The following is a 288,358-nucleotide window of genomic DNA, read 5'->3' as shown; positions in this document are numbered from 1 at the left end:
TGATCACAGCCATGCTTTCTGATGCTGGACGCATTGGAATTGTCAGAATACTGGAAGGGTATGGTGGTTTTCCCATAGGAGAGATTGAATGAATCGCATAAAATCAACAAAGTCTATGAGAAAGACCAGAGATAAGCTGTTTTTGCCCCATCGATGACACCAAAAAAATAGCAAAATACGGTTTTGGGTTTTTGCCACATATAGTGATATTTTTTGATATTAGATAGGCTACATTAAGCATTTCAGCTTTACATGCTATGCTTTCTTCGAAAATGTTCACATAATATTCAGCAGGTGTACACAATGGACAATAACTTCAGCAAATGTTTATAAGGCGTTATGTTTATTAAATCACAAACAAGTACATTCAAACATAAAAACTTATAAAACTACCTTCTGTGACACAAAATCTGTCATATTTATAAAATTATATAGTGGATTTGGGCATCTACCACCATGACACTGGATGTGAGAAATGCTGCAAACGAAGTGATACAAACGATGAAACAGTTGAAGTTCTGATATCACTTGAACATCATACTCCATTGCACATCGCACAGTCACTCAGTTTTGAGGACCAGAAAGAATTTTTATAGTATATATAATATATATTATTCTTTTGTAATGGCATATTTTTGATAGTTTCTAAAAAAGTCATGTTTTATAAAGTTACGTTAATTATTTTTTTTTATTGTAAAACTTTAGTTATTTATTTAGTTGTTATTTAATTAGAAATTTTTGTATGATTTATTTTTACTGGCCAACAAGATAAAATCCAGTTAATTAAATGAAATACTGTTATATTGTTACTATTATATAAAAATGAAAATATTAAAAAATGTCTTTATATATGTGTGTTCCTATTGCGTTCACATACTGTATATGCTTTGTTCAAGATTTCTCAGCAAACTTTCTTCACATTTACCAAGTGTAACCACATAAAATGAAAGAAGTCCTCCAGACTTTATCCCTGCAGAGAAAAGAGAGTGCAGTCAAGTCTACTGCAGACTTAAGGGTTCCCCATTTAAAACGTGTCCAGGGGCAGGTTATTTTCAGATCAGTTGGGGTGCTGAGAGAAAGGACCATCTTCAGCAACGTTTCAGAGAGCTGTACATTCAGGATGTTGGAACTTCATTGGAAACTTTTCTTTGCATTATTCATGAAGCCTAAAGCACCAAGTCAAGGTAAAAGGCTACAGACTGTACCGGTTTAAAAGCATTAAGCTGAAATAATAACATGAATTACTTTGATAAATACATGCTGTAATCTATAAACAAATATTTAATATGACGCTGGAACAACAAGTTGTCTCGGAGAGTGATTCGTTCAATATGTATTGACCGAACACGTGCAACATCCTATGGTTTCTGGATAGGAAACAGAAATGATTATTTCACCTCCTGAGTCTTTTGTTTCGGGTTTGAGTCGTTCGTTCATCATGTGACAGCCCCACAGGCTAAGACTATGCAGTATGTACCGGAAAGAGAAATGATTAGTTCATCTTCAGAAGACTCAAGAGGTTAACTAATCAATTCTGTTTCCAGTACAGACTGCATGGCTTCAGTTAATGGGGATGTGATGTGACAAAAGAACAAACACCTCAGATCAGGAGGTGAGGGAAACGAACAGACTACATAATCTGAAACAAGTCATTCATTGTTTCAGTTTCTCATAATTTGGCCATGGTTGCATTATAGATTTTTTTCTTATTCGAAACATTGTGGAATTGGATGTGTTGTGGATTTTATTCTATTAACATGTAAGATTTTAATTATACTCTGCTTAAGTGTACAAAAATGGCTTGAAAAGAGTCAAACATCTGAGTCAGTAAAATGATCTGACCTTCCCATCACTATAATATTGTACACAATCTCACAATGTGAAGCGTCTGTGTCACATGCTGTTGTGAATGATTAAGCGAAGCATCTTCTCATTGAATAAGAACAAACAGTCTCATCAATAATTATGTATTATGTGAATAAATTCTATTCCTTTGCAACGTCACAAACTCTGATGTCAACACAATGTTAATTTTAAACCCAGAAGTTGAAAATAAAGCAAAAAAAAAAAAAAAAATCTCAAACAATTCAAATTAATGGACAATAACATTGTCTTTTGTAGTATGTGCAACACAAACAGCTCTGCTAAAATCTCAGAAAAAATTGCGTTTCGTGACCTAGCCTAAAAGATGAAAGCTCAGTATTCTAAAAGCAGCACTCATGAATTAGCAGTTTCATTTAGAAGCATTTACTGTAACATTTTTCTGTTATGTTGAGAACTGTTAAGCTAAAAATGCAGGTTAGATTGTTGGAATACCAAATTAAAATAATTGGAAGATTTCTACATTCGATTCAGAATAGTCAATAATGGTATCAGTAGGTAAGTATGTTTCTTGATTCTGGCTTGGTAGGAGAGTCTAATTGTAAATAATGTCCTGCCAAACTTGTTGCTGTAATACATTTCAGAGTGTGAACTGCTTCTATAGCTTTAGCCCATATGTGGTACTGTAAAAATAAATCTTTTTTGAAATTGTTGAAAATGTAAAATAATCATTTATTAATTATAATTTGTATTATTTTTAATTTTTAAAACATATTTTGATAGTAAAAAGAAAAAAATATATATTTCAATGCCTTTGCATCCACTCAAAACTTGTTTCTTGGGTGAACGGAACAGTATTTAATTTTGGGGCAAAGAAAGACAAATTTTGAAGAGATTTTGTGAGCAGATGTTAAATATCTCAGAGAAACACAATACTTGGTAACAATTTATTTATTTATTTATTTATTTTGTGAAAGAATGCAGAAGTTTTGTGAGTGAATGCAAAAACATTTAAATAAATATATCCTCCCTCCCTGTCTCTTTTCTTTTTCTTTTTTCTTTTTCTTTTTTTTTTTCTTTTCTTTTTATGAGCATGGCCCCTTGGGTGATCATTAATGTACTGCATTTTAAAACCCATCATTCAAATGTATTATAACAAACAGTAGTATTTACCTTGCGTGTAGCTTTTAATAAACAACAGCTGGACTCAAAACAAATTGGAGAGATTCACTGGATTGTCTAATGTTGATTTAACGGTGATTGATTAAAGCTGTAGATACTATCATAAGATTCAAACATTAATTTCATCCACACATTGAAGGGTGGGTACACATACAATTTGTGAAGCCAAAGAATGGAATTAACAAAATTGTTTATCTACGATGATCTAAGATGAAATCAGACTTGAATCTTATGAAATGAGAGTTTCCAGGGCTGTTTCAACAGAGGTGATTTCAGGGCAGAATTAAAGTAGGCAAAAATGTCTTTAGAAGTTAAATAAAAAGCGTGAATTGGTTTGAGAGAACCGATAAGGTGTGCTTGAAATGAGAGAAACTTCTGAAGCAGATAAAGAGAGAGAGTGAGAGAAGGTCATGTGGTTATAGATTTTAGATTTAGGTTATTCGATTTTCAACAGTTCAAGGAGTTTAGGTGAACGACCCACGGCCGTGTTGATTCCCAGAGTGATTCCTGTGATACAGAGACCCGATTCCTTCCCCGAGATTCGCTCAATCCTTCTGTGCAAAGCAGAGGAGCCCAGTGGAAATGCTCGCCCTCTGTTCAGAGCTAGTGGGGTGTAGCTCTAAAAGAAACCAGCCACCTTCCAAACAACCCGGGCGAAAAGAAGAAAAGGCAAGAAAATTAGATTGAGCAGGAAAGGATTTGGAAAAAAGACCGAAATTTAAAGAGTAGAGAGATTGTTTTCCCACCAGCCTCCCCTTAAGATGCAGAAATTCTGGGAAAATCAAGCAGTGGGTTGGCTTGGGAGGGTGCAGCTCTGCTCACCCGCACGCCATTGTTGTCTGTTTACAAGATTCAACCAAAATCCCTCTCAAATCCCCAATTTTACACAGAGCCATGGCATGTTTATTGCTGATTTTAAAACTATCACGGCAAGTCAGCAGATATAAACTCACTCCAAAATGATGTGCTTGCCCATTCCTGATCTGGAAGTGTGTTTCCTGTCCTCTATGAGGTTTTGTTTGTTTGTTGAAGGAGGACAGGAGTACACCTCTTGGAAGGGAGGAAGACAGGTCTGAAGTAGATCCATAATTTTTGGAAGTAGAGATTTTATGGTTTAATAAGAATAAGGTTGCCACCTGCCCCATCTTATCCAGCTCACAATTTAAAAACATGTTTGACTTTCTCTAATCCCAACAGCAGCTGGCAGCTTTTACAAGCATCGTCATATTAAACTCACCAGTCAAAAACCGCTAACTTAAACGTGGCTATCGTATTGTAAATCTGTGAAGGCACAGATTATATTGATCCAGTCATTGGTGATTGGATTATGTTTGCTAATTGTAAACATTTAGTGACTGCCAGGGGCCTTTTTTATTTTTTTGACATTGACCTTAAGGGCACCTTATGACTGAAAAAGTATACTGTATGCTAATTGTAAGCCTGACAAAAATATGTTTAATGCATTACCCTTGCAGGCATGAAAAATATATGCAGAAATATTGTTAAATTATGCAGGAAAAATCTATATTTTCTTTGTTTTATTGTGTTAGATAAAGCATAAAATATATAATATTAATATAAGATAAGCCAATTCATTGTTCCTCTTTGGCCTTCAGGACTTTTCTGTTCAGATGCATGCATGCATCATCACGCGTTTAACTGAAATTTGTTCGCACCAAAAAAAGTTTGGATTTACTAATCTGAAGTGTTACTTCATTTGAATGATGCAGTGTTTTAACTGCACTTTGTGTGACTGTTTCATTTAGGACGTTTGGTAATAAGAATCCATGAACCTGTAGTATTTTAATTAGTTTAGTAGTATTATTTTAGAGTAAGTGAGGTCTCCTCAGCTTCTCTCCTCTCCGTGTGGAGCCTGTTCACTGGTCTGGCTGTGAAAACACACATGCACACTAACACAGCTCTAATAAGGGGTAAATTATGTTGTAGCTAATGATTACGTTCCCTAGTGGGGGACCTAGAGGATTGCCTGAGGGCCTCCACAGGAAGGCAAGGGTGCGATATGTTCCTTAGACAAAAACTCTAGACTAACGACTCAGATGTATTTTTTTTATTATAATTATAAATGTCCCTGTGACACATAACAGATACATATATAATAATAATAAATTATTATTATTATTATAAATGTTGAAAACAGTTGTGCTTCATGTTTTTGTGAATACAGTGATATATTTCAGGATCCTTTGATGAACGAAAAAGTTCAAAAGAACAGTATTTATTTGAAATCTTTAATCAATTTAATTCATCCTTGCTGAGTAAAAGTATTAATTTCTCAAAATCATTTTTTTTTTCAGCAGTTGATGACTGATAGCATTGAGGCCACAAATACCTTTTTCTTTTTATAGGTTTTTATTAGAAACGCGTATTATTTTTTGGTTTACCTCTCAAACAAGTCTCATTGATTAGAGGACTCTCATGATTCAAATGTGCATGTGTCTCACCTCAGAGATGTAGATAGAGATCAATGTCTTGCGTGTCATTTGTCTGGTGGCTTCCCTCTTGTCTTGAGCTGTTACCCACCAGCACAGCCATCCTTCACATCTCATGCGTTTATCATGATCCGACCAACCATCTGTCCCTGAGCTACTCTTGACGAGACAGATGGAGAGAATAAGAGACATGTAAATGTCACAAGACCAAAGAGCATTTCACTAGAGTCTGACAGATGTAGAAATTTAAATGATAAAAATTATATATCCACACATTTGAGAATTTGAAAAGGTCAGCAAGACTGATTACTTCCTTAAATCACTCTGAATATGAAAAGATTTGTTAGCTACACATTTGTCTCATTGACTAACCTTGTTATCCGAGACAGCGTGTGAAAGATTTGGGTTTGACAGTATCTATCTTTTCCTCATATGCTGTTTGGCCTTTGATGCGTTCTGGTCACTGAGGGAATACATCCCCATGGACAAAGAGTCATCGCATGTGGTTGCCACAACCCCCGCATGCTCCTTCGTCCAATCCGCCAGCCGTTCCTCGCTATAGCCGCTGGCTGCCGCTCACTCAAGCCATTGGCTGGTCCTTACTTAAGCCCCCAGCTGTTCATCACTCAAGCCGCTGGCCATTCCTCACTCTTTGCAAGGACAGTCTGGTGCTTCTGGCTCACAGTATGTAAGTAGGTTTACATGTGTAAAGGATTTGCCACTGATGATTCAAACACGAGTTTTGAGCAGTGTAGAGTAGCACTTGTTGTTTGTCATTTCTCCAATCACAAATGTAGAGATGGTTTTATGTTTACACTGCGTAATATCCAACACAATGCGTAAAAACACAGTATAAGTCATTATAATTAGTAATTATGTTGCACTGGATGCAACAACTGCCACGTTTGTGGTCACCCTGTGCTCTGTGTGGGTCCTAATGCCCCAGTGTAGTGATGGGGACACTGACAAAAAGCATCTATTATATGTTAAACCGAGGTCCTGACTCTCTGTGGTCATTCAATTTCCCAGGATGTCCTTCGAAAAAGAGTAAGGGTGTGACCCCAGAATCCTGGCCAAATTTGCCTATTGGCCTTTGATCATCATGACCTCCTAACAATCCCCATACACTGATTGGCTTCATCACTCTGTCTCCTCTTCACCAATAAGCTGGTGTGTGGTGAGCATTCTGGCGCAATATGGCTGCCGTCGCATCATCCAGGTGGGTGATGCAATGCTGCACACTGGTGATTGATGAGGAGAAACCCCCTTCTATGTAAAGCACTTTAAGTGCCCAGAAAAGTGCTTTATAAATGTAAGAAATTAAAAATAATTAATTATTTTCAGACTGATGAGCATTGTAAAAATCGACACCTTTCAGAAGGCAGGGCACAGAGGAGAAACAATAATGTACATTATTTGGAAAAATGTGTTTTTTAACCTTAAACCACATAAACACATTTCATTACACCAAATACACAAAATAATGTTCTTTTTAACAACATCATATGACCCCTTTAAAGAAGTGAGCAGAGTAGTATTCCATTATGCGATAGTAAGCTACAGAGAGTAAGGCATTTATTGAAAAATATGGCTTTAAAGCAGAGCAAGAGATTGAATAAATCATGATCTCATTTCGGCCTCATTACAGCTTGTTGAATTTTATGACAATCCACTTTATATAGTCTATGAAGTCTGAACTCTGAAGGTGAGCACAACTGCCCTTACCATAAATCAGCTGAACGTTTTTTGCGGAGCAGCCCAAACTGCTTGTCTGAGTTATATGGGCTTTTGATGCAGTGTGAAGGTTCTTTGGTTATGCAAACATTCTTATTGCTGCGTTGGTTTGTTTGGAATTAGGTTTGGAGAGTTTGAGTTTTAAGTTGTTTATCCAGTATAATTGTATATCATGCTGGGAAATGTCTGGTCTTAATGCCATATAAATGTTACTCGTTCTGTATAAAGTTGCTTTATGCAGTGTAAAGTTTGCAGAATTCTACAAGTATGTTGTGTTAACTTTAGTAACTTTATTTCTTTGTCTAGTGTAAAGATTATTTTAATACAATACAATATTTTCCATGCAAAGTACATGCAGTAACATTTCTTTGTGTAATGTGAAGATTCTTTATTTATTATTTATTATATATTTAATTGTATGCCAGGCTGTTTGAATATGTGTCTTCATGCCCTGTAAAGCATCCTCATTCTGTGTAAAGTTCCTTTATGCGCTGAAAAGTTTGTTTGCAGAGTTCTACAAGTTTGCTGTGCATTGTAAAGGTTGTTTGTGTAAAGATTATTTGCATGTTATTTAAAAATTCCTCTTAAAGTACCTTAGTGCCCATTTGAAGTTTTTTTTTATTTATTTTTTTATTTAATGCAGTTAGAATGTTCATCATGCATGAAAAGGCCCTTTGTGCTTTTTTCTTAGTGCAGTGTAAAGGATATTTTAATTAATTAATTTTAACTTTTAATTAGGAAACATGCTAAGTTTACATATTAGTCTGTGTGATTTCACCCACTTCCAATTTACCCAGTAGGATTTTGACACCTTGGGTCGACAGTTGGTGGAAGACACAAAGTATTGCAGCCACGGAAGCCAGCAAACAAACTGGTTCAGAGATCGTTCAAGCCAGATGACCTGATGCATGATAAACACGGACAAATCAACTTATCAACTTACAGTGTAAGGCTTGTTGCCTTTCATTGTAAATTGCGCTTGTTCCTGTTGCGTGTCCGCAATCTGGCAACCCACATGAGCGACGAGTGTCTAATATTTTGAATTTGGACTGCCGAAACCATTTCAGCCGCTAACTATCAATATTACATACTCCATCTTTAAGGATGTGCTTGTCACTCAGATGAGTTTATGGAGTCCTTTGAGTGTGCAGCGCTGGTCTGGACTCCAAACACAACTCTGGAGATGGAGGTGAACTCTTGAAGAGGTTTTAAGCTGAACTTCAAACCGTTCCTCATACCTGATTTATTTTCTGATTTAGTTCTCAGTCTGTCTCTATCTTTCCCTCTTTCACTCCCTTTTCTCTACTGCTAGTAACTGGCCATTCAGTCATTACCCCCGGCTGTTTTCTGATAGAGGGCTGGGGCCAGGGAATAAAGTAGGCCTGTAACGAACAGTTGAAAGTCTCCAATCAGTTATAGCCTGTGAAAGCCTCGGTAACTTCCTGTTCATAATATAAGCTTTCTGATTAACTCTCCCTCTCTTTTGTGGCAGGTCCATAAACACACCCCCTTGGTTTCATATTGCTATTGATCTTTGGCTGCCCCTTATTTATAGACTGATGAATGTATCATTTGTTTTCTCTTCTATAGAAAGGAAACTCAACCTATTAGTTTCTCAACGTCTTCCTCATATTTATCCTTTACGGTCTGCCTCCTCTTTCCTTTTCATGGTCGGCTGGCTAGGCAGCTTATTAAGGTTATACAGATGAATAAAAAAGATGGATGAATAGGTGTAAAGCGAAACAAACATTTTAAATCTAATCACACATTCTTTGACATATTAGATACTGAAAATTCTATAGCTGGATGAATAGATAAAATATGGTTCATCCAATGCAGCAGCGAGTTCAACCTGCAATAATCCCACATAATTACCAGAATGCTATAAATCTAACTACTATCATTTTGCGCAAAACTGTAGTATCACCATTAATAAATATAACGTGGAAAAGACTCCTTTATAACATTGAATTTAATTCTGTCCTTTATTCATATTCAGTTTTATTTTGATTTTATTTTTTTTTTACCATTTTTTTCACAGTGTAACAACTATATAGAACTGTATTTTGTAATAACTATATTTTCCTCATTCAGAGAGAGGACTCTATGCAGCGTGTGCAGAATAGACATCATTGCTTTTCAAGTAATTTGAGTGTTACAATTGCAGAATTCAGACTCGTCATTGTTTCTTTCAGTTCACCGTAAGTACAAGCTGTCTATCCTGTGCAAACCTAGCAAGCAATAGTCTTTCTCTCTGCAATCTAATGTTTACATTTTAAAGACCTGATAAAAGAAGATAAACACCCTCCTTCTCTCACACACACAAACATGTTTGCACACCATACACACACCCTTTAGAGGAATGTCTGATTGTGACAGGAAATGAATTATTAAAACGAGACACAGGTGCCGGATGCAGCCTCCATTTTGGGCGACTCACAACATGATTTATTTAAAGGTCTGTTGCTTCAAAGTCAGTTTAACGTTTGTCTTTCCTCGCCATTTCTCTTTAATGGGAGATCCCTCATCTCAATCACTGATTTCCCATACTCTGTCTTTCTCTCTGCCTTATCTATCTTGTTCTATTGCTATCTCATTCATTCTATACTCTTTCTCAGAAACAAGCCAACATTTGCAATCTGAATTTGCACTTCTCTGCTATCACAGTTTGAGAGGATGACTCCTGCTGGATGGCTAGAGTGTTTGTTCAATATTGCAGATTTCACATGATACCCCTCAATACATGGATATAAATAAACATCACGCTGGTTTCGATCAGGCCCGCTTGTAGGACGCACCACCCGTTACCCTGAAACAGACCTTTCCTCAGGCTTTCTGCATGAATTGCTCACTTTATCCCTCATAGTTTTCATTTTGGGACAAGAAGAAGTACTTTTCACACAGCAGCGCTCGCTCAAAAAGCTCCAATTTGTCGGATCAGGAACAAGGTTTTTGCTCCCCTCCAATTTGGGCTCGATAGCAGGTGAGCTTGTTTCATTTCAAAGCAGTTTCTCACAATTGTTGGACACATTCAGTGCTGAATCAGCCATTTTGTTAACCTCCCACTCACAGTGTATGTCCTCTGTTTTTCCTGTTTTCAGATTTAACCCTCTATTGTGAGTGTTAAAGTTTGATACACTTATACCATAATTTGGGTTTTAATTGGCAAAGTGAATGGAAGAGCTGCTGTATATTATTATAAGTGTCATTTGACTTTTCTGAATGACAATAAAAAGAATAAGCTAAAAAAAAATGCAATAATTACACAAATACTAAATAACTAGTATTCTTGCTACCAAGTAACTCATGGATGGATGTGTCATTTGAGGCTCAGACTAATTGCAAATCTTCTGTCCAGTATTAACCATTCTATTTCCATTTTATGTGCATTGTGTGTTTGCAAAGTGAATAAAATTGTGGGTTAACTGTTCCACCTTTGGTTGACTTCGGAAGAGCACAGGTCACACTTAACAGCTGTTCCTCGTTCCTTCTCTCTCTTTCCATCTTTGTCTCTCTGAAGAATGGCCAATAGAAGATTTCTTAACGAGTAGCGGGATTGAATAATTGCAGCCCTTAGATGTTTTCTTGATGAGATCCTTGCAGCTCATGATGGGCCACGCAGCTCTTCTGACGATTCCCGAAGAAAGGAACAGAAGAAAGATACAGAAGTGTGAAGCTCTGTGATCAAAGGAATGAAAAAGCTCCCTTTCATTTCACTCTCTGTCTAAAGCTATTTGAATCCTTCATGTTCAGCCGCACTGTACAGATAATAAGGAAGCAGACTGGAATGGAGGGCGGGAAGAACAGTGGGAGTTTTCATACTAATTTATAACCTTCCCTCTGACCCACATTCATTGGGTCCCAGTGACCATGTTGAGTGAGCGACAGTTCTTGGAAGGACACCTTGCTATTGGACACTCTACAGGTCATCACAGTTTTATGGATCCGGTGACTTAGGAACCTCTCATTCCACGTGAGAATATTGCCTTCATTAGCAGGAGGAGCAACTCTGGGATAAGATATATCAAACAATACGCAGAACGAGGTGAACAGAGAAAAACTCCTAATGATCCTTGGAGGATAGACTGGACACTCAGGGGGAGAGACAACCCCCCTATTCTGTCTGCTTTATATGCTTATAAAATGTTGATCAGAGTGTTTAAATATATTATCTACCCAAAGGCATTGCTCAGCTTTTCAAAGAGAGGCACTGCAAGCCACAAACCTTCACTGTGGGTGATGCGAGCGTTGAACGTGAAGTGAATGTCTGATGGTTTGTAGTCATCTGACACCTTTGTTCCTCTACTTTGCAAGAGCACAAATTGAAAACATTTCTCACAAGAGTCTCTGAAGTTCTGGTTTTACATTAAGAGCAAGTTCATATTTGCAGACTGACAGACCCTGGAGCATTTTAGGGTGAGGTCCTCTCGTAATCAAAAGAAATCTAGGGACATTTGAACTAGCTGCCTTCCAGCACTGTGTCCACATCTCTCGGAGTGTAACCTAGAATACAAACCATCCAAACTTGAGCTCAATGCATCTTATAAACAAGTTTGAGTTTTTAGGTTGTCTGTAAAAAAAAATGTGCATTGCTGTGTAGATGCTAGGGTTTCTTGGGCAGGGGTGTCCAGTCCTGCTCCTCAAGGCTACTGTCCTGCAGAGTTAAGCTCCAACCCCAATTATACACAGCTGAACAAGCAAATCAAGGTCTTGCTAGGCATGTTAGAAACTTCCAGGCAGGTGAGTTGAAGCAAGTTGGAGCTAAATTCTGTCACAGGACCATGTTCGGACACCCCTGTTCTAGGGTGTTGCTAACCCTTAGCATAGCACACGGCTAAAATCCAGATGCCTCAGTGCTAGGTTGTTGTAAATGTTTGCCTGGTCTTTGCAATTAAATCTATGGTCAATTTTCAATAAATTTACTGTCCACTAGACAAAAAACCAAACACTTAAAAATGTCTTTGTACAACTCATTCATGTCAGTAGCATAAAGAATACAGGGAAAGTTAATCCTGTTTAAGATAACTGTTAGCATGAGGAAAATTTAATCTAGCCTTTAGCATGACAAATAATAGGATGGAAAACAGTATGCTACTGTGAGTTACTGTGAGAACCAGTTGGCTTACAATTGTCATAAGAAAACAATACTATGCTAACACTTACTGTGAGAAACAGTAGGCTTACCATTGTCATAAAGAAACAGTGATACTTGGCTTAGCAAACAAAACTGATATGAGTTGCTGTCTACTGAAAATAAGCTAAAATTATTTAAATAAAATGTAGATGTAAATGAGGTATGACTGGTGTCCATCAACGGCTAAATGATAGCATAATCTTTTAAACATATAGCTACAATGAAGCTTAAAGAAACATATTAAAACAACCACAATTCTTGTCTGCCTGCAATTACTATTAAGCACAAACTATTGTAGATTTGTGAGAACTGAGACGGTGCATGTGACATGGTTAACCAGCAGGGGCACTTGCAGCAAGTGTCACGGAGTTCATCCTGTCCCTACTGAGCCCAAAGCTCCTGCTGCTACATCTGCACAGTCTCGCTCTCACTGAGATGGCTTCGATCAAAAACAAATCCCTGAAACACTTTACACCTCTTGTCGATTGTTATTATTTTTCTCGCTCTCATTCTCCTCGCTCTCTTGCTAAGAAAGGTTAGCTTAGCTAGTCGGCAGCACTTTGTGTTTTGGTTCCTGGTGTGCTGTAGTTTTTTTTTCTCAGCAGGCTGTTAAACTAGCTTAGCAAGTGAGACTGTCTTGATCATTCATCTTAAAAGACTTTTTTTTTTTTTTAACAAACCTCATGTTGATTTCAACTAACGCTTTTAAGTGTGATGTTTCAGGTCTTACATTTAGCATGCTAGCATTGAGGCTCAGGATTGTCCCAAATTGACTAGTAGGTGAGTTGAATGACTGGTCGACTAATTGGTCTTCCCCTTACCAAAATTAACTTTGGTTTTAATATAGTAAAAGTGTGGTAACCTTGTTTTTTGTTGTTAGTTAAGTTTAATGTAGTAGAACCATGGTTAACTTGTGTTGAACCATGGTTTAACCATAGTAACCATTATTTTTATAGTTTTATTTTAAATAAAATTATATGTTATTTGTCTCACTTTGCACGTTTTTTTACATTTGAACTTTTAACATGACTTAGATAAGCAGGACACAATGGTTTTGTTTTTTACAATTTTATGTGCAGTTGCATTATTTAAAGGGGAAAAATCCACCTCATAATAAATGAGTCAATAGTTAGATTACTAGTCAAATTTACAAGCAGCTTCCAGACTGAGGCCTAAGTCATTGCAGCTGTGGTTTTCCTAAAGGAGTTCCGTCTCCTGTGTGTGCAGATGCAGGGCACTCTGGAGCTCGGCTTCATCATGTTTGTGCTCTGTCTTCCTATATTAGAGTCTTGAATCAGCAGCCTTTAATGAGTCACATCACCGGCTTTACATTTCCGATGTTATTGCTGACTCGCTTTGCATTCTAGCCTCAGGCACAAACCAAGATCTGAATAAAACATACATTGATCTACTTAAAAAAAAAAAATATATATATATATATATATATATATATATATATATATATATATATATATATATATATATATATATATATATATATATATATGTGTGTGTGTGTGTGTGTGTGTGTGTGTGTGTGTGTATATATATATATATAATAGATGTAGGAAATGGATAAAAAACATGATTCAATTTGAAAAAGAGGTCATTATTTATCAGATTAACCATGAAATAAAAGAAGAGAAGAAGGAACATAAAATGTGCTTTTAAAGGGATATACACAATGAAAATGAAATAAGAAGTCTGTTATCATTTACAGGTTCATCTCAATAATAGCTTTTTGAAGATGCTGAGTTGATTTTCCAGCAGGATTTGGCACCTGCCCGCACTGCCAAAAGCAGTGGTTAAATGACCATGGTGTTGGTGTGCTTGACTGGCTAGAAAACTCACCAGATCTGAACCCCAGAGAGAATCCATGCATGGGGTATTGTCAAGAAGAAAACCTGCCACAAACTGATCACCTCATGCCACGCCGAATTGAGCATGTACATGTACAGTAAATGAAAACATTTTTAAGAAGACTAACAATACACTTAAAAAAAGTATTCTAATTTGTTGAGATATTGAATTGGTGGGTTTTTGTTAAATGTGAGCCAAAATCATCACAATGAAAAGAACCAAAGACTTAAACTACTTCAGTCTGTGTGCATTTAACTTTATTCAACACACAAGATTCACAATTTGAGTTGAATTACTGAAATAAATGAACTTTTCCACAACATTCTAATTTATTGAGAAGCACCTGGACTTAACCTCATGTCTTTCCCAAACCATACGACTTTCTTCTGCAGAAGACAGAAAACACTTTGAAAAAGGATGCAAAAGCATGATAACAGTAGTCCATGTGCACTATTTTTAGCTCATTCTAATAAGCAGAACTCGGTTAGAACCAAATCAGTCCGATTCACAAACAAGTCTTTTACTCTAGCGCTGTGAACAGAATTGGCCAATTTATTTAAAAGGTCTGACTCAAAATTACAACTGGTTTATGAATCATTCACACAGTTTTGTGAACTCGATCAACGGATTCACTGAAAAGATCTGAAAACAGCTGGTTCAAGTATTGCCACAGTACATCTCTTATGAACGCCCAGGGAAATCTAGGCTGTATATGTCGAGTTTAACTTCAATTTAAATGTTGACCTTTTCCTTACTCAAACATTCTTCCAGAGTGCTTTTGTGTTGTTTTTATAGCAAAACAATTCTTTGAAGTTTCATTTTAGTTTTCCCATATTAGAAAGAAAGTCATATTGGTTTGGACCAACTTGGGGTCGTGTTGATGACACAAATGAAATTTTAGGTGAATTTTTACACCAATACATGCCAAATCTTTTACAGTGAGATTGAACATGGTGCCTGTTATCAGCTTAGGTATTCTCTTCATCTTCATGTTCCTGGAGTCTAGCCAGCCACATGAGGTCCCCTTTCCTGCCCTGCTTCCTCCAGAACCATTGTACCTGAAGATAGCATTTTTGTTTTAAATGTCAGTGATGGATTAGCCATCTGGTCAGGGGTCACTGGCAGCCATGTAGTTTGTAATGGCCTGAGTTGCGTGATTACCGGTGCTGATGAGCCGACTGAAAGATGGTTATGCCAGGAATCAATGAGCCTGTTAATACCATTTTGGCTCAAAGTGCCTTTTAAGAGATCCAGCTAATCGCAGCAGGCATTTTAATTGAGCAAGATATTAACGGTGGTGTAGCTCAGACAGAGATCTTAAAAAAGCATTAGTTCAAAGGTCTGTCTGTCCATGACTCTGTCCAGAAAGTGAGATTTTAGCTCTTTTTCTTCTCTTCTCTCATATCTCAAGCTTTCTAAAGGGTGAGCTTCAGTTCAGTTCTTCTCCTGAAATAGATCGGCATAAGTCTTTTTAGATGTAGGCGTTCTGCTAACATCAAACCTGGATGTAAACAAAGCAATATTAACTGCTTTTTTATTATTTACTCATTCTCCTCCTCACAATCACATAGACTGGGGCTTCCTTAGTCAGATCACCATACATCTTACATTAGTGAGCGATGTTTTCTTTTTCTCATCTAGGTATATTTTAAACCGTATACTGTATATTTGCTTTAGCAAATGCCCAAAAACAAACTTTGAAGTGAGTACCTATTTGTAGAAAGATTATGAGTACACTTTAGTCACAGTTCAGTATAAAAGTATGGGGTTTAGCAGAACAGCTCATGCTGCCTGCAGCCTCTTTGCTTTGAGGTTCCTATTTCCTTTTTCCAAACTGCAGCAGTGACATCTAGTGGACAGGTGCAGAACTGTGAATGTACAGGGCTGTGCTCTGAGACTAACTTCGCTGAATCATAAATCGATAGCTACTGCCGTGTCTGTTTCATAATGAAATTGGATGTAAATCTCAGAAGACAGAGAGGCATGATTCTAGATGACTCTTAATATAATCCGCTTCAGCAGGCTTATAATATAGATCCAGGCTTTTCAACCACTGGGGCTCCATAAGAGTGCAGCAGGGGTTTAGTAGAGAGATTAGTGGATTTGGGGAATTTGTATGACGTTTTTAATAACTATTTAAATAAGCAGTTATTGATAATGAAGTGTTAGTTACTGATCTTAAAGAAAGCTATTCAAAATCAGGGGTCTTTTAAGAACCCATGTTGCATATATATATATACTGAATGCATGAGCTAGATGCTGTCAGTAATGCTCAAAAAGCTCAATCGAGTTATTCCTTAAAATGATAAAACCCACTGAATACACTCACAAAATATACAGTACTCACATGAAGCCACACAGACTTTGACATCTTATTTCCAAAAGCTTCAATAGGAACATAGCGATGCTTCAGGCTTGATTTGTTTTATTTGTAATTGCAGCAGAATCTTCCTGGCGCTCACACTGGGTGCTCAGGTCTAGTTCCAGCAGGTGAGTGCAGGCCCAGTTAATAAAGCACACGCTGCTCCCTGTGGAAATCATCCACAACCTGACCTACAAGAATGAGTCTGTTTCCTCTCCCTACCCACAATGTTTTATTCATGAGAACTTTTGCTAGATATAGTCTCTGATTTCCTTTTTCCCTCTGAGAGAAACAAGTCTTTCTTGTCAGAACATAGATGCCCCGGACCCAATCATTTCTCAGGTCCTGCTGGACTGATCCCAGACCTGTCTCATGTCCTGCTGAGTGACGTGAGGTCAAAGAACAGTGATTTCATTAATAAAAGCTGTATTGCTTGTTGCTCCCAGGTTACATAAAGAATCGTTTCACTCAACAGATTACAGCTCATTTTAACGGTGCAATAACTTGCTTTCAAGGTTTCCTCTCAAGAGAAATATTGTTTTGCCTTTTTTGAGCTTGGCCGGTGTATTGCTATGTGAATTGTTACTTTTATATGGCAGGTTTATCAGAGCAGCCAATATCTCCAACATTTTAAGACATGGTTTAGTTTATTCTTGGACATACCTCAAGCCTGAAAACCCCATTTATACCTGGTTGTTACATCTTGGGTGATCTCACCAGTCAATTTAAGATAACAAGGGGAAATTATTATTTTGTTCAATCCGAAAGTTAATGTAATTTTAGAAGTTAATGCATTGCAAAAACACAAAGAGCTTTTAATGTATCTGTTGTGATAATCCAAATGCATTCTTATTGGATATTGCTTGTGTTATGACATCAGGAAGGTCATTTTGCTCTCTTTCTCTCCATGTCTCTTTATTCATTCTGTTTTCCCTCTTTCACCCCATAACCTTACCCTGTCTTCACTTAGCCTTAAATGCCTCCAATCTATGATTCTGATTTAGTGGTCCATTAAAAAGTTTTACAGCACCTGGTGACATCATGGGCCAGTCGGATGTGTTAGGGAATATGAATCTCCTGGGCCTCGCAGAGAATCTAGTCTCCTCTCCAGGGAAGAAGAAGAATTCCCTTGTAAACATTCCCTTGGCTGTGAGGTGTCAGCAGCTGTTCTGACACAACAGGAGACAAAAATCTCACTTAATTACTCTAATTAACACTTTTTCCCCTTAATGCATTTAATTAAATTGCTTCAGTTTAATTTATCACAGCACTTTAATTTCGCTAGTGCTCCCAGCCCAAGCTTTTAAAAACTAATAAGACGGTTTGGCAATGTTGAAGACTTTATAGTGGAGTTTGTTGCTACCCCAAGCAGCAGCCAGGGTGGTCAAATAAACATGCGGAGAGGGGGGGGGGGGTGTTACGAAAGCATTTATGTAATAATCACATTTTGTTGCTTTCCATCCTGAAATGAAGACGGACACAGTTTGTGTTTCATCCAGTTTTATTTTCTCACTGCAACTTATAACGTCCAACTGAAAGATATAACACCAACAAGTCAGAAAAAAAAAACATACATAAACAGAATCACTGAGTTGAGGAGTTTCCACTCGCGGTCCAGGGGCACCTAGATCAGGCTGAAAGGTCAGCACCCATTCATACCACTGATGGCTCTTAAATTAGCTGAAACCAGATTACATAGCTCCGATCATGTAAACTGAAGTGTTGTGGTAAACTGTACAATCCACACAGCACCACTATTTACCATGCAATTACTTACACTGTAGAAATATGGAATTATGGTATTTATTGTTAATGTCACTCTTAGTATAGGCTACTTATATTAAATATTAGGTAATATAAAGGCAATAAGTCATTTTTATAGAGGTTGTTTTTGTTTTAATTCAGTTCACTTTTCATGATACACATGGCTGTGTAACACATTACAAATACCACTGTTTTCTTCTCCTTCTTCCTCTTCTTCATTTTGTAATAATGAGCATGGCTTTTGCCTGATTCATGATCTAACTAATACTAACTCTGAAATCAAGAATTACAGTAGCATCCATTGGGGCAATTGCAGGTTTAATAGTTGTAATAATCTTTAACAGAAGTAAAATATTAATTCAATACTTAATGTAATATAAATTAATATTAAATAAGGCAGTTGTGTGTTCAAAAATTGTTGGGGATTCTGGAATCCTGTTTGTTTTGAACTTATATCTGGTGTTAATGCATATTTGATTTTTCTATCCAGGAATGGTATGCATTCATTGTATATTCATTGTGATATATATATATATATATATATATATATATATATATATATATATATATATATATATATATATATATATATATATATATATATATAGTAGGGGCTATCAGACTCCGATTATGAATGATAAAATAACCTTATAATTCATTTGCTACATCAGGGATCCCTTCAAATCTGGACCATGATATCCACTTTCCTGCACAGTTTAGCTCTAACCCTAATCAAATCTAACCCTGAACCTGTTAATCAATGTCTTCAGGATCATTACAAAATCACAGTTAGGTGAGTATGATCAGGGTTGGAGCTAAACTCTGCTGCGCACTGGCCTTCCAGGGCAAGATTTGAGGAAACGCTCAACTGCATGGTTGAGCATAGTGCATAAGTACATAATGCATAATGTATAGTGCGTCATTTGGGATGTAGCCATTGAACTGAACACTGATTTAATCAGAAAAGGTAATTGTTCTGTCTCCCCATTAACATTTCTCCAGATGAGAAATAGACAGGAAACTTTCCAGAAACGCCGACCTAATAAACAATATAAGCGGTTGCATAGGGCCCTGTGGCCTCCAGGGGGTTCGGAAATTTCAGTTTCAGTCACAAGTGTTTATGTTTGAAAATGAAGTTTTAGTTTTACAACACTGTAAGGGAAACAGGTCAATTTAGCTCAAAGGGAATCATTTAAGATTTTAAAGGGAATTTGAACAGAATCACTGTTTCACGGCTGTTCACGGAGACGCGCCTGCGGTTCAGTGAACGAGCCGTTTAACATCAAATCTGCGCTGGATACTAATATCCAAACTATAGTGAAAACACTATCAATTAGCACAGTAACAAGATCGGCAGTTTAAGACATTAACTTGTAAGCACAAAACACAAGATACTTCTCTTTTCAATATGAATAAGGCTTTATTAGATAAATCTAAGACATATAAACTAATCGAACACATAAACACACGCACACACACATTCATACAAGTTGCAGGAAGGTCGAAAGTTAGGGAAAGATATGAGTTTAAGAGAATGGAAATATGGAATCCCAAGTTTACAGCAATACGTTAAATTGCATAGACATGAACAACCATCAATCACGTAATTAGCGCTCGCATTGAGTTCCTCAATGGGGTTAAAATTATATTAGATACACCAGCACAACAAATATCTGGGAATACGTTGCCTTCGTTTGCTGTGAAAGGGACTCCAGTTGAAAGGGGTATCCCGGTGTCGCTGATTGGCTGGAAGTTCAGTAGTGGCTGAAGTGACGTCTTGGGAAGCCCGTGGTTGGGCGTTGGCTGAAAGTGCAGAGTCGTGTTCGCTGGTTGAAGTTGAATGGACGTTACAAAACTTAACTCAGAACACGAAACTCTCAAACGGAAAAGAAAAGAAATAAAGTTTGACGAGACTAGGTTGTTTTCTTTCTCATCGTGGCATAGTAGCAGCAGGCAGGCACGCTGGAACCGCGCTCAAAGAACATTGATGACTAACCGCATGGCTAGATGCTAAAAGCTAAAGCTAGGTAGCAAAGCTACAAGCTAAAAGCTAAGAGCAGGCATGACTGATAGCACGAGCAAGGCTGGAACTAAAAGCAGACTAAAAGCCCGCATGACTGATAGCACAAGCAATGCTAGACTAAAAGCCGACATGGCTAATAGCAGCAGCTAGACTAGAACTAAAAGCAAGATTTAATCGTGTCCAAAGTTTTTAAACTTCCTTGTTGGCCACCCCTCAAATGTTGCCTTGACCAATCAGATATGTTCTTGGGGTGGGTATCATAAATCATTTGTTTATCTTACCAAGCATGTGGTTCTTGCCTCACAGGGTCTAATTTTGGACATGATTCCTATAACATGATTATGATATATTTTACAAATAAATGATTGTCAGGACAATATCAAGCAAGAAAATGCGATTATTTGAATACTAGACATGACTAGGTATCCTATAGTTATCAAAAGACATACACAATAAGTGATTATACATGATAGTCAAATGTGTGGGTTACACGTAAATGAATATGGAGTTAAGCAATGGAATGATTCATTCATAAGTCTTTTTTTGAGTTCATTCTGGTCCATATATAATGTATAAAAAGGGTTTCTTTGCCATTCTCTGGCAAAGGACTTTTCTGTGAAGACAAAGGTTTAAAGCCCTTCCCCCTTAGGAATTTCAGTCTGGTTTCACTGGCTGGGGGGGGGGGGGAGTCAATGCAAGTATTTAACTTGATTTCCTGGGTTTACATGTGATGTCCAGCGTTGCATTCCAATCACAAACAATAAATTTGACAATCTCTTCTTCGAATTAAAATTGTCAATAATTGTTCTATTGGTGTTAATGTTGAAAGCTGTTGTGTGAACAAGTTGGTTGGTTGGTTATCTTGCTTGGTTCTTGTGGCACTAGAACTGATTTATGACTTCCTGAGGAATTCAGCTCATGTTTCAATGCACACAGCTCTGATAGACTCTTTGATTTGTCTGATTTGACTCATTTCTGCTACAACACTATATTGCTGTTTAAAATTTCTCATTGGAGAATTCTCATGGAGAATAAAAATGCAAGTTCACTCTGACAGCAGGTGGCGCTTTAGGAACAGCAGAAATACAGTTACCATTGTTACCCCTATAAATATAGCAGTACTGTGCAAATGCATCTTCTGATACCTTGTTTGTCATGGAGGTCAAAGAAAGTCAAGCAGTATTTACATGTTTTCAAACAGCCAATCAGATTTTTTTAATCACTTTGTTGTTTATAAAATAACACAAATATTTATTAATCTCACAACATTTTCTTACATTTTTCTGAAAGCAATGGTTAAGCTTTTACATTTTTAAAATTATTAAATAATAGCTAAAAGTGCTTAATAATATAGGTTCATATACTGAAAGATCAACACTGAGTAGAGAATTAAGACAGTTTGGTACTTTTTTACAACAGGGTTATTATAGTCATCTTAAATAATATATATATATTTTAAATGTTACTTGAAATAAAATAACGTTAACTGAAATAAAATACTTGTAATGTTTTATTTTAGCTAGCTGACAAGTCAACATTTACTATTTTCATTTAGTTTATCTTAATGTTATAAAATAACTTAACACTAAAAATGAAACTGAAATAAAATCATACTGTAGTTAAAGTTATAATTGTAATTATAAATCATTGCTTTACAATAAAGTGTCAGTGATGTATACGATGGGGGGTCGGTTATGGGGGGGAGGGGGGGCTCTTTTGAAAATCTGCTTTGTGCCCCCAAATTGCTTGGGCCTGCCCTGTAACTGGTGTATAAAATGGAAGCTGAATTTTAAAATTTGTATTTACCATTCCAAAATATAGATTTACTGTCATCAAAAGAAAGACTTGTTCTAGTGCCACTGTCTAGCTCATGATCACCGACTGACTCACAGTGTGTTTTTAGTGAGTTCTGACCACCACCTCCTCGAAGAGCTCTGCAGGTGCCTCAGACAGATTTATAGCTGAAATTATCCACGAAAATGTTCCTGGAGGTAATACCACACAATATCACCAGTGCTGAATATTGTGCCTAACTGAGTGATGATGTAATATTCTGTGAGTGAGTGAGTTTGCATATATGCGTCAATTTCACAAGTACAGTGCGAATGAAGACAATAAAGCATACAGCGCACCCTAGAGTGAGCTACAAAAACATGTAAACCTTCAGCTCCAAAGGGAAATAATACTGCTGATGAGATAGATTGAGGATGAAGTTTGTTTGATTATCACTCTAGAGATTGGATTTTAAAATCATGCTTCATGTCACACTAATTAATGTCAGCAATGTAATTAAACTTCAAATGTGTGTGGTAGACCTTAAAAGAATATTCCAGGTTAATTACAAGTTACCTCAAAATATCATTTCAACTCATCTCAGTTATAAATAAAAGTATACAGCTAGATATGCATTTACAACAACAGATATTCAGATGTTAACATTTTAATGAAATAGCTTTCAATCCCAATAACACTGTTGCGTTTAACTGCTTGATTACATCAATATTTTAAAACATGTTACAAATCAAAAGGGTTGAATCAAATCAGTGACAGTGTAAACAAAAGGGCATTTTAACAATCAGAAGGTGACCTGTTGTTCTAGATACCGAAAAGCCAAACATTGTGATATGGAAAGGCACTGACACATAAAACATACAGTGAAATACTGTATAAAGCACAGCACCAATTTTTTTATAAAACTGTAAGATACTGTAATCAGTCCCAGATATAACAGGCAAAATAAATGTAACATCATGCATTGAATGTATGTTATAATATTGTACATGAATGTATGTAATATATAATGTATATAATATTGCATAATTGTGTATTTTAAAACTTAGTTACTGGAAAATCATTCTGAGGACTTTTTCGACATTCATGTGTCAATTTTGGCATGAAATATAGGCCTAATTCTGAGTTCTAGAGTCTTATTAGTTTTACAGTGATATTACTATCAAATTTGCAACAAAAGGTATGAAGCTGAAGCTCACAAAAGACTCATATCATTTAACAAGAACTGCAGATAAAGAGAGAATGACAACGAGTACTGCAGTGTTTTCAGTGATTAGACCGAGTGTTTGGGATTTTTTAAAGCCTTAGATTTTAATGAGATTTTAATGAGACCACACTCATTAAACCAGATTTTATCAGAATCAGCTGTTCCTTTTAAAACCAAACTAAGCAAAGGTCTGTTTACACAGGCAAATCTGATCTCAAATCAGATCTCTTGCCGACATTTTTACATATGTGAACATATGCCCCAGAGTTTAGAAGTGATCCAGTTACTTCTCATGTCCATTGATGTTCTCAGGTAGCAGACCCTCCATTACAGCATGTTGAGACTCGAGAATCTGGATCCAGACAAAGCAGATGAACAAAGAGATATAGCCTCAAGCTAACACAGGGGTACATGTACTGTAAGTGTTTGTGGAAACTCACCTGGAAAGTCGGACTAAAGGCAATGAGGGTTTGCATGTTGGTGCTGTAATATCCAAGAACATAATCCCCTGCCGGCAGGGGGAGCTCACTTTTACTCATCTGGACCTTAAACAGGAAGTGCACCCCTCATGTTAGTCCTAGTGTAGTAATTTGTTAGCATCATGCTAAGGTTTTTTTAAATTTCGTTTTAAGATGTGGGTGTAAAAGTAAAGTGATATAAAATTATATTATTGTCATTATTTTCTCAATGCAGACCTGTTCTCAACACTAAAACTTTTAGTCTGCCATACCGTCACGACTTCGCCGTTGGCAGCTACTTCATCGTCTTTGACCCAAGCGAAGGTGGAGTAATCAGAGGCACTTTTAAAGCCAATCTGCACACAGAGATATAAATCACCACTAGTTACTGACCCGCTTTGTGATACAGATCTCCTTTTGGTCTCTTTCTGTGCTTGTGTTCATCCATCAACCTCTGTTTTTCTCTGTTTCCCTCTCACCTTGTACAATCCGATCCAGTCCCAGGTAGAGGACTCAAAGTTTTCCAGAATGGTGTAGGTGAATGTGGGACCTTCATCAGCACTCCAGTGTCCCTCCACGGTTAGTGCGACGAGAGGTGTCTCAACCTTTTTTCTCATCTGCATGAAGAGATCGAGACAAATTTGGACTAAATGTACTCATGCAGGCTGAAAAGTAGATGTATCTAAAATCATAATTATTAAGGATTTTGATTCTTATTATTTAAGCACATTTACTTGAATTTGATCAGCTCTGTAACTGTACAATTGATCAGCATTGTAACTGATAGATTAAATATTCAAGGCATACATTATTCATACCTCCAGATTGAAGGTCCCAATGACGGGTTTGTGGTCACTGACCCCATATGAGACATCACAGGTGTACATGTTCTGTGTCACCTTAAAAGGATACTCCTCATCATCAGCTGACGATGTTGTCGAACTATTCTCATCCTCAGTGTCTATAGCTTTGGGCTTTATCCTCCACAAGATACGATCCGTCCAGGCAGGTTTCCGCTTTTTACCACTAATCATTGACCCATGCAAAAAAAAAAAAAGAATAAATAAATAAATGAATATATATTCATATAGAATGTAAATTATACTGAACTAATAATTGCAGAGTGATATTGTAGTCTTTACTAAATTATATAGATAGTATATATACACACTATGCACTATGCACCACTAAAAAAGGTTGGGGTCAGTAAGTATTTTTTATTATTATTTATACTTTTTATTAAGAACTTAATACTAGTCAGCTATTTCAATAAAATTTTGATTAAATGTATCTGTAAATCTGTTATTTCTATTCATCAAAAAATCCAGATCCAAAATTGTTAAGGAGCACAGCTGTTTTCAACATTGATAACAATAAGCTTTGTTTCTTGATCATTTAATCAGTATATTAGAATTATTCTAAAGGATCACGTGACACTGAAGACTGGAATAATGATGCTGATATTCAGCTTTGCCATCACAGACATAATTTTACATTTTAAAATATATTCAAATAGAATATACTTATTTTAATTTATAATAATATTTTACAATTTTAATGTTTGTCTTTTATTTTTGATTATGTTTATGCAACCCTTGTGAGCTTAAGTCTCCCTTGTAAGCTTTTTTTTTTTTTTTTAAAACATGAAAAACTTTACTGCCCCCAGACTTGATAGCTAGCTAGCTGACTAGATAGATAGATGAGCTGTGGTTGTATACTGAGAATTCCATGTCAAATTCCCATTTCCATGCAGACATGAAACCGACATGCAGTTTTTTTTCCATAAAACAGCATGCAAATGCATCAAACGCCAGCATATCAAAGTGAAACAAGCTTTCTACACAGTGATGAGATGCTTAGTGACATGTTATATGACAGGTGCAAAGCAATTCTCCATGACAGCTGTTAAAAGCCCAGTGACACACCGACAGCATTTCATGAATGTGTGTTCATGTATTATACATACGATGGAAGGGCTGGATGAATAAATGGAGTAGATGGTGTATACATGATTTCCTTTTTTCAGAAAACCTATTTCACTTTTTTCACCTTGATTGGTAATCTTGAAAATAAATTCAAAGCTTGAGCTGATCTTCCCATTGGAGACATAAACTTCATCTGCTTCCATTACAGACAAATTCAGCAAACAGGTGACAGCTAAATGTGGAAAAGATGTGTTCTGAAGACACTTTTGTACACAGTCACAGATTCAAATACTCCCTGGTGCAGAACACCTCCTATATTCGGGCCATTTATGTTTGATGGGAAATACAATTCCTTTGCATGATAGGAGCAACTTAATTTACATTAAGGGTAGTAAACTGTAACTTTATAAAATGTGCGACCTTAGGATGTTCGGAGGTAATTCCCATTTAGAACCCGAGGTACAACATGTACTTTATCACTGCTATGCTGCATAAGCATCTTCATCAAGATCTTCAACCTCCTCATCAATTTTCTTAAAGTTTGTATACTGTAGATATGACTGAAATGCTTTCTGGAGCATCTGATTATGCAAAGATTGAACAATGAGTGAGAGGACTGCAGTGTTTTAAAGGGATGTGATGGTGAGTGCTCTATGAGAGGAATTCTGGGTAATAAATGGGTTAAGGTAAAGGTAAGGCCAAAAAACAAACACAAACATTTCTTCTCAAATCTTACATAAAGCCAAACCATGTCTTTGGCGCTCTGTGTGGAGAAAGAATGACCATGAATTTCTTCTAAGAAACACAATAAAGATAAATTTATATCTAAGACTGTTTCCACTTTCAGGCACTGAAAATAATATATTTGTATTGTGTTAATAATGTATAAGTGTGTATGTACCTTGTATCGTAAGTCTCAGAGAAACGGTCAAACTTATAAGTGGGTTTGAAGCACAGCAGTCCTTCTTCAAATTCCTGAAGAATAGCTTCTTTCTTCTTCATCATGGTCAGCTAAGAGCCAGAAATCAGTAGAATAGCATAGAATAACATGTCTCATGTGACATTCGCATGTTGTTAAGCTAATGATGATATACTGAGCACGTACAACTACTGAGTGAAACTACAACGACTAACTTCTTTTGATGCACTTTTTACTTTAAAAGAAAATTTTATAATCACCATGTTAAAGAGCCATTGTTTTCAGAAGAGTGTGTATTTGAGCTATCTTTGTGTGCTTGCCTGACCTGATCTCTGTTCCACAGCAGGTTAAAGCGGCCATTACTGATCGAGGAGCGGAGAAAGTGCATCCCATGGTCAGCGATACGAAAGTTCAGATCCCCAAACCAGAAGACTACCCTGAGATACGGAACAACAGCAATATGAGAACCATGACGCATGTGAGAATGCATGACCGCGAGCAAATTTACCCCAACTTAGCACTGACTTGTGGTCAAGCACTTGTGGAGTGTTGTACATATCAAAGTCTTGCGTGTCCAGTATGTATTCAAACTCATCCATGCGTTGCAGGGCGTAGTTCATATGAGCCGCCAGATGACAGTTCAAAAAACACAGCATGTGACCGTAGAATGAAAAACGCACAGACACACCGCCTTTATTTCCCTGTAAGAATAAATAAAAATGCATTAGTCCAGCTGCATATTATTAAAAGGAAAATGCTATTGAAATTAGTGTATAACAGTAAGTGTCTGTGAAATGTAAAGATGTAAAGGCTATACCATACCCAGTATCCGAACAGGCCCGTGCGGGTGTATGTACTTTGGATGTCTCTGATGAAAGGCAGGTGGACCTGCTTTGCAAACAGTATCAGCAGCAAACCCTGCATCCTCACTGAAGTCACCTGAGGACAGCAAAACCAAAAAACCTTTTCACATGTCAAAGCTTCAGTGCATTTCGCAACACACACGTCACAAGCCGCTTTGACCTCCACATCAAAACCGACAGCATCATAGAAAGAGGATTTGACATGGTTTCTACGCAAGAAAGCTATAGTAGGCCTTATACAGTGAAAGAAAACAAAAGAGGAAACATGTATTTGAGCTTAGAATGGATAAGTGTCCTTGATACGTTGGCGTAAGAAAATAAGGAGATTGGTATTGCAAATTCCTGGGATGTTTTGGTGAAGTGGAATTCAGTTCTGAAAATCAGAGCTAATTAGTTATGAAAGGCAGAATGGGACGGGCTCACATCAAATCAGAGGTTATGGTACACAAATGTGCTGATGTGAAACAAAGCCTCTAGTGTTTTCAATGGCCTGCAGCGAACAATGGAGTTTAACAAGCTTAATGAGGAGACGGCTCATCCTGATTGTGTCTCTCTGTTCCATTGTAAACATATTGTATGTATAAGGACACTCAACACCTCTCTGTCTTTCACACTCTCTAAACTGAGTTTGCAATGCTGAGACAGACAATGTTTTTTTTTAATGTTTTTTTGTACCTTTATATATCCCATTGGCGCAAGGGTATCCATGAGAAGGTGACTCCATGAGTCCTCAGAAATGAGATCAGAGATATACCGCACTGGATTGGCATTCACTTCCTGTAGACTAGAGCACAAACACATCTGCTCATCTTGTATGACAAAACAATGTAAACTTACCAATTGACAGAGAAATTCATTCGGTCTCATAGATATATTATGAACACACACACGCACACACAAATTGGTGTAGGATTTACATGGAAACAGTTTTCACTGTGAAACTGGTACTAAATTTCATAATAAAGTTGAAAGAACATACTTCAGTAATTTTAGTTTCATTTACACTTTGGAATTTGATATTTGATTCTATATTATATCTGAAAATTATATATTTGAAATATATATACAGTTCAAGAACGGTTAAAGAAAGTAATACTTTTATTGAATGGGGATGCATTAAATTGATCGAAAAATGATTTCTGTTTCAAACAACAATAGCACAGCCGTTTTCAACATTTATAACACAAGGTTTCTAAAGCAAACCAACTCATCAAAATGATTTCTGAAGGATCACGGGACACTGGAGACTAGTCATTTTCAGTATCATGGAGTAACAATGCAGAAAATTCAGCTTTGCCATCTCATAAATAAATTACTAATATATATATATATATATATATATATATATATATATATATATATATATATATTAAAATAGAAAAAAGCTGTAATAATGTTTAACAATATTACTTACAATTTACTGTATTTTTGATCAAAGACTTCTTCATATCCATTTAAAAAAATCTTGCCAAACCCAAACTTGGTATTGTACATATTAGTAAATTAACATATTTATTGAGTATAAATCTGCTGATCATGTGATTCAGGTGATGTTAACTCACCCAATCACATAGAGGTCAGTGGCCGGCTGTGAGTCAAGCTGCAGTAATGTCCTCACATCAGCAGGGGGCTCCGCTGTGCCAACATTCCATGTGACCATGTGCAGCCTGAATAAGAGAAGAAGACACAAACAGAGCAGGAATGAATCAATAAATGAGTTGGGTTCATATAAACTCTGAATTCAATATCTGAGAAATGTGGGAAAGTTGCTGAAAAGACAATGTAAAGATAAAAATACAACAAACTTGCTAGCAAATCACCAACAAAATCCAAAGCCCACACAAACAAAAACACAAGTCTATCTAAAACTAATTTTCAGTGACTTAATACACCTGAAGGACTCTCTGTTGGTGTATTTTCCACAGAGGTAAAAGGCTTCATCTAGCGTGCGGGACACTTCCTCATTTGCCTCATCATCTGAGCTGAGATCTTCTAAGCAGACGAGCAACTGAGCGAGACGCTCACGAAGAATCATCCGTGATGAAGTAGACTGAGTCGCCGTTGTGGACGTACTATCGGATCGCACACGTGGGACATCAAATGTGTCAGACATCTTGTTGCTGTTCTCCCAAAACAACTGATAATCTGAAGCCTGATTCATCCAAACCAAGAGATCAGCAGAAGTGAGTAGATCTGTTATCTGATTATCTATCGTATTGGTTGTGTATGATAACCAATATGATAGAAAAAAGTTCAAATGTCCAAAAAAGGTCCAAGAGTGTCCAAGAGCTGGTTTAGGTTCAGCAGATGCAGATATCCCAAGTTTTGTTCGTGCTGTAGTTCCAAGATTCTTATTTCTCCAGTCTCCTCAGAGACAATTCATCATTATCCTTTGAACCTAGACAGCCTCAGAAATCTAACATTTGCGATTAAATTTAACCCTTTTTGTTGATCTACATGTTTTCATTGCTTCTTGTTGCTTGAATGGACGAGTGTGTGTAAAAGCATGCGTTTTGGAGAGTTTTTGGGATTATGAAGTGTAATCTGGAGCAGTGGAGAGGAGGAGGGCCAGGAATGCAAAAAATGCAAAAATCACTAACAGGCCTGATCTCCAAATCACTGCATGTATTGTTGCAGGTCTTTAGCGACGCAAGTAAATGTCCACAGAAGCTAATCCGCTTTATGCAAGAACTGGCCTCAACACTGGGAATATTTCTTGGACTCTAAATAAGAGATGCATTTTGAAAACAATGTGGGGGGGGGGGGGTCGGTCTAAATTTAAATATCTTTAATTAAAATGTGAGAGCATAATACCAAACTTTAACAAACTAGCATTTTTCATTTAAATATGAGAGAGCTAAATATGATTTTTACTTCCATTGAGTTAAATGTTACTCTATCAGAGTTGAAATATCCTTCTTGCCAAACAAATTAAATTATAATGTGGGAGACTACGTTCCAGATTACTTGATGAACACAGTTATCCACTGCTTTTAATCTGTGACTTATAGTATTGACATTTGTATTATTAAAAATGTGTAATAATTTGTCAAATTAAATGTTTATTATTATAAATTGAATATTTATTAACAGTTGATATAAAATTATGAAATTAAATTATGAAATTAAAAATAATAATGAAGTCTTTTCATGTACCGCCATAAATCTTTGCCAATAATTTGTGGTCATCTCTACACCTTACTTTTTTCCCCATGTTTAAACCAGGAAATTTGTATAGGCACTAAGAAATTAGTCTAAAATAACAATGTAGTTCTCAAATCCAGGCTAACTTTCTTTCCGTCCCATTGCTCTAGAATACAGTCACATGCAAATTCTTAGGGGCAAAGAAGCATTCAGCAATAGAGAGAAAGAAAAAGATCAGGCACATAAGGACAAAGCAACCGGTCTTGTGCCAAATTATAAAACTTTTGAGAGAAACGCCAACATTCACAGTGCTTCCATGCAAAAAGAAGCAGTAATGCTGGGCAATAAAACAGACTTTACACCCTGAACTCCTTTTAACGTTACTTCCCGTCCATTTCAGTTCTCAGTTGCATTTTCTATCACCCCCCTCCTCTTGACTATTTAGAAGTGAAGTAGGGTTCAGTTCACTGATCAAGGATGCGGTTACCTGAAAGCCTGATGTCCATACCTGGATCCAACATTGTGTGCACTCATACTCAGACCTGTGTAGACAAAAACCGCATAAACAAGCATCCATGGTAATGTAAACTAATCTAATCTAAAAGAGTTAAACCTGTCGCATTCGAGCTTTTAAACTGATAAAAAAAAATCTGGATGTTACCTGATTATTTCTATGCTAACTAAAAACGCTCGAGCGAAGTACTTTTGTTATGATAACGAGCAAAAGTGTTCGCAATTTTTGTGCTGTAGGTAACTTTAGCTGTAATATAACTTCTATGATTAGCCTACCGAAATGTTATTTATAAACGTTTTCAAAAAGCATAACAGTCTAATCTTTCTCCCCTTGTATCAGTTTTATGTGTTGTTGTCACACAACGTTCAAATTTGAAAAAAAGTGGGCTATATTTAAACAGCCATCGAATAAATTGAAAATATTTAGGGACTTAGCCTACAGGTTAAAATGTTCCGAAATCTAAAGCCTACTGGAACGAAAGCAAAATTCAACTTTGAATGAAATATCGTCGGTACCTTTCAGTCTCGGTCTTGTGGAGATTGTTGATTTCGGTTGTCTTGAATATTTATTCCGTACTCAACAGGTGCTATAGGACTGTGAGAGTTTGGGGTACGTGTTTACACCCCTCTACTTCCTCGCTGTCAGGCCAATCCACAGAAAGCTCTTAAAGCCGCAGAACTTTACTGTTTCATCATATAACGCCTGAAAGCTTTGGCTAGGTCATGAAAGGACCTGTGTCTACATCGATGTGGTAGGCATATATCGCAATCCTTTTGATTAGGGCATGAAACAGAGGGTTCTCTGTTCACTGAAAACAACTGTTTTTATATGCAACATGAATTTAAAATATTTGCCCTTTCTGCACTGACAGTTAGTCTAAATAATTTCATACCGATTAATAATGTAGCTGTATGTTAGAAATCTGAGTTGTTGTCAGGAGCTCTTATACTAAAAAGATATACAACATTATTAACTTAATACTTAATTTAAAGTTCATGAATTTGTTTTTAGACACTGTGATGATAGTTTCATGCATACACGGTGATTTAAGTAGCCTAAAGGACACATGAGATTTTTATTATTATTATTCTGTGGTCAGTTTAAAGAAAGAATAATTTATTTGTTATAAACATGTCATCCTATCTAAATGAGGACTTCTAGGACCAGATGGCCCTTTGCTTTATTTAGTTATCTCAGAGCTGAACGAATCGAGTTTTATTGCTACTGAATATAATTAATAAATACATTTAATAAGTATTTAAACATGTCACATATAGTATGTACATTTTCAACTGTGAAAATGAAATCCGAATGTCTGAATCAAACACAATCCCCTTTCTGAAGGCCTCATAAGAAGGGGTTAGTTTAATCTGGCTTCATCTCTTCAAATCCTGATTAGGCTGAACGTTTCACTTGATGAAGGGAGGAGGGTTTGTCATTTGTGCTTGTTTATGTGTTTGTCCGGAGTGGTGTCGCTGAATGGGTTAGGTTTGAGTAACCAGCATGTTTACTGTGGAAATGTTGCAAGCCAGATTCAAACACCTGTCACCTATATGAGCACCACAGCTCAATGTGTCAGTGCGCTAAACACTAGGGGAACAACTGGTGTTAAGCATATAACTGACAAATGTGTTCGATCCGAGAAGAAAATGTACCAATATACAGAAAAAAATACAAATAAAAAACAATATTGAATATTTTTTACAACTTGAGGATACGTAAAGCAGTAAAACAGTTCTTTTTAAAAGTATATTTATTTTTTTCACATCTCCAATGTAGTTTTATTGGAAGATAAAATGACAAAAGGCACAAATTCACAGTAAAAGAAAAAAAAATGACATGACAAGGTGGGGGTTAAACATAAATTAATAAAAAAAAATAATGTATTTCTATAATCACTGGGTTTTTAATTTCGACAAACATATTGTGAAATCTAACAACAACATATCTATGAGAAAGTCCTGTTTACCATGATCTGCCATGGTACCATGATAACACACACTGTGGATGATCAGTTCATGTGGATAGTTCCCTTTTATAAGCCACTTGTCTGTCATTCAAACACCAGCTTGGACTGATCAAGGACAAGTTTCACTCGAGTCTCCTGAGAGAAGAATGGCAACCTTGTCCAAAACCCCTTGAAAGGCTCATTTCTCAAGTTCGTGGCTACGTTCACAGTGTAAGCTTTGAAATGAACTTAAAAGTGAGAGATTTCTACGGCTCACAGCAAAAATACCACAACAATTGATGAATGAAAACATATCTAGACACCATCCTGCCAAAGAGGAGTGGCCAGGGAGGAGGGGCGGGGCCAGTGACAGTGATGGGCGGAGTTATCTGAAAGTTCCATTATAGACTATTCAAATCAACAGTTCAGATTTAGTTTTTAATTCCCTAGGTCACCATAATCCCCACATTCCAGAAAATAGTAACTTCACCCACAGATAACACCCAACCATTATTAAACCACTAGATATAATTACTCTGGTTAGGTTGATGGAAGGCTGTATGTGCTGATATCCTGGCAGGATAGTCGGGATTATATTTATATAGTTTTTATGTGTTAATCTACATATATTTATATATTATATACAATTCAATACATACATCCATACATCACTTTGATTAGACTCAGGACCAACACAGTTCTGGTGTATCGGTGGTTGTATTATGACAGTAAAGATGTTTTAACACAGTCTACACCATAAAACCTGCATTCACTTATTAAGAACTCAATGGCATTGTTATGAATTTCAAAGAATTCGATGCAATGCTACAAGAATAATTGAACTCTTGTCAGAGTGAATTTAGGTGTGCATCAATGGGTCCTGAGCATTGGCTGAAAGAAACACATGGGTGTAAACCTCCATTCCAGTTACATGACGGATATCCCTCGAGCAAAAAACAAGAAACACTGAGAACTTCAAATGCACATACATCCATACATCACGTTACTAAGAAAAGACTGATTTAAAACCCCATCCTCAACCCATTTCATCTTCCTTACCTGATTCCAGGTAAGAAGCGATTGGAAGTGAGTATATTTGTATTGAAGTCCTATTGACGCAACATTCTGAGAGGGGATGGATTATACACTACTAAAGTCACTATCTCACATGTGTGTTGATTGGAAGGGTTTGTGGAAGGAGGTATTATTGCTAACATCTGGATAAATGTGTCTTTATCCTCAAGACAAGTAATAAAAGGGGAAGTACGATAATGAATCCTTCAACAAATCAGAAAGGAGGTGAGACATGACGTAAAATATCCTCCTTAAGCACCTTATCTGGTAGCGAACAAAATAGTCAGGAAAAAACTTTTTCTATAGTAGGAATGAAGCTTTTATGAAAGATGTCAAGACTAAAGGTTTAGCGTTGCCTCTTCAAGTTTTTTTAAAGACAGTCAGCCACTGAATAAAGAAAAGGGCAGAGCCTGATCTTGTAAACCAATCAAAAACAGCCAAGGGAGGGAGAGCTACACCTACTATACACCTGTCTTTTTTATAAAAAAATAAATAAACCAATACAATAACTTGACTAAAATAGCACACACAATGAAATTGTGGAAGAGATGACAATGCAACATTAATATTGACTGATTAACAAACAACACTTTTAAACTTCAACTTATTTCAAGAATGTGATACTGTTCAATGAGTCATAATAAACTATGTCTCGCATTAAATTATGAACAGTACTTGCAGTCTGACATTTTAAGGTGATTAAGCAGCTGCCAGCCAAAATGAATCCAAAATTCATCTCACAAATAAATGAATGTTCCGGATGACACGACTGTGATTGTCCAGTACTCCACTATAAAGAGACACACTTAGATCCTGGATCAGCTGGTAAACAGATTTAAAAGTGGGTAAAAAAAAATAAAAATAATAGTAAAATAAAATAAAATAAAGCAACAAAAACAAATCACTATAGATTAAAACAAAGCAAGGAAAACCGGCTTGGTCTGAAAACTATTCAGAGAACAATAACTTCAAAACCCTGTTTATACATCTGTCACAAGGATTCCACTGCCAATAGACATTCTGAAAATATATACACACAAATATCATCTGCTTTACATTAAACTCATCTAATAAATCCATTCTGCCGAGCTCCAAATGTTAAGGTAATGATCTGACATCATAAACGACGAACTGCTGATCGTCCCTGTATTTGTTTAAGTAGGCAGACTTCAGAAACTGGGCATGAGGATAGAACCGGAATAAAAGCCTACTGAACTAGTCAATGTGCTCCACTGTCAGACTGAAAGGAGGATGTGAAAGCTGCTCAGGACAAAAGGACTGGATGAAGGACTTCGATCACGATTAAAAAGACATGTTGGTTTGATGAGATTGAGGAGAGAGATGCTACTGGTCTCCAGAAGTTCAGGTCTGATCTGAGAAAAACTCACAGGAAATGACATGGCAGAGAGAGAGAGAGAGAGAGAGAGAGAGAGAGAGAGAAGAACATTAATTTACTCTAAAGGTTAAACACCACAGTTATGTTCAGAAGAGATTACTAATATAATGATTGAATATGGTTCAGTACATACTCCCATTCAAAGGTTTGGAGTCCTGTCATCAAGGATGCATTAAATTGATCATTTTATTTATTTTGATTTTATCTTATTATTATTTTTTGTTTAATGCTACAACAAAATTAGTTTTCTATTAATAAAAGAATCCTGAAAAAAAAAAATGTGTTTTTCACATTGATAATTCTAAGAATTTTCTCGAGGAGCAGATCAGCATAGTAGAAAGATTTCAGAAAGATCATGTGACTATGAAGACTGGAAAAATGATGCTGAAAATTCAGCTTTGCCAACACAGGAATAAATTGCATTTTAAAATGTTTATTTAAATAAAAAAAACTGTTCTTTAAAATTATTAATAGCATTTCATATTTCTGTTTTGATTGTATTTTTTTTATTATTAAATAAATGCAAACTTGGGGAGCATAACAAATATCTTTAAAAAATACAGAAAAAAAAAACATCACGTGACATAATTGGCTGTGGCGTACAGTTACCAACCTAAAAATACATGTTTATTTTACATTTTTATTAATTTTTTTCTAGAGATTGTGGTTAAAAAATATTTTGCAATGTCAATGAAAGGCCAAGTTCAGTGCAATGCACTGTGGGATTATTCTTTGCATACAGAAAATCTGCATACTGTACATACCACATAAACTATATACTCCCAAAAAAAGTTAATGTGCGTATGCTATCCCAAACATAGCCTATACACTGAGTTCATAGACTAGGAAATATGAAATAATTTTGAAGTTCTCACTTGCTGCTTCAGATAATGACATTAGGGGGCGCCAAAGATCATGAATTACCTTTTTGAACAGCAGCATCCAGGAACACAGAGCAGCCTCAGTCTTCAAGAGCCACCATGCCTTTCACTGGATCCTTCACTCTCATCTGGAAGACAGCGATGGGAAAGCATGCATGTGTACATAAAGTAAACAGCTCCTTGCAGAAAAAGAAGGGGTTAAAAATATGATTCAGGAAGGACTTTATCTTTAAGGATTTTTCTTATCTTCTGGTAGACAACAGATCACTTGTGGAAGTCAAGTAGGAGACACTTGATTTCTGGGATAGTCCTGCAAAGTATGTGAAGCTGGGGATATCGCCAATACATGATGTCACTCATTCCCCAAACGGCACCTGAGAGCGCTGAACTGTGACCTGCTCCGCTCTGCTGCCCCTTTTGTTCGCAGTGACCAGACCTCATTATGGGCTACATTCAATTATTCATCTGCGCTGTTACACATAATTGTCTTTGTACGGTGGGAAAATGTGTGGCAGGTCGAAGGCGACACACAATGCACCAGAACATAAACAAAAACTCAGTCTCGCAACAAATGAATTGAGCTGTCAGTGCTCTGTTAAATTCGACAACAAAATATCTCAGGGCAAATGGTTTGTTTGGCTAACTGGCTAAAATTCACCATTACCATATAAAGGCTAGTTCAAACTGAATAACTGAAAGTGGACAAAGACAGGGTAAATGTAAATCTACTGGAGGACGACATCTCATCTGACCTCATCCAGTTCCCTCCTGGTCTCTTCCTCCATTCTGCGGATGTCGTCCATGTTCAGCTCGATCCATTTATCAATCCAACAGAACAGCTGCCGGTGGAAATTAGTGAACAAGCGCTTCTCTTGCTGTTAAAGGGAAGATGACTTTTATATAGTTTGAACTAATATCCACAAGATGCCATGACATGACATTATAAGTCAACATGAAATGGTAATCAGAACTCATGAAATAGTTAGCAAATGACACATTTTATGTTTTTGATAATAAAAAATTGAAATAATTTAAATTGGATAAAGTAAAAATTGCGGCCTTCCCCAACAAAGCCTTTATGAGGGCCAAAAATGTAAGTCCTCTCAGTAAACTTTATTTTTAAGGAATAATCAGACCAGGAATGTGCACTAAATACGGTCAAATCTGATTTCTGATTTTAACTTTAATATACTCTTTAATCAATCCCACTGACCTTTTGAATAAAGTTTTCCACTTTGTTTTGCAGGCCCCACCACTTGAACTTGACAGTAACCAGTTTGTAGGCACACATGTGTGGGCAGTCTGTCTTTTTAGGTAGCTCTTTCTACACAGACCCAAAATCCATTAAGCATTTGCATATCATTTCCCATTAATAAGCTTCCCACTCATACATCAAGCATGCACTTACTACATTTACACAAATTGTATTCAAGCACACAGCCATTAGAAGAAGTGCTTTAAAATATATCACCCTCCAATCCGGACCGAGCGGCCCTCTTCCAGTCTTTGCAGACTTAAACTTAGTGGGGTCTTCCTCTGGTTTATAGTCCTATAGACAGACAGCGCTGATCAGATTAGAAAGTAACAGGTGGCAATTTTATCTAAGTGAAGCCCACCTTTGGCTCCACCTGACTCCGGTCTGCGATGTCAATGTACATCACCTCCACCTTCTTCCAGGTGTCTGGGTCTAGTCCGTGAACCTGTACACATGAACACAACAATCACGCTTGAGAACTCGACTGTCAGGTTAGACACAAATTTGTGGAGCTCATACACACAAACTATACTCGCATTTTCCTGCTGTCCCATGTCAGGTTTGTGCCACGTCTCAATCTTGACGAGGAAGTTTTCTTTCATATACTCATTCTAAAAACACAGATACTCAATGAACAAACTGATAAACCATAAACTCTTCAGTGACATACTGACTGTCCTCTCTCCTTTCACTGCAGCTAAAGTTACTGTCTCCTCTTTCACACAAACAGTGAGTGTTTGTATGTGCTTGTTCTGTACATGTTCAACATGTTTGTTCATTCAAATTACAAGTATAACTGGAAAAATACACATTCGTGTACTTGTAAAGAGTGTATACTTACAGTAATTACTGACAGGTGATGCAGGACAGACAATAGTGGCGGGGGAAGGATAATAAAATATGAATTAGATCATTTCTATGTATGAAAACATCACAACTCATTTAAGACTTAACCTCATTTTAGCCCATGTGAACTTAGTCTGGAAGTAAAGATACTGAAATAATAGTTAAAATTAAGATTAGTTCTATTCAGACTGTGAGTCATTACTCATAAATTCTAATCAAACAACGATAAGCTTTGTGGCACATGACATGCAAGAAAAAAAAAAATTGTGCGCACGATTTACTAATTCGTTCCCTTAATGTACTAAAATGTGCACACGATTACTATTGCGTTCTTTCGATTTACTATTGCATTTTTTCGATTTGCTAAATTGTGCACACGATTAAGCAAATTGAGCGTATGAATTGGGAAATCGTGGGCACAATTTACGAAATAGAGGGAACGCAATAGTAATCGTGTGCACGTTTTAGTGCAATGAGGGAACGGATTAGTAAATGGTGCGCACGATTTAGCCTAATATTTTTTCCTGCATGTCATGTGCGGGGCTCCGTATCATAGTAAAAAATGGAGTGAAACAATAAATCAGCTCAGTAACGAATTCTGTTCACTTGAGGCAAATCTTAAGATTATGTTTTACTCCAATGCTGTTTTATGAGGAAAATGTCAGTTTGGTAATTTTTATGATTTGTGATTCTATATTTAAAAGCAGTCTTGAATAGGCAATCCTGACTTCTTAAAATCATGAAATTAAATGAAATCTATTATCTATAATCTATTTCACAGATGCATGTTATTTATCTTATTGTGAACGATTCATCTAGGCATGCTGTAGTATTATCATTATTATTAAATTTGACAGTCATTTTTTTTTTATCAAATCTCAATTTTTTTTTTTTTTTCTATTTGTTGCAATTATGTCATTGTCCAGCACTTTGGCTAACCTGGGTTGTTTTAAATGTGTTTAACAAATAAAATTGTATTGTATTGTATTCAATCTTGATTCCAGTAATGTATTCTGTTTAAACCCTGGTCCCTCCACAACTGACCCCACAACAAACAAACTCCCACAACCTGAAATCCAATTACCAACCGATGGATTATTTTATTTTTCAATAATCTGTTACACTCAGATGAACGTCACAATAAAGATCTATTGCTACTTCCATTTTATTGCACCTTTAAATGGGACATCGAACTCCCATCGGAACTGTAGAAGCTAGAGCTCTTGGCTCTCAACTGAATATCTGTAGACATCCCTGTCTTGGACAAATAGTGGAAAACACTTTCTTTCTTCAAGCAGCTTGCTGACAGATGGCCAATAATCTCAGACAAATTATTTTTTTTATTCAATACTTATATGATTAAATAATCAGAAAATTCAGTACAGCTCAATACTTGCCATATCAGCTTTTTCCATTTATTCAAAAACCAAACTGTAGACTTCAGTTTGTTTTAAGCACTGCAGTGAGATTTAGAAATATCTTGATAACATTCTTCAGCGAATGGGGAGACTGTCGTCTATGCGGCTGTGAAAATGATGTGAAGGGAATGTGTCAGTATAATCTCAGTTTCCTGTGCTGTAACTCCACTCCTGCTCAGCTCAAACAGTGAATTATTCAGTGCCCGCAAACACAGGGACAAGAGAAAGAGACAGGGAGAAATAGATAGGAAGACATAATAATAAGAAAGCGAGAGAAACAAAGAGCACATGAAAAGAAATCTAGCTTCTAAGCATGTGTGTGTGTGTGTGTTACCTGTGCGGCAGTATGGGTAGGCGTTCCAAGCTTTCTCGTGAATGTTCAGTGCTGATGCTGGCGCAAGCATTCGTACAAATGACGGGACTTTACTGAAAAAGCAAAAATGCAATTAGAAGTAGACTATATACAAAATAAACAGAAATGTCTCTTTATTATAATTCTTTCTTCAAAACTTTGCTCTGTTTGTTTGAGCAATTTAACCAGGGGCCCGTTCTTCATACGTCGCTTATTACATCCGAGATCAAATGACACATCCAAGATGATATCATCGTGCTAATCATGATCCGGCTAATTGGGTTCTTCGAACACACCTGTTGTGTATGATTAGTATCGCTGGATTGAGTTATCGGAGATAATTGCGCGTTCATGTGTTGGCTTAAAAGGGGATATGTATCGATACTCGAAACCATGATCAGCAGGGCAGTGATTGGCTGGTGACAAGACGGCAATGTAATGACGTCATAAAATTTAAAACGACACCTGACGAAAAACTTGACAAATTTCTAGACTTTTTTAAGGAAACAGCCAAGCAAACAAAACTATACAGAACTGTTATAATAGATACATGAAAGAGATAATAAATACATGTTTTTTTGTTTTTTTTTTCATGATTCCCAATTATTTAGATTCGCAATTTATAATAGTTGTGCAGTCTTTACATTTTTATTTCAATGTAGAAATTATCTTTTCATTTCATTTTATATTTGGACAGATTTGTTACGTGACAGCATTAATGAAAGTTTCTAAAGGGTCAATATCATGTTATCTGCATCTCCTGCGCTCCATCAAGCCACTCTTATAAAAGCAGTCATCACTCAAAATAATGCACGACTCTATTATCTGTATAGCATGTGTGTAAGACTCTAATACAATTATGAAGTAATAATTTTATGACATAATTATTTCAGTGAGTAAACTCCCGAGCAGGTTTAAGCTTACGGACCTGTTGCTATGACCGCAGCTCCGGGATGAGCTTCGAAGAACCAAATGATCCAAGATCACGCCAAATCATCAACATTCAAATCCAGCTAACTGAGTAAGCGATGTACGAAGAACGGGCCCCTGGTCAACATAGCAATAGTGGCTCAACCAATGGTGTAAATTTGGGGCGGGGCTATCTGTTTGTCTGACCAATAACAGACAAGGGAGGTATTTTGTAAATCTGTCTGAAAACATTCATTATTTTTGCATTTCTTTTTACTTAAATTATACACATAAAATTTACCTTAAAGGGTTAGTTAACAGAAAATGAAGCAAAAAATAAAGTCAAGCACCCAAATGTCAAAACAGCATCATAAAAGTACATAAAATAGTCCACATCATTCATATTCTGAGTGTTCTAAAGAAATTTGATAATGTTATGTGAGGAACTAACAAAAGACCATTTTTATGGTGCTTTTTGTAATTTTTTTTCCAACTCAATGGTTCATAACAACCAGGACATTCTGCAAAACTTTTTTTTTTTTTTTGTGGAAGCTCAAATGCCATACTGGTTTGGAACATCTTGAGGATGTGTAAATTATGCACCTATTTTTTAGTGCACTATAACATAAATCTAGAATATTTTATTTTATTTTACACACTTGTGTCTGTGGGTTTGTGTAAGTGTGAGCACCTCTGCAGGTGGTAGATTTTGTGTGTGTACTGTCCCTTCTCTCCATCCTTCTCATAGGGTTCGTTCTTCAACACCTCCACACCCTCTCCTCCACCCGTCTCGTTCTTACTGGCCTCCGCTACTGAGTATAGCTGTCCAACCTGATACTGCGGGACACACATAAAGCATCGGACTCACTTACTAAATGGCAAGTTATAAATTTTACTGATGTCTGTATGGAAATGAAGCATGTTTTCTGTTAGTATCGTACCATTAGCAGTATGACTGATTTTCAGATATCGCAACATGTTGTCAAAATTCAGATTATGTTCTACTAATGATGATCATTTTCAAGTGCAACTGAACTGGACATTTAGACTAGATTTTTTTTTTTTTTTTATAGCCATACAATAATCTTGCTGCTTAATTACAAAAATAAATCAATCAATAAAAAGGAATTACAAAATACACTTGGCACATGATGAGAAAAGTTGAAGATATTGTTTAGTAAAATTAGTCCATTTTGTTATAGGCTATTAAAAATAAAGGCTCTAAAAGTGTGTTTTGTCAGCAATTGCAACAGAAGGACGATTTTCCCAAAGAACAATTCAGCGAACAGTTCTTAAAACATTTTTTTTTTCTCTAAAACATTTGAATAATATAAAGATGCTTTTCCACTATAAAGAACGTTTTTGTCCAATTGAACAATTCCATGGATGTTGAAAGTTCTTCATGGAACCATAGATGCCAGTTAAGAACCTTAATTTTAAAGATTGTAGATTGCGTGTGTAGAATTAGAGATTTAGTGTACACTGTCAGCAGCCTTCGCTCAGAGTCAAGCTGAGCCGGCAGCAAAGACTTGAGCTAAAACACCTCCTGAATCTTACCTAGAAACAGCCCAGCTGTTCAAATCTGGGCTTTCATCCCTATACACACTGTCCATCACACATAAGCGTGTGTGTGTGTGTGTGAGAGAGAGAGAGAGAGAAAGAGAGTGAGAAAGAGAGAACAGAAGAAAGAAAATGATGACACAAAGCCTATTTATACCAGTTGGCACCAGAAAATGACAGATAGAGGAGAAAAGGGGAGAAAAGGAAAGAGGGAGTAGAGCAAGGTGACACACTCCAATCCATAAATAGATTTGGATTCCATGATTTCTGTGTAGAATGTGGAACTATGTGTGTGGTTCTATATGGTCATGCAGTGTCATCATTCCTCTGCCAATCAGAGATTTCCTCTGTCCTCTTAGCCAATCAGACGCCAGTAGCAGATTGCGTCACTTTGCAGCACCGAAAATCCAACCTACATCACACATTATCATCCCTCTCGCTCTGCAAACCACACACACACAGACACAGATCATTGGACAGGGTTTCGTCTGCAGCGGATGTGCTATTTCTTTGTATTGGTGTGCCATACATCTTTTTTTAAAGGGACAGTGCACTAAACTGTAATATTTTTGAATGAGCAGCATTTGATAATGTGTAGACTACATGAGAGTGTGGTTATAGTTCACTGATGGTGATGGACAGGTTAAAAGATGTGAGCTCAGACTAATCGACAGGCTAACAGAGGGAAAGGATATCTCATACGCCAGCCAGTCTACAATGGCAGACAGCTTATGGTGTTTGTGTGCGGTATGATTATAAACAGGAGGAGGAGGAAGGGTAGAAATGAGGGAATGTCATAAGGGGGCATAAACTGCCCAGCTGTCTTTAAAGCAAGTAAGCTTTCTTAATCCATCATTCCCTGCTGAATGAAAGGACTCCAGAAATAGAATTTTGCCCTCTTGCTTTAAACAACATCCACCAAATAAAATATATCTGCATGGGCTTTAATTCATGTGAGCTTTTCTGACAAGAGCTGTTCTCTGCTCTCAGCGCTCAAACGAAATTAGATTGTCATTATTTATTCACATCTGGAAACTTGCAGACTAATGACCAGAGGTGATTCTGGGAATTTTATGAAAATGGGAGGCACAAAGGGCCAAAACTTGCAGCTTGAGGAATTAATATCATGCCATGATTCTATGTTTTTGAAATGTGGATCAAAGATTGACTAAAGGTTGACTAAAGGTTAAATGGTGAATACAAATTATATAGATGATAAAAAAGCCTAAAGATGTATTTATTTAAATGTCTTCATTTTCCATTACCACTATCCATTATATACAAATAAAATAAGATAAACATATTTTTACAGTAATAATGAAAAAAAAAGGTTATTGGATTTATACTTGCTTAGTAGGTGGCGACAAGTAACTGTTTTTTATGTGTGAGTTTGAATCATTCATTCAAAACTCAAATTCATTCAGCAACAAATCAAGTGAGTGTGTCACTGAATCACTCACTCTACCGATTTGTTTTAAATGAAAAAAACACATTTCGTGAGATGCGTGATGCTTCTGCTTTGACATGGTTTGGGACTGGTTCATTGTCATATTAAGTAGATATTGTATAATATTGTGTCTAGAATATAAGTTGCTCAATCCACTTTATTTTTAACGTAAGAGAAGTTGTGGACCTTTTCTTACTTTACTGAACTGTTATTCTAGATGTTCATATAACAGCTAAGTCTTGAATGAAATCTTGTGCATTGATAGGAAATCGCTTCCACATTGAGAATATAGCTTGATATTAACACCTTTTATTGAACTGCTGCATAAGATCAATATTATAGTCACAAGGTTGCAGTATTGCTGTACACTGCAGTATTTTCAAATACTGCAATAAAACTATACTTTTCAAGATTTTCATATTCATCTGGGCAAGTACAAAATAAACCTCTATGAATTATAGATAAACCTTTTTAAATGAATTGGCATCCCATAAATGTCAATTTTTCACTGAAGACAATAGTTTATCTGCAATCGCTTTATGAAAATTACAGCATGTCAGTAATAAGGATCATTACTCTGACTGAAAATACACTAATCAATGAAGATGATGATGATGAAAGACTGAAACTACAGTAGCAATGTTCACCCACCCTTGGTTCATTAAACTCAGTCTAAATCTAATCTGCTCAAAGTTCATTTAATTGTGCAGTCTTAATGAATGCAATGCAATGCAAAAGCTGCTTATTTAACCTTTTAAACTCCCACTGTGTGCAAGGAGGAGACGCTGACCTGACACAAAGTGCTTACATTAAAATGTCTCGTCCTAGACATATTTTATGTGACTGAACTGATTGGACTATTATCCAAATGGATCTTGGCAGACAGTACTTTTTCAGAATATGCTTATGTATCTAAAAATGTGTCCAGATGAAGAGGGGCCTCACAAGGTGGAAGCAGCTCTTCAATTTGTATAATCTGGCCCAAATCCATCAAGGCATTTTAAATTCTGTCCGTAAAATTACAGTAACACTTCCTCCAGTGAAAAAGCCCATCCCCTGTTGTCCTCTCACATCAAAATTTACAGACACATTTGCTTAGACCTGTTTTGGACTGTTTTAGCTTGTATATAGTGCTTGCCTTAAATTGCCCCTGTTATATGGAGCCAGATCTGCCTCAAAAATTATACATATACATAACAAAATTCATAAATGCTCAGCACAATGAATTCATGAATACACAAGTAAAATAATAAATATTTCCACAAAAATGCTCACACAAATGCATCTAACCTAAATACATTTTAAATGTTTACGTTAATATATGTAAATATTAAATTATTTAAAATTTACATTCACATTTATGAATGATGTTACATGTATTTATCTATTGTTGAATCTGCTTTGCAAATCGTCACACATGCATGGTCTACTGTGAATTTATGTGCGGTATTTTTGAGACCTTCCTGACAGATAAATAGCGAACCTGCCATGGTGCGAATGCAACTGGTTTTTAAAGGGAATGGGAGATGACACCCATTACTCATTAAGAGAATGGGCACTACCCTTTAAGACCAAGCACTCGGCACGCCAACCATTTTTCCCTTCCTTAAACTAGCAAAAGTGGATTTTAATGCGCACTAAGTGCAACTGCGATGTGCGCTTTAAACTATGTGCTTAGATAATTAAAATAGGGTCCTACATCTTAGAATTGCTTCCAACAAATCATTTGAGAATTGTTGGAAAATTAGGTGATATTAAATGCATATTTTGAGAAAACTAAAGCGTTTTTTGACCTTGCATGCATGTAGATCTACTGTAGGATTACACCAAAAACAATATAAGGGACCTTAAAAAGGGCATAATAGGGTCACTTTAAAGGTGTAGTTCACTTACAGAATAAATATTTTTTGAGATAATTTACTCATGTCATCCAGAAAGAATTTATTAAAAGTCGAAAAGGAAATTAAGGTTTTTGAGAAAAACATTACAGGATTTTCCCATTATAGTAAACTTCAATGGGATCAACGGGATTCAAGGTCTAAACTGAAGTTTCAATGCAGCTTCAAAGAGCTCTATGATCCCAGCCCAGAAACAAGTGCCTTATCTAGTGAAACTGTAATTTTCATAAGAAATTTTTTTTACCACAAATGATTTTCTTGCACTAGCTCTGCGATGTGTGTCCATGACTTTACGCAATTGCGTAATCACTTCGGAAAGGTCACGCGCAGTTGGTTTATCTTTGTACTCCAGTTCAAAAAGGTAGGGTAGGGTGGAAAAAATTTCTAAATCATCAGACAAAAGTTTTACCTTTTTTTTGTGAAGGGCATTTGACTTTCTTTGCACATTTGCTTTTGTAAACGCTGGGTCAGTGCTTCCACCTACATCATGCGTGACCTTTCCAACATAAGACGTGAAGTTGAACTAGTGCAATTTTTGTTTTTAGAAAATGACAGATAGATTCACTAGACAAGACACTTATTCCTTGGCTGGGATCGTGTAGAGCTCTTTGAAGCTGCTTGAAACTGCAATTTAGGACCCCTTTGCACCCATTGAATTCCATTATATAGAGAGAAATCCTGGGACGTTTTCCTCAAAACCCTGAATTTCTTTTCGACTGAAGAAAGAAAGACATGAGCATCCTAAATGACATGGGGGGGAGTAAATTATTATTATTTTTTAAATGTAATTAATTTTTTTAATTATTTAGTTTTTATTCTGGAATTGAATTAATCCTTTAATAATTAATTTGTTTCTTACAAACACGCAGCTTTTCACTTCAGAAGACATTATTCGGTGGACTGGACTGTGGATTACTTGAGGATTATTATGTTGTTTTTATCAGCTGGTTGGACTTGGGAACACCCATTCACGGCAGAGGATCCATTAGTGAGCAAGTGATGCTAAAAAGTACATTTCTCCAAATCTCTGATAAATCTGTTTCATTTTTGGGTGAACTATTCCTTTAAAGTTGCAGTGTGTAATATTTGCAAAACTTGCCCAAACAGCAATTTCCAACCTTCAGTCATTGCTCAGGCAAAAAGAACGCTTGGCCAATGGAGCATATTCTGATTCTGATTTGTGTTCAAAAATTACACACTGCACCTTTAATGCTCAAAATTAACTGATAATCTTGGCAGTTGGCAGTCTAAATTTTATTTCTTTGCAGATCACAACTGTGTGAGGCTAGATGACGAGAAAAGCTGAGAGAAAGAGAAGCAGAAGGAGGAGGTATCAGGTAACTCTTTAGATATTCACAACCAGATCACTGAACAGAATGACACGCTAGAGGATTAGAGGATCATGGGAAATGAGGAGACTGGGAGACACAGGGAATGCTGTCTGAATGGGGCAGAGAAAAGAATGAGAGACAGAGAGGAAGCAAAAATGTGGCACAAAAAAAAATGCTGAGAGGGCCAAAAGCACAACTATTAATTGACACAAACTGAGAGAAATTATGCATTAGTGTTTCTCCATGGGCTGTACGGGATCAAACAGCATGAGAGGAGAAAGATTCATCCTCTTGCTGAGATAACTGACTCATAAGAGACTGAATGACAGGGTGGTGTGCTGATCTGTGGCTTAGTGCACATGGAGAGCATCACAAACTACATTGTGACTCCTCTGCTATCAAAACCAGCTAAGACTGAGTCATCCGAACTCAACACATGCAAATCAGTGTTTGATGCTGCACACACACATACCAAAACAAAGTTTGTGTTCAGTGTCATTACCAGCGTTCACTGTGTACACAGACATACACTCACAAACAAACACACTCAATTTGCACTTACCTCCTCCACAGAAATCGGTAGGATCACTCGACTGCAAGAGAGCAAGAAAAACAAATTATTTAAAATCTACCAGTAATAAGCATGTTTGATCTATCATTATAGCTATTACCATCATGTCTCGTTTCTTTAAACTGCAGAAATGAATAGGATTTTTATTTGGGCACTATTCTGATAATTTCTTAAATTATTAACACAACATACATAGTGGAAAGCTTGAAATAAATACGTTTTTTATTATTATTATTTAATGGCTACATTTATCATCAAAAACAGTAAAAGTAAAAAACTGAGATAATGAGAAATATTATAAAGATTTAAAATGTTTTCAGTTTTAATATATTTTAGAAATATTAAATGTCATTCATTCATTTATTTACTTTTATTATTAGTAGTATTATCAATATAAGAAACTGTGCTTTTTATTACTTTTTTTGTGAAAAGTTATACTTTTTTCAGGATTCTTTGATGAATAGTAACATCAAAAGGACGGCATTTACTTGAAGTTGAAATTTTGTAACATTATAAATGTTTGATCAATTTAATGTGTCCTTGCTGATTAAATGTATTAATTTATATAAATAAATAAAAAATCTTACTGATCCCAAACTTTTTAACAGTATAGTGCATAAAAAGTTTTTTTTTTTTTTTTTAGTTAAAAACAAATAAAATATATAAATACTGTATTTTTACACCAAAGTAAGTACCCTAAAATATATATAAATATATATATATATATATATATATATATATATATATATATATATATATATATATATATATATATATATATATATATATATATATATATATATATATATATATAGCTTAAATATAAAAATATGAAAAAAAGTTCTCAGTGCACAGTGGAAAATATTGTTTGGGAATCTGTCTTTTTCAGCTCATCTTTATATTCCTAATAAACTTAACAGCACAAAAAAAATAGAGAAACTATAACACAATTGCTGCATCAGGACCTCCTTGACTAAGAATACAAAATGAACCTGTTCATATTAGCAAACCTATAAAAGCTATTCCCTGTCAAGCACATATCTGCTATGCTGTATGTGTACTGTTTCTGGATGGTAGTTGGCAGTATACCTAACTCTGTGTAGCACCCATATATAATCAATACTTCTCAGGAGTAATACAACACCAATACCACGCTCCAATCCAGCACAGCTCTCTCATTATCAGCCTTATCACACACACACACACACACACACACACACCCCTCAGCACTGTCTACATCTGACTTATGAGGGCTTCTGTGACAGGACACATGAGCTTGTCAGCAGGTCAAGGACCAGGTTCACCTTTAATAAATGACAAGATCATTGGGAAAGAAGTCCACGCTTTGATGAGAATAACAGGTTAGGATAATTCTGATATTTTTACTGGAAAACAAATCAAAAATACAAATTATGAACATGATTTTGCAGTATAGTCATGTTGCGCTTGAGGGAATTTCTATCCTCACCATATATTAGGTGCTTCATAAACGGGGAAGTCTCTCTATTTATCAAATGCCATGGTCGCACAGGTGTGTTTTACTGTTTGCTGTTATCATCATCTGTTAATAGCAGGAGTCACCTTGCCCTCCTGAGTGCCGCCTGTGTCCTGGACAGGGACTAGCGTTCACCGTGCTGGATTTGGTGTCTCATGTACTCTGCCTCCATGACACCCAGGCAACTTTCTGCATTATAAATGCCTTTGCCTGCATGACTGCATTTCGCTGTATAAGAAAGGCTTTACTTATTGTTTCGGTTACAAGACAATCAAGTATACAAATAGATCCTGAAATTCAAGATTCACCTGAAAGTTCAGCTCTCCTTTTCACTAAATTTGTGAAACATAATGCATTCAGACAAAGATTAAGACATAATAATATGACATTTCATTATTTATTTCTGAAGTTTTCCAATCCATCTTATTTATAGATTTTATGATGTTACCCCAGTCCTAAAGCTTTCAGTCTTAACTATGAAAATACATGATGAAAATATAAATCATTACATAATTAAAACGTGATCATCTAAATTTAAAAAATCATAAAACATTTTTATTTTCCATTTTTTTTATCTATTCTGTGAACATTTTCTGTGATTTTGTAACAAAAAGAAGACAAATGGCTTCAGTTTTATACACTGTTGGATGCTGTTTGTGAGACAAATGAAATAAACTAGTTATGAGATTATTTTCTAAAATTTCACAGGCCAGAAGTGTTGAGAAACTCTCATATAGATTATAAAATTGGCATGACACGTGTGACTAAAACTGTTTTATGGCATATAAGTTAAGTAGGAGACCCAGCAAACATTGTGTCTGAATCCTGGAGGTGAACTAGAGCAGTGAGAAAGAGACACACAGAACAAGAGCTCACTGCTTTAGCTCACATAGCCTACTACAAAGATTAACACCATGTTTTTATTTAAACTCATAAGCTACATTTGATGCATAACGGACACCGCGTTCTCTGCTGAACCCTCTCTGTTCCTTGAAATCTCCATGACGTGGCTGAAAGTGGCGTCAGAGAGATGCCGGCAATGAGGAGTGTATGATACATGATAATTAGTTTGCATCGCGTCCTTGTTACATGCATCTAGTGAAGAGATTTGGCTCGTGGCTGAGTCATACAGAAGATGTGCGTGTGCACAAAATAACCCCTCCACAGTGGAATTAAAGAGAAAAGAGGTATTTCTGAAAGGGTTAGTTCACCCCGAAATTACAATTCTGTCATTAAATACTCAACCTCATGTCATTCTAGACCCGTAATACCTTTGTTTATCTTCAGAACACAAATTAAGATATTTCTAATGAAATCCGAGAGCTTTCTGACCCTGCATAGACAGCAGAGGTCTCATAGCTATTCAAAGTGCTAAAGGAAATAAAAAAATAGGCAAATAATATTTTTTTTTATATTTGATACAATCACATCAGTGTGATTAGATCATTCAGTGCGGCACAACATTAGCTGATACATTCAATTATAAATTATTACGTTTGGAAATATTTCGAATAAAATTTTTTTTTAAAAAATAAGACATCCTATAAACAACTTATATCAGTTATACAATGTTATCATGGCTGCTGTGTGTCACATGACAAGCATAAAATTAGTGCATGATTTATTAGATTGACAGCAATGCAACTACCATGTTCAAGACCCAGAAAGGTAGTTAAGGACATTGTTAAAATAGGGTCTATGCAGGGTCAGAAAGCTCTCGTATTTCATCAAAAAAAAATATCTTAATTTGTGTTCTGGTGAAAAAACAGTAACATCCTCGTCCTTTTTATGAGCCATCTTTTGAAGCTTTCTCGCTTCTCAAGATGGCCACCGTCAATCACATAAGCACAGCTCTGTACTTGTGCTCTACTCTCTGGTCAAACGCACTTAAACCACTAGCCTAATGTTTCTATTAACTATGCACATCATAACGTTTTATTATTATATGTTATGATAAAATATTTAATTAAGACTGTTTTTAACCAGACCAAGTTTAATTAAAAGACATTTTAAGTTTAATTATAAATCTGCATGTCCATGATTAACCAAACAGCGGACAAATTAATTATGCAGTGAACAAAGAACATTTACATTATCAAAGAATATCACTGGACTCAGTCTAGTGTGAGTGTAAGCACTCTAAAAAAAGCTAAGCTTTAATCAGTGTATGATGAATTAATCTCTTACATCGCATGTACATCTGCACTTTGTACTAACCAAAACGTTTGCGTATCACTGATGTTCAAATTGAGTAAAATCCCCTTAATAGAAATATTAAAGAAAAACATATCCTTGCACTAAAATCAAAAAAGCACAAATATATATTGGTTTGCATATGATGCTGTCTTCTTTGTATGTTAATCCATAAGAGTTTAGGCTGATTAATATTCGGATTTTGCTCCATGGCCCCGCCCTGCAACATCAAGCCCCGCCCCCAGCACCCCCCATATAAAATATGTTCCCGCTCTATGAACGAAGGTCTTCTAGGTTTGGAAGAACATGAGGGTGAGTAATTAATGACAGAATTTTCATTTTTGGGTGAACTAACCCTTTAAGGACAAATGTAGCCTGTGTTCCGACTGTGAGAAAAACCAGATGGATTTCTCGTTAACTGGTATGATGCTGGTGTACCAGCCTAAACAGATGAAAGTGCCCTAAGTTTACACAGTAACCAAAGAAGTTTACTTCAGAGTGCGCAAACGCAAGCGAACAAACTTTGCGTATGAAGTAACCATGGCAACAGCTGCTGTCTGTATCTTGTGCTAAATCAACAAAACTAAATATTGGTAATATTTATCATTTTATTAGACTGGGTTTACGACTTTAAATGTATCGCTAGTGTTTGTTGAAAAAGCCTCTGCTATGATTTGACGATAGACGCATCAATATTTGAACTCCCTGAAAATTACTAACAGAAATAATTTTTAAGTAACTTAATTAAAGAAAAGGTGTACACTACCTAAAACCCAGGTAAAGAAAGGTTATTAATATTTCAAAGGTGACTGGCGGGGGGAGGTTTGGAGTTTATTATTAAGTTAGCCATAGTTCGTCGCGCGGTTCAATGAAACATGCGCAAGGTGAACGCATCCACGTTGTTCTGAAAAGCGCGGACGGTTTAACGAAAATGTGAATATAGCCAAACTCGTGGCCACATGGAGATGAATGAACGGGATGTTTCTGAGAGTATTAGTACAAAATACACAGTCGCCATTTCATATCGGAACGCGGTGTCTCAGTTTCACCTTCTCGAGCGTATCAATAACACAATAAAAAGACAATTAAACTCGGTTGATTGGATATGTGACAATATAAATTTAAAAGCATCTAATTTATTACAAATTATAATTGCACCAGTTAAAATGTCACACGCATGTTTTTAACACATAACGTGTACTGTAGGCCACGGTAAATTGATGACTATGCATCAAAGCCATTTATATATTAAATGTATCAAAAAATATTCATAAAATCAAGGGCTTTAGATGTGTACTGTCGGAAAGTCAAGTTTCCAATGTCGCCATGGCCTCTGGTGCCTGCGCTGCATGGACGGACAGAGGATGCTCCCACATCACAGTCAGATCCGAAAATAACGCTGCACTTACAATTCTTTAATCAGCATTTTCTCCGGTGCTCTCTGCCTTCCAAAGATAACGAGGTTTAGCACCTGGATGAACCCAAATAGGAGTCGAGTCTTGCGTTAGTCCCGGTGTCTCGGTCTACCCCACCTCACCCGCTTCTATGTCATTCTAGGGACCGTTTTTCTATTTCCCACAGATTCACTTTCTGATCGGGGCCGAGGGGGGCGTTAACGACAAACCCTGATGCTGTGACAGAGGAGTGATGACGTCATGGGGTGATGATATGGAGGGGGGTTGATCGTTATCAGCCTTAATGCATCATAAAAAATAAATAAAACCCCAGACCGACCGTCGATGGAAGCTCTTAGGTGGTCGTTTGTGTGATGTAACAGCTGGTGGTCGCATAGCTCTCTATCAGTCAAATTACAATCTGTCACAAATTATGTAACGATAAACTGGTGCAGTCTATTTATATCACATCTGGAGACAGATCCCACCATCCGATTATTTCCATGTAGTTACAGTATGATCTGCCCTTCAAAGCGTTTCTCAAAACATTGAATACAGTCAATAAATACAGTGTCTCCCATTCACAATATATTGTTCATATATTTCAAACCCAGATGTATTTGTGCAGTAGACTTGTAAGATCTGATTTCTAACTTTAATGAAGAGTCAGCTTCTTTTTTTTCTCGATGCCACTCAAGGATCCAGGATTATGATGACCCCTGAGAGGAGTAACACTTATAAGACTATATTTTAATTGATGAAAAAAACTCATTTATACAACGTGAGAAAAAATAATTGTGACATTACAAAGAATATATACATATAAAAAACTATATTTTAAATAATTAAATAACTTGTTCATGTTTGTACTAAACACAAAATAAAATATTATGTAATTATGTCATATATATTTTCCCCACAAGACTATGAAGATCTTGTGGATACATATAGTTATTTCATTCATAAATTATGATATGTCCTCAGTAGAGGACATCGTGACTAAATTTCTTAAAAATTAAAATAAAAAAGACATGCATGAACAATGAATGTAATAGACACTATTATGATGTTTTCACTATAAATTAATAATAAATGACAAAAATCAGCAAAACCTACACATTTTTATTGAATAAAATCCTCAACAGTAATTCCACATAGAACAATACATGAAAGTTTTTGAAAAAACAAACAGTCTGTGCGACACTGAGAAAAACCTTTGCAAATAAGGCTGCATTGTCCATATGGTCCATTAGATTTTAAAGAAATAAATACATTACACAACACCATTTCTAACATTACCAACATTTCCACAGTATCTGTGCCTCCAGTCCTCCCATCAGCTATCATCAGCATCACTAACTTCACTGTAAACCACACAAAAGGCACATTTGTGAGTTAAGTTGTGCTTTCCATATGATATTTTACTTCAGAGGACCATTATATTTTGATCTTATGATCAGTGACACACAAATGACTCTTAACACGCTCTGAAATATCACAGAATGCAAGTGAAAGAAAGACAGAAAAAGGGAACTATGGGTCATGAGGGGGTTTACGGTACATGTGTCAAAAGTGCTGTTGTTGCCCTGACATCTGCGCCTCAGTTTTCAGCAATCACCTTGCAGATCAGTCACTCACTGCAGATCATAAGCATTTCAGCCTCTTAAATGTATGCATCTCATGCACATGTAGTGTAAAAACATATATACAAACTGAAATGCATAAATTGTGGCTTTCATAAAGTGCCTATGATCAAAAGTGATCAGATCTTTTTCACAAATACAACATTATTTCATAGAAAAATGTAAAAGGCCCTTTGAGGATCATTATGAAGGGAAAATGTGCCCTTTAGTGAATACAATTGCATTGCACCACAATTATTAGCTACAGTGAAAACTGGGGCTATAATGGTTTAAGTTGAAATCCCTTGTAAAGTTTAGCTGAATGAGTAGGGTGTTTGGGTGTCCTTGGGCAAGACAGACAAACTGTCATCTTTACATCATCTGTGCAGGCAAGGCTGACTTCAGTCCTCCTCAAAAACCTCCAGTTGGCATAAACAATGTATATAAAAAATCATATACTTATATGCTGTATACTGAAATGCGCCTGGTTTAGATTATGGAGCAACAGTCAGAGTTGAAACTTTATCACATATGTACATGCGTAATATAAAATATCTGTTTAAATTCAAATCAAATGTCAAAGAAGAGGGATGCCAAATTTCCCACGTTGCTTCCTGTCTCCCTCATTCCTCTTTTGGTCCACTGAGTTACTCTGTAAACCTCTGAGAAAGTGGTTTAATCGTCTCTGCGTTTCTGTTTTTATGAAGCTGTGATGATATTCTCATGCCTCTGTTTTTCCCTTTATCTGCTTTCTTTATACAAATGCCTCTTGTTCGTCAGTGCCATTGATTCTGAGATAGATTTTAGCGTTATTTTCCTTCTCCTTCCTCTTCTTGTGCAGGGTTTTCCTGAAGTACAGTAGATAGAGTGGTAACAGGAAGCCCATCATGCTGAGAACCAGCAGACCAACGTTCACCTACACCAGAAAACCAAAACATACAGAGGAGGTCAAAACCTGCCTAATGGGCATTTCATCCATGTAGTATTCCTAAAGCTCTCTGTTGTGTGTCATACCCAGAGTGGGTCTCCCTTCAGTGGTCCCATCATGGCCATGAACAAAGGCTGCTGCAGCAGAGCGAACAGAGCGCTAACCAATGACTGCATTCCTGTCAGACTGCCGAACTGAGATGATGGGTACCTGCAGACACACAAACAGATTATTTCTTATCATAATTTAAATGCAGCTATTACAGACGAAAGTGATGATCATAAGCAGAATTGAATCATGTTTTACAGATAATGTCGACAAACTCACACAGCAGCATAAAGTCCACCGATGGCGGAGTGGATGAAGCCTCTGACGATGGTGTGAAGGACAAACGAGAGCATCTGGAGAGAGATGACATGAGGTGGCAAAATCAAAACATTATAATCACTTTCCTGTGGTAAAATTGGCAGGTGACATGCTATTTCCATAATTAGGCCACTAGGGGGAGATGCTGTATTGTACAGCTATGCAGACACTTCATGTGCCAATAGCAAGAAATAAGTGGTACATACTACTCTTACTATTTCTGCTATATGGTAGACTTGCACACTACTCCATATGGAAGAAATAATAAGAGTAGTATGCTATTCCAAATTTAGCAATAGCCTTCCTCTGCACAATAAGTAGAATAGCATACTAACATACAACTCTTAATATTGCTGCAATGTGTACGGTTTACTGTGCACACTATACAAATAAGTGCACAGAATATCCATAAATATTACATTAGCAAAAAAAAATCAAAATAGCAGCATATTGTAGTATACAAGTATGTTATTATTCATGTATTATATTATTTATTCATGTTTTAAATTAACTCGTATATATGAATGTTAAATTGATATATAATTATTAATAATTAATTTTATTTTAGTTTTAGTAATTGTGTTATGTTCTTCATTTGTATGTTTTTTTATTAATTTATTGTTATTATATTTAATTTTAGTACTTAACTTATTTTATTTAGTTGCTAGGCAACTATTCTAATTTTTGTTTACATTTTTTTTGTTTGTTTTTTTTTCTTCCAAAATTTGTTTTACTTGATTTCCGTGACTGAAAACTAATTTTTATAGATAACATTTTAGTCATATTTAACAATAACAACACTGGTACACATATTTTTACAGTGTTATGTTTACAGCATACTGAAAAATTGATTAACAAAAAACTTTTTTTTAAAAACATGTACACTATTTTTTTTTTTTCAAAACACACCATGCCTTGTGCAACATTAAATGTGTCAACCAGTAATATTGTCAAATGCTCATCATATTGTGAGATTTTGTACGCAGCACACACCTGAAGAGGGAGGTTGGGAACTAGGCAGGTGATGCCAAAGCAGACGAGGAGGATGTTGGTGAAGATGAAGGCCCGTGTGGCGTTGGTGACTTTCTGAATCTGTCTGTCTCTGCGTTTGGGCTGGGGCTCATCCCTGGAGACAAGGAGCACATAGACACACATTTTAAACAGCTGTCATTCATTTTTTTTTTCAGAATTTTGAGCTTCAAACTTGATTATTTTAAGTCAAATCTACATCCATAGATCACTCAAAAGTGTGTCATAACTTACTTGTTGGGCTCTTTTTCATTGATTTCTCCATCATCGCATTCCTTCAGCTTCCAGTCCATGATCTGACCGATGACCGGTGTCGTCATCAAGCACAAGAGTTGCATCATGCCAAAAATGGAGGTGTAGAGACTCACTGGGGGAGCAAAAGAGAGGCAGAATATAACACTGTGTAATAGATAATAGAGGTTAGTTAATAACTACTCTGGTTAATTGTTTTTGGCGCTCGTGTATGCTTGTATATGCATTACTGCCCAGAGCACAGGTGGGCAGGGAGTGGCTTACGCTTGACGTCAGAGCAGGAGAAGGTTAAAGATTAGAGTAACAAGCTTAAGGGGAAGACACACTCTACTGGTTTCTACTGTGCTACTGAGATTCTTACCCAATTCCATTCTCTCAACTGCAAAAATAGTATTACAAAAAAATTAAGAGCTTATAATTTTATTAGTGGCGGATTTTTTTTTTCCTGCATTTACATATCTGAATTATCATAATTAAAGTAATCAAAATTTTTTGTTACTCTGGAAATATGTGTTGGTGTGTTCACACATTTTTGTTTTCACATTTCCATAAACTTTTATGCTGCATTCTCAAATCAGGATTATCATGAAAGCACATTTAAACATGCATATTCACCCGTATTGAAATCTCCTCCGCTGAGGGACTCCAAGATATTGTTCATGGCTCCCATGTAGAAGATGAGACGCAGTTGAGTTACACACATGGTCACCAGACTCAACATGAAGAGAGGGCTGAAAATACTCCGCATGAATGACTGAGCTGCATGGAAGAAAAGGAAAATGGGGTTAGTTTGAATTGTTGACCTGTCATATTAGCACATTTTCTGTCTTTTTTCCTGTATCAGACCCGTTTAAAAATTGTGACTTACTCTCCTCCTTGGCCTCACACTGCGGTTCCAGATCCATGGTGGACAGGCAGAGATTCTGACCCTCTTTGGCTAGCTCTTTCAGTTTTTGAGTGTGATCCACGCTAAGACGCTTGCCCACTGTCGTCACCTGCTTATAAAACTGCTTTCCTGTAATCTTATGGTCAAATCGCAGCCAACTGAACTTGATCTTGACACTGGATACAGAAATTTACAAATACAGAACGAGTGTCAAATATTGTAGATGTTCGATGTGTGTGAGAAGGGTATGTGTGTGTTTCTTACGTGTAGTCCATGTCTTCGGGTCCAGGGAAAGGCTCCAATGGCCAGTTGAAGAAGCAGTTGATGAAGACGAGGCCTGCACAGCCCGCCCAGACCACCAGAATCATGATAAAGGTCACACCAAGGTCATAGATCACCTGAAAATTTTAACATTTATTATCTAAGAACATAATGTACCATTATAATCACTTGTTTTTTCAACCAGTTGCTTAATCTAACAAACCTTGACCCCAGGAAAGGTGACAGCCGAGGAAGCGTACGAGCCGATCATGAGCGCGATGAAGGTGGCACGCAGGTCGCCAAACATGCTGGGCAGCTGGAAGGAAACATGGGAACAGATTAATATCTCGGTTGGTTAAATTCATTTTTAATTACTCTCATTTGTTTGTTCATTTAAAATGTATATAACTCTTAACAATCTTAGCAAAAAACATAAGTATTTAAATAAACTAAAACAAATTATAAAGCTTTTTTATTATTTTAATATCATCTATAGAATCCACAACAATCCTGGCAAGAGAGAAAACGTTTCAGATTTATTAGTAACATATATATATATATATATATATATATATATATATATATATATATATATATATATATATATATATATTAATTTATCTCATTTATGACTTTATAATTATATAATTTATATTAAGACAAGTCATGTTTATTTGTTCTTTTTCCACAACATGTATTTTTTAATTATTTTTATTAATTATAATTTAAAATGTAATATTCTTATCCTATTCAGACTGTGGCTATTCAGAGCATTGATATGAAGACAACTGATCCACAGTCTTTCTCTAAAAATCGCAACAGCCAAGAAGAGATGGCACACAATTATGGACTGACGAAAGCAGAGCAAATCAACAGTGAAAGCAGTTTCAGTTTAGAGGCACTAACTACAGCCCCAGAGTGAGGTCGGGAGATTGAAAGAAAGAAGAGAAAGAAAATTTGACAGATCACTAGAAAACTAGAACACTACCAGTGGCCTGAAATATTTTTGAGTTAATCCACATTTCCTTCTTACTTTACTTTCGGTTCGATGTAATAAATGGGGCAGTATGAACTGAGGATTCATCCATTCAGTCAGAACCGGGTGAATTGGAGCACAGACTGGGCAAGACTGCTTACAGTGAAAGTGTGTTTTCAGCAGGTTGGTAATGGGCGAGTTGTGTTTTGTGAGAATTCCTGTCAGAACTGATGTGAAAGTATTCTCCAAAATCAATTGGAATGCAACTATTTCCAACTCATTTACACTTCAAGAGGGACATGCAACATGGCAAACAAGAACTTGTTTTCCATGATGAATTGCATTATTAGCGATTTAGCCATCGATGTAATAATTTTGAGGTAGGTATCGTTTTTTATTTTCTCAGTTCATGGCCATTAACGTGTGGCAGAAAGTTTATTTTGGGCTTTGGGTGCGAGTGTTCTTGTGAGTTCATGGTCAAATAGTTCCTGAGATCATGCTGAGTGCATGATAACATCATCAGGAGTTAATGCATGGTACCAGCGCAGCAACAAGAGTGAGTCAGCTGAAAAAAACTCTGTAGTAAGACGCACAGATGGGTCTAATGATGAATCTGCTGCACCACGCTTGAGAGATGCTCAAATAAGAGAGATTGAGGAAAAAGAGACCTAGAGATGTCTAACTAGCATGGATATAGCAGGATCAAGGGCACCCAATGTAACAATAAGAATCGACCACTGAGAAAACCTCATTAGCTAATCTGAATATCAGATGGGACATATCCTCTACAATTTATATGGTGGATACAGTCTGTTAATTAGCAATTTAAACATTACAAGTAACTTGGGGCAAGCAAGTTTAAACAAAATAAACGCACAAACACACACACAAAAAAAGTGTACATTCATAAATAAGTTAAGACACACTCACTGTAAGTGAAGTGAAGGTCATACACATTCCTCCAAAGCCGTTAAAGGTCAGAGCGATGAAGATCAAAACAGACAGATCTAGAAGAAACAAGCAGATGTTAAATGATGGGACATTATCAGTATCTATTACAACATTGGTGTCTGTTTCACTAAATATGGACACATAAATTGCATTTATGATGTTCTTACCATTTGGGTTGCTGGCTCCATAAGCAATCATAAGGCACGAGAGGGCAAAGCAGGCACTGGAAATAAAGATACAGCACTCAGAGGTCAGCTAATAATGGACAATTCAACACTTTTCTGGTCATTGGTCTGTATTGTGACTTTTTTCATTTCATTAATAATTTATCAATCATGTGACTGGTATAGTAATGATATTGAAAAATTAAGCACTATGCTATCTACCTTCCAAGCAGACGGAGTTTGCGTGGGCCGTATTTGTCCATGACGATTCCGAGAGGAAGTGTGATGGCGCTGAGGAGGAAGGAGCCCACGGTGAAGGCTAAATTGAGCATCTCATCCTGTTCTTTACAGATGAGCCAGCCATTCATCCTCAGATTGTCCTCTGGATGGTTTAGGGGGACCATCTCCACCCCACCATCATGCTGGGTAGACTGGAACTCGTCATATTCAAATGCTTCATCATTCGACAGTGATGAAGGAACAGCTGGTAAGGAGAAGTTTGTCATCGAGTTGTTACCTTTGGGAAAGAAGAAAGAGGAGAGGTAAAGTTAACGGAACCCAGATTACCAGAACAGCAGATACCATGTTCCAAAAACCAGCTTGAACACAAACTGATGTGGCCTAAAACCGTATGAGTTGCACTACTCAACAGGTTAGCATTTCTGCAAAATCATGTTTTCTAAACCAAGCTTATGTGTGAATGGTGTTCCCACTGTAAGCACTACAAAAGATGCATCAAAGATTGTGTATAAGCCACATTGATGTGCAAATGTGCAAAACTCTTTGTGATAAAAACTCTTTTATCATGACAACTTCAGAGATTGCATAATGGGAAATCCCAGCTAATGTACTAAACTCTCGAAAGCAGTCCTCACATACTTCACATATCATTCAAATTGGTCAAAGACTAATGCTTCAAGACATTGTCCTTTGAGACTTATCTGTGGACTTTAAGCCTGCTCAATACTGTCTTGAACACATGATTTTTTGCTGAGACAGTCTCATTGCGTCACAATAATGTCACTGACCGAAAGGACAGTCAAATCAGATGAGTAATATGAAAAAACATGAACTATGACAGCGCCAAAAAGGAATGATAAGCACTTTTCCATGCAAAAATGCCATGCCAAGCAGACAGTTGGACATGCAAGATGCCCACCACTCCACCAAGAAGTTGCATTCCTAGATCTACCTAAACGATAAACCTCCAACAGTTTCCTTCACACACAACTCTTTCTCATCTTCTGCCCCTCCTCTACCCCCTTCTTTTTTCTTGTCTGCCTTGGAATTATAAACCAGCTTTTGTGGTTAAATAGGTCTCAGTGTCATCATCTTTTATTAAATCAAGCCCATAGTGCCTGAGAGAGAACAGGACAATGCTAAAAGGGCATTACCAGCCACAACAAGACCGAAACGTTCTTATGTGATGCTAATCAATACCAAAGACAGTTAAATCAATCAATCAATCAATTACAAGCTAATCAGCAGGTCAGAAGGTCTAACTGAGACGATAAACATCTTCATTTACATCTTGCAGGCGGTAGGCCTCTCAATTTAAAGATACACTTGATTAGGTCAGGATCCCTGTTGAAAACCTTTCAGCATTCCTATGTTTTACTGTGACCAGCTGATTAAATGGACGTCTGTGCTGTCTATGGTTGTGAGGCTCCTGTGGCAATTACTCCAAAGAAAATTGTCAGTAATGGATTAAAAGTAGGATCTTTCAAGTACTATCAGATACAGTCTTTGTTTCGAGATCAGATTGGAATGAAGGAATGGATGGGATCTGCCAATATATTTAGTGACAAATAAAACCCACTCATGCATTAAATTAAATTCTTTCATAGGTAAGATCACAAACTTGACTTGCGGACCACGTAACCTAACTGTTCCTCAATGGCTCTTCTAAATTGCTGCAGAGTTTTCTTGAGTTCTTGTTCTTGATGTTACATTATATTTAAGTAGGATTCTTACCTTGCTCTGTGCAGAGGTATGAATAGAAACCCTCAGACTTCAGCATGATGAGTAAGGAGCCCCAACCCAGCAGAACGGCAGAGAAGAGCAGGTTTTCAATGATGGCTGTTATTGCCATCCACCAGCGGCGGGCAAATGCCGTGGCTAGAGTGGGTGCCATGGCTGAAGGAGTAGTATAGCCAACAGATAAGAGGAAAAGGGTGGTCGATAGTGTCTGGTGGAATCAACCCTCACAATCTGTGGGGGAAAAAAAGAAGAGATAGAGAGTGTGGTGTTGTAATTATTTTAGTGTAATGACCAAGTTATACATTTCTGCATGGGATGAAATAGAAACATACTGTAGACTAAAATGAAGACATTCCTAAAAATGGAGTTCTTGAACTCTATATAAAGATGTGTGAATGAGGCACTTCAAAGTCTCACTTTCAGAGTCAGTTCGTTCAAATTCATTCAGACTGTTTAGCAAAACAGTGTAAGAACAGTGACAGGGAGGTCCCAAAATACACATTACAACAGATCTCACACATTGATTGATGCAAAATATCAAAAAGAGAGCTGTTAAAGCTACATAACACATTATGACATTATCGTAGACTTATCTTTAGTGTGCCTTGTACTTCAAACACACATGCATTTTTATTCTTATTAAAGTTTAGCACTTTTTGTAATGGAATTTTAATGTAAAATGAACATTTAGTGTTTGAAAGAATAATATTAATTGTCTTAAAGTGTAACAAACTAACTGTATTACTACTATTATGTTTACTTTTACCTAAAATACATAAGCATTTGTTTAAAGCAGGCTATACATAAATTATATAATTATAAAATAATATATAGCTATAAAGAATGAAATAAAACACATACCTTTCTGCCTTTGCTCTCTCTCTCTTCTCCTCTCTCAGACAGTGCCTCCTGCAGTTACCGGCACTTGGGCTACTGACCGCTCGTTTCAATTGCATCTGACGAATTTATAGCGGTTTCGTGTGGTAAAGCATTGAATCGTTTCTATTGGCTGCATCAGGAGGCTAAGTACACCTATCAGCCAATCAGGTGCGAGTCTGCCGCTGCATTGAAACATCACGGGCCGTCAACAGGTGAGGAGCCAGATGTTTATCTTGAAGAAGCGGATGAATTGGGCTCGATTTTGTTCAGGAAATTGTTTTTAGATTGGTCGTCTCAATAAACGGAAGGTCCTTTATATCATCAATGATAAAATCAATATTTTCGACTTTTATTGATTATAGAGTTATTTACTAAACTGTATATTAGAACTAGCAAGGAGTAATGAGGAGAATAACATGTAACAATCTCTAAGACATTGTAATAAGTTTACATAAAATCATTGTTTTATGAACTTGTTTTTCTTTAACTTTGAGGACACGGACGAGAGGTTGTGATATGCTGAATTGCTAAATGCAGATAAGACAGCAAAAACAAACTAGCAAACTGTGTCATCGCCAGAAGTCAACAAAAACAGCTCGAAGAGTCTGAAACAGTGACGCTAAAGGATGTGTTACTGAACACACGATACTGCTCAACTCACAAACCACATCTACTGAAGAATTATTCTGACCAACCATAACAAGCACGTTATCCTTGCTGAAAAAAACAGGTTGGGTAAAAATGTATTCAGTTGCATTTTAATATGTTTTTATTAAAATGCTAAATGTGTTTGGTTCAGCCTTTTGCAGGTTTAACTTAGTTTGTAGTAAAAGTTTTGTTTATCAGTAACTTCTTTATGTGTGGTTCTGTACTTTTTAAATCTACTCAAGGAATGTGTTGTTGTAATGCACACAAGATAAGTTTTCTAGATGTGAAAGTATGTGTGTTTGTGTGTGTGTGTGTGTGTGTGTGTGTGAGTGTGTATGTGTGTCATGCAAGTTTAATGTTTTTTTTTTTTGTAATTTTTAATATACCATGTTAGAAGACTGAAAATAGCTTTATAACATAGTTATTGTGTACTAATACACTGAGCCGATATGCTATATTCTTCAGGAAGCATAAAAGTGTATTTTAAATGTAAAATTAATAATCAGTTATAAGTTCATATTAAGCATATCTTAAAGAACACTTAACATATGTGAAGTTGCTCCAAAATAATACATTTATTATGCTCTTAGTATGGTAGTCCTATAATAAAAATAAAAGCACTGATGTTACAACTGAAGTGTATTTTTTACCTGGCAATTATCAAGATGATTTTTGTCACTTAGCGATAATAACAGAGATTTTAACATTTTAGATGCCAGAAATGGCTTTTATTGTTGGAGTCATAATCTTTTTCAGCAGTAAACACCCGGTCACTCAGGCTACAGCAGACCGGGTGTAAATTGTTATTCTTGAAACACGTCGCCCTCGTGTTATTTACCAGAATAGAGACTTCTCTGAAACCCGCTCTTGAAACAAACATGAAACATCACATTTTCATCACAGCTGCACTCACAGTAGTCTGGTGTTTTCGATTAAATCATTGCACAACAAAGCCGTATTGATCAACCTTATCAGAAAGAACTAGTATTTGCCTTTATCACCCCATATCAATATGACTGTCAGACTGACACACACACAAAGGTTTATCTAGTAAACGTTTATCAAATTGTATTTTAATGCAGTTTGAATTCTTTCCCAGTGAGCTGGTGGTCTGTTTCAAGAATGTGATCAATACTTCAGCTTTATCACTGCAAAGAGTAAATGCCTGATCATGGGGTTCAGGCTTATTACCTTTGAAAAACCAAAGCATATGTTTGGAGGAACCACATTCACAGGTGTTGACTTGTATTCTAAGCAGTTTCAAGCTGACTTTAAAGTCAAATGTTTACTGGCAAGGTCCACTTCTTTACATCTTAACTGGTCAATGGTTACTTAACTCTTTAACTGCCCCACCAAGAAAAAGGCATTTGAATTTTTTTTTTGTTTGCATTTCTTGTCTGCTTATGTTGCTATAGTTATCATACTCAATTTTTTTTTTTTTCAACACATCCCAAAATTGTTTTAATATCTGCCTCTACCAAATGGTTGATATGTCACTTAATGGTACAAATAATGGAATTCATACACATACTATAAAAATCTGAAAATATGAACTATAATACTAATTTATAAAAAATAAAAATAAAATAGTTTTGTATTTTGAATCTTCTTTATTTATTGAAGTATGCTATAAAATATTTCAGGTTTTCATGTTAACACAGGAAATTATACGTTTTCTTTTTTTTTTTTTTAAATAAACAAAAATAAATAACAGAAATAACTAAAAGTAACAAAACCAAAGGCATTACATTCTTTCAGCATTCTTCAAAAAAAAAAAAAAAAATAGTAATATAATGGCATTTGAAGTTTTTATGATTCAAGAAGCACGTTGTCAAGTGTGGTAGTGAAACAGGATTTTATTTTTTATTTTTGTAAATAAATGAACATTTCTTTGTAAAAACAGGAATGCTGTTCAGTGTAATTCTTGAGCCTCCTTCAAGGAAACTGTTTTTAGAGTGTGTTTGCCTTTTCTTCTCTTCTAACATGGAAGCTTAGTAGAGGATGTGCCTGTTGAGGGAGCACCATCTTGATCCAGGGACTCAAAAGAACTGTCACCAGCTACCTCTTTTCGGAGGGGGTGATAATCCAGATCCTTCTATGGTTCTCAGACCTCTACATGAAGTACCCCCAGCACTAAACATTTTGTTTGTCTCCCTATATCTGACACACAGGTCATGCAGTCTCCACTAATGAGATGATGAGTTTAATTAGGTGTGATAGATGAGGGAGACATAAAAAATGTGCCAGCCCTGGGTGTACACGACAGATTTGAGAATTTATTGGGTCATCATCATCACTGAGATCAGCATCCGAGTCCTTGGCGGTTTTCTGGTACACGGGCCTGAAGTTCTTGTACCATAGAAACGGTTGAAATCCATCTAGTAATTGTAAAAGAAAACAACAACAAACAAATAAATAATCTCTTGCATTTTAATAATGTTAGTACATCAGCATTTGTCATTTAATTAGTAATTGCCTCTGATAATTATGATTTGCACACATTAATTCAATGAATTCATTATATTTACTTCAAAAAAATATCCAAAAAGTGGCAGAAAACACACATTTAAGAAATTATATCAGTACTTTAATGGAGAAGTAACAAGAGCTGTGTCATATTCATGAATAATCAGAAGTTTATATTTTTCAGCCAATTGTACATTCTGACTCCAGAAACTGATGATCTGAAAACATTAGCACAGCTTTTCTACATTTACCATAAAGTGACAAATCAACCGTTTGGTTGAGCACGTTTTTTAAAAATTATTAAAATCATACTAAAGTTTTTTCATGGCACCAAGTAACATAATTTTGTAAAGTCAGGGCTGTTACAGTGTAATATGTTATGCTTACGTTGACAAATTTCACCAAGAAGGACTGACATGGAAGGGGTTTCTTTGTGTCTGACATCCATGTTAGAAGGATTGTGACAAGTGCTGTTGATTGACACTCTGACATCTAGTGAATTTTTTTGGCATAACATAAATCAACCAGATGGTAGAGATGGCTCAATCAGCTTGAGTCAAGTTACAGTATGTGATGAGCATAACAGACTTCTTTCCAAACCATTTAAAAGTCCTGCCGGCCCTAAATTTTGAATGGTACAAACAGGTACCAAACCACCCTTTCTCCCTCCATCATCTCTAGTCCATGAAGGTTTGCATAGAGCTTCCCGATAATCCCGGTCAAGGGCAGAAAAAGGAAGCAAAGTTTGGTATTGTGTAACCCTCTGCCTGAAACAAAATGACATGTATAGTGATTTTTTTTATTTTTTATTATCAGTTTTTTTGGGGCAAGGGGGTTATGAAGTGTGTCATTCGTGTACTTTTTTCATACATGTACCTCTGAAGTGTAAAACAAATAGTGAATTCCACTTGATCCATCAAATATCAAAAAATGCTTCTTAGTGGTCATAACTTGACAATTTTTGTGTGAGTGTTACTGCAAAATGCATGTTGTATATACTTGTGACCTGTGATCTCTCACTGTAACAAAGAGTCAGAGGCATTCGGATTCATGTGCAGAACTTTATTAAGAGAATGGTAAGACAGGCACAAATCAGGAATGACATCAGGTATGTCAGGGATAACCAGAATCATATTCGGTAACGAGCAGAGGTAAGGGCAGGCAGCAGAGAATCGGAGTCGGTTTGAACAATCCAAGATCAGACACAGGAAGAACAAACACAGGGAAAATGCTCGGAAATGCTAGACAAGACTTCGCAAAGCATCTGTGTGTGAGTGCTGCTTATATGTGTGCAAATGAGGTGCAGGTGTGGCAAGGAGATTAGCTGATGAATGAGGTGCAGGTGTGGCAAAGTGATAGTGATGCAGTGACTCATGGGAGATGTAGTTCGGGTGTAGTACAACAGAATGAGAGGTGCTAGTGTCCAAGTGATGATATGGTGACATCTGGTGGTTGATGGGTTTTGAGTGAGTGCTGAGTGGAGTGGAGTGCCCTCTACTGAAGTTCATGGGCACTCCAGCTAAAGATCGTGACACTCACCATACAGTACAACTTGTTGCTTTTCTGAAACTCAGCATCTCTCAGAAAAGGTTGTCAGCTATTGTAGTAAGATTTAATGTTTTCCTCCAGGCACCAGGATTTATTCTCATCAAACACCATGAAAAGGAGGGCAAATTCTCTTTACCTCCGTTCTCTGTATGTTTTTGTTCAGTACACCCCTCATGCAAAATATTAATGGCCCAATCACACCACTGGCTGTATCCTAGAAAGTAGATTATTATTATTATTATTATGTTACATTCAGAAAGGAATTTTAAGTCTATTTGCATTACTAAGTGCTATACCTTAACAAAGTCCTCAGCGGAGCAGTAGGCAAATGCAATGCAGTTTGGGTCAGATATGCCTGGGACGAATTTCTCTGTAATGATCCACTTTAACTTAATCATATTTCCTGCAGTAATGAGTTTCATCTACATTCACAATGTTCATATCATGTGTCACTTGTGTAATTGGTAAATTGATAAACTAATGTCCCTTTTAGGTAAGTCAGGTAATGCTCAAGACACACAGCTTAATGAATCCCTGAAGGTGTTTTTGTGTACATTTCATAGCTGACATAAGGAGGCATATGGTACTCTAGGTGTTTCAGATTTCTCTACCTGGCTTGATAGCCTCAGGTTTAGAAGAAGACCTGACTCCATATGCCTGTATTGAGTAAAGATGACTGGCTTTTTTCATGAATGTGATCAGAAAGACCTGACCTACTTCAGCTCAGATGATAAGTCTTATAAAACACATACAGATTATCATTCATTAATTCAAATGAGAAAAACCTGATGTTCAGAATATTATATGAAACAAAGTTTTGTGTAGTTATGTTAATAATAAGTCTCTCCAGGTGTTCCTCTTGAGGCTGTCTCAGTTTCTTTGTCCTGAAGGAGGATTCAGTGTATTTTCAATAACTATACCTGGATGCCAGTCTGTTCTTTCCCCTCCCCACAAACAAACTGCCAGGACTGAGACAAGAATCTGGTTACAAATCTCATTCAAACTGTTGTTTATAAACTGACCCGTTGCCCTGTGGTCATGCAGTTTCCAGGTGCGATCAGGTGAGTAGTTCCACTCTACCTCTTCAGCACAGATCATGAAATACTCTACTATCTGAGACTCTAACACTGAGAGGTCCTCATCTTCTGACCCCCACCACTAGACAGACACACAGACAGATACATAGACAGACAGAGATAGATAGATAGACAGACAGACAGACAGATACATGTGAATACATTTGGTCTTTGCATAAAAATATTGAATTTTTCCACTGGTCTCCATAACCATAGACAGTAAAAGAAATGGACACAGCGACCCCATTGGAACTCAATTGAGACAAGTGAAGCCCATTTTTAGCGTTTTTTTAGCACTTCCGTTTCTGACGCGCAGACTCAAACTAAGCTTGATGACGTCAGCAACCTGTCTGACAGATGTAAATCTTCTAAGTGGCTGTGCGTACAAACTGCCATCGTTAATCTTGCAGAGACGGCGAGCTTGAGCGGGGAGTTCTTTGGCGTGAGTGAGCAGGAGTAAGTATTACGATTAATTATTTTGTATAGTATTTTAAAATGTAACGCCAGGACGCCATATTAAGTTAATTGCCTGCAAGCTTCTCCTCCTGTCTGTACGGTAATGCGACAGAGAGTCGAGTGGTTATGACGCAATCGTTAGCCTATTTTTACAAAAACTGTTTCTACAGGGCCACAATGTAACATAGAAGGTAATGGAGCCCTTTATACATTTTCGTGTATCTTTAGAAATAAATAATGGACAAACGGAGTCTTTAAACGCCTCAGATGTAAAGTTATTCGCTGTCAAAGTGACGCCAAAATGAATGGGAGTCAATGGGAATGCTAACGCAAGTGAAGTTCTTCTACAAGATGGCGGCACGCGGCCGACTTCAACTTCCGGTCGACTTCCTTGCCATTTGTCCATAACTTTAGCGATTATTTAACATACCTCTTATTCGTGTTGCTTCTGTTCTGATGGCTCATACTGTACAGCCTCCTCTACTGGACACATCAGGAACAACAGGGTGATTGTTTAAAACAGAGGTGATTGTTTTCAGTCCTACTGATCATTTCATTCTCAGGCTACCAGCCTAGGTCTAGGCAGCTTCCCTTATGAAAAAGTAGTATACTTCAAGTTTATTTTTCCCAGTATACTTAAGTAAAGTGTAAGTGTTAGTGTACTGTAAGTGTACTGTTTCAATACTCCTTGGGACTAAATTGGCCCACTTTCTAATTTACAAAAGTATACTTTTAAGTATACTTTCAGTATAACAGTAGTAAACTTTGAGTACACAACTAGTTTCCCTCTATGTTTCTAGTTTGTACTGCAATTATACTAAAAGTGAACTTATACTTTTACTGATAGTTTACTAATTAAATACTTTGTACACTTTGAAGTATAGTCTCAGTAAACTACTAGTTTAGTAGTTTTATACTCCAAGGAAACTCATAAGTTTTCTTTAGGTAAACTTTACATCATCTACGACCTCTACCGTATAATAATGAAAACACGGATTCTAGGAATAGCTCAAACATATTTAGAATTTTTGTAAGTATAAGTTGAATGAACTTCTTTCTCAGAAGGGTTATCGTCCTTCAGACCTTCTTGTGCTAAATCTGCTCGTCCTTCTTGATGAGTCATTAAAATCTCTTCTGTAATTGGTTCCAGCTTTTATCAACTCCGCATGCTGTCTAAATCAAACACTTTTTAAATGCTTCAACGTTAGAGATAGCTGTCCATGCTTTTATTACCTCACGCTTAGATTACTGCAACTCACTATATTGCCAAATTTCAAAGTTACAAATTCCTCACCTATAATTATTCAATTTAGAATCGATTTTAAAGTTCTCTTACTGGTGTAATAATCTTTACATAACCAAGCCACTATTATCTCTCTGTTTTATGTGTTTATAGTTTGATTTCAATGTTCAGCACTTTAGTCAGTCTTATGGTTGTTTTTAAACGTGCTTTATAAATAAATGAACATGAACTTGATGTTGCTTCCCCTAAACTGGGTGAAAAGTAATGCATATTTTCAATTAAAACATGGGCAGTATTTGTATTATCTGCAGAAATCCTGCTGTTGTGGTCAGAGCTGTTTAAACATACAAAAGTCATCAGAAACTCCTCCCTCTTACAACACTTACCCGGATGAGACTGACTTGTTATTTCTTCTTTCTGTCACCGATTTTCTTCTCTTTGACAAAAGCAAACAAGAATCAGTCATCAGTGGACGACAAAGAGAAAGCCTTTGAAGAAGTTTGTTTCTGAACAGACAGCAGATCTTTGTGATTCTCGAAGATGATTTATTTTTGAAAGTTGAAAGTGAAAGTAAAGTTTAGCTTGCTGGAGCTCAAACACTGAAAATGGCTTCACTATCTGTAGAAGAGCTTTCTTGTCCCGTGTGCTGTGATACCTACAAGGCTCCTGTTTTTCTGTCATGTAGTCACAGTGTCTGTAAAGAGTGTCTTCAACAGTTCTGGAGAACCAAGAAAACTCAGGAGTGTCCTGTCTGCAGGAGAAGATCCTCCATTGCTCAACCTCCCATTAATCTAGTGTTAAAAAACTTGTGTGAGTCGTTTATGAAGGAGAGAAATGAGAGGCGTTCATCAGGCTCTGAGGAGATCTGCAGTTTACACAGTGAGGAACTCAAACTCTTCTGTCTGGAGGACAAACAGCCGGTGTGTTTAGTGTGCTTTACTTCAGAGAAACACGTCAGTCACACATTGAGACCCATCAGTGAAGTTGTTCCTTCATATAAGGTAGGACAAATGTCTCTTGTTTCATATGTAAAGACCAATTAATCATAAACACAGATATCATCACATATCATGCACTCAGTATTTCTCTCTGCTGTTTTACTCAACTTCATATGACATAAACTCTGCTCTGATTTGTTCTGTGTATTAAAGTGTAGTCACTGGGTAAGAGATCAAAATCCTGCTGTTGAAAAAGTGTATTTTATTTTTAATCAGGTTGTTTTTGATTTATGTTTGCTTTTAATTTCTGAATAAATTCAGTGTGAGATATACACAAAACACAGCACTGTATGATCACTGTATTCTCTTCTCTTCACTGCAATCTGGTGTTTTATATATTTGTATTTTGTTCAATTCTAGGAGGAGCTCAATACAGCACTGAAATCCTTACAGGAGAAACTTCAACACAATGAAAACATTAAAGAAGAGTTTGAGAAAACAGTTCAACACATCAAGGTGAGGAAACAGAATCAAGAGTCATTTTCATTACAGCTGTAGCATCACTAAACACAATTATGATGTGTTATATTTAATATAATGATTCCAGTTGATTCTTTTTGTAAATGACGAGCAACGATCTGCTTCTGGATCTGTTATATGTCGGTGTCTGAGTTTCTCTGAGATCTGAATGATGTGATGTGTTGATGTGTGCTGATGGAGATGTTTGAAGTGAATGTGATTTGATTTCAGTCTCAAGCCGAGCACACAGAGCATCAGATTAAACAGCAGTTCGAGAAGCTTCATCAGTTTCTCAGAGATGAAGAAGAAGCTACAATCACTGCACTGAGAGAGGAAGAGGAGCAGAAGAAGCAGATGATGAAGGAGAAGCTGGAGGAGATGAACAGACACATCTCAGCTCTTTCACACACAATCAAAGACACGGAGGAGATGATGAAAGCCAGTGACGTCTGCTTTCTGAAGGTCTGATTTCAGATCATCCATTGATTGATTGATTGATTGATTGATTGATTGATTGATTGATTGATTGATTGATTGATTGATTGATTGATTGATTGATTGATGATCAATGGTGTGTTTGTTCTGCAGGAGTTTCCAGTCACGATGGAAAGGTGAGTGATCTGGTGTCTCTGCTTCTGATCCAAAGCCACTGCAGTTCTGATCCTGAATGTTCTTCCAGAGTCCAGAACTCATCACAGCCGGATCCACAGATGCCTTCTGGGGCTTTGATTCATGTGCCGCGTTACTTGGGCAACCTGCCCTTCAGAGTCTGGAAGAAGATGCAGGACATCGTCCAAAACAGTGAGTCTGGAGAAGATCTGTGCTGTTACACACACTGGAACTGACGCATGAGGGAATATTTACAGATTTCAGCATTATGTGTGAATAACCAGATTCATGCTGATATTTACATGATATTTACAGTTACAGTGATACAGCAGATCTCAGTTCAGTTTGATTGATTGACAAATCTTAAATATTTACTGTAACAAACACTGACAGTGATCAGAGGAGAGAGTCTGATGTGTTTGATTAATAGCCTGATTGTCATAATCAGTGTTCATTTCATCAACGAAGACAAAATTTTGACAAGCTAAAACTAATATATGATCAGGTGCGGCTCGTCTGAAAAAAATTATAAATTGTAAAAGTGTTCAGCATTCTGCAAAACATTTTTTTTTCTTCAGATTTTTGTTACGTTACCTTAAGCTTCAGCTCTGTGTCCGCATCAGAACAGTAACTAGTTGGCATTAGTTTAAATCTGCTGACATGAATAATAGCCTTTATATGGTTATATTTTTGTTTGTTTTATTATTATTATTATGAGAATAGACATATGATCGTCTTTCCTCACCCGAATTGCTCCACACTTGTAACATTCTAAATCAACATTTGGAGGTGATATATGTAAATTTTAAGTTAATTTTCATATACAGTATTTTGTAACAAAAAAAAATAAAAAATAGTGCATTGAACTTCTAACATTTTGATGTAGTATAATTACAGTGGCTTAACAGTTTGGTTTGCAGATCAGCAATCTTTTTTTTCTGCAAGAAAAATAAAACAATATCTATTCGACTTAAAAGTAAATAGTTTTACAATATAAAATAAATAATCAATATTATACAAGTTTACAATATAAAAGAAAGCATGCAATGCAGACATCAATTTAGTAGTCACTGTACAAAAATACACACAACTGGTCTTAGTGGGAAGGATGAGACTGTCTTTTTTTGCACAGCTTATCAATTCAACATCTCAGTTCGAACACTCGCTCTAAAACCTTTACACGTGAGAGCCACCGCACTTCTGAATGGAAGAGTAGCTGAACATGAGCATTCGTGTGCACAGTTATGCGAAGAGATGTGATTTTAGGCTAGCGGCCTTGACTTTTCGGAGGTGATAGCCACTTCTACTACTTCCAACACATCATGCAGGTCGGGTGCCATTGACTTGATGCAAGTGCTTGACGATGAAGCATACAGTGAGTGGCTGCAATCTTTGGATTTTTGGCTTTAATTTGGGTGACAACTCCACTTCTGTGCCCAGTTATTGCTGCCGCACCATCAGTGCAAACAGACACACATTTGCGAAGCTTTTTACATTTGGCTATTCACAGAGCTGCAAGATACGATGCTTGCTGTGCTTTCTCAGGTATTGTCATGATGTTAGTCATAGTCATTGTTGACAGTTGTCTGTTGAGTTTATACAGTTTCAGCACTTCAACAGATAAAACCTTCAAGCAAAGCGTGCCCTGTGGTCTGCTGTCACTATATTTCATAAAGCCATATTTTCTGTATGAGTCATCAGATTTCATCAGTTTAGTTTTTTCACGCTAGGCTCTTCTGTATTAACCTTCTCAGCTGAGAAACTACATCCTCTGTCTAAAAACGTATCCATTTTAAGGATACTTCTTATCATTTATCAGCATGTTCATGGCTAACTGTTCAGTACAGTAGTACATCAACTGAAGTTTTGGTGACGTTTCAGAGTAGTGTGCTGCGTATAATTGCTATTATTTTATTATTACATTTCTATTTTAAATACATCATAGTTTACAAAGGTTCACAATCCTGACTTACATACAGGTAAATATATATATATATATATATATATATATATATATAAAATTTCCTAACCTAGAGTGTCTTTTGTGGCCCCCCTAGCTCCATCTGGTGGACCCCAGTTTGAGACACCAAAACACAAACTATCTGAAACAATGGCCTCAGCACCCGAAGGAGTAACGTGACCAGACGTCCCGTTTTTACCGGGATTCACAATTAAATTTGTCAAATAACTTGGGGGGGGGGGTGAAATGCTCGTTTTCACTCAATATCCTGTTAATCTTGAGTACATATATAGTAGTACTGCATCCTTCATAACTCCAAAAAGTCTTTAGTTTTATTATATTCATAAGAGAAAGAATATAATAATTCCCAGAAAAACACGAGCGGCTGGAGGTGTGACGTGTGGGCGGAGCTAAAGAATCACGAGTGCCAGTAGGCTTTTGCGTTGAGAGCGTTTGGAAGCTGTGACACCGTGAGGACAAAACCAACTAAAACAATCCATGCCAAACAAATCCATGCCATGATTCAGCGTATATTTATGATCCAGAATCAGATCCCGAGGCTGAAACTGAATGAGAGCAGCAGCAGCAATGACTCGCTCTGAGCGGGGCTCGAACCCGGGTCTCCAGCATGGGAGGCGGACGCACTAACAAGGAGGCAGAGATATTTTAAGCGGTTTTACTCAACGCCTGCGGTTCCAACACACGATCGTGACCCTTTTTCGTTGGGATTGCATCATCCTTAAGAAATAAACGATACGCGAATCCGTCGTCAAACATCTTCGAAATGCAGGGAACAAACATAAACACTTGCACAACTCCATTGATGCTCTGTAAAAATAAACTCCATCCACTGGTCCCTTAATGCTGTTTTTTCTTTGGTAATCTGTGCAGGGTTGTCTTGCCCTGGCAACCAAAAACACACTCCTTTTGTGACATTTCGCGACACTCTCGCTCTGATCAGTGAAGTCTGTTGTGCTCTCAGTGCTCTGCTATACGGGAGCGCGCGCTCTTCCGGCAGAAGTGCCCTTAGGACCCATATAAGGAAATTCTGCTCCATCTAACGTCACACAGAGCCATACTCGGAAAAACTTTCTGAAACTTGTGACAAACCGGAAGGAGTATTTTTGGAACAGAAATACTCCTTCAAACGTACAACTTAATTTTTGAAACTTTGTCCATGTTTAGCATGGGAATCCAACTCTTTATCAGTGTAAAAAACTCAGTATGCATGAAATAGCATTTCACCCCCCCTTAAGAGGTATTTCTTACAAAAATGAAAATTGTCAACATTTATTCAAGTTTTTTTCCAAAATACATCCTTGATGCAAATTCCTCATAAACTTAATTGATTTGGTCTTAAGAGAGAAGAATTAATGACTATATTTGAATGAAAACTACATATAAAATAAATATTGGTAACTGCAGTTTGACTAAAATAATGACTAAAAGTTGGAAAAAAAGGTATGACTTTCTGTCGACTAAAACTATGAGAGACTCAAATGACTAAAATGTGACTAAGACTGTTAGCATTTTCGTCTCAAGATAAAGACTAAGACTAAATCAGAAATGCCTGTCAAAATGAACACTGGTCATAATTCATAATAATCTGTGTGTGGTTCACTCTTGATCACTATATGAACATCAGAATAAAAGCAGCTGTTGATTGTGTCTCATCAGCTCCTGTGATTCTGGATCCAAACACTGCACATCCACATCTCATCCTGTCTGATGATCTGACCAGTGTGATACACAGCAGGAACAAACCTCTTCCTGATAATCCAGAGAGATTCGACTGTTATCGCTGTGTTCTGGGTTCAGAGGGTTTTAACTCAGGAACACACTGCTGGGATGTGGAGGTTAAAAAGAATTCAGTCTGGAGTATTGGAGTAACTACAGAATCAAACCAGAGGAAGGGATGGGTTTTCTTCAACACTGATTTTTGGAGTGTGGAGCGTGGATATTCTGAACGCCTTGGTTTTCCTGTTAACCAGGATCTTGAGCGTGTGAGAGTTGATCTGGACTATGACAGAGGAACAGTGTCATTCTCTGATCCTGTAACTAACACACATCTACACACATTCACAACCACCTTCACTCACAGACTCTTCCCTTTCTTCTGGTGTTGTGACTCTCTGAGGATCTTATCGTTCAATAGTCAGTAAATGTTACTCCTGTAGTTCTGGACCGATGTTCTGGATCAATCATGTTTTCAGTATTTTATCCGTATCACAATTTGTTCAACATGAGACTAAATGAGTAATTGTTTATTTCAGTTATAGAGGTTAAATGATAAATTTGATAAATATGTTCATTAATGTAAATCAGGGATGAGTAACTGTCAGCCTGCAGTGTTTTTAAAACTCTCTCTCTCACACACACACATGCACGCATATAATATTTCTATTATAATATTTAATATTTGAAGTTATATATATACAATATAGTAATATATATATATATATATATATATATATATATATATATATATATATATATATATATATATATATATATATATATATATAAACACCAAAAATATTGCAGTACGAGTTTTATTGGAAAATAATAAAATAAAAAAATCCAACATCAAATTAAAGAAATATTGTAGTTTGCATTTTCTATTTTTTTTTCTCTTAACAATAATATATATATTTTTTTTTTTTTGTTAAAATGTTTCTATTTGTAGGACTTTTTCAAGATTTTTTAATCAATTTCTATATTATTTTTTTTTGTTACAAATGTGTTACAAGATTAAAATCAATATTTTACAATTTGTGTGACATTTCTGATATTGTTTATGCATTATTTATATGTGTAATTTATGTATTTATTAATTGAATTAATTAATTATTTTTTTATTTTGGTGTTAATCATTCAGATCAAGATTGTATTATTAGTGTGATATTTCCAAGATAAAAAAATAAAATAAAATACAATTGGTATTTTTTTTTTTTTACCTTTTAAATCAATAGCTTTTGTCGAGGAGTTTTCAGAGAAATTATACTTAGATTGAAATAGGAGAAGAATACGGCTGATCTGATCAATACTCTGATTTTCTCTTTGAGAGGCAGAAACTGTCTGTAGTTTACAAATGAGACACATTTGGTTTTCTAGGTTTGTACACATCTAAACAAATGATGAACAAGAAAAATGCACATTTCATTTGACTAAGATACATGATTTCTGTTTGATTGCATCCCAAATCATCATTTTCTGTATTTAATGTTCATGCGCTTCATTTCCGCCACTCGAGAGCTGAAAACAATCAGAAGCACAGCTGACAATCATCGCCGCTGCCTCTGTTACCATGGAAACCAGCATCAGCACCGTCCGTCTGGAGCTTCATCAGTCTGTCTGAGATCAGCTGTAACATGAGTGTGATGTCTTGTTTTTATTGGTGTTTTCTTCAGATGTAGCACTGCATCAGTGTCTCAGCAATGGATGCTCTGCTGTGAATGGGTGCCGTCAGAATGAGAGTCCAAACAGCTGATAAAAACATCACAATAATCCACAGCACTCCAGTCCATCAGTTAACATCTAGAAAAGACAAAAGATTAAACAAATCCAGCAAGATGATTTAAGATGATTTTTACTCAAATACATAGTCTATAATCCATAATAACACTTCCTCCAGTGAAAAGGTGTTCTGGTTTGAATCAGGAGAGAAATCTGCACAGATCAAGCAGCGTTTAAACAGCTCTAAACAAACATATGATTAGTTGCGTTTAGTTTGCATTCAAATTTGTTGTTCTCTGCTATCTCTGAGCCTTCATTCATCAACAGCCAAAAACAAAACTTCTGTCCAATTTATTTACCTCAATGTTGTTTCCAAACATGCTGTTATTTTTTTCTTTGGAACACAAAGGTAGATGTTTTGAAGAATGTTCATGCAGCTCTTGAAGTTTTTTTTTTTTTTTTTTTTTTGTTCCTTGGCAAAAATAACATTATATGGAAGTCAGCCAAGTCAGAATTACAAGATGTAAATTGTAAACTAAAAATATCAAACTGTAAAATTCAAGTTTAGATCTTTATATTACAATGCATGCATGTAATCTATAGTTAGACAAACTCACATGCCTTACTGTTAATCTAAACCTTTGGATACTTAACAGATTTGTCAATGGCTGCTTATGTGTTATAAAGACTATGACACATGGATTCAAATGATAAATTAGTTTTTTGTTCCATGGAGAAATAACAATATACTATTTCAGCTATGGAATAGATAAACCAAAAATAATTTTTTACAATTGTGTCACAATTCAGCCTTTCTCACTGTTCTGAGAAAAAAAGTCAGAATTGCGAGATTTAAACTTAAAAAGCAAAGTCTAAGTCACACATCTTGCAATTATGACTTTTTCTCTGAATTGTGACATAAACTAACAATTGCAAGATGAGACAGAATTCAGAGTTATGAGTTTACAGTATATCTCGCTGTTCTAACTTTATTTCTCATAATTGCACATTTCTATCACACAATTCTAACTTTATAACTTGCAGTAGTGAGTTTATATCACACAAGTCTGAGAAAAGCATCAGAATTGTGAGATAAAAAAAAGTCACAAAGTCACAATTAACATTTTTTTTATTTATTTTGTATTAATTGCTGGAAAGGGACTTCCATACTTGTTCTTAATTGACTCATTAAAAGAAAGAGTTCATGAGAGTCATTTGTTAGTGAATCAGACCAGACAGACCTTGCTGGATGTTAGTGGTTGTGTGCATCCTGCAAAGAGTAATCACATTACAATAGTTGGCTATTTATGTCTTATGTATTCCGTTTTAAATGTTTAGGTTTTACCTGCAGTTTATCTGAAACAGTTGATACCACATTTAATCAATACATATATTTAAATAGCTATATGTGTTTGTGAGCTGTTTCATCTTTTTCCTTCTTTGCTGTTTGTAGGACTAGTTTTGTCAAAAGACTCGGTACTTCGGTACTAAAAACATGAAAATGTGACGGTGGCAGGTTTCTTTAAGTACCGGTGGTACCGAGGAGCCTGTCAGCCCGGTTCTTGACGCATAGAGCGCTATGATTTCCACGAAGCAGAAAACGCGGATGGAATCTCAAAATCCATGATAATTAAACTTACATTTTAATATTGACAGTCACGGAATTTGTCAAAGTTAGCATAAATTAATCAAATCAATTCTCCATATGGACCAGTATCTGTATAAGTCGGTTGAAATCTGAATCCTTCATGTTCTGCGTCTCTGTGTGAATGAATTAATGGTTGTTTACTACATGGACTGAAGTGCGTGACTCTTGCAGTGATTTCTGCCATCTCAATGAGGACATAAATACATCAACAACATCACCAGAACTGTTCTGAGTCACTTCACAAGCATTTTACCGTTTCGTTTGAATAAAACCAGTGTCAATTTAAAGGTATTCACGGCAACCCATCAAAATAAAAGTTAATTTTTACATAAAGGCATTGTGCTAGAGATATAACTAATATTTAGTAGAATGTATGTGATACTACTTCTGTTGAAAAAAAATTATACAACTATTTTTTAAAGAAATAAATCACACAATATTTCTTCCATGTTTTAATTTTAAAAGCAAATCCCCTTTATTTACCAAAAAATAAAATGTTTAAATTTATTTAATTAAAAGACAAATTAAATTTGGGTGAAACTTGTTTACTGTTTTTCATAATTATATTACTTGTGTAATGTCTGTTTCATGTTCTTGTTTTCATGTCTTTTGTTTTGTAGTCTTTGTTTATGCTGTTTGGTCATTCTTCCCTTGCCCTCTTGTCTTGCTATTGGTTCCTCTTGTTCCTTGCGTCATGTTCCGATTTATTGTCTGAATCCGGTTTATTGTCTGAGTCATGTGTCTTGTTTCCCATTGGTTTGCTCTTGTCATGTGACCCTCATTGTTTGTATAAATAGTCATGTTTTTGTCATCCCATTCAGTGTTGCCAACTTAGCGACTTTGTCGCTAGATTTAGCGACTTTTCAGACCCCCATAGCGACTTTTTTTTAAAAAAGTGACTAGCGACAAATCTATCGACTTTTTTTGACAGACCTTATTTAGTCTCTGAGACTCTCCGGTACTGCCGCACGACCTTTCTCTCTCTCTCTCTCTCTCTCTCTCTCTCCCAGCGTGCGCACACGCCTCTCTCTCTTTGCATCTGCTATGTTCAGCAAGCAGAGATGAGCAGCACTTTCAGTTAAAAAAATATATTCTGTTGCTTCTAACTCTATTTTACATACAAGTATAGCCGAAATCACAGTACAATCATTATCTTAATCTTATGTGTATGTGATTTCATTAGACAATGTCGTGAATAGGATTTTAGTGCGGAGATTAACATCTTTGAGAGCTGGTTATGTAGTCTTAATAGACGCGTGTCAGTCATTATAATATTAATTCCGTTGTCGGACAACAGAAACATTCAAATATAATAATAAAAAACTTTTATTGCGAATTTTGACTGCCTTAAAATGCAGGACATGAGCACAGAAAGGGCAAGATAATATGACGCACTTGCGTCATGAATATGCTAATTAGCATATGACGTCATCCAGCGACATTTAGCGACTTTTCAGGCAGGGTTTAGCTACTTTCCATTGAAAGAAGTTGGCAACACTGATCCCATTGTGGTTTTGTCGTTTATTAAGGTACCTGCTGTTGGTGATTTTGAGCCGCGTTTCCACCGCAGGAACTTTACCCAGGAACTAGGGACTTGGTCCGGTACTTGGTGTGTTTCCACCGCAGGAACCAGGAACTAAATAAAAGTTCCGGGTAAAAAAATGCGCCCCAGAAAGTCCCTGCTGGCGAGGTGGTACTTTTTTAAAGTTCAGGAACTTTCGGGGGCGGGACTTTGGCGCTAAACATCCTGATTGGTTGAGTTGACGCAGCATTGGTTTAGTTCAACCACCATTTATTCGGATCAACATTTTCAAAATATTACTGTTATTGTGTAATGAAATGTAATTTTAAAAGTATTTCAGGCGAGAATGTAGTTGTTTAAAACTCAAATCTGTTGTTTATTTATAAAGACAGCGCCTATTTAAAAATGTGTTTCGCCGATCTCGTTGACGGTGAGCTCCACACGATCAGCGAGAGCTCAGTGATCATCTATCCGCCCAGAGGCAGCCTCACCTTGGATAGACCTTCTGATATGTGCCGCTGGCTCTGATGTGTCTTTAGTGGTTAAACATAACATATAATTCAGCTGCGGGGTAAATCTAACAGGTTTTCTTTGGTCTGTATTCAATTTATCTATATGTTAAAATGAAAATAAAAAAGGCAAGTCTATATAATATTTCGTTTCATTGTAATGGCTGTATATAACGTTACACTTATCCCTGAACTAAGTACATTTCTGCAGCTGTTATTATGTTTAAATGAAAACGAAAGGAGGCAGTGGTATTTTATATCCTATTTCGTTTTATTGTAAATGTACTGAGGGGAAAATTGCAGTAGCCAAAGCGATCTGAGTTCAGCATTGGTTGAGTTCAACCACCATTTATTTGGATCATTTTCAAATATTACTGTTATTGTGTCATGAAATGTAATTTTAAAAGTATTTCAGGCGAGAATGTAGTTGTTTAAAACTCAAATCTATGGTTTATTTATAAAGACCGTGCCTATTTAAAAAATGTGTTTCGCCGATCTCTGCGACGGTGAGCTCCACTCGATCAGCGAGAGCTCAGTCCTCATGTATCCGCCGAGATGCAGCCTCAAATCGGCTAGACCTTCTGATATGTGCCGCTGGCTCTGATGTGTCTTTAGTGGTTAAACATAACATATAATTCAGCTGCGGGGTAAATCTAACAGGTTTTCTTTGGTCTGTATTCAATTTATCTATATGTTAAAATGAAAATAAAAAAGGCAAATTTATATAATATTTCGTTTCATTGTAATGGCTGCATATACACATATCCCTGAACTAAGTACATTTCTGCAGCTGTTATTATGCTTAAATGAAAACCAAAGGAGGCAGTGGTATTTTATATCCTATTTCGTTTTATTGTAAATAGGAAAATTGCAGTAGCCAAGACGAGCTGACTGAAGTTATCAAGTACGCTGCTGTTTATAGATTTACCGGACTTGCGTCGTCGCGGACATCACACTCCCGAGTCGAATGCACAAAGTCTGAACTAACTACCGAGGATGCACGTCCAAAATCAGCGTACTTTAAAAAAACAAACAAATCAGCAGTACTTTGTATTGAGAAACGCGCGCAGACCTACGTCACCAGTCTATTTGCCTAATCTTCCCGGTACTTTACACCGCGGTGGAAACGCAGAAAGCAACAGGTCTGGGGGGAAAAAAGTTCCTGGGAAAAAAAGTTCCTGGTAAAAATGTTCCGGGTAATTTCGGTGGAAACGCGGCATAAGTCTGTTTCTGTCAAGTCTGGTCAAGTTAAGTCTGTTCATGCCCCCTCAAGTCAAGTTTTTATTCATTATTTGGATTTTGGATTGCACTGTTGTAAATAAACTGCACTTGTGTTCATTTATGCATGCCTCCAGTGGACTATTTGTTATAACTTTTATCAAAAAATACAACTTTATTATATTAAAAACAAACAAGCAAGCCCTGCCCAGACTGAAAAAGTAACGCAAGTAACTAAGTAATGTAATTAGTTACATTTTAGGGAGTGACGCAATATTGTAATGCATTACTTTTAAAAGCAACTTTCCCCAACACTGAAATACACACATATAAAAGTCTAAGCTCTTTAAATAAAGAAAACAATTAGCATAACATTACTTGCAGATCTTACTATTACATCTACCTGATACATTTATAAACTTATCTGTTAACATTACAGTTTATTGACATCGAACGTCAATTAATTAAATAAAAAAACTTAAAAATTAACACGTAAACCGAAAATAAAAAACTAAAAGCTAGTTCAAAAATGTATAAATACTATAATAGTAAATCCTAAACAAACATATTTCATAAAAAAATAAACAATGATCCACTGTTAATCTATTGTATTTTCTTTTTTTCCTTTGTATTTTTTATTTTATTTTATTTATTTGTGTGTGTGTGTGTGTGTGTGTATTTATTATAAAAAATGTATGTCCCAATGAGTTGACACCTCAGTCCTGTAGATGGCGGTAATAAAATTTGTTTGCGAACCGCCAAATAAAAACCACAGAAGAAGAAGAGGAACACGTTTCCGCCAAAGGCAAAATGGTGGAATTGTTATCATCGCTGGCGCCCTGCATAAATCTAAATATCAGTCTGTACTAACTCTTCCAGAGGCGTTGCACTACATCACCATGTTTAAGAAAGCCAAGAGGTGCAATTTCAGACGGAGGAATGACTCAGAAAATGAGGAGAGAGAGGAGGAGCATCAGTCCGGCGGGCCCGGGGCTGAAGATTCGGTGAGCCCGAGTGAGTCCACCAGCACCGGTGCCGCTCCTGGAGCAAACGCGCTGAACAGTCACGGAAACGGGGTTCAGGCCGGTGCTGTCAAGTCCAACAGAGAGAAAAAGAGAAAGAAGGAGAACCGAGAGGAGCCGAAAGCGAGTCTGCTGAGCTTCCACGATGATGAAGGTGCCTAATGAGCTGCCATTGAAGACATAAATAAGAATATAAGTTAGATATGGAAACGTACACTTACACCAACTATACTTTAAGAGTTTCTCAATGTATTTCCCTAATTCTTTATTGCAGTCTACTGAAATTGAAAACCGTTCGTGTCATTAAAGTCACTTCTCTGGGAAAACACGAGCTACTTGGCATATTGTATTAGGCAGTAATAGTGACCAATTAGCACGCTGCATATATTTTAATATAGCAAATGATTGGCTAAACACCAGTATCATAAAATTACTGTGATAAGGGAGAATAGGAATGTCAACGGTCATGGCAAATATGGAAATACTAGAGTGTTTTAAAACTGCTTTAAAAAAAAAAAGGTAAAAACACCCAGTAATCTTAATAAAGAAAAGTTCATGTAAATTCTTTGGCCAGAATGTGTGTAAAAAAAAAAAAAAAAAAACAACAACAGCAACTCCCACAGATAATTTCTTTTTTATTAGATGAGGCTGAAATGTTCCGTGTGAAGAAATCCAACCACAGCAAGAAGATTGTCAAGCTGCTGAAGAAAGAATATAAGGAGGATTTGGAAAAGACCGGCAGTACCACGCAGGAACCAAACACACGCATAGGTACAACACTTTTGTTCTTGTTTTTTATTCTTTCTTCATGATATCATTCATGTTCATAGATCAGAGTCAGGGGACTGCTTTCTTTCTTCAGGAAAACATATTTAGTACATTTTTATAAAATAAAAAAATTAGGGGTGCACAATAAATTTCGGCCGATAATATGCTGTTATTACACAGAGGTGTTGTTAACTGACAAGCTGCACAATTCCACGTTCATTATCAGTGTGGATTTGCACAGTATCTCAGTAAACAACGGCTCTGTGTTGTAACAGCTGCTCTATGTGAAATCACGCACCTGATGGAATTTACCGCTGATTAGAGAACCGGCTTTAAGGACGAGATGCGCATTAATTATCAGCCGATATTTATCGTGCACCCCTAAAATGCAGTTTACTTGAGTTTTACAAGAAAATACTATCTCTTTTTACCTTTTACAGCGTATGACCCCATTTGTTCGTTTTTTTTAGGTCCTCAAAGTATTAAATACCTCCAGAAACATATAGCAAGGTAAAGATTACGTAATAAGTTTGTATTATCGCTCACCGTTTTTTTTTTTTGGTCCAGGCGGACCTGCTCAGAATCTATCAATTAAAGAGGAGCCCTTGGAGGCCAGCAGTGAACATGGAGAAGAAGAAATGGAGGTGGACAGCACTGAGGAACAGGAGGATGAGGGCGAGCAAAGGCCTTCGGGTGGAGCGTTTAGCCAAACTCTGTCGGCTCTCAGCTCACTCAGACCAGGTGAGAGCTCCCATCATCCCAGACAAAAGTGTGTCACAGTCACCGGAGCAGCAGCAGTAGCATTAGGCTGTTTTTGCTTTTCAAATGCTTCGAGAACAGTCGTACAGGGCTCGGACCTGCTTCTGGGTATTGTGGTTAAACATTGAATGCTGTTAAACACTCCATTTGATCAAATTCTTGTGAAAGTGATATGCCATTGTGTTTACACAACAATAATTGTTGTACGTTACAACAGGCGAGATCCCCGACGCGGCCTTCATTCATGCTGCTCGTAAACGGAGGCAGATGGCTCGAGAGCTCGGGGGTGAGCCTCCGCTGGTCGAAAATGACGTTACAAACAAGCGCCTCGCTCGTGAAGATGAGAACGGCGGCAGTGACGACGAAGACGAGAAGAGAATCGTCTTCAGTGGAGTCAAGATAAAGACTCAGAGGCAGAAAATAGCTGAGGAGATAGGTCAGTTTATGAGCTCAGAGCTAGTCATCTGAAGCTGAGTTCAAGGAATCCCCGATCACACGCTCTCTGGACGGGTTGTCCTTGTAATAAATGGCATGTCACATTGAATAAATCACACAAAAAGGACTGAATTCCTATGAATAGGACTTTTGTGAGAAATCAAATACTGGAAAAGTTGTGCTGTGAACTTAGATCTGACCATAGTGTTTATTTTGAATTTGTGTGTTGTGGTTCAGGTATTGAATGCAGTGACGATGAAGCTCTAGATAATGGGCAGGATGAGGAAGTGAGTCGCTGGGAGCAGGAGCAGATCAGGAAGGGCATTAGCATCCCACAGGTGGGTCACTTTTGTCTGTATTGTGCTTGAGTGTTGTGCAGTATTGTGTGCGTATACAAGTTGTCACAATAACCACATTTCAGTTATGTATGTTAGGCTTTTTTCCCTTTTAAAACTCCTGTATATTTTATATCGTCAATGAGTATTTCAATACAACAGTTCAAATGTGATATGACATTCTTTAAATACTTATTGTGTATATTAACAAATTGAAACTATGGCATGTAAAATTCAAGTTAAGAAGTTAAGATCTGTGAATATTTTTGTCCATATCGTTTAATAACAGTAACACAATAGACAGTAATCTCTCTGTGTCTCTCTTTTTGTCTATACAGTATACACACACATTTGGGGTCAGTAATACATATTTATTTTACATAAATATACATTTATTCAGCAATGATGCATTGTTGATCAAAACGGACATTTATAATGTTACAAAAGATCTCTATTTGAAATAAAAATGATGTTCTTTTGAACTTTAAAAAAAATTAGTTTCCACAAAAATATTAAACAGGAAAATTGTTTCCAACATAGTCATAAGAAACAAATTAACATTAGAGTGATTTCTGGAGGATCGTGTGACAAATGCAGCTTTGAAATAACATGAATAAATTACTTTTAAAAAATATTGAAATAGAAAACAGTAAATAGTGTTTTTGATTAAAATCTGACACTCTGATCCTTTTAATGTCATATCCTTTTTTATGTTTTAGGTCCAAACCACCCAATCCGAGGACCCAACTATGTATTACCAAGGCAGTTATGATGCACAGCCGTATGGAGCGTCCTATGCCATGCCCTTTAGCTACGCCGCTGCCACAGTTGGAGCAGACAACAGCAAGCCTCTGAAAGCAGAGCCCTCGGTTCCCTATCCCATTCCCTCTTGTGACCTGACCCCTATAACCACAGATCTGGTAAAGAAACGTCTCAAAGACAGGTACGGTCTGAACCGCCATTTTAAACCCTCAAAATGCAAGTTGGAGTTTCCTAAGATTTTGAATGTACCACACTGATGCTGGTTATTCCTGGCTATCGTGGTGTTTCAACTCTGTTAAGCTGATTTGCAGATAGTAAAATCTGCAATTGTTTTAGAGGCTCCATTGCTCTTATTAGACCAGACCGTCTTCATCAGGACATGTGTGACCCTAGTGACTTCCCCATACATAACTGATAATAAATCTTTCTTTGATTCCCCTGTGTGCCAGGCTGAGCTTCATGCGTCAGGGGCACGATTCCAATGCCCGGCGCTTTGAGCAGATCCAGGAGGAGCTGGAGGCCTCCAAAAAGAGCATCCAGCTCCTGGAGGGCTCCTCACAGGAGGCTGCAGACAAATATAGATTCTTGCAAGAAATGCGAGGGTATGTTGGAGACTTGCTTGAGTGTTTCAGTGAAAAGGTAAGAATGAATGCATTTGCTTTTAATGTTGCTGCTGCTTTTTTTTTTTACTGACTTGTATTTTTGTTAGTTTTTTTGTTTGTTTGTTGTTGTTTTTATCTTGGCACTGTATATCTTTGTGATTTATTTTGAAATGTATTGAATGTTGCTTGGTTCAGCATTGTGTGCTTAGTTCGACTTTAGTTTAAAAAAAAAACTTATAGTTTATGATCATCCTTTATAAAAAAACTTCAGCAGTGCACCAGGTCACATTTTTAGTAGTTTATGGATTATATTGTAAACTTCCATCTTTTTTTCCCACAGTAAGATGCATTAACTTAAAATATGTTTCCATAATTGTTTTCAGCTGTAAAGAGACACTATATACATAAATCATGGTGTCTTTGATGGGGCATGGAGAACAGATCCTCAAAAGTGTTATTAGTTGGGCAAAAAATCTTTTATATACTAATTTATCTAAGAACTAGTCACTTTATTTAGAAAGTCATAGGTCACCCCTCCCTTTTTGTGTGAGGCTTCCAGTTTGTTTAACTGCTAGGTAGCTAACAAGTTGAACCATTTTTAAAAATATTAAAGTAATAAGTGGTCAAAAAGGTAAACCTTTATCACGCCAGTAGACTAAACTGCCATTTAAAGCCTTTACATTTTTTTATCTTTAGGTTATCATTTGACTTAGCTTAATTATTACATTAGCTTTAAGATAGTTTGTCCTAAGTATATGTTAATATCAAAAGTAATTTGTGGTACATGTCTTGGAAAACTGCAACAAAATTCCATTCATTTTCTCCATGTGGGAACTGTTTTGTCTGTATCTGTTTATTACATCAGCAGTTCTCAATTCCAGTCCTCGTGCCCCACTGCTCTGCACATATTGTATGTCTCTTTGTTAACACACCTGATTCAGATAATCAACTCCGTGCATGTACTGTGTCCCTATTGACATGGTCTCTACACAGTGTTTACTGCTCCCTACTCCCTGAGCAGGGGAAATCTGTTGAAGTTTACTTCATTTCGGCACATTCATTCACGGATTTGCATTGCACAACGTCCGTCTGCAAATGGACAAGTGACATCATATACCTCTGTAAATCAATACAATTTTAATTCATGCTTTGCACACTTCAATGCACTTTGAATGGAACATATACCTTTGCTTCAAACTGGAATCATGGCGGAATATCCTGTGATGTCCACTTCGCAGGGCACTTATGTTCGAATAGAACAACATCTGAAGCAATAAGAGAAACATAAAATGTGCAGAGCAGTGGGGCACGAGGACTGGATTTGAGAAGCGCTGCATTAAATGAATGTCAAAAATATCCAACAATGGCTTTCCGGAAGTCCTTCACAGTAGTTTCAAACTACTCAAGCCATTTATTTTTTTATTTTTGGCTTATAATATGGTAAATAACACAAAAGTATTAACACAGGGGAAGACGATTTTGATTCAGCTCTAATGGGCTTTCTGTCCTCATTGAATATGGGTAAATTTGGTCTGGTTCTGCTGCTTTCTCTCTCCCATGCCACAGCAGAACACACTGAACCCCTCGTCGTGGTCGCTGGCCACTTGTCTTTAGTTCAGCTGTCACAAAAATCATCATATCTTTCAGGTGCCTGTTATTCTGGAGCTAGAGGTCGCCATGCACCAGTTACTTCGGCAGCGGGCGTCCCGTCTCGTCCAGAGAAGACAGGATGATATTAAAGATGAATCGTCGGAGTTTTCCAGCCTTTCAAGTCAGTCCATCTTGAAGGTTTTTATTTGAATGGCCTCATTGTTTTTTTTCTTTCTGTTCTGTTATATAGTTGTAATTAATTGCACATCAGTAATACACAAAGAGACTGTCCTGTGGGTGCATGCATGTATGTATGTATGTATGTATGTGTGTGTGATTGAGACAAGTAAAAGTGTATGTGGCTTTCTGATGGTGAAAGCTCACTGGCTTCTAATTGGTCAGTGTGTACACTGAAACATTGCTAAGATGCTGAGCAGGTGAGTGTTTTGGAGGAGAGTTTCAATCTCACCCCAGTAGAATTGAGCAGGTAGATCAAAACCAGCTTCTATTTGTAAATTAATCCTGATGATGTCAGAAAAAAAGGAGAAACAACTTAAAGGGATAGTTCACTCAAAAAAAAAAAAGAAAAAAAAAAATCTGTAATGTACTCACCCTCACATAATTCCATCATTCTATGAAATGGGTGTTCTTTAAGAACTGTGCATGGAATACTTTTTTTTTTTTTATATGTTGTATTGAAATTTGTGGACTAATGCATTAACATCTATGCTATATTAATGAGTAGGTTATGACTATCTTATCTGTCAGTATAGGCTGTAACAGAGTTGATGAGCTGAGCTTTACTGTGAGGTAATATCATTTTTTTCTGTTTCAGATAAGGCTGTTATGGCACCTAATTTGGACTCATTCGGTAGAGATCGCACAGCCTATCAGGAGCTGGCCAAGCAAAGGAGGATAGCTGAAAGAGAAGCCAGACGGTATACTGTCACTTATATATATGTGTGTGTGTGTGTGTGTGGAGATCAATATAACAGGACAGCCTACAGTTTTCTAAATTTCGAGGTCACTGCTTAGTCCTATTTGAAGTTAACCTAACAGGATTAGAAGGGCCATCTTTAGGCATATTTCATGAATTAATTGTATTCTGAAGCACAGTATAAAAAACCTAAATGAGACTGAAAACAAATGGCAGCATTCCTCTAAGGTGACTGAAACCCTTCAACAGCAGGTTTTCCAAATGAAGGCCAAAGAGATGACCCTTTCAGCCACTGCAAGAGAAGCTGGTCATTCCAAATCTGTGATTTCTAAAATATTGCAGCTTTATAATGACACTAATTCATTCAAGTCCCCCCAAAAGTCTGGGCGTCCACATAAGAGAAATGCTCAAGAAGACTTCAACACTTCTGCTGGAATTGCTCGCCAATTGAACGCTGAACATGGTAAGGATCTGTTTAAGAGAAGTCGGACTGAAAACACACGTCCGCTCTCATCAGCAGAAAGAATCAAAGGCTAGACTCACCTTTGCTGAGGAGCATGTTGTGTGGAGAGATAACTGGTCCAAAGTTCACTTTAGTGATGAGAGCAAGTTTAATTTCTTTGGGTCAGATGGGAAACATTATGTTCAGGGTCGAACAAGGGAAAGACTGAACCCTGAGTGTGTAAAGAAGTCAGTGAAAGGTGGAGGAGGAATCATCATGGTTTTTTAGCAGCAGGAGTTGGGGCTCTTATACAGTTACATGGCAGGGAGAATAAAAATTTATCAGAACCTTCTTCAGCAACATGCGGTGCCTTCCCTGCGGCCATCTCCCAATCAGTCTGTAGTTTTCCCACTGCAAAATGGATAAAGCAGTCCCTTAAAGTGGAAAACGTTGAAATAATGAAATGATGGGCCAAGAGTCCTGATCTATACCCAACTGAAAATGCTAAGAAACCCACTACAGTCACAGATCTATGGAAGAGAGTGGAAGAAAGTGGAAGAAGAGACATCCAAAGTGAGGCCTCTACACTTCTTGCTAGTTTCTGACAGCTGTAACTCTTCAAAAATTTAGTTGTAGTCGTCTTTCGTGCTACAGTGGTTACTGTTCTCTAATTTTAATCACTGTGTTTTCCACAAAAAATATAGTTGTGTTTTTTTTTGTTGTTGAAATGCTTTGGTTATTTGGTCAACCATGTTAGTAGAACAGTGTTAGTTTCCCACAGCTAATATTCCTTCACATTTTGAGTGATGGAGATTAGCAATATTTCAGTGAAAGTCAAGTATTTATGGATTGTTCTCTAATTTTGATCTCCACTGTGTGTGTCATATAATTGCATATGCCAAAGCATGTAATCCTCAATATAAATATTTAAAAAAATATATAGAAATTCACTTTGTACTGTAACTTGTAATGGCAAAACATTTTTGGAAAAGAGCAGCAAGATGGTACATTTTCAGCTTTCTCTTGTTTATCGATAAAGTACATTTAATACTTTTAATAATGGCTACTTTTGCTTATAGAGTAATGTGAAACATATGCCTTTTTACTATTTGCTTGTTAAATAGCGAGTGCTTCTAAATTAGCTTGAATAAGAAATTCAAAAGCCAGATCTACTACTCTAAGCAGAGTTTCTGAGGTATAATTCAGTTTTGACACCCCTGAACAGAACTCGTCGCAGACAAGCTCGAGAGCAGAATGGCAAGAGAGCCGAGCATAAGGAGGGGCTGTCCAGTGATGATGAAGAGACATCCACCGACATCACCAGCTTCAGCTCAGAAAGAGGTGACCAACTCGACTCACAGCACATCCAGATCAGCTTCTGCTGGTTAGTTTTCATTCTTCTCTCAATTAACAATTCATCATTTTTTTGATTTCCAGATCGCATTTTAAATGAGTCTAAGATGGTTTTTGAGGATGTGGCGGAGGAATTCCACTCACTGGACAGCATAAAGTCTCACTTTGAGACCTGGAGGAAGCTGTATTTTACATGCTATAGAGATGCCTACATCGGACTCTGTCTGCCCAAACTCTTCAACCCTCTTATTCGACTACAGCTCATCTCATGGTCTCCACTGGAGGTACAGAGAACCCCCCCCCCCCCCCCACTCACACATTTCTATGAACTGCTTTGCGTCGCCTAAACATTTTGATCTGAAAGTGCCTACTGCCTAAATGATCACATTTGTATCTATCTGTATAGGTGGAGTGTCCCAACTTTGAGTACATGCTGTGGTTTGAGTCTTTGCTTTTCTATGGCTGTGGGGATCAGAGCGGCCTGAAGAAAGAGGAAGACGTAGATAACAGCCTGCTTCCTTCAATCGTGGAAAGAGTGCTGCTTCCCAAGCTGGCAGGTCAGTCTATCCCATCATTATGGTCCAGTTCTTTCTTTCAGAACAGCATCTTAAACCCAAATTGCACCTTGTTCACCCCCTCAGTGCTGATGGATCAGGTGTGGGACCCGCTCTCCAGGAGTCAGACGTCCAGACTGGTCACGTTCATGCAGAAGCTAATTAAAGGCTATCCGACTGTGCTGCATGGCGACAACCGCAACACACAAGTCAGTGAATGGATGGGACTGCAATGCATTAATGCCACAAGACTAAGATATAATATTGGAGGATAAAGAGTGACAACTGTTATAAAGATCTCTACATTACGAGCTTTCAGAATTCTATATTACTGCACCAAATTGCATATTTTTGTACTTTTGAATACAATTGAGGTGTTAGTTTTCCTCAAGTATGAGCTCTATTTTCTCCAGTGTTAATTTATATGTGCCATAAAAGCCTGAGTTATCAAATATGACACTCAGCAAGAATGTGTATTATACTTCTTATATTTTGTCTAAAGGCTCAAATAAATTTCCTTTTAAAATTGTATTATTTCATTTACAGGGTTAAATTGTTTCATTAAGAGAAATCTGATTTCTCAAGGCAAGAATGTGTCTGTTTTTCAGGAGCTTCTGAGGACCATAGTCATGCGAATTCGACGGACTCTTGACGATGACATTTTCTTGCCTCTTTTTCCAAAAAAGTGAGTGTAAAAGCCGAAACACTCCTGTTGTGTCACCGTTTGTACATGTTGTTGTTAGTTCACATCGTCTAGTTTCGAATGTGACTAAATGTTTTGTAAACCAGTGTGTAATGATGGGTAATTCTTGTTTTTTTTACCCTGACAGTGTAATGGAGAACAAGAACTCTGGTCCTTACCTCTTTTCCCAGAGACAGTTTTGGTCTTGTTTAAAGGTATGGCTAGTCATGCTTAAACATTCTAACGACTTTCTGCTGTCGTTTGAATCAGTTAATCTTAGTTGAACCTTTTTATTTTTTAAAATATTTAATGTTTCAACTATTGTTCATGCATATTCCAAACTGAATCTCTTTCTTCTGTTCAGTTATTTGGGAATATCTTAATATGGGACGGGATCCTGTCTCCGTCAGTGCTGAAGGAGCTTGCCATGGACAGCACACTAAACCGCTACATTCTCTCAGCCCTGCAGACCACAGACGTCAGCGAGGAACACATGGAGAAGTGTCGCAGGGTATGACTTGTCTCCACATTTTCTGGTGGAGTTAGGAATTAATATTCATCAAAACACAGTGTTTCCAAATGATGTCCTTCAACTCAAGACACTGCATTGCTCTCACTGCTGCCCTCAGGTGGTGGAGTGTTTTCCGGTGCAGTGGTTCAGCAGCCTGAAAGGACAGCAGACTCTTCCTCAGCTGGAGAACTTCTGCAGATATTTAAAACATCTGGCCAGCAGTCTTTATCGCAGCTGTGTGGCTGGATCAGATGTGGAGAAGAGGAACGTGAGGTAAAGAAGTTTCTAATGTCCTTGAGTTAACATCTCAACCTTACTGTAGATGACACACAAAGATATGACAGATATAAACATATCTCTCTCTCTCTCTCTCTCTCTCTCTCTCTCTCTCTCTATATATATATATATATATATATATATATATATATATATATATATATATGCTCAAAAATACAGTAAAACAGTACATATTTTGAAATATTTTTATTTAAAATAATTATTTTTTTATTCTAATATATTTTGAAAATGTTATTTATTCCTATGATGGTAAAGCTTAATTTACGGCATTAAAAAAGTTTTAACATTAATTTTGAAAATCTAAATGATTAAAGTCTTACTGACATTTAACATGTTAGTCTTAGCATATGTATGTTCACATGCTTCATTGTTTCAATGTAGAATTAAAATGTAACATGCAGGTATTTTAATGGCTTTGCGATGTAAGCATCATCCCATTTTTTTTATTTTTATTAATGCAATTATTGTTTCTCTCCATAGGGAACACATAAAGGAAGTGGTTAGGCTTCTTGGACGGCTCAATGCTTTAGACCATGTTATTGCGGTTGCGTCAGAACACGGAATTAAAGATATAAAGACTCTCCTCGAGAACAAATGAAAGGAAAAGCAATGGGACGCATGCCTCCCTGACCGTTTTTGGATGAATCACACCATGTAAATACTGTGAATATTGTAAATTTTTTGTGTGGCTGAAGATTTTCCTTTGGGGACACACAAGTGGAATCTAGTGAAGTTTCTCCTTCAAGACAGTTGAAATTCAGTGTGTTTGAAGTGCACTCTGCTGTGTTTAGACTTTTGTAACCTCTTTCCTGAGGAGAGGTCACCCCTTTTTTTACGGGTTTTTTTTTTTTTTTTTTAAATGGATGGAGTCTCTTAATGGATCTTTTAAACTGTCTATCACTGCAGTATGATTACCTGCAAGAAAATACTACTCTACTCATGCATGGGTTTGGTGCTCTTTCCCTTCCACAAAGGCCGCACTAAAGCTGATCTCTGAGAGCAGGATACATAATGCATCTTGTAAACATGCAAAAAATATTTATGCACAGCCATGGGTTGAAATGATCCTGTATCTGTGCCCATCTTAAAACAGAGTTTTGCTCATGTGCCAACCTCAGCCCTAATTAAATGAACATGACATGCTGGCAAACAAAACAATGTGCTACAGTAACACATGTACTTATTTTTTGTTGTTGTTTTCCTGGATCTTGTAATGTTTTATTTGCTTAAATAAAGAGTTAATAATATTTAGGACAAATTCCTTCTTTTATACACAATGGGGTTAAAAAGTATATTGGAAATTTGGGATTTAAAGTGCAGGCTAGTTCAGGAGCGTGTGTGTGTGTGTGTGTGTGTGTGTGTGTGTGTATGTATGATTTCTTCAAAACTAGTTCACAGATTTTTTTTTTCTTTTTTTTTACTTATTCCTCATAATTGCAACTTTATTGTAATTATGACTTAATATCTCACAATCTGACTTTTTCAAAATTCCTTTGTAATTACACTATTAGTAGTGCTCATAGATGTAAAGATTTGAGGATACGATTGTTTTTACATGCAGTTAAGAGTTTGAATATAAAACGCTTCATGTCAACTAACTATGCTTTAACTTGAGGTAGAAATAGATATATATATATATATATATATATATATATATATATATATATATATATATATATATATATATATATATATATATATATATATATATATATATATATATATATATATATACTCAGATTCTATAGAAGGGTTTGTTTAAATCCAAGCCAGAGAGCACAGTAGAATGTTAGTTTAGATTTTATGAACATGTAACTGTTTGCCGTTATCTGCTATTGTCTTTCCCCTAGTGGTTCCCTTTCTAGGGAACTCGCACTGTGTCCTCTAGTGGACACTATGAGGACTGCCACCAGCGGGACCGGTGTCTGATGCACGTGTGAAACAACTCCAATCCTACTGACCTACATGGCCCGTGACGTCACAGGCACATGCCCGGAAATAAAAAGTGGCACCTTTAGAACATGTTACACACTTTTGTTGTCTTGAGGAACTGTCTGTTTGTTCAGCGTGTGTGATCATCATCCTGGTGAATCGATCAGCATTTTAGGGAATGTGTGCCTATGTGTTTGATTTTTAAAATTTGAGGGCACATTCTGATGTTCAGTGCAACGTGCTTCTTGTGATGAGTTACAATGTAAAGTATCTGCTCATGCTCGTTTCTGTTCCAGAGAGGGTGTAGGACAAGTGTTTGTCTCTCGTGGCTCGGCCCCGCTGTTGCCACGGCACAATTTATCTCAGTTTATTGTGATCAATTTGACTGCAGGATCTGCTTATCCTCTGTTAACAGGTTGCCTTATGCTGCGGATAGAGTTTGTGTTATGATGATGAAGTGTGAGAACCGAGTCGTTTTAGCCCCAATCTTCCAAGTTCGCCGGGTGGAGCTATATTCAGCTTGGCTGTGCCTCTTTAATATGCATATTATTGTGTGTGTTAGATTAGCCTTCCGGACTTCTTTTGACAGTGTGGTGGGCGGCTTTCAGGAGGTTCATTCTTAGCCGGTTGTTCTTTTCGTGAGTTAAGGTCAGAAGATAATTACCTTGCTCCTTCTCCAAAGCATTTCCTTAGCCTGGGTAGTAAGGTTGGGTGTCCTCCCCTCATTTCCCCACATGCTAATTTTATGGCCTTTTCCCCCATGATAGGATTTTCAAGTGAATGGCACATTGCTTTTGGAACATAGTTGTTTGAGGACAGCTGTATTCCTTGCTTGATTTTGGGGAATGTCCCTTTCTATGTTAAGCCGGATGGGTTTAGGAGTGAAGTGACATACAGCTAAGTATGGTGACCCATACTCAAGTCCTTGCCTTGGAACATAGCTATTCAGTTTAAGTTTATTTGTATAGTGCTTTTTACGATACAAATCATTGCAAAGCAACTTTACAGAAAATTAAGTTTCTACAATAGTTAGTGGTGACTGTCAATTTATGTGCATATGATAAGAATTTTCAGGAAAATGTATACGAGAGACACTATTAACAGCAATTATTATATGATGCAATCACACTTGTAGCAATATTTGTTATTATCTATGTTGTTTCAGGGTTAGCATCATCTGAGCTATCTGAGGATAGTTGTGTTTCAGCTCAGTACTGTCCCCTTGTCAGGGAAACCCGTTGCTACTCAAACCTATACAATAAAAGGTAGATGTGCATTTGTTTGTTCACATGTTTGTTGTGGAGCCGACCATCAGCGGATGCTTTCGGAAGTATAAATACTATATTAGTCGAAGCTGTCCATGTACGCATCTGGATTGCTCATGTGGAAAGTATAACACAGGCTTGCAGTGTCTGCTAGAGGACGCAACGTTTTGTTCCCTCTCACAGAAGCATGGTTCTCACAGAGTAACCAGTTTTTCATTCTTTTTTGGGACTGTCACTGAAGGTGTGGAGGCACCTGTTGTTTATGGCAGCCTATAAATCCATTTGGAGGAAAATTTGGCACATTAAGAGGTGAGAGTCTGAACTTGCCTTGCCTGAACTTGATTTCAAACCTCGAGTGCCACTCTCTTGAACCATGTTTTTTTCTTTCGATTTCTTGGTTTATTCTAAAAGACATCTATGATGCAAATTTCTGCCACATTAGATATAAAAAAAGGTGTGCTTTGGTAAATCATAATTATAACAACTTGACATTGAGATATTGAAGGTGCAGTTACATAAACATGAATTTTTATCTCATAATTATGGCTTAGTATCTCAAGTTTTATTTTTCATAACTGATTTACAAAAGCAGGTTATTTTCTTATGCAGAAATACATGTATAGTAATTATTATTCTGATGAAATTCTACTTTTTCCAAACCATCTTTGAGTGTTTACAGAATCTTTATTTAGGCTAGATCATATTTATCATATTGTGTGTCTGCTATTTTCCCCCCAAAATTATAGCCTTTCAATTTCTTCACTAAGCTAGATTTCATTTGTATGTGGCAAGTGCTTTTAATATATTTATCTGGATTGGAAGAATTTTTGGATCAAGTTTTTAGTGTAGGCTGCAGCTTCCTCATCACTTCATAAATTATTACATTAATTGCATTTGATATGCAAACTTTCTTTTTTATTGCCTTGAAGATTTAAACTTAAGTTTGAGATTTTGCATGCCGGTTTCTTTACAGCGAATAGTAAAATTCGGGAGGAGCATGTACAAAACCGCAATGAAACTTGATCCATCTACCTTACACATCGCAGACCCACACAGCAGTCACACCACCTGCCAGGAGACCCACATAACCACTCTTGACTGAGCTGGAGCAAACATTATGATAGAAGTTTTCCAGCAACACAAGAAGAATCACTAGATCCGGTCTGTTATGCTCCGAGACCAGCTGCAAGGTAAGACCAACATCTGGTACACCAGTTGCTTTCTTGTCTAAGGCGTTTTCTAAAACGTCCACCAGCACTGAACATTTATTTAATTAACGCTGTTTTACTATAATTAGCCTAAAGTTACAAATCAATCGATCTGAAACTCGCTCGGACGGACAGCACATGGTTTAATTCAGCGCAGCGCTCCGTTATCAGGCAGGGCAGGAAAACGTGGGACGGGGCGCACGGGGTCTCCCGCCTCGTAATGTAGTCTGTCCTGCAGGGGAAAGGAGGACATTAAAATGTTTTTAGGTTTATAAAAACTGCCGCTGCTTAAACCTGTGATTTGGTTTTAGACACTGCATCTTCGTTAGCACTAGATAGTGAGCATTCTGGTTTTCATTTTTAAAGATCGTAGCAGCATATCATACAGTCGATCGTTTGAACAGAAAAATGTAATATTATTGTTGTATTAACTTAAATATTATTGTTGTATTACCTTAAAAATTATTAAAGAATACATAAAAAAAAAAAATATTTGTACTTCACATGATGCCAAAATTTGAATAAATAAATGGTCTTTCAATTTGTCTTCACTGCAGATAAATCTTTTTCTATTTATAAGTGAGCTGGAGTCTCTTCTGCTCTTAAGAGTAAACTGATCTAAAAGAGAGAGGTGTGTCACCTCATGCCATAAGAGCTGATGTAACATCAAAGATTATTGCTATCAGAATGTCATTATATTTTTCAGATAGTCATTTATGATTTATATAACAAAAAATGTAATCAGTCTGAGTGTTTGTATAAATTTTTTTCTTGTGCTGAATTTATTTTTTAAATGATTACATGCTTTACTATGTGTTAGTAAGCAATGTCTTCTCATTGCAAACATGGAAAACCTTGTTTCATCAACACTCACTAATGCATGCCATACCAAGAGCTGTATTTATATGTAAACAAGTCAAACGTGCTGCCACTAGGAGAGCTTTCTGTTGGGGGTCTTTAATTTACATCTGAGTCACTGTATGTGAAATGCTTCTTCCTCAGTCCAGATGCTTTCTGCAACATAGAGGCCTTTTAATGCTCCAGATTTCAGAAAATCCTCTTAAAGCTGCTTGTAGGTCAGAGGAATACATTTTAGGATGTTTCCATATTATATAAATCACAGTCAAGGGCATCATACACGACAGCGCTGATGATCTTTGACTGTTTACACCGTTATGCTATAGATAGAGATACTACAAACATGTGCACACAAAAATGATAATAATAGCATATGTGGGTGTGTGTTTAATGAATCCCAAACTTTTTTTTTTTGTTTTTTTGTCATGGTGCAATATGAAGTTTATAACACCTACAATTCTACATTTATTTGTCATTTCAAACCAATAGGAATTTCATTTTATTAAATGAGATTTACTGGCTCATAATAAAAAAAAAAAAACATGAGCTATCTTTAGTAGGAGGTAGAAATGTTTTGATTATGTACGTCTTGTGACTTGTGACCTCATCGACTCACCCTGCAGGTCTTCTGTGTTTTGTAAACTGTTTTTTTTTTTTTTTTTTTTTGCAAGTTTCTCATAATTAGGTCACATGCATCTATCTGTGTCCCCAACACACAACACGTTACCTGACACCCCGCATATGACATGCTAAAAACAAGCCTTGAGGAATCTCTGAGTGGCAGCCTATGGTTTAGATCCTGGACTGCTGTCTGAAAGGTTGCAGGTTCAATCCCAGATGTGTAATTAAAATGCATGTGAGTGATTAACTCACCATTAGCTAATTAGTATTAGAATGTCTATCAGTAGGCTTTTATAGCTTTAGATCCATTAGAAGCATTAAAATACATTGGAAATGGTTATAAACTAACCATTAGACTGATAAATATGGTTAAAAGGCGTTAATTTGATCTCAAATGGATGGTTTATTATACTGTAAAGCATCATTTTACCACAGTTGCAATGTCTATAGCGGGAAATTGTGTCATGACTGTGAGAACTTAAGTTGCAATTGTTCTTGATGCTGCAAATCAACTTTTGCAGACAACTGGACAAATTCAAGCACTGTTAAACTTCTAGGCCCATTGTATATACAGTTTTATGCATGATTATTAGGGCAATTATCTTATTGCATTGCATTTTATATAATCATGCTATGTCCTTTTCAACCTGTGATTTAGGGTCTGTTGCATATCTCTTCAGTGTTTGTGGGAAGGCCAATGACAGTGTCACGGGTGGAGAACTTGCTTGGCTACCATTAACAAAAAGAAAGTCTTTTTAGAAGGGGTTTTGTCCAACCGGCGGCTGGCTGCAAGCAATTCCTAAATGATTTTAGAATTTCTAAAAAACTAAACTGAAGAATATTTGTCGCATACATTCCAAAATCAAATCACAGTCACGAGTTATAGGCTATGGGTAGTCAGATGGTGCCAGGTACATTGTGACCACTCTAAACATTCTCTTATGACTGGATAGACGTTGGCAAAAACACATCAACAAAACACAAGTTCTGGTTAGACTCTGTGCCCTTGACCCTATCCTATCTTGCTGTTTCTAGAAGGACTTGTGTTGTGGTTATGATACACTAAACGTTTGTGACGTCAGTACTCAAGCCCATATTGATGCTAAAATAGGATCACTTATCTATTTTAAGATAATGCAGTAATGTATTTAAAGATTATACAGTTCACATACTGATGGGACTTTAACTAATGTTGTGATTAAATGCAAAATAAAAGCCACAAGCATCCCAAGGCCAGAGTTTCACTGCTCTGCACTGCACGTTGAATACCATAACAGAAAGTCGCCCACTGATTGGTGCTCAGGCAACACACCCCTGCTCTACCCACCTGCTTAATTTAGTCAGATAAATTGCATGTGCGTGTCACCTCGCTGGTCACCTCGCTAGTCCTGACTGAGCTGGAATGGCAATCGATGGCACTGTTAACCTTACCCAACCCTGCTGTCAGTTGAAGCTATCAGGATTTATTTACAGATGTATGGAAAAATCCATAGCCTAGAGGTTTCAAACACACTGTCATGTGGGTGATGCCAGCTTAATGTGCTCTCTAAAAACATTTGCAGTATTAGAGATCTTCTGAAATGTTTGTGAGTAAAACACCTCAGTTTCATTTCATTATGTATATAAATTGTTTACAGTGGTGTTGTTGGTCTTTATGTGAGGCATCTTGAAATTGTTGCCATGTGTTGCAATTCCATTTAACCATTACTTATAAATCTATTCTAAAATACCTTCACAGCATTGTTGGTCTGTCAGCATTCCTACAGCATGGCAAAGGCAGACATTTCTACATGTCTGATGTCACACCAAAGAGCAGTTTAGACCAGCTCACTCAGGGAATGCTGGGATATCTGAATGAGGTCCAACTGGACAGCAGACCCCAAGAAACAGCTTGTGCTTGGATTACACTGATTCAACTCAGTGGCTCTGATTCTGGCTCCCACAGATTGGTTATGTGCCCATGTGGAACACAGTTTAGTCCTGTCACTTTAAGAAGTTACTCCTAATGTCAGCTCGTTAGGTGTAGAAGATACTGTTCCACACAATCTGTATCTTCCACTCTAAACTCACCTACCACCATGGGCAAGACCAAAGAGCTGTTAAAGGATGTCAGAGACAAGATTGTAGATCTGCACAAGGCTTGAATGGGCTATAAGGAAATGGAAGAAATACAAAAGAACCATCAGTCGGCCTCGGTCTGGAGCTCCATGCAAGATCTTGCCTCGTGGGGTAAGGATGATCCTGAGAAAGGTGAGGTATCAGCCCAGAACTACATGGGTGGAGCTTGTAAATGATCTTAAGGCAGTTGGGACGACAGTCACCAAGCAAAACATTGATAACACACTACGCCACAATTAACTGAAATCCTGCAGGGCCCGCGAGGTCCCCCTGCTCAAGAATTGCCAAATTAAAAGTTTGCCAAAGAACATAAAATGATTCAGAGAAGGTTTGGGAGAAAGTGCTATGGTCAGAATGGACCAAAATTGAGCTCTTTGGCATTAACTCGACTCGCCGTCTTTGGAGGGAGTGAAATGGTGACTATGACCCCAACAACACCATCCCTACAGTCAAGCATGGAGGTGGAAATATTATGTTTTGGGACTGTTTTTCTGCTAAGGGTACAGGACAACTTCATTGCAGTGAGGGGCAAATGGACAAAGCCATGTATTGTAAACTCTTGGACGAGAACCATCTTCCCTCAGCCAGAACACTGAAGATGAGTCATGGATAAGTCTTCAAGGATTACAGTGACCCAAAACATACCACCAAGGAAACAAAGGAGTGGCTCAAGAAGAAGCACATTAAGGTCATGGAGTGACCTAGCCAGTCTCCAGACCTGTATCCTAAAGACAATCTTAGGAGGGAGCTGAAACTTTGAGTTGCCAAACAACGGCCAAGGAACCTTAAGGATTGAGAGAGAATCTGCAAAGAGGAGTGGATCAAAAGTCCCTCCTGAGATGTGTGCAAAACTGGTTTGTTTTGCTAGGGGATTGAATACTTATTTCACTCAATGAAATGCAAATCAATTTCTAAACTTTTTATAATTTGGATTTTTTTGGTTGATATTCTCTCCATATGGTAAAATAAACCTACCATAAAAATTAGACCCTTAATGTCTTTGTGTGTGTGTGTGTGTGTGTGTGTGTATATGTTTTTTTCATTCATGTTCACACAAATCTTAAGTTTTTGCTTACAACACTGATTTATTCTGAAAACTCCTGTAGCGGATTATCATACTAGTTGCTAAAGCTTGATCAAAAAAATAGTTGTGCATTTAAGAAAACAACAACAAAAATAGACAGACATTTTATTGATTCTGTCTTGTGCACAGCTTTAAACCTATACTCTGGTTTTTTTATTTAGTCACACTGCTATTCTCAATTTAATGAACTTCCGGTTTAGATGTGGGAAATTTGACTAAAGTTTATGTTTGCTGTTTCAACAACCGGTTTGTTCCAGTCAGGCCCTCATATCCACGCTTGCGTGGTTAAAATGGCAACAGTTAAATGTGCAGTACTGCTCGAGTGACTCTATTTACGTGCTTCCACATTTCTAAGGTCCGAGGCATCCGAAAGAACTTTCCATTTAAGTGTGGCATGAGAGGAACAGTGTTGGGTATAGTTACTTTGGAAAGTAGTTAGTTAGGTTACAACGTTACCATCAATTAAAAGTAATCAGTTATGATACAGCGTTACCTATTCATAAAAGTAACGCGTTAGAGTACTCATGCGTTACCAAAAATTAAAAGCCCTTTGCAGCGGCTCACACATGACAGACACAGCCTCCGGCCCCTTTAAATGCACCTAGAAGTCGTGACTCCCGACAATGAATAACGTCATTCATCCGACTTAATTAACACTGCAGGATAACAATAACAGGAAAGACAGTCAGCAATCGGCTATTCCACATGGCGTTTTATTTATTTATCACAGAACATATTATTAATCAAAATTCGCACCTAACGTTACCCAGAGCCATATAGAGAGAACTAATTATTATTAAAGTGTCACTCACAGTCACAAGCCTAAATTCGCTTTAACACAGTCATCTTACATTTACTCTTCAAAGTAGTGATTAAAACGTAGCGTTAAATTTGAGGTAGAATTTTTGGCGGTCGACAGAAGCTTTTCACCAAAGCAGAGTGTGCATTTTACCATTATGTTCCTTTCTTTTTCGTTGACAAATTGAAAATAATGTGCGTACTTCCATAAACCAAACGCTGTCCTCTCTGCTATCTTGCCGGGAGTTCGAAAAAAAAAAAAAAAAACACACACACACACACACACACACAGGGTCAGGCGCAGGGCACAGACGCATCACAGCCATTGACTTTACGATCACAGAGCTTCGGCTCCGCTGATACATCCGCAGGTGGCACAGTAGACCTAGGACTACTGTCTGACAAAAAGCAGGCTGCAGTCGGGATTTTCCTTTCCTTAAAATAACGGATTACTTTTTTAAAAAAAATAACGAAGTTACTGATTACTTACGCACGAAACTAACGCGTTAAGTTACAAATTTCAGGAAAAAAGTAATTAGAGTACTCGCGTTACCCACAACACTGGAGAGGAAGTGATTCCTTATGTCACCTTTTTACGCTGTTTAGATGTTAGATTTCTCAGAGGAAAGATAACTGGGTCATGATTCATAGTAGATTCATTTATAGACTCAAACTCTGTGTTAAGGAACATATTTTGAAACCAGAGCCTCTCAAGAGACAAGTTACACATAATTACAAGTAGATAAATTACATTCAAGCTACTATTTAAAGAAAAAGTGAAGAAAAAGTGAACTATATTTGGTAACTACAAGCTATGAGTACACACATCAGTGTGTTTATATGTGTGTTAGTGTGTGTGTTTTTCAATGAATTTTATATTTTATTTATTTCTCAGACTAATAAATATTTAGCCAAAAACAATGAAGAATCTCAGTTACCTTTCATACTGCTGAAAAAAATGTAGTGGTGTAACAACTTTTAGTTATTTACTGATAAAAAGTTATAATAATCGTAATAATAATTATCATTATTACTATGTGAGAAAAGATCAAATTTACTGCTTCACAGTTTAGTGTTATGCTAGCTTTATGCATAGAGAGATTCATTTACATTCATTAACAAATTACCTTCTCAGAACAGGCTGTTTTCATAGAGCTTGCAAACAGATCTTAATTGTTCTTGTGCAGTTGCGTGTATTTTTGCCATTAAGTTCTGCTCTTGGTTATGTAATACATGTCAGTTTGTGTGAGTATGATGGATTATCCCCAGTGGGCCTCTCCAGCTCTGCCACCGGTCACATTTTATGGATTTCTCTCCATGTTACTCAACACTTGGGAAAAGAGTGCAGCTGTATGAACTTATTGACTGGAGAACGGCTGCCCATTTGCACGTACAGTACAGTACATTTTGACATTTGGCCTTCGGGGGTCACAATATGCTTTTCATTCAAGAGGCTTGGTTGCGGTTCAGAATATTGCGTCGTTTTCTCTTGCAGTGTCATCAGATTTGTACTGGGTTTAGTTTTGGTACTTGGCTTGAAGTTAAAGTGAATATGGGTCAGTGTTCTACGTGTTTTTTGGCCCTTAAATCACTGGACAGCTACTATTCTCACCACAGATGTGCTGGTTTGTGTCCTGGAGCTTTAAAAAGCAATGAAAAAAAGAAAAGGTTTGCATATCCCACTCATATCTGGTGGGAAATATCTGGAAAATATCGAGTTACTTTGGTCACACTGGGGAGTGCTAACCGCATTTACCGCCATATGATTACTGTTGCATTTTTGTTCATCTCTGGAAATAAAGTTTAAGTGAAGTACGATTCCCTGAGAAAAATAAAAAAACAATTTAATGGAACAAAAATATGGAAAATGATATAGTCACTGATAAATATTATTGTTGTGCATCACTAATCATTTGACATCATACATTTGAGGGTGTATAAACTGCCACTGCCACTTTCTCAAGTCCATTACTCTCTTTTTCCTACAGATAAGTGTCACTCCTGAACAGTATTCTGAACACTGTGAATCCTCTGCGTTTGTGGGCGAACCAGAAATATTGTGAAAGGAGGAACTCTGATAAAACGAGGCACAAAAAGAAGCTGTCGCCAAATCAAATCAATGATGTTTTTGAAAAAGCTTCTGCGTTTCGGGAAACAGCTGCTAAGGTTGAAGGTTGTCGACTGCAACTCGGAGGATTCGCGACTCTCCCGATGCTTGAACACATTTGACCTGGTGGCTCTTGGTGTGGGCAGCACCTTGGGAGCTGGGGTGTATGTCCTCGCTGGAGCCGTGGCCCGAGAAAACGCAGGACCAGCCATCGTCCTGTCGTTCCTCATCGCAGCCATGGCCTCAGTGCTCGCGGGCCTCTGCTATGCAGAGTTTGGGGCGAGAGTGCCGAAAACGGGCTCAGCATACCTGTACAGCTATGTGACTGTTGGGGAGCTGTGGGCCTTTATAACTGGCTGGAATCTTATACTTTCATATGTAATAGGTGAGACAACACACAATATCACTTAAAGGGATAGTTCACCCTAAAAATGAAAATTCTGTTAATTACTCACCCTCAAGTTATTCCAAACCTGTATGACTAACTTACTTCTGTTGAATATGAAAGAAGATATTTTGGGGAATGGGTAACCAATCAGTAGATGGACCCCATTGACTTCCACAGCTGGACACACATACTATGAAAGTCAATGGGGACCATCAATTGTTTGCCTTACACACATTCTTCAAAATATCATCTTTTGTGTTCAACAGATATATATATATATATATATATATATTGTTACTTAATATCATCTTTAAAATTGTGTAATGCTATGAAAATAAAGTCTGTAAACTGATGTATGGTGTAGTTTTTTTTTTATTTCCTTATGTTTTCCCTCATTGCTATATGATGTTACTCAATCTGTAAAACCTTCTCAGGTACATCAAGTGTCGCCCGAGCTTGGAGTGCCACATTTGATGAGCTGATTGGAAAACAAATTGAGCATTTTTGTCGACAGTACATGTCCATGAATGCCCCGGGGATTCTGGCGGAGTACCCAGATATGTTTTCAGTATTCATCATCCTTACTCTCACAGGTAAAACATGACAATAGCACTAATTACATAGGGAGTCATGACTGACCAGTATTAGAGTATCGTAATTTGTTATGTATATAAATAATAATTTCAAAACACACTGATTCATTCTGATAATGAAAGCTTTTGAATGTAAATATTTAGCGAATGTTCGTGTTGACTTTGTTCCGTAGTGTTTTGAACTACGTTTGTTTGCTATAGGCCTGCTGGCCTTCGGCGTGAAGGAGTCAGCCATGGTCAACAAAGTGTTCACCTGCATCAACGTCCTGGTGCTGTTGTTCATGGTTGTATCTGGACTGGTTAAAGGTACACTGAAGAACTGGCACCTGGACCCTGATGAGATTCTCTATGGAACCAATTCCACCATTAAGTGAGTTATGTTTCACGACTCAGAGATTATTTTTATATATATATATATATATATATATATATATATATATATATATATATATATATATATATATATATTTATATATATATATATATATATATATATATATATATATATATATATATATATATATATATATATTTATATTGAGATATGTAATTACAATTATTCCACAAAATTATATACCATAAAATTTCAGGTCAGTAGGATTTTGTTTTCCAGTGTTACCTCACAAAATTGAGACTGAAAAATTATACTAATGATTGACCTCAGTGGACTTACGCATGTTAGCATATTTTATTTTTTAGCTGTTTTCTTTTTTTTTTTTTTTTGCGCCATAGTTTTGCAGAAATGACACACTTCTTCTTTCAAATTTAAATGGCATGTTATAATTTGTGTAAATTACTCTCTCTGAGCAGCGCTACACAGCCCCTGCCATCAAAAGAGATTCTGGGTGAAGGTGGGTTCATGCCTTTCGGCTTCACAGGGGTCTTATCAGGGGCAGCTACCTGCTTTTACGCCTTCGTTGGGTTCGACTGTATTGCAACTACAGGTAACTAAAGACTCTCTACACTGTTTAATATTAAGAAGGCACCATTTTCTTCTAAAATTCTGTTGAAAAGCTCAAATATACGATGCATTGTCTGCAAACATGAGGTTAGTGAGAGTAAATTGTGCAAGAAGCCTATTTTGTATGCATAAATGCCTTTAATAAGTGTAAAATTGAACAACAGTGAGGCTATTATGCTACCTAAATATTTGGCTTGCGTTCATGACGCTTTGGTCTAAGTTATTTAGAGTTTCCTTTTGTTTATAATAGTATGGCATGGATATTCTCAGTAGATCTCTGCTTATGGTTTGCCTCTGGGCCCCCTCTTTTATGGCGGCTCACTCCCCCACATACCCTTGAATTCGATTGGCTAGAGTGTTTCAGGGTTGGCCTGGACTCATCTCCCTCTCTGTAGCTGTGGTTCAGATTCAGTAAACCCTTCTCCTCCAACATGCTGGTCAGGAGTGGTGATATAGCCATGTTCCTTTGCTCTCTCTGGCACTGATGGCATGAAGACACTTCTGCACAAGGTCAAACCATAGAAACTTTTGCCAAAAGCGAACATGCTCGTACCACTAACTGCTCATTTTCTTGCTCCAAGGCTTCTTAAAATGACAGATTTTACATGCAGTGTGCTTTTAATTGACTTAATGGCAAGAATAAATGTACTGTAATTGAATGAATGTAAATGTAATGTACAGTACCGTTCAAAAGTTCGGGTATCAATGTTAAAAACAGTTTAATATTTTTGTAGAAACTGATTTTTTAAATATATATCTTTTTTTTGTAACAATATAAATGTATTTTATATCACTTTTGATCAGATTAATGTATTCTTGCTGAATCAGCGGTTTAATTTCTTTAATATTTTTTTTTTATCACTTTTTTTTTTTTTTTTTACACTTTGAAATAGCCATAGTATTTGTGGAGACACTAATTAAAAGACAACCAACTATCGGTTTTCAGTTTTACACAATAATAATCAGTCATGTCATGGGATAGGATGGCACAAAATGAAAAACCCTCATATCAATAATGTAAAGGGCTGAAAATAAACGGGTATTTTGTAACATTAATTTTCTCTATGGAAAAATACAATTTCTAAGAACTCGTGCAATTTGATAGTCCGGGCATAGGTCTGTTTTTGGCCTCCTTTGGTTCACCCCTGTAATTTATGCTGTTACACAGCAGTTAGCTACTGACGTGTTTTTGCTTAGTTGCTTAAATGGATGATGCAAGTTTGAGTCCAGCCTGCAACCTTTTACTGTTTCTTTTTAACAAATCATAATATCTTGTTTCTTATCACAGGTGAGGAGGTGAAGAACCCCCAGAGAGCCATTCCCATTGGCATCGTCTCCTCCCTCCTTATCTGTTTTGTAGCATACTTTGGTGTATCGGCAGCCCTCACCATGATGATGCCGTATTACATGCTGGATAAGAACAGCCCTCTTCCCGCGGCCTTTAAGTACGTTGGCTGGGAAGGAGCCACGTACGCTGTGGCGGTAGGCTCCCTTTGCGCCCTGTCTACCAGGTAAGCACTCATCCTACCAGTCAGGCATTGTTTGAACACACACTACAGCCCAGTCTAGAGTAAAATAGTTCACCCCTGCATGGTAGAGCACTAAAATGTTCATAAAATTAAGAATTAATCATGTTCCTCGAAAAGAATGGATGTAATTAACCGCAAGCCTGATTGCAGTTTAAAAGACTTTAGTCATTTTGATAGCGCAACTTTTCAGAAGTTGACCATCCCAATCATTAAAGTTTACTAAGTGTACTCGGACAACCTCAGGGAGGTTCAGAGAGTGCAGTCTGGGACTGGATTGCAGGATAGTGTGTGTGTATATATTTATCTGAGGCAGCTCATATGAACCCCTAGCTAAAAATATATAGGGAAACTTGGTGTGCTGAGTTATGAATCCTGTTTCTCAGTTATGCAACACTCAATCCAGGCTATGAATGGGAGTAAGGCTGGATGCTACACATTTTTTTTTTTTTGTCCATAAAAGTCAGGCAGTAATTAGTCTTATAGAAATTACCTACATGAATTCACACTAGATATCGTTGCTCAGAAATGTTTGTACTGTGAAGTATGAATTGTGTGTACACTATTAAAGGGGTCATCTGATGCAATTTAAATTGTTCCTTTCTCTTTGGAGTGTTACAAGCTCTTGGTGCAGGAGATCTGTAAAGTTGCAAAGACTAAAGTTTCAAATCCAAAGAGATATCCTTTATAAAAGTTAAGACTTGTACACACTCCCCTAAAACAGCTCATTCTAACACGTCCCCACATCTCTACGTCACTATGTGGGAAGATTTGCATAAAGCCGCTCAAATGTTCATGCAAAGAAAGCATGCGTACAAATCTTTCTATTTAACGGGATCTTCTTAGTGAACCTGTCCAACCAGTTCATCAAACCAAACTTCATAGTTTGAAACGGTGCATGTCCCCGGGTCGCGGTCCGGCAGTCGGTAACTTTTGCCGCTTGCGTCTGGCAGAAGAACATTGTAGCTGGAGTTAATTCGCTCTGTTTACATCTATGGCGAGTCACGCAGGCACTGTGATGCTCTGCAGCGTTGCCAACCCCACCCAGACTAAAATAGTCCGAATATAGTCCGATTCAGGGTAAGACAAAAACACGGTTTGGAAAATGGATTCATGATGTACTCGCTCATTATATATATATTTTACATTTTCAACACAAAACACTGTGGCACAGCCCTGCGCTGATTAGACCAGAAGTCCAAGGACCAGGATTTTTGCAGTATCTTATGCCGTGTTCCAGGCAATCAGTAACCTGTGTTTTTCCAACCTTAAACCCGTGAAAGTACACTGGAACAGCAGTCAAACCCGTGACTTCTCACCCGTGAACTCGTACTAGATCGATGTACTCCAAGTTCCAAACGACACACAGCACGTGAAACAACGATGGCAGCCCCTACGAATAATATTGCCTACGGATGCAGTGTTTATGCAGGCGGTACACGTTGAAAAATTGATTTTAGGACAGTGTAACGTTGCAATTAAATTAATAATCTAGCTACAATTCTTTGCGCTCAGGAAGTTTGGCGTGACTTGCCTGGAATGGTACAAAGTCATTAGTCGTGGTTTGAAATCGTGACTTATGGGCTCAAAAACCTGCCTGGAATGCAGCATTATTTTTAAGCCATGTTTAAACGTCACCATAGCGACCAGAGTCAGTGAGCGTTAGGTTAGGGGCAGAGAAAATGTTATTAATGTTATGTTGTTGGTGCGATGTTACAAGGACGCTGCTAATAAAGTTGCATACGTTTACACAGTTGATTCATGTTTATTATTATATTACAATATAACACAGCTTTTATGCCAGTCATATCATTTTTTTTTTTTTTTTTTTTTTTGTTGTATTTATCCGTCAAACCTTAAAGCCCGGTCCGTGAAAATATTGTCTGACATTAAACCGGTCCTTGGCGCTAAAAAGGTCAGGGACCGCTGCACTAATCCACAGATTACTTAAGATATTAGTTTTATAAACGTGCCTTACACTCCCTCTGACGTGAAATAAACCAAAATCCAGGAAGACGACATAGGGCGTAACATTTCCGTCACATGCTTGAGGCATTCGACCAATCACAATGCACTAGATAGCTGGACAATAAGAGCACACCTCGCTTATTCAGAATGATGAGCCTTGTAAAATTGATGCGTTTCAGAAGGCAGGGCATAGAGGAGAAACAATAATGTACATTATATGGAAAATAATGTGGGTTTTTTTTTTTTTACCTTAAGACGCATAAACATATTGTATTACACAAAATAATGTTCTATTTAGCAGCATCATATGACCCCTTAAGTGAAGAAGTCTTCTGCATGGTCTGTCCAAGGCCTAAACTTATTATTCTTCTAACAAACCGTCTAACTTCTGAGTCACTAACGATAACCTCGGTAGCTGCAGAGCTGAAGTAGATTTATTGGCATTTATCTTTTTGGTTCCCAGTTAGTGCAGTATTTTCAGTATTAAATACTGTTAATTTTATATATTTCAATATCTTCCTATACTTTTCACTATCGGCATGAAATCTTGTCCACTTTCGCCGATTTAAACAATGTGTAACCAACCACATACACTTTTTTTTCTTACTGTTAAGGAGAGGATTTATCTGATAGAATTTGATACCAAAATTAACCAAACAACCAACCAACCAAAAAAAAAAAAAGAATGCAATATGAAATTCTATTCATGGGTATCTGATTTACTTGCTACTAAATGCTGCAAATAATGCTTGCAGTAAAAGTCAAGTTGTGTCATGTCACAGTTAATTTCAGTTGACAAAAATAAATTTATTTGTTGATGAGTGTACAAACTTAAAACAAATACATTCAAATTTGAACTAATTCTGTAAATGTGTATACATACATAACATGTATATACGCATAACTTAAATATAATGTTTATAACTGTAATTATAACATTTTAAATTAATATTTCTACCTCTGTGAGAATAGGGAAAGCCATACCACAACTATGATAATAACGACACAGAGGAACAATTGTTGAAATCACTTTCAGAATGATCTTTTCCAGCCGACGAACAATAAAAACATTAACAGCCTATCAAAATCCACTAGACGTTGTGTAAAACCAGCCAGTTACATTAGAAGTGTTTCGAAGTATTTGTAGGCTGATTTCCAAGAAGAGCAAATGCTGTGGCTATTTGGTGCTTTCAAAATATGTTTAAGTTTCTTTAAGCGGTCATCTGAGGTGGAAAGGGTGGGAAGTAAATATGGAAACTATCATTATTTTTGCAATGCCACTTGTACTTCAGAAATTACATGCTTCACTTTTAAAGTAATCCTTTTAATGATTAAAAATTCATGCCAAGAGATCGATCCTTATGCTCCTGCAAATATGTTCCTCTTTTTCTTTCTGGCTGGTCTAGTATCACTTTTGATTGGTGGGGGTGGCCTGTTTGTGGCATGATGCTCTCTCATAATAACACCACAGCAGTGTATGAATGCACTATGTCTGTGTCTCTTTTTTGCATGGCATGGTTTGTTTTCTCCATCTCTCGCGGCAGCCTGCTTGGCGCCATGTTCCCCATGCCCCGTGTCATCTGGGCCATGGCTGACGATGGCCTGCTCTTCAAATTCATGACTGGGATCAACGAGAGAACAAAAACACCCATACGCGCCACTATAACAGCAGGCATTGTCGCAGGTGAGCGAATTTTAATGCTACTAATCCACTGACGTCGCGTTACGTTCGCATAATCACGCATCCATCCACCTAGAGCATGTCGCATGGAAAAACAGCATTTTCGCCACACTGAACCTTTATCTGGAATGGGCCGGGTGGCAAAGCCTGCCCCCCACAGCTACGAGGGGATTCATTTAACTGTACATTTAACAGATGTATCCCCTTTCTGCCTTTGACACCACCTCTGGCAGCTGCCCAGTTGGCTTATGTGTTTCTTTTCTGCTCTCTTCCTTTTTTTTTTGATCATCCCATGATCAGTCTCTTGGGGTCCTTGTTCCCCCTCCCACGTATAATCTTTGCCATGGCCCGAGATGGTCTGCTCTTCTCGTTTCTGGCACGAGTGAGCGAGAAGAAGACGCCCGTCGTGTCCACTCTGGCCTCCGGGGTCATTGCTGGTAAGAGCAGAGGGCAGTGTGGGATTGGAGGGTGGAGCTCCAGTGGGCTGCTTTTGTTGCTGTTGCCTGTACACATCGATAGGAAGGAGGCTGGAAATTCAATGTTTATAAAACACACAGCAGTTACATGTAATTGCTAGAACTAAAGGGTATTTCTTTTTCTAAATGATTCTAGTAGTTACTTGGAACAGAAACTTGTAAGACAGACTTTGCTGTGAATTATTTGGTTTATTGTGCAAACATGACGTGATATCATGATGTCAGTTTTACCATACTAAAGAGTCTGTTGACATTGTGAATAGTTTTGTGTATTTCTGTTTGAAAGAGTTTAATTGCTTATGCTTTTAGCACTTTCCTTGAATAGGGTCCAAATACAGAACACCTTTTCTTTCTTTCTCTTCACTAAGAATCACTAAGCCTTCAGCAATTAAATTAAATATTATTTTACATTCTATAAATTCTTTATAATGTATTTAAATTTTATATTGCATTTTTTTTATATAATATCTTGCAGTTGTCTCTAAGGGGTTTAATGACCCCTTTTCACTTCCCAGATTTCTCACAGATATTGTGAAAATGAATTTCGGCGACAGAGACAGAATACTTCAGATATCATTATTATCATCAAAAACATTTGCAAAAACGACCATGTTTAATAAATCCATAGGAAATAAATACAAGTTATTTTATATTAAGGTTAATACAGGTTATCCCCTTTGAAAAGGAAAAATGAAAATGAGTTTTTTTTTTGGAATTCATAAAACATATATTTGTTATTATTGATAAAATATTTCTAAACCCACCTTGATCCATTTGAAGGTTAAAAAGTAATGTGGTATTATTTAATACCCTATTTGTGGAAAGTGTCTTTTTTATCTATTTAATTTATACTATTTAATATTGTTGATAAATGTTTTGTAACAGCTGAAAATTCATGAATAATGTATTGCAAAAATATTATTTATTTATTTATTTAATTGTTCACTGACGAACAAAGTTTATGTACTGGTTATATTTTCTTTACCTAGAGATGTAAAAGTAATGTTGGCCTAAATAGTACTACACAGTATGCATGTCCTTTACATAGAACATAAAGCTTTGAATTCAACTGCTTATTGTGAATATCATCCTACAACAAAACTGATGACCATAAATCGATCCTTTCCATTCCTGTGCAGCTATTATGGCTTTCCTGTTTGACCTGAAGGACCTGGTTGATCTGATGTCTATAGGAACTCTTTTGGCCTACACGCTGGTCGCTGCCTGTGTTCTAGTACTCAGGTTGGCAGATGCATGTGAAATTAAGGCATTACTAAATTTATGTTATTACAGTTTGGCTGTTGATTGTAAAATAATATTGTGAACTACAGGTACCAGCCCGATACGTTTCCTCCAACATATCACATAGCCAACACACCGGACGAGATGGAAATGAGCGAGACCATAAGTACACCTAGCATGGGGATTCTTCCCATAGAAGAGCGTTTCAGCTTCAAAACACTGCTCTTCCCCAACATCACTGAACCCTCCAACCTTTCAGGCTACACTGTTAACATCTGTGCGAGTCTGCTTGGTATGAAATCCACTTTAAGACAGATTTAATACTTTATTCAGCTGTTTTCTGGAGGTTTCTAAACGGCATCTTTTCCAGGTCTGCTGATCTTCAGCTTTAGTCTGTTGGCCGTCCTGGGTGGAAGTGCAGTGTGGAATATTGTCATCCTCAGTGTCCTGTTCAGCATTTGTGTCATAGTCACATTTATCATCTGGAGACAACCTCAGAGTAAAACCAAGCTCTCTTTTAAGGTTAGACCTCATAATGCACATGAACATCTAATGCATATGTAGATTTTCTATTTATAGATTTAGTTTTCATTGAATCTAATGTTATATACCTAATGTTAAAAAAGGAAGCCAAATACTGTTTTCTGTTATTATGTGGTTCACTGATAAGATGCTGTTTTGTTTGTTTGTTTCCAGATCTATTCATTTATTTAAAAAATGTGATTTATACACAGTTAGTTGAATGGACCTTTTTAAAATATTACTGTTTTTTGTTTTTTTTTTGTTTTTTTTATGGCGGGGGAATACATCTGTCCTGATATTACAAATAAGAATATTTTGTTTTTCCAATATATATTTTAACTTGGTGATTTACTTTTAAATAGTTTAACTCCACAGCTTATGGATATTTAAATACTATTATTTTTTTACTTTAATAAATAAAATATAAAAAAATGGAAATGTTTGATTAAAAACCTGTATGAAAATTAGCAATGTCTTGGCAACTAGTTAAATATGTTTAAGTTGAAGTACAACAATTACTATATGTATATGTGTGTGTGTGTGTGTGTGTGTGTTTGTGTGTGTGTGTGTGTGTGTGTGTGTGTGCGTGCATTCGTGCGTGTAGAAAAACCATTACACATTACTGACCACTGCATATAATTACACATTCCAGTCATTTTTAATAACAAGTAACTTCTTCATGTCTTCCCACAGGTTCCTTTACTTCCATTCATCCCAGTGGTCAGCATGTTTGTCAATGTGTACCTGATGATGCAGCTGGACAGGGGTACCTGGGTACGATTTGCCATCTGGATGTCTATAGGTACAGCACATACTCCTGCATGAACCAGTATATGCTTGTAAAAAAAAAATGCATGTAAATACAAGTTTTGCTACTTAAATAAATGTCCTCTGGTGGGCCTCCTGGCACGTGTGCGGTCAATAATGTGTTCTTATATCCCTCTGTTCTCTCCAGGACTCATAATCTACTTTGGCTATGGAATCTGGCACAGCACTGAAGCCACACTGGCCCATTCCAGTATGGAAGAGGAACTGAGTGTGTACAAACCCACCTGCAGTCTCAACAGGGACAGTGTGACCCCAGAAAAGGAGGCTTTCCTCTGTAACGGTTCACGAGTTGACGAAGATCTCTAATATGGAACAGTGTTACATTATTTGCTCAAACTTTGCATGAAAGCACACCGCCGGGAGGTTGTGAGGAGCACAGGCCGTTGGAATTGAATCAGATGGAGCTCAATGATCCTTTTAACAATCTCATTTCCTTGTCAAGAAGTCTAAGAGCTTTGTAAAGTGCACACTACACATGGGTGGAAGTATTTGATTATTCTCACAACTCGATGGTTTTGTTTCCTACTTCAGAAATCTTGAAGAAGCCAAAACAGGCACAGGACCTTTTATTGAATGGTTGTGGAGTCAAAAAAAAAACTAAAAAAATAAAAGAAAAAAAAATTGTAGGCATCTGTAAGCTGCAGTATTTTTTGTTGATGGCTGCTTTTGATAAATGATCTAATTGTACTTGTGCCTTTTGTCTTACTATTGCAATTAAACTAAATCTTGGATGTCAGGTTTAGGGTTTTACGTTTCTGAACGCACCTTTACTAGAAAAAGAAATCAAATCATGCTTGACTTTTGTGCTGAATTTGTAGTACTTTCTCCTGTCAGAGGTCCCATTTAAGAACCTTTTCCGACTGGTTTGAACTGCCCAGATCCAGAATTTGTAGGTTATTTCTGGTCCACCTGATTAGATCTTCAGGTAGTACTGCCACCTGCTGTTGTGGTCGGGCAGTCACCAGGGTTAGTTGCTTTTATCCGTCACAGTGCTGGCTACTGTGTATTTTATGTTGATATCTAGATGTATGTTTTGGTCGTTTATGGTGTTAGTACATATATCGCACTGTATTTATGTCGGTCAAAATATTTAAAAAAATAAAAATTAGTCTAAAGAGTTTTGGAATCATTTATTTTATCCCAGAGGTAGTCTTCCAAAGATTAGAATAATTAAGATTATAGATTATATGTTATATATTTATATGTTCTAGTTAAACTTCTTCCCTTATTCTTACCTGCTGAAGCAGCACATTGATGAATCATACAGACCTGATGCTTCTCAATCAATCCATCCATCAATCAATCAATCAATATTCTATCTTTCTTTGTTGAAATTCCATTGATTAAGTGATTTGTAAATGGCAAATCATGCTCTTTTTAATGCTGAAAAGTAATGTATGTGTAGAGGTGTTTGTTCACTTTTTTGATTACACAGATTTTAGTAGATTACAATGTTTTCTTATCATAATTGATTATGTTGCTGTTTGTGAAAACATTTCACATGGTTGTTTTGAGCTCTTGAAACTTTCCAGTTACAATTTAGAATGAAATTGCTTACATGTATATTCATATAAATGCTCAACTGCTTGAATAGTTGCATGAACACATATGAATAAATAATACAATATGAATAATACATTTGTAATGAGGCAAATAGTAAAAAATAATAACAAATAAGATGAGTTTTTTTTTTTTTTTTTTACCCAATATTGCTTAAATTAAATTATACATTTTTTTTGGGGGGGGGCTTTTCAAATGTGGCGCATTCAGTAAGCCTAAGACATCAGGCTACTGTATACAGTTTCAACCTGATGCTGTAAATAAAATACATTTGTGGAATTTATGTTTGTTATTTTCAATATGTTTTATGACATTTGTTACTTTAAATAAAATGTAGTTTAATAAACGTTAAGCTTATAAAACAGCAATATGTGCAATGTGTGTTGCAGTCACAGATCGAAAAATAATAAGCATAAATCAAAAATGTAAATGCAATGAAAAACAAATGCAATTTTTTTTTAATAAAAAACAACGTGGTCATGGATCGAAAAATAAGCGTGAATCAAAAATGTACAAATTATATTGCACAAAACTGAAACATGAATTTAAAAATTTTCCAAATCGCAAACAAAAATTATATACGATATCTAGCCCTTAACACTTGTCTTGTTAGTTTGGTTAAGTAAGCAATACTTTATATTTTAGGCAGTAAATTGCCAGCGATAGTTTATGCACATCTTGTCAGTAAAGCCAACACCTGCGCGCTTTCACATGAAGCAGCGTTTACTACACAGAGCTGTACGTTATGCTGCTCCATGTGAAAGCGCGCAGGTTATGGAGATTTACCGCTGATTACAGAACCAGCTTTACTGACAGTTAGAGTTAACAAGTTATCTACAATTGGTTACCTTTTGTTTTTCTCCACATGAGCAACTGTTCTCCATTCAACATTTTGAGTTACACCAATGGTTGGAGACTTGCGTAAAGACCTCCATACTTAAGGAGCATCCAAGTCTTTGAAAGAGTCTTTGTTCCTGGGGAGGACTGTACAGTAAGTTAAATGTTTGTAACAATTTTTTTTTTAAACCAAACACCAATTTGTTGTTCTACTGACAATTTGTTCTTTTTCCAGCCAGATGCAGACTATATTCTCAACAATGTTGCTCCTGAAATGAGTGAGAGAGGAACTTCAAGGGCTTCGGTAGAGAGCAAAATCATAAACTCAGAGCTTCCTTCAAGAAATTGAATGTGGAGGTGGGCTTTGCTTTGAATTGTACTTTATTATTAATGGGATGGTTTACCCAAAATTTAAATTGAATAACACTACTCACTTTCAGGCTGTCCAAAATATAACTTTCTTCATCAAAAATGGTATAATGAACTGAGATAGAAGAAAACGAGACTTTTTGAAAATGAGATTTGTACAGTCTTTTCAATGTTTCCTATTGAAACATTCCTATTGAGTCTTTCAGTCCTTTGTTCCAGTAGCACACATGACAACATTTAAAGACTTTAAATACCATTAAAAGCCATAAAATCAGGGGGAGTATTTAGCAGGGTTTAAATATCACCCACGATATAGTGCCGGATTTGAGTTAATCTCTTAAATCATAGCTTTTAGTGTTACAGTTTAACATTTTATATCTCAACCTGTTGGAGGCCTGCAGTACTTTTAGATCTACATTAAGACACTTAAGTTCCATTTTCTTTTCTGAAATGTTGTTTTTTTTTTTTTTTTTTTTTTTTAAGTGAGCCTCTGTTAGAGTGCTGTTTCTGTAGTTTATATATGATTTAAGATATATAACTTGCATCTGCAGTTCAACTTGTTCAAATCAAGCTGCTCTGTTGTAGAGCTCTCGTTAACTGATTTTATATCTGTTTTTAAGGTACTGATGTTGCATTTCATTTATAAGTTTTTCATTTATAATGAATTATAATGAAGAACCTTGGTGTAGAGGTTTGCCACTCCAGTAGGTATTTGACAATTTTGATTACAATAATAAAAAACACTTCATTGGTTTTGTTTTATTTTTATGCCAAAGGTGTTTAAACACATTTACCACATCTGTTATATATATATACACACACACACACACACACACACACACGTGTATGTACATATATATATATATATATATATATATATATATATATATATATATATATATATATATATATATATATAAGCCAACAAAAATAATTAAATTCTTTGTTTTATCTTTGTGTGGGAAGTACTGATCAATTTCACAATAGTTAAATGACGCCCATTAACTTTTTTTTTTTTTTTTTTCATTTTTTTTTTTTTGAGGGACCTCTGAGGGACCACTCCTCCAGTGGGTAAATGCTATTTTGCACCAATTTGTTGAGGTCCTGAATTAAAAAAAAAAAACAAAAATAATAATAATTGAACAGTATAGACAAAACATATTGTATTGCACTTTTTTTTTAACAATCATACCTCTATGTCACATGAAACATTGGTCCTATTTCCCACAGTTAAGTGGGGGACAGATTTTGCTCTGTATGGATAGAATGGTCATTCCATGCATCAGTGAATGTATCTAGGTATCTGTAGTGGTGACAAGAGTCTCTCTAAAAGCAGTCTTGACACTGCCTGTGAATATAAATGAAATACTGAGTAAAACTATCAACATAAATTAAAGCAATCAATAAATTATCTGCACCTAAACCGATATCCTCAAAACTGGCATAATTCACAAAACAAACATCTCAACTTTCACCCACTAACAAAACATTTATGGCTTATTACCTGTGATTTTTGATTGACGCTTATTATTTTTCGATCCATGACCACATTGTTTGTTATTTAAAAAAAAAATAATTATTTGTTTTTCGGTTTTGTGCGTTAATATTTTACACGTGTTTTGACATTTTTGATTTATGCTTATTATTTTTGTATCTGTGACTACAATACATTTGGCTGGATTCTGATCCCATATTTGTCACTTGGTGACAGCGTTTGGCGCAACTGTGGTCTGATTGCAGTTCGCTGCACTGGCCGGCAGGGGGCAGAGTTAGCGGGTATCACACAGCACCTGCAGCATCCCTGATCAGAGAGAGAGAGAGAGGTGAGCATAAGAGAGATGCTTCACTCAAAGCATCGCGCCGAAGCGAGATCGTTCAGTCAGCGGGTCTGCTGTGGGAGAGAGAGGGCGGTGAGCGGGCTGAATGAGGGCGGACTAAACCTGAGGCTCTCTAAGGTGAGTGTTCATACACGGAATTATGGGCTTTTGTGACTTGTGGTGGAACATGTACGGCTGAGCTGATGCTATTTTGCTGTTCCAAGGCATTAAATAGACAAACATTAATAAAAAATGTGATGGCAGATTTCAGACTGACTTTTATTTTTTGCACTAACTTTTAAATATGTATTTTCATTATTGTATTTCCTATTATTTATAGACACATTTATAAATATTTGAAATATTGTAATAATCTACTAGATTTAGATATGCTGTGATTTTCCACATTAGTTGTGATGTAGCACATCTCCTATAGATAGATAGAGAACATGCATGCACAGACACGTTACTACTGTCAAGTGGCGTGATAAGAAAGTATAAACATCCCCTCAAAGCTCTAAACTCTATGTACATACATGCTTTAATATGATGAGATCAAGATGTAAACATCCCTCTAAATTGTCTAGATCTGGTCTTTGAAAGCCGCTGCTGTCTATGGGATGTATCAAAATAAGGCAGAGCCTCCGGCGCAGCTAAGAACTGACTTGCTTAGCCTGGAAATGAACTTGACTAGTGCATCCCAGCATCTGCTCCTATAGGAATAAATGTTTTTGCATAATGAAGTTTTACTTACAGAAACCCCTTAAAATAATTTGTATGTGCTTTTTTTTTTTTTTGTTTTTTTTTTGTTTTTTTTTTTTTTTTTTTGGCGGATAGAACAAAAATAGGAAGTAGAGGGAGGGAATGTGTGGAGAACCCTGTCAAGGTTACAGCATCACAAACACACATCTGATAAAAGCTGAAGTTTGTCTCGAGGGGTTAATAGACGTGTTGAACTGTGCAGGAGGTTTGATGTAAGGGACATGGGTGGAGAAGGATAATGAGGTGTTTTTATGAGTTATTCCAATTGCCGATTAGGCTTTGCCCCCCAAACAGAATTGTGATCCACTTGTCAGTCAATAGAGATGGACAGGAATCCATGTGAGAGTTCTAGTTGTCTGTTGAAATGGGAAGCTGGTGATTATTGACATTAAGCTTTGAGTCTAATCGTAAAAAGCTTGTGAGTGTGACCTGTCTGTTACCTCTGGAAAACGGCTCTGCTGGGATGTTTTTCCTGCCATCAATGTGAATCCTTCGCTCTACCTCTACAAATCCTCCGGTAGCACAGCAGAACATCTTTCCTGCCCTCTGGGTGTGGATCACAGATTTACAGTAGATCTAGCCCGCTGAGAACATCGCACTTTCCACACTTTATTACCTGTCCTAAATCCCCCTCTCCTGCAGAGAGGTCTAATAAAGTGCCCTGCTCTCTATCTCCTCGGGCCTGTCTTCATCTGGCAGCTCTCAGACGCACGGGAAGGCTCAGATCTTTCAACTGGATCAGTCTATCCTCCCCCTGCGCTACTATTTGGGTTTCTACCATGCATGGTTTTAATTTATTTAGTATAGTCAAACATGCATGATCTCAGCTGTGCTTTTGTCATGCAAAGTGAGTCAGGAAGCTGTAGTGTTGCTTTTTTGCCTGGGATTGATTTCTAAATGTGACCTACATGAGATGATGAATGTTCTTGAGTCTGAGAGGAAGTGGTGTGTGAAGCATTAGTACTTTATAAGTGTTTGTTCTGCTATCACCAGTTGTCTAGTTCCTCTTTAACAGTCCTCTAGCAACTCATTGTTCTTCATCCTCGCATGGTAGTTATTAAATTAGATGTTTTGACATGTATCTGTTTGTTCAGGCATAGATAAAATACATTTGCCAATATTTAGCTATTTAGGAATTTGCTGATTAGCAGAAATGTTAGCTTTTCTTTCTGTGAGTTCTACAGAAAAAAAAAAACTACCCACTGCTTTGTCAATTCATAGTGCACAGTTTTTGTAAATATGTCAAAGATGTAGTTTTACTGGTGGTGTATGTGTGAATATCATAGCTGGTTTAATTTAATTGCATTAGCCTAATTCGCATTAGCCTATGTCTTCATTAACCCTAAAAAATGTTTTGACCAAAAAACATAAAAAAATCTAGTCTAATAGAATTATTTTTTTTGTCAGTTTGTGTTAAAACATTAGCTGACCATAGGCTCTAACACAGTGTAATTAAATAAATAAATATGCTGAATAAATAAAACATTCAGAATGAAAATGAATGGGAGTCTATGACTTTATGCACTGCTGCAAAAATAAAGCTTAATAATCTTTAAATATATATACCAAACTTTGATAATAATTGTGGGATTTTATGTAATGTCCACTGTAATGAAGTTCCAAAGTTTATGTATTTGCTGTAATAGAAAAAGGTACGCATAAATAAGTCAATCTCTTAAGAAGTGCATGATTTTATTACTTCTATAGTTAAGTTTTTAAGTATCATTATCAGCCGTGGTTGGTTACTAATAAAGATAATTCTATTTAATGTGTAAGTGTAGCTTCAAAAGGAGTAGTAAGCCATACGGGTAGAAATCCTAAAATATTGTAAGACTTTTTCTAGTCAGATTACAAGGCCTGTAATGAAACATCAGCCAGTCACAGTCTTTTTCTGATGCTTAGCCTGTGCCTAAAGGTTTTTTGTGAATCAGGCCTGGCGATTAATGGTTAATAAGTCATTCTAACGTTAGTTATCTCATCAAACAACTACATACAGTGCTTACCAGTCATATGGAGGAAAGCATCATTGCCCATTCCTTGCCTCAAACAGGAGGCTTTATTATTTTAATTTCATGAAAAATGTAATGGTGTTGTTTTGTATTTTATGTAACTTAAAACTCTCAGTGTGGTTTGTAAACCAATTTGATGCATTGCGTTGCCTACAGCGAAACTGGCTCGCTTGACTCTATGAAAAATGACTCCTATGGAGTGTGCTCCCAGACACAACGCTCTCATTTGCATGTGATGTGTCATTAAGGATTGGAGATGAAATGCAAAAAAAAAAAAAAAAAATATTGAAAAGGGAGCGATTTGAAGAGCTTGGGACCTTCTCTGTTTCTCTCTGCAGAATCTCACCATGGCCTTTCATCTTTAAAAGCCTGGCAAGAACCGATGCGGGAAGCCGCTCTGTAATCTCCAAAACTGTCCTGATGAGTGGGCAGGACTGGAGCACTTACTCTTGAGTCTTTAAATCTGAGGTTTAGAATCACTTAAACATTCGAGTACACATTACACACAAAGGGGGACTCCTAAATTCAACTGTTTTCAACATTGATAATTAAATATAGCATAGCGCATAGACAAAATGTTTATTCTCAGTTGACTTGATTATGTGCTTATGTAGCACTCAGTTCTGTTCATTTAGGAGTATTATGACTGTGTATGTTGTTTTTGTGTTTAGACAGGTGCTTTGTGTATAATCTATAAGTCAAGAGTGCTTTGTTTGTCTGAGCCTTTTCATAGACGGATTCATGTATATTTGTCGTCTATGCAGAGTAAAGCCTGTCATTTCTCACTGAGGTTATTATTCATTGTCTGTTTGAAAGAAAATTGAGACTAGCCCATAAGTGCGGACTGAAAGCTTCCGGTATTTTCCCAGGGGCGCTTCGGTAATGGAAACCCTCGGCTCACCTCACTTCCTCTCTCCACAGTGACCTTGATAGCTCAGCTGCACGTCAAACCGTCAACCCAGCCGCTCACTATTTGCTTGTGCTACATCCATTCGACACGTTCTTCGAGCGCGGTGGGGAGAATGAACTTAGTCAGAGCTGGAAAATCTGTTTTATTATATAAAACAGCAGGTCAGTTCAGGGATGTGGAACATTTTTTTACCCCATGAGGAGCGAGATCCTCCTCGTTCACCTCGCAGTAGCATCACCCTATGGTTTCTTATGCCCTGAAGTATTTATAAGAATCCCACTCTTCCTCCCTCTCTCTCTTTCACACGATCACACCATCACGGAAGGCCTTAAATTAATAGTTATTGAAAAAAGTATTCATTTAAAATAAAAAAAGTAATTCATTATATTCTCACTGTCATGTCATTTTGAACCCATATTATACTATTTTTAGTGGGACAATTTTTTTTTTTTTTTTTTTTTATAATTCTTTGTAATAATATGTATATATATATATATATATATATATATATATATATATATATATATATATATATATATATATATATATATATATATATATACACAAACAAGTTTAAGGTAAGATTAAAAATAAAATATATATTTTTTTGACAATTAAGACATTTACAATGTTACAAATAGTTTTTATTTCAAATAAATGCTTCAAACATTTTATTAATCAAAGAATTAAAAAATAAATGTCACAGTTTCCAAAAAAATTGAGCAGTAAAAATAGTTTCCAACATAATAGGAAGAACCATTATTAAAAACTGAACACAACTAATAACTGATGATAACCGAACAACAAATCCGTATATTAAAATGATGAAGGCTAATGTGACACTGAAGAAAATACATTTAAATAGAACATTTTAATTTTAGTAATGTTACATTTTAAAGGGGGTGTGAAATTCTATTTCATGCATACTGAGTTTTTTACACTGCTAAAGAGTTGGATTCCCATGCTAAACATGGACAAAGTTTCAAAAATTAATTTGTACGTTTGAAGGAGTATTTTTGTTCCAAAAACATTCCTTCCGGTTTGTCACAAGTTTCGGAAAGTTTTTTCGAGTATGGCTCTGTGTGACGCTAGATGGAGCGGAATTTCCTTATATGGGTCCTGAGGCACTTCTGCTGGAAGAGCGCGCGCTCCCGTATAGCAGAGCACTGAGAGCACAACAGACATTCACTGATCAGAGCGAGAGCGTGGCGAAATGTCACAGAAGTGTGTTTTTGGTTGCCAGGGCAAGACAACCCTGCACAGATTACCAAAAAAAAAACAGCATTAAGGGACCAGTGGATGGAGTTTATTTTTACAGAGCATCAACGGAGTTGTGCAAGTGTGTGTGTTTGTTCCCTGCATTTCGAAGATACTTGTTTTACAAACAAGGCCCAGATTGACGCCGGATTTGCATATCGTTTATTTCTTAAGGATAATGCAGTCCCAACGAAAAAGGGTCACGATTGTGTGTTGGAACCGCATGCGGTGAATAAAACTACTTCAAATTTCTCTGTGTTGTTAACTTAGCTATCGGCGCATAAGCACATCAAGTAAACAACATGCGATGTTGTCATCAAACTGCACTTTCCACATGTACAGCTTAAAAAAAAAAAAAAAAAAAAAAGACGACATAAAGTGGAACTTAGTCATTTTCCAAAACCGCTAAGCAAATATATACAGTTTCAGTACATACCACATAGAGACGTCATTTGCTGATGCTGCTCTTGTTAAATTTCAGCCTCTGGATCTGTGTCACAGCTTCCAAACGCTCTCAACGCAAAAGCTTACTCGCGTTCGTGATTCTTTAGCTCCGCCCACACGTCACGCCTCCAGCCGGTCGTGTTTTTCCGGGAAAAATCGGTACAGACTATCTTTCTCTTATGAATATAATAAAACTAAAGACTTTTTGGAGTTATGAAGGATGCAGTACTACTCTATAGGTACTCAAGATTAACATTATATTGAGTGAAAACGAGCATTTCACCCCCCCTTTAATATTTTTAACAATATGTAAATTGTGTGTGTGCAACAATATGTAACTGTTATGTAAAAGTATGTTTTTTTACTGTATTTTTATCCAATAAATGTAGATTTGATGAGCATTCAAGACTTCTTTCAAAACATTAAAAATGTATATTATGCATGCAAACTGTCAATCAGCCAATCCATTAATTTTAAACCTTTTTAGCTGCTAGTGTTTCTTTCTCTCTCTTGCTCATTAACAAATGAGCTTTAATCTTTATATCTCTCTTTGTTGTCACAATCTCTTTTCCTTTCTCTCACCACCTTGTTCTCCATCCTTTTTGTATTCCTCTCTCATGATTTCATAGGTTCCTCATCTCTTTCTTCCTCATTAATCACAGCCTCTCTGCCTTTGCGTCTGAATGGGAAGCTGCATCTCTCAGTCTCATTAATCACGTCACTGTAATTCTTCGGCCTGTTGTCATGGTCCAGGTGTCAGTGATAAAGAGGTCAGTGCGGTAATGAAAAACTGACCACAGACACACTCATCTAAAACCTGTTCTGCTCATATTAAAGCCTGCCTTTGTCAAAGTAATGAATGTGGAAAACCTGATGCACAAATGCTGATCTATGGGAGATTGTGATTGATTGGTCTCTGATGATGGTGAATCAGAGGTTAAAGGTGCAAACTGAGAGGTTAAAGAGAGGTGGATTTCTCTTGTTATAAGTGCATCTGATGGCCAGAACATCACATTCCTTCATAGTTTCTTTTGGACACGGAAGAAAAGATGAGAAAGGACGCAGTGTTTTTGTGTGTGTGTGTGTGTGTGTGTATGAGGCGGGGTCTCTGCAGTATCCTGTCACTCCTCCCCTTCACACTGTTTCGCGCGAGGCTTTGTATGTGTACTCAACCATGCCTTTCTGTTTACAAGGCTGACGCGTGATGGAGAGAACGAGAAAGAGTCAAAGAAAGACACTAAAGCTTGCCTGCACCTTTGAAAGCGGAGAAAGAAACCAAGAGAGGAGCATAAATAACAGTGTGACAGAGAAAATGAATCAAAATTCCCTCACTAGATGTAGTGGTTGTCCTAAAATGAAATGAACTTTGTGGCTGACTATACCAAAATACTGAATGAAAGCAAGACACTAATGACAGTGGAAGAATCCCGATAAATCTGTGCAGATATTGGCTCAGACCGGCTGCCATCCCCCTTTTCCTCCCTCCGTGACTCTAGACGCTCTGCAGAATATTTTAACCCTTTCAGGCAATCTGTTTTACATTCCACCTGTGCCGAGGGAGGGATAAGACTCTTCCCATCCTCCTAGGACAGAGTCAGGGACCTTTGTCTAGTGATTACTGTTTCTAATAGCTATCAAAGAAGAGGTATAATCTTACACCTCATTACTGCAACTATTGTTCTTAATAGATCATGTGTAAATGCTGTTTTTGTGATGATATAGAATGTTTTCGGACCTTATATAAGGTGTGAAATAAGGATTTAGCATCATGAAGATACAAGATTAGTTTTACAAGCAGTCTTTAATTTTTAGCGTTATTGTAGCTTCAATACTATACTATATTTAAGGTCCACACAATCATAAATAACCTGGAAATATCAGGGAATATAACATTGTTAAATGATCACAAATCTGATAATCCAATAATAATAGCAACATGATTTAATGTATATATTTCTTTTATTTTCATTCGTTTCAAGAATGTACGAATGGATTTTTATCATTTATTTTAATTGGAATATTTGATAGAGAAATGTACACATGAATATTTGATATTTTATTGCTTTATATGATTATTAGCATTTACAGCATTTATTAATCTTTGAAAATGTTAATGTATTTGCTATTGTTCCTTGTTAGTTCAACTTTTTTCAAAATGCAAAATTCAAAATAAACATATTTACATGAAAATAAAATAAAATACCAGTAATAATGATCTGCTTGAAAAATGCACCCTTTAACCATGACAAAATATAGACAATATGTAACAATTGTCTTTGAGATCGGATTACTCTTTATAGAGTCTGTATTTTTTTATAGGAGTCTGTATTGCATTGCTGTATGTGATCAGAGGACCTTGACTGACAGATCTATGTGTGTGTGTGTGTGTGTCTGCTGGGATAGAGGACTTAACATTAGGACAAAGATACAGCACTTGTGGCAGCGATGCACAGATGCAGTCGCCTTGTGTAGGGATTAAAAAAAAAAGCATGCTTGTGTTGTGTATTTGTGTGTAGAACTCATGCAGTCTAGACAAAGAGCCGACCATGTTCACCCTGTGACATAGAGAGAGAGAGTGAGTGAGTGCATTGCTCGGTCGGGGAGTTAAAAAAAATGCCGAGGTGGCGAGGAGAAGAGAGAGAGAGAAAAAAGGAGGTAGAGAAAGAGATGATGTTGGGGGAAGGGTTCTACTCTTTCTTTGTTCCATTTTTCATGAAAACCCCATTGTGTGCAGGGAGCCCTGTCCCATCCTGGCCTGTCCTGTACTGTAGGGAGATTGCACTGGTAATTACTGTTTCAGCTTTTTTTAGAAAGAGAGGAGAGGGTTGAGGAGGGGAGATAGTGGGGTTCATTTCAAGTCCCAAAAGGATCAGCACAGTTCAAATATTTTTCTGCCACCACCGTGCAGTGAACATGTGCAACCACAGATTCATAACTGCAACATTTTACTTAGATATTACAAACCCATTCACAAAGTCCATTCTTCTGAAACACCACTGATTTTTGAAATAAACACCCAAACAAACGATTTTGTGAATATTTGCTAGGTGTGTGTTCTAAAAAATGTGGTGTTTGTAGGGGCAGTCGTGGCATAATGGTTAGAGAGTCAGGCTGGTAACCCAAAGGTTGCGGGTTTGAGTCTTGTTACCGGCAGGAATTGTAGGTCTGCGGAGTGAATGACCAGCACTCTCTTACCACAACTGAGGTGAGACCCTTGAGCAATCCACCTAACCCCCAACTGCTCCCTGGGCGAGCACTACAGCAAAAATGCTATGTGTGTGATTGTTCACTACTGTGTGTGTGTGCACTTGGATGGGTTAGATGCAGAGCACAAATTCTGAATATGGGACACCATACTTTGTCACTTTCACATAGTGTTTTTTTTTTTTATCCCTATTCCCTACACAAGGCGACTGCATCTGAGCATCGCTGCCACAAGTGCTGTATCTTTGTCCTAATGTTAAGTCCTCTATCCCAGCAGACACACACACACACACACACATCTGTTGGTCAAGGTCCTCTGATCACATTCTGCAATGCAATACAGACTCCTATAAAGGATAATATGATTGTTCACTGAGAGGCAAAGACTTCGTTTGCGTGAATTTGTTGGCCATATTTGTTCGTGATTTGTTTGTTAATGCGCTAGTGTGTGTGTGTGTGTGTGAGAGTGTGTGCGTGCAAAGTCTCAGGTTACATGTCGTTTTATCACTGTGAGGTGTGTATGGGCTGGTAATTGTTTGGCCAATGTGTTGGTTTGCGCTGTAAGTGTTTATATGTGTGTGTGCTTGACTTCCTGCTCTGTCAAATGTCAATCACACCAAGTGTTTGTGTGTGAACCAGCTGCAATGCAATTAAGCACGGAGTGCTGGCGTGATAAGCTGCCGCAAGCTTGTGTGTGATGTGTGAGTGACATCTGAGCATGTGTGTGTGTGTGTGTTTTATCAAGCATGCAGGCATAATTGCTTCAGGATGGAAACATAAACATGCTGTATATTGGTTGACTCTTGAAGAATTTCCATTTAATTAAATGTAGTGATATGTCTGTACGTCAGTTTCTCATCAGTGTCTCTGCATTATGCGTGTAGCCACAGGAAATATGCTATTGTGACTTTTATTCTGCTATCTTTGTGTGTTTTTGTTGTCAGATGTTTGGCAGGATGTAGGGGGATGAAGACAGGGAGGATTTAGAGATATACAGAATAAAGTCAGTAGGTATAAGCTCAATAGTAGCCTTTCAGTCATTTGGTCGGTTTTTAAGTGGGGTTTGTTCACTGTGTCTCAGCATGTGTCATTCAGTTTATTCTGTTCATTGCGTCTGTTTGGTGATATTGTATGTCAATTGTGGCCTCAAAAATTTCAAGGGCTTTTCAAGAGCTTTGCCAGAGCTGTGCACTGTTTGTGGTTTCTGTTGAGAAAGCTGCTTAAATCAGCCTACGTTGGTTTTAGCTGGTCTCCAAATCTGGCCAAGCTGAGTATTCCATAAACCTAAACCAGCAATTCAAACCAAATAATAATACTTTGATGGTCATAATAATCGTAATGTAAAATGTACAATATATATATATATATATATATATATATATATATATATATATATATATATATATATATATATATATATATATATATAATTTTTTTATATGTGTGTGTGTGTGTGTGTGTGTGTGTGCGTGTGTGTGTGCGCATGCATGTGTGCGTGTGTGTGTGTATCATCAATATTATTGTAATTTTATTATAATTTAAAATAAAGGTTTTCTATTTTAATACATTTTAAAATGTAATGTATTCCTGTGATGTAAAGCTGACATTTTTGCATCATTACTCCAGTCTTTAGTGTAACATGATCCTTCAGAAATCATTCAATATGCTGATTTTTGTGAGATTTCTTATTATAAATGCTGAAAACTGTATTATTGTTTTTTTAATGAAGACAATTTTTATAGATGAATAGAAATTAGCAGATAGATGAACAGCAATTAGTTGTTTTCTTGTTTGCATCCAGTTGACTATCATTTGAAAGTCCATTTGTTTAATATACTTAATATGGGAAGTATGGAAAGATGTAATATTTTGCTAAGAAAAAGAGAGTAAGAAACTCTATATGCCCTTAAGAATTGTGATTGACAAGCTTATAAGAACATTCTTCTCTTGAACTTTATTACAATCTCTTTTATATCTCATTCACATTATTACTGTCAAAACACAGCCTCCTAAGATACCATTTAAGACATTTACACTGCATGTCACACATCTCATCAGCCTTTGGTTAGGCTGAAATGACAAAGGTGGTAGCTAAGTGGATTTCCTCAGACCTACGTATGTTGTTATGGAAGGTGCGGGGGTGTTCAGAGAGGTGTAATGATTCTCCCATCTTCTCCATATCTGCTCATTATTCACATCTCTTCCTCAGTCCGCAGGATCTGTTTATTCTGCTGAAATCTTATTTGAGAGTCACAGAGTAATAACTCCGTCTATTTTCCTCAGAATCTCCTGACCTTCTGATAAATGGATCGGAGATTATGCATCTGACAAATGGATTTACATGTGCCATAATTAGGATGGATTTGGTGGCAGGGGTGCAGTAGGCAGTTGGCTTGTTGCCCTCAGCAGGAGGGATTCATTTAGAAGCTGAAGACAGAAATCTTGTTAGAGACAATGGGAGGGATTGTTTTTTTTTTTTGTATTCTACCACTGCAATATTTCTGTTTCCCAAATCTGAGCGGCACAAGAAGCTAATGAGGAGTGTGGGATGTGTTTAGCTCTCTGTTGTGCAGATACCTGTGGAGATTTGAATGAACAACATGCCTCCAAGCTCTCAAGTTCCACCTGTGTGTTTTGTAGTAGGAGAAAAGGGTAGAAGAAAGTATTAAAGATAGAAATAAAGAAGCAGAATAGGATCGAGCTGTATTCAAATCAGTATTTCCCATATGTGCACCACAGCTCGACATATAAATCGCCACTGCAATGGCATACCAACATGCAACTTAACAGCGCAAGAGAGGTTTAAGGAAACAGTAGCGACACCTGTTAGCCCTGGAGAACTGGGGCAATACTGCTTGCATTTGTGCTGAATGTAGCCCAGATCGATGAGTCCACCTAGCCGCACTGCAGGTGCTGAAGGTGCTTTTAGTTCTGTTCCCAAGACTCCGTCTCTATCTGACCCCTCTCTGCATCTCCATATTGCACTGGTGTAACGCAACAAACACTGATATTATACAACTCACAAATTCACATTTAAGGTGGGAATCTGGTTCAATTAGTTACAAATCTTCAGCCTCAGACATACACCCACCCAGATCGCCCACAATCAGATCAGTGTTTTTCCCCAAAACCATTCTTAGTCTGCTATGTTCCATAGTTACCAACATAGTTCATTGTTCATATGGCATGACTACAAAAAATCCTTCTGAAACATTTATATTTAAGAGTGAAAAGAATGTTTTTTTTTCACTATAAAGATCATTTTGTGCAATGGGAAGTTTCCATAGATATCAAACATTCTTCATAGAACCATCAATGCCAATAAAAAAAATATTTAAGAGTTTATTATTTGGAGAAATATTTTTTTAAAATCATAATATAATATAATATAATAAAATATAATATAATATAAACAATTTTTAATAAACATTTTCAAAAAACTTGAACATGTGAATTCTTATTCTGTGTATAAGTTTTGTTACCATTCTGTGCCCATCATCTGCTATTTACCCCACTTAATCAAGTCATCTTTAAAACATTTTATCTCACGTGTCATTGAATTTGCACAAGCTCTTTTTTGAGCTCTTTCGTCCACAACCATTAAAATATTCCATTTCTACAGCGACCGATTTGGCGAACATCATTCTCTTTCTATGAAACCTGTAAAACACGTTCACCGTTTCTTGCTCTATAGCAACAGCAGCTCTATAGCAGTTTGCCTGAGCATTAGAATTAATCAGATGGCTTTCCCAACTAATTTGTGTGTGTGTCCCATGAGAGGCATATTCTTCTTCTACACGGTCAAGATATAAGAAGTGTGCAGCCGTGCACACGTGTAGCTTAGAGGAAACATATGCTTCATATTACTCATTCTAATTGGGCTAGAAAAAGGAAATGTTGATTCAGGCACTACAGAGTGTGTAAAGATGTCCAGAACTCTTAGATTTTGCACCAATTTATCCCTCAGTATCAGTGTCACCTGGTTATACTCTGCAAAAAAGTTTTCTATGTAGAATCATTAACAGATATTTTTGCTTTTCATACGATCAGTTGTCCCAAAATTGCATTTCCCTACAGCAACATGCCACTTCTCACCTCAGCACAGCTTGCCAAATTGTCACATGTGATATACTGTAACACAGTCAAACAATCAGATATAACCTTAATTAAACCTAAGCATTTAACAATGATTGTATAGTTTTTTAAAGGTGATATAGAAGGATATTTAATACCATCTGTCAGAAAAGAAAAAAAAAAGAATAATAATAATAATCTCACAGTTACATTTGAATGGGCATCAAAGGAGAAAGATGGGATAAACTTGAGCATGTTAACCATGCTAGCTACTAGCCAAATCTCAAACCCTTTTGGTGGTGCACTAATGGTAAAGTGCGCAGTATGTCTAAAAATTAGAAGGCTAATTTGTTTACAAAAGAAACTAGTTTTTGGCAGCCCTTGTGTGTGTGTGGCGTGTAGTGTGTCAATTACAAAGACTGGCATTGTGGGTAGACTCAGCAGGGCTTGATGCTGCAGGTCAGGAGGATTTGGAAGTGATCTGTGATTGTTGGCCCAGCAGCTCTCCACCCAAGCGATAATAAGCCTCTCTGTCCCACTCATAGTTCCTGTGGACAAACTCGTTTTTTGGGGGGGCAGAGTAATTTGATTTCGAAGTCTGAATTCTTTTTTCTCTCACCCTTAATTCAATCTCCCACCCCAAAATGTGTTTATCCACTCTCTATGAGGGCTGTGTGATGAACAGACCTGACTTTCTTTTAAGTGGCTTTCTAATTCTTTCATCCGTTCTCTTTTCTCTTTCTCTCTCTTTGATCTCGTTCACCCTCTTTTTCAATCTCTGCCTCTGCCCTCGTCATTTTAAAGTAGCGTATGTTCATATTTTCTGTTGATTCTGAACAAGAATAATGAAAAAAACTTAGTAGACCACACATTTTTGCTCAGTTGTGCTGTTTATGAGTATTTGTTGTGGGTGAGTTGTCACTGTCATCTGCCATGTTTGTCTGAGACAGACTGAGCGCTCCATGTCTCGGTGTCAGTCTCCTTAGTCCTGCACACTTCATCTTTGTCTCAGAATATTGCTTTCTGTTCCTCAGGTCTGCTGCCGTACTCAACCTTTTGTTCTGGAGACGGTCATTTACCAAAAGTAGATAAGAGCCCAACGATCAGATTTGGTTTCAAACTGCACGACAGTTTGGTCCGATAAGCGAATGTCTTTTGCCTTTGCTTGTCAGGGACAGTATAATATGAAAAATATTTAAAGATATCCTTTAAATATTGTCAAGATATTGTCAGAAATCTAAATTGATCTATCTATCCTATAAAATTGGTATCATGTATCATGTACCAAATGTACATATTATTGTTATGGTATGTCTACTGTATATACATGCCATACTATATAAGTGACATAAATTAGACTTACAAATTGTTTTTTTTTTTTATTTATATGAATTAATTTATGCATAGTGTGTATAAGTTAAAAGCTAAGTATGTATACATTTTATATAATTATTATATATTTGTATTTTATTTTTGCTTTTATTTGTTTATTATAACAATATATATATATATATATATATATATATATATATATATATGTGTGTGTGTGTGTGTGTGTGTGTGTTTGTGTGCTGGTGTGTGTATGTGGAGATAGATTCTTCAAACCTCTCATGTCATATCTGATTTAAAATGGAATCTGACAAAAAGTTTCATAGAATTTCAGAAATAAGAAGGGATTTCAGCACACTCAATAGAGCGACTACGATGCTTATCTTTTACCTTGATAGGATCATATTGCTCCTTGACCAAGTTCCATCAGAAATGAAGATTAAGGTTTAGCCGTGCAGTACCTCTCCAGGTGATTCCTCCAGGGCTGAATAATCAGATAAATAAACCCAGAATGGGACATGATGGAGTGGCAATGGATTCAAATCACATAGCTGCTGCACGCTATTTTGAGTTATAAGCAAAGTACAGCCAAGGACATTTTAGTGAGCATGCTTCACCTCAAGTGTGTGTGTGGGCATGTTTTTGTGACATATCAGGACACAACTCTGTAAAATGACATGGTAATGACACAGGTATTACAAGGAGAGGGTGACTTATGAGGACATAACCCATGTCCCCATTTTTCAAAACGCTTAGAAATCATACAGAATGAGTTTTTTTGAGAAAGTAAAAATGCACGAAGTTTCCTGTGAGGGTTAGGGTTAGGTGTAGGGTTGGTGAAGGGCCATAGAATATACACTTTGTACAGTATAAAAACCATTATGCCTATGGGATGTCCCCACTTTTCACAAAAACAAATGTGTGTGTGTGTGTGTGAGTGCACTCTTGTTTTTGTGACATATCAGGACACAACTCTGTATGATGACATGGGTATGACACAGGTATTACAAGGAGAGGGTGACTTATGAGGACATAACCCATGTCCCAAATTTTCAAAACGCGTATAAATCATACAGAATTAGTTTTTTTTTAGAAAGTAAAAATGCACAAAGTTTCCTGTGAGGGTTAGGTTTAGGGGTAGGGTTGGTGAAGGGCGATAGAATATACAGTTTCTACATTATAAAAAACATGTGTGTGTGTGTGTGTGTGTGTGAGACACTAATTACCTGTTTCAATCCCAGCCACCGTATCCAAGGACTAGACATTACCTGTTCAATGACTGACCAGAACTCAGCAATAACTGTCACCTATTTACCTAATCGACCTATTTATATGTTCTGTCTTCTTCATCTGTAAAGTGTCTTAAAATAGAAAAAAAAAAAATATGTTAAGCAGTGATCGGGACAGTCGGGCTTTTGCCTCACCTTTACACTCACTCACACACACACACACACACACACACACACACACACACACTGAAGAAAGAGTTCTCCAGCAGTCTGTGAGATAGGGTTGTTATGACAACGGGACTAAACCTGTAGTTTCCCAAGAATTATTTTCATAATGACCGTGTTACTGCATAATCTCATTGTCTGATATCATCCTCCCTGATAATATTCAGCTCAAGGAATTCATTGTTTCCTCCTCCCTCAAGCTTTCTGACAATAACCTTTAATGAATGTTACCATGGTAACCACCATCAGTTTCCACCAAAATACAATACAGTTATTGTTTTGTACAGTAAAACCATAATTAATACAGGATTTCGTTTAAATGCTTTAAGATGTCTGTCATTGTCATTGATTACTCACACTTATTTTATTCCAAACCTCTATGAAACCTGAACACAAAAGAATATATTTTGAAAGATGTGGGTAACCAAACAGTTTCAGTTCCCATTGACTTCCATTGTATTTATATTGTATTGAATTTATATTCCATTATATTCCAGACTGTTTGATTACCAGCATTCTTCAAAATATATTCCTTTGTGTTCAAAGAAATTAAGTCATACAGGTTTCAAATGATAAGATGGTTGAATTTTGGGTCAGTTATCCATTTAAGAGACTACAATGTTTCAGTTGAAACCATGGTTAGCATAGAATTAATGAATTTATTTATTTGTTTGTAAATTAGGTTGTTGTATTCTTGTCAATATTTCTTTTTCTAGTTCTTTGATCGTCTTCTAGAATATTCCTTTTTCTAGTAATTTTCCATTGCATCTCATAACCTTCCTGCAAATAAACAACCGTGTCTCATTGATGAGGTCAGAGCCCATGGGATTCACACGTGCAAATTAAGAATACACAAAGCATGCACATACAAAACACGCTCTTATTATATACATTTTTGTTGTGTGATATGACATCCAGTCCTATCTTGTGTGTGTGACAGATAGCCTGTTATAATCACTTTATATTGAGGCTGAATAGCGTCATCCATCACTTGTTAATGTGTTAATGTGCTGATTTTATTCGCCATGTTGCTTTTCGCCTGCAGCTGTCTACACCCTGCTCCTGATCTGTAACACCAAGACAACTCTCAAGGAAAAAATAAAATATATGTAATAAGAGTAAGAAAAGCTTTAGCAGAATAGATTAAACTTAGCTTAAATTTTGGTTTGTTTGTCACACATAGCTTTAGATTATCCAGGTTACTGTACACATGAGTCATTTGGATTGCATTAATGGTGTTTTTTGGAGCTTGATAGCTTCCGCTCAATATATGTAAAAGAGCAGCATGGACTTTTTCAAAACATCTTTTTTTGTGTTCCTTGGCAGAAAGGAAGGATTTAAACCAACATTCAGTTTTAGGTGGACCTTCCCTTCTGGTTCTTTTCAAAATTAATGTGTATAAATGTGAGTGTGTATTAGCTTAGCTTTGAGATGAGGGCAGCTTGTTTCCTTGTCTGCACCAGCAGCTCCCACATCATCTCACCCAACTGCAGTTCAATTGAAGCTTTTTTGGGTTTTTCTGAATGGAGCTGGACTGAAGGTGCTCCATGTGCAGGAGATGTGACAGCTGTGAGACTCTCACTCCTTTTTATTAACCCCCCAATTTAACACTTCTCTCTTCTTTCTCTGCATATATTTACCTTTTTCTCACCACTTTTCACACTACATCCCACCCTCCATCACACCTTTTCAGCTCAAGTTAGCTATCATCTTCTCATTCTATTCATCTCTACCTATTATCTTTCATTATCTCTCTAAAGTTTTCAGCCTTGGCCTCTGTCTGCCTGCATGTCCCCCACTCTACCTAAACATTCAGGGCATCCTGGAGAAGATACTGTCGCTGTTTGATAGATAGCTTACTTGGCAGCATGGTTCAAATGTTCAAATGCATTTTAGTCATTTTTTACTCTGCTATGTAACAGCACTACAATTATCTCTTGTGTCCCTGTAGTTCTTTACCACCATCTGTAAAGCAGAATACAGATGTGTGTGTCACAGCCGCCACTCTTGTGCCTAATTTACACCTGGTGTTGAGATCCGATTTAGGAGATCTAATCAAAAGATCAGATTTAAGAGATATAACTTTATAACTATAACTTTATTGTTATCTGTACAGTTATTTTCCTTGGAGTGAATAGGCCTTAAGACCAGTGAATCGGTGTCTGTGGTAATGAAGTAGAGTCTGAAGATTTCCAGCCGTTCCGTAAAATGATTTCAAAATGTTTGTGACTACAATCTCACTCAGTTGTCACAATGTTTTGAGGCGCTGTCAAACCCTGCCCCAGAGGAGGAGCGAGAGGAGCTTGACAGACAAACTGTAAAGAAACATCTTGCATCCCGTTCAGTGGGAGTCTATCAACATTTTCTAGTTGCTGAGACGTCAAGGCCATGAATTTTCCATAAGCGAAGTCTCTCGGGTCGCTTGTGCGAAGTGTTTTTTAATATCAGTGTAAATGTGTGAGTTGCTCATCAGGTCTGAACTCATAGGGGTCATTACAGTTGGTCTGAAATTTTTTTAGTTGTACACACTCCAATAATATGTGTTTTATTTACAACTTCAAAAATATAATCTTTTACAGTGAAGTGTAATCAGTTATAATCACAAGTGAAATATTATCCTGCCAAGCTCACAAAACAGTGGTAAACCCATAACATTTGTGTATGGGTATAATGTAAGAGCTTTAACAAATATAAGAGCTGTATTTTTCTTTTAAACTCCTTCAGATTTACTCTGAATTAGCCTCAAGTCTTCTGACTGATCATGTCTAATATTTACAGTGAAATGACATATCTGTACATCATATCAGGGTATCTTCAGGTTATGTGAAATGAACAAACAAGGTCAAATAATCAGACCGGTTGTAATACACTCTTTTGAGAACTGAAGGGAGACACGTGTAATAAGTCTGTCGAGCTCTGGTCCTGTCAGGGCTAGCAGATCCATAAGCAGATCCATAAGCGGCAAGACTGTTAAAAACAATGTTCAAAACTATGTTCATAGTAATATGTAGTGCTATTGTTTTCTTAAAGTAGCATCTTTAATTTCTTTCCATCAATCACATTTTTGTTGGTGATAAAAAAGGTTTGTTTTGTTTTTCATGCCATTTTCCAAATTTTATTTATGTGTTTTTTTATTTATATGTTTGTTTGTTCGTGGAGCACAAAAGTAGAATTTTTCAAGAATCTGTTAACATTAATGATAGCTTATAGTGATCAGTAATCTACTTATGTATTCTTTTTTTATTGTGTTTGTGTGCGTACTTCAGTATATATTTATTTTTACCTTTACATATTTAAATTTAAGCTTACATTTCTGTGCTTTTTGTAGTTTTAGTTTTTTTACATATATATTAGCTTTTTTCAATTTATTTTTTCTACTTGTGTTAGTAATTTTCATTTGCTTGTTTTATATTCAATATTTATATTTAATTTTAGCTTATTAAAATTATTTGAATAGTTTTAGTTTGAGTTAACATTCAAATTTATATCTGCAGTTAATATTTTATACATTTTAATCTATATGTTTATGTACAATTTATTTACATATTTATAATGAATGTGTTTTAATTTATATTGTGGAACACCAAAGTATATATATGGTAAATATTTGCACATTTTAGATAGACATACTTTTCGTCTTCCTTGTTAACTCCCCTTCTTTCACATGCTTCTAATTTTTCTCTGTGGTTTTATATTTTTGCTCTGCACCTTGATTGACACCCACATCCTCAATCCATGACAGGAAGAGAAGGGTTTTCAAGTACCATTAGTCTCACTGAATTAAGCCTGTGTTCTGAGCCGCCTCTCGCTTCCTCTCTTCAGGTCTGTCCCTGATCGCCCCCGCCGTGGCCAAGCGACAGCACAAATATGCCGATGATTACCACAAACCATCAGTTATTCCCAAAGCAGTTGTGTTTTTGATTTAATTAAGCCCATCTGCTTCAGCTTCAGCTCCTTGTCTTGTTCGAGTAATTTGAGGGTGCTTGCTGTTCATTTTCTGTTATTTTTAGGAGTTAAGTGCTGGACGGGAGAGCTGGTGTCACGTCCTGTCACAATCCACCATGCCCCAGTTTCACACTTGATAAACCCTCTTTTCCAGATTGGCTGGCAGGCTCTCCCTGATTCAGGCATCTGTTCCTGCCTCGTCTGGCTGCTCTGAGGAGCCTCGTGGTGTTGTTTTTTCTGCTTACAGAGCACATCGAGTCCAACACAACACTGAGGATGCTTTTCCTCATGTTGCATTCAATCCTTTTTCCTCAGAAAATAAATAAATACATTTGTGCCCACTTGCTGTGAGGGACAGATTTTGCTAGTATTAACAGCACAAAACAATTGAATATGAATTAAATAAATAATAAATGCATAGAAATACATAGAATAAATGTGTTTCCCCCCACATTTATATGAATTTATTTATGCCTGGTATAATGTTTTACGTTTCAACTTTATGCATTTATTTAACTTTTAGTATTTTTGGTGTTTCAACTTATTTCTTTACTTATTTCAGTTAGTTGCCAAGGCAGCTTTTCACATTTTCATATGTTATAATTGGGGGGTATTTTCTACTTCAGCCAATACACAAACTATATTTAAGGAAATGATAGACTGCTAAATGAATATGTTGACAGGCCTGAAGTGGAAAACAGACTTTCTTAATAACTCGAACCGGAAAGTGTTAATTACTGTTCTTTATTTATCATGTTTACACTTCCTGTTAGCATTGCCATTTACACATGTTATTTAAATGTCTCATTATTATTTTTTTTATTACTATTATTATAATGTAATATATAAAATTATATACTTCAAATTTTGATTATTATATTTATTATTATATAAATGTTTATTATTATATAGTATTTGAAGTCTTTCTGCAATGCCAGTACACAAGACAGAAGAGTCTATATCTTGCTGGTGTCTCTTTTTTGTGACATTGAAAATGAATAATATACAAGTAAAATAATAAAATGTACACTTAAATTGGATTCAAAAGTTGTGCCGACAGAGATCAAAGTTGAGAGATATCAGATATCAACAAACATTCTTCTTCTCACCTTGTGTATCTCTTTACAAGGTACAAACACATGTTCAAGATGAAAGGAAGAGCTGTAGAAAGTTGCAGGATTTGAAAACCTGAGGGTAAATATGTCATTAGGGTTGTGCTGGTGTGTTTTTACCCTCTACAGAGAAGGCTGATACACACTGCTCTTCAAAGGTTAATCATAGACCTGGGTTGTCGAACACAGTTACTGTGTTCTTTCATCATGAGTGAATGGGGGTGAGCATCTTGCACTGGTGTGGATTCAGCTCCCAAACTTAGATGATTCCCTTTTTTGAGACTTGAGAATCCCTGTTACTTTGTTCCTTTTTTTGGTTTGGGCCATACTATATCTACTAAACGAAACAGCATTTATTTTCTGTTTTCATGTCTTAATCACAATTATAGGAAAACAGCTGATTTGTCAATGTTTTATAGAGATGCAAAAAAAATAAAAAAAATAACCCGTCATTAATGGCGTATTTTGATAATTTCTACCCCCCAACTGACTGTGCCTGTTTTTTGGTTAAGTTTTTTTTATCCCATGTGAGCAGTGTTTTTTTATTACAAGTCATTTCACACTCTCCTTAATCTGGCCATACATAATTCTCAGCAGTGGAGATTTGAAAATGTAATTATTAGACAAAAGGAGATACTGCCATCTGTTATTAGAGGACTGAGCCAAACATTTTACTACTTTGTATCAATATACTTATTCATTACACTGGCTTGCCAATTTGTGGAACACATTAGGTGTAGGAAACAATACAATTCTTTAATTTTGGTTTCCACCCCCAGAATATTTTTCACAGTGGTATGATGGTGGAGGCATTTTACCTGTTCAGGGAAATATTCATAATTAATATAAAAAACCTAGTAGCTTTCTGAAACCAACTGGGGGAACAATATGTTTTCAGTAGTCAGTCTCAACTGGGCACTAAGACTACGATTTAACAGAGGATGCCATGAAATATGTGAAGAACCTTGAGGAAATATTACACTGAGACCGTTCGTTTTGTTGAGAAGCCTATAATTCTGACTTATTGAAAATGTTGCTAAATATGCAATAATGTTTTTTGTTGTCTCCAGTATTTCTAGCTATTATTTGAGTCAAACAAGTTGTATGCATTGCTCAGTGAAGACAAATGTAAATGCACACCTTTTTACTTTGCTCTGTTTACAGAAGTATTGCATGCCTTTAAACTGTTTTATATTCATTGAAAAAATGAAATGAAGCTGCAAACAGTCATACAATAATTATAAATCTTATTTCTTACCTTAAATATAATAAGAATAGTGTTTTGTTTTTAGGGAATCTAACCTTCAGTCAAATAAGAATGAAGTTCTTCTGTGCGTTTTTACCCCAAAGGCTGAGAATTTAAAAAATCATCTAAATACATGCAAATATTGTGATAGAAAATAAACTACCCATTTAGGATAGGTTCTGCTGAAGCACACTCTGCCCTGCTTACAAAATGTGATGTCTTTTCTGTGCAGGTTTGGCACCAGATGAATGAACAAGGCATTTCAAGGTGCTCAAAGCTGATGTGATGTCATCAAGTGCATAGTCCTGTTAAGAACAAACAAATACAGCTCAGTCCTTTGGCGGCATCTTGGAGTAGAAATGTAAAGAATGTGTGATTAGGTTGTGATTCTGCACTCCATCCATACGGTAAACTTTGAAAGTCTCGGTAAAGGCCAGTGAGAGAACAAGACCTTTGATGGATCCAGGATTATCATTGAGCTTTTGAGAGAGAAGCTCAGACTTATACAACATGAATGTGCAAGGCAATTTTCAGGCCAGTGAAGTCAACCAACAAGAAGGAATACAAAACGACGACAAGCAGCCTTTGCCAGAAACAGTGGAAGACGCCAATGCCAATCAAATCACCAAAGAGAAAATTTATTCAGATGACAGAGAGCATAGCAGCCAACTACCCCCTCTGGTGTCGCATTCTGAAGCCCAGGAGAGGAACATTATCTGGGGAACACATGCTCGGAGTGAAGACCCTGTGCTTGAAGAGTTTAGTCAAGAGCTAGAAACATTTGTTGTAGAAGAAGAACAGTTAGACATGCAGAGTGAAAGAAGCAGGAAGGGAGCAAAGAAATTCAGTGACAAAGAGTTTTCTTCTAAAGCCATCAGCACCACTGTTGGCTCACGTTGGAAAGACCACAATGAGAACCATAGTGTGGATGGGGATGCAAATGAGAACTCTCAGCCCCTTGACCTCAGGACCTCCAGCTCTCGCTCTGGTGCAAACCGGACCCTGAGAGATGCACGCAGTGGCTCTGAGAGCAATGTCTTTTCATCTTCTTTATCTGCAGTGACCAGCCTCAGTGGAAGTTTAGCCAGTGCCCTGGACAGTGCAGGCCGCACACAGCCTCTCTCTTCCCAGTCCACCAAGTCTACCTCAGGCAAAGGCAGGAACCAGCATCAAGCTACTACCGAGTCCTTCATCCACTCAGAGAGAAACAGGGAGCTTGCCAGGGAGTTGGACCAGAACCATAACTCTACCAAACTGCCTCAGGAACCACAATATGACAGAAGTAAGCTAGTATATCCTTCAAATGGAGCAGTAAAACTGCAAAAATTCCAAATGGAAGCAGAGCAGAATGCTTGGAAAAGGATGTCAACCGAGGTGCCAAAAGGTATAGTGAGGGTGCTACCTTCTTGTAGGCAGCTAGTCCGCCCTCTTTCTACTGAAAAACAACTAACCTCAGGATACCCTAGCATAGACACTCATGCAGACCAGCACCAATCCCACTTCTCAAAGACAGGTCAGAGCCATTCACAAGTGCTGCCAACTACAGAAGTCAAAAGCAATCCCAACACAGTCTCACAGACACCTCCCAAGCAGACCTTTAACCGAGAAGCCCAACACTTGAAGAGGCAAAGCTCAGCAGATCGTGCTGAAAGTCCCACCAGCCTAGAAAGGAAGACTCACTTCGGCCGGCGGGCCTACAGCAGTCCGACTAGACCTTCGACACCTCCATCCCCAAAGACAACAAGGTCCCCTCAAAGACAGCCTTCTTCATCACCCATCAAGACTTTACCTTCTCGAGTTCCTCAGCTGGGTTATGCTGGGTACAGCTCAGCCTTAAGAGCCCCAGTTAAAACCACTATCAACACAAGCATCCATAAAACTCCACCACAGCAGGCTTCAATGGAGACCTCCCCTCCAAGCAAGTGCCTGCCAAAACCGAAAAGTGTCCGGCCCAAAATCATTACATACATTCGGAAGACCCCGCAGGTCAAACCCCAGTCTCTTGAGGGAACTTACGAGGTGTCGTCCTCACCTACAAGACTGTCAACAAATAGCACCACACAGGCCAAACCAGAGGTCAGAGATCAAGGAGAAGCCACTGTGCTGAGTGCCTCAAATTTACTCTATGATAAGTATCGACAAGAGATGCAGAAGTTCCGGTTCTTCTCGCCTGGACTCATGGTGTCTGGTATTAAGCCATCCAGCAACACCATGCCCCATAAAATGGCAGGCAGAGCGGACAGCTTCTATGGGTCTCTCAGCAAGCCTCTGTCTGCCGCGGTAAGGAATCCAATCCTCCAAACATTTAGCAATATGCTGTTCTTTGGTTAAATGCTTTTATGTCTATTTCTTGCTAAATATAATTAAATGTAAGCTCCATTACATGATTAAATCAGTAAAACTGTGTGCTTTGATAATGCTATAGTGTGTGCATGTTGTGGAGTATTTAAAGGGATAGTCCACCCAAAAATGAAAATTCTGTCATTAATTACTCACCCTCATGTTTTTCCACACCCATAAGTCCTTCATTCCTCTTTGGAACAAATTAAAGGGGGCATTTTTGGAACAGAAATACTCCTTCAAACGTACAACTTAATTTTTGAAACTTTGTCCATGTTTAGCATGGGAATCCAACTCTTTAACAGTGTAAAAAACTCTAGCAATAGCATTTCACCCCCCCCCCTCCCCCTTTAACCAGTAGCCTACAATTCTTCTGTGCATAAAGGCTGTTTCTATAAAGTGGGGTAATTCCAACTTTGCAAGGACAATCTGGTGCTTCTGACTCACAGCCTGTAAGTATGTTTACATATTTAAAGAATTTACCACTGATGATTCAAATGCAAGTTTTGAGCAGTGTAGAGTAGGCTTGTTGTATGTCATTTCTTTGATCACATATGCAGACATGGTTTTATGATTACGGAGTGCAATACACAAAGCAAAGCGTAAAAAGACAGTATAAGTCATTATAATTAGTAATTATATCCCCACTGAATGCAACAAATGCCTAGTTTGTAATGGCTTTTGTTGGTTTTGTCTCGTCGTGCTGATAGACGGCATCACAGAATGGTAAGGGGTGTAACATTTCCGTCACAAGCTGGAGGCATTCAGTCAATCACAACTCACTGGATAGCTGGCAAATCAGCGTACACCTCGCTTTTCAGAATGATGAGCTTTGTAAAATCAACACGTTTCAGAAAGGCCGAACATAGAGGAGCAACAATAATGCACAATATGTGTTCAAAAAATAATGTTAAACCACATAAACCCATTGCATGACACTAAATACACAAAATAATGTTCTTTTTAGCAACGTTATATGACCCCTTTAAGATATTTTTAAATGAAATCCAACAGCTATCTGATCCTGCATTAACAGCAAGGGAACTAGTATGTTCAAGACACAGAAAGGTAGTAAGGAAATCGTTAAAATAAATAGTCCATGTTACAAGCTACAATTTTTGTGTGCAGAGAAATAAAAATTTATTCAGCAATAACAACTTTATTCAACAATTCATCACTGCCCTGTCACTGTCGGTTGAATGACGGATGTCACATGGACTATTTTAATGATTTCCTTACTATGTTTATTTGCCTTGAATGTGATAGTTCCCTTGCTGTCTATGAAGGGTCAGAAAGCTCTTGGTTTTCATCAAAAATTTCTTAATTTGTGTTATATGAACGAAGGTCTACGTGTTTGGAACAACATGAGAGTGAGTAATTAATGATAGACTTTTTATATTTGGTTGAACTTTCCCTTTAACAGACTACTCCTTGAATGCTTTCTGAATGGTATGTCAATATTTTAGTAAGCTTTTAAATTTTGACACTCTTTTCTTCAGTAGACACGTTTATGTAGTACTGTAACAGTTTATTGACTGCAGCTGTAATGTGTGTTAATGTTTTTTTGTCAATTTAGGCAGGCAGATCTCCATTAGCCCTTGGGTCTCCAGTTTCTGGAGCCGAGGACCCGTCTGGACCCCTTATTGGAGCACAGGATATGGGGAGTCTTTTTCATTTACCACGGGGCCTAAGACCCCAACTTGGCGTTGGTGCTGTAAACAGGTATCCCTCTCCATCTGCCAAGAACAGGATGGTCCCAACAGGCCAGCCGAAATCACCATTGACCCTCAGTCAGCCAATGCAGACAGTAAATCCAACCACTCAAACACCTCAGGAACCTCAAGGTAAGATCAATAGTTCATTTTGCATGGTAAAATTAGTCAAATGGTATTGTTTTTACAATTTTCACACAGATTTTCAGCAAGTAAAATTGAATGCTTCATGTTCCACACTGGAGTAAGTTCAGTGGAAACCCAAGCCAAAGCAGAAACTGTTTTTGACTGATAGAAACACCAAGGCTTCATCCTAAGGGCGAAAGTGACTGGAGTATTTTGAGATGAATAGATTTAAATAGAAGGAAGAAAGCGAATGCCATATGAAGTCTTTTCATCCCTGTCAGCTATGCATTTGGGATATTTAGAGATAAACTCAACTCAGCCGCTAGTCAGTGTAAAATACGCTTTACCTCCTGGCATTCAGTAAATAAAATTCACATTCATCTTGTGCCATGAGGGAGTTCTGTTTGAGCTTAAAAATTTCCTCTCCATTTCTAATAAGCACTTCATTTCCTACAACTTTGCCTGCCAAGGTGAAGATATGAATTAATTCATCTGAAATCCACTACCAGCATTGCCGTCACCCTCCTCATTTTTTCTAGAGGGTATCTGTCTATCTGCATACTGCTATCTCACTGAAAACCCATGACAGTCTCCATTAATGCATGCAATTTATTGCTGTTTGGCCCTGTTTGTGATGCTTTGAAGTGCAAAGCAATTAACAGTTCATTCATGCCAATAACTATGCATGGTCACAAGTATTAACTGTGGTTGAAACATAATATAAATGTTATGGGGTAAAGATGCTGATGCTTCAATAGATAAAGAGACAGTTAATGTGTAGGCTTGAGTTTTACTCCTGAAGCAAAATAAAAAATATATTAAGTCAAGTAGGAAAACCTCTTCTGGTGTGATTAGACTTGTTAAAATTTATAAATTTGTACCCACTGTAGTTATTGGTCGTTTCATGCTACATTATGTATTCCTACTCTCAAACGATGGAAACATTTAATTCTGCTCACTGGGCTTCTTTTGAAACACTGTGATCAAAATCTTCTTGGAAGTTGCCTAATGCTGTGAAGTACAATAAACTGGAGAACAATGTTGAAGAATCCCTGATGTCTTTAAATAGCAGTCACTAAAATCAGAGGTTAACTTCTATGGAGACAGACAGAGTACCATCTTTTTAACTGTACAATGTATTTTTGGGTCTTCATCAACATGACATACATGACATTGTCAAGTATTGGTAAGGGAGGAACTCAGGTGCAGACAGGGATTCTCAAACAAAGGGTTTATTACAAAAAGGGGAAACAAAAACCCACGAGGGGGAAAACACGGAGCAAGGTAAAGACTAGATAACTAAAACAGGACTGGACTGACAAGATAAACAAGGACTCTAAATACTAACTATAAACAAACACTCACGGTAATACAAACACTTCTTAAGGAACAATCACAGGTACAATGAACCGACGCAAGACAGAGCACACTAGGAGATCTAAATAGGGGTACTAATCAAGACACGACAGGTGTTACAGATAGGACAATCAAGACACGACTAGGTTAACAAGGGGGGCGGGGCAAGGGAACGAGACAACACAAGCACATGGCCCAAAGACAAGGCCATGCGCTTGTACACAAAACATGGGTCTGTCATGATCCTGCCTCAAGACTAGGAAAAATCAAGGACACGAGGGCAGAATCATGACAGAACCCCTCCCTTAAGGAGCGGCTTCCAGACGCTCCTCAAGGGAACATCAAACACGGGACACGACTGACATGACAGACTGGGACACAGACACAAACCAACAAGACATGACAAATAATAACAACGGCAAACAAGAGTACACAACAGCAGGGTTGGGGTGACAAATCAAAAAAACAAACAGGGAAGGGGAGGGGGCGGGACCACAAAGTTCATGGGGGACAGACCAGGGCGGGTGGGAGGGGTAGGAATCTTAGGAGGGTAGGACGAAGGCTGACGACGGGGGGTACGGGCAGGTCTGGGTGGTGAGGGGCGAGGAGGGGTCTCGGGACAACTGACAGGGGACATGATAGGAGCAGACAAGGGACGCGGGGCAAGACTTACGGGACGCGGGGAGACGACAGCTGGACACGGGGGAACAACAGCTGGACACGGGGGGACAACATCTACTGGACACGGGACGACAACATCTACTGGACACGGGACATCTACGGGACACGGGGCCACATCAACAGGACACATGATTACATCAGCAGGACACGGGGCTACACTCACGGGACACGGGGAGACGACATCTACGGGACACGGGGCCACATCAACGGGACACGGGGCCACATCAACGGGACACGGGGAGACAACATCAGGACACTCGGGATTTCTGGGGACAGGGTCTGAGGACAAGACAGGACTGACGGGGACTTCTAGGATACGGACAAGACTAGACAAATAATCAGAAAAGGCTTTAGCCGCTAAGACAATTGGCATCTCCTTACGAGATGACACACTGAACTAAAGTCTTTGCTGCAGAGTCGGCCGCGGCACTCTCCTGCGCTCTCACGACAGCCGACTTGCATACTGCCCTCTTCTTTGCCGGCTCGGGCACGCCAGCGCTCACCGCTGCTGGCTCGGACACGCTCACCGCTGCTGGCTCGGGCACGCCAGCGCTCACCGCTGCTGGCACGGGCACGCCAGCTCTCTCCGCTGCTGGCACGGGCACGCCAGCGCTCACCGCTGCTGGCACGGGCACGCCAGCGCTCACCGCTGCTGGCTCGGGCACGCTCACCGCTGCTGGGTCGGGCACGCCAGCGCTCTCCGCTGCTGGCACGGGCACGCCCACCGCTGCTGGCACGGGCACGCCAGCGCTCTCCGCTGCTGGCACGGGCACGCCAGCGCTCTCCGCTGCTGGCACGGGCACGCCAGCGCTCTCCGCTGCTGGCACGGGCACGCCAGCGCTCTCCGCTGCTGGCACGGGCACGCCAGCGCTCTCCGCTGCTGGCACGGGAGGAGACAGGGTCACAGGACCGGCAGGCCCCCTCCTCCTCCTCTTCCTCCTTGGGCGCGGTGCAGAGGCCACAGCTGGGTCAGAGGCGGGTTGGGGGAGTTTGGTCTCGGGCAGGGCAGTCTTGGACGCCGAAGACTCAGAAGTTGACTCCCATGAAAACCGTCTCCCTCGTTTCATGGGGAGACTGCTGGCTGTGGAGGGCACCTCAGGACTCTGGGAGGGGCTTGCCTGATCCCCCAGGGTTGCCACGGCCAGGACACGACCCTCAGGGATCGTTGGCAGCTGGGTAGGTGGGGACCTCTGGGGCTCCTCCTCTCGCCCGCTCGCTCCGGAACGACCTCCCCTGGTCCCCCGGAACACCACAAGGCGAGAGCCCTCAAAACAATCTCGCTGGCTGGCTGATGCCATCCAGCATTGCCTCCTGTCTGCTGAGTTCCTTCGTGGTCGGTTCATTCTGTCAAGTATTGGTAAGGGAGGAACTCAGGTGCAGACAGGGATTCTCAAACAAAGGGTTTATTACAAAAAGGGGAAACAAAAACCCACGAGGGGGAAAACACGGAGCAAGGTAAAGACTAGATAACTAAAACAGGACTGGACTGACAAGATAAACAAGGACTCTAAATACTAACTATAAACAAACACTCACGGTAATACAAACACTTCTTAAGGAACAATCACAGGTACAATGAACCGACGCAAGACAGAGCACACTAGGAGATCTAAATAGGGGTACTAATCAAGACACGACAGGTGTTACAGATAGGACAATCAAGACACGACTAGGTTAACAAGGGGGGCGGGGCAAGGGAACGAGACAACACAAGCACATGGCCCAAAGACAAGGCCATGCGCTTGTACACAAAACATGGGTCTGTCATGATCCTGCCTCAAGACTAGGAAAAATCAAGGACACGAGGGCAGAATCATGACAGACATAGTATTTTGTTTTTCATTAATGCGGTTTCTATCATTGTTTAAGTGAGGGCTTGATGGAAGTGCTCTAGTATTGTATCCATGCATTTTAACACTCAGTAAGAAATCAATGAGTTCTTGAGCTGCAAGCCATAATAATACATTTGCATACACACACACACACACACACACATTTCTTATTTATTACAAAAACAGATTGGGAAAATGACACCCCTTTGGTGTTAAAGGGACAGTTCACCCAAAAATGAAAATTGTGTCAATTTCTGTTTAGCAGAATGTTGCAAGCTTCTTTTTTTCCTTACAGTAAAAATGAGTGGGAACAGCTGTGGTCACCATTCACTTTTATTGTATGGCATGATTAAAATTAAACAAATAAGCTAAATCCCAGCTATGATGGATGACTAATTAGTGTGATCTGGGCTAGTCTGGAAATATGGGGAAGTAGGAACTGGAAGGAATGCAAAAGAGAGATTTTTGGGAGAAAAAAAATCTGAGGGGGAGAACAGCAACACATTTATCTTTAATGATCACCCTCACATGGAGGAGAAGCTGCCAGCAATTTCATTAAAGACCTTGATGGCCAGGGTTTGGGGTGGGGGGTTGCTGCGGGGGGTGGTGGAGCCGGGGGCAACTTTGATTAGAGATGAATGGATGAGAGGGTGCTTTGTTGTGTGCATTTGCTTGATTGTTTATGCGTGTTTTCATTTGTGAAGAATGCATCTCTGAAAGATATCACTGATACTGCAGTCTAATAAACCTCTGAGAATGTGACAGACAAAATGAGAAACTATAGATTGTAATTTAGTATGCGCTACGCCTTGCTGCAGTCAAAGCTTTTTGGGGACAGGAAAGTTGGGGACAGGAAAGGTGCTTTATCTCTAAGAGCAGGAGGGGATGATTCTCTCCACCTGCCCCAAATTATGACATTGGGATGGGGGAGTCTAGGAGTTCAAAGCAAGCCTTGAAGTGGGTCCTTAAATTCACACCACGGTAGTTCTTTGCATGTGCATATTTATGTATATTTTTTGCGACTTCACTCTACTTCTTGTGCTTTCCAAAATTATACTTTTTTCCAGAAAAACAATAAATAATAATTATTTCAACAACAGGACAGTCCTTGTGGTGCCAGCAGTACAGGTATCTGATTTAAAGATGTACAACGCAAAGAGCTGATTTTTTTTTTTTTTTTTTTTTTTTTGCTTTTTGGGAAAGCAAAAGACAACATATATTCATATTAATCCTCATTAATTGTAACAGCTTTTGTCACTTTTTCTGGTGTAATAAGCACATGATAATGTGATAATAAGACCATGATAATAATAAGCACATGGGGTTAGCAGAAATCCTATACTCTATTCAGTTGAGGCCTTTATCACACAGATATCATACCTGGTGCTTAAATAGCTCTTTTTATGGGACCAGGGGGTACGGGGTGGAATGAAAGAAAGAAAGAAAGAAAGAAAGAAAGACGACATCTTTTTTATGCACAAAGATTGCGAGTATGCCCAGAGACAGAAACCATCCACACACTTACATTGCACATAATTGTTCAATTTTATATTAAACATTTCAAGCTCATATTGGGATTTTATGAGCCATCTAAAATGATATGTTTTGGCAAACGTCTGGTATTAAATTAGACTCCCTGAGTGGATGAGAAATGTGACTCATCGCTCATCTCCATGTGAATACTACAGTGGTATAGATGTTGATTAATGGCCATGACATGCTGTGGTCAAAGGAGGCAGACAGCCGCCGACCTCGTCATGATTCTTTCAGGAGCTCTTTTAAAGCGATCTTTACCTCACACCAGAGAGAGGTCGTTAAACACTACAGTTCTTTCTCTTTCGGTCCTACTGTGAGTATCTTTTAGGCCCGACAGCTTAGACATAGTTCATTTCAGGACACAGCACTCACTTTTTTTGTTCCTTGTATTCCATCTGTTTCTCAATTGAATCAGTCATGTGATCATGTATGCCTCATTTTGCCACAGCAGTATTACAAGAATATGTTATGCATAGTTGACCTCCATATTGACATATACTAGAAAAACAGTATGTGACTTTTATTTCCCACAACATTTTTTTTCTTTTTTTTTTTTTTTACAAATTGAATTGAATAATAATCATAGTCTTCTTTGCCCTCAGATCAAACAAAGCCAGTGGCGACTGGGTTAGCTGCTAAATCCCTCCTGCCGAAGCCAGCTCTGTCTGGCCTGCGTCCTCCCGGTTACTCGCGCCTCCCGCCGGCTCGTCTGGCCACCTTTGGGTTTGTTCGAAGCTCTAGCGTCTCCTCTGTGTCCAGTAACCACTCGACCGACAGCACACGGAGTGACCCCTGCCGCCCCACCTACCGTAAGTTACTGAAACACAAACACGCATGCATTCAGATTAATAAATGTAGAATAAAATGTACAGTGGGGTCTGAAAGTCTGTGACCAAATTGAAAACATGTAATATTTTAAAAAAGTAACATTATGAAATATTTTAATATATTCTAAAATGTAATGTTGTGCAAGGCTGAATTTTCAGCATCATTACTCTAGTCTTCAGTGTCACATGATCCTTCAGAAATCATTCTAATATACTGATTTGCTTCTCAAGAAGCATTGCTTATCATTATCAATGTTGAATATATGTGTGAAAACTGATACATCTGTTTTTAAGGATTGTCAGTTGTCATTGAAGCAAAAGGCATTATGATATTCATGTAATATTTTCATTTGAATGTATTAAAATATAACAAATTTAAAATAGAAGCATTTTCACTTGTTGTGAAACATCTGTACACTCCACAGTTTTATATACCATCTAAAGTGCTTGTAGCTGAGTGTATTGTTAAGCGAGATCCCTGAAGTAGTTTACATAAAAGGGTAATGCTCCACTTTTTAGAGTTAATTATAATGCTATTTGCATCATTTTATTAACTCCACCTACAAGCAGCATGCATGTCCCCTTTCATTAATATATTGTGCTCATAACTACTTTGCTCTTATGTGGTATATCATGGGATATTAAGCACAATAGACCAAAAACACAGTATTTTTTTATTTATTTTTTTCAAAACCAGACTTTTCTTTCAGTTGGTCTTTGCTTTAGGTCATGAAAGAATCTTTGTGTTTGATCCAAGTGGGCTTCTTTCATAACTAGCTCCGTGAGTCAACACGAATAATCCTCAGTTTGATCAGAGCTGCTCAGTTCTGCTGAAGTAGATTCTAGTCTGCTCTTAGAAGGGGTTGTCTTTGAAAATCGGCATCTGCGTGCACCGCATGTGTTTTGAATACGACCTACATAAGTGATGTTGGCTGGTCTTCTCCTGGTAACAGCTGACGTGGCTGCTTCAGATTCTGGCATCCAGAGTTACATGCGTCCCTAGATGAGTCATGTCATCAAGTCTTTTTTATTCTGAAATCACTCGGGAAGAGGAATCCCTGACAGTTCACAGTCCTGTGTGTATGGAGCAAACAGATGCATGAGAGAAAGAAAGAGGGAAGGAGTCGGTGTGCCATGTTCTGTGCATTGCAGTGGCCCCAAGACAGTTTTATATACATTCATTTTGTAAACATGTATTTTAAAAACGGACAACATACTTGTAAAGTTTGTTTAAAATGCTAAAACGTTATATAAAATGTTGGTAACACTTTATTTAACAGTGTCCTTGTTACACATGTTGGATGTACTTACCGTATTAATAATGTTATATTATGCATAATTACAAATAAACTTACTGTAAACCAAACCTAATCCTTACCTATAGTTAAGCACATGTTGTTAATTAATATTACTCTGTAATTAATTATATATTTAACACTGTTTTAAGTACACCCTAAAATAAAATGTATTGAAAATGGTTTATATAACTAATTAGCTAAAAGTATGTATATATATATATATATATATATATATTTGGAGATACCACCGTTTGATATATTGTTATCTTGTCACGATAGGTATTGGGGAAAAACACAAAGAGAGGGTAGATCCAAATGCAGGTAAGGGTTTTATTTAAACAGAGGGGTAAATACAAAATAAACAGTCATGAGAGACAAATCAAACAAAAAGGGAACCGGATGAAACGGGGAACTCGGAAGAACGGAAAGGTAGAGGAAGTCTGGTGGAACGAGAGAATGAGACACATAGGGTAAGACAAAGCAAGACTGATGGACCTGAAACACAATGACATCAGACAAGGACTCCGTAACATAGACTAAGACAGACTGGGTATTTATACACAGAAGGATAATTGGGAAACAGGAGACAGGTGGAGTGAACAATCAATCACGTAACAAGGAGGAAGGTGACCATATAAGGGAACAGGAAGTGATCTGGGACAGACACCGTGAGAAGGAGGACATCTAGTGGAACCCCGGGGAACAACAACCCAGACACTGTGACAGTACCCCCCCTCTACGGAGCGGCTACCAGACGCTTAAAGACAAAACATGACACAGAGACCAGGAGGGAGGCGGACAGGTGGAGGCTCAGGGGGAGGGACGGAGGGCCAGAAAAGGAACACACGGGGAACAAACACCAGAAATGATACATAAAACCGGGAGACCAGGAGGGAGGAGGACCGGAGGAGGTACAGGGGGAGGGACGGAGGGCCAGACTAAACTAAAAGGAACAGACAGAAACAGAACTCAAAAAAAAACACAAAACATAAGTCCATGAAGGACATGTTGAGGCGTCCACTAGGACGGAGCAGATGACCACCACAGCCGTGTGGTCAAGGCCAGAGCCCTCCAGGGCGGAGCGGAAGGCCACCATGGCCTTGTGGTCAAAGTCAAAGCCCTCCAGGGCGGAGCGGAAGACCACCACGTCTCTGTGGTCGAGGCCGGAGTCCACCAGGTCGGAGCAGAAGACCACCACGTCCTCATGGTCATCACCAGAGTCCCCCAGGGTGGAGCGGACGACCACCACGTCCTCGTGGTCACCGCCAGAGTCCCCCAGGGCGGAGCGGATGACCACCACGTCCTCGTGGTCACCGCCAGAGTCTCCCAGGGCGGAGCCGAAGACCACCACGGCCTTGTGGTCACCGCCTCGGGAACTGTAACGGACACCGCCTCGGGAACAACATCGGGCACCGCCTCGGGAACAGCATCGGGCACCGCCTCGGGAACTGCATCGGGCTCCGCCTCGGGAACAGCATCGGGCTCCGCCTCGGGAACAGCATCGGGCTCCGCCTCGGGAACTGCATCGGGCTCCGCCTCGGGAACTGCATCGGGCACCGCCTCGGGAACTGCATCGAGCACCGCCTCGGGAACTGCATCGGGCTCCGCCTCGGAAACAGCATCGGGCACCGCCTCGGGAACTGCATCGGGAACTGCATCGGGCTTCGCCTCGGGAACTGCATCGGGCACCGCCTCGGGAACTGCATCGGGCACCGCCTCGGGAACTGCATCGGGCACCGCCTCGGGAACTGCATCGGGAACTGCATCGGGCTTCGCCTCGGGAACTGCATCGGGCACCGCCTCGGGAACTGCATCGGGCACCGCCTCGGGAACTGCATCGGGCACCGCCTCGGGAACTGCATCGGGCACCGCCTCGGGAACTGCATCGGGCTCCGCCTCGGGAACTGCATCGGAAACAGCATCGGGCACCGCCTCGGGAACTGCATTGGGAACTGCATCGGGCTTCGCCTCGGGAACTGCCTCGGCCTCGGGAACAGCATCGGGCACCGCCTCGGGAACTGCATCGGGCTCCGCCTCGGGAACAGCTTTGGGCTCCGCCTCGGGAACAGCATCGGGCACCGCCTCGGGAACAGCATCGGGCACCGCCTCGGGAACTGCATCGGGCACCGCCTCGGAAACTGCATCGGGCACCGCCTCGGGAACTGCATCGAGCACCGCCTCGGGAACTGCATCGAGCACCGCCTCGGGAACTGCATCGGGCTCCGCCTCGGGAACTGCATAGGGCACCGCCTCGGAAACAGCATCGGGCACCGCCTCGGGAACTGCATCGGGAACTGCATCGGGCTTCGCCTCGGGAACTGCATCGGGCACCGCCTCGGGAACTGCATCGGGCACCGCCTCGGGAACTGCATCGGGCACCGCCTCGGGAACTGCATCGGGCTCCGCCTCGGGAACTGCATCGGGCACCGCCTCGGGAACTGCATCGGGCTCCGCCTCGGGAACTGCATCGGGCTCCGCCTCGGGAACTGCATCGGGCACCGCCTCGGGAACAGCATCGGGCACCGCCTCGGGAACTGCCTCGGGCTCCGCCTCGGGAACAGCAGCTGCCTGTCTCCTCCTCCGCCCTCTACGATGGGGAGTCGGTGGCGTTGAGTCGGCCATCTTGTGCTGTGGTGCTGGGCTGGCGGCCATCTTGGGCTGTGACGCTAGGTTGGCGGCCATCTTGGGCTGTGGGGCTGGGCTGGTGGCCATCTTGGGTTGTGGGGCTGGGTTGGCGGCCATCCTGTGCTGTGGGGTTGGGCTGGCGCCCATCTTGTGCTGTGGGGCTGAGCTGGCAGCCTTGTCTGGACACTCTGGTGTGGTTGTTGCATCCCACTGGGCACGATGGTGCAGGTAATTGGTAAACCCCCAAAAGTCCAGTATCTCTAACCCCTTCATCTCCCATGGAGGTAAAGGATCATCCAGGCAATTATTAAATAAATCCTTTAGTGCTGCATCATTGTAACCTAGCCCGACTGCCATAGTCCAAAACAATTGCGCCAGGCCACCCACCTCACTTCCCTCTTGATGAAGGGTGATTAAGTTCTGGAATCTCCCCCTCCGTTCCTCCATGGTGGCTGGGGAACCGATTCGAAATCCCACACCGCTGGATCTAGGCATGACGGAGTCCTTCTGTCACGATAGGTATTGGGGAAAAACACAAAGAGAGGGTAGATCCAAATGCAGGTAAGGGTTTTATTTAAACAGAGGGGTAAATACAAAATAAACAGTCATGAGAGACAAATCAAACAAAAAGGGAACCGGATGAAACGGGGAACTCGGAAGAACGGAAAGGTAGAGGAAGTCTGGTGGAACGAGAGAATGAGACACATAGGGTAAGACAAAGCAAGACTGATGGACCTGAAACACAATGACATCAGACAAGGACTCCGTAACATAGACTAAGACAGACTGGGTATTTATACACAGAAGGATAATTGGGAAACAGGAGACAGGTGGAGTGAACAATCAATCACGTAACAAGGAGGAAGGTGACCATATAAGGGAACAGGAAGTGATCTGGGACAGACACCGTGAGAAGGAGGACATCTAGTGGAACCCCGGGGAACAACAACCCAGACACTGTGACAAATCTAAACCACGACATGCAGGCATTATTAAGTGTCAAAATAATTTGGGGGGCACTGCAGATGTAATTGGGGTCATTGCAAACAGTGTTTTGTATCTACAAAATTTCTCAGATCATTTATCTCACCATAGTCATGTCTTGACACACTGTGAGTCTGTTGTAGAACTCATTACTGAAATTTCCATAGCGAAGCTCGTTATTCTTCATTGAAATTAGGGCTTAGGGTTCCACTCTGTGTTCATATTATTCAGTACAGCTGTGTGATCCATACTTGCAATGCATTAACATATCAAATCTGTTTATAGCCATCATATTTTCACAATCCTTCCACACTATGTAATATGTAAGTCAGAAGTGCAAATGAGTGTTTCTCTCTCTCACTCTGAAGTGTTGAATGTGCTACTGGGCTGATTGCTGGTATTATAGTATAAGTGTATGAATTTTATGAAGAGCCTTTTCCCCTTGTGTCATTATCACCTGTCCACTTAGGTAAACAAGGGCATTTGCAGAATGTACTGTATGTATATGTTACTGGTATAATGACTGACTGTTGCTTTAGGCTCGGTGTTGAATCAGTTTGACATATTGACCTAGGATTTCTGTGACTGGATGCCACAGACAGTTATCGATTTCTCAGGTCTGACTGATTTAGGCCAGTCGCTTGTAATTGGCTGAATTGGAGAGCGTGAATGATGGTGGCAAATGCTACTGGACTTATTAAGCTGTCATTAGTGTTTAAGCTTCTGGATATAGGTACAGCTGCACGTCAATATTTGGCTCTCATTTTCATCCTCATGTAGAGGCAGCACAGTAATTGTTTTTTTTTAAGAGATTAGATCTGTCACATGGCCTTTGTTAGTCTCATGTCATGGCTTGATGTTGTCTGAAATATCGGAGGAAACTCTTAAAGGCATAGTCGACCCAAAGAAACTTAAATTTAAATTTAAATTTGATCATTTTTATGTCATTCCAAACCTGTATGAATTACTTTCTCACATGGAGAACATTAATAGATATTAAGTGAAATGTGAACGCAGCTCTTTTCCATAAAATGAAAGTAAATGGAGAAGGGGAGCTCTAAAATGTAAGGATTGGATTGAGAATTTTGTTATATGCCTTTGTCATTATATATATATATATATATATATATATATATATATATATATATATATATATATATATATATATATATATATATATATACACACACACACAACACTAAACCTAAGACAGAAGAAAAACTTTATCAAAGCTCTCTCTCTCTCTCTCTCTCTCTCGCCTTAATAAAGTTTTTTTCTGTATTAGTTTTAATGTTGTTATTACTGTAACTTATTTTAGTTAGTAGCAATCCATAATTTCTAATTTTTGCTGCATTTTTGAATCTAATGTTTATAAGAATTATATAAAATTATTATAATTATTGTTAATATTTTATTTAAGCTTCATTTCTTATTTTCAAAAACAAAAATGTTTTTAACAGTTTTAGTTTACAATAACGACATAGTATAGCAGAGATAATATTTTAATGAAAATACATTAAATTCTTAATTTACTCTGTTTCTCATGTAAAACTATATCGTAAAGCTTCAGAAAACTTGATTTTAATGTTTGTCCACATCATTCAATTTATTGTCTGGAAAAGAGCTGCATGTCAACAGAAAAAAAAGAAAGTCTTAGAATTTTGGAAGTCTTAGGATTTTAGATGTGTGATAAAAAAAAAAACAACAACAACACAACTGTAATTTTTTGGAGAAGTATTCCTTCAAGAAGAAGTTAACAATTATATCTTACAGCTATAACTATTACAGTATGTTGTATACAGTAAAGGCATAAAACAAAATTTTGACTTTGTCCTCTTTGTATCAGTAGTGAATGACTACTAGCAGGCTTTTATAGCCACTGTGCTGAAAAGCAACACTCCGTTTGAAGCTGTTGGCTTCTGACTGTGAGCTTCTGAGAAACCCAGCATCATCTGACCTTAACAAAGACCCAGACAGAGTTTCTTTATATAGAGAGATTGCAGTCCCACCTTAACTCTCAGAGCGAGCGCAATAAACGATGCTGTTTTCAACTATTTCAAATATCACATTTCTTATCCTTCTCTCTGGCTAGTGCAACATATCCTCTTTTTTATTATTTTTTTATCTGTCTTGGTGTAATTCATCTTTAGAGATTGCTAACTGTCAGTTTGTTGGTGTGAGCTCCCAGCTTGCATGCAGGATTGATGGATGCGATCTCATGCTGCAGCCTGGCGGGATTAGGCCAAAAACTCTTAATTCTTGCTTTTTCTTCTTCGTCGGAGTCTCAGTTCACTGTCTAAAGGGGGTTTGTTCAGTGACAGCCTCTCCTCGAATATGACTCATCCTCTGGTCTCTGGGATATTTCAGATCTCCTCAAATAAAATCGCCAAGAGTCTGAACTTTCAAGTCACAAGCTTGAAGTTGTTCTAGTTAAGATGCTTATAAAAAATACATTTCATACAGTGTGCAGTAACACTATCAACTTGAGGCACACTAACAAGATCCAATCTCAGATGTGACCTTTCCAGCAACAGCAAAGTAAATAACAAGCCGAGGAGATAATAGACACAGTCACATACAGTACATACTCTACATGCCTACATTGTAATGCAAAGACAATGACCTTTAGTCAAGGTGATGCTGCTTTTATTGATTTTTCATTTGTATGATCTCGCAATTCTGATTTTAGTGTTACCAACATTAGTGTGCTTGGATTGGTTTGTAATACACACTACCTAGTCACCCACAGATTTACTTCTCTAACTAGTGAACTGCTAATTAGTACACTTGTAATACACCCTACAATATATAGTGTATATTAATTGTACAGTACATTATATATTAATTGATAGGATACTACCTAGTATTCCAGTTTTGGTAGAGTATGAATTGTAATAATTCTGTAGAACACTACGTACATACCTATTTTGCTCAATTGTAGTACATGTTACCATTTGCACATGACATAATATTGGCCCCATCTCATTTTGCATACTCATACTATCCAGTTATTATTATTAATTATTACATAAAACTAGAACTGTAAACACATTTTGTTACTTCAAATAAATGTTAAATAAAATAAAATAAAAATGCATATAAAAAGCTTAAACTTATTATTATTATTATTTTCTTCATTTGGTTTGAATAGATGGCTAAAATAACTGAAACTGAAGGGGAAAAAAATATGTAGGCATTTGAACACAGCAAAATGACTGAAACTTAAACTACAGTTTAAATAAGAATTAACAAATAAAAATTAATTAAAAATGTTAATAAGAATTAAAATATTATATCAAAGATAAATTAATATTACAGTTAAATATTATTTACAGTTTGTATTAACATTTTGAATTAGATTTTATTTGTATATTTTCAAGTTTTAGTATTTTTTTATTATTATTTACTTTTTTTTCCATTATGTTTTCATTATATTTCATTATGTTTAAATAATTTGTTTTTGATTTTATTTATTTTAAGTAAATGTAATACTTAAAACTTATACTCATGTATTTAGTATCAAAGGAAACATTTCCAAGTTTGTAATCTAATATTTATATTTTATTTTATTTCATTTGGAGAAAGCAATTTTGAAATAATTTTAGTTTTAGTTAAAAACAACAACAACAAAAACACTGGTAGTGAGTCAATATTAGAGATTAGAACAATCTTTAGAAAAAAAAAAAAATACTAAAAGTGAATTATCCAAACACCATTTGCATGCAATTTTAATGTACTATACATTGTGTTATTTAATCTCACATATTATTTTGGACAAGGATAATGCATGTCTCATAATTTAATACTTCCCAGTTTGTAATTTAAACACAATTCTAGTTCACTACCTCACTACTGCCGTTTTGTATTACACACTTACATGTGTGCACTACACAATCTAGTCTGAAAGGAAAACACTTAGAAGAACAGAAAAAGTGTTGGAAGTGAGGTAAGGGAGTGAAGGGAGGGAGGTGTGAGAGCACAGATGCCATCGCTCCAGCCCATCTCTGACTCATGCACACTGCTGAGAACAGATGGTCCTCACACAAACATGCACACTTACACACACAGGAACATTCTCACACACTGAAGTATACACTGTTTCACTACAGGTTTGTTGCGTCTTTGTCTCATCTGTATGTATATTGAGTGTGCTTCTAAATCCCGCATCTCCCTGACTGTCAGATTTCACATTGGGCAGTCTGTGCTCTGGGCACTGCTGACTCACACACAGATTGACCCTGCAGCGCGGAGAGATGCTAATGAACTTTTTTTCTCTGTTTTTACCCATACGGGCTGTCGATATACTCCTGCCGTCACATTATGCAGCTGTGCCACCTAAAGCTCAGATAGGTCAGATTCAGATGTATGTGGCCTAGATCTAGCTGCATAGTATTACTCTTAAATATTAATATGACACAGTGATGATTTTGAATGGCAGTATACCTGCCCACATTAGCACTGAGCTGCTCACTCCTCTTTGCTAACTTCATAGGAGCCTGATAATGATGTTCTGATTACCTCACGCCTAAATCCCTTTCTGTCTATTTCCCTGAAAGCTTTTATAGGATTTTTTCTTTAGATGAAGAGTCCGACCAGGCTTTCCTTTCTCAAAATCCCAAGCAATCTTCAGTTCTCTGTTTCAGCAAGCTTCGGTTTCCGTTATCCCTCTGAAGCCTCCCAGAGAGAGAGCAAGATAGAGTGTGTTTCTCAGAGCTCTGCCAGGCATGTTTAGTGCTGCTTCTGCTATTCCAGTCTTTATTTCTTAATTAGAAAACATTAAACTTCAAGAATCTCTATCGTGGTCAGCTTGATATATAAAAAGTAGATTCTCAAAGTATGTCAGTGCTTAAAAAAAATTAAGAAAAACCCCAAACAATAGTGCACACTACTAGTATCGCACCCTGCCTAATCAGTCTTTGCAACATTTGTTGGATCCATGATTGAAATACAGAGGGTCGACCAGTTATTTTTTGGCCTGAAAAAGGTTAAATGCTCGTCCCTGTATTTTTGTGGCAACTACCCAGTGTTTTAGTTTTGTACTACTCAACATCCAGAGCACACTTCCCTTGATATTGTTTTATCAATACTTTGTGGTTTTGTACTCCACTATGCTACATCATACACACTGCCTAATGTTCAATTACACACTACTTTTTCTTACTAGTACTGTACTATATAGAACACACTGCCTATTGCACATTACATTGTGCCCTAATGCTTAAGTGCACACTACCATGTGTGATAGTTTTGTACTCCACTTTCTAGTCCACACTACTTAATGTTGCATATTAGCGTATTAGTGCACAACACTTTGTGATTTAGTACTGCACTACCTAGTACACACTACCTTATGTCTTACTGCATGCTACTTTTGAACTAGCACTACGTAGAGCACACTACCCAATATGCCTGTATTTTAGTGCACAGTGCTTTGTGTACTCACACCGTACTACACTACTTAGTGCACATAACATTATTTTGCATTGCCTTGTGAACACTATGCTACCTAGTGTATACTACATTTTATGTATTAATGTTATTTGAATTATCACACTACAGAATATGCATGTTTTTGTAGTGCACAATACTTTTGTGCATTTACACCATACTACAATACAGCACAATCTGTAATTGTGCGCACTACTAGTACTTGCAGTACACTATCTAGTGCACACTACATTTAGTATATTAGTAGTGTACTATGTAGAGCATACTGTAGGTACACAATATGCTAATTTCCGTGCACAGTACTTATTTTAGCACTTCACTACAAAATTAGTATTTTAATGTACTTGTTTTGTACAACACTATCTAGTGCACAGTTAGCATGATATCGTTTACTGCACGCCATTTTGTGATTTCACACTCTGTTAAACTATGTAGTGCACACTATCTAATGTCCTGCTGCACACTACTTTTGTTCTAGTGCTGTGCAATATGCAAATATACTTGATATACAAGTTTTTGTGCACAATACTTTGTACAATCACACATGCCGCAATACAGTGCACACTACCTAATGTCCTATTGCATACTACTGTTAGTGCTAGTACTCTACTGCTGTAGGTGTAGGACACTACCTATTGCACATCGCATAAAGTCTGAATGTTTTAGTGCACACTACCTAAAATGTTACTTTTGTTGTTCATTTTGACCCATCTGTCCACTTCCTGCCAGCAGTGCTGAGCAGTGGGTCAGTATGTCTCAGGTCCTTATGGTATTGCTACTGAAGTGGCACCCATCCTGACATATGGCTGTGAGTGGAGGGGCTGGATTTGCATAATGTTTACCTCCTGACATCCTCGGGAGCACCTCTGATGCTCTGTGCTTAATAATGCATTGCAAGTGTGGTCTTTTAATGGGTCACTGCTGTGTTCACCAGGCATGATTTTTCATTCTGATTCTCTCTCTGTGCTGTCTAAATGTTACTAGAATAGGAATAGCATCTGCTCCCGTCACATTTCAAACATAATGTTTTTGCTCCATCTCTTCTAGAATACTTTCTTTGCTTTCTTTCCTTGTTCTTTCACATTACGTATGTCTCAGCTGGCCAGGAGACCAGAAGAGAAGTGCTGATTGTTTGGTTCTGCCTGCTTCACAAGCTGAATTTTATCCACACCAGCACTGCATTAAATTAGTCTTCTCTTATTTTTGCATTCCTTTCTGGTGCATTGTATGATAAATGCTTCAGCTCACACTGAATTGTATATTTTTATTATTCATGTTGGTTGAACATTTGTCTTCATTATGATCAGTATTTTAAATTCAGCATGTGGGAATTGCTTCATTGTATTTCCAGGACCTTAAATCTATGTGTGTGTATGTGTGGCATTTTATTTTATGAAGATTATTATTTATTTTTTTAAGAAAAACTAATGTGATTTTTGACCATATGTTCCATGTTTGCCAGTGTTTACTGGCCAATTATTTTTGCTAAACTAAACAAACATTCAAATCAAATTCATTCGAGATTTCCCTTAATTAAAAACATATTAGTAAACACTAGAAAATGATAATGATATAAACACACCTGCAGATAATAGTTGGGTTCAGTGTACAAAAAGTATTTCGCATATCTGAATGGAAATGTTCATTGAACTAGAGAGAGAGAGAGAGAGAGACAGAAGCTAAATCCCTTAGCATCATAAATCAGAATGTAAATCCTGTAATTGTCTCTACAATGTACTGCCAGTTATTTTTTGTCACAGATAGACTCTTAAACGTTCAGAAAATACATTTCTTTATAAACTGTTGTTACTGTTGATTCCATTCATCAAACTCAGACATTGTGTTACCAAAGTTATTAAGATATTTATTTTAATTTAATTTAATTTATTGTAGTTGTAATTTAAAGGACCTTTAAACTATTAATTTAGGCGAAATCTAAATCTAAATCTAATGTTCAATTCTGGAAAATAACAAAATAATTTCTTCCAAATTTTGTAATAGAGTTGCAAACTTTTCTGTCCGTTTGCGGAAAAGGGTAAATATATATATATATATATATATATATATATATTAACGTTTTTATTTTTTTGTTTATTTTAATGTATTCATTTATTTTTATTACTAAATTTAATAATTGTATACCATGTTCACGAAAAGTGATGCATGCAAAATGTGAGGCTTTCCACAGTCTTTTAATTGCAGTTATTTGAGGCGCTCAATATGATCCATCCCACACAAGTATAATGCTCCCATCATTTGAGTGATTATGTAAATCCAGAGCGCTGATGAAACTGGAACAAAATCTTAAGGATTGAGTCTCTGTGCTACTAACCCAGTTCCACACAATGCACACAGTTCACTGGTTCTCACAGAGATTTGACAGAGAATCCACCAATGAGCAGCGAGGTTTATTTCCCAGCAGCCAATCAAACGCATCTCTCGGCTGCTCTGCACCTCAACATCTCCTGCTGCAAGAGTTGGAGGGCTGTGTGGCACTTCCTACTGTTTCCAAAGCTCCGTCTCTGCAGCCAAAACTTTGTCCCAGATCTTTACCACCCTTATCAGATCACCCTCAACCTGCATTTACCACAGTATAGCCTTACCATAACTGAAAATAAGTGATTCTGTTGTGTGGCTGTGTTTAATTCCTTTTGAATCTATTTGAATTAATGGCAGTTGTTGGTTGCTGTCTCTAAATATCTCCACAGGTTACATAGAAGCACTAAAATATGGTATTTTAAACCTCTTATGACAGTGTACTGTCAACATTTCTGCATCTGTCTGCTCTTTTCTGTTGGTGGAGTCCTCTCTCAGCACTTTATAAATCAGAGCGATATCTGTGGCAGAGCAGCGTTATAAACACTCCCGAGAATGGTCTCGCCTTACAGTCTGAAAGTAAGCTAAAGTAGAGAGGAAAGTGTCTTTCAAAGGACAAGTTATATAAAAGTACCTGTGTGGTTTGTGAAATCAGTTATGGCTTGTTGAATAGATGCTATGTCTTGAGTTTTTTCTTTTACGTGGCAAGTACTCTTGTTTTATTGCAGTGTTTGGTCTTATTGAGCCGTGCTGAGGTTATTGATCAAGCATAGAGTGGGATGAACAGTTGGTCTGGGTTCAATTGTGGGGTTAATGAGCAGTAAGATGAATTCTCATCCACCACAGATGATGAATAATGTGCAGGAGATGAGCACAGTCTGATTAAGCATTCACAGTAAACCAGGGAACTAGACAATGGCCTGCAGTATTCAGTTTCTAAACTACTGTATGATGCACAATTAATTATATGCAGTTCAACTGGCAAACAAAAAAAGATACATTCAGAGATTTTCGAAGCAAACTAATATTGATTTGTATGGATGTGCTGGGTGTGAAGTTTGGCTCTTTTTGGGGTAATTTTCAGGTCCCAACAGTGTAAATGATGAGCGCAACCACTTCACCATGTCACCACGTCGCCTCCTGAAGATGGATCCAGAGCACTGTGTCCCAGCACCCCTCAACCCCCCAGCACTCCTGCACCCAAACGCCGCTCCCTGCTGCCCCCTCCTCAAAGCTCTCCTGTGGGTAAGTGGACCGAACCTTCATATTTTTAGCCAGTATGCACTTCAACGTGTATACACTAAATGAAGTATGCTATAAACAAAACTAATTGCATTAGAATACAATGTTATCTTCAAACAGTACTACAAGAAGTTTGTGTTTCAAGAGGTTTGCTATAATAGAAGTACTTGTTTCAGCTAGTATGCATTATGCACATATGTACTCCAGCTAGTGTACACAATAAGAATGGACTTCAAATAGTTTATATTACAGTTTGCCCTTCGATAAATATGCACTTCAGCTAGAATGTACTGCATAAAGTTTGTTTCAGTAAGTTTACACTGTTAAACATATATACGTAGTATGCTAGTAGTTATTTAACCAGTATGCATTTCGGTGAATATGCACTATAAGATGTATGCATTACATCTAAAGTGATCTTTAGTACTACAAACATGTTTAAAGAAGTATGAGCTACAAGAGGTATGCACGACTAGAAGTATATTTCAACAAGCATGCATTACACACATATAGTGTAGACTGTGTTAATGAATTTCAGATAGGTTCAAATGATACTTAACTTTCTGATAAGTTTGCATTTGTTTCTGATAAGTTTTCATTTGTTCTCCTATGCACTACAAAAAGTATGTGCTTAATTATGAATGCACTAATGGGTGTGAAATTCTGCTAGTTTGTTTTTCAATGAGTATGCACGACAAGAAGTAGTGTACGCACATGATAACATGATTCATTCAAACAAAATGCACTACATTTAGAGTGATCTTCGACCAGTAATACAAGAAGCATGCGGTTAAACAACTATCCACTACTAGAGGTATTCATTTCAACTAGTGTGCATTACACAGCTATGTACTTTATCTAGTAAACACTATAAGAAAGTTTAAACCAGGTTGAGTGTATTTCAGATGGATCACCAGAATACAGAGACTGCATGCTTTCTGTAGAACCAGGTGTGACCTGTCAAATGTCTTGAGGAATTCTCTGATATCAGCTCCAGTTTGAAGGCTGACCTCAACTATTGCACCGGCACACAGCTGAGCGCGTACTTGTCAGGCTTAAGTAAACAGCACTACCACCCTGTCCATGACCTCTACAGAGTCATTAATCTCCTCTGCGTGTGTGAAAAATGGCACAATCCTGTTGGGGGACATTGCAGCGGTTGTAATATGCTAAGTACATATTTGTGTAATGCATAATGGTTGAAAAAAATACTTCTAGTAGTGCAAAGCTCTTGTAGTGCATACATGTTTAAACACATGATTGTTGTACTACTGGTTAAAGATCACTCTAGCTGTAGTGCATCCTGGTGGCATGAATCTTGTTTAGAGCATACTTCTTGTAGTAAATAATTTCATACACTTGCTTACAATCACTTATTTATCTCAGCTCAGTTAGGATGATCATTTAGAAGCGATCATCCAAGTAAAGTCTGTCCAATCAGAACTCGCCTGTTCTCATTTAACCAATCATTTTGCTCCTGCCTAAAGCATAATGAGGCTATCTTTTTTCTTTTTAACCTGTCCCCCTCTTTATTGTTGTTATCAGTTCTGTCCCATTTTCAATGCCACATTTGCTGATCCTTAACCACAGCTCTGAGAGTGTATATCTCTGCCTGCTGCTTCCCTCTTTGTCATCCTGACAAAATCTCCAGCACCCTGGAGGCACAAAACGGCTACGAGGGGCACCTGGCCCAACATGGACTACCGATCTACTGTTAGCATGCTGTCTAGGTAGTGAGTGATGACAAAATTCATGAGACCCTGCTGCTTGAAAACAGTTCAGAAATGCTGTCCAGTTCTCGCATTACTCACATGGATCTAAGGAAGCAGAATTTATAAAACATCGGCTGTACACCATCATACTAGAGTCTTAACATCTTCACATGCATCCACTGATGATGCAGCGGTGTCTCTGATGCTGTAGGTGCTGTCTCAGCATGGGGGTGGAGTTGGCAGTGGGATCCAAGGGAGGAGGGTGTCCATTGGGATTATAGGAGGGTGTCTATGGCTGTCTGCTACATGTTGAAATAAGCTGGCAGTAATTAGGTGCCCTGGGACCCCTGTTGCAGTGTGATGTTTGTGTGTGCACTCTGTTTGGTGAAAGTAAGCCAAAAGTAGCAACCCCAAAAACATATGCACCCAAGTGTTGTGAGATGGAAGATTTGAAACAAGCTCCGATCCCAGCAGCATCTTCAATCGTTTCCTGTAATCTCATATAGGCAATGCTTGTGTCTTCATATGTGTTCAGGCTTTATTATGAAGACTGTAAAATTATATATATGTATATATATAGTGTTATGATATGTTAATGTTACTTGATATCTTGCAAACTTCAGAAAAAATCAAGTTAAGTTTGCTCAATATCTTACATTTATGAAAATTGTAATATACTAAGTTACCTTAACTGCCATTTTTGGTTTCCAAGTTAAGTTAATAAACTGAAATGTGCAGTGCATTATTATCGTAATATTCATTATAGATTATTATGTACATCAGGGTTATTACTAGAAATATTGTGAGATGAGTAATATTTTATTATTTTATATATTTAATATATTTACACTCTGTTGGTCCACGGATGCTTGCAGCCTCTCAGAAAGTCATATCGTCCAGCCCGTGTGGCAAGTGGACCCTAGCAGCTGCGTTATTTTGTGGTTGACTGCCTCTTATTGGAATCGATTCAGGCACCGCCGAGACCCTATTATGACTCAATGGAAGAGGAGAGTGATACGAAAAGAGACGGAAAAGGGGGTGGTGGTTACTGTTGCGAATTTCATTCTTGGATTTGTACTCCTTTGCCCTTTATATGCTTCCTGAGTGTATATCTTTAATTCAGATAATCTCCTGAGCACTGCCATTAACTCCTGTAACTGATGTCCTTCTTTATCCATAGCATCCCGTAAGGAATTCCAGAAGAGTTCTGACAGCACCCGTTCATCTCTGTCCTCCCCTAAGAGACTCGCTGTAGTGTCTCCTAAACCACAGTCTCCAGGTAACCAACCAGAACAAAGATCAACCCAAGATATTGCTTTCCTTTCAAAGTTGTCCCCTGCTGCTTTACAGAGCACAGTGTTTCCATTAGACGGCATCACACTGTTGGATAAATCTCATCTGAATCTCTTATCTCCACTGTAACTCTCTTTTTTCTCTCTCTCCATACACACACACACACACACACATACACACCAACATACAATGAAAGAGAACTTCATATAGGAAGTAATCAGTGTGGCCACTAGGGTCAAGTTCTGCTGTCATGTTGAACTAAATGAAGCAATTTTCAGTATATAGTCACCCAATCTACCACAACAGTGAAATTATGGGTTTTAGGGAGTCAGACACCCTAAATAGAGCTTGAATTCCCCTAAAGGACATTTAAAAAAAATGCTGGGTTTCTTGAAAAATGTAAACATGCAATGTTAGGAGGCTACAGTGCATCTTGTCCGCTTGCTGTCATTGTCTTCCTGATGAGCAGGGAATCGACTCCCTAACATCATTTTCGCCCACCTTGCTTCCTGAAAAAGCAGATTTTCTCTTTGTTGTCATAGAGACTGATTCTCAGGCTAAAGATTAAGTCACTCTGAGAGACTGGCGGTTGGTTTGTGTATGTGTGTGGTGGACTGGATTGTCTTGAGTCAGTATAATGGAAAAAAATATATTTATTTAAATGAATATCAGTTTAGTACAGGAGCGTGTTTATGGTTACTGATTTGATTAAGATTAAAGCTCTTCGATTTTGACTTTGTCAGATATCACGAAGATTTTCACTATATACTGTACATTACTGCAGTTATGTTTTTGAAAAAGGTTTCTTATGCTCAAAAAGGCTGCATTTATTTAATAAAAATTGTGAAATATTTGTATTAAAAAATAAAATCATTTCTGATATATATACAAAAAAGTAATTTATTCCTGTGATCACTACTGCAGTTTCAGTTTCACACGTTCCTTCAGAAATGATTTGAATGTGAATTAAATATAAGCATGATGCTGCACCTTTTTTCAGTATTCTTTGATGAATAGCATTTAGTAATCTATTTAAAACATTATAAAGGTTTTTATTGACAATTGTGTCCATGCTGAGTGAACTAATTAAAAAAGAAAAGCTCCAAATCTTTGAAGGGTAGTGCATCTCCACATTCCTATGCAGTCTCCACTGTACATAGCACAGCTATAGCTTGCTAAGAGGTTAATTCAATACCTAATACGTCAGTAAAGGCCACTGAAAAAAATGTGTTGCTAGCCATTAACAAGCAATTTGCTTGCACACTCAACACTGAGGACAGCAGTGACTCTGTCATAGCAATTAGCAGCTCTGAAACATTCAGTCTTTCTTCCGAAGATTAGTTTGTACACTAATGATAGCTGTAAATCATCCTGTCATTACATTTGGCTCAATGTGTTTATGAAATTTATCATTGAATGAATGCTAACACGGCTGCTGTTAGCAAAACATTAGCTGCTGTTAGCATTAGCATGAGTGTTTTAGGTTGCTTGATTAAGATAAATCACACCTTGATTTTACTTTTCATTAATGCAGAATGCTTGATTTTGTCAAGTATACATTTATTTAAATAGCATTAATTGATAATGTCTATAGATAACTTCGATGAGGGCTTTAACAGTCTTTGTGTGACTAATCAGTATATCCTTTGTAATACAGTACATTTATAGTGAATAGGAAGTATATAGAGTAACATTTTTCCATTATTTTATTTAAACTATAAGATTTGTTATGATTTGTTTAGCCACTGTTTCAGTAGCTTTGGGTCAGAAAGCTCATTTTACATAACAATGAATAGCCTACAGTCTTTGAATAGTCCCTTTGCCTATAAATGATTCAAGTAATCCAGTTAGGTATAGAAATTATGGTAACGCTTTATGTAAATTATTTCATGGTTGTTAAGCTTACAGGACTCTCTGGGGTGTCTAAGCATTATGGAGGCCATTTTATTAACACTGTGCCGTTCTGAGATGAATTTAATGAAATTGATGTTTTAGTGCTTCTTCTTTCATGTCTCCCTCTTTAGTCCTACAGAGGCAACAGAGGGCAACAGGGGCAGTCCAAGGCTCAAGCATGCAAATTTTGCCTCGTACTGGCTCTCTGGACCCAGAGAAGAAAAAAGATGAAGAGCAGAAAAAAGAAAAAGAGCTAGAGAAAGTAGAGAGGCCTGAAGAGTTGCAGCGCTTGCAGGGTCGGTGTGAAGAACAGGCCAGGCAACTACAGGCTCTTCAGACAGAACTAAAGAAAACCAGCATGAGACTGGAGGTCTTTGTGATCTGCACTCAGCACTTCTCCCTCAAGGTATTTTATTAAAGATCACAGGCAGTTAAAAATTTATTTGGCCACACGTGCATTCTTCATTATTATTATTACTTTACAGATTTTAGAATTATTTAAATAAACAACTATTATATTTTATTATTCAAAGTCATAAAAACATGACATCATACTATATCGACACATCCTTTTTTTCAGTATTATTAATTTGTACATTTTAGAATTATAAAAATCATCACAACAAATATTTTATTATTAAAGTCTTGAAAGCTATTATAACGTATTATATTATTATATTGTCAAACATACTATTTCTTTATTATTTTTACAATACATATAGAATCATAATAGAGTCATAAAACTATTAAATATATAATTTATTTCAATTTAATATTTTCATTATTCATAGTCATAAAAGACATCATTATCATTTTTGAGAATTAATGCAATAAGATTGCTGGTTTTTTTTTCTAAATGTATTGTTTTTCAGCTGATACAGTATGTTCTATCTAACATGATTTGCAGCACACTAACTACAGCAACATCCCTTCTGGTACAAACCCTGCGATCAACTAATTTGCTCAAGGGCACAGTGATTTCTACAGCCTTCACATTTCACCAAAACATGATATGTTTGTGTTACCTTGCCAAAGCCTAAACCACTAGGTTATCATTACTGAAATACTGCTGCCTTGAACTGACACATCCATCTCAACCACTGGACACTCAACAACAACAAAAACACAAACTACAGCCTTTATCTAATATGTCATGAATGTAAGGATGAGGTAGCTGTGTGCAAGAGCAGACCGTTGAATCACATACACAGAATCACAAGCATATCGCTGTCTGCTAAAAAGGAATTACATGTGTTGCCATCCATATTTGTAATTCGCTATGGATTAAAGCATCTGCTAAATGAATAGATGATGTAAATAAAGACATTTTTTGGAAGTGCAGTGCCCCCTGCTGTCCATTAGTGAATGACTGGCTTTAAGATTCATCTTGCAGATGCACAGTTGTTTCTGAAATGCCTCTGCAAACTAACTAACTCTTAAAATATACATCCAAATCTAAAACCTTCTGCCAACTTCTCCCACACCTGCCAACATGAAGCATTTTTAGTTTCTATAGTGCATGTGTTATTTCTAAATGCTTTTCATACTCAGGGTTGAATACTATACATTTTTTCTGTACTGTCAAATGCACACAAGAGTGATAATGTTTCTGCAGAATTGCATCAGTTCTTTTTTTGTTATATTACATTTACAGGCATGTCTATGTGTTTAATAATGTTTGTCAGTTTCAAACATAACACTGTTTGGGTTTTTACATGTTAATTTTATTTAGGCCGTAAAAATAATACTAAATGTATTGTGCAGTACAACAGTATGTAGTCCACATTAGTCACTACAAAAGCAAGTATGCAATGAAAAAGTATAGTTTTTGTTTTGTGTGTGAGGGTACATTGGAACACTGTTTATAGTTGTGATTATTTAATTATTAATTAGTAAAATCACAAAAACCATGAAGTAGTTGGTCGTAATATATACATTTCTAAATGTTTTATCTGTTGTTTACCCTAATATTGTTGGGACCAAATGTCTCTACAAAAATGGTAAATCCTGAAATCACTTTCATTTCAGAAGCTAGATCAATACACAGCAGATAAATAAACGTAATAGTGATTATAATGAATATTATACATATATACATACTGATAATAAATATGTATAAATAATGAAATCATTCAGAAATAAATAATTCACAAATAATGACATTTTTAAAATGCAATGCAAAAAAATAAAAACAAAATTGGGGTGGAATTAGGAAATAGATATAGAATTCAATGGAAAATCCCAACCATGATAGAAAAGTTTATTTAAGTTATATCATATTTAATTGTTATAAGTGGATCTGAGTAAATGCATATTTCTATTTGTGTGTGTGTTTCAGAATGAAAGTGCTGAGGAGAAGGAGAGAGAGTTGACCCAAGAACTCAGTCGAATTCAGCATGAAGTGGGTGAGTTCAAAGAGGTTTAATTATATGTGTGCCCATAAACTACTAAGACAAAAGCAGGTTTTATTTAAATCCGTCTGCTCTGTTCCTCATATTGCCCAGCCTTTAATGCAGCTCGCTGGGAGGGTCTTCAGAAGGAGAAGAGAGAGCTGGATGAGTGTTTTGAGAGGGAGCTGAGAGAGTTACAGGTGCAGCAGGAGTCTGAACTCACGACCTTAGAGGAGAACCTGAGATTACGGCACGCTTCAGACAGAGACCATCTCAGAGCGGAGCACCAGTCAGAGGTGGAGGAGCTGCACACACAGCACCAGGAACAGGTCAGGACGTCTGGCTGAGGATGCTGGGAAATACATTTAAGATGGCATGAATATGAATATTTAACTGTGTGTTTTGTGTTTAGATCGAAGAGTTGACTGCCAACCATGAGGCTGCCCTTGAACACCTGAAGACCATGCACAACATCACAATGTCAACACTGCAGGAGGAGCATGCCAGGACCATGAGGGGTGAGGGTCCACTTAGTAATACCACTACAAACCAGCTGGCAGAAATGTGGAGAAGAACTCAAATTCTGTATTCCATCTCATGTCATTTCTCTTAGACTTAAGGAAAGCCCATGAGCAGCAAAAGGCGAGTCTAGAAGAGGACTTTGAGAAACTGCGCCTCTCACTTCAGGTGATTTGTTTACTAAATCAAGCTACTCGTCCAACGCGAATTCATTAGTAACAGGAACATTTCCTTTAGGACCAGGTGGACACTCTGACTTTCCAGAACCGGACTCTGAGAGACAAAGCCAAGCGTTTTGAAGAGGCCCTGAGGAAGAGCACCGACGAACAGATTGTGGTGTGTTTCTTTAAGACATTAATAAAGGGATGCTTGGATATAGGCACAATAACACTGAGAGTGAGTAAATGTATTTGCAGGATGCACTGGCCCCGTATCAGCATATTGAGGAGGACCTGAAGAGTCTGAAGGAGGTTCTGGAGATGAAGAACCAGCAAATTCATGACCAGGAGAAGAAGATCTGTCATCTGGAGAAAGTGGTAAATGGGTGTGCAGACTAAACACACTGTGCAGGAGAATTCTGCAGTTTAAAGTGACGAAGAGGACAGAGTTACCCCCCACTTCACACCTTGAAGAGTGTTGTATATCGTGTATTGTATTGTAAATATTCTGTACTGTGTTTAGAAAGTCCATTTTGTTGTTATGTTACAGTATATTATTTATGATTTGGATATTGAATCAGTTTCCACTTTAAAACCTTCTTTTCCTTCCAGCTGTTTTGGACGTTATATTATTTATAATTTTGGAAGTCCATTTTAGAGCTGCTTTTTACTACTTTTTCCTTTCAGCTTTTATGAATTCTCATTGTTTTTTTCATCACATAAAACACATTACAGTCCCCTGTTGTTCAAGGAAGTGTTGAAGTTTGTGTGAAAATTTAATGTCGAGCTCTGTGTTCACTTGATCCTTCGAGCAGGCCCAAAAGAACCTGTATCTGGAGGAGCGGGTCCAGGTGCTTCAGCAGCAGAACGAAGACCTGATGGCCCGCATTGACCGCCATCTTGTTGTGTCAAGGTATGAATTTGAATTAAAGTGGTAGTTCACTTAAAAAATGTAAATTAGCTGTAAATTGACTGAAACCTCAGCAGTGGATCCTCTACAGTGAATGGGTGCCGTCAGACTGAGAGTCTAAACAGCTGACAAACACATCACAATAATCCACAATCAGTTAACATCTTGTGAAGTGCAAAAACTAGGCATTTGTTAGAAACAAATCCGTCATTAAAACAATCGAAATCCTAAAATATGACTCCATAATATGACTTCCTCCAGTGAAAAAGTATTCTGGCCTGAATCAGGAGAGAAATATGCACAGATCAAGCACTGTTTACAAGCAAAAACAGTTCTAAACAAATAAATCGGAGGATTTTGTGAGTGTGAGTGGACAACACAGTATGAGCTTTGGAGGAAGTGTTATTATGTGTTCCTGTGGCTCAGTGGTAGAGCATTGTGTTAGCATTGCAAAAGGTTGTGGGTTCAATTCCCACAACTAGTACACATACTGGTGAAAAGAAAAACGATTTGATTTCCACTTCACAAGATGTTAATTGATGGGCTGGATTATTGTGATGTTTTTATTAGCTTTTTGAACTCTCATTTTGACGGCACCCATTCACTGCAGATGATCCATTGGTGAGAAAGTGGTGTAATATCAAATTTCTCAAAATCTGTTCTCTTGAACAAACAAACTCATTTACATCTTGGATGACCTGAGGGTGAGTGAAACAAGGTCCTGCATAGCCATAGACTTTTGACTAATCCTGGTTGTTTCTTCCTGTATTTATAGAGAATTGTCTGAGGAGAACGCAAACCTTCAGGAGTATGTGGAGAAGGAGACAAATGAGAAGAAACGGCTGAGCCGCAACAATGAAGAGCTGCTCTGGCTTCTCCAGACGAGTCCCCATCTGTCGCCTTCCTCTTCTCCCATCCACAGAGCCTTCTTCGCCGGTCCTGATAGCCCTCCATATCATTACTCTCCAGGTCCAGGGACCCCCACACACACCTGTTCTCCTGGCCCCTGTACGCCGACTCACAAGGTGGTGTCTCCGGCCCCAGGGACGCCCACTCTCAGAGGCTCACCAGCAGCACGCTCGTCCCCTGCACGGATCCCAAACGCCAACAATTCACCCAGATGAGCGGAGTCTCAGCTGCATCAGTCGCATTGCCCATTTTATGTTACTGTCCCTTGTGACAGCAGCGCTTTTTTTTTTGGTGTTCAGGCCGTACGTTGTTCTTTGAAAAACGTCAAGTTCTATATATGAAGGTTTTTTTAAATCCCAACTGCCAGAGCCTATGTCCCTTCCGTTTGTTGTCTTTGAGACACGAAAACGTTTTTTGTCTCAGATGATTGGACTTCGTAAACACATAGCATCAGAATGAAAAAGTTAATGATGCTAATGCTAATGCTAATGATTTGCTGCCAACAATGCTTGGTGTGCATGGAGGCAGGACCATTGTTGTGTACACAGAAGTAACTCGTCTTTGACTCTTAAACATGCTGTTGGACTCCAACACTAATGTCTGTAGTTTCTTCTGAATTACATAAGAGAACTTTATACAACAAAAAGCACTTTAGGTTTCTGCCCTACTTTGTTCCTACAGATAAATGCACCAGCATTTTTTGTGATCTGGTTTATTTTTGTATAAGCAATATAAAAAAAATAAGATTTTACAAATCTCCCAAGTTTTGATTCAGAATGTTTCAAATTAGTCAAGACATATATACAGGAGCACTACGGTATCTATAGGATATATATATATATATATATATATATATATATACAAACACAATACCATTCAAAATGTTTGGAGTAATGTTTTAAAAAACATTTTAAAGAATTTTTCTTTTTTTAATGTTTTTTATGCAGACCAATGTTTACTAAAAATAAACAATACAACAATACTATTATGATATATCTTTACAGTTTAAAAGAACTGTTTTCTATTTTAATATATTTTAAAATGTAACTTTTTGCCATGATGTTAAAGCTGAATTTTCAGCGTCATTACTTCAGTCTTCAGTGTCACATGACCCTTCAGAAATCATTCTGATATGCTGATTTGGTGCTCAAAATCATTTGTTATTATTTTATTTTATTTGAGAATTATTATTTTTTTCATTTATTTATAACAAATCTAATTTATTAGACTATTGAAGTCTTTTAAGTCACCAATAATGCATCATTGTTGAATAAAACCATTATTTTCTTTAAAAAAAATCATAAATCTACCCAAGCTTTTGAATAGCACAATCATAATAAAATAACATTTAGATAATTTTATCTAAACAAAATCCTGTTTTTGAAAATGACTTTTTACAGTGTAAAGGCACCTTCACATTGTCTTAACAAACTGCAATGCCTTCCACTGGTGCATGAGCAGTTACAGTATGTTTTCCTGGACCCTCCCAAAGACTAATCCAGCTAATATCAAAAACCAGCTTTTTCAAACAAGTGTTTCTTCATACACAGAGCAGTTTGCTTGCCTACATGACATGAAACCTTCACTGGCACAGATTCATTGTGCCGGATTTTACCAGTTGCTTGGTTTACAAGACAAAAGACGTCTTCAGCATCAAGTCTGTTCTTCCTGTTCTTCCTAACTTATCTGACAAAATTCATGCATGACATAAAACAGGGAAATCAAGCAAACGTATAGGTACCGACTACTGGAAATGTTGTTGTAAATTGTAGTTGTAATTTTTATTAGTACTTTGTAATTTAATGGACATTTTGCTACTTGTGCATGTGATGTAAGTCTTCCATTCTTAATGTGAATCCTAGGATAGCTGTCATGTTAGCATCCATACTCAGACTCCTGGGGATGATAGCTTGTTTGAGGACAATATTTTACCCATAACTACTGGAACAGGACTGTCTTAATGAGCTCCACCTGTCAGAGGTGTGTTGTAGGTATGTTACAGATGTGTACAGGTTTTACGGAGGTACAATATGGCAGTTAAATGTATGTTTGGATTTAATCTTTATTGTAATGCTGGTTAACTCTTGTATTACCTCTGTAGAGTGTAGCAAAACATAGAGAGAGATTTTTCTGTATGAGTGAACTAGAACAGAATGTAACTGTCTTTAATTGTTTTAAGGTAAAGTTCAGGGAAAATATTTTGCCGTCTTAAAGACATTTTTACATTTTTCTGTATAACATTATTTATTTATTTATTTATTTTTAAGAAAAATAACATCACATTCCTCTTTTAAAGTGGGTTTTGATATTTCAAAACAGAGGCCAATTCTTTATTAATATTTTTTAAATTTGTATTTGAATTTTTTTTTTTTTTTTTTTTTTACAATTGATACATCTTTCAATGGGCAAACTTTGACACTTTTGATACATATGAGAATTTTTGTAAACTCTTTACTGATAATCTTTTTTTCTATAGTATTATCAGTTGGTGCTTGTACAGGGGTATCATACACAGAAGTCCAATAATCTGCTATACAAGACGAGCAATCTACAAACACACACACACACACACAGCAAGTATGTATTTGCAGATGTTTTTATTCATTTGAGACACTGTTGTTTACTTTTAAATGTTTTCAATTACTGTGAAATCTATGTTTTATTCTAATTCTAGTTCATTTTTAAATGATGTAGCTTTACATTCTAAATTAATTTAATTTGTTTCTGTCACTGTGATACAAATTATTTATTGTTGATCATTTTTTGCTACTCTGGCACGGATAATAATAAATAAAATAATATAATAAAATAATAATAAATAATATAATAAAATAATAATAAATAAAATAATAATAATAAATGTAATAGCACCTTTTTTTAAATATTTTTTATTAAACAACAGCAGACCATTGTACATTAGTAACTTGCCTAAAATTCTGAATAATTTTGATTCACTTAGAACAATTACATAAATGTTTCAGGAATGTGCCTTCATTTATTGTGCAAAGTAGCAAAAATGAAAAGGTTATTATGTTATAGCCACCTAACAAACAGGTAATATGCTCCTAACATCTGGTTTGATAAAATAAAATAAATAGATCTTTTTTATGTTTGTTTGCTTATTATATTTTATTTAGGTTTTTTTTCAGCAATTTGTTTTTACTTGATTGATTTTACTAGTACACATTTACTATTTTTCATTTTATTTTTGTTTTACTTTTTTCATATTGTACATTTATTTTCTAAATTAATGTCTCAACAAAAAAACCTCAGCAACCTCAGTCTGCACCTGCTATGATTTATAACAAAGTGCAAAATTGTTACTAATCTACATTTATATACTAAAAGGAGAAACTGTGTTTAATTGTATACTTCAAATTCCTTGAAGAGCTCATTGTTTAGTTTTTTTTCTCTATGCCCCTCAAGATGACCTTCACTATAACATTAGTCCATAGATTATAATGAATGATAAAGACAACAGAATCACGTTCTGAGAAGCACTGACTCTTTGTCCTGTGGACATCTAAACTACTGAATGTCAACTTGCCCCTGAAAACACAGACATGGTCAATGTAAACTAGGAGTAATGGAGTCACTTATTGTACTGAATGAAATTTGTCTATCCGTGTGTTTACTAGCATTTGACTTCTATTATGTCTTTTTTGACTGGATTTACATTTGCTTGTAAGGTATTTATTGTGTTGTAGTGCACAGTAATCGATGCATGTTTGTCTTGGCGGACCATTGATTCCCTGTGTATGTTTTTAACTTGTAATGGTTCATACTGTAACTGTAGCATAGAGAATATAATAACAAGGAATGGAAAGAATTTATATATAACTCATTTGTATTCACCAGGGGGGCGGGGAAGAATATTAAAATATAAAAAAATGACATGCTTTTTTGCTTATTTGTGCATAATAATTAATAAAATGGCCCTAAAAACTATTATAATATAATCACATTAGATTAAGACAAAAGTTTGAGAACATTATTTAAGAGCAGGTAACTATGAATTAACATTTAAGTAACTTTACTGGAAGAAAGTTTTTTCAGAGAGAACCTGTTAGTCGAAGGCGATGTGTTTGAAGAACAGAATTCTTCTGTAATTTCAATTCACTTGCTGTGAATAAATGCCACTGGTTTGGTATTTTATCAAACACAGTGACATTCTAACTGGCCAAATGCATTTTGCACCTCTTGTACTTATTCCAGCTCTCCTCCTTGCTCGTTTCCACTTCTTCCTTCTTTCTGCTACACAAACACTCTTACGTGTTCGGAGGGTGTGTGTTCCTTTGAGGATCTGTAGTCTTGACAAACAAACGCGAGGAGTGGAAGTCTCAGTCTTCCAGGCTCTAAGTCCCAAATGGATAATCAGATCGGATAAACAGATCTTTCTCTTCACCGTGCCCTGTGACATTTTGAGTGGATTTGAAGAAAGGAAAAAAAAATGCTTTAAATATGGAACGATTTCTCTTATCATAACTTGCAGGTAAGAATCACCAAGTCCATCTATAGCTGTAAACCAAGAGATTTTCATTATATATTCATAATACATGATCAGTTTCCTCTCTTACTGTTTTATTTTTGGTTTCCATTGGTTTAGTGGCTGTTTTCTCACGCATCTCTCCCGGTATTTTTGCCGGTGTCGAGCAGGAAGTGGGATGGGCCGTGTGCTTTTGATCGAGCCGGCAGTTGGCCTGTATGCGTTTGCCATGTTTATGATCTACCCTCTTCTGCAGCAGTATGTGTACCGTAGGCTGTGGTTTGAGCTGAGTGGCACGACTTACCCTGCTGAGAGTCTGTCTCACTGCTCAAACAACCACAGCTATGTCACCATTCACCAGGTCAGAGCCTTTAGCTGCTTCACTCATGGCCACCTCTGACTCAAAATCTTCTTCTGTTTCTATGTGAAGCCATTTATCACATGCGTTTTGTAGATCTGTGTGATGGTGTGTGACACAACACAACATATTAGCCACTTTTAACTTTGAATCTATAACTTCAAAAGGTATACAAATGAAAAAGAATTGGATTGTTTCTGATGAATAATAATAGTAATTACAATAACTATGTAACAACTAGGTACTAACCCTGAACCTACCCCTAAACCTAACCCTACCCCAATTTAGTTACCTTGTGTTACCAGAACTTTCTTAGATAAATACACTGTAAGTTCACTATAAGTACATGTTAGTACACGTATTGTAAAATAAAGTGCAACCCTTTTCTGTTATGATGAAAGACAGCTGTTAAGGACAGTAATTATTTGTTTTTGTTAATAAGATTTAATATGTACCAATTGAACTTCTTATTGAACTTCCCAATTGAGTTCCTAGAAAAGACACTGTAAATTGCTGATCATATAGGAGAAATAAAACATCTGGACATAATCAATAAAACTATTAAAAACATTTTTTGAAAAAAAATCTAATTAAACAAAATGCCTTGGCAACTAACTGAAATAAGTTTATGCTGAATACTAATAAATTACAACAATAAACATTTTTTATATTTTTGAACAAGATAAATACTATGAAAATAACATTTGTAACATTTAAAAATGCCAGCAAATGAAACAGCTCAGAGAAAGACATATTAAAAAGCTGAAATAGATTGAGGGCGCGCAGAGGCTAAACAGTTTGCTTTGTCAGCTAAAGTTTACATTGATGATGGTCATATTTCAATAAAAGAGTTCTGCAGAACCGGTTATATTTGCTTTAGTTGAGCTCATGTTTTGTACTTGTTTCTGTTTGAGGTCCTTGTGTGTGTAAGAAAATTCCTTTTCACTTCACAAGCTGCCTGTCTTTTGAGATATTTGAATTAGCAGTGTCTTATTTTCATGTTCTCTTTCCCTCTCCTCTCTCAGGCAGTGCAGAAGGAGACCTCAATTTTCCTCTTCAAGAGTGAACTGTGCTTTCTCATTCCCAGCCTCATTTCCGCGTTGCTCCTGGTCTCATACAGTGATTACTGCGGGCGTAAAGTTGCCATCGTTCCTCCTCTGGTGGGCGACACTCTGTTCGCCCTCTGCTATGTTTTGGTCAGTAGATTCTCCTTCAGTCTCAATTACTTGTTAGCTGCCTCCTTCCTCTCGGGCCTGATGGGTGGCCCCACCACTCTGATCGGCGGATGTTTCGCCTATGTGGCCGACCTCTGCGGAGAAGATCTAGAAGGACAGAAGACTGTCCGAATGGCTCGGCTGGACATGATTTTAGGGGTTTTGACTGGCTTAGCTTCTCTGTGCACTGGATTCTACATCAAAGCTGCCGGCTTCACCTGGCCCTTCCTCACCGCGGCCTTTCTGCATCTGGTAAACCTCTTCTATGTGCTGGTGGTCTTGAAGGAGTCCCTGGTTCTTCCAAATCCCAGTTTGCCTTCATCTGGGGCTTCTGAAGCCCCTCGACTGAGCCAGTCTCAGGCTCTTACTGTGCGTCTGCAGGGCGTCTACCTGCTCTTTGCGGCCTCGAAGCGGAGAAGGAACATTGTGCTGTTGCTCATGCTGGCTGCTTTTGCCTTTTTCAGGGTGATTATGATCATCCTGGCATTATTCACATGCTCCATCTGTTTGTGGTACATCAGAAGTCACAGTGAAGTGCTTTTTAGTGGCACCAAACGGAAAGACACATTTAAGAAATAATGGATGCTTCCAAACAAGTTATATTGACAATATTGAAAATATTTCTACTTCAATTAAGCGCTCCTCTTTTGAATGTTCTCTTCTTTATCATTACTGTGTCCCTCACAGGTAGCCCTGCAGGGTGGCATGTCCATCTTCATCTTATATGAGCTGAACACTCCTCTGTGTTGGAGTGAGGTGTTTGTGGGTTATGGCTCGGCTCTCTCCACTGCCATCTATCTGGTGAGTTTCGCCGGTGTGACGCTGCTTGTCCCGCTATCTGCCTGACGCCTACATCATCCTCCTGGGGCTGATGTCTGTTGCAGCCGGCCTCATCATGGCAGCGTTTGCGAAGTCTACCCTGCTCATGTTCCTGGGTAAGACTGCGTTTGGCCATTTATGGAGTTTCTAACGGGTGGCTGGATGGTCTATTTTCAGGTGGAACAATTGTGTATGTTTTATTTTTTGCAGTGAGGTTGCCTTTGCTGCTATCCATCATGCCAACTCCTGTCTTACGATCCATGATGTCCAAAATAGTGTCTGGGTCTGAGCAAGGTAAAAAAATCACGGTAGAATAGAATAGAATAGAATAGAATAGAATAGAATAGAATAGACTTTAATTTAAATTGTATTTGTTACAGTTTATTGTTCATTCCCAGCAGGCAAATCCAGACGTTCCCAAAAAAAATAGAACATTCCCAATTCACTTGAACTCTGAATTATTGATGACTGTAAGGTTGTTCCTTGTGGCTGTGTGTTTGTATACAGGTGCCATGTTTGCGTGTGTAGCCTTTGTGGAGATGCTGAGTGTTGGTGTCGCATTTACAATGTTCAGCAGCATCTATGCAGCTACACTGTCCTGGTTCTCCGGGTTTAGTTTCCTGCTGGCTGCAGGCCTAACTCTCATACCAGCTACCCTGATCTGGTAAGTAGACCACCCCTAGACCTATATTCCTAAACTGCATCCATTTTACTTGTGAAAACATCTGGTTTTATTAAAGGAAAAGTTTAGGCAAAATCATAAATTCTGTGAATTTTTTGTTCCAAATTCAAATGCTTTTGTTTTTTTCTGTAGAACATAAATGTAGAAATCTGAAGAATTAATACATACTGTAGCTACTGACATACAATGGCAATTCACTTAAGCTGTACAAAAAGTGTTTTTTTGTCTATTTAAAATAATCAGTTTCCTTTACTTCAGGACTATTTTTCATTTAAGTTGCTCCCTTTTGAAAAGTCTGACGAGCCAATAGCATTCGAGTAAGGACTGTGAAGGAGCAGTTCATTGGTTGACCAAGCATACTATTAATAACACACACACACACACGTGTTTGTTTTTGTGAAAAGTGGGGACATCCCATAGGCGTAATGGTTTTTATACTGTACAAACTGTATGTTCTATCGCCATTCACCAACCCTACACCTAACCCTAACCCTCACAGGAAACTTTGTGCATTTTTACTTTCTCAAAAAAACTCATTCTGAATGATTTATAAGCGTGGGTTACATAACATGGGTTACATAAGTCACCCTCTCCTTGTAATACCTGTGTCATACCCATGTCATTATACAGAGATGTGTCCTGATATGTCACAAAAACAAGAGCACACATGCACACAGAAAACAAAAAAAAAAACAATTTTTATCCCCCACCCACCATGAATTAGTAAAAGTAAGGGATTACTCTCAGTTTTTCTGCAATTTAATCATTATTTCTGATGTAATTACATTAAATAGTGTATGGACTATAGAACAATTCTGTATAGAACAATATAACATGTTGAAATGTATGTTTTTAATATTACTGTCTCAATTTTGAATAATTTGATTTGATAACTTATTTAATTATATATTATTTATCTGAAATAATTAAAAGAGCAGTTTCATATCTATCCCTGTATTGTTCAGCTGGTCGAGGTTAAGAAAGTATTTATTAATTTGTAATGCAACACATTTTAGAGAGAGTAGGTCTTATTAGTACAGTAATCTAATTACACTGTTGAAAATGAGTAATTACTCTTTTAGAGTAATTTAATCAACTCTATTCCCTGAACAAATCAGTGAATGATTTTTAGTTACTTGCAAAAAAGTAGTCCACATGACCTGTGCACTATATATCAAGCTTTCTGTAGTAGTAACTAAATGCAAATCAAATTTTAATTTTAAGTGTTAATAATTCAGTGTTGCTATTATTATTATTATTATTATTTTATTTAAAATTTTGTCACAGATGAAATTTCAAATGTAACACATGGACACATTCTTCCCCCTTAGTGTTATTCTTTGTCTCCGTCTGGATGTGTATGAGGAATCCATCATACTGACAGAAGAGATGATGGAGAACCACCCAGGAATCTTAGAACTACCACCATAACATGGACAGACACCGGGAGCTCATTTCCTCTAACTTTTGGCACAATAGTGTCCTCTAGTGGGACGTTAGAAAACACTTGTGTGAACAGAGGAGAGGTGAAAAATCTGGAACCAAGAACTTTGATGATTGTAGATGTTCTTAGTTTCTTTTTGGGATCAGAATGAATAGCTGTTTAAGGTTAGATGAAGAACAGCTGGAAGACACGTGGGTGAAAATGACTTTAAATGTTTAAAAAAATATAAAATCAGTTTTTATTGCAGTTTATTTAACTTCATGCATACACTGTATATATAATTGGCATTTGAAAGTTGTTACATGTTGATATATGTTCTAAAATATGATATTGATATTGTATTTTTTTTAATAAATCATTTGTAAACCCGTGTAAACTTTGGGAATACTCAGCGATCATTTCTTTATGAAGGGGCTTATGATGTCCATGGGTAGAGGGAAGATGACGGTAGAGTTCTTCTCACCCGCGATGGTGCAGAGTGTTTGGAGGTATCTGAGCTGAAGGGCGGATGGAGACTCGGAGATCACAAGAGACGCCTCCTTCAGAGCCCTGGATGCATTCATCTCACCCTCTGCTGCAATGACCTGTTTCATCACAAACCATTCTGTTAGGGTGTGGCATCACACAGTTGTTCATTAAATTAGCAGTAAATTACATTTGCATATATTAGTAATGTGTGGCAGTATTACTCACCTTCGCTCTGGCCTCACGGGCCGCCTCCGCCTCGGCTGCCATCGCTCTCTGCAGTTGCAGTGGCAGTTTAACATCTTTAATCTCCACCCGCTCCACCTTGATTCCCCATGATTCTGTGGCTTCATCTAGAGTCATCTGCAGCAGGGAGGAGAATCATAGGACAAACGTTCAGCTACTTGAATCAGACAATTCAAGCGACAACATTATACCTGGCATTATCACACTCACTTGCATACTTTGGGAGATGCCTTCTCGGTCAGAAAGGACCTCAGACAGGTTCTTGGTGCCCAGGACGTTCCTCAAGGTGGTCTGGGCCAGTAGACGAGTGGAGTAATCTGCATCAGTCACGTTTGCCACCGAGGCAACAGGGTCATTTACACGGAAGTACACAACACCATCCACAGAAATTGTCACTGAGTCTTTGGTCAAGATCTAAATGCAAAAAAAAAAAAAAAAAAATGTGGCCACTTAGTAAATGCCATGAGTAAATACTAATTGCGAGTCTTAAATAGATGAATTTATGCACATTTTATATTAAACATCAGACTACAGTTTACTGACAATCTTATGCAAAATCTCAGTATACAGTATATACGTGGCACAAATAAGAGCACTGTTTATTTTTATTCCGAATTCAGACTCAAACTTCACAAGAAACAAGTTTTTATGACCGAGTCATTGAATCATTCAAGGAAAAGATTTGTTCGAAAGAGTAGTTGATACTGCATTGCCATTATTGCTTGTTAAATGTAAGTTACTCGATATTAACTTCTCGTTCATTTAGTATTTATTTTTAGTTTACCTCCTGGGGAGGGATGTTAAATGAGATGGTTCGAAGATCCACTTTGACAAAAGTGTCCGTGCAGGGGAGGATGAAGAAGATTCCTAGACACAGGTAACATTTTAGAATTATATTTGTTATCTGTGTCATGCATCATTGATTAGTTATTTGAACTAAACTCCATGTTCAGGAGTTGAGCTAGCAGGTCACATTATTGTTTTAAGAACAAGTTATGTTAATCTCCTTAGCCTTCAGTATTTGTTTAACGTGATCTACTGAATCGAAGATCTTAGAGACTGGCAGTATACTCAAGAACTGAACATTGTTGTTTACCTGGTCCTTTGCCTTTTCGGGCTGTTATCCGCCCCAGTCTAAATATGACGGCACGCTCATACTCTTTCACAATCTATAAAACAGTAAACAAACATATAAAGTGGGTTATAAAACATTTGAACAACAACTGCGGGTGTAAAACATTCCTGATGTAACTTCCTGTTAAAGTGCAAGACTTAACTAAAGTATTTAGTTATCAAATTTTGTTTTAATTATTATTATAAATAGCTATAGTCAAATGAATACGTGACCAATTTGAATAAATGCAAAATATAAAAAAAAAATGTTGTATATTTTTTTTTGTATATTTAAAAAACAAAAATAAAATGAATCCAAAATAGTAATAAAAATCATACTAAAATAACATGGGTCCAAGAGAGCGTAGTAATAGTATTTTTCAACATGACAAAATGTTTTGTTTGTCCTGTTGTGGTTTGTACCTTAATGCTTACGAAAATGCTGATTGGAAATAACAAGATGGAGAAAAATGCAGAGGTAATCACAAGGAACCACCCAAAGCAGCCCAGACTCCCATTATTTTCACCTGCAGTCACAAAAAATGGTAGCACATGACTAACATGAAGATAAATAGGACAAATTGTTCAAGAACACCTTGCTAATTACATGTTTTATTCAGTGCATACTGAATTTGATTTGATGCTTCACATGGAAGTTATACTAATAAAGGCTATAGCCTTATGGAAGAACGGAACCATGCAGTTTCAGGACTTTCCCCACATCCTAGTTTAAAGGGGTCATATGCTGTGATTTCAAGTTTTCCTTCCTCTTTGGAGTGTTACAAGATTGTGCAACTGTGTGTATCAGGCAAAAGCAACAACACTGTATTTGACCTTCCGAAAGTAGATGTATTTAGGATTCTTTAGGATTACGCAAGTTAAAACAGAACAGGAACGCATTTTATGGACAACTGTTTCATGAACCTAGGAGAGGAGGTCATTCTAACTTTGCCACGACAACCTGACCCTTCTGAATCAGCTACTGAAAGTATGTTTTTTTTATCAGTTTAAGTATTTGCTATTGAATGTTTAAATGTGGAGTTTTTGCACACTGTGTGTGTTGTGTGTGTGTCTGTGTGTGTGTGTGTGTGTGTGTGTGTGTGTGTGTGTGTGTGTGTGAGAGAGAGAGAGAGAGAGAGAGAGAGAGACAGGGTCACACAGTGGAGTCAGCTGTCTTAACCGTCCGTGGCTTGTGTACTGCAAACATATACGAGCTTCATCACTGTATCTGTCACGCCACTCTGTTCTTCATCCGCGCTTGAACTGATGGTAAAACTATGGACATTATTAACTGTCTTTACATTTATTGTGAAAGGTTGAGCTCAGGATTATGGAAAGGGACATTATATTTCTGACAAGGGCTTGCGGTGTTCGGCCAATCACAATGCACTGGGTCAGTTGGCCAATCAGAACAGACAGCGCTTGTCAGAAGGAGGGACTTTGTAAAAAAATACACATTTGAGACATAGACAACCTACAATAATGTAACCACATCTTATTTTTTACCCCAACCCTTAATAAAACACTTTACACCAGAAATTCAATTACAGGATCAGCAGTAGCTCAGATAAACGTCTCATCAGGCCATCTTCATCATAAATCAGCTCTAGGTGGTCTTTTATGAGTGGGTGGGTGGTGAACACCTAATGCTAATTTTTCCACACACATACACTACACACCAAACAATTTTAAACCAAGGCCATATTTATGTTACATCATGCTACATTTTACTTATAAAGTTATGATTTGTTTTATAATCTGATGTGATTATTGAAATCAGCATGGACTTTTGTGAATCTTTTTTTGTGAATCCAACATCATGATTTCAGTACAAAATTATTAAATACATTTAATTACATAAAAAGGGGTAAAGTGTTCTGTGACTGTCACCATTTCTTTTTCACCATTTTAGCTTTTTTGAGGTTCCTTTAAATAGTCCAGCAGTTACTTTACTGTTAGATTATTTGACACAACATAAACTTAATTAACCTTTCATGTCTGTTCCTGGTGATTATATCTAAACAGTTTCTGACTAGGAATAATATAAATAACACAAACAGCTATTTGACTTCATATATGTACTGCATATTTCATTCTTCCTCTTTCCTCATGCAAGCACAATTGTGTGTTGGTGTGGGAAATTGACTGCTTTGCAAACCGAACACTAATGCAAATGACAAACTGATGATAGTTAAAGAATACAACCTCAATCAATCTCAACAATCTCACACTGTAGTAGTTTTAGATAAGACAATTACTATATATTCTCAGTACATTACTTGTTAAAGTCCAATGCTCATAGACAAAAGAGAGAGAGGAAAAAAAGAGCTCATCTTACTGATAAGATTCTGCTTGCTCTGGGTTCCTCGCTCCATATTAGACTCCATTTCTATGTGGGTTTATTGCTACACGAGATGTGTAGAAGATGGTGCTGGCTTTGTGGCTGACTGAGGGAGATATTTGTACTGCAAAAGCACTTCCCATGAAGGGTGTGGCCTTGTCTACAATGCAATTAGAAGATCTTTACAGACCCTAATGGACTTATGAAACCATACACTGTGCAATATGAGCCTGATGTTTGTTAATCAAGCTTTCTCTGAAACATCAGCTGTGTCTGCTTTTGACCAAGATACTTTATTCTTCAGCTATCAAGCAAGTGTGCTTTTCCCTATCAGGATTTGAATGCCTTTTCCAACATTTTTTTCTCGTTTTACTCTTAGTAAAACTAATAAACCATTTAAGTGATTAATAAAATAGTATAACATTTTTTAGTTATTTCAACTTTGTATATCAGTAAAGCATGATTATCTAAAGAAATCAAACGTTGCTGCTAAACTATGGGGGTTTTTGAGGCTAAATGTTATTTATTAATATTTCTAATCCTTTTATAACTATATTTACTATATAAATATTTTGTATTACCTATATCTAATGAGGAATTTCATCCATCGCTTACATGCAGGAACTCATAGGTAGCATTGCAAACACCAGGTAAGTGATCGAAGGGTCAAGTGGAAACTAGTAATGGCAGGAGTCTCATGGTGTGGAAAAGATTAAAATAATTATTTCAATCCCACTGTGCGACCAAAAGTATAAGCAGGGTAAATCAACATAAAAAAATCATCCATTTTCAACTTTTTCAGTTCTCTGAAAAAGTTCACCAGCAAAGACCACAAAAGTTAATTTGCCAAACCAATTGCAATAAACTAATTTCAATAATCTTTAATATTTAATCTGGTATTACTGGAATTCCGGCAGCAAATCATTTTGAACTTGTTTTGGTTTGTCTGTAGTGTCTGCTTACATTGCATGTATCTCAATTTAGAAAGGTGTTGTGGGTTTAGTGGTCATTCTGGAAAGTCCTGAACAGGTGAAGGGTAAAGTGACATACCTACTGCTATGAATAACGACAAACAACAAAAAAAAATCTAAGAAAAGAACTTTTATTTCATGATGCTGTTCGAACATACTAGACTAAACCTACCATATTCTTTATTATATTTTATAACATATAATGAAAACAAATGTGAGTACTGTAGACTCTAGGATCTACATTGTATACATGTAAAATTCATGGTCCTGACCTTAATATCACCAAAATTGCACAAGAGTGTAAAATACATAACACTATAGTCACTTAGGAGTTGCAAAGTAAAATAATAATAGTAATTAAAAAAAAACAGAACAGCTACAGTACAGATATAAAAAACACCTAACTTACCCATTCTCAAAGGGTATTTACATGTACAGCATTTGACAGACATTTGTAAAAAAGGTCCATTAACTCACTACTTTCATGATACAGGGAAAAACAGTTTAGTAAAATTTAGACACCCGCACTGTTCACATTTACTCTAATGGTGTATTAAAATTCATTTTAGCATTCATTCTTTTTTTAATTATGATGCTTAAACAGAGTTAAGCCCTAATTACTTCTACAAACCCCCCCAAAAAATAATAATAATACTAAAGAACAGTATTCATTTAATTCAAATACAGTCCAGCCTTCAAAAGTCAATCAAAATTATGTTAAAATTACTAGTGCAGTGTGCTAAACCACAAGCTCATCTTGATTTGAAACTTGTATCTTCTAAAGGAAATTATTGGAGAGTAGTTTCCACATTAGTTTCTGAATTTTACCCATAATTGTGTTATGACAATTATGACACCTTTTTCCATGCAGAGCACCACAGTCCACAATGTTCGTCATTGTTTATGCACGCTTCACACAAAATGTCACGTAGTTTTCGATATGCCTGGACTCTGTAACTCACAATGAGTTACTGCCAGCCCAGTTGTGGATGCAGGCCTGGCTGCAAAGGAAAGCTCGAGCCTGCGGCTGCGGGGTAGTTAGTGAATCCATTTGGCTGAGGAGGGTAACTGTCTAGCGCTGATGCAGAGTGAGCCTGCAATCACACAAAACAAAACATACATTAACATTTGCATAGAATAGAGAAAATTATTTTTTAAATCTTGCTGGTAATCATAATAGCAGGCACAGAAATAATTTCCAGTAGCCCTTTAATGATCAAATAAAGAGCCAGAGACTCCAATTAATATATAGTTACCTGCAAAAGAGCAGACTGCATGGCGGAGTTGTGAAGACCAGAGAGGGAAGCAGGAGATGCTGTTGCGGAGAAGCTGGGCATCCCTGGGGGGAAAGACAGCAACCCTGGAAAAGCTGCACCTCCAGGGGCCTGGAGACTACCAGTTAGCCTAATTAACACATTAAGCAGCATTGCATTAGCCTATTAATAATTCAATTCTAATGATCATCTTACTAACACAAATAGATTGCACTTATGTAGTTTCACAATTATCTGTAAAACTAAATTCAAAGGAAGTGTGCTACCTGAAAAGCTATAACACATATGTGCTCACCACTTCTTGAGAGCAATAATTCACTTGTTCCATATGTTGCTGACAGAATTGGTATCTAAACTTCAAGTTAATTAGCCAAATGACCCTAAAATATTTTTGTGGCTATATATATTCGAGGAACACATATCATAGAAGGTAAAACATATACTTTGCAGAACATGTCAACTAGAAAGTGTTTGACATTACCAGTTCAAGAACCCAGTGACCTGTATTGCTACCTGCGATCTACATCGGCCTTCTAAGGCAGCATCCTGAGACCGAACTTCAAAAGTTACTTTATACTCATTTGTTTCCTATAAATTTTCCCATTACCGTGTTGCTAAGCTTTCAGTACGATACTTGAATACACATAAAATACATAACACACAAGCAGTGGATAAAACAGTCCATTTGTGATTAGGCTGGAATGTATTTATATACTTTTCAATATTGAATGAAATATATACATATAATCATCTTAAAATAATTAAGCATAATTAAACTTCCTTCATTTTAGAGAAGCCCGCTAGCTAAATAGGCAGCTCAATTGGTTTTGTAAATGATTTTTCCATTTGATCGACAATGCAGATGATCCATATTAGTTCAGCACAGAGGGGCTCAATTCCGTTCCCAGTGGTCTACCTTCCAGCAAAGATCTTCAGGAGCACTTGATAATTACAGACAGATGATTTGATCTATGCAGTTAGGTAGATATCCAGGAACAGGATTAGACACCCCTGGTTTAGCACTTTCTGCTTATTTCAAATAATCCTAAATCAGGGGTAGCCAACCCTGCTCCTAGAGGGCTACTGTCTGGCAGGTGTTTTTTTTAAACACACCTGAATCAGCTAATCAATTCTTAATAAGCTGTAATCAGGATTACTTGAAAATAACAGGCAGATTTATTGGAGCAGGGTTGGAATTGGAGTCTGTCCTCTAGGAACAGGGTTTGGTAGCCCAGCCCTAAATCAACCCTAGAATAGTATTCAAACCTCTCTACCTAATACTTTATAAAGTTGTGCAACTTAATTAAACAGAAGAAAATAAAATTACCCAGCCTGGCCAACAAGGGCGGGGTTGAAGTTAGAGCTGAATGCAGAGGCGAATCCAGGAAGCACAGGAGAAGAGGAGGAGATTCCTGCTGCAGCAGCTGCTGCGACTGCTGCTGCCTGGAGAGGTGCAACGGTGGCTACTGAGGAAGAGGCTCCTGGAAGCCCCATCAAGGAGGACAGCACCGGACTACCTGATGCAGTGTGCCCTGAGCCTCCAAAACCTTGGAAGGCAGGGTTTGGGCCGGAAGGAAGACCCGGGAACACGGAGGGAGCTGTGGTCAATCCCAGGCCAAAGGGGGAGGGCGAGGGAGCACTAGAGTGAGCCAGGCCAGAGTATACAGATGAGACTGGAGGAGTAGAAGTGGATGAGGTGGAAATGGAGGACTGGGCTCCAGAGAAAGGAGACACTGGAAAATGTGGAGAAGGGCTGCTTCCAGACTGAGAGCCCAGAACCGAGGAAAGACTGTGTAGTGCAGATACACCAGCAGTGCTGGGCAAAGAAGACTGTGGTGAGGCAGCACCATGAGCCATGCCAAGGGGTCGGGCAAGAACAGCAGAGTTTGGAATAACTAGAGAGCTAAGAGAAGGAGTGCTAGAGCGGGAGGGACCTTTAAAAGCAGAAGGGACTGGACTGTTGCTTCCACTACCTCCACCTTGGCGGGCCATGGAGCTAGCATGTTGGTCCATAAACAAAGCTCCAGCAGGGCTACTCATGGCTGTCTGAGAGGTCAGTCCAGGAGAGGGTTTAGGACTAGGACTGGACGCCACTGGTAATCCACCAACACCTTGCATGCTTGGAGTAGAGCGTCCAGGAGTGAGGGAGGACATCCCTGAGGGTGTGTAACTACGGATAACTGAATGTGACTGGGTAGAGGGAGTGACAGGGAGCGAAAGTGCTGACTGGGAATCTGAGGAGGGTGGGTACCCCTTCTTTGAGTGTAATCCCATAGCTCCATGAGGAGTCAAGGGATCATCAGTTGCCCTGGGAGTAGATGCGAGTCCACCAGTAGGTGTTTCTGAGCGGGGAGCACTGTGGAAGGGAGAAGGAGGGACGCTTGCACTTGGCCCAGGTGTTCCACAGGGTGTTCCAGATGGGGTATGACTTCTGATGACTGAAGGGGTGTTTCGACCAGAAGGGGGCATGCCAGCGAACGGAGAAGGAACTGGCGTGGTGTGACCTCTAGAGTTTGAGGCAACTAGGGGAGAGCCAGCTGGGACAGGAGGCCCTTTGATTACTGAGGGCGAGGGGGCAGGAGTAGGGGAGGGGGTAACAGGGTTCTGGGATGGGACCATGCCAGGAAAAACTGGAGTGATTGGTGTGGTAGGCTGAGGCTGGGAGGTGGCAGGAGTGGATGCGGTGGAATTTTGAGGAGAAATAGCAGGTGTGCCAGAGATGTTGGAGATTGGATTTAGTTGCCCAACAGGTCGGCTGTAACCTGAAAATATGAAACAATCAGCACAATTAAATATTAGAAGGAAGAAAGTCCTATGAAATGAAGACAAAGGTACCACATGACTAAGTTTATTAGTGTTTGATTTGAAAGATGCATTAGAAAGCCGGAGAGAATTCAGGATATCTCCCAACCCACTAGCTGCACCATAAGAAACACAATGCAGCAGAGCAAGCAGTCATGCTGAAAACATGGACTGACAATATACAACATGTCATAGTGCCCCTTTGAGTTAAAATGAATTAGGGAAAGTTGTTGCAACCCTATACTAATTAATTTTCTGGGTTCAATAAAAAAAACCAACTTGTCAAATTTAACGGATGTTAAATTTAGGCATATTACTGAGTCAAGTCTAAAATATTAGTCTCACCACAAAGATTTAAGAAATTGTGATTTTTGCACATGCGCTCTCAAACTTGAAACTGTGTGGTTTACTTCTATTGCAAGTGCCTTAAATAAAGTGTTTGCCTGACAAAGGTCTTTGACTAAAACGCTGCTGGTTTTAACTTCTTGAAATAAAGGGAGCATAACAGTGTGCAGATCCTTTTTCTATTTTTTTATTCATCCTTTGATCTTGCACCTGGTCAAGACTTTTTTTTTGATGTGCGTATTTTGATTTTTCTTTAAGTGCCTTAAAGTAACAATTTTTTTCCCAGAACATTACTTTCATGAATGGGTTCCGAAAAATCTAAAATGCTGTTTAGTGAGCATGGCAAGTGTTCAATACGCATGCTAAAATCTGTGCTCTCTATAAGCATTTTATGGCATATGGAAATTACCATATTAATTATGTTAGATCAGTAAAGAAACCCCAGAGAGAGTGTTAAGCACGATCAAACTGCATGCTATAGGTGCTGGAGGCAGATTTAGAGCATGCCATGTTGAGGTAGCGTCTAGAGACAGCATTGCTGTCACAGCTGTTAAGGCAGCACACAGCGCTAGCAACAGCAACTATACGTTGTACCTGCCAAATTGGGAGTGGCTCGGTAGGGTGGGGGTGGCACACTGGCAGTGATGACCCCACCCAATGACACCAGACCTGCATTGTTGTATGCACCTGGGCAGCATCCGGAGAAAAAGGTAAGAACATTCTGCAACCAGTCCCCCAAATTAACTTCAATATTGCCTACAGACATATTGCTGGCATATGCATAGTCTACTATTTTTGTACACTAGGGAGATTATTACTCATTCAATTTATTCTTGGTCATTCTTTTTCTAATATGAAAAAAGGGTCTTACTTGGAGCGATAGTTGCATGTGGCCTACATGGTGGGATGGGGTATGGCACAGGTCTGTGTGGATTGTACGTTGATGGTGACTTACGGAAAAAGAAAAATGGATGTAATAAGAAATCCTTAGCCGCTTAAAAAATATTCCAAGAACAAATATGTTTGTTCAATAACACCAGTCCATTAAAACATACTGGTTTGCTTGGTCCAAGAATGCGTGCAGCAATCCCCTTTCCATCCAGGTTTGTATCGTCTCCATCCTTTTTGGCAGGAATTCTCTATAAAGTTCCAATAAAAGCCACAATTAATTTTAAAGAGCTGAATGAAACAATATGCATTTAAAGGGTATTTAACAGATTTATTACATGAAGGAACTTACAGGGAATGTTCCAGTGACCTGGCTGGGTTTGCCTTTGGGGTAAGGGTTGCCTGGGATCATCCCACAGGATGAAATCATAGCTACTGGAGCTTTACATCCCACCTTACACACCTCAACAATTACAGACATGTACTGCAATTAAATCCTCATTCATTCAGCATAGTCTACACTTGGCCATAGCATACAGTTTGCAAATTCACATGAAAGTCTAAGTTTTACCTGCTCTAGGATTTTTCTTGCACACCGCTTCTCAGCGAGGTGAGTACGGAACGCATCATCCACAGGGCGGAAATTTTGGGCATCAGAAATATTTCTGTAAAGTATATATTACATATTGCATTGCTGCATGATATTTAATTTGTTTGGATATTTGTTGATGTACATCATTTCTGTAGTGTGTAACTTACAGAGCTATGAGTTCCAGTACAATAATTCTGTCCTTTGAGAATGTGAAACAATTAAGGATGTTTGCAGCCTTTGTTGTAGGAATTGCAACCATTTTCTGCAGGCAAAACCATGTGATGTAGTTAAATAAAGTCATTTAGCTCAACTAAAAAATAAAATAAATAAGAAGCAGAATTCTTACATGTTGCAAGGCTTTGACTGCCTTTATCTGTGGCTCTGCCCAGGAGAAGTATTTCAGAATGTCAATCACCTGAGGAAGGACGTTTTACATGTAAGCAGATGTAAGAAACTGTGGAATTACAGTTTTCTACTCTTGCTAGTTCAACATACCTGTTCACTGGAGAAATACCCATGAACCTGCTCTATAGCTTTGATACGTTGATCTGTCAAAACACACTTCAGAACAAACAAAAATGACAGTATTCACGTTATTCTCTGTTGCATATTCAATAATCATAATCACCCAAACAGACCAAAACTGCCTCTTTCCAGGAAAGGCAACCTAAACCTACGTAAATATAACTAATCCAATACCTTTCTAATTTCGTCCAATACGATATCAAAGGATTTCTTGTCCATCTTCTCTGCCGATGTTCCGATCACTGTGTTGATTACCAATTCCTCCTACAGCATCTCACTGACAACCCTTCATTTACCTGCTGGTGCTTAACGCAGTAACCCTGTTATACTTATTCACAGCATCAATGTAAGAATTTATCAACTTTTTGGATATGATTTATCCTTTTAGTGAACCAAGAATCATTTCGGAGAGGTTCAGCATGTATTAAGGAAGAGCGGCGGTCTCTTTAAGTTCAGGCTGGCATGACGTGAGGAACAATAATAGTCCAATGCTAAATCACACACTGCTCAAATGCACCATTCTTCACATACATGCAAGTCTTTTATCATGTTTGCACATTTACATGTTTCGCTGAAATGATTGAAGGTCATTGTCCACGCGCTAGTTTTGATAATTTTGATATATCGTCGCTGTTCGTTGGGGTTTACCTTGAACAGTAAGGTTTAGCAGAGATGCTAAAGGATGCAGTTCGTGTGCGACTTCCTTTGTCAAGACCCCGGCATGAAAGAGTCTGTTTCCAAATACGCCTCAAGAGCAGTTGACACTATGTTTTATTTAATATTAAACAAATATTATTATTATTATTATGGTTTATTCATATGGATTTTTATACCACACGTTAAAAGCAAAGCGGAGAGTGAAGTTTTGTTGGGATTGGAGTGTTTTTCAAACAGGCGCATTACCGGACACTTAGGCGGAAGTAAACAGCTGAAGCTACATGTAATATATTCTCTAGTTCTGTTATTCACTTTTGGTTTATTACATTGATAAACATGGACAGGTTTGTTTGGACAAATGGGCTACTTGAGATGGACGAAACGTTAGTAATTCAGCAAAGAGGAGTGAGACTTTACGATGGGGAAGACAAGGTATTTTTTTCCCAAAGATAGTTTGGATTCTACTGAAAGTTTTGACATGACAGCCATGTGGAAGATACTGACCTGACAATGATGTAAACATTACAGCTAAGCATTTATATTTTGGATGGTCGTTTTCATGTGCTGTTAGAAATACATTTTAGAATCGGGAATTGGGTTTTACCAAATGCAATGATAGGATATGCAGTACTTGAATAGACAGTGTATAATAATGCTCCATTTAATACTGTTTCCTCATTGACAGGCTAAACTTGATGTGGGAGTTGTTCTACTCAGCACCCATCGCCTTCTCTGGAGAGACCAGAAAAATAATGTATATTTTTACTGCTCTTACATTATGTCCATTTTTTAAACCTTATGTCAGATTTATTTTTATTTTTTTACACTTTTAAGCTTTAAATGAAGAACAATGTCTGAAATCTCTCATTACTCTGTAGGAATGCTGTATATGCATACCCTTGTCACAAGTCATATTCTTTGAGGAGCAAGCAGCAGGCATTGGAAAGAGGTGACTGCGCTTTAACATCAGTGTGCGATTAATGCATCTGACTTGTGTAGCATGGCATAATAATATTGGAAATTATGAACCGTTACCTTTCCAACCTGCAGTGCCAAGATTGTCATTCACCTGCATCCTGTCCCGGAAAATAAGGAGCCGGGCCCCTACCAGCAGAGCAAGTACTCTTATATAAAGCTGTCCTTCAAAGAACATGGGCAGATTGAGGTCAGTAACTTAAGGAGTAATGTCACCAAAATATTTCAGCTGATGATGATGCATAGATTAATTCTGCTTCCGCACGTACATGGAGCTTATTACTCCACTAACTCTGGCTTACATTTTGAAGTGTGCACTATAAGCAGTCATGACATTTTCGAAAGGAACGGAGCAGAAGTGATAGAAAGCTGTAAGTAAGGTAACTTGTGCTGTGTGTGGCGTGTAGTTTTACAGACGTCTAACTGAAGAGATGACTCAGAAGCGATGGGAGAATACACCTGTCTCACAGCCCATCCCCACAGGAGTAGGAACCAAGGTCAGCTTAAACTCAGACTTTGAATGATGCATTAACAACTGGGTTTTGTTTCGATATTTCTATTAATTTCATAGTTATTTTATAATAATAATAATAATAGTAACATTTTTTAAAAATATATTTATGTAATTAATAGTTTGGGATACATTATATAAAAAATGCAAATAAAATGGCTTAGGTTATCATATCTAATGTTATTTTAGTATATTTTAGTTGGTTATTTTATCATAGTATAAATATATATTTTTAGTTTATGATTTAAAAATATTTATTAATATTTTGATTACATTTTATTATCATACGTTTAAGTTTAATTTTAAATTAAGTTTGTTTTAAGTCTGTACTTTTGACATTTTAATTTGTTTCATTTTAATATTTCTATTTAGCTTTCATTTTTTATTAAATCAGCATTTTATATCTGTATTAGTTTTGGCAATGTAATAAAATATTTTTTACTGAAATATGTAAAATAAAATATTTCTAAAAATGATTACTTCAATTTATTTACATCAGTTAGTTGCCAAAACAACTTTTCTGTTTATATATTTTTTCATTTAAAGTTGTTCATCAAATATTTTTATTTTATTTTATTTCAGTTACTGAAAAATGTTTTAAGATTTTTTGTTTTAACTTACTGTAGCTATATATTTTTAAATAGTAAATATTATTTTGTGAATAACTGAATAATGCAAGAATTATTTTTATTTATTTATTTTCCAATTAGTGGCATGATTTATATATATATATATATATATATATATATATATATATATAAATTTGCATAACTACCAGATACATTTTTTTCAGCTGTTCTTAATTGGAAAAACTGGCCCCTGATCAGTTTCCTACTCTAGGGATCTGTTTACACTTTGAATCTTTGTGAATTGCCTTTTAATTCAGTTTTGAATGAATAATTATGCAGTATTTATTACATCCATGTGGTGCGTAATGTTGTTTGCCACTTGTCATTTGTGACATAAAGCTGTTCAAATACTTGAAAAAATGTTGTTTTACTTTGGATATGTGGATTTATTATACATAATAGTTAGCTTGCAACATTTGTATTGCCTTTTTTTTTTTTTTTTTTTTTTTTTAAGAACAGGCCGTGGCCCTGAAGCAGTAACCCCTGGGCAAACCCTTTCCTTCCTGTTCCTTTGTGATTTGTTTGCCTGTTTTTGAATTATTGTTTGTGCGCGTGCATGTTCAACAAAGAATGTGGCTCATTTTTTTCTCTTGCTTTCTGTGCTTCTGTAGGCAGGAAGAACACGTGCAGTGGGGATTGTGGGTATTGAACGGAAGCTGGAAGAGAAGAGAAAAGAGACAGATAAAAACATTTCTGAGGTAAGACAGAGAAACAGATTGACAGGTAGTCATATCTGACACACAGCACAGGAATCCCAGCTTGAGATAATCAGGAAAGCTGTGGGCCACAATCAGGCAGTGAGGGGCCCCTGATGTTGAAAGCAAGCGGGACCCTGTTTTTAATGCTAGATGACCTCATAGCTCTGATTAACTTCCTGGCACAGCTATAGTGAAAGAGAAAAATAGCACATAAAATAGGCACACCCAGTGATTTACAGGTGATTTCAGCACTTGATAAAGAGGTGTTTTGTATCTCATTTCTTTCATGTTTCTATTGTAACATCTCTCTTTTCTTTCAGGCCTTTGAGGATCTCAGTAAACTGATGGAAAAGGTCAGTCATTCAGTAGGTTGGTGGGTCGTCCTGTTATCATGCACCGTACAGCCATGGTCAATTTTATCTTTTCCTGCAGGCCAAAGAGATGGTGGAGGTCTCCAAATCCATTGCCAACAAAATCAAAGACAAACAGGGTGACATCACAGAAGATGAGGTGAGCTTTAAGACCCTGAAGCACTAGTGTTTTATCACGTAACTAGCCGAGATATTTGACATTAGCCAATAATTAATTTGGGGCAGTACGATTATTATTTTTTTTTTTTATGTTTCTGAAAAATGTGTATTATGTTCAGCAAGGCTGCAATTATTTGGTATCAAAAATACTTTAAAAATACGGTACTATTTTGAAATATTATTACAATTGTAAAACTTTTTTCTATTTGAGTATATTTTAAAATGCAAGTTTTCAGCATCTTTACTCCAGTCTTCAGTTTCACATGATGTTTTAGAAATCATTCTAATACGCTAAATTTTTCAGGAGATATTTCATATTATTATTATTATTAGACATTTTTATAACAGTTGTGCTGATTAATATTTTTGTAGAAATGTGATAAAGTTTTTCAGGGTTCTTTCATAAAGAGAAAGTTCCAAAGAAGAGCATTTATTTGAAATAAAAACAAATTTTAAACCGTTTAAAAGTCTTTATCAATGCATCCTTGCTGAAAAAAAAAAAAAAAAAAGTAACTGACCCCAGACATGTAAACACTGGTTCCTACACATATGTAGTTGTAAGAAGAGATACAAACCTTTCCTCCTCAAACTCTATTACTGCTGTGATCCTGCTGAAGTTAACAGCCTTTCTTAGATTACATGTAGATAACAGATGTAGTGTTATACAGCAGCTATCTGTTTTGTTTTTTATTTGGTCTCCATATGCACATACATGCTTCTAAAAGGTTAGATATCAGTCCTTCTCTCTTCAGTAAAATAATACATTTGATTATCTATGTGTGGAGGGTCTATAATTCCAAAGCATGGCAAACATTAGCAGTGACATAAATAGAACCTAGAATTGAGCTGAAAAGAACTCAGGATTGACATCCACCGTGCTTCTCAAGTGCATCATTGCATCCAAATAGACATAAATATTTATTGCACAGAAAATCACTAGTTATTACAGAAGACCACACGAGGAAAAACTTTGATACATCTAAAAATGAGTAGATAAGTAGTTTTGTTTCATCTGTAGGAATGTTATGTTAATGTTAAAACTGGAATTATTATATATATATATATATTTTATAATTATTATTATTATTATATGTAGTGTAGAGCTGCAATTAAATTTGTTAAGTTTGTTTTCTTTGCCATACAAAAGACTATCCGCTTCAAGTCTTATTTGCTGAGTATGGGTATAGCCAACCCAGTGACCAGAGAGACACATGGCTCAGGCACACAATACCACATCCAACTCGCCAGACAGCTGGGAGACATACTGCAGGCCCCACTGGAGGTAATAAACTGTGGGTTTTTCTTATGCTTACCAAACGGATTTCCATGGCCACCTGCATACATAAATGATATGATATTGTTAGGTTGGCTTACTCTTCCTTCCTTACTCTTCATCTGCTGTTCTATGTTATTCTTTCTCTTTATAGGAGCGTGGAGGAATGATGGCCCTCACTGAAGTGTACTGTTTGGTGAACCGAGCCCGTGGAATGGAGGTAAGATGGACACATGGGTACAGTATGTCTTGCTATTGAGTTAATCGGATCAGATCCTGATCTTCTTCCCAGAAGCATTAAGAGTGAAGCTGATGATGGCAGAGTAGAGAGTGTGATGGCATTGGTTTAGTTTGCATCTAGCAGAATGTTGTCACATTTAGTATAACTAGCCCTCAGGTTCATCTCATCATTTAAAATTATATATATTAAAATGTTTATGAAATGTAATAAAATGGATTATTGATGTTTAAAAACTTTTGTCTGACAAATAAAGGTCATATGAAAGATCATTTGATCAAGGTTTGACAGTAAGGTTAGTAAGGTTCTAAAATGTCATTTTGTGTGACTCCCCAAAACCTAATGATATTTATGTGTGTATATATATTTTTTTAAATAAACTAAAAACAATTTATAATAAGTTTTAAGTTCTACATTGTAAGTTTTATATTACTATATAGTTTAAAATGTATTTATAATAATTAATGTTATGAAATGAGTAATGTAATTTGTTACTATGATGCAAAGCTGAATTTTCAGCATCATTACTCCAGTCTTCAGTGTCACATGATCCTTCAGAAATTGCTCTAATGTGCTGATTTCCTGCTCAAGAAACATTTATTATTATCAGTGTTGAAAACAGTTGTGCTGCTAAATCATTTTTGTGGAAACCATCATACATTTATTTAATGAATATAAAGTTCTTAAGTTCTTCTAAATTTCTTTACTGGCACTTTTGATCAACTGAATTATTGAAACTATTGCTAAATAGAAGTATTAATTTCTTTAAAAAAGAATCATAATGACATCTAAAAACTTTTTTTTTTAATGATTAAGATGTGGACACATTCAAAGTGTAATGAAAATATGTTTTGTAAGGAAAAGTACTTTTTAGGGTCATTTCTTTGAAATATACATATTTATTTACATTTTACATTTAGCAGACGTTTTTATCCAAAGTGACCTACAGTGCATTCAGGCTATACTTATATTTTTGTATTAATTGAAACATTCTGGATGGATGTTTTCAAGTCGTATAATCTGTCTCTCGCTAATTTCTTCTCAGCTTCTCTCTCCTGAGGACTTAGTCAATGCCTGCAAGATGTTTGAATCACTGAAGCTTCCTCTACGGTAAGGGTGTGAACATTTATATTTGTGTGTGTGCGTTTGCGTGAGTAAAAGTGAGCAAATGGGGATGTGGACTGTGTAAGCCAGTCTTTGTAGGCCAAAGCAGGTCAGTGTGGGATCGGTCAGCCATTTCCTGGCAAACTTCCTGTTTTCAGGACCCATGTCCGCCCTCTGTCTGTTGGCTGCATTTTCCACCTTTCAAAAGAAAACAACAATTTGACTCACAAACCACAATTAGGTTGCATACAGTTAGATTACAAAGCAATGTTTTCTTCTTGTGTTCTTAAAGGGATAGTTCACCCAGAAATGAAAATTACCACATTATGTATTCACCTCACGCCATCCTAGGTGTATATGACTTTCTTCTTTCAGACAAATACAATCAGAGTTATAGTAAAAACATGTCCTGGCTCCTCCAAGTTTTAAAATGGCACACGGTGGTTAATAAAGGCCTTCTGAACAGAATGGATGCATTTGTTTATATTTAAAACCTTATCAATCTGTAGTTTTCCGCCAACTGTTGTTGCGAGTAGATGAGACAGTGGCATTCAGCGTTTGACGTAGGCGTAGCATAAGCTCCGGTGAAAAAGTGATGAACATGGATGCACACAGTAGAGAGCAAAACAAAACACTGGTCATGAATTAAGAAGATATGAGGATTTGTAAAGAAAAATGTCAGAGGATTTGAAGAGGAGACTATGACTTTGAAAGGAGACTTTGCTAAACAAAGGAAACTTTGCATCCTTTGATACTGTAAACAAAACTTGGTTATCATGAAAGTAGCATATATTCCCACATCACATGTCATCCGCTGGAACACGACTCTCTCATGAACACACGCACAACAGCTAGAGGAATCTAGAGATTAAGGTTTATAAAGTTTTAAATATGGATATATTAGCATTTATTAACCACCTGGAGCCATGTGAAGCACTTTTTATGATAGATGGACACAGTTTATTTTGCTTCAAAATCTCAACCACCATTCACTTCTATTATAAAGCTTGAAAGAGCCAGGACATATTTTAATATAACTCCGATTGTATTCTTCGGAAAGAAGAAAGTCATATACATCTAGGATGGCTTGAGGGTGAATAAATCATGGGTTAATTTTCATTTTTGGGTGAACTTTCCCGTTAAGTAACCAACAGAATTAACATATATGTTCTTTCCCTGTCAGGTTGCGAGTATTTGACAGCGGCGTTATGGTGGTTCAGCTCCAGTCCCACAGTGAAGAGGAAATGATTGCCTCCGCTCTAGATAACGTGAGTGTCGTGCCATCTTTTTCCCTCATCTGTGAGATCACTTATGTGGCCGTTCAAACATCATGCAGAAACTTCCTGTCATGTTTAATTACGGGTTCATAGAGTGGAAATTGGATTAGACATATAACCACAAACTTGTACTGCCAATTTCTTCCTCTTCTATTAAATGGTTGAGGCTAGAAGAGTGAGAGAAGTTTCCGGTTTCATTCTAGAAATTACATGAATTGAACCAACTTCAAAGTCTTTTTGGACAAGACACAGCTAGCAGATGTGATTGGGGGTGGTGTGTTAGGTCACAGAGCTGGAAGGAGAGGCGTATCAGATTATTTCCATCCCTGAAGAGTAAAGGAGAGATCAATTGACATGGGATGGCATTTATTTCTCTATTCATATTGGATCAGCCGTTAATTTTGTTATATAGGTGAATCTGGTGAAATCTGCTACAGCGAAAGCTGTAATGAAAATATACACTACTTGAAGCAGCGCAACCCAGAGAAAAGCTATGAAATTAAGATAAAAGGCTATTGGAAATAATTTAATACACATTCATGGACAAATATATATTAAAACTAAGTCAGTGATTCTGATAGAGTTTAGGCTGGCCCTGACGGCCCACCTCTGCTTAATTGTCATAATTAATAAAAAAAATAATTTTGTCAAGTTTTCCCTTTCAATTTTAGTGTGAGACATGCATTGTATAAATGCACTGTGACACATTTACCTTAATCTCAACATAGTGTTGTTTATATTTTTTTTAGCTTTGGCAATTCCCCCACAACACAGAGCAGTGCTTTTGGTGGGCATCCATCTGGTTTAATTGAGGTTTCCTTCTCTTTTTCCTCTCCCAGGTGTCCGATAAAGGCTCCCTCACAGCCGAAGAGTTTGCCAAGCTGTTGGGACTGTCAGTTCTGCTTTCTAAAGAAAGGTACAGGAGACAGCCTTTTCCTTATTTCATCAATAATTCATCCCTCAAGTGCCTTCTCACTATTTTGATGTATCGCTCTCTTTTACAGATTGTTATTAGCTGAAAAAATGGGTCACTTGTGCCGAGACGATTCAGTAGAAGGTCTGCGTTTTTATCCCAACCTGTTCTGACGCATGATGCCGATATGTTATCAAACCCAGCTGGGTCTTAGCTCCTGTTGGCCCACGGATCCCTCTCAGAACTGATAACGTTTTAGTGGGCACCTACTTTTTCACTGTATTTGTCAATAGGGTCTTTCATAAATGTTGGTTAAGGTACTTGCGTACATTACCACATCATTTTTGTTTTGTTTCTGTGCTTAACATGCTTAGTGATTTCCACAGCCTTTAATGAAATGGAGATGACAGAAATGTTCATGAGGACGCAGAGGACAGTTTTCTTGTTTAAATCAGTTATGTTGATATTTTGACTCCAGCGCATGTTTAATGCATAAACATATGTGTGCATTACATATGCATCAAACTGTTGTGTAAACACATGAGAAAGAATGTAAGGAAAATGTTATTAAAACTAAAAAAAAGACAAAATAACCAGAAAATCATCAAAATAATTCAGTGACACTCTTAATGAAAGCAATTTACATTTCCCCTTATGGAAGCATAAATTCTTCCACACTTAATTTGGACCATTGTGTGAAAATAATATATCTAAAAAAATAATAAATAAAAAAACATTTTTCTTTCATTTGTTCATTTATCTTTCTTGAGTATTTATAGTGTGTTATCAGGTTTTGCTGGCATTTTTCAATCCGGGTGTTATAGCAGGTTTTTCACCAGCATTAATTGTCTTTTATGGTACTAATTGATTTTATTTTAGAAATTATTATTATATATTTTTTAAGGTCTGTTCCATGGAAACATGTGAGCCAGTAATGACAACTGCGATTATAGATCCTCTTGAGATAGACCTCTTCATTGTGATGAGATTTATTGAGGATAGGTTTAATCTATATATATATATATATATATATATATATATATATATATATATATATATATATATATATATATATATAAGCAGAAGAGATTAAACGCTAACTTCTGACATTTATGTTTGGTAACATGAACTATAGTAGATAATTGGCTGCATTAATAGAGAGCCAGCAGAGCTATCTGCACGGTCGCTGAGAAATTAGTGATTCACACTGAATATGTGTAATAAAATCTATATATAATATTTTTTTTTTTTTTTGGGGTTGGGGGGGGGGGGGGATCAGACCGCATCCTAACTTAATTTCCCTAAAAACAGCCAGTAGAGGAAGCAAGGGAACGCGCGTTCACGGTCTGCAAACATGAGAGCGCGCTCGTGGGAGCGTGCCTGAGAGCGGTGTCGCTCCGTGACGTTCATTCATTTAACGTTTAAAAAACAAAACTGACGGTAACGCGGTGTCATTCAGCTCGACCAGGATACAAGAACATACCGTATTCGTCCGACTCAATCTGATATGTAAGTAGAATACTTTATCATCTACCTCCTTAGGTTATTTACCTTTTAATTTTAGCATTTAAGTGTAATATATTGACTGGTTTTGGTTATATCTCTAATGCACGAGAGTTTTTATTTTATTTTGTATAAGATAAGGATAACATATATCAGGAAAATATGAGTAAGAAGTTATAAGTAACAAAGTAACGGGAATGTGGACGTTTCTGGAGTGTTAAAATGTAGCCTATTGTGTTCCAGCAACATCATAATGTCATTATACATCTATTAAACCCAATTTCATTTTAAAGTAATAAAATTATATATAGTATTGTTTAATTATATATATATATATATATATATATATATATATATATATATATATATATATTGAAAATGTGTTTTAATAGACGTTTCTAAGCAATACATATTTTCCCATAAATATTGCTCAAGAATTAAAAATTAAAGAAAGGCAATTGTATAAAACCTATATTTTTATTAAGTGTAATTGTAGGCTATGGATTGTATGTATGTAATGAATAGTTTATGTACTATGTGTTAAAATGTGAGATTATCAAGAAGATATTCAAATTCATATTTCCACATTACCGTTCAATAGTCTCATGAAAGAGTCAGGCGACTGCCAAAACAAATAAGTGTTGTATGGAAGTAGAATAAATGTACTTAATTTATCCCTTGTGTCTGTCTCAGGACAGAGTGAATGAAGGTGGACAGGGGTGATGTGGACAAAGAAAGATAAGAGGCCGCAGAAGTCGGAATGACACAGGGTTTCCCTACAGTGACCCCATTTGTGTTGCTCTTCCTGATGGGATTTGGTGAGAAGATATCCTTACATTTTAAAGAACACTTTGTCTTGGAGCTTAGTCAAATCAATTTTATTTGTATGCCCTATGCCTTCAACTTTATAGAAAATCATGCCTTAATGCCCAGCAGAATGTGCAAACCATAGGTGACTGTGGCAAGGAAGGGAAATCCAAATCTACAATGTAACGGGTGTAATAAAACCATTGGATTCTCATTACATCTGCAGGAATCTTGACAGCCCCACAAATGCTCAGTTATATAATCCAACTTTTCTGATTCTCATACAAAAAATAGAGTTTAAATGAAGGTCAGTGATTGCCAGTTTCAAGTGCACCGTGGTGAATAGTTGGAGAGGAAAATGGAGGGGGGGGGGGTCACTGACATTTCCTGCCCTCTCTTCCCCTGGATGCATTTGTTTTTTCTGCAGGAAGTGACCCACACATGCAGCGTTCATAAATCACAAAGCCTTCTCAAGTTCTCATACTGCAGGACTAGACAACAGTACTGTACAGCTGTAGAACTTATCTAAAACTTGAAAAATTTACCTGAACTTGAATGTGTTACAGTGTTGCATTATTATTAAGGAGTATAACATGATATTTTCATCTCGCTCAAAAGGCACAACCTTAAATGTGAAAATCTACAGTAATATTAGAGGCCAACCATGAGGTCTAATCCATGTCTAAAAAAAAAAAAATGGTTGGCTCGTGTTCTGTCACAATAGGCTGTGGTGCATATAATGGTGGTGGTGAGTTTGTGTATTCTAAAGATTGTTTCTTCCTTATCTCCCCATTACCTCCTGTCCTAGTCACTGTCAATAAAAGTGTCAATAAAGTCAAAAAGCAAAGTTAGAAAATGTTGTGAAGTTTCTTCCAGGCCTGTAGTTGGCAGTCTTATGTTTTTCCTTAGGGAAAATAAATGGGGCAAAAAGCTCCTGAGCTAGAGAAGGACAACTTGAAAGTGGGCTCTTTAGTGTTGGGACAGTAAATAGAACATTCTTGTAACCGCATAGCAACATGCTAACAACCACTCAGAATCATTTAGCAAACACATAGCTAAAGGAAAAAATATTGCATGGTTAAGAATAACTAAAATTTCACTTGTGGTTATGTTATGCTACTTTAGGGAACTTGGTAATAGCACAGATACAAACTTTTCATCAAATTTGCCTCCTAATCTTTATGTGTACTGATCGATTTTAATTTATATGTTATTTCTTTTAAAGCAATGGCTGGTATCCATCTCTGGCCATCATTACACATCGCCTTGAGCAATGCCAGTGTGTTTGTGGATTACAGCACTGAAAGCAACTTCACCGTCCACAGGCTGACAGTGTCATTGATTGACATTGACAGGAATGTCACAGTACTCTCTAGGTCGCTTCCCTTTAACCAGTCAGAAGGGTCAATGGAGTTCAACTGCTCTTGCTTCCTGTATGCAGGTAATTTCAGATTCAGACTTGAGCAGAAGCACATCCTCGCCTTGTCTAACATGAGTGCCGTCTGGTGGTGGAGTCCAGTTCTACATGTGCATTGGCCCACCTTTCACCTGGTTGTGGATCGTGGCAGCAACAACAGGAGCTTTAATGACTTTAGGATTGGAGTGTACACTAACAACAACTTCCATCCTTGTTCGAGCAACAAAGCTTCAACTCTCTTCCTTGACGTCAGTTACCTGGAACAAGTCCAGATAGGGAGGAACACCTTTGAGAAGGTGCAGAACCGGATAAGGCATAATATTAAAGTAGTAAGGTCACAACATGTGGAGATGCCATGTGCATCCCCTCTGACAGAGCGTGGTTTCATCCAGATTTCCCTAAAATCCCCTCACACCCAGCAAGAACTAAAATCCTCTGGTCCCCTTTACATGTCCAGCATCTTCTCCTACAAGCTTCTTGTGGATAACATTTACAAAAGTGGCTGTGAGGGAGCCGTGACTGTTCGTCGAATCGATCCTCCCTGTACGGTTACAAATGGAAAAGTTCTGCTTTATAAAGAAGAGAATAATGATATGGCTGCACCCTCTCACCTGGCGTTCAATTTCCTGATGCAAGGGGAGAATGAGACTGAGTTTAACTGCTCCATCTTTGACCCTGGCAGGAATAAGTATTGCTTCCATTTCACACTTGTCTACAGTAAGGCTCCCAGTTTGACACACACCTGTGTGATTGTGCAAAGACATACACGTGAGTCTGATTTTATCAAAGCATGTACAAACCATAGCTAATTTAATCTGTATTTCAGCACCAGTATGTTTAATGATTAAGGTCTGACAGAATCACAAAGCAAACTTTGCAAATTATTTGTATTTGCTAATTAATTTGCTAATTTCACTATGTAGTGCTGAATAAGGCATTTATCACTATTTCTGTAATTTATACTTCGGATTAGGGATTTGAACCCCTAACCCTGATTTGAACCTCTAACCTATAACCCTAACCCAGCGGTGTCCTACTTCTGAAGGGCAACTTTCCGACCAAGTTTACCTCCAGCCTAAATTAATTCTAACCCATGTTTGAGAGCTAAACTCTGGAGAAAGTTGGCCCTCCAGGGGTAGCACTGGACACCCCGGCCCTGCCCTAACCTCTAAACTAAAGTATTAAACGTAGTATTGCAACCAGTTAAAAATAACCAAGAACACTCTGGAAATGCCTTAGAAACTACCTTTGGCATCTTAGCAAGGATTTTGACAGTCAAGCATCATTTCCATTTTCCTGAGACAAAATCTATTTATTAATGCTGCTTAAGGTGTGTGTGTATGCATGATATCCATTATTTTCAATGTATTTTTTATTTTTGTTTCTATAATACTGTATCATTGCTCTAAAGGAATGTGGGGACCGTGGCAGCAATGGAGTGGTTGTAGTGTGACGTGTGGGGAAGGGGTGCGAGAGCGTGTTCGTGAATGTCTGCTGCCCTCTACTGGTGGGATCCAATGCACTGGCATGGTTATGGAGCAATCACACTGTTCGCTAGAAGATTGCACTGGTAACCATTTGACTGTTTTCATCCATTACATTTTTTTAAAATTATTTCAGAATAAACCGTTTTTTCTCTATGTAGAGGAGCTCCTGCCTCCACCTCTCACCCCTCCGCCAGCTGTGAACTCTCCCCTAATTGGGAATTTAGTGGTAGTAGCTGGGATCTTCCTGTGCCTGGCTGTGATCCTGGCCACCATCTTTATCACAGTGTGGAGAAAACTCTGCCGTGCTCCAAAATGCAGCTCCATGCAACGTGGCTCTCTGCACTCTCCCAGTGGTCGGAAGCACTCTGATGAGGCTTCTATCTACGGTCACAGCATGCAGAGACCCAGTTTCTCAGAAAGTCTCCAGGCAGCTTCCCTCCAGAAGGGACTTACCTTGCCTGCAAAGCAAGGACCTTCAGACCGAGGTGTGTTGGCACATCAACAGAGCATGTCCCTTCCTCTTCCCCTTTCTCAAGACCCAGATAGGATGTCTCCTTCTGGCCAAAAGGTTCTTCCTCCTATTTTTGGCTACCGGTTGGCTCAACACCAGCTCAAGGAGATGAAAAAGAAGGGCTTAAAAGAGACCACTCAAGTCTACCATGTGTCCCAGAGTCCAGTTGACAACACCATACTAGAGGCAATGGCTTCAACCCCTTCTGGTCTAATTCCAGTGCCCCAAGAACTTGACAGCCCAGAAGAGTCAAGCAGCAGTCACTTCCGCATAAGGTCTTCCTTTCCAGAACCCACATGGCCTTCCAAAAACAACGCTTTATCAGACAGACAAAAGGTGGACTTGTTGCTGAGTCCAACAAAGTCTTCATTCAGTGCCAGCTCTCATCGTCTTGAGCGTACGGCAGACTGGGTGGAGATGGTAGAGCGCAGTAGAATGCCATACTCCAAGAATCCCAACTTCAGGAGAACTTCAAGCTTCCACGAGAACAACCAGAAGCAGCTGCTCCTTTCCCGACCCTACAGAGAAAGAAGCATGACCCAGGTGACTCCTCGCCAGCTACCAGAGGGGAGCTGTAGAAGTAGACCCTGGGAGCATACACTTCCTGAACTTGAGGTTTGGTCTTGTTCCAGTCCTAAAATAACTGATAGCTCAGTGGACCACAGGAGAAGACCATGGGTTGACACTCCCCGGTCTCAGTCAAATTCAAAAGATTCAGTTCCAGTGACACCAACAAAAGAGCCCTTGATAGATCATCACTGCATGGCTCGAAGCCCATCTTCTGCACTGGACCAATGTGAACAGGCAGAACAGAACTGGAACAGAAGAGGTCCCTCTGCTATCCAGAGGAACATACTAGCCAGAAAGCTACGAGAGGCTAAGTCATCTACTGGCCACAGGCAACGCAGTTCCACATTTTCTACCTCAGAGCAGAGCAGGGGATGCTGTCGTAGCCTTCCTCTCTCTGCAGACTACAGCAACTCCCCATTTATTCTCACAGAGTCAGAGCAGCACATGATGGACATTTCTGGATACTTGGGTGAGGATAATGGAGTAGAGGTTCTGACTATTCATAAACTCACCTGATCAAACCTGCATTCCTGCATTCTGCTAAAGCAAATTCAAACTTCAAAATAAAAGTCTTAGTAGAATGAAGTGCTTGTATTTAATAGTAGGAGGATATTTTGCTCCATGTGGACATGCATATCAGATTTTGTAAGCTCTGTGTTTCATATTATTGTTTTCAAGACTTCAAATGAAACCTATGATCAATTTAATTTTTATTTATGTTTTTTTTTCTATTAATTTGAAAAGTGTTTTATTATTTTGCAAACCACTGTCATGGACATGGACCGTATTCATCCAAAAAATATTTTGTACACATTTGGATTTGTTTGTACACTGGAAAATGCAAATTCTCAGGGTTTTGGCAATTATGGATTTATTTTATGAATGTTTCTTTTACTATCAGCTATGTTAAATATATAAAATGAAAGAGAAAATAGTCTGATGCAGTTTTAGAATCTCAGTCAAGACTTTCAGTATGTTTAGATGCTGCTTTATTATGGTATGCATACGTTATGCCATCATATGCATGAATGCATGCAATCTTACAATATTTATAATTGTATTTAAAATTTTACACATATAATAATAAGCATAGCATTTTACTTAATATCGAATTGTAATATTTTGTAAAGGTAAGATTTTTCCTTTGTCCATATAAGATTCTTTTTTGCATTATGCACATAGGATTTCCAGTCATGTGGTTGGTAGATTTATTAAACCACAGTGAATCTTATAGTTAGTATACTGTAAAATACACAAATGTGCATGATGAGACTGTTCAGCTGTCTTGCTAAGTCCTCCTCCACTCCCTAAGTTGTCCATGTAGGAACTGGGACATACTTTCATGGCCGTGCATCTGAGAGAGTACCACAGTCCTCTCCAGGTGCCCAAGACCACACCATTATCATGCTTTGTACTCTCCACCTCTGTAAAAATCTCCCATTAAGATTGGCTGCATGACACCTGTAAGTAAGCAACATGTAACATAAGACACAGAGTTTAGTGTACAAAAAGCTATGCTCATAAAATTGAGAAAAGCCCTCAGCGTTACCTGTTATACCACCAACACTTCTCATCACTGTTAAATCCTAGAAACCTGCACAGACTGGCATTAAGGTGTTAAAGGTAGGAACCAAAAAAAAACAAAAAACATACTTTTTCATCTGACACTTTGAAGTTGTCATAAATGGCATAGGATGTTTCTCCTTTCCTTTCCAGTCCATCAATTCAATTTTCATCACATTTTCTCTTAAAGAGAATTTAAAAAGTTTTATTTTAAAGCAGAAAAGCAGACTGATCAACTTGTATACAAATCTTACCATCACTAAGCAGGGTATGACTACAATCATTCCCAAGCCAGAATTCATCTTTGCTTGACTGAAGATCCATAGCCAAATCCATAGTGGGAAGATTTATTAATCTTCCCACTTACTGTGAATAGAAATGCTGAATTTATCATACTTATCTTTATTTGAGTCTGAAAGTAAGAACATAAATTTTCCAAAATATTTACTACCATCTAAAACATCAAACTTACCTGTCGAAATCAACTTTCTCATTGATCTGTTTCTCAGTCACAGTCCAGACCCCTCCATCTTACACAGTATACAAGAAATGGTTCAAGTGACAGTTTGGGTTTAATCCTGTAGAATCTGCTCTCTGGTTTTAGTCTGTCATATATAGGCTATTTAAATATTTTGAGATAAACTTTCTTTTAACTGTGCTTTATCCAAATTTAAGAAAATAATAAATTCTCATAAAATAATGAAAAGGCTTAACCACAAATTAACAACATGCACAGGATTCTTAGAAACCTTTGGCATGAACTAATAATGAGCCTCCAGGACTTAGGTAGGGTGGGTGAGGTTTCAGTATTGTTTACAGAGGTCTTCTTGTGTTCCAGTGATAGTTCCAGGTTAGGAGCCAACTAGACAGTCTGTGATTACGCAGATGCATAACTTTCCATTCTCCAATCAGCAATATATTATTCAGTTTACGAATCTCTTCCTTCAGTTTTGACACTTACGATATTTGCCATTCTTCCCATGCCTCAATAAACCAAAAGCAACATTATTCTTCTGCTTTTGGCTGTTTTTCTTCGTAATGACTAGATATTGTAGAAATTCTGTTCAAGCTTACTAATATTTAAAGAAATGTGACGGCATGAAACATTAAGATAAACACCAGCTGTGACATGACCATCTAATATTCTTTACGTGAAATGGAGAAATGTGTTGTCCAAGAATAAAAACACATAAAATCCATTGTAATGTTTAGAAATGCTACTATTTAGAAAAATATGCAAGTAGAAAAATAAGCAATGCAGGCATATATTTTAACAGAATATCAATAAAGGTTTACTAAATATAAATCTATACAGAACATCTAGGACATATGTAACCCTCGTTCCCTGAAGGAGGGACCGGAGACGTTCCGTCAGAAAGAGACTGACGAATGGGTTCTCGCCCAAGAGACAAATCACCTCAGAGTGGTAACAAAATGAGCCAATGGTACACAGAGTACCTTGGTCTAGGAATTTGCATCGCAAACTCTGCCATGGTGTGCGGGTATATAAGGAGCAGCGCAAGCAACTCACACTCAAGTCTTCGCTGAGGAGCTGAGCCCAGTGACCCGGCCGTTCAGCGGAACAGTGATGTGGCAAAGGGACATAACGTCTCCATTCACTCCTTCAGGGAACGAGGGTTACATACGTAACCTAGACATTCCCTTTCAGTCGATCACGTTCTACGTTACGTCAGAAAGAGACTAATGGACGAATGGAGTCCCTTACAAAATGATAGGGCATGGAGATTACACGGAGATTATAAAATCTTGCAGGTGTCGCCGAGCCTGCAGCTCTACAGATGTCTGTAAGTGAGGAGGAGGAGTCTACACTCCTAGTTGAGTGAACTCTCACCCCTAGGGGACATTGCAGGCCCTGAGCCTGATAAGCCAGGACAATAGCATCCACTATCCAGTGGGATAACCTCTGCTTGGAGACAGGACTTGGTAGGGTGGGTGAGGTTTCAGTATTGTTTACAGAGGTCTTCTTGTGTTCCAGTGATAGTTCCAGGTTAGGAACCAACTAGACAATAGCATCCACTATCCAGTGGGATAACCTCTGCTTGGAGACAGCCTTTCCCTTCTGCTGGCCTCCGTAACAAACAAAGAGCTGGTCTGAGGTCCTAAGGCACTGAGTTAATGTTTCCCAAGAGGCTTACCATCAACAGTCATGGTGAGCTGAAATGGCGGCCACATAGACCTTCAAGGTGGAAGAAGACAGCCTTCGGTCCAACCCTTCCTGAAGAAAGGAAAGCACTGACCCAATCGGGCATCTCCAGGCATCTTCACAACGTGAAGAAAACCAAGTGATGAAGAGGTTCCACTTCAAAGCATAGGCATGTTTGGTAGACAAGGCTCTAGCTGAAGTGATGGTAGCTACCACCTGAGGTGGCAAGGTACCTAAACCTTCTGTGACCTGTCCAGAACCCACACATGAGGTTCAAAAGATCAGGACGCGGGTGCCAGAGGGTGCCTCTTCTCTGTGAAAGAAGGTCTTTCCTCAGAGGTATTGGCCAGGGAGGGGCTGTCACGAGGAGTTCGGAGATCCAGGTCTGGCTGAGCCAAAAAGGTGCAACCATGAGGACCCGCTCCTCGTCCTCTCTGATCTTGCACAACGTCTGTGCAAGAAGGCTCACTGGGGGAAACGCATACTTGCGCGGGCCCAGCGGCCAGCTGTGCACTAGAGTGTCCATGCCAAGGGTGCCCTCTGTCAGGGAGTAAAACAATGGCAGTGGGAATTTTCTGGAGAGGCAAACAGGTCTACCTGAGTGTCTCTGAAGTGTTCCCAAATCAGCTGAACCGACTGGGGGTGGAGTCTCCATTCCTCTGGGCGAGACTATTGCCATGAAAGCTTGTCTGCTGCGAGATTGAGCCTGCCCAGGATGTAAATGGAACGAAGCGACCTCAGATGCTTCTGGCTCCACAAGAGGAGGTGGCGAGCGAGTTGCGACATGCGGCGGGAGCGCAGACCACCCTGACGGTTGATGTAGGCTATGGTTGCAGTGATGTCCGTACGGACCAGAATGTGCTTGTCCTTCAGCAGGGCTCAGAAGCGGTGCAGAGCAAACTGTACTGCTAGCAACTCGAGGAAATTGACATTCCACTGAAGTTGGGGTCCTGTCTGGGAACCTGACGAAGCATGCCTGTTGCACATGGCACCCCAGCCCATGGCAGAGGCATCTGTTGACACCACAACGCGCCAGCCCGTAGAAACGAGAGGTCCAACCACAGGGTGAAGGTTTGGAGGCAGGCCGGAGTGACGGTCACTTGGAGCATGCCCTGTTGCCATGCCCATCTCGGGACTCGGTCGTGAAGCCAGTGCTGAAGCTGTCTCATATGGAGCAAGCCGAGCAGTATGACTGCCGCTGTGGATGACATATGCCCCAGGAGCCTCTGAAACAGTTTCAGTGGAACCGCTCTCTTGTCCTCGTAACGGTCTGTGTCGAGGAAGAATGGAGACAGGAAAGTACGCGTCCTTCAGTCCTGCAAACCAATACAACAGAGAAATGCATTCGAAAATACACTTGGGCGATAGGATCTTAAACGGAAGGAGCTAGCTAGGTACTCTATGTACCATTGGCTCGTTTTGTTACTATTTGAAGGTGATTGGGCTCTCGGGTGAGAACCCATTCGTCAGTTTCTTTCTGACATAACGCAGAACGTGACTGACTGAAAGGGAACTTAGTGTTCTTACCCATCTCCAGATTATGTGTCAATGAAATGCCCTCCAGACTTTCATTTCTAATATTTACAGCCACTGCAGGTTCCACATGGTCCACATTAGACTGTCCACTGGGTCAGAAAGATGCTTCATCTGCCCCCATTCCACACATACAAGAAGCAACATCCTAAAATTGTTTTCTTTATAATTTGTGTGGAATGTTCAACACAAAACCTTCAATATTATGATGAGCAAAGTAGTAGGCCTACACAGAGGAGTAGCAATAGGCAGGCCAGAGCCATTAAATGTATAATTTTTAACGGCTCTGGGGCAGGCAAGGCAGGCAATTGCCTGGGGCCCAGCATTTTGAGGGGGCCCCGACAGCTGACTATTTGAACAATCTGAAATGTCTTTAATAGCTATAACATGGAGCAATATATCTGCACCCCCCCTAGAGGGACCCCTCGCATTATGCAGGATGTGCTTGCTTTATTCCTCGTGATGCGTCCGCCGGCATTTTCAAAGGGGTACAGCGCTTACTCGTGCATTTGTTAATTTGACCATGAAGAAGATTTATCCCTCTGGCAGCCAGAAGTTGGGAAAAAATGCAAGAGGAGGAAAAGAAGAAACATGATGGCGTTAACGTACATAATGGAGATAAGATTGACTTAAGGATAATTTGATTACAAGCAAATGTTTTTGTTGTTAATTCCATTTTATTTTTGTATTTAATTATTTACAAGATAAATTACTGGTAATAGTCCAATTACTAACAGGGTTTCTGGAAAACAAGTTAGCTAGGGTTCCACTTAGCAGCAGCAAATTATGGTAGTGTTTAGCAGGTAATGTTAGGGAAAGACGAGTACATTCAATTAAATTTAATTCAAGTTTATTTGTATAAGTGCTTTTTACAATACAAATCATTACAAAGCAACTTTACAGAAAATTATGTTTCTACAATATTTAGTAGTTAGTAGCTTTTAAGTGGTGACTGTCAGTTTGTGCGCGTATGACAGGACTTTTCAGAAAAAATAATACAAGACGTAGTCAGCCAGACGATGAACATTATTAACAGCAATTATTGTGGATTAAAAGAATGCAGTTTTTGTAACATGGGAAATATGAAATATGAAGTTGCTGTCTAAGGCCTGGTTCACACGGGACGATTTTAAAATTGTCGGCCGATTTTCCAAACCTGAGAGACCCCACACACGGTGATAAAAATCACGGGTCTAACAGTTTTGGTCGTTCAGTGTGTGGTGTGCAGCCACACGGCAATATCAACACATCACACACGAACCGATTTGACTCCCGAGCACTCCCAGGTAAGACGGGAAATCTCGCAAAATCCCTCGAGATCAAACGTGACTTCAGAGTGAACAATCATGGCGGACGAAGAGAATGCAGTGGCCATAGTTTGTGCTTTGTTTTTTACGAAAAAAAAAACATAAGAAAAACAAGAAAAGGCGATGGTCAAAGAGGTGGAGACAACGCGAGCATGGACTATACTTGCTACATCATGATATGGAGGTAAGTTGTTGTTTTATCTCAGAAATGTTGTTACGTACTACACAGATTAATAACCGTTGAATTAAACGTTCATATATTCGTCTCCATGTACTCTGGTGGACTGCAGTTGTGGATGTAGTTATGCCCATTGACTTTATTTGTATTTGTTATATTTGTTATATTATATACGCCGGCTGTTTTGATTTTGTTTCCCAGTACTTCCTCGTCGCGCTTTCTGATTGGCTACACACCACAGTCCACAGGCTGCGTGATTGTTTGTCATCGGGGGACACCACACACGAGAAGAAATCGGGCCAAATAAATCCAACATGTTGGATATCCCCGATTTGAGATCGGAGCGGTCCCGACGTTCTTCTGAGCAGAGGAGAGCAGTCTTAACACACCACACACGGCAGGAATATTTGATCAGATTATTTTACGATAATCGGAGCATCCTTGTCGGAAGGGGTGAATCGGGGCTAAAATCGGCCGAATTATCCTGCCGTGTGAACCAGCCTTAATATAACACAAAGATTTTTGACTGTAGAGGAAGTATCGATGGGTCTTAAATATTTTTGGTCACATTACCGCTAAAATATTTTATGTCTGACGGACCTAATGTCAGACAGACAGAGGATTTTTTTCTTAGGCTAGTGCATCATCAGAGAGAATCGCAGTAGCAGAATACAGGTCGAACTATCATCTTTATGTTCTCAATAATAACAATAATAATATACAGTATGTCGAACTACAGCAAATCAGCCTTCTAGCTATAGATATAAAATGTTTTTTTGTGTGTGTGTGTGTGTGTTTTTGCCTGACTGGACAAATAGTCTGATTAAAAAATATTTATGTATTTATTTATTTACTATTATTAATATTTTCCAGAGAGAAATTCTAAACTTTCCAGTAAAAAATTACATCCGTGCACTTTAATCCTGGATTAGATTCCAAAAAAGTTAATGTGTAAGTGAAAAGCATTTAATCAAGACGTCTTTCACAGACTCTTGAGTACAAAATTTTCTGACAGTGGATGATGTTTTCCATTTTAGTCTTTTCTTATAAGTAAATGTGTCTCTTGGGGTATAGTTATGATGAGCTGCAAACGGAAGCCAATGTAAATACTCCAGATAAATCTACAGATATATAAAATCTGAATGTTTTTTTTTATGTTTTAATTACTTTGTATTTCTTTGGTTGTCTTTTTATGTGATTTTTTTTTTTCAGTACTTTTGTTTTTGGTAGTTGTACTGTGCTTCTGTTCATCTTTAGCAGCAGTTAAAATGATTATGTGAGGGAAATTATACAGAAGGAGAGTATTTACATATCAAACACCTGCTCACATTGAAAATAGGTTTAAATATTTCTTGAGTGCATGCTGTCATCAGATATGATCTGTGATGACCCCTAGTGGTTCCGTCCTGCATCACATTATACAGGTTTTATGCATTGAATGATTTTGAATATTTATATTCGAAAAAACTGAGTTACAGCAGTCATGAGACCCAATTTACAGTTTCAACAGGCTCTGTAGTTAGAATTTGAATGCCATATCTTAAATCGATTTAATATGAAATAATGAGAATCATTTAAACGCAGGTGCATCTTCAAAAATGTGACTATCATGGAAAAGGTCTTTATTTTATGTAATTTAATTTTAAAAAGAAAACTTTCTTATATTTTAGATTTGTTGAGTTTTTTTTTTTTTTTTTTTTTTTTTTTTTTGTTGACCGTTATAACTTACATCTTAGGAAATTTTAAAATTCAGTATTTCAAAAACAAAACAAAACAAAAAAAACATTATATTCCATTCTGAGCTTGATTAATTTTGAGTATAAATACTGGGTACCTGTTGGGCTAGTTTAGAACCTGCAACCACAATTATGGGAAAGACTACTGACTTGACAGTTGTCCAGAAGACAATCATTGACACCCTCCACAAGGAGGATAAGCCACAGAAGGTCATTATTGAAAGGGCTGGCTGTTCACAGAGTGCTGTATCAAAATATATTCATAGAACGTTGACTGGAAGGAAAACATGTGATAGGAAAAGATGCACAAGCAACTTTATATTCTAAAAAATGAAATTATATATTTAAAATGAAATTAATTCCGGTTATGCAAAGCTGAATTTTCAGCATTATTACATCAATCTTTCGTGTCACATGATCCTTCAAAAATCATTCTGAAATGATGATTTGGCACCTTATCATTTCTCATTTTTAATCAATGTTGAAAACAGTTGTTCTCCTTAGTTTTGTGGACACTGCAATACATTGTTTGGAAAATTAAATTATGTATTGGATTTTGAAAGGAATAGCATTTATTTGTAACAAATTTGTGATAACATTGTCACTTTTGATTCGTTTGCATTGCAATGCATAGCTGCTCAATAAAATTGCTTTTTCAACAGCAAAAATGTTTTCATGACAAACATATGAACATTACATGACTTAAATCTACAAACAAATCACCTTGCAAAATATTTTATTTAATAAAGACCTTCAGACAATCCATTAAACAATCGTAAAATCCCGCTGTAATTGCAAACTCATTTTCAGCAAGTGCGACAGTTCACACACACAAAAAAAAAAAAAAATTACACACATGACCACAGTCTTCAGAAAAACATCATTCCATTACAAATTAAATCAATTGTGTTTTCAATGATAATAAACCATTATCTTTTACAACTGGTCTTCAACAGACTCCAGTGTGCAAACTACAGGTCAATGCAGGAAGTGATAACACAAAACACCCTAGAATGACGCAAAACACACCATACAACATAAGTGAGAATGAGAACTGAACAACATAAGTGAGAATGAGGACTGAATAACATAAGTGAGAATGAGGACCGAGACATTTGAGCAGCTGTGGTTTTTCTGAGGCACTAACACACCACATGATTCAGTGAAGTCACTACCTGTTGCACTTTCAACCAATTATACTTTGGTTCTCTGTTCTAAATTACACACCTTCACAAGAACTGCAGACTTTTAATATCAACAATGTCCATATCAAGTCAACTTTTGATGATCTCAAGGACAAAATGTAACAAATGCTACAAAAAGAAGTTCGAACGAAAGTGCTAAATGAATCAAGAGTCTGTAACGTCGGCGTGGTATTAAACCCATTAGAACTCTATGGCAAGTTTCATATTTTTTCAACACATTGTCTTCCTAACATCTCCGTGTAGCACTTTACAATGCGTTAGAAGGTCGTATCGTCCACTTTGCAGGAAGCAGATTAGTGACGTCTTGCAAGTGTCTGTGCAGGGCTTTGAGACGTGGCCTTTATGAAAGAGGTACCAGAAGCGCTGGAAGACACGGTCATCATTCTTCATGACTTTGATCAAAGTGTCCATGTCTGATGGGAAGAGTGTGGACAAACCGTAGGCCTCCGATGCACGGTACAGTAAGGTCCATGACGGGTTGGGGTCAGGCTTTGAGCGCAGGTTATTGGCAAGAGTCAGGTTAAGAATAAAAGTCTCATGATCCAAAACCATCCAACTGCTGCCTGGGTAGTTTCCATCCACGTAATACACACGATATCCTGAACATAAAAGCATATTACAGCAATAAGCCACCATTTTGTGTGAACAACTAAATGCTAAAATAAAAATTATATATCTTATATATAATATCTATATCTATCTCTATCTATCTATCTATCTATCTATATATATATATATATAGACAGCGCTATACAATTAATGATTATTTTATGAATAGAAAGTTCAAAAGAACAGCATTTACTTTTAACTTTTTTTGTCACTTTTGATTAATTTAGTACATAGCTGCTGAAAAGTATTACAATCCTGTAAATAAATAAAAAAATAATAATAATAAAAAAAACAACTAATATGGTTTAGTGAGTACCTGGGTTCAGGTTGACATAAGTGGTCACACTTGGGGCAATGAAAGCTACACTTAGTGGACGTGTCAATGTATCTTCATCGTAGAACATCTGAAACTCATCGACATGCGTGTGTCCGAAAAACTGACCAGTTATGGTGCTTTCATATCTGGAAAAAAAAAAGAGAATTATAGAGTAAGGAACCAGACTGATTGCTAAAGTGAACCATGAACCACTGCATTACATACACATCCGGGTACATATGGGAAATAAATTCAATTATCTCCAAACCAGGAAGTTAATAGTCAACATGACTCATATTTACAACACTGGGACACTTGTGATCATAAAAGACACTGTGGAGCCGTTATGACCCTTTAAGCTGCAGTCAAGCAGCTGTTCTGATTCAGCCACGGGTTATAACAGACGAAAGTGAACTCTTGTGTACAGCAGGACTGGCCATGCTATGTGTTCACAGTAAAGTGACTGACCTGTTCACTATATGATAGTAATTCCAACTCCAATTGCTCAGGCAGAGTCCCGGGGGATGTGACCGATGATGTGGACCTGAGAGAGACCAGAGGAGACGGACAGAGCTTTGCTTAGATCTGGTTATTAAAACTAAACTACCAACCCCACCAAAAAAGAAAAAAGAAAACGCAAATTAAAATTAAGAATTAATTTGTAAAAAAATTAAATAAAAGTTGTAGTCTGTCTTACAAAATAATTGAAGTAACATCTAGCTATAGAAGGATCACTGACATCTAATATAAAATGGCCAAATTCAACCAAATGTGCAACAGCTAAATTGCACACAGCACAAAAACCAATGGTCACACATCCGCTTCAAGCTGGTCTGACGCGAGATCAGTTGCCTGGATGTTTAAACACCTCTAACCCACAAACACTAACGCTGCAACTTGTTAAACTGCTGCAGCAAGCAAACGGCTTCAACATCTTTTTGTTTTCTGTGTCCTTAATACAAAATAAGAGGTTTGCTGGTTTCTTTCTGTAAATTTCTGGTACCTTCTCTCCCTTGTTCTCGGACTCTTGCAGTATGTGAACGAGCCACTGCAGCTGATCCGCCGGGTCTGTGGAGTTCACCATCAGCCAGTAGTTCTCTCGTGCACAGAAGTTCATGTTCAAAGACACCAGCCTCAAACCACGCTGAACTTCCACTGTGTAAAACCCTCCATGCCTAGAGAAGACAAAACACACACACACACACATAAATAAGTGTATGTTGAAAATAATAATAATGATAGTAGTAATAATAAAATGGTTTAAAAATATATATTAAATGGTAATAACCACAATAACAATAATAACAGTAAAATAAGAAGTGTTTAATTTTTCTTTTTATGCCTAAAATCATAAGGATATTAAGGAAAGATCATGTTCCATGGAGATTTTTTTACATTTCCTACTGTATATACACATCAAAACTTTTTGATTAGTAATAGGCATTGCTAAAAAACTTCATTTGGAGAACTTCAAAAGGCGACTTTCTCAGTATTTTGATTTATTTTTGCACCCTCAGACTCCAGATTTTTCATACATAAAGTCACATGATTAAATAAAACGCACAATAATAATAATAATAAATAACACTAAGAAACAATTATTATAAGTACTATACAATTTTATTAAGTCTTTTCTGTCAGTACTTTACCGTATCGTCTTTAAGGCGTCCTCTGGCAGCCAGGATGCCCACTCCTCTGCCATTGTGTCATAAAGCCAGTGGGACGACCGGTTCCCATGTACAAACGGAGGTGGGAAACTATTCACCGGTGTGCTCTCGTGATTCCCAACCGCTGGGTAAACGGGTACATTAGGCCCCAGGTGTTTGTGTATGAGTCTAGTGATGGTGACGAGCTCGTTCAGCTGTTGTGCACGGGTCTGAGACCACACGTTGTGGGCTGGAATGTCTCCGGTCCAGTACACCCAATCCCACGGGCCAGATCTGGCTATGTTTTGGAGAAGGTTCTCAACTGTGCGCAGAGGCAGGTCACAGTCACCATACGTGCCCCAGTATCCGGCTCCAGTGTGCTTCCAGCTGGCCCTTCCAGACTCATTCCGACAGCACAGTGGCATCTTACAGTCCACGAGACTGCCCTCAGCGTACTGCGCATCCCAGTGGATATCTGTGAGGAAGAGGATTCTGCTCTGTGGAGACCCTGGTTTAGGAGGAGTAGGCGGTTTAACCGGGGGTTTGGGGACCCGTGGGAGAGACACATTCCAGGGAGCATAAATATCAAAATGGCCACATGTAGGTCCAACCAGTACAGCACAAGCCTCCGAGGGCCAGAGGAAGGACTCTTGGAGCGCACGGATGACATCGTCTCGGAAGAGCTCAGTGATGTCTCGACATACTTGAGGCTCGGTCAGATGCAGTCGAACACAGGCCTCTCCCAAAGCATGTGCCACACGCTCCATGTTTGATTCACTCTGTTAATAAAGGTTTGGGTTAAAGCATAGAAATATTAATTATTATAAAATTATTTAGAAATGTAAAATATATTAGTAATTAAATGTACCTAAAGATTATACAAATACATATTAAAAGTTTATATTTAAAATACTTTATCATTCTTATAATAAACAACAAAGTGATAATATACAAAAATAAAATGTTTATACAAATACACAATTATGCGACTTTTAATTCAACAAAGCCGGGTGAATTTTTAACAGACAATAAGCAGATAAAGTAAAGGTTCGCCTCACCAGCAGCGCAATGTCAAGCATGATGAAGATCGCTTTACACACCGCGCAGGACACGTTATGCCAACCGAACCCGAGCTTAAACCGATCAAACTCCTCCACGAACCTCAGCTTCGCCGATTCTGTTCCCCTTCAAGAGGGTGTGAGGAACCCGACGGCGCCGAAAATAGTGTCCAGACTGTGAGAACCGCGCAGACCCCGAGCACCAGACGCTTCATCCTATACGCGTGATCAACTAACGTTACACTGCGGTAAACTCTCCTCAGTCTCCCGGCAGAACATAGGAAGTCTCGGTCGACGACTCCAGGAAACCGTCTTTATTATTGAATATAAGTAGTGGTATGCCTGGGCCGTATGTATTAATACAACAAGAATCAGAATACCGCGAATCCTCGTCTTTTAAGGCAGTCGTGAATTGTAATCTTTGTCTTGAGGAGTCCGTCAGTTGACTCTTTTGACGATACACGTCCCGAGCAGTTTATATACATTCAGCTGACGGATCACGTGACATGCTGACACCACAGCTGACAAGTCACGTGGCAGGCCGATCGCTCTTGTAAACATAAACGTAACAAAGATATTTTATATATTAGCTTGTAGTAAAATAATTCGACGCTCGTTCTAATCAACTATTAAAAAATGGACTGTTCAGAGATTGCATATTCACATGCTTTAAAATATTTAAATCTATAAGTGAAGCAGTTTTGTTTAAACATAATATTGCCATTGGTATGTGTAAACTTCAAGAAATTGTCTTCCAAAAACATGACCTTCAAACTTTACTCTTTTATTAATGTATAGAAGGCAAAGAAAGATTCAATTCATGACTCCTTTCCCATTTTACAAAATTAATATATATATATATAAAGCCTTTTATTTAGAAGTAGCTTATACATACATACAGCTGTCACTGCTCGATATTATGTCATGTCAAAAACCAAATAATTTATTTTCTGACTGATTAATGAACACAGATTGAAGCATTCAGCATGACCAAGACATTTTATTTGTTCTTATTTTCTTTTAGTAAACTTTAGTTATCACGAATAAAATATAAACAGCCCAAATCTCCAAAATAAAGAATAAAGAAAAGCCACATAAAGTTTTATTAAAAACCTTTCTGACACAAGGTCAGAAAACAGTAAGCATAAGTTAGATAATCAGTCTGTTTGTCATTATCATCGCTGTTTGCTTTTCAAAACGTAAATAGAAACACTGTGAAATAAAAAAAGGATACATTTATGCATGTCAAGTATGCTTGTTTTCGTCTCTTGGTTTCCTATTACACAATGGCTAGCTGAAAAAAGGAACACAGTAACAGAAAAATAAAGAAGTTAATAGATGTAGTGTTTATAAAATAAAAAAAATTAAAATAAAGGCACTCATAGGCTCCCTAATGTATTGCCCATGAAAAAACAATAATACATGTATACAATATAAAAATATCTCAGATGTAACATTCTTAACATGTAAAGTAAATTAGAATACAGGAGCAGGTGGAGTGTTAGTTACATAACATAGGACGGAGCAAGCATGCATTTGTATGGATCAAGTAAATATGTAGATTTCTGGAGCAAGGATAGAAGACATGACTCGTGATGCATGTGGCAAACGAGTTCTCGCATTTGATGTGGTGTGTGTAAATGAACTTTGAACCTATGGTACATTAATCTAACATCACATGTTTTTATAACATGTATCTCCCTACTATGAGAGGGACAGTACAATCATGATATTATGGGCACTTCATATTTTGGTTAATTGTTGCATAAGGCATAAAACTGGCATTAGCTATTGCATTATTACACTTTTTTTTTTTACAAGCTCAGGCAAACTCAGCCTATCGACTTTCATTTTCAGTGACAATCCAAAGAAAACACATTATGAAATGACACGATGCTTTAAATACTAACAGCGGCCTTTTTACACACATTTGCAAATAATTTAGATTTTGAGCTGATGAAATGATCTGTGATCTCTTTTTAACGGAGTGAAATGAAGCAAGTAAGAAAAATGATGGATAAAATGTGGGTGTGGATTTGAAAACTTGATTTTACTTTACATTCACTGCTTCGAAGGACTGTTGCCGCCACCACTTCCTGTTTAATGGCTATAGAAAAGAGGTTTTAAAGGGTAAATGTTGCTTTGTAAACACTCACGAAATGGACTGATGAACATTTATATGCACAAACACATGTCATTATTCAATGATTGCATATAAGAATATAGGCGATAATGAGACTGTGGCTTTTAAAAATGTTCAACAGTGTTTCCATAAAAGCATTTTTCTTTAGCAGAGGGCTACAGTGGCATAGAGCACTTTGGTGAGTGGTGCATTTTAAGGCAATACTGTGAACTCCAGCAGGGCAATCTCATTTGTCTTGCATCTTCTCAAGGATGGGCACAATCATGTCAAATTTGGGCCTCTTGGCAGGATCCTCATTCATGCAGATTTTCATAAGCTTACAGATGTGGGGTGAAATGCCCGGTGGGATGGTGGGCCGCAGTCCCTCTAGTGCCACCTAATGAAGAAAGAAGGGATAGCCATGGTCAGAAATGATTTTTTTTTTTTTTGCTTTGAATTCACTGCAGAGGATCCACTGGTGAGCAAGTGATGCAATACTACATTTATTTTCCAATTAACTTATCTACATCTGAAATGGCCCGAATGAGAGCAAATTATAATTTTGGGGTAAATTATTCCTTTAAGGGTCAATATTTGCATCTTAAAAGTGATTTCCTGGTGCATTCGAACTTTTGTCAAATATTTACATCAGCCAATTAGAAAAGTAACAGTGTAAGGTTGGAATATTATAATAAAAATCATTGTCAATTACTGCCCTTGATATTGTAATACTGATTGGTAATGTTGGTTAACAGAATTTATTACATATCTCTTCAAACCGGTTATCTTAGCAACGAATTTGTGAATACATTTTGTTCAGAAAGCAAGCAAAGAATATTCTCCATGACTGAAGTGCTCAATTAGTTAACTGTTCAGCACTCTCACAAGAATGGTGATGGCCGTCGTAATTTTAGTTTAACTGTATCTTGAATTTGGGGAGCATTTTTGTTTATTTCGGGGGCATTTTTGCCCCAAGTACCACTACATTTCTGACCCTGAGGTCTTTTCGGTTCAGCTCTTGCTTTTTCAAAGTCATATAATCTTCTCACCTTCATGCCGATCTCCATGTTTGAGAGGTCAGCGTAGGGCACCTCTCTGGTGACGAGCTCCCAGAGTAACACAGCGAAACTCCACATATCTGCCGAGCGCCGGTTAATCTCCTCTGGCTTCTTCTGCAGGGCTGAGATGAGACGTGAAGCGAGATGTTAAGCTATCAGTGAATCAAAATGTCCTGTTTAAGGTGTGGTCACAGTTACCTCTGTTCACGCTAAATTCCACAAGCAATCCAGTCATTTCAAAAGGAATCCACCGATCGTAAAAACAACTAAATATTTCCCCATGCAAATTTCACAATGGGTTCAAGCTGCTCGTGCAGTATTACAGCAATGACTGATTTATACACTACTGGCAATAGAAAATGTTCCTTTTTTGCCTGAGACATTTCATAGAAATTTCACTAGTGTGATCATACCTTAGACAAATAACGCGGATAATGTAAAATCTGGTAGAGAAATTTGAAATGAAGTATTCAGAGAGTGTAGGAAAGGGACAGTACCTTCAGGTGCCACCCATGCAGGAGAGTACATCCTGCCGGGACACTGGAAGGAGAACTTCACATCTGCCATGCTTATCCTGGCTGTCATGTCTTCATCAATCTGATGTCAATGAACCAATGAGAACAGATTCATTAGGATGTTAGCATGAAACAGCCAGCTAGGACAAGCTTCTGAGAGTTGAAGGTGTGTAATGTAATGTGATCAGTACAGCTATTAGTATTTTGAGAAGTCGTTTGGTTGTGGCTTGGCTTTATTTGACCATTGTGCTTTTAAACTGATAGTGACCTTTACATTTTGACTTTTCCATGGGACATTACAGACCACTGATGTCTGTTACTACAAAATCTTAAGAGGCAATAAGAAAACCACTCCCAAAGAATGTACTTTCACTGCATTACTCCACAATTTGAAACTCTGAACTTGGGACAGGATGCACAGAAACTTCAGAGAACTGAGAGTGTTTATAGCAGTTTCTGTTCACAGTGGTTTATCCACTGAGGCTAAATTTATGGAGGGCAAGTTCCGCTGAATGGGTTTCACAAACCATGACAGCGAATAAACAAACTTTGAACTTGTGTTTTGCAATCAGCAGTTGACCCGAAGTATTTAAAGTCTGTGGAAATGAATCTAGAGCTATGCCCGTAACTATACACGTGTTCTCCTGTAGAACAAAAATAGACACTCTGGAAACCAAGATTAGCAGGAAATGTCTGCTTTGAGTATCTCACCATGACACTCTTGCTGTTGAGATAATGCCGAGGGATCATGGGCTCAAGTGTGTGCAGGAAAGCCATTCCACACGCTATATCCAAAGCAAACTTCACCGCTTGCGTCTGATCCACAACAAAGTCTAGATGGACAAAAGAACGAGGAAGATACAGGAGAAGGATTGAGTGGGTTTAACTTAAATTTCAAGTTAAATTTAAGAATTAGGTTTAACTCCAGTCAAAAAAAGACTTCCTCTTTTGTCATGTCCAGAATTTAAAGAGCAATCAAGCATTTTCTAACAATCAAATGAAGCTAAAAACAAATAAAAAAACAAATGGTCTGTGTGAGACAGTAACATGTTTTACTCACTGGTCCCCTCGTGAAGCACATTGTAAAGGGAGCCATAGGGCATCCAGTGTGTAATTATGATTGGATGAGGGGCAGGTGGAGACTGACACGCCCCCAACATGGGCAACACGTTTGGATGGGAGAAGATTCTACAACAGGGGAAACACCAAGATGGAGAGGGACACATGAACACACAGAAACAACAGACCACTAACATGATGGAGACGTTTCACACATTCAAAAGTTCACCAAGATTTTTCCCTTTTTTAAATGAAAGCGGGAATAGATTTATTATTGCAAATTCTTTAGTCCTTGACAATCGTGTAGTGAAAATAAATCGAATATAATAAAATTTTAGTTCCAAATCAGTCTACTTTGTGAACTAATCACTCTATTGAGTCTAACTTTGATTCTGAAATCAGCTGATTCAGTTCAAAACCAGCCTGAATGATTTGTAATGATCCAATTTGTGTTATGTTTGTCACACAAAGCTATCAAATGACTTCAGTGCATGAGTTTTCTTTACGGTGCTTATTATGTCTTCAGAAGACAGTTAGCAATACAGCTTTAGAACACTGTTATTTTAGTATCAATAAAATTACACATTTTATTACTATTTTGAATTCATTTTTATCTTTATATTTCCAGTTTTCATTGAAATCTTAGTTAAAGTTTTAGTAATTTAGTCTAATCTCGTTTTTTATTTTTACATCAGTTTTTCCCCTATTCTAGATACTTCAATGCATCAAATTAAAATGAAAATGGCAAATAATTAAATTATTACCTAAATAATTAAAAGAAAATGTATTTAATACTTTATTTCAGTTATCAGTTTTTAAGGTTTTAGTTAACTATATTAACTATCATTGTGAGTACATGATGACAATATTCATTTCTGGGCAAACTTCTGTCTTTTTAATCTGTGTAATGCAGGCACACTGTAATAGCGGTTCGTCACCTTAGTTTAGGGTACTCCTCATTAAAGTCACGGCTCTTTCTTGTAGTCCATTCTCGCACATGCAGCATCTTGACCACAATCTCTGTCCCCTGCCAGCGGCCCTGCCACAGCTGCCAGGAGGAGAGCAGAGACATCAGTGTTGCAATAAACACTGGGCATAAATGAGTAGTGGTTTGGGAGATGAGCTCACCTCCCCAGAGTGGTTCTCGTTGATCTTGGCCAGCATGGAAAGCTGCTTATAATCTACGCCAGCATGTTTATTTAGTGTGCCATTACCTGCAGGCATGTATATAAAAAATATACAACAATCAAACCTTGGTTGAGGACAATTTATATAATTTCATAAGGCAATCTATACACAGTAATGCTGAGTGACACTAAAATGCTTTAGTGTTATGAATGTAAATGAGAATCAGATGTTCTGAGGGTGCTTACGTGGTCGCGTTCGAGTGGTTCCCTTCCAGAAAGAGTCCTTGAAAGGAACTTTGGCCAGGCTTTGTCCCTGTTTCTCTGCAAGCTCTGATTCATAAACACAACAGAATTATTATGGCCGATGGAACACATAACAGAAAGAGACCTTTGAGTCTGTGAGCAAACAGGCCTGTTTCCAACAAATCTACTGCGTACATTACATTTGCTACACTATTAAAGAAGAGAGTTTACCTTTCAGATGTGCGGCGAGCGGTGGTTTGGCCTTATCCAGTGGAGTTTCTCCATACTTGTTGCAGATGCTCACCTGAGCACCATTATTAACCAGATCCTGGAGAGAATATGAATGATAACATATTTGGTATGACTGAAATGACATTGTTATCTTTTGAATAGCACTGAATGTCAAATGTTTAACCATCTCCAAGGTAATTCTGCTCAATCGTTAAAGGAAAAAAGGTAATGTAGTGGTTGCCCTTTTCGAGAATCATTTATATTCTATTTATGTTCTTGTTTTTAAAATAAGCTATTATTTTTTATATATTTAGTTTCCATTTTAATTCTAGTAATTATGGTTGCACTTGAATTTTTTTTTTTTTTTTACTTCACTTTAATATTTCCATTTTATTAACCATTTTGTTTTTGTTGCTTTTTTCCATCTAATATTGTACATTATTTTACGCTGTCTTTCAATCAACGAAAGTGATTTTAATAGTTTTATTCTTAGTTAATAATAACAAGAAAACTGTTATAGATACACTAAAAATGAACTGGAACTATGTCAATAAAAATACCACATATGTGGTTAATAAGACTTGCACTATATGTGTGCTATATTCCAGGTTTTCTGAAAACCTACTAAAGCTTTATGTGAGGAACAGACCAAACTCCAAGAACTTAAACAGAAGAATGAAAATCATTTTATGTATTTTACTCAAATATATTATCCTATAGTTTCAGGAGACTACAGAAAAATATAGTGCACAAGAACCATGTGAACCACTTTTATGATAATGTTATGGTGTTTGAAAGCTCTAGTCCCCATTCATTATAACTGCATGGAAATCAACAACAAAACAGTCGAGAGAGTTTCTCTTTTTTCCCAGCAGAGGGAGCTTCAAACCAACCTCTGCCACCAGGTCGTGGGCCCAGAAGCAGGCGTAATGGAGAGGGGTGTTGCCGTGCTCGTTTGCCGCATTGGTATCGGCTTTACACTGGATCAGCTAGACAACACAAACCACAATATGATTCAGTCCCCAAAAGAGCAAATAATAAAACATCCATTCAAAATCTCTTTAATGGAACTAAAAGGTATATAAAATGGAAACTGTCAGTTCCGTATTCCTTTTCGAGGGTTTAAAGTTTGCATGTGTGGATATTTTGAACTGCTGTTAGCAGCTGTGTGTTTGTTTACACAATTCCGTGACTTTGGTCACTGTGGTTGTTCAGGTGCTGGTGTGTGTGTGTGTGTGTGTGTGTTTGTGAGTGTTTATCTGCTACAATCAGTTCACACCTTTGCCAGAATGTCCCGGTGGCCGTGGCTTGCAGCCAGGTGCAGGGGTGTGTCGTCGCCGCGGTTCATGACATTGATGCGCGCCCCTCTCATGATAAGCATGTCCACGACACCTGAACGGCCCTCACGGCAGGCCCAGTGTAACGGACTGAACCCGTGATCATCCCTGCAAGAAAAAAAAAAACACGTCAGCATATTTAGTGTCAGTATCATATCATAATTATCATGTGCATGTCTATTAAAAAAGTTAAATTCTACTTTTATGCATTTGAATTTAAATGTAATATATTATAATACAATCACTAATCACTGCATTTAAAGTGTCCATCCATTTAAGTTAGATTATACATTTTTAACATAATAGTTCATGTTCTTTTATCTTGCCTGTTTATTTTATGTATGCATCATGAAGTTTATTATTTTATGTTAACCCTCTCAAGGCAGGCGTTGCAGATTTGCAACAGTTACAAACTAAAAACCTTATTACTCCAGATAGATATTTTATGTATCTGGAGTACTGAAAACTTTACTAAAGGTTACTAAAGTTACTAAGTTACTAAAACTTAATTTGAGCCTGAGAGGGTTAAAACTGTGTAATCCAACAGCATGGAAATTTCATAAGCATTAAAATGCATACATCTTAAATTTAGGCCCAAATATTTTTGGAGTGCATACATGTTTGGAAATAATGACAGAAGGTTTGTAATTGGGTGGACTTTAAATCAAGGCACAGTTTTTTGCTGCAGTGTTTGGTCTCCAGTCTCCAGTCTGGCTGGTGATCCCGCTCTCAGCTGTCTGTCTCCAGCCAGTTAATTATAAACAGCAGTTAACTGGCCCTTTCCTTCAGATCATGTATACCCCCCTCCCATTTGTGTCTGAGATCTGTACTCAGGCCTTCCTATTTCCTTTTCATAAATGCAGTAAAACTCGCACTTACTCTTAAGCAAAACTTGCACTTATAGTCAACGGTGACCCTAAAGTTACAATAACAACACTGAGATCAGATCAGAACCTGTGCATTAGTGCTGCTACTGAGAGCACATGTGAATGAACCACATGGGGGTTTTACTATTAAACCACGGAATGCAACTGCTGATAGTTTGCTATAAATAAATGAAGGCAATGCAGCTTGTGCTCGTGCTCATCCCCACAGTAATTAGTTGTAAGCGTTTGTCTTCAATAATGAAGTGTTTGTTGAAGGGCTGGGTGTGTGCACTACAGTAGGAAGTCTCTGGGTAAATGATAAAACCAGTAGTGCGGCTAAACTTAGGCTAGCTGCTGGAACTACTCACAATGTCCGGCCGGATCAGATCAGATCAGACCAGACCAGACCACACACACACACACACACACACACACAGTCAAATGTGGCTTAGTCGAAACTGAAGGGGTTAAAGACAAATAGACAGGAAGTCCCCCATCCTTAAATAAACAAAATAAAATTGAACAGTAAGTCCTGAGCTTCCCATTGGGAATTCCAGAATGTGCGTTATATCTGGCCAAACTGCACATTTCAAGAAAGGAAGGAAAGGAAAAAGAAACAAAGGAGAAAACTGGGGAAAACAGGAAGGTATAAAGGAAGGGGGGGGGGGGGGGGGATGAAGGAGTAATGGGGAAAATGGGAAAAAGGAAGCTGAAAAGAAAAAAATGCGGAAAGAAAGAAAGCTAGCAGGAAAAATGGAAGTGAAAAGGAAGGAAGGAAGGAAAGAAAGAAAGTTGGAAAATAACCTGAAAAAGAAGAGGGTAAACAGAAAAAGGAAGTAAAGGAAGGAAAGAAAGTTCAGAATGAAGCAGAAAATGAAAAATAAAATGGGACAAAATGGAATGAAGCGGGAAAGAAAAAACAAGGAAAGACAGGAAGAATGAAAAGTAAGCTTTAAAGGAAAAAACATGAAAAAAGGAAGAATCTGGGGAAAAAAGAAGGAATAGTCTAAGGAAGAAACCAAGAAAAACAGGAGTTGGAAGGTTGGAAAGAATGGAAGCTAAACGGCAAAACTACAGGAAATTAATAAGAAAGAAAGCAAGAAAGTAAGTGAGGGAAAAAGAGGAAAAAGGAGAGTCCTAAGAGAGCTATCTGTGGTGACACTTGTCACATAACTTTCAGCAGTGCTCCAACACAGCAGAGGGGCGGACTGCGGAAACCAGATCTGGAAACACAGGAAATAATATTCCACGCTCTCTTCCACTGCTAGTAGCTCCCTTCCTACAGTGCTCTGGACAATTCATATCCAGCTAGTTTCTCTTGTCCATGTAAGGACGTGAAGCAAGCACTGTGATCCAGCACACACACTCTCACTCTCTCGCTCTCTCTCTCACACACACACACACACACACACGCAGAAATGAACGTTTATGCTAACAGACTTACAAACGTATAAAGACAGACTATGCAAACAACGATATTGGAGTCACACAGCTGAGGATTACGTCTTGAGTCTGCAGTTATACAATCAAAGAGTTGAAAAGCAGTTATTAAGAGCTTCCTCTGGCCAAAAACTGTTCTGGGGTTTCATTCAGTGATGATTTAAAAGTACAACTCCACATCTGAGTTCAGGTTTCTACCTTTCAGCAACAATCTGGTTGAGTGAAAGCTCATACTGAATTAGATCATAAACCGCACATCAGAGAGGCGCCACAGTCTAAAACTGTATCTGAGCTAACAGGCTTGTGAAGTGGGCCAGAGTGACGTATGTGACAGGAAATGTAACAAAAACATTTTTTTTTTAAATAATATTGTTAACATTTAAGAGGTACCTTCCGATTTAAAAACTGACATTTAAAACGGATGTATAAGTGTTTTATTTTTAGACAGTATAGCTAAACACAAGAAGTTAAAATACAGGTAATATTTTTAGCAGTAAATTATTCACCCCAAACACTGAAAATGCTTCTCATTGGCCTGAGCTTCAGCAGCTTCAGTCTCTGTTTTAAAGCCACAGAAACAAACACAGCCGTAACCTAGCATTTAGTTTGCTTCAGTCTTCTGTTCTTCTACTATCATTAGCCGCTCGGAGTTCCCGTCCAAACATCAAGAATGAAAAACAGCCACAAAGTGGGTCAGTTCCTCTTTGAGTCACAATTTGAGAGCAGACCCACAGTCAACTTAGATGGCATTCACTACTAGAGAAGGACAGATGCAAAATTTTGGATGCTGATACAAAAATCCCATCTGCAAAACAACTTGAAACACAAACAATGTAACAAAGTATTATATAAACCCGATTCCAAAAAAGCTGGGACACTGTACAAATTGTGAGTAAAAAAGGAATGGAATAATTTACAAATCTCATTAACTTTTACTTTATTCACAATATAATATAGATAACAAATGTTGAAAGTGAGACATTTTGAAATGTCATGCCAAATATTGGCTCATTTTGGATTTCTTGAGAGCTACACATTCCAAAAAAGTTGGGACAGATAGCAATAAGAGGAAAAAAGTTAAATGTACATATAAGGAACAGCTGGAGGACCAAATTGCAACTTATTAGGTCAATTGGGAACATGACTGGGTATAAAAAGAGCCTCTCAGTGTGGCAGTGTCTCTCAGAAGTCAAGATGGGCAGAGGATCACTAAAGCCGCGTTTCCACCGCAGGAACTTTACCCAGCAACTAGGGACTTTGGCCTGGTACGTGGTGTGTTTCCACTGCAAGAACCAGTAACTAACTAAAATTCCCGGGTAAAAAAATGCCCCTCAGAAAGTCCCAGCTAGCGAGGTGGTACTTTTTCAGAGTTCCGGAACTTTCGGGGCGGGACTTTGGCGCTAAACATTCTGATTGGTTGAGTTCACGCAGCATTGGTTGAGTTCAACCACCATTTATTCGGATCAACATTTTCAAAATATTACAGTTATTGTGTCATGAAATGTAATTTTAAAAGTATTTCAGGTGAGAATGTAGTTGTTTAAAACTCAAATATGTTGTTTATTTATAAAGACAGCGCCTATTTAAAAATGTGTTTCGCCGATCTCAGAGACGGTAAGCTCCACTCGATCAGCGGGAGCTCAGTGATCATCTATCCGCCGAGAAGCAGCCTCACATTGGATAGACCTTCTGATATGTGCCGCTGGCTCTGATGTCTCTTTAGTGGTTAAACATAAAATATAATTCAGCTGCGGGGTAAATCTAACAGGTTTTCTTTTTGGTCTGTATTCAATTTATCTATATGTTAAAATGAAAATAAAAAAGGCCAGTCTATATAATATTTCGTTTCATTGTAATGGCTGTATATAACGTTACACATATCCCTGAACTAAGTACATTTCTGCAGCTGTTATTATGTTTAAATGAAAACGAAAGGAGGCAGTGGTATTTTATATCCTATTTTGTGTTATTGTAAATATACTGAGGGGAAATTGCTGTAGCCAAAGCCATCTGAGTTCACGCAGCATTGGTTGAGTTCAAACACCATTTATTCAGATCATTTTCAAATATTACTGTTATCGTGTCATAATGTAATTTTAAAAGTATTTCAGGCGAGAATGTAGTTGTTTAAAATTCAAATCTATGGTTTATTTATAAAGACAGCGCCTATTTAAAAATGTGTTTCGCCGATCTCGTAGACGGTGAGCTCCACTCGATCAGCGGAAGCTCAGTCCTCATGTATCCACAGAGAGCAGCCTCTCCTGGGATAGACCTTCTGATATGTGCCGCTGGCTCTGATGTGTCTTTAGTGGTTAAACATCAAATATGTAATTCAGCTGTGGAGTAAATCTAACAGGTTTTCTTTGGTCTGTATTCAATTTATCTATATGTTAAAATGAAAATAAAAAAGGCAAATTTATATAATATTTCGTTTCATTGTAATGGCTGCATATACACATATCCCTGAACTACAGTATTGTTCAAAATAATAGCAGTACAATGTGACTAACCAGAATAATCAAGGTTTTTCGTATATTTTTTTATTGCTACGTGGCAAACAAGTTACCAGTAGGTTCAGTAGATTCTCAGAAAACAAATGAGACCCAGCATTCATGATATGCACGCTCTTAAGGCTGTGCAATTGGGCAATTAGTTGAATTAGTTGAAAGGGGTGTGTTCAAAAAAATAGCAGTGTGGCATTCAATCACTGAGGTCATCAATTTTGTGAAGAAACAGGTGTGAATCAGGTGGCCCCTATTTAAGGATGAAGCCAACACTTGTTGAACATGCATTTGAAAGCTGAGGAAAATGGGTCGTTCAAGACATTGTTCAGAAGAACAGCGTACTTGATTAAAAAGTTGATTAGAGAGGGGAAAACCTATAAAGAGGTGCAAAAAATGATAGGCTGTTCAGCTAAAATGATCTCCAATGCCTTAAAATGGAGAGCAAAACCAGAGAGACGTGGAAGAAAACGGAAGACAACCATCAAAATGGATAGAAGAATAACCAGAATGGCAAAGGCTCAGCCAATGATCACCTCCAGGATGATCAAAGACAGTCTGGAGTTACCTGTAAGTACTGTGACAGTTAGAAGACGTCTGTGTGAAGCTAATCTATTTTCAAGAATCCCCCGCAAAGTCCCTCTGTTAAAAAAAAGGCATGTGCAGAAGAGGTTACAATTTGCCAAAGAACACATCAACTGGCCTAAAGAGAAATGGAGGAACATTTTGTGGACTGATGAGAGTAAAATTGTTCTTTTTGGGTCCAAGGGCCACAGGCAGTTTGTGAGACGACCCCCAAACTCTGAATTCAAGCCACAGTACACAGTGAAGACAGTATAGCATGGAGGTGCAAGCATCATGATATGGGCATGTTTCTCCTACTATGGTGTTGGGCCTATTTATCGCATACCAGGGATCATGGATCAGTTTGCATATGTTAAAATACTTGAAGAGGTCATGTTGCTCTATGCTGAAGAGGACATGCCCTTGAAATGGTTGTTTCAACAAGACAATGACCCAAAACACACTAGTAAACGGGCAAAGTCTTGGTTCCAAACCAACAAAATTAATGTTATGGAGTGGCCAGCCCAATCTCCAGACCTTAATCCAATTGAGAACTTGTGGGGTGATATCAAAAATGCTGTTTCTGAAGCAAAACCAAGAAATGTGAATGAATTGTGGAATGTTGTTAAAGAATCATGGAGTGGAATAACAGCTGAGAGGTGCCACAAGTTGGTTGACTCCATGCCACACAGATGTCAAGCAGTTTTAAAAAACTAAAAAATATTAGTTTAGTGATTCACAGGATTGCTAAATCCCAGAAGAAAAAAAAAATGTTTGTACAAAATAGCTTTGAGTTTGTACAGTCAAAGGTAGACACTGCTATTTTTTTGAACACACCCCTTTCAACTAATTGCCCAATTGCACAGCCTTAAGAGCGTGCATATCATGAATGCTGGGTCTTGTTTGTTTTCTGACAATCTACTGAACCTACTGGTAACTTGTTTGCCACGTAGCAATAAAAAATATACTAAAAACCTTGATTATTCTGGTTAGTCACATTGTACTGCTATTATTTTGAACAATACTGTAAGTATATTTCTGCAGCTGTTATTATGCTTAAATGAAAACCAAAGGAGGCGGTGGTATTTGATATCCTATTTCGTTTTACTGTAAATATACAGTAGGAAAAAATTGCAGTAGCCAAGACGAGCAGACTGAAGTTATCAAGTATAATATATATATATATATAGTATATAGTTACGCTGCTGTTTATAGATTTACCGGACTTGCATCGTTGCTGACATCACACTCCCCAGTCGAATGCACAAAGTCTGAATTAACTACCGATGATGCACGTCCAAAATCAGCGTACTTTTTTTTTTTTATCAGCGGTACTTTGTATTGAGAAACGCGCGCGGACCTATGTCACCAGTCATTTGCCTAATCTTCCCGGTACTTTACACCACGGTGGAAACGCAGAAAGCAACAGGTCTGGGGGGAAAAAAGTTCCTGGTAAAAATGTTCCGGGTAATTTCGGTGGAAACGCGGCATAATACCCCCAATGCTGCGGCAAAAAATAGTTGAGCAATATCAGAAAGGAGTTTCTCAGAGAAGAATTGTAGAGTTTGAAGTTATCATCATCTACAGTGCATAATATCATCCAAAGATTCAGAGAATCTGGAACAATCTCTGTGCGTAAGGGTCAAGGCCAGAAAACCATACTGGATGCCCGTGATCTTCAGGGCCCTTAGACGGCACTGCATCACATACAGGAATGCTACTGTAATGGAAATCACAACATGGGCTCAGGAATACTTCCAGAAAACATTGTCGTGAACACAATCCACCGTGCCATTTCTGTTACCGGCTAAAACTCTATAGCTCGAATTAGAAGCCATATCTAAACATGATCCAGAAGCACAGGCGTTTTCTCTGGGCCAGGGCTCATTTAAAATGGACTCTGGCAAAGTGGAAAACTGTTCTGTGGTCAGACGAATCAAAATTGAAAGTTCTTTTTGGAAAACTGGGACACCATGTCATCCGGACTAAATAGGAAAAGGAAAACCCAAGTTGTTATCAGCGCTAAGTTCAGAAGCCTGCATCTCTGATGGTATGGGACTGCATGAGTGTGTGTGTGGCATGGGCAGCTTACACATCTTGAAAGGCACCATCAATGCTGAAAGGTATATCCAAGTTCTAGAACAACATATGCTCCCACCCAGATGTCATCTCTTTCAGGGAAGACCTTGCATTTTCCAACATGACAATGCCAGACCATATACCGCATCAATTACAACATCATGGCTGCGTAGAAGAAGGATCCGGGTACTGAAATGGATAGCCTGCAGTCCAGATCTTTCACCCATAAAAAAACAACTGGTGCATCATAAAGAGGAAGATGTGACAAAGAAGACAGTTGAGCAACTAGAAGCCTGTATTAGACAAGAATGGGACAATTCAATCATTTAATCATTATTTTAAAAGAAATTAAATAATGGTGATATGATTTTTAAACAAATTTCCTATATGTTTCCCATTCATTTATTTATTTGTGGCATTTGACTTCATGAATAAACATGAGCACTGCACATTTCAAAATCAAAACACCTCTCAGCGTTTTATATGAAGGAAGTGAAAGGATTGTCTTCAGAAAAGTTTAGATGGCGTTTTGATTTTTTCTGATAAAGAAAAGAAGCGTTCGTGAGCGGAACTGCTTTGATTACAACCGTTACTGTAGAAACCGCTAGTTCTACCCAGTTCTACCGCTCTCACAGCGCCTCCTGCTGGCAGGGAGTCAGTTTGCATTTTCAATAAGCCAGTCTGCAGCAACATTCTTTTCTTTTTGCTCTTTTTTTTCTGTAGCAACTCTGAGCACTTTTCATACTTTTTATAGTGACAAAAAAAAAAAGTTTCATTCTACAAGAATAATCAGCCTACAAAAACAGTCAATAGGTCGATCCAAAGGTCAGCATTTATCTGAAATAAAAAGCTTTTGAAACATTATACACTATACCAATCAAAAGCTTGGAGCTAGTTAATTTTTAAACAAAATTATAAAAATGTATCATTTGTTTAGCAATGATGCTTTAAATTGATCAAAAGTAATTATAAAGACATTTATAAATGTTACAAAAGATTTCTATTTCAGATAAAAAATAGAAACCTGAAAAAAACTATACTCCGCTGTTTTCAACGTATTCATAAATGATTTTTGAGCAGCAAATCAGAATATTAGAATGATTTCTGAAGGATCATGTGACTGGAGTAATGATGCTCAAACTATAGCTTAGAAATCACAGGAATAAAATCACATTTTAAAATATTTTCAAATAGACAACAGATTTAAACAGTAAAAATTTTTCTGAATGTTTCTGTTTTTGCTGATTTTGGATCAGATAAATGCACGCTTGGTGAGTAGAAGAGAATTCTTTGAAAACATGAAAAATCTTACTGTTCAAAAACTTTTGACTGGTAGTGTATGTCTGTCTATAGTTTGAAGTTAAAGATATTAAAGTGAGTCTGAGACAATTATTTGACAATGATTTCACATTTCTTGTTTGTATGAAGGCCAAATATAAAAATACATTTTAAACCTGTATTAATTTCGTTCATCTGTTGAACACAAGAAAATAAAGAAAAATAAGATATTTTGAAGAATGCTGGTAACCAAAACGTTGCTGGTAGCCATTGATTCCATAGTATTTTTTCCACTACTATGGTCTTTAATGGCTACCAGCAACTGTTTGATTACCAACATTCTTCAAATGATCTACTTTTGTGTCCAACAGATGAAACTCATACAGGTCTGCATCAAATTGAAGGTATAATGTAATAATGACAGAATTTTGAGTGAAATATCCCTTTAAGAAAATGAACACTGTCTATTTTAATTTAAATGTCAACACTTAAAAACAATATAAAAATCAAAAATGGAAGTTTAGGCATAATGGCCAAAGTGTCATGAATTTCTAGAAGATAAGACATAAGACAGGAGTCCAGTCTGCTGACTGCCATGCTGTAATGTGAAGCATAAACAACGCCCGTGTATGTCTGCTGTTTCCTGTCTCCTCCCACAAACACGTAAGGTTGTAACATCTCAAACCATGCTGAAACTCCTCATGGCCCTTCAGAAGAACTGAATCAAACATCCTCTCTTCTCAAAGGATCAAAACCATTTTATTAGGCAAACCACATTAGGCAAAAGCGAAAGGCGAATCCCTTAGCTGGAATTTTTCTATTTCTGGAAAAGGAGAACACTTTGAGACTGGTAAGCGGGGAGGGAGGGAGGGAGAGAAACAGAGAGAGAGAAGTGACACAGAGAGGACCGTATGGCTCAAGTCAGCATGCTTTGGTTGGTGAGCTCATCGTATGGAAACTATTCATCCCAACCATTTCATTTTAGCCCAGACCGTTCCCTCCTCCCCGTCTTCTGAGTCACAGATTAGACATAGACTCCAACTCACACTGGCCTGACCGGCAGATTTGTAGAGGATCCATTGCTGTTTAGAGTAGGGAACGCTAAGCTTATTGTCTTATTTTTTGGTTTTGTGCTAGTTGAGTTAGTGTTCCCGTCCAACATTTCCTTTGTCACATAATTTCAAAGTCACAGCTTCAGCCATGTGAAGAGCACAAGAAAGGCCTAAGATGGTGATCTACATCAGACGCTTCAACTAAAGTAGCCGCTGCTTGCAATCTGCTGATTCTGTGCTGAATCGGCACTGGCGAACCATTCGTCTCTGACCCGTTCCTTTCAGTTATACATCATGTGGCTGACAGCAAGAGATCCATCCAGATCAGAATCCTTAAAGGTTCTTGGAGATCGACCAGGACGTTTTCCCTTTCCTTTGTGCTTCCCAGCTGTTCGGGGATGTATTCATGAAGAAAGGAGGGTCAAGGGTGTTTGTGAGAGGGAGTTTGGCAAAGGTGGAGGTATTTGAAGAGGGTGCATGGCTCAACTCTGTGTATGCTTTACACCATATAGGGCTAGAAATGGAATTATGTTCGTTTAGTTTGTAAGACGCATATTTCAGGACTTATTTCTTTAAAACTAGGCTAACGACATTCAGTTTCACAGGAGGGCTGCACAACTAAATCCAAAAGGAAAAGTCAGTATTATATGTTATTTTGTCTGAATAAATTATACATAAAAAAAAAACGCCCTGGATTTTACAAAAAATAAAATAATAAAAACCTTTTTTAAGCTTTGGATACTAAATATAATATACACATACTGAAAACATTTCCTAAAACTCGTGAAACTTAACTTTGAAAATAATTTTAACTAAGAAATAGCCTAAACATACCTAGGCACCACAATATCATACATAAGAAATAGCCAATTTTCAAAATATTGTATTTGAATATTTGGGCTCATAAAAAAAAAAAAAATATCCAAATATCTGTTACTTTAAATGACATTTAATGAGAAAGACGTTTAATAATCACGTTTTTGTCACCATTTCTGAGGAAGCTTATGATTAGGCATTACACACAACAATGTTCTACATCCATGTTACATTATATCTCATGCTTTTCTTTTTAGTTGAAAATGTGTGTAAACTAGATGTATAACAAAAGCATTCAAGCTCAAGCAAAGCAAACTGATAAAGTAAAGCAATTTTTTCTTTTAAGACACAAACAAGAAAGAAGGAAAGTGTGCATAAACAAGATACTTGGTATTTAATAGGCCAAACTTGCTTTTGGCTATTGAAAACAATAACTGTAACCATCTGAAATTAACAGCAGTAACTGCACAATAAGTAGCCTGCATTCAGTACAAACATAGATGGTACAGACATCAGCATTTAGCTTCTGTTTTTGAATTGGGTTGAAACTACAGAGAACTGGCCTTAAATAAAAGATTAACTGTAACCATGTGAAATTAAAGGCAACAACTGCTAGTTCTACAATCCAAACACCACAATCAACACACATTCTATAAGATGTTTCTTAATCAGCATTCAGTATTTTAGTTTTTAAATGTGGTTTTAAATTAAAAAAAGTATTTACCAGTGAGACTAAATAAAAGTATGCTATATAAATACATTTTCCAAAATGTTAAAATCAAATAATGTTGGTGCGAATAAATAAAGATGCAAAGTGTTTCATTCATCCAAAAAAAAAAAAAAAAAAAAATTAGGGTAATGATTCACATCAATATTTTTTTTTCTTGAGCCAATTAAAAATAAATAACTTATTGTCTCAAGTAATCAGTGTTCTACAGCAGGTGATTTTTAAATCAAATTAAGTCTATGTAATTTTAAGGTAAAATAAAAATAATCATCCTAATGCAGAACTGACGTTTATTTCTGGCTTTTCAAATGTGTATGCAAAAAAAACAAAAAAACCTTTCAGTTTTGTCACAGTTTAGTCCGTTTCGTTTCTCATCCAACACGTGAGAAGTTGAGCTGAACATCTCTTCACCGTCTAATCCTGTTCAGGGCGCAGGCCGGTACAGTATAGTCTCGCGCAGCTTCAGTGCGCAGGAAAGGCTCTTATTTGTGCGCCAGTACACCAACGGCTGATCGCTTCCTGCTATCTGTGCCTCAGACCTCAAACTCTGCATTTCCAGTACTGATCGGCTGCCTGTGTCCTGCGGACAGATTTCGAAATACTTCTACACAAATGACACAGCGAACGATTACAATGTAGTCTGTGCAAGCGAATGCACTACCGGAAAAATTAGCCGAAAAAGACCAAAAACCAGCCAATTGCCGATCGCGTATTTTAAGCAAAAACCGGCCGGTTCCGATTTATGGCCGGTCAACCGGTGCATCCCTAATAATTACAGATTGATCATTTTACTATTTTTGCATTCCCCTATCATATATACATGAAAATGATCTCTTCTGACCTAGGTCACCACTTAGCAACTGCCCAGAACACCGCTGAAACCATGAGGCACAACTAAAAAAAGCACTAGGAACACAATATGACTAATAATATCAAATGTTAAATAGTAACAGCAGAATTATGCAGGAATTACAACCTAGTACTGAAATCGTCAATGCCTCAAAACCATCTGATTTAAATCTTAAAGCTGTGTATGCCACGACAGCCTAAAAAACTGAATGAAACCCACAACACAGATGAAAAGCGATACAATCTACCCTCGTCATCTTCTCCACTGCGCTACTGCGCCCAGGGATTAGGAGACAGATAAAAGTAAGGGGTGAACAAAGGGACAAGGCCTGACAGAAGATCCTCACAGACAGGACAGTTTCTTCACAATACATTTTGAATTTCAAAGTTTGGAGGGGGGCGTGGACACCAAAGAATCCACTCCCTACTGCCAGCATCCAAGTTCAACTTTTACAAACATGTCTCTACAAACACACAACAATTTACCTAATAACAGCTCTGACTAAATTCATATTATGACTCAAATTCATACAATGGTCAAAAACACACTCACCCCTGGTTTAGATCGTTCTCTGTGTTGTCCAACCAGAGGCGGACGGCTACCGCGTTGCCTTCACGGCACTGAGTGAAGATGTCATCCATCTCGGCACCCTCTCTCCTCTCACGTCCACCGGAATCGTTCGTCCTCTACCAGGAGTGTCCTGGGAGAGGTGTCTGAAGCTGCTGTACCCTAAAGACGACAGGCGAGGGTCTGACAGAACATCCAGCCACGGGAAGGGTGCGGTGGGACAGTCTCTTCACAGCCTCAGGGCAAGTGTCTGGTGTCTGCGCTACACTGCAGAGAAACGAGAAGGAAGCTCAGATGAGCTGTCTTGAACACAGCCTGCACATAACATACTGTCACAGTTCAGGTCACCAGGGAACAGTGACTAAAACACAACAATAACAAGTAGTTTCTAAGAACAGTTCCCCAGAAATGAAAAGTTCAATGATCTATTTATTTATTCATTATATAATGGGAAATACTTTATTTTTTTCCTCATTAAAAAAAAAAAAGTTTATAAAACTATTTCCAAAGAAGACTTTATAAATTATATTTATAAATTACTAATACATCACATTGAAAAGTATCTTTAAAATGCATTTGTTGTAAAGAAAACATACCACATGACATTCTTAGAGTCATTAACTTAAATTACATTTTTAAAAAACACGTGAAACCAAACTAAAAGGATGAAAAAAATGCCATTTCTTAATAATGGACACTACTATTTCTCTTTAATGCTCCACAAAAGAACAGATATACATATAATATAAAAGTCACACAAGTTTAGGAGGATATGAGGGTTAATAAATTACAAAATAAACATTTCTGGATGAACTCTTCACCTCAGGTTTATGCCAAAGGTTTAAATATTTGTTCACTGAATGCTGACAGGTGATGAATACTTGTGTAATTGTACAGGTTTTGGCCTGTTATAACACACATATGACTCCCTTACGGAGTCAAAAACAACCCTCTGCCAACAGAATGTGTTTCTTTAATACTCTGACATCACTCATACTTCAGTTAAGAGGTCTTCGCAAAGACCCGTCTTACTCATGAAAAACTACTTGTCTGTTTTATTAGAGAATTAAAGAAAGAAATACTTTGCAAAGTGCCTTGAGATGGGATACAGGAGAGATTTGTTTTTCAAAACCAGAACAAATACAGTCATAAAGGAAAACAACTGCGTTCACTTAGAGAAAATGACAGACAAATTAGATAAGAGCAGGCTGCTATTGATTCAGTTAAATACGCATCCGCTCACAAAGAGACTGCCAGGTACACATGATAGTTAATACTCACAGAAAGAGGAAAATAATTAAACACACAGAAAGAGACAGACAGGTCTACACTGAAAAGGGAGAGTTTTAATAGAAGACAGGTAGATTTCAGACAGACAGACAGACCGGTAACGTACGTGTTCTTCTATCAGTAAGTGACATTAGCCGCGCAGCTAACGGACACTCCAGTCAAAAGAGTGACTAAAGACTTTTAACTATGGGTAAACCAAAAGAAAAAAACCCACAGTATGAATTATATCTTACTTAATCATGCACAAGGAAATATTTTTTTGACTCCACACTTTATTTATGGCTATACAATAGTAGTTTTGTACTGTTGTAAGCTAGAGCGCTAATGCCGCTAACGTTAGCAGCAGACATATAACGTTACGCCCACAGTCACTGGACACACGATTCTCACACTCACTCGATCATAACAACCATCATTACCTGTTTATATGGCCGCTTTTTAGTTGGAGTGAACCAACGGTGATGACTGGGACAGTCCGGACGGACACTCTTCTAGCGTCCACACCCTACTTACTAGAGCCCGAGTTTGTGATCTCCTCCCCGCCGACAGACACACACTCACTCCCCGCTAATTACACCACCGCAGCGCCCCCGTCTGGTGAGTGAAGGAAACAGCGCCTCGGGACACGATTTTCTCTCCCTCAGGATTATGGCTGGGGTTATGAATACTCCGTCTCCGAGTCCGGGGCAGCAACTAGTAACTAGTACAAGTAACTAGTTACAGCAATATTATTAATTTTGCCGTAACAAGTAGTGTAACTAATTACTGATAAGAATTCAGTACAAATATTACAGTTACATTCACCTTCATAAAACAGCTCGTTACTTAGGCTAATTACTTTTGATGCCTCAACCCCATTTGAAATCCAATAATTCCTAGATTTATTTTCATAATTTGCACGATTCGTACAGGCACATGAAGTCATCAGTGCATCAGGAAAGCTTGGAATATTGAAAAGCTTATATTCAGGGGATGGAAATACTGCAATTACACTGATTTTGTCAGGAGAAAAGCTGATCTGAACACATCATGCGTAAAATGTTGTGTTACTTTACTCTGGCATTACATTGCTTGCCCACCCACACCCCTCTGATCCCAATATACTACTATAATTAAAAATCTTATGAACTCATGTGATTTTGCTATATTACTTAATTAAATATATATGGGAAAATATATGGGAAACATAAATTATGGATAAAATAAGACACTGTAAAAACACTTTTACGTAAAAGTCACTGTCAATCATCACTGAGTGTTTGTAATAACTTCTGACTGTGATCCAATGTAGATTTTGGTCAAATGATGAGGCAGAAAAACTGTTGGTAAAATTTTTAATTTAATATTTTTTGGGGAAAGATGCACAGTTATAACTTCTGTGGGACGAAGTATTGTAACTAAATACTGATGGCAGATAGTAATAAGATAAGTAATAATATTACTAGTATTATTAGTATCCACTTGTCATCAAATAATTTTATAAAATATATAAATAAACAATCCACATCCTGGATTATATTTATTATGAAATATCATAATATAATAATAATAAAAAAGTTGGTTACCATGGTGTTTTTCAAGGCTAGACAAAAAAAAGGTACAATAAATGTAATGTGTATATATATATATATATATATATATATATATATATATATATATATATATATATATATATACATATATATATATATACACACACACCGCATTTTCAGGACTATAAGTCGCACTTTTTTCATAGTTTGGCTGGTCCTGCGATTTATAGTCAGGTGCGACTTATTTATCAAAATTAATTTGACATGAACCAAGAGAAAACATTACCGTCTACAGCCGCGAGAGGGCGCTCTGTTTTCTCTTGGTTCTTGGTTCTAAATTGTTCTTTTTAATCCTATTATGTATAATCTATACTCATATGCCACTTTAAATTCACAAAACACTTATCCTAATATTATTAATAAATAAAGAAGTCAAATAAATTATCTTTCCATGATGCAATTTCATTAAAGACACATAGTCGCCCGTAGTTAGTTATTTAATGTTTTAATAGAGATATTTAAGAATTTATGAAATCCATTCCATGTTCAACCGTCTTAAAAGTCTTAAGTGACTTTGGGGTGTTAAGATGGAATATGCAGCATAAACAAAACCTTGTATACAAATGTTCTTGTCCATGTCTCTTTTCTGCACATCGCCATCAAGATGGATTTTGGGGGCTCTGTCCTGCTCCCCTTTCAGACTGTGCTTCAGGAACTAATGTGGTGGTTACACTGCTGGGCTTCAGATTTAGTTTTTCTACTGCACTCAAGACGGGATCTCCAGATGTTGAGATCACTGGCGATGGCACTACTAGTCCTTCTAAAGACTCATTTGTAAAGGTTTGTGTGTTGTTTGGGACTGTGTGCACATCTAACAATGACTGTGTTTGTCCAAAAGCTGAGACATCAGTCACTAATGAGGACCTGTTATCTGATGGATTATTAGGAGTTGAAGGTATCTGTGTGCTCTCAAGCATCGTTGTTATGGCTGGAATGGCAGTAGATGGGTTTTCTAATGCTGATGAACTCTCTTGTGCTGCAGCTTCAGCTTTAGCCATTTCTGCAGCCTTGCTCTCCATCTCCTGCATCCTTTTCTGAACCATCGCGGGCATCAACTGCACATAGGTGCCCATTAAACGGTGATTGGTCCTTATTAACTTGCCAGCACAACTGTCCACACATCGCTCCTGGTAAAACAACACAAACAAAAGACATTACATAACCGTCATAGTGATTAAATTTATAATGAAGGTTTAATGGGGAACACACTGTTGTTTTCTTAATGTAAAAGAGTTGTTTTAGTAACACTTCAGATATCGAAAATATAATTTCCAACTGCTCACCATCACTTTATAATTAATTAAAAAATAAATAAATAAATAAAACTAGCTCTGCTCCCAACCACTAGAATATGGAGAGGAAGAAAAAAAAAACTTTCATTGTACTTCACACTTCTTCCTGTTACACTTGTTATTACTTGCACTACTGTCTGTACATACAAATTAGTGAATGATCAATTTGCACATGGGAATATTTTTCTATACACTTTTTTAATGTCCATTTGACTACTACTTTGTACAGCTTAACATATTGCCTTTTAATAGAATTTTCATTTGTAAATGTATGTTCATAGTTTTTGTTTGTAGTGTACATGCACTTATTACATAATCCATCTGTACAGTATGTTCATAGAACACCTATCTATAATGTCCATAGTACTGCCTTATCTGTATATTTATAGAACGTTTGTAACATATTGTAGACACTGTATATCCTGTACTTACAGCTCATTGCACTTCTGTTTAGATGCTAACTGCATTTCGTTGCCTTGTACCTTACATGTGCAATGAAAATAAAGTTTAATCTAATCTAATCTAAATAAATTTGCCTCACCTCATCCATTGTCAGATTTCTGTAGTTGAAATTGCTTGTGCATCGCTGGAAGCAGATATCCGTCATGCGATTGTAAACGAGAAGGAAGTCCCGCAACTAGATCACACACACAAACACACACACACACACACACACACACAGTAAATATGTCACCAAATAATAATAAAATCACAATATTATGAAATATTTGTCACATTCATATATACAAGGACTGCACACGCTGTTTTTTATACTTACATTTCGTAGTTGTCCGGTGGGGTCCATAACAATATCGGTGGCAGTATATAACAAGATAAACGTCTATATAACTGCAAATGAATTTTAATTCAAAGATATGTAAATAAGTAACGATATTCAAGAGCTATCGCATGACTTTCAACTGCGCGCGGCCATGTTTACCATCACGTGACCACAGGAGCGAACGTCATGACGTTTGTGGCTAGAAGGGATGCCGCTACTGACAGAAGTAAACAATAAATAAAATGTCTGCATTTTAGATTGCTTTATTAACATCCACCTCTACCCCAAACCCTAAACCTATCCCTTACAATAATGCAAAAAAAGTAATTGAAACAAAAATGACGCTAAATTTATGTGCGCATGCCCAGTAGCCGCAGCTGTATCCCTTATCGCTCTTTTACTGTCTATGCTTAAAACCCGTCTTGAATATTTGCGACGGAAATTTGCAAAAAAGTCCTCAGCTCGCTGCTGTAGTGAGCCTGTGCTGGTGCATTTCCCTGCCTGTCGCTTCTGTACGTTAAATGACATGTAACTTTATTTATTTATTTTCTTTTTAACAAAATGCTAATGAGTTTAAGAAAAGCTTTTGCAATCAATCTCCTTTTTTCGTCTTCATTTAACAGTTCCTAGCAAAACTAAATGAGAAACATTCTTCAAAGTTTTCAAATAAACAATTACATACAAAATAGGGTCATCAATACCTTTAATATCAGGACAAAGCCATATAAATATTGCAACAACTCTTGAATAATTGCTATAAAACAGGCCTTATTATCTTGTGCACAGGTACTTCTGGCATAGCCATCATTTCAGAAGTGAGTGGGACAGAAATGTTGTGAAATAGTTTTACTATTAAAATAACTGATTCTATTTGAATTTCTTTTAAAATGTAATCTATTTCTGTGATCAAAGCTGAATTTTCAGCTTCATTACTCCAATCTTTAGTGTCACATCCTTCAGAAATCTTTCTAATATGATGATTTACTGCTCAAGAAACCTTTTAAAATTATTATTATTATCAATATTTGAAAAGGTTGAGTACATTTTTCAGGATTATTTGATGAACAGAAAGATCCGAAGAAAAGAATTTATCTGTAATTCAAAACTTTTATAACATTATACACTATACCATTCAAAAGCTATAGTCAGGATAATTTAAAAATGTTAGAAAAAGAGATTATAGAAATGAATACTTTTATTTAGAAAGTATTCTTTAAATTGATCAAAACTGATGATAAAGACATTACAAAATATTCATATTTCAAATAAATGTTGTTCTTCTGAACTTTTTATTTATCAAAGAAACCTGAAAAAAATATTATATATTATAATATTAAATATTATATGTATATATATATATATATATATATATATATATATATATATATATATATATATATATATATATATATATATATATATATATATATATACTCAGCTGTTTTCAACATTATCATAATAATGTTTTTTTTTTTCTTTCTTTTTAGCAGCGAATCAGAATATCAGAATGATTTCTGAAGGATCGTGTGACTGGAAGTAATGATGCTAAAAAAATAGCTTTGAAATCACAATAAATTATATTTTAATATTATATTGTAATGTTTTGCTGTACTTTAGATCAAATAATGTTTGGAGGCTTGGTGAATAGAACAGACTTCTTTGAAAAACTAACAATCCTACTGTTTATAAACTTTGACTGGTAGTATTTAAAGGCATATTAAATCTATAACTGCTGGACAATAACCAAGAATAGTCTAATGATTTGTTTATAAACTACAAACACGTTTTTTAATCACATAAGGCAGTAGTTTCTATACTGTAATAATGAATCAGCATTGCATTGTTCATATAGGCTACTTATTAGGCTTATTAGGCTACCTGGAGATGACTTTAAAAACAAATAAACCATATCTTGTCACAATCATATGTTGAATGTTTTCATGTTTCCAAACGCTTCTGGTTTTCTTTGAAAATACAGCGATAGCTGGAAGCTTTTGTCCATATTAGGAGTTTTCTGGTTACGACTTTCTGCGCGAGAGCTCCCTCCAGTGAACAGTGTTTAGTGCTCCGTGATGTTCATGTCGCGGGTCCGAATAAAATATCAGGTCATGCGCAGACTATCCCGTGTCTTTGAGTTTAAATCTATATTTATGGAGCTCTTGAAAACTTCTATGCGAACACACTTGACCAAAAAAAGTGCGGGGGACGAGTGATATTAAAAGCGTGGGGGGCCCTGGTGTACATCACATGACTTGAGTCAACCTCATTTGCACAAATATACATTTATGTGAGCCTGAAAAATATCATAAAACATAAATATTTGTTAACATATTCTTCCTACTGAATACAACAACAAACAGACCAACTTTCAAATACAAGAAAGAAGAAAGCATATTTGAAATGATAAACTGATTTAGATGTGTCTCGATGGACACAACCTGAGAACAGATAGCTGGTCTCCTCTGCATGCTTTTGAACAGACAGAAATTAAGATTCGGGGTGTGACTTATTTACTTTAGCGATGAGCTTTAAATAACACCACCCCACAGTATCCTATGTTTCATCTTTAAAGATGCTAAAGTTGTTTTTTTTTTTACTCTAAAACTGTTAACTGTCCTGTTCTAGACTTTGTCTTGATCTACTGAGGGAGTAATCAAAGTCTTCATGCACATTTCTGTGCATCTCAAACTCTATCGCTGCATTATCATCTCTTTCTCTTTCCATATCCTCCTCTCTTACTCTCTCCCTCTCTCTCTCCCTCTCTCTCTCCCTCTCCCTCTCCCTCTCTCTCTCCCTCTCTTCTGCCTCCAGGGCTACTTGATGACTGTTGAGGTAGATGCTATGTCGTGAAACCATGAGGCTGCTGCTCCGGGACGGGAGGATGACATCAGCCTCGTCCTCCTCATCCATGCAGTCCTGCTGGGATGCAGGTTGAGGATGTGTCTGGGCTTGGTGAGCTTGAGCTTGTTTGTGGTATTTTCTCTTCTTCCTACGCTTTTTATTGGCAGTCAGATCCAGAGAGGCATAGGACACATCCCCCTGCTTGACCTGTGAGATAATAACAAACATAAGCTGTATTTTCAGGATGTAACACATTCAATGCAGTGGAAAAAACAAAACAAAACAGATTAACTCAGTATACTGTGTTTCAGTTTGGCTTTCAGGTTAAATTGCAACACAACAAAGGCCATCAAAAGAATTGCGCAATAAGTTGCACAATACTAGTAGAATAGCTAAGTCTCAGCCAGTAAATGACTGAAATCATTTTATTGCTGAAATAGATTAAAGGCGTTTTTAGACCTGTAGTTTGTTCGCTGTGTTCCGCGCCAGCAAATTGTGACAATGGTTGCATTTTCTATTTGGTTCAGTTTGCTTTCATACGACAATATTTCAAAGCGCACAAAATTGTGTTTATGCAAGTCACATGTATAAGTACAACAACCATCAAGTCTATAAATGTAGCTGTCGTCATACACACTTAATTCAAACTTTATTCCTATATATATAATATTTATCAGATGCTCTTTGGTTTTCAACTGTGATAACTAATGTGCTCAACACTGCTCACCCAGAAAACCAGACTTCTGCTTTTTATGTACATTTCCCATTATTAATTATTATACAGCTTATAATTATTATTCCTATTATTAATTATTATACAGCAAAACTGAACCTGTTTGTTTGCAGTTGGGCCAAGACTATCACGTTCAGGTGATCTTGGACCAATCAATTTGTTGTGGATCTGAGCGCTATTACTGTATAAACCTAAACTGAACTTGGAAAGAAAATGTGCCAATTTGCGAAACACATGCTCCAAACAAGCCGTGAAAAACAAAGTGCGAAAACACCATAAAACTCAATGACACATTTTAAAATCAGCATGAAACAGAAGTTATAATCGTGTTTTCTTTCCTGTTGTGATGCATATCTGAGTGAAACGGCTTCTCAAACGAGAAACATATTTTGTCCATTGGAAATTAATTGGATCGTTGTCTTTACAAAGACAAGGTTACTGAAGAGAAGTTATTATTGTCGTCGGTGAACACATCATGAGAGATTTTGATTAAAGATTGCCCCTTTTCAAAATTTGGGGCTCATAACTACACTAAAACGAGAGAAAAAAAAAAAATTGGTGTATTCTCATTTGTGCCAGTAACAAAATATATTTTTTAAATTCCAAGATAGCATTTCTGACTTTCAAAAAGAAGAAAAACATGTTTTTGGTCAAGAAAGAGACAGAGAAGTCAAATTTGCCGTCTCTCCCTCATCCTTTGTTTTAGAAACAGATGCAGCAGTGTTAACAAGTTTTATTTATGCCAAGGTAAGAAAACACAAAGTATAATGTTGAAAATGTATTAAAGTAAAATAAAAAAAATATATGTATACATATATGTATATATATATATATATATATATATATATATATATATATATATATATATATATATATATATATATATATATATATATATATATATATATATATATATATATATATATATAAACTTTGCTAGATTTATGACATTAAAAACTTTGGAAATGCCTCATCACAGTCTGTGAAAAAAAGGTTGATGGAAAAAATAATGTGCAAAGATGAATCATTTATAATAAACACTGCAATATTATAATTTTTTTTAGGGTGGTGACTTTGACTTAACAAATATCTTTCAATATCTTGCAGAAGTAACAACAATGCACATGAATGTTCAGTTGGAAAGCTATTTATGTGGCATAACAATGCAGCTTGTGACACACATACTGCTGTAGAGTGGTCTGAGAACTCTGACCACAGCTGCGTTCATTAAAAGACCTGTTTCTACACACGTGTCTAGAATTCTGTAAAAAGCGTAGGCGTGCATGCCTAAAATAGTTATCAAGTATGCATTCTCACGCACCCCTTCTCTGTGAACGTCTTAAATTTAAACCATTAAGCCATTGAAGTGATTATGAAAAATGTCACACAATACAGACTAATATATGAAGACGCGCTTTCTAATTTTAAACGTGTTAGAAAAATACTACAAGTTATGCAACAACCAGCAGGTTTGACTTTAAATTAAATAGTTGCTGTACAGGACAAGACCGAGAACCTGATTTTTTTATTATTAATTATTAATGTGTGATTTGTTAAAGGTTGGCCATCAAATTGCCAATGCTAGCCAGCGAACCAACCAATAAACAAACCATCAAACAAATAAACGGATAACTGGAAAAATAAATAAATAAGGGCATTGGTATTTGGATGGATATTGCAAATTGATTAAGCGTACAAAAGTTCCATGTTTTTATGGTAAATGGATTAATACGCATTGTTTTAAAATATATTTTATGTGAACTAATGTAGATCAGTAGTGTAACAATGAATGTAAACATGGTTGTACATTATTAATGTGCATTGAATGCCTTCAGATGTTAGCAATTTCCATTAAATTTGTTGAAGACCATACCTTTAATTGCTGCTTTGCTGTGTTTGCATGGGACATTTGTTCATAGCACACCTCCGGAGACATTTCAAAAGGTTCTGCGTATTATTAACAAGCATTAAATACATAGCAATATCATAACAGCATAATTATTAGCAGTAACTAGTAGACATTAACTGGATTACTGTATTTATGAACTATACTTACCTCCACCATCTAAACAGATATTTCCATAAATGGGATTTTCCTGTCTTTCCATCTCATCATCCTCAAACCTGCATAAAACATAACCAAATGTATTTAAATGATTCAAAGGGCTGTTGCTTATTACAATTTAAGTCAAAACATTTTTCCCATTTTTTGTAAAAAATAAAATAAAATAAAAAATAATAATATTGTAATTCAAACAGTGCTGTTAATCACCTGTACGACCGAAGTGAATCTTGACGTAATGGCTCATCTCTATATTCCAGCATGTTTTCATTAGCTGATTTAAAAAATATATAATAAAAATGAAGTAAAAAAGGTTATAACTGTGACCTCAAGTTGTTGTGGATTTGTCAGAATTCATTCATCTTTTTATATGTTCTGTAAAAGTCAAATGAATGAAGCATACCTGAATATATTTTTTTCTTTCTCCTTAATAAATAGAATACAACATTTAAACACACAGATATCAGCAGTCCAGTCAATGTCAGACCAATGGCCACATATTGAGGTTTGCAATCTGGTTTAAAGAGAGAATTAACAGGTCATGATTGAATGAATATTGCATTGGCTTCGCATTACATCTTATCTAATATTTATATCACAACCCTTTATAATCATTTCACTACACAATAGCCATTATGTTGCCTGAAATTGTATCAATATAAACTGAAACAACAACAAGAGATTGGTGCCATTTTTATTCTAAATTATTTTTTAATTCTTCTTAAAAATAACTTTCAATGAATATTTTAATATTTTAACTGAATTTTATTTTATTTACATAAAAAAATATTACAGATCGTTTCCTTCTTTTTTAGTTAATTTCAATAAATATTTTTATATTTCATTTTAACATTTTATTTATTTATATAGAAAATTATTGTAGTAAGGAAAGTTGTTTGAGTTTGCGTAGATGTCATTACAATGTCACTTCAAATAATTATTATCATTCATATCATTAATAATTTGTTGTTTGTTATTGTTTTGTCCAGATGAATTACTGTATCATTCTTTTTTTATCAGTTTAATACCTCAAGGTTTGATTTCAGTCCATCACTATTCTAAGCTTTAAGAACAAAAAATGACTGAGAACCATGAAGAAAACATGCAAAAATACAATAATGAAAGAAAAAATGCAGCTTGAGTCTGCCATTAGAATGATGAACTACTGATTGAGACAACTAAACAGCTTTCATTTAAACTCAGCGTGTTAGAATACCGTCAGCAGAGAACAATACAAAAGCAATAAAGCATTTTTCCTCTTACCTGACATCCTGAATTTATAGGGTCAAATGTCCAATATATCCTTGTCTGACAAACCCTTTCACCTGTATGTGAGCATGTTCAGCAAGAAGTGCACCAATGTTGCTGCTATTTTTATCGTCTTTCGACGTTTTCGGTTACAAACAGGAAATGTGGCAGCTACCTTATTCGTTGCAAGCATTCACATCACAAGAAACACATGGAGTCTACATTGCGTAGTGTCATTCACCGCTCTCTATTGTTGAGAATTTTATTTTTACGGTTGTCAGTGTATTTAATTAAATGTAAGTGTGAAATGTTTTTGAAAGAATTTCCTTTTGAAAGTTCCTTATTACTTTTTGTGAAATTTGTCAAATCTGTTGTGTTTGTTATCTTGATTTTCGACATTAAAAAGTATATTGCCTTTATGTTTTATCTTGCATTTATTTAGCGTGAGCAGAGTCTAATATAAAATATATATATATATATATAATTAGATGAAAAGTATGAAATCAAACGTATCTTCCATAGACACTGATAGAGCTGCAATATTTAGATTAGCACTTGACTAATATGGGGTTTTCCATGACCAATTCTCATAATTTTACCATTGTTACCCCAGTCTTGAATATTTGGTTACATCCATGAGATCAAATGTTTTGTTGTACAGCAATTTTATTGCTAAATAAGATTGGAAAACTAAAAAAAAAAATCATCATTTGAAAAAAAAAAAAAACGAAAATGTCAAAGTCAAAGGCAAACTTATTATGAAAACAAATGTCCTTATAATTAAAAATTATTATAATATTTAAGTGATTTCAGTATTCAGGTGATACTTTAAAAAAACAAACAAAAAAACATGATTTTTCTTTTTTCTGTATTCTGTATAAATGAATTTTCACGCACTGTACTTTATTCTGTGAGGCAAAGATTCAATTCAAGTTTATTAGTATAGTACTTTTTATGATACAAATCATTGCAAAGCAAGTTTCTCCAATATTTAGTAGAAGCTTATCAGTGGTGACTGTTTTATGTGCATATGGCAGAAAAAGATAAATGGCAATAGAATTTTGCAGTTTTTTCTCATTGTTTTTCTCATTCATTAATGCAAATGACCTACATGTATATACATCATGAAGTACAATAGTACACTGGATACCTGATTGTATATAGTGCATGAGACAGATGATTTTAACATTGTAACAATCAATCCTTTTTTTCTGAATTTTCCATTTCCGACCACAAAAGCAAGAGCAGGAAGCGTCCCTCTGCATAAATGTGTCGCTGTTGTAGCAAAGAACCACAATGCACAAAACTCAGTACAAAAAGCAACTCTCTTTCTCTGTCTGTCTCTCTCTCTCTCTCACACTCTCTTTCTCTTTCTAGTTTTCTCTGTCTTAACACACATATACTCTCTAATAGTCATTAATCAGTGTTCATTAATCAGAAATGCCTTTCATTTCCATCTTCTCCCAAACTGAATGAACGCTTGTTTTTTTAGGTGTAAACTGTATTTTAAACAGAACAGAACTAAATTCTACTTTGTTCTTAGCACCATATAAACAACCACCAGGCGTGCTGTTATGCAAGTTATAATAAATAGTGACCAGAGCTGGAATTTTGTATTTGTAGGTTAATGATACACACCGTCTCTGCTGGTCATTGTCTGATGTGGTTTTGGCAGTTGGTTTGTCTCGACTATCTGGTGGAAACTGAGGTTTTATGAGGCCTGAAACAATCAGCTGATAGCCTTCGCTTTGTTAACTGAGCACGCAGCCACAACAGGAGGTCAGTGTTGGTGTGTGAGTGTGTGAGTGTGTGTGTGTGTGTGTGTGTTTGTGACATATTAGGACACAACTCTGTATAATGACATGGGTATGACACAGGCATTACAAGGAGAGGGTGACTTATGAGGACATAAGCCATGTCCCCATTTTTCAAAACACTTATAAATCATACAGAATGAGTTTTTTTGAGAAAGTAAAAATGCACAAAGTGTCCTGTGAGGGTTAGGGTTAGGTGTTGGATTGGTGCAGGGCCATAGAATATACAGTTTGTACAGTATAAAAACCATTACGCCTATGGGATGTCCCCACTTTTCACAAAAACAAACATTTGTTTTTGAAAATTCACACATTTAAGGGAACATTTTTTCCATAGTTCTGATGTAGGAGCAGTGTGTGTGCCAAGTAAAACTCAAGATATTCAACATATTCTATAATATATTTAATGTCCGCAAAGCACGGTTAGCAAAGTTCAGTCACATTCGTTTTCAGTTAAAAAATAACAAACTGTAATTATTTATAAGAGTAACAGATCTGATGCAGTTCAGAAACCCAAAGTAAATAAGTAAAAAAAACAAAACAAAAAAGAACACACAAAAACATGAAAATGAGAGTGACCTCGCAATAACCAGAAATATAACAAAATAAAATGTTATTCATTCATTCACCCCAAAATTATAAATCCATAAGACTTCCAAAAACATATAACATATTTGATGCTATGCACTGATCGATGTTTACAAGTGAATAAAAGCTTAAATTCAATCTGTTCATCATATAAAGTGACTGCCTCATCAGAAAACTTGAATTAAACGTGGGTTATATTTACATTCTCTTTATGAACTTTTCGAAGCATCAAATTACTGGTTGCGTGGACCTTCAGTGGAAAGACAGAAATCTCTGTCTGTAAAAATATCTTCATTTGCGTTTTGACGTTGAACAAAAGTTCACAAGGATGAGTAATTAATGAAAATATTTTTTTTGGGTGAGGCCTTGAAGCAAAAATCGTCCATGTCAGCATATTTGTGGCCCACGGTTTGTGAGCTGTCAAGTACATGATACAGTCACACGAGAATATCAGTAATGTAGACATCATTGTTCCTCACTGATGTGTATTTCACTGGTGGAGGGGGAGGTTTGAATGGAGGTGGCATATCCATTCTGAAAAGAAAAAGTAAAAATGTAGATAAATGGACTGAAAATGTGTAGGATGTGATTATGTAAAAGGACAGAGGATGTGCGGTCTCACTTTTTTTGGTTCTGGTGTCTTCTGTATAGAAGCATAATCACCACGAGTAACAACAACACAATCGGGATGGCGATATATACTGAGCTTTTGGAGGCTGAAAGAAAAACACAAGATATGTGTAGACAAGTCAACCAAGAAAAGCCCTGGTTTTATAATTAGCTCAGATCTTGACCCAAATTGATATCCTGTTTATACTGTCATGTGCATGTTTGTTTGAGAACAAAAACTCTGATATCAATCTGTGATAAGTGGGGCAGGGCCGATAGCAGTGGGACCTCCCCTCCGTGGGACTCGAGACTGGTGAGTGGCACACACTCATTATCATATACTCCACCTGCCTTGCTCTATTCCCACAGCTCTCGGTCCTCTCTAGATCACACACTTTAAATCAAACAGCTTGTCGTCATATACAGTGCCTTCCACTAATATTCACAAAAAAATCTAACCTATCACTGAAGTTAAATAATGGAAAGTTCGGGGAAAATCTCATTATGAAGTAAATGTTTTTCTTTACAGTACAGACCAAAAGTTTGGACACACCTTCTCATTCAAAGAGTTTTCTTTATTTTCATGACTATGAGAATTGTAGATTCACACTGAAGGCATCAAGGGCTATTTGAGCAAGAAGGAGAGTGATGGGGTGCTGCTCCAGATGACCTGGCCTCCACAGTCACCTGACCTGAACCCAATCCAGATGGTTTAGGGGTGAGCTGGACCGCAGACAGAAGGTAAAAGGGCCAACAAGTGCTAAGCATCTCTCGGGGAACTCCTTCAAGACTGTTGAAGACCATTTCAGGTGACTACCTCTTGAAGCTCATCAAGAGAAGCCAAGAGTGTGCAAAGCAGTAATCAAAACAAAAGGTGGCTACTTTAAAGAACCTAGAATATGACATATTTTCAGTTGTTTCACACTTTTTTGTTATGTATATAATTCCATAATTCCACATGTTAATTCATAGTTTTGATGCCTTCAGTGTGAATCTACAATTTTCATAGTCATGAAAATAAAGAAAACTCTTTGAATGAGAAGGTGTGTCCAAACTTTTGGTCTGTACTGCAGGTCACGACCACAATTATTAGCACCCAGCGTTCTTTACCCAAGATATCAGCTCTGAGTTTTCTCCTATAATGCCTGATGAGTTTGGAGAACACCTGACAAGAAATCACAGACCGTTCCTTTGTACAGAATATCTCCAGATCCTTTCCCTGCTCCATGTTGGTGCTTCTTCTCTTCAGTTCTCTCCACTCATTTTCTATAGGCTTCAGGTCAGGGAACTAAGATGGCCATGGGAGAAGATTAATTTTGAGCTCAGTGACACTGAGTGTTGATGTTTATGCTTGTTTTAAATTATTGTACTAATGGAAGAGCCAGCCATGGCCCATTATAAGATTACAGTCAGTTTTTTTTTTTTTTAATCTGTTGGTATTTGATAGATTCCATGATACCATGAACAAGATGCTCAGGACCTTCGGCAGAAAATTAGGCCCACAACGGGGTACTTTTTTTCTTTTTTATATCCCTGTTTGCACCAAACCCATCTGCTGCGTTTTCTGCCAAAAAGCTCTTTTTTCTTTTTTGTTTCATCTGACCATAAAAGCCAGTCCCATTTGAAGTTTCAGTCGCGTCTGACAGCTGAATATGTTGCAGTGTGAGTGAGGAGGATATTTTTTAGGCATTCTGTCCCTAAGATTCAACTCTGCTATTCCCCAGCTGTGATTCTTGGAGAGTCTTTGGCCAATCTCTCCTCCTCCTCACTGTGCATTAGGACGATAGAGACACATGTCCTCTTTCAGACAGATTTGTAACATCTTTAGTTTACTGGAACTTCTTAATTATTGCCCTGATGGTGGAAATGGGGATTTTCAATGCTTTAGCTATTTTCTTATAGCCACTTTCTATTTTGTGAAGCTTATCAATGTTCTGCACATCAGAAATATATATATGTGTGTTAAATAATTATGAATACAAATGGGAATACACTCCGGAGATATTTTACTTTAATTTATATTTAAAATTTCTAGGGGTGCCAATAATTGTGTCCAACATGCATTGGAGAAAAACATGTCAGATTACTTTATTGTGTGTATTGAATTTGATACAAATTTTTTTTTTAAAGACCACTTGTAATTCCTTGATATAAAACAGATTAAAACAATATTCATAGGGAATATTCCAGTTACAGCCTAATACGATTTTGATTGAATTTAGGCTATAAAACATTATAGGCTGTGATGCTCACACTATTTATTCACTAATAAATTAAATAATACACACATTTAATAATGATCATCGCATGATGCATTATTTGATCTTGAAAATGTGCTGTTTCTTACCAGAATAGAATTAAGTCTAAATGAGAGTTGATTGCTTAGTTTACAAACTAGTCACTTTAATGAAAATGAAATGTATCAAATGTAATCTAGAAATAATTAAATATCATTAAATATTAAGGTTATGTAAATTAGTGCTATTGTGTGTTAACTATTATGCAGGGCTTGGCAAAATATTCTTCTTTTGTATTATACAAGCACAAGTATTAAATTAAGTTAATTTTAAATGAATCTACATTATAATACTGAATTTATTGAGTAATTTGTGTGTGATTTACCTTTAGGTGCTGTAACAGTGATGTTTTTCTGTGTTATAACAGTGGTGATGTTTCTCTGTGTTATAACAGTGGTGATGTTTCTCTGTGTTATATCAGTGGAGACTCTTTCTCTTCTGGTAGCTGGATCTGGAGTTGTGCTCAAACTGTCTGTAGAGGTACCTGTAGATTTGACAGTGCTTGCATGTAATGTAGACACATTGCCAACAGGTGGAGCAGAAGAGCTGCCAGTGGGATGACTGCTGTGTCTGGGTTGTGGGGTTGTCATAGTGGCATTTGGTTTTCTTGTGCTAGCCATGAAGTGTCCAGATTCTGTTGTAGACACAGTGGTATCAGTGCTCCATGAGCTGGTCCCATTGGAGGTGAAGATGCTCAGATGTTTGGTGGTTCTTACTGGCAAAGAAGTTGTCATTTCTGCAGCAGAAATCATAATGGAAGGGAAAATGAGATATATACATTATGTAAATTAAGACATATTACAATTACATACTACAATACATATTACAATAATGATATAGACCTACATGTGTCAAGTAGTTTAGAAAAATATATAATAGAATAGAATAGAATAGAAAATAATATTGTATTGTATTATAGCATTAGCCTACAGTAAATAGTTACAGTAAATAGAGTTTATACAATGATTCTATTCTATTCTATTCTATTCTATTCTATTCATATTTAGTCTGACATGCACAGAAAATGCTCACCCATCTGTGGGTTTACGAAAATGTGTGCCAGTGGAACAGTATGCACACACAATCTAAGAAGATTTTGTAAAACAGGACTCAACTTTCTGTATTTATTTTACCCATATTTAAATCATGAATTGCACTTTTTTGTGTTTTAAGGTTAAATTAAATTTCAGTAAACTTGAAGGGGTTAGTCTAGCAAAAAAATTAAAACTATTATTGACTACGTCTTGTATTAATTTTTCTGAAAATTGCTGTCATATGCACATAAACTGACAGTCAACACTTATAAGCTACTGCTAAATACTGTAGAAACTTAATTTTCTGTAAAGTTGCTTTGTAATGATTTGAATCGTAAAAAGTGCTATACATATACACTTGAATTGAATTGAATTGAATTATCATAATTTACTCATCCTCATATCATTCCAACCTATAGTTTCAGTCCACTGTCCACACAATGGAGGTCATTGGGAAACCTTCTGGTTAGCAACTAATTCACAATATCGTCTTTCATGCTCCACAGAAGAAAGAAAGTCCTACAGGTTAGGAATGACACGAGGATGAGTGAATAATGACAGAATTTATATTGGTCTATTTAACAGATAATGTCCTGGCAGAATGTCACCAGCATATTAATTTTTTTCTACACATTTTTTTTTTCTCTTACAGTCCACACATTTGTGAGCTAATGATACTGTTTATCCCCTACCATTAAATCGCACCATCACACAAACCTTCTGCATTTTTATATTTTCATTAAGATTATTTAGCATGTTTTTTAGGGCATTTTCCACACTGGGGCCGTTGGCTGGTTACAATGTGGATGACTTCAGGTTTAACTATCCTTGTGGGGACATTTAGTTCCCACAGTGCAGGTAAAACCTAACCCACACACACAAAAACACCATTACAGCTTTTCCTAAAACAGGCCCGGAAGTCTTTAAAAGAGGGAAATTTATCAATTAACCTCTGTTCCAAAATGTATAATTAAATCCCAAAGGCTTCAGTGGTATTTTATTTTTTCGTTGTTTGTGCTGTGTGCTTTGCTTTGGGCAAAATGGGACTTTACTGTTTATTATTCACTTTAAATAGTTTTATTTATTTATTTATTTATTTATTTATTTATTACAAAGGAATTTTAAATTGCCATGTGATCGCAGTTATAAAAAAAAAAAAAAAAAAAAAAAAAAAAAATTCTTACCTTGGCTTTGCTTTGAGAGAACATGGATAGAAAACTGCATGTCTGTCTGGAGTTGATTGCTCAGAAAGACAGCTGTCAGTTTGTATGTTCCTGACTGCTTAGATGTTACGGAGGTCAGAGACAAAGTGTCTGACAGGGACAGTGTTGTGTCACCCTAAAAATCATCACATGGATTTGTCATTTTAGACAGTTAATACACTATAAGTGGTTTATTTAAAGCAATACTGCTATAACATGTAATTTCAATCTCTTAATATTTCACAATCCTACCTTCATCCACTTATACTGCAAGTACTGCGATGCTTTTGCTTTACAAGAAATGATCACATCCTCACCCACACTGACGTTTAAAGGGCTGCTTGTGTTACACTCAATGCCATCGAGAACTGTTTGAAAAAGTAGGGATGATTTAATATGGATTTGCTTATTTGTAAGAGCTTTTATTCAACAGGTAATGGTATTTAAACATATTTTTAGGGGCAACTGATATATTTTCAATATAAACACTCACAATTCACAGTCAGTTCCATGGTGGCATTGAGACCTTGCTGATTTTGTGCTAATGAGTCCCATTCGGGTAAACAGATGTACACGTCGCTGTCGTTTCTAGTGACATGTGGTAAAGTGAACTCTCCATTTGGGCTATCCAGCCAAAAAATCTTGTTCTGATGAGATGAATGAGATCAGCACAATAGTTATATAAATTGCGGCATATAGAAATGTGTATTTTTTTCCACCTGACTCACCTTTGACCTTGCAAGTTTATAACGGAGTGGTGGAGGGATAGCTGAACAAGTTATTTTCACGTCATCTCCCTCTTTTATGAATCCATATGGATATGACATCTTCACTGATGCTGGAGGCTCTAAAATTAGCAGACGGATCAAACTTTTCTTTTTCTTTTAAATGTGAATTAAATGTGAGAATGTAGGTTAACAGTAAGCAGTTTACCTGTGACTTGGAGTTTTGTGGTTCTTTTAATTGAGCCATTAGGATAAGATGTAATTTCGCAAATATAGTTTCCACTGTCATACACTGAAACTTTATACAGGGTCAGGATTGAGCCCTGCAACTTCCTAGTTTTTGAACTGGACACTGTCTCCAGAAGAGGACCAGATTGAAAATAATGTGTTGGGAACCCAGGATGAAACACAACAATCTTCTGATCGCTCTTCTCATTTTCTTTATGCTGTTTAATCCATTCCAGCTGGATAATTGTGACATCATGCTCCTCTCCCACAATGCACTGCAGGCTGACGTTCTGTCCCACGACAGCAGTTGCATTCACGTTATAATGTATAAGCACTCCATACGTTCCTGATAAACCAATTCAATAAGTGATAGTCTGAATGTGTTGTTTATTATTTTAATACATGTGTTATTGAAGCATTAGAAAATCTCCAGTGTCATCTGGAGTATAATTGTATTTCATTTTATGTATAGACACCTTATTGGAGAGGTCAAGAAAAGGTCATATTTACTGACTGAAAAAAATGTAACCATCAAGGAAAAAGCAATGTATTTTCCACACACCTTAAATGCATGTGGATGCATCTTAATCATTATTTAAAATATTAAAATAGTTAAAACTATTTTTCAAGATAAAATGTTATACATGTACAGTATGTGTTTTATATTACAAATGCCATTAATCATTGATCCATAAATATCATCATTACAGCTTGAACAAATCTTGCCTTGTGAGAAAAGATTGTATTGTCTGTTTTTTCAATATTTTGCCTTTATTATGAAACCAGAACTTTGGCTTTTATTTATTTTAACAGAGATTAAAAACAAGCTCATAGGATTATTTGTTACATCACTGTTTGAATGAATGGCATTCTGAATGCATTTCAAGTAAATGAATAGAACAAAAATATGTGTCATGTCATAGACCTCCTAACCAAAACACCGATCAGTTTAAAAGCTTGTAAACCTTTTCTTTGTAGATATAAATAAAAATTCAAGCTGCTCTTACCTCGTATCATGCACAAAAAGATAAAAAGTATATAAGTTGGCTGTGCCATCAAAAAATCCATATCTGTGAGGAAACAGTCTTAACAGAGAGAGAGAGAGAGTCAAACATAAGCAGCAGAGGCACAGGAAGTGAGCTACACCACCAGAGAGACAGGAACTGGTTTATCTCTTTCGTTTTGTTTCTCTTTTATAGTCTTTCGGAATCCACAGTTAATATATATTTTTTATTTTATTTTATTTTTTAAGTGAACAGCAAAGGATTCCTAATGGATATAAGCTCTTATGCTCTTAGAATAGACAAGATGGAGTAAAGGGGTTGGTCTTGATACTCTTTATAAGCACAGCAAACTTCTTCAGTGGATAATTATGACCTTATTTTGTTGCGTTGACAGTCAAATGTTGACAGTCAGCATGTCTTCCTCAATTTCCTGTCAGAATGCATCTATGTGACAAGCTGCGGCCACATATACTCATACACAGACAGACACAGACAGACACACACACACACACGCACGCACGCACCTACGCATACACATTAAGTTCAACATCATCAGCTTGAATCAGTCGGCCCATTCTCCTCTGTCCACAAGCATCAACAAAGAATTTTCGCCCACAGGACTGCCACATACTGGATGTTTTTCCCTTTTCACACCATTCTTTGTAAACCCTAGAAATGGTTGTGTGTGAAAATCCCAGTAATTGAGCAGATTGTGAAATACTCAGTCCGGTCCATCTTTCCCATTCTGACATTCAGTTTGGAGTTCAGGAGATTGTCTTGACCAGGAACACACCCCTAAATGCACTGAAGCAACTGCCATGTGATTGGTTGATTAGATAATTGCATGAATGAGAAATTGAACAGGTGTTCCTAATAATCCTTTAGGTGAGTTTATAGGCGTTTCTCAATGTCAAGGATACTTCCTTGGTAGGACTGATCCTTCCAAGTCACTTCCTTCAGAGGCTAGGCGAGACTCCTCTTTAGCATACGGAGAACACGTAAATGGAACAGGCTAGCAAGTGCACGTAATTGCGTCATTACATCAGTGAAAAAGGTCCGTTTGAATAACGCTGTGAATGGTATCATTAAATTACTTTGGACAACTTAACTAGTTATTTATAAAAGAAATGCCGATGACGCAACCAATTGTTAAATGACAGGTCCGGTTCAGTTAACCATTTGTATTTGTATAATTTACAATATCAATACGGTAGTAATTTGTACTGGTATTTAAACGTCAAACTTTACTTATATTTACTACAGTTATAACAAATGTTTGGTAACATAAATAAAAACCGTTAATGCTCCGACTACGTTAACGTTTGAAATGTTTTAATTTTTGAACTAACGTTAAATAGCAAAGCTGCGCGCATAGGATTGTGGGTGATTTGAGAGCGCGAAGGATACACATATGCTTTCCTGTGTATGGGATTTTCTTTGAACGAAGGACTCAGTCCTTGGTTGAAATTCCGAGGATCCTCGACATTGGAACAGTCCTTCGACGGATGTCGATGACGTAACATCTTCGAAATACTGGCTTCCGAGGATCCTTCCTTGACATTGAGAAACACCTTATGTGTGTGTGTGTGTTTGTGTGTAGTGTGTAATATCAGAAGAGCCGAGAGTTTTGTTTGATTTAAACTCACAGATATCTCATGTTTCTGAACTAACTACCTGTTATTGTGCCATTTCCATTCCTCATGGACTCTGGGGTCTGAAGCTCATAATCACTGTCTTGTAGAAAAATATGAAAATCACATATTACCCAATAATAATGAAGCCATGAGTGCTGAAAATGGGGAGGGAATTGATGGCTCTATTAAATTCTTTTGGAGGGGATACAAGAGACGTTTATAGATCAATGAACATGGCAGCTGATAGCAGCTTGGGGAGATATAAGCTGTAAAATATCAAATCAAAGCAGCTTCTTGGTAATTATGAGGAAATGTGATAAAGTTTACTGGGGACATGCATACTTTGATATAGACATTAATAGTGTTTACAGAGACATGCTCGATAATACAGAGTAACAAATACAAATTGAGAAATTTTTAATCTGTACATATATGATCTGATGTCCTCAAATCGTATTACTTGAGAAGGTCAATATCTGCTGTCATCTTTAATATTTGCCTGTAAAAAGAACATGCATTTGAGACTTTGTGTTTGTGAGCAAAGCATTTGATTCAGAAATTGAGTGTCTTGAAAGTGTCTGATGTAATCCATATTAATAACCTCTAAAAATGCGATTGTGTGTGTGTGTGTGTGTGTGTGTGTGAGAGAGAGAGAGAGAGAGAGACAGAAAGAGCCTCTGAGGCAAAGACTCTGGGGCAAATTCAGTGAGGCTGAATATCATAAATGCAGCCTGCATCATTTTAATGAATAATTTGATGAATAAAATTTTGCAAATCAGGCAATCATTCGCAAAATATTCGATCTTGCTTGTCGTTATCAGCAATGACATGAATGTCTTTGAGCTTGTAAACAGATATAAACTGCACTAAGACAAGAGCAGTAAACCAAATGAAGTTCTGATGTAAGCTTAATCAGATATTCAAAAATGAACAATAACTTGGAATGCACAAAATCATGTTTAGCTATGCTATAATGAGGTTTCAAAAAGGGATTCACTGAGTTCACCAAACTGTATTTTATATTTAGTTATGCTAGGATTACCCTAGTGGTCCTCATCTAAAGAAAATTTCAGCTTCTGTCTCTTATGAAAATTAACCATTAAACATGATTTTTGGTGCATTGTTTGCCATTTGTGCAACCAGTTTTACTACAAATACCATGGTTAAACTATGGTTAATGTAGCAAAACCATGGTTAATTTGTGGTTATCATGGTTTAACTATAGTAACCATGTATTTTATTTATTTTTGTCACTACAAATAAAACCATGGTTAATTTTTTTTAAAGGTCCCATGACATGGATTATTTCCTTTTCTTTAAACCACCTAGGGGTGCATCGATCAAGATGTGTTTTGGGGGAGGTGTGGCTTTGGAGAGTGATTTGCAGGGAGGGTGAGATCTTACACTTTCAAAGCTAGCTTGCTTTTGCTAGCCTATCCAAAATCACCTACCCTACCTTTAATTTGACCATTTTTACCTCTGTTATAATGTGATATGTTGCTAAGCTGTTGAATTATTTAATTAAAATAAGCTGTTTGTTTGCTAACCAAAGGCTAACTGAATAAAATAAAATGCTTAATTTTACCATTTTAGATTTTATAATATAATGTGATTTGTGGTATGTCATTTAGACATAAATATATTTGGATTATGATTAAATACACTATAAAGCAGTTTTTTGTCATCAGGCACCAAGCTGTCCAACTGACCCTCATGGCAGTTTTAAATTTAATAGCCCAGGTATGACATTTAAGGCTATCTAGCACATCTCCATTGTATGGCATTATGTATTTACTTGTATTTTAAGGTGAACAAGGCTGTTTTGAGAAGAGCTCACTCCCTCGGTTTGCACATCCGTCATTTATTTCTGTATTCTGCACACAAGCAATTTACCAAACTAAAGTCTTTTTCTCAGTGAAGATGTTGCACATAAGCAGCACGTGTTCATTTGATCGTTGTCTCATTTGGTCACACATTATCATGAACACACTGAGTGGGTGAAATTAGATCAGCTAAATTAAGGTGTGGTATAAGCAGGGTACAAAATATAAAAAAAATATTTCTTACTGTGCACAAATTTTATAAGGCCTTTTTATTTATTGAAAAGAAAAACATGTCGTAGTTATGTAATATTGCAGTTTCTATCTCTTTCACATTCTTTTTTGTAAAGATTATTATTTTATTTATTTAAAAAAAAACATGCAGAATGTTATAAACAAATAAAAATGTTATGTTGCCATTTCTCTTATTTATTTATAAAAAATAATTTATTATGTTGGACTTTCTATTCTAAACAACTCATATCTAGGGCAAAGATGCAGTACGTCACTAGCTCATGTTCATTAGTCATCTTTAGACAGGATGTTGTGGTGTCTTGGGTGATGCTGAGTCTCTATCCATCAGCGAGGTCAGGTTGCACTATAAGACTTGTCTCCTGCTGCAAAAATGGCTAAAGTGGTTTGCTTAAGGGCACGCTAGTGGTACACAGTGGCCATCTCATGGAGATGTCACAGAACTAGCATGCCAGCAGCGATGTTGAAACTCCCAGCTTTTTGGATGGCAGCCCACAAGTTCCTGTTTTTCTATAGTGCAGTGACATTATTAACCCAGTATGACTGAGAGCTGAGAAGCTCGACACTGCTTCAAACCTGCGCTGACCACTGTGACACGTCAGTGATGGAGAGAGACGAGATGTTCCACATTGCTCTTATGTCCACTGATCTCTCCAGTTTCCGTCATCATCCATTTTTTGCACCCACATTCTATTGTCATGTTCTCTGACTGTGATTTCTGTCATCTTAGCCCAAAAGACATTATTTTTTTTATATATTAAATGGATAGTCGACCAAAAAATTTATTATTACTCATTAAAAAAATATTTTAGTCCATATAGAAACACCAGCTTTTGCCTCAGGACATGGCTTTTCCAGCTTTGCTTCATCCCTCCCTAACTCTGGCTCCCTCAGGGTCCTTTCTCCCTCCGGCTCCACCTTGGTCCTCCGTCAATCTGGCTGCACTGTGGTCTTCTGGATCTCCGTCTCCGCCTCGGTGGCCTGAACCGTCTGCTCCACCTTGGTCCTGTAGAACCTTGGTGTCAACCTGGCTCTGCGTCTCTACTGCTCTATCCTGGGCTCCTCTTCCACCAGTTCAGTCTAATGTATTTCTGTCAGCCCCCAGGTGTCACCAGCTCTACTTCCACTCCACCATGGTCTGTTATCCTGGCTGCGGTCTGGATCTCTAAATAAATCTGAATCTAAATCTGGATAAATAATAGAAATCTTTGAAAAACTGACAACAGTGTTAATATGAGGAAGAAGTTAAAATGGCATTGACCTGTGTCAACAATACAATCAGCCCATTGAGCTGCTGTAGCCTATAGTTTGAGTGAATAAACCTTGATGGATAACCTGCTCACATCTTTTAAGCTATGACTCAATGTCTGAATCAAATACTCCCACACGCATGGTTGCTGTGGCCCTTTTTGTCAGGTTGTATATGTACAGTAGTGCTCTTTTCATAGGAGCACAGTTTCTCCAGCATTCCAGAACAATCAGTTTGACCCATAGAGAGGGGCCATAAAATTCTCTTTCTCTCAGACAGGTCAGTCTCTAGGGGGCCCCAGCACCTCTCTGCAGTGATGCTGTCAGAAACTGAGTGGCCCACAGCCTCTCACGCCTCTCTGCACACTGAAACCCATCAAACCTACAGCACTATGTGCCCATGTCAGAGGACTATTTATTGCGGTCTACTCACTGTTATAATAATAAAAATAATAGAAATAATAATTAGTCTTATAGTCTTGTCTTATTTTTATTTTTATTTATGTATTTGTTACTTATTAATTTTTATATACATCATATATTCATATTAATTAATAAAATAATAATTATTATTGATTAAATTTGTTGATTATAAAAAATAGTTAATTATTTATATATTTATAATAATTCATATGTATTTAATTATTAATTAAATAATGATAATAATAAATTATTATTATGATTTATTTACTTATACAGTAATAACAATTTACCACCTTCATTAGTTTGTAATCATTTATGTATTTATTTACTTTTATTTAATAATAATAATAATTTGGAAATTAGGATAATAAATAAGGAGTAAAAAGTTAATAAGTAAAAATAACTAAAAAGTTAATGTTAAATCATTATTTTTAAACAATATAAACAAATACATTGAATGCATTGTTAACATTAACAATTATAATAACATTTAACATTTATTTGTTATGTATTTATGTATGTATGTATACATGTTATTGAGTTTGTGAAGATTAATTTGGGGAAAAGAATTGCATACAGGGTTAAAGCATCATCTGACATGTATGCAGCCCAATAGACACACAAAAACCAATTTTCACGATTGAACGCTTGATTTCACTGACATTAAATAGTTTGTATGCAGAAATTTCTGGGAATTCTTTAAATGTTGATACATAACTGACATATAAATCTTGTCCAGGTTAATGTTGTTGTTACCTTCGGCCAGTTACGGTTGGCAGGAGTTGGATATAGCGGGCTGAAGCAAGCTGGACAGGCTGCTCTCTGGGGTGTTGTGTGGCTCTGAAGTCCTTTTAACTGGCGTGTAAAGAGACGATTCATTTAGAGCCTCTGACTCTTTAGCAGCTGACAGCAGAGCTCAGGGGAGGATCGGAGAGCAATGCTCCCTCTGCTTAGCCTCTTAAACACATCCATAACTGTAGAAGACTACAGACACTTTTGTCTGTGGCCAAAAACACTTGGACACACTTGAATGCAACCACAAGGAAAGGCATATCCTAATGTATGGCAAACTGGGGCTAGTTGTCACACAGAGAAGTTGGTCCAGCTGCTCAATTCAGGGAAACTGAGACACTTTTTGACAGTCATCAGAGTCAAAATATGTCCATACCTCTATAACTTTCACTAACATCTTTGAGTCAAAAGGCTTTCTTTTTCTATATTGTGTAAGAATTTTCTTAAAATGTAAATCTAAACTGTCTCAATATTTCTTTTCGTGAATGTTTTGCTCTGTTAATTTCCAGTATCATATTTTTGCTACATTATAAATTTCATTAATGTTATGTCCTGCATTTTTTTAACTGCAGTTTTTCTCATTCAAATTATAATTGAATTATTAAGAAATAATTTCCTCTTATTCTTAATTACTTTTTTGTTTGTTTGTTTCAAACAGTATCTTACATCATATAATCATATAATTTTTTTTCTTATATGTTTTAATGTTACACATTTGGAGTTTCATGAATTGTTTTGTATGTCATTATATTATTTTTATGTTATGTTATGTTTTTCGAGATTATAAATGAAGTGTTATTATACAAAATACAAAAAGTGTGACAACTAGTGCCGACCTTATGTACTCAATTTTTGCACACATCTCATCCATACAATACCTGGAAAATTCTGATAGCTAAAATCAAACTCTGTTTTCCTTTCTCTGTCCGCTAACATGGCTTTTTCTGCATTTGATTCTCTCATACTGCCTTCCTTCAGGCTCTCTGGTGCTGTGGCATGAATCTGCTTTAATGAGCGCATCATTAAACGAATGGACTTCTTTCGGTCTCGTGCCATCCCAAAACCAACGTTTAACATCGACACCTCTAACCATTGTTTAATGTTCTGTCCAACAGGCGAATGTTCATTCCATTTTAATTGTATGAAATTGAAATTGATTTAATACATGATTTCATAGGCTATTATGTTTTTCACACCTCACTCTCTGTGTAATTGGCTTGTTTATATGCAGCCTTTAATAATGAGTTTGTCTTCGTTCATTCGAGAGAAGTTTGGAAATTAAATTTCACTCTTAATTAAACCCCTGATGCTGCTTCCAGCTCTGCTTTGGAGATTAAACTGAACCTCCCTCGAGATGTGTAATGCTACCTTTGAAGGTCTGACCTTTGTTTCCTTCATACTATCTGTAATTGAAAGTTAACGACACACTCTATGACGTCCACTAGTCAGAACACGTCTGCGGTGCACAAGTAAAATGTTCTTGACTTTGTTTACATTGAATAGAGGGTTGGAGTCTTATCCGCAGGAGATTGATTTAATCTCAGCCTATATCATTGATTTTCTTCCGAAACTGTAATTTCTGGTGGTCTTTTAACCCTCAATCTCACACCGTGTGGTTAAGGTTACTCGGCTCGTGCTGGTTGTTTAATAATCGACTTTCAAACTGTTTACTCTTGAGAAAAAAATCTCCAACCTTTTTGCATCAGTGGCATACATTGTTCATTTCAGGACACAACGTAACCGAAAAGAGATGATTTGTCGATTATAGAGGAACAAAATGTGCATAAGGAGCTCTTACGCTGTGTCAGTTGCACTATTTGGGGACAGACAGATCTCATCATGAAGAACAACCTGTTGTGACATCTTTGTTTAGCATGAAGGATCTCCAGGGAAGTGCTCATTAATCTAATGACTGATACTGAGCCTGTAGATGTTTCAGGCTATGCTGGATTACATAAACACGCTCTGAGGCTTTGAGAAAGATGCCCTTCTAAGGATCGTGTCATCCATGCCATCGCCCTGTAAAGGCACGTGGGTTAAAGTCCAGGGCATGTACAGGTTCCAGGATTGTGCTTCAGATATTTAGTGTCTATCATGTAATTAATCAGGCTTTAAATTGGTTCCCAGCCACAAGAGGATATGCTTAATCTACTGAGCGAGTGCTTTAAAGTAGAACCGTTTCTTATTAATTTAAAAGTGAGGTGGCACAATGTCCTTGCATATTGCCAGACCTTGAGATAATTTGTTTTTGTTGTTGCAAATGTGGAGGGATTTGTGTTACTGGGTCTCATGTTACCTTTGCTAAAAACTTTTATTACTTTTCTTGATTTATTAAAGGTGCAGTGTGTAAATCTTAGCGGCATCTAGTGGTGAGGTTGTGAATTGCAAACACCGGCACAGTCCTTCGCTCACCCTTCCCTTTAGAGAAGCTACAGAGGCCGACACAGGTAAAGATGTCGTCAGTAAAGACAACAGAGAGCAATGAGATTTTTTTACAAAGGTAAATCAAGGAATGATATTTACTTAATTATTCAATATATCGATGTTATTGCAAATGTTAATGCACTTGTTCATCATTGTGTCAGTGTTTTATTCGCAAGAACTACAAAGTGACGAAACGTGCTCTGAGCATTTGTCTATTTAGGGCTACTGTAGAAACATCGTGGTGACTTGCATGTAAGGGGACCCACGGAGTATGTAGATTTAAATTGAACAATCTAAAGTAATAAAAATATAACGGTCCATTAAGAAAGGTCTTTATACACCTCTGAAAACATAGTTATTCATATTATATTGCATTTCTGTAAATGGATCAGTGTAAATATTACACATTGCACCTTTAATAAGAAGAAGAATAAGAAGCCAAGGAAAAGGGAGGAAGACAAACAAGTTATTTTTAATACTACTACTATTAATAATAATGATAATAATGCAAACATTATCATTGTAATCATTTTTCTTTATCATCTTCATCATCATTTGTTTATTTGTTTTTAAAGTATGTAATTATATATTTTTTCAATAAAATGATTACACTTATATATATAATAATAATAATAATAATAATAATAATAATAATATAATAATAATAATAATAATAATAGCCATTATTTTAAACAATAGATTATAGTTTTAATAAAAATTTTATATTATTTTATACTAGTATTATATTGGTTTGTTTGTGTTTTTAAGAATATAATTGTATATATTTTTAAATAAACAAAGAAAATTAGCATTTGGATCTGACAGCAACATTAGGGCAGCTGGATGAATTTGTGAATGCGTGATTTGGGAAACAGTATTATGGACTTTTTTATCAATAGTCGTGTAGTCAATTATGCAAAAATGTATTTATTTATTTTATATAAAACTCACATCCGGTCAAAATTAGTGACAAAGGATTGGAATGACATGCGGGTAAACAAAAATTGTTTTCATGAAAAAGAAAAATATATATTTTGGGATCAACTATCCCTTTTAAGCTTGAGTAAAGTGATGTTAACTATGATTTTGTAATATTCTGATGTTTTCCAAGATAACCTTCACGGCACTCTTCAGTGACTAATATACCAACACCCACTTCAAGCTTCAGGTAATTGTTTACCGATCCTCCACAGGATGCCGTCGTCTCAGAATCCCTCTATTCCTGGGATTCATTTCTTTCCTCAGAGCAGCAGTGCTAAAGGGAACCCCATGAGGAAAAGCAAGACTCTTCATCCTGATCAGATCTCACGACCACTTACTGTAGCAGAGTGCCAGAAGCTATTAACCGTATCCTGACAGAGACGCACGCAGACAGGGGCTCCTGCCATCACAAAGATGTCAATTAGCATCAAGAACGACAGGTAGCCCGTGCAGCATTTATTAGTATGCTGTGTGTGACTGTGAGTGAGCGACAAAAGAGAGAAAGAGCAACAAAGAAAGATCCACCAAGATGTGTGCTTTTACTTCTGTTTAAAACCACTGCACATTGCCAACACAGACTGTTGCCTACTAAACCAACATGAAATCAAAAGCAAGTGACTGTTTTGAACAGTTTTCAACATAGTGTGTCAAACAATCAGAGTTCTACACGCAAGGCACAGGGGAGACTTGACTCACAATTGATTTCTGCATTTTTACTTCAGCTGGAGCTTCTCTACTGTTCTTCTTCCAAAACTTGACATTGCAGTATTTAGTATTGTTCCCTTATAAATGATTAATTGCTTGTCATGTTCTTCATGCTTTTGATAAAAAACATCGTAAAATGACTAATTGTGAAATGTAAATTTAAAATAGCAAAGCAGAGCAATTAAATATTCTAATAAGCTAACAAAAAACAAACAAAAAAAACCATAGAACACAAACTTTTGGGTAAAAATAAGGCTGTTTTCTAAAGTATTCATATAATAATACAATTCAGTACTGAATAAATTATATTTATGAACAACATCAAAACCATCTGGATTTATTTTTCCTCTGAGACTGCAATGCATTCTGGGATTGTATATTCAGTAATGGATGATGTTGCCTAAGAAGTATTTTTTATATATATAGATAAATAGACAGATGGAATTTTTACAAGGATTTTTGCATCGAATAAATGCTGTTCTGTTGAATAAAGATCATTAAAAATATATTTCTTGACCATCAAATCAGCATATTAGAATAATTTCTCAAGAATCACGTCACACTGAAGACTGGAGTAACGATGCTGAAAATCAGCTTAGCCATTACAGGAATGAATTACATAAAAAAAAAATATATATATTAAAATATAAAAATAACGATTTTAAATTGTACAAATATTTTATGAATTTACAGTATTTTGATCAAATAACTGCAGCCTTGGTGAACACAAAATAGACTTATTTCAAAAATATTAAAATATATAAACCCAGCACTTTGAATGGTATTATGTGTATAAACATACTCCTTCTTGCCTGAAAACTGCTAACATTAACCTAAAATGTGAATTCATATGGGACTAAAATAACCCAAACTCACCACAAGCGCCTGGTGTGTTTGTAGTCATGAATGTGCAAATATTCCAGCACATGATAATAAGGTTCTCTATCTCAGTCCCAAGTGGGAATAACACTCGTCTTCTGGATAAGTGTTTGGCATGGCTGTCTCAGTAAATATCCAACATCCCAAAGAGCAACACAAACAAGCTCCATATTCATCTGCAAACAGTCTTTTTCCGCAGCGTGTTGTGGGAGCCAATCCGTGACTAATGAGTAATGACTAATTTCCTTACTGAGAGACAGCTGGAGTTCTCTAGAGAACCCCAAAACAATAAAAGTGTTTGTCTATGGGCTTCAGACCCATAAATTTAACTAATGTACCACACGTAAATCTGGTGTCATGCAAATCCCTCACTGGAGATGAGTGTGTAAGCCTGGTGACTCCACCACCCCTTTTGAGACAGCAACATGGATAATACCTAACAAACTGATCCGTGACTCAACTCGTCTGGATGGGCCATACCTGAGCGCAGGACTGTGGGGGTGTGAACCAATGTCAAGCTGTTCCGACAGATCTGTCGCTGGAGAATTTGAGGCGTCCTCGCTGTCATAACAGAGAGAGAGGAAGTGGGACCTCCACTGAGAGTCTCCTTTGATGGGCCATTCATCCTGGCACACTCAGCTGCTGTCAGATCAGCATTAACCGAAGAATGAGTGGTAATGACTCACTGAAACGCTGCAGATACTCCCACACCTGTAGAGATGGATTAAACAAAGAAGGCATGAGATGGGTTTATCAGCTGTCTGTAATACGACTGCACTTACAGAACCAGAAATGGCAATGTGCAGTAATTAATCACTATTAGTGCAAGCTAATTTGCACATTATTGTATGCTTTGTACTGTCTGCTATCAATTTCAAGTGTAGTTGAGTGTTCACTTCATTTTTTTTTTGGAGGGGTGCATCTATTGATCACAAATATACATGTGTGTCTTACTGAGGTTCAAGGACTGACTGTATTCACCGGGCCTCATTTCCACTGAAAGAGTTTTGCTGTCATCTTTAATTCTTGTCAGCTACATTTCAACAGCTTAACTTGTCCCAGAGAATTTTAGCACTCTTTACAAACATAAATACATTTACAAAATGTGTGTATAAATAAATAAATAAATGGTAAAACCGTTAACTTTTTAAATAAGTGACTAAACTTTTGTTCAGTCAGTGGCAGGTAGAGAGTTCTGTTCAGGACACCTTTTATATATATATATATATATATATATATATATATATATATATATATATATATATATATATATATATATATATATATATATTTCTGTTTACTTAACAGTGACTCAGGAATAACACATTACTGCTTTACTACAGAGCACACATCTCAGTTCAACATTCAAGTCAAACATGACTGCTGAAAAAAAAAAAAAAAAAATCTTGATATTTCATGTGCAAGTGATTCCTAATATCTTGGCCTTGAAGCCAGCTCAGAGTGCCAGTACACTCCACCTTGTTTTCCGTGTGGAAACTAGCTCTTACGCCTCTAACTTATTCTCATCTGCTAATTACTTGTGAGTGAGTCATCGAGGTGAGTTGCTAAGTGTTTTTTTTTTTTTTTGCAGTTTCAGGCTAAGGATTACATTCTAAAATTCAGAGCGGAAAACAAAAAAGCCTTTGAAAGCCTTTGTGTGGCACGTGCCTATTCTAAAAAATACCTTGTGACCTAGTGAACCCTTTTTTTTAATTTACATACGATGTGACATGTCCTAGGGATTGCCCGCATGAGTGCTATGTGTTTGTAAATGAGCTAGCATGTGTGTTTGCACATGTGTGTTTCTGATGATGTAACAGTTCTGTGTCTGGTGATGGTGAGGTTCAGCGTTCTGTTGGACCGAGGTCACATTGAGTATCATTGGAATGAATCAGGGTACTTCAAATCTGACCCTGTCCTCAATTACTCATCTTTTGCTCTCCTCACAGCTGCTTATACCTTATAAAAAAGAGAGGAAAAGGTGGATATATCAGGCCTGGCATAAGACATAAAAAGACTCAGAGAAAAACTGTGCTTTTGGGTCTTCGAAACTGTGACACAACTAACCACTTATTCAATATACAAAACATTTACATTCATGCAGTTGTCAGATGCTTTTATCCCCAAAAAATAAACATTGTATTATAGATGTACATTACATTTTATCAGTTCATTATTTGCCCAAGAATCAAACATTGGTATCGGACCTTGGTGTGTACTGTTTGGGCTACAGAACAGCTCACATAAAGCAGAAACTGTAATGTTGTCAGTTTTCGTTGTTTAAATCAATGTATCCAGTGCATCCTAATAATAAATAGCTCTTTTTCTTATATTTACTCACCAGTCTTTATGCTGTATACTTCATTGTTTTTTCAGTATCACTTTTTCTATTTCTGCGTATCTGAGGCAGGCAGTTCTCTTCACTATGGTTTCTAATAGCCAGTGGATTCTCCTTGAATTGTGATCCTTCAATCCAGACCTTGAAGAGGGCATAAATCTTGACATATGAGCCAGCAGGAGTTGGACTAGCTACAGTATCTTCATCTTACCCATGTTGAACTTCCTCTTTATGTTAGGCATGATTTATCTTCAGAACATGCTTCAGAAGTGGAGTGTAGGATCTGAAAAGGATGTAGGAGGTGGAGGAGAGTTTCTATGCAAACATCCACTGAGTACTTTTTTTTTTTACCTCACAAAAATCAAAAGAAGCAATTTTATCCTCAGGGAACGAGCTGGACAATTGTTTGTTGTTTTTTTTTAACTGAAAGCAGCCCTCAAACAACTTTTTTGTGACCCAAATGAGATTTTTTCTCTTTATGTTTGATTTAATTTAATTCTATTCTGTAAATTGTAAGCTGAGTAGTCCCAAAATAAAATAAAGAGGCACATACATATGCCCACTCATACACACTCAAACACACAATGGATGATGAGTTCACATTTTAAAATTGAAGTGGCTTTTGCTCTAAAATCAAGCCAGTCCTACTTTAAAGCTCTTCAGAAGACAATCTCTCCTTCAAAGGTTTTGTTTTGAGAAAAAAAGAGAGCAAAAATGAATGAAACATGACTCTACACATAGAAGTGATTGCGTCAACTAGAGACCAGAACAGCGGAGGAAGAAACAAACATTAATGACTGCAATGACCACTAGATTCATTTGAATTAAACTCAAAATTTTCTCTAGGTAAAGATGTTTTGCAAAAAAACCCCCAAAAACAAACAGCCAATGTCTCGTGATAAATAATTATTGCCAGCTGAAGGTCTTTAAATTGAGAAAATTTATTCTTGATGTTTTCAAGGTGTGACCATGACGTTCGAGTCAGAAGGAGTTGCATGAGCCAGACTCTTTGATGAAGATGAACATCAAAAGGCAAATCTGGACTGTATCATCAGAACAATGACAGAAGAGAGTGTGATGAAATTGTTGGTAAGAGATAATCATAATTCTATTCATTCAGCATTTGATACGTAAATAACCAGATCTAATTAGGGGTTTTGCAAAAAACCCAAACCACTGGCAGACAATTTGCAAGTCATTGAATAGACGGAAGTTCAATTTGATCCATATGGGAATTGCTTGCTAAATTCAGGTCAGGTTCACGTTGTAATACCATACCTCATAATTTCAGATAACATTAGATTCACAGTTGTACAATAACAACCTTTTTTTTCATTTCCAACAAATCCCTGTGAAGCTATGTTTTATCTGCGACTGGCTTTATCATTTAATTACATTCAAAAATACAGACTATTATGTGTGACGCACATTGTGAGACAACTGATGCACCGTTGCTTGGGTGAATCAGAAATGTGAACCAGGGACTTTGCGTGAGCTCTGCTAGCTGCGACTATAACAGAGGTTTAGCATCCTTAAATCACTGAAGTGAAACTAAGACCTCAGTACCATATCAAATATCTGCCACCAGCAACTGCCTAAAACCACATTAAGAAGTAAATGTAGTTTGGACTTTTCTTAGGGTTTTTTTTTTTGCTCAAGGCTGTGTGGTTTTTGGCTTTACTGACACATGCTGTTTTTCTTCTTCTACTATTTATAAATGTGATGTTCTGAGCATTATCACTTCCTCTAGAGCAGTGAAGGAAATAATTTAGTATCAAAGTAATGATCATACTTTGTTGAGATCAGCCAGGCCTTCACCAGCGATACAAAACAAAAATATTATTATATGAATTTCTCATTTTTGACATTTCCACACCTCATTTTCAGAACTTTCCTAGGGAGTTGCTTCATGTGCCTTGTTCAGACAGAGAGCTGTTTCGGCCATAAACCAGTTCATTCACTTTTCATCAAAGTCATTATGGTGAGATGTGCTTTTGTATCATTCTCCTGCACAACAGAGAAAAGATGCAGTGTGAAGGCAGCTAACACGCATCGCCACACATAACCCCCGAAGCAAGACAAGTAAAAAAAACATTCACCCTTTCTTCTTTCCACCTTTCTTGTCCATTTCTCTCTGTCTGCACAGTTCATCCTTTCTTCCTGTCTCTCTAACGAACAAATGTTTCTAAACATCTAAAATCAGACATAGGTCTGCAGAATTCATCTAAAAAATTATCAAACATTACTGTATGTTTAAGCAATCTTGGAAAATGTCACTTTATAGCATTCCATTTAGGTTCAGACTGACTATATACAAAATAGATGTTTAAATTAATCTGCAACATCTGGTCCTTATGACATGAATCTTATATATTTAAATTCTATTCATCAAAAGTAATATTTGCAGTGTCGAGGAACATAATTCACAATTATGACTGCTTTCATAATCGTGCAGCCATACTCAGACTCAGACATGTTTTTCTCTTGCTATCCCCACTCTCTCTTTCTCTTTCTATCCCACTTGTCTCCTCACTGCCAGCCTGTAAGTAGCCACTTTAGTGAGAGGAGTAGAGAAGACACAGTACTGAAAGACAGGAGTAGGGAGGAAACATGTCCTTCGGGTTCAGAGCACTGCAAGTCTTCATGTTGACTGAAGGGTCTTGAGATTGGCACTTCCAGGTTACTGTATGACAGCATTGTAATGGGCATCTCACCTAAACTTTGTACTTATCTATTTATGATCTTAACAAATGCTGTCTACTAAAGCCAAGTGCAATAGAATGCACAAATCATGTGAGTGATAATTACCAAGGTTGAGAATGCAAGATGAATACTGAACTTGGCCTTTAAAGTCAAGTAGGAATCCATCGTTAATTAAAATGCATTGAACTTCTTATCGTCTTCTGCTTGTGAATCTAGTTAACTCGCTAGTGAAGTGCCTCAAACAAAACTCTGAATCTTTTATTTGAATAACCTGGTGAGCTTTGATTCTTCCTCAAATACAACCATTGTATCAGCTGTATTGTATTGCTTCCAGGTAGACTCGAAAACACCTTTGTGCCCTTACTTCTGAAATTTGCATGAAGCCAATCCGAGTGGAACTGCTGATATTCAGATGCCACTTGCCAGTTTTCTCAGGAAAAGTTTCGGGAGTTAGGCAGCCATTCATGGTAAGTGATTGCTAAAAGTGTAAGCCACGAACAGTGTCTTGAATTGAGTTCTTGCACATCAAGGAAGTAGTAAGAGCAAGGTCAGAGAATTTCCAGATGTTAAAAGCAAGCCCAGGATCACCTTTTCAGGTGCACTCAAATGGCTGTTAAGAAGAGAGTTGCAGAAGTTTAGTCATTTTGAGATCTATTGAGTAGAGCTATATCAACCAGAATCAGAATCAGAAAGAGCTTTATTGACAAGTATGCTTGTGCATACAAGGAATTTGTTTTAGTGACATAAGCTTCCAGTACACAGAGGCAACAACACACACACACACACAAACCCTTTGCAAATAAATAAGTGTTTAAACAATTGTGCTATAAATAATAATAGGATTAAGTAAGATGCAGGAATGTACTAGGATGGGGGGGGGGGGGGGACAAATAAGGATATTGCACATTTTTATTGCATAAGTGGGGAACATTTAACTGTTCATGGGGTAGATTGCCTGGGGGAAAAAAATGTTCTTGTGCCTGACTGTCCTGGTATTCGTTGCTCTGTAGCGCTGGCCAGATGGCAAAAGCTCAAAGATGGGATAACTTGAATGTGAGGGATCCAGAGTGATTTTCTGAGCCCTTTTCCTCACTCTGGGTGTATACAGTTCTTGTAGGGTGGGCAGTGGAGCACCAATAATCCTATCAGAAGTCCGAACCGTTCTCTGTAGTCTTCTGATGTCTGAAGACAGAGAGCGATTTCATGTGGAAGTGGAGCTCAGTCATTAAAATCACGCTTTATGTAATCGGTTGCCATCTAGTTTTACCTATCAAAGAGGCATGCAGAGAACATTTCTGAGACTGTACATATGGGGACCGGAGAGTGGAATGTGGGGGAAGCCATACTGAATGAACATTTAAAGTAACCTAGTGAAAACTGAGAAAAGAAAAAAGGACCAAACACTAAGCCCAATGAATTTCAGTGGTAAGTGTGCAGGTTAAAGAATGTAAGTCTTTCCAAATGAGAGTTGTTTACTAGGTAGGATAATACACCAGAGAGCAAATGAATCCAGAAGTATTAGTAAATCCTGCTTCTGGAGTGCCAGCATCCAGTCAATCTTAGCTCCAATACTTATTAAACAAATCTGAAATCAAGGCCATATTGCTAAAAACTTGACAGGTGTGTTGGGACAAGTTAGAGGTAAACTCTGCAGGACATTGGCCCTCCAAGTGCAGGGTTAAACAGGGTTATGGCAAAGAGAGTGTTTTTTATTTGATTTGTGAAATATTTACAACTTGATTTTGACACAGGCCAACTAGGTTTCATTTCTTTGATTGCAGCTTGTTCCAAAGCCTTAATTTTTAAAGGGACTAAGAGAGTCTTCTAGATATTTTCTAACATCAGAGAGCTCTAATTTGTCTTCTTAAAATGTGAAAAGGCAGCTCTGATAGATAATGGAGTCAGAAAGCAGAAGAGCGTTAAGCCAGAAGATCAGAGGAGTTCTCATGGAGGAGATGGGTGCCAGGGAGCTCTTCAGTGGAGAGCTCCGTCATATTATCATCTGGGATGGTCCCAGATGGGGTCAGCGTTATTATGATGGGACCAGGTTCTGTCTGAAGCAGTACAAGTATTTCTTTCCCTTTTTCTTTATTTACCATTTTTCCAAGTCACAACATATCATTGCTAATGTTTCCTCAGGATGGGATGGGAGTAATTTGAGTGGCTCTGTCATTTGCCAGCCTAGAGTTTGACTTCTAGAGTTTGTAGTACATCAGCAGGGTTTCTGGCCAGCCTGACTGGCACTTTTTAGAAGGCAAAACTCCATGATGTCCCTGCAGTATAAAGAGAGACATCAAGACAAATTCCCAAGGCCTTTGCATTAAAGGACTAAACATACTGCTAAACTATCATTAGTCAACATACTCTTATACAATTTTCCCCTCTTTTTGCAGCTTTGGGGTTGTCTCTTGATTTCGGGTTTGCACAGCGAAGCAGAATTTTGTTTCCAGTATCCATATCCACCCCTTGCTGAAAACAGAGCTACTTTTAAAGTGAACTCTGCATCAGGAGTGTTTGGAGTTCATTGAGATGAACTTGAAACAGTGTTTTTGCAGCTTCCCATTGAACGCTGTATGTGTGTTGATGCTGGGCTGAATAAACCGTTTGTGTACTGTAGAGTTAGTAACTCCTGCATGCAAAGACGGATTTTGTGACTGAAATATCTTTGAGTCAAGCCAGACCGCTTCAGGCTTAGTCAATTTATTGTTACATTCTGGTTCAATAAGAGGTAGGCTTTTAGGTGAATATGTCATTGTTATGTCAGTACAGTCAATCCTCTCTCCAGGCCGTTATAATGCTTTGCTTGCTATGGCAGGCAAAAAAAAAACAGGCATTTTTGGATTATTACTGTCAGAGTGTCAGTGAGAATGGTACAGACTTTCATCACCTTAGTTTGCCTCATACTTTGAGCCCTATATGTTCTGTTGTTATCAGTGACCACAACAAGACTGCTTGGTCTTGAAGGTGGCCAATTGTTTTTTTTTTTTTTTTTTTGGTTGTAGCATGTTTGGAAAAGCTATTCCTGAAATACTCAAAACTGTATATGTAGCTAAATCTAGATCAGCTTTTAATTAATTGTAGAGCTATTATAAATCACTGTTATCCCTGTAATTTATGGCTATTCAGTTGTGAATGCATATTTGACTTTCAAAGCACTCATTTATACTGTAGTAATCAACAAAAATATTATTAACAGATGTAATTCATAAATATTGAATTAGTTCTAAATAAAAATTACTTACTGTTCAGTTGAATTTTAATGAGAAGCAACAGAGTTAATCTGTTGTCTAACTGTTATAGAATCTGGTTAAGTAAGGATACTGCAAAGCAGCCATGACTGAATATTAAATATGAATGTTGATAAATAACAGATACATGCAGTGAAATTTAATTATAAAAGCACTGATTTGATTTGAGTGACATCTTTTGTTGTCACATGACTTTGATGGGGCCTGAGAATGTCTTTTGTAGTGTCATTCATGCATATTAAATATTAAGAATAAATGTTTTGGAAATGATATCTGCTCTGATTATAGATTATTGTTTTCTTGCATCAGCTGAACTGTTGAACATTTGAACATTATCAAGGCTGGTGGTGTCTTTTATTCTATTCTTGTGTAATGTAATGGAGAGACATTTTAAATACACAGCATACTATCATAGTACTCTTACAATTTCTGCCAAATTTTAGCCATTGTACGGGGCAAGCTGACCCCTTTGTTTGAGCTAGCTGTAATGGCTGTTGTCTTTACCTTATACTGACACCTAGTGGTGTGGATGCTGCATTCCACAAATGTTTCAGTTACCAACACGACTGTAAATGACAGGGGTCTTCTCCTTTTGATACTTCACTTTCTTTTTTTTTCTTTTTTTACATTTCATTAATACTTTTTATTATGTTTCTTGTGTAAAAGAAGATGAAATGATTGAGTCACTGCCATGCGCTTTTAAACAGAGTTGGCTGAAATGAGGTCAGTTTAGGATACATTTTGGCAGAAATCCTATAACTGGACATATGCCTGCTCAGAGATGACGCTGTAAACAGATTAGCAAAATGATCCCCCTGGATGAATGTCTGTGTGGTAAAAAGACTTATCTCACTGTTTTTGATGATGCCTGTGACGGTTTTGAAACATTATCTCAACTTTTCCACACAGAATTTGCTTAAACCTTAATCTTCTTGTTTGCATGAAAGTTCCTGTAATCCTTATTTTAGAACATTACACTTCCCAGATTGATCAAATGACTGGAAAAACAAGATTTACAGAGCAATGACATTATAAATAACTTCAACAGTATATGATCTGATCAGATAAAACACCCTTCTAGGAGCCAAACAAGAGATTTACAGAGAAGATTAAGGAGATGCGTATGGAACAGAAATCGGGTAATGGAAATGACAAGAGCGTTTCAGACACTATTTTGGCTTTTAACTGACAAGGTGTGCACAAGCAGATTTGATGGTGGAGTGATGTGACATTAAAAACTGCAACTCCACTAATTACTCATTTTGATAG

At 37.3% G+C, this 288,358-nt stretch overlaps 17 protein-coding genes across 25 annotated transcripts; 7 read left to right on the top strand and 10 right to left on the bottom strand.

Moving 5' to 3' along the window:
* Positions 1-22,769: 22,769 nt before the first annotated feature.
* Positions 22,770-31,862, bottom strand: LOC113092444 (inositol polyphosphate 5-phosphatase K-like). 3 transcript variants are annotated; one of them, XM_026258040.1, is made up of 14 exons: positions 31,667-31,862; positions 31,125-31,179; positions 29,056-29,160; positions 28,169-28,277; positions 27,453-27,569; positions 27,156-27,331; positions 26,956-27,067; positions 26,613-26,722; positions 26,448-26,474; positions 24,605-24,812; positions 24,266-24,403; positions 24,059-24,142; positions 23,769-23,873; positions 22,770-23,680 (listed from the first exon to the last, which is right to left on the bottom strand). In XM_026258040.1, exons 2-14 carry the CDS (start codon positions 31,169-31,171, stop codon positions 23,612-23,614), a joined length of 1,407 nt encoding a protein of 468 aa, XP_026113825.1. In that variant the 5' UTR covers positions 31,172-31,179; positions 31,667-31,862; the 3' UTR covers positions 22,770-23,611. The 3 variants fall into 3 exon arrangements, with proteins under 3 accessions (XP_026113825.1, XP_026113822.1, XP_026113823.1); XM_026258037.1 differs by lacking the exons at positions 31,125-31,179; positions 31,667-31,862 and adding an exon at positions 29,386-29,969; XM_026258038.1 differs by lacking the exons at positions 26,448-26,474; positions 31,125-31,179; positions 31,667-31,862 and adding an exon at positions 29,386-29,969.
* A 1,168-nt stretch (positions 31,863-33,030) lies between these two features.
* LOC113092432 (phosphatidylinositol transfer protein alpha isoform-like) lies at positions 33,031-53,334 on the bottom strand. Of its 2 annotated transcripts, none has more exons than XM_026258023.1 (12): positions 53,135-53,334; positions 48,029-48,059; positions 41,922-42,067; positions 40,304-40,395; positions 38,547-38,554; positions 38,242-38,316; positions 38,067-38,150; positions 37,922-37,999; positions 37,664-37,774; positions 37,203-37,325; positions 36,494-36,578; positions 33,031-35,556 (listed from the first exon to the last, which is right to left on the bottom strand). In XM_026258023.1, the coding sequence occupies exons 1-11, from the start codon at positions 53,149-53,151 to the stop codon at positions 36,531-36,533; spliced, it is 813 nt and encodes a 270-aa protein (XP_026113808.1). In that variant the 5' UTR covers positions 53,152-53,334; the 3' UTR covers positions 33,031-35,556; positions 36,494-36,530. The 2 variants fall into 2 exon arrangements, with proteins under 2 accessions (XP_026113808.1, XP_026113807.1); XM_026258022.1 differs by having other exon boundaries at positions 33,031-35,546.
* Positions 53,335-54,221: 887 nt separating this feature from the next.
* On the bottom strand, positions 54,222-63,471 carry LOC113092431 (large neutral amino acids transporter small subunit 4-like). 2 transcript variants are annotated; one of them, XM_026258020.1, is made up of 14 exons: positions 63,396-63,471; positions 62,529-62,765; positions 60,777-61,071; positions 60,558-60,613; positions 60,370-60,446; positions 58,687-58,779; positions 58,467-58,600; positions 58,185-58,378; positions 57,932-58,075; positions 57,299-57,431; positions 57,029-57,161; positions 55,997-56,070; positions 55,756-55,879; positions 55,496-55,657 (listed from the first exon to the last, which is right to left on the bottom strand). In XM_026258020.1, exons 2-14 carry the CDS (start codon positions 62,686-62,688, stop codon positions 55,496-55,498), a joined length of 1,779 nt encoding a protein of 592 aa, XP_026113805.1. In that variant the 5' UTR covers positions 62,689-62,765; positions 63,396-63,471. The 2 variants fall into 2 exon arrangements, with proteins under 2 accessions (XP_026113806.1, XP_026113805.1); XM_026258021.1 differs by lacking the exon at positions 63,396-63,471 and having other exon boundaries at positions 54,222-55,657; positions 62,529-62,688.
* Positions 63,472-71,455: 7,984 nt separating this feature from the next.
* LOC113092446 (tripartite motif-containing protein 35-like) lies at positions 71,456-77,259 on the top strand. Its single transcript, XM_026258043.1, has 6 exons — positions 71,456-71,851; positions 72,209-72,304; positions 72,539-72,769; positions 72,896-72,918; positions 72,987-73,108; positions 76,554-77,259. Exons 1-6 carry the CDS (start codon positions 71,456-71,458, stop codon positions 77,036-77,038), a joined length of 1,353 nt encoding a protein of 450 aa, XP_026113828.1. The 3' UTR covers positions 77,039-77,259.
* A 6,749-nt stretch (positions 77,260-84,008) lies between these two features.
* On the top strand, positions 84,009-95,525 carry paxbp1 (PAX3 and PAX7 binding protein 1). 2 transcript variants are annotated; one of them, XM_026258041.1, is made up of 19 exons: positions 84,009-84,405; positions 84,894-85,022; positions 85,587-85,760; positions 85,996-86,214; positions 86,451-86,551; positions 86,887-86,904; positions 87,268-87,491; positions 87,760-87,949; positions 89,560-89,683; positions 90,338-90,440; positions 92,107-92,222; positions 92,319-92,518; positions 92,641-92,791; positions 92,876-92,997; positions 93,397-93,473; positions 93,619-93,685; positions 93,835-93,981; positions 94,100-94,254; positions 94,759-95,525. In XM_026258041.1, exons 1-19 carry the CDS (start codon positions 84,129-84,131, stop codon positions 94,874-94,876), a joined length of 2,712 nt encoding a protein of 903 aa, XP_026113826.1. In that variant the 5' UTR covers positions 84,009-84,128; the 3' UTR covers positions 94,877-95,525. The 2 variants fall into 2 exon arrangements, with proteins under 2 accessions (XP_026113826.1, XP_026113827.1); XM_026258042.1 differs by lacking the exon at positions 86,887-86,904.
* Positions 95,526-98,573: 3,048 nt separating this feature from the next.
* LOC113092434 (high affinity cationic amino acid transporter 1-like) lies at positions 98,574-117,529 on the top strand. Of its 2 annotated transcripts, none has more exons than XM_026258026.1 (12): positions 98,574-98,665; positions 106,151-106,654; positions 107,092-107,250; positions 107,452-107,620; positions 108,061-108,194; positions 109,500-109,722; positions 113,687-113,823; positions 115,002-115,104; positions 115,194-115,396; positions 115,475-115,626; positions 116,320-116,428; positions 116,582-117,529. In XM_026258026.1, the coding sequence occupies exons 2-12, from the start codon at positions 106,282-106,284 to the stop codon at positions 116,758-116,760; spliced, it is 1,941 nt and encodes a 646-aa protein (XP_026113811.1). In that variant the 5' UTR covers positions 98,574-98,665; positions 106,151-106,281; the 3' UTR covers positions 116,761-117,529. The 2 variants fall into 2 exon arrangements, with proteins under 2 accessions (XP_026113811.1, XP_026113810.1); XM_026258025.1 differs by lacking the exon at positions 113,687-113,823 and adding an exon at positions 113,250-113,389.
* Positions 117,530-121,092: 3,563 nt separating this feature from the next.
* LOC113092433 (microtubule-associated tumor suppressor candidate 2-like) lies at positions 121,093-177,727 on the top strand. Its single transcript, XM_026258024.1, is given in 16 exon segments — positions 121,093-121,175; positions 143,016-145,063; positions 146,700-146,967; positions 152,969-153,175; positions 166,949-166,971; positions 166,974-167,109; positions 169,999-170,097; positions 172,136-172,410; positions 174,343-174,409; positions 174,509-174,723; positions 174,807-174,912; positions 175,008-175,081; positions 175,151-175,249; positions 175,330-175,449; positions 175,884-175,984; positions 176,757-177,727. Coding segments are annotated over 15 exon segments (3,909 nt in total). The 5' UTR covers positions 121,093-121,175; positions 143,016-143,293; the 3' UTR covers positions 177,106-177,727.
* A 3,234-nt stretch (positions 177,728-180,961) lies between these two features.
* Positions 180,962-185,976, top strand: LOC113092436 (solute carrier family 46 member 3). Its single transcript, XM_074559900.1, is given in 8 exon segments — positions 180,962-181,382; positions 181,497-181,737; positions 182,760-183,413; positions 183,636-183,773; positions 183,775-183,883; positions 183,978-184,061; positions 184,275-184,431; positions 185,781-185,976. Coding segments are annotated over 8 exon segments (1,842 nt in total). The 5' UTR covers positions 180,962-181,023; the 3' UTR covers positions 185,881-185,976.
* A 149-nt stretch (positions 185,977-186,125) lies between these two features.
* Positions 186,126-190,202, bottom strand: LOC113092438 (erythrocyte band 7 integral membrane protein-like). Its single transcript, XM_026258031.1, has 7 exons — positions 190,056-190,202; positions 188,141-188,244; positions 187,701-187,773; positions 187,389-187,471; positions 186,815-187,018; positions 186,587-186,721; positions 186,126-186,477 (listed from the first exon to the last, which is right to left on the bottom strand). Exons 1-7 carry the CDS (start codon positions 190,102-190,104, stop codon positions 186,289-186,291), a joined length of 837 nt encoding a protein of 278 aa, XP_026113816.1. The 5' UTR covers positions 190,105-190,202; the 3' UTR covers positions 186,126-186,288.
* Positions 190,203-191,144: 942 nt separating this feature from the next.
* LOC113092435 (proline and serine-rich protein 1-like) lies at positions 191,145-198,197 on the bottom strand. Of its 2 annotated transcripts, XM_026258027.1 has the most exons (12): positions 197,630-198,197; positions 197,426-197,491; positions 197,277-197,345; positions 197,098-197,192; positions 196,910-197,003; positions 196,691-196,801; positions 196,506-196,589; positions 196,322-196,400; positions 196,045-196,137; positions 193,631-195,065; positions 192,286-192,433; positions 191,145-192,123 (listed from the first exon to the last, which is right to left on the bottom strand). In XM_026258027.1, the coding sequence occupies exons 1-12, from the start codon at positions 197,672-197,674 to the stop codon at positions 191,998-192,000; spliced, it is 2,445 nt and encodes an 814-aa protein (XP_026113812.1). In that variant the 5' UTR covers positions 197,675-198,197; the 3' UTR covers positions 191,145-191,997. The 2 variants fall into 2 exon arrangements, with proteins under 2 accessions (XP_026113812.1, XP_026113814.1); XM_026258029.1 differs by lacking the exon at positions 196,045-196,137 and having other exon boundaries at positions 197,630-198,196.
* Positions 198,198-198,448: 251 nt separating this feature from the next.
* LOC113092437 (vacuolar protein-sorting-associated protein 36) lies at positions 198,449-207,007 on the top strand. The gene is made up of 14 exons (XM_026258030.1): positions 198,449-198,544; positions 198,798-198,866; positions 198,991-199,061; positions 199,163-199,277; positions 199,495-199,584; positions 200,839-200,925; positions 201,246-201,278; positions 201,358-201,435; positions 202,603-202,737; positions 202,883-202,948; positions 204,012-204,076; positions 205,254-205,338; positions 206,187-206,263; positions 206,352-207,007. Exons 1-14 carry the CDS (start codon positions 198,449-198,451, stop codon positions 206,431-206,433), a joined length of 1,149 nt encoding a protein of 382 aa, XP_026113815.1. The 3' UTR covers positions 206,434-207,007.
* Positions 207,008-207,530: 523 nt separating this feature from the next.
* On the top strand, positions 207,531-213,654 carry LOC113092429 (thrombospondin type-1 domain-containing protein 1-like). Its single transcript, XM_026258017.1, has 5 exons — positions 207,531-207,769; positions 208,457-208,581; positions 209,796-210,755; positions 211,399-211,557; positions 211,633-213,654. Exons 2-5 carry the CDS (start codon positions 208,524-208,526, stop codon positions 213,069-213,071), a joined length of 2,616 nt encoding a protein of 871 aa, XP_026113802.1. The 5' UTR covers positions 207,531-207,769; positions 208,457-208,523; the 3' UTR covers positions 213,072-213,654.
* Positions 213,655-221,585: 7,931 nt separating this feature from the next.
* Positions 221,586-226,401, bottom strand: LOC113092440 (sphingomyelin phosphodiesterase-like). The gene is given in 8 exon segments (XM_026258034.1): positions 221,586-222,840; positions 223,167-223,312; positions 223,635-223,692; positions 223,695-223,710; positions 224,170-224,341; positions 224,816-225,591; positions 225,871-225,998; positions 226,001-226,401. Coding segments are annotated over 8 exon segments (1,770 nt in total). The 5' UTR covers positions 226,086-226,401; the 3' UTR covers positions 221,586-222,451.
* A 1,274-nt stretch (positions 226,402-227,675) lies between these two features.
* On the bottom strand, positions 227,676-248,165 carry LOC113092442 (integrin-linked protein kinase). The gene is made up of 13 exons (XM_026258035.1): positions 248,012-248,165; positions 246,288-246,569; positions 233,505-233,670; positions 233,119-233,214; positions 232,226-232,322; positions 231,998-232,081; positions 231,753-231,838; positions 231,563-231,672; positions 230,626-230,753; positions 230,277-230,398; positions 229,548-229,647; positions 229,042-229,172; positions 227,676-228,389 (listed from the first exon to the last, which is right to left on the bottom strand). The coding sequence occupies exons 2-13, from the start codon at positions 246,374-246,376 to the stop codon at positions 228,240-228,242; spliced, it is 1,359 nt and encodes a 452-aa protein (XP_026113820.1). The 5' UTR covers positions 246,377-246,569; positions 248,012-248,165; the 3' UTR covers positions 227,676-228,239.
* Positions 248,166-249,409: 1,244 nt separating this feature from the next.
* Positions 249,410-251,471, bottom strand: LOC113092443 (mitochondrial import inner membrane translocase subunit Tim10 B). Its single transcript, XM_026258036.1, has 3 exons — positions 251,255-251,471; positions 251,018-251,113; positions 249,410-250,311 (listed from the first exon to the last, which is right to left on the bottom strand). The coding sequence occupies exons 1-3, from the start codon at positions 251,279-251,281 to the stop codon at positions 249,784-249,786; spliced, it is 651 nt and encodes a 216-aa protein (XP_026113821.1). The 5' UTR covers positions 251,282-251,471; the 3' UTR covers positions 249,410-249,783.
* Positions 251,472-252,869: 1,398 nt separating this feature from the next.
* Positions 252,870-258,302, bottom strand: LOC113092430 (zinc finger CCCH domain-containing protein 13-like). The gene is made up of 6 exons (XM_026258018.1): positions 258,157-258,302; positions 257,297-257,407; positions 257,104-257,167; positions 256,888-256,955; positions 256,705-256,778; positions 252,870-254,305 (listed from the first exon to the last, which is right to left on the bottom strand). The coding sequence occupies exons 1-6, from the start codon at positions 258,161-258,163 to the stop codon at positions 253,865-253,867; spliced, it is 765 nt and encodes a 254-aa protein (XP_026113803.1). The 5' UTR covers positions 258,164-258,302; the 3' UTR covers positions 252,870-253,864.
* A 2,049-nt stretch (positions 258,303-260,351) lies between these two features.
* On the bottom strand, positions 260,352-267,931 carry LOC113092439 (hemicentin-1). 2 transcript variants are annotated; one of them, XM_026258032.1, is made up of 9 exons: positions 267,646-267,928; positions 266,619-266,984; positions 266,414-266,532; positions 266,179-266,332; positions 265,938-266,053; positions 265,668-265,821; positions 263,775-264,185; positions 261,166-261,259; positions 260,352-261,077 (listed from the first exon to the last, which is right to left on the bottom strand). In XM_026258032.1, the coding sequence occupies exons 1-9, from the start codon at positions 267,704-267,706 to the stop codon at positions 260,981-260,983; spliced, it is 1,572 nt and encodes a 523-aa protein (XP_026113817.1). In that variant the 5' UTR covers positions 267,707-267,928; the 3' UTR covers positions 260,352-260,980. The 2 variants fall into 2 exon arrangements, with proteins under 2 accessions (XP_026113817.1, XP_026113818.1); XM_026258033.1 differs by lacking the exons at positions 260,352-261,077; positions 261,166-261,259 and adding an exon at positions 262,216-262,440 and having other exon boundaries at positions 267,646-267,931.
* Between the last annotated feature and the right edge of the window lie 20,427 nt (positions 267,932-288,358).

The sequence above is a fragment of the Carassius auratus genome, unplaced genomic scaffold (genome assembly GCF_003368295.1).
Source record: "Carassius auratus strain Wakin unplaced genomic scaffold, ASM336829v1 scaf_tig00214588, whole genome shotgun sequence".
Lineage (NCBI taxonomy): Eukaryota > Metazoa > Chordata > Actinopteri > Cypriniformes > Cyprinidae > Carassius > Carassius auratus.
This window is presented reverse-complemented; position numbering and strand designations above follow the sequence as displayed.

What these genes read in the sequence shown, in the direction of transcription:
- LOC113092442 (XM_026258035.1), bottom strand. Translation starts at nt 246,376, where the DNA reads ATGGATGACATCTTCACTCAGTGCCGTGAAGGCAACGCGGTAGCCGTC. An exon ending in ACCGGGACATTCTGGCAAAG is followed by an intron (nt 233,215 to 233,504) that starts GTGTGAACTGAT and finishes TGTGTTGTCTAG; the next exon opens with CTGATCCAGTGTAAAGCCGA. An exon ending in ACATGGAGATCGGCATGAAG is followed by an intron (nt 228,390 to 229,041) that starts GTGAGAAGATTA and finishes TTTCTTCATTAG; the next exon opens with GTGGCACTAGAGGGACTGCG.
- LOC113092444 (XM_026258037.1), bottom strand. Translation starts at nt 29,654, where the DNA reads ATGAATCAGGCTTCAGATTATCAGTTGTTTTGGGAGAACAGCAACAAG. An exon ending in ACCAACAGAGAGTCCTTCAG is followed by an intron (nt 29,161 to 29,385) that starts GTGTATTAAGTC and finishes TCTCTTATTCAG; the next exon opens with GCTGCACATGGTCACATGGA. An exon ending in TGCTGTGGAACAGAGATCAG is followed by an intron (nt 26,723 to 26,955) that starts GTCAGGCAAGCA and finishes TCTGGCTCTTAG; the next exon opens with CTGACCATGATGAAGAAGAA.
- LOC113092434 (XM_026258025.1), top strand. Translation starts at nt 106,282, where the DNA reads ATGATGTTTTTGAAAAAGCTTCTGCGTTTCGGGAAACAGCTGCTAAGG. An exon ending in AACAGCAGGCATTGTCGCAG is followed by an intron (nt 113,390 to 115,001) that starts GTGAGCGAATTT and finishes ATTCCTGTGCAG; the next exon opens with CTATTATGGCTTTCCTGTTT. An exon ending in AAACCAAGCTCTCTTTTAAG is followed by an intron (nt 115,627 to 116,319) that starts GTTAGACCTCAT and finishes GTCTTCCCACAG; the next exon opens with GTTCCTTTACTTCCATTCAT.
- LOC113092439 (XM_026258032.1), bottom strand. Translation starts at nt 267,706, where the DNA reads ATGGATTTTTTGATGGCACAGCCAACTTATATACTTTTTATCTTTTTG. An exon ending in CACTGTTACAGCACCTAAAG is followed by an intron (nt 261,260 to 263,774) that starts GTAAATCACACA and finishes TTTTTCTTTCAG; the next exon opens with CCTCCAAAAGCTCAGTATAT. An exon ending in AGACACCAGAACCAAAAAAA is followed by an intron (nt 261,078 to 261,165) that starts GTGAGACCGCAC and finishes TTTTCTTTTCAG; the next exon opens with AATGGATATGCCACCTCCAT.
- LOC113092443 (XM_026258036.1), bottom strand. Translation starts at nt 251,281, where the DNA reads ATGGACCCCACCGGACAACTACGAAAT. An exon ending in CCACCGGACAACTACGAAAT is followed by an intron (nt 251,114 to 251,254) that starts GTAAGTATAAAA and finishes TGTGTGATCTAG; the next exon opens with TTGCGGGACTTCCTTCTCGT. An exon ending in GAAATCTGACAATGGATGAG is followed by an intron (nt 250,312 to 251,017) that starts GTGAGGCAAATT and finishes TTGTTTTACCAG; the next exon opens with GAGCGATGTGTGGACAGTTG.
- LOC113092437 (XM_026258030.1), top strand. Translation starts at nt 198,449, where the DNA reads ATGGACAGGTTTGTTTGGACAAATGGGCTACTTGAGATGGACGAAACG. An exon ending in AAGAACATGGGCAGATTGAG is followed by an intron (nt 199,278 to 199,494) that starts GTCAGTAACTTA and finishes TGTGGCGTGTAG; the next exon opens with TTTTACAGACGTCTAACTGA. An exon ending in CCACAGGAGTAGGAACCAAG is followed by an intron (nt 199,585 to 200,838) that starts GTCAGCTTAAAC and finishes GTGCTTCTGTAG; the next exon opens with GCAGGAAGAACACGTGCAGT.
- LOC113092432 (XM_026258023.1), bottom strand. An exon ending in CGCTCGGTCCGGATTGGAGG is followed by an intron (nt 37,775 to 37,921) that starts GTGATATATTTT and finishes GGGTCTGTGTAG; the next exon opens with AAAGAGCTACCTAAAAAGAC. An exon ending in TGGAAAACTTTATTCAAAAG is followed by an intron (nt 37,326 to 37,663) that starts GTCAGTGGGATT and finishes TCCCTTTAACAG; the next exon opens with CAAGAGAAGCGCTTGTTCAC.
- LOC113092431 (XM_026258020.1), bottom strand. Translation starts at nt 62,688, where the DNA reads ATGGCACCCACTCTAGCCACGGCATTTGCCCGCCGCTGGTGGATGGCA. An exon ending in TGGAGCCAGCAACCCAAATG is followed by an intron (nt 60,447 to 60,557) that starts GTAAGAACATCA and finishes TGTTTCTTCTAG; the next exon opens with ATCTGTCTGTTTTGATCTTC. An exon ending in AATGAAAAAGAGCCCAACAA is followed by an intron (nt 57,162 to 57,298) that starts GTAAGTTATGAC and finishes CCTTGTCTCCAG; the next exon opens with GGATGAGCCCCAGCCCAAAC.
- LOC113092446 (XM_026258043.1), top strand. Translation starts at nt 71,456, where the DNA reads ATGGCTTCACTATCTGTAGAAGAGCTTTCTTGTCCCGTGTGCTGTGAT. An exon ending in TTTCCAGTCACGATGGAAAG is followed by an intron (nt 72,919 to 72,986) that starts GTGAGTGATCTG and finishes ATGTTCTTCCAG; the next exon opens with AGTCCAGAACTCATCACAGC. An exon ending in GCAGGACATCGTCCAAAACA is followed by an intron (nt 73,109 to 76,553) that starts GTGAGTCTGGAG and finishes GTGTCTCATCAG; the next exon opens with CTCCTGTGATTCTGGATCCA.
- LOC113092438 (XM_026258031.1), bottom strand. Translation starts at nt 190,104, where the DNA reads ATGGAGTCTAATATGGAGCGAGGAACCCAGAGCAAGCAGAATCTTATC. An exon ending in GAGCAAGCAGAATCTTATCA is followed by an intron (nt 188,245 to 190,055) that starts GTAAGATGAGCT and finishes TTGTGACTGCAG; the next exon opens with GTGAAAATAATGGGAGTCTG. An exon ending in CCCGTGAGGCCAGAGCGAAG is followed by an intron (nt 186,478 to 186,586) that starts GTGAGTAATACT and finishes GTGATGAAACAG; the next exon opens with GTCATTGCAGCAGAGGGTGA.
- paxbp1 (XM_026258041.1), top strand. Translation starts at nt 84,129, where the DNA reads ATGTTTAAGAAAGCCAAGAGGTGCAATTTCAGACGGAGGAATGACTCA. An exon ending in CAGCTTCAGCTCAGAAAGAG is followed by an intron (nt 92,223 to 92,318) that starts GTGACCAACTCG and finishes TTTGATTTCCAG; the next exon opens with ATCGCATTTTAAATGAGTCT. An exon ending in GCGACAACCGCAACACACAA is followed by an intron (nt 92,998 to 93,396) that starts GTCAGTGAATGG and finishes TCTGTTTTTCAG; the next exon opens with GAGCTTCTGAGGACCATAGT.
- LOC113092430 (XM_026258018.1), bottom strand. An exon ending in GATTCACTTCGGTCGTACAG is followed by an intron (nt 256,956 to 257,103) that starts GTGATTAACAGC and finishes TGTTTTATGCAG; the next exon opens with GTTTGAGGATGATGAGATGG. An exon ending in CAGCAAAGCAGCAATTAAAG is followed by an intron (nt 254,306 to 256,704) that starts GTATGGTCTTCA and finishes ATTATCTCACAG; the next exon opens with GTCAAGCAGGGGGATGTGTC.
- LOC113092429 (XM_026258017.1), top strand. Translation starts at nt 208,524, where the DNA reads ATGACACAGGGTTTCCCTACAGTGACCCCATTTGTGTTGCTCTTCCTG. An exon ending in GCTCTTCCTGATGGGATTTG is followed by an intron (nt 208,582 to 209,795) that starts GTGAGAAGATAT and finishes TTTCTTTTAAAG; the next exon opens with CAATGGCTGGTATCCATCTC. An exon ending in TTCGCTAGAAGATTGCACTG is followed by an intron (nt 211,558 to 211,632) that starts GTAACCATTTGA and finishes TTCTCTATGTAG; the next exon opens with AGGAGCTCCTGCCTCCACCT.
- LOC113092435 (XM_026258027.1), bottom strand. Translation starts at nt 197,674, where the DNA reads ATGGACAAGAAATCCTTTGATATCGTATTGGACGAAATTAGAAAG. An exon ending in GGTATTTCTCCAGTGAACAG is followed by an intron (nt 197,346 to 197,425) that starts GTATGTTGAACT and finishes GTCCTTCCTCAG; the next exon opens with GTGATTGACATTCTGAAATA. An exon ending in CAGTCAAAGCCTTGCAACAT is followed by an intron (nt 197,193 to 197,276) that starts GTAAGAATTCTG and finishes TTTTGCCTGCAG; the next exon opens with AAAATGGTTGCAATTCCTAC.